The sequence below is a fragment of the Heloderma suspectum genome, chromosome 2 (assembly GCF_057233095.1).
Source record: "Heloderma suspectum isolate Gila_16-S chromosome 2, 16-S_ref, whole genome shotgun sequence".
NCBI classification, from domain to species: Eukaryota; Metazoa; Chordata; class Lepidosauria; order Squamata; family Helodermatidae; genus Heloderma; species Heloderma suspectum.
Window position 1 is genome coordinate 102,183,936 of NC_139459.1, and position 288,358 is coordinate 102,472,293.

The window sequence follows — 288,358 nt, forward strand, 5'->3', positions numbered from 1 at the left end:
GACCCTGCCTGGAATCTGTACTGTCTGACTTGTAAGCCAAGATCCACTAATCCCAACAAGGCTGCTGGTTCTGCCAAACCCAGGGTGCAAGGAGAGATTGTGGCAGCAATCCACAAGCATGAAAATTGCTGATAGTCGTTGTGGGTATCAATGTACAGATACCGCCTAACTGATATTTCCCTGCACACACACGGGATAGTAGAAGAAAGAACCAGCCTTTTCAATGTATGAACATGATCTAAATTGCAATACTATCTCACTCAGAGAATAAGACTGATGGTAAATTTTCATACCTCAACAAAAAACACATAGTAAAAAGGATGTTTGGTGTAGATTTACTCTCTGTTCAAAGGTTACACACTGATTCGAAATATACAAACTTGAGCAGAAATTGTTTTTCTTAACTCTTCAGCTTTGCGAAGAGAGTGTAAATCAGGAGACAAAACCTCTTTCAGCCAGAGGGCTACATTCTCTTTTGGGAATCTTCAGATGTAACAAGCCAGAAATGGGAGGGGGGCCCTGCAAAAGTGAGCATAAGTAAAACTAGTGGTCACCTACCCTCTTTCATGCACACCCACCTGTACACACATACACATCCCCCAAAATCCTATCCCGTGTGGCAGTTGGGCTTTTAAAAGCCTCCACTGATTTCACTGGAGCCTTCTTAAAGTGCCTCATTGCAATATTGGGGGGGTGATTTTCCAGGGAGGGGTGCAATCCTTGAGGAGGGTTAGCCCGTCTGTCCCTAGCAGTGCCTCCCTGACAATGCCACCCTGCCCAGCAACTTGGCTTTTTAAAAGTCTAATTGCAGCACAGGAGGGTCAGCCCCATGGGCTGGAGGCTTCCCACCCCTGGTATAAACAAACACGGGCTTAATTTCTGATGCGTCTCATTGGTTTCCCCTCCTAAAAATAATAAAAAGCTGCCTAAAAACAAGTTTTTAAATATTGGGGCACCACTTTGTATGCATTAGGGAAATAAACCATCTAAATTGCTCCAGGGGTGGGTAACTTATGGGCCTCCAGATGTTGGACTGCAACTCACATCATCCCTCACACTTGGCTGTGCTTGCAAGGGGACAGTGGGAGTTGTGGGCCAACAATATCTGAAGGGCCACAAGTTGCCAGCCCCTGGTTCTGCAGGTGCACGCACCTGCGAGCAGCTGGAGCACGGAACTATGTGAGTGACCAATGTCAAGCAGCACTGAACACCACTGCCAAGATACACATATGAATCCCACAGACCCCTGTTGTGAAACATATATAAGTCATGAGAGTGGGGAGGAATAGAAAATATAGACATTGGTTCCTGCTCCAATCAGTTCAATGAAGAAACATGGGGGAAAATGCTGCTTGTGTGGAAATTCACCTCCCCTTGAGAATCTTTGCCTTAAATGAAGCTTTTTCATTTTTAGCAACAGAAGAAATATTCATCATAATAACGAGTCACACTGGATTTTGAATACACTGTAGGCAAATACAAATAGCTGCCAAAACACACCGTGGGAAAAGGCTCACTTTGATTCTGAGGGAGAGGCGCACACAAATGGGATCAACTACACTTGCAGGGGTGTGCAAAAAGAAAGGAGCTAGGCAATTCTCTACTCCCCATTGAGATTGCTGTAATTCAATGAATTCTTACGAATTTTCCAACATGGAAGTGCCTTTGTAACATGCAAGTTTCAAGCAGATACTAGTCTAAAACATTCCCATATTTAGGAAGGAGCGATTGAATAATTTGTATAATTTTGGACGGTTTTCTACAACACCCACCAAGACCACAGGACTTCTATTTTGGCCACTCAAATGCTTCAGATGCCAAGGACACAGATTTTGAGAGCCATAAGGCTGCACTGGAAGCAACTCTCTCACAGTATTACATTTAACCCAACCTTTCATCTTCAGGGTTCAGCTCTGAAAAAAGTGCATCTGCAGGTTTGGAGCAGAAGCCAGCTGAGCACAGCAACTCTGAGCTGCCCCCACCCACCATTCCCCAGCCCTCAAGCAGTTAAGTTTCCTTTAGCAAACATGACGATCAGCTGAATGCAGCAGCTTATACAAAGAAAGACAGCTAGGCTCAGCCCGTGGCTCAAAGGAACACTATAAAATCTCTTTATTCTGACTCTAGTTTTACCCTAAAACAGTTCATGTGACAATATGATTTTTCTGTTGTATGCTTGAATAACTGGGCTTCAGGATATGTTTTGCCTGCTAAAGAAAGCATCACTCCACTGATATCCAGCAAAGCAATGCTGCTCTGCAGCAGATGCGTGGGGGTGGGGGAAATCTTCCTTAATTTAACTCCACTTGGTCCATAGATGTGGCTAATTCTATCCTTTACTCCCTTTAAGATGAAAAAAAAAGTGTATTCATCAAATGTGAAACTAGCCATATAGTAAGTGCTTCCAATAAGTTTAAGTAGAAAGAATGAATTGTTTCCATAAACATCAATGTACATACAGTCTTGTTTCTTCCCTACATCCAAAAAAGAGAAAAGTGCTCCTCAAATATAACTGCACCTGAATATCCTTGTTTTAAAGACAGCTTTGAATGAGAACATACTGAGGTTTTCATGCAAGTATTTTCCTCCAAGTTTGTTCTCAAGTATTGTTTCCTAAAGCAGCAGTAAGTATGAAACCCACATTAGTGATTTCCCCATCTACTTGCATATTCACAGAATGGCTTCCTGGTCTGTTCACTGGGTTGGATCCAAGATCTGCCTTGGATGGAAAGTCTCTGCTCACAGAAGGTGCCTCCACCCAACTTTCTCTCCCCCTCCCCCAAACCACAGCTCATCTCATTGAACAGGATTCCCAACCCTCCGGCTGCCATGGGGAAGAAGGGGTGAGGAAGTCTGCTTCCACCAGACTTCCACCAGTTCAGTCGCGCACACTCGATCCAAGCCACTGCATCTGATGGTGGGTCTCTGAGCTCAGAGCACTGTTTCCCGCACAACTCCAATGAGACTATGAGGCCTTTCTTGCTCTGTCCTCTGAGTTCTCCTCTCTAGCAGCCGGGTTTCTGCTGTAGTGAAAGTACTCACATCCCCACAGCTCTCCAAATGAAAGAGTCCTGGGTAATGTCTAAAAGGCAGCGTGTGAGCTCTTGATGTACATGGGTGAGCAGGGGTCATTACCTTCAGAGCAAAAGGGAAAATTACAATGAAAAAGTAGTTAAGTTTTCCTTATAACCCCCCTCTCCCCATTTCTGTTTTTATTTAAGGAGCAGTCACTTTTCATAATGAAAATTTAAATAATCCTCAAACTAGAGTCATGCAATATAATGAAAAATAGTAAAGTTTCATATAAATTTGGGAATTAAGTATACACCCTAAATTAGTTTTTATTTCATAGGGTACCCAAAAACCAAGACTACAGGGTGTATGTACTCTCACCCTGGTCTCATTAGCCTTTTATCCAGAGTATAGAAGTAGAAAAAAACGTGTCAAGATGGCTGGTTTCAAAAACTGGGCCATTTCTGCTGCTGTTCCTAGTACAGCGTGAAATCTTACACATAGGAAATAATTTGTTTTATAGCAAACTAAGGAATCAAAAATGGCAAAGAGATTAAGAGTTAAGAAATGAGCCAGGCCCCTCTTCTCTCTCCCTGCCCCTCCTGTTTGCATTGTTGCATATGCAGGAGTCCCCTACAGCCTATGCACCTCCCATTCAGAGAGCTGTGGATGCCCAATGTTGGAAGGAGTAAGATGTGACCCATATTTTTATGCACTGTTAAATTATTCTGACAGTTTTAACTGGAAGTGCCATCGTCCCTTTAGTTATTTTCCAACTGAGCAGAATCCTGTTCCATACTTCTGGATAAAAGGACTTTCTTTCCTGTGTTACCACCACCACTACTGCCATATATAATTACTACAGCCTTCCTCAACCTGGTGACATCCTGATGTTCTGGACTATAACATCAGTCCAGCTAGTATGGCCAATAGTCAGGTTTTGTGGGAGCTGTCCAAAACATCTGGAGGGCACCAACCTGGGAAAAGGTGAGTTAATATATGCTTGTCCTGCTTGCTGTTTGACCCTGCTAAAGGGGTGAGGCTGGGAATTTGTTCTTTTATAAATTCAGGCAACTACTTATTCAATAAAAGAGAAAAGATCCATCACTTCTTGCCACTTTTAACTAGCATTGGGGTTTGGGGGAGTGTGAAGAAAACGTCATCTGAGCATAAGCAAACAATGACCAATCCGTAATTTCAATAGATTTCTCCAGCATCACATGCAGTCCCTCAAATGAAAGGAACCCCAAACTATCTGATTTGAATGAACAAGGTTTTTCCTTTCCCCGAACAAAGTTGACACAGGCCAGCAAGCCATGATAAAGGGCTCACTCTGAACTGCGCTTCACTTCCAAAAGTACAGCTGCAAACAGGATCTGTATTCTGAAAGCCAGAGATGCTGCTTACACTGAGCAAGCATTTAGGAGTTGAGCTACAATAATAAACTACCTGCTCAAGGAAGCTGGCACTGGTGATGGCTTCCTCCATGTGTTCTTCATCTGATTTTAAAACAGATTTTATGTCTTCCACTAGTTCGTGTATGTCAGGGGTCATGCTGCTGGATGACTGCTCCAGGAACTTTGCCACTAGCAGCTTAGTATCGATGTATGATTTGTAGTCTATCAAAGACCGAGGCCTCAAGCGCAAAGCCTTTGCTCTCAAACTCTTTCGCAAAATGACAGTAGCCAGTTCTGGTTTTAATTCTGTTTGCGTGGCAGCTTCACAACTTAGCACTGGAGCTGGAGACAAAAAGAGAATCTCACTGATGCATCTGCATAATTTCAAATAAAAAAACACAGATAGTGAAATCCCATAACGAAAAGGAAATAATCAAATAACAGAAGTCAAATGCAATATTTTCTGAATGAAATTATTTGGTAATGATTCTCAGAAGTCATACCAGAGGACCAAACAAAGGGGGAAATCTAATTTTATTACCAAGTCAACAGTGTAACATGAGAATTGCACCATGAATACTTGGGATTTAAGTGGGAAGTTCTGGTACATGAAAGTCCCCCTATCACAGGAACTAATTGCCTCTGTGGACCAACCAGTGAAAGATTTCAGGTGCTGGGGTATTGTTACAAATATAACTCTTCACACCCTGGCTGTAAAATAATTAACAGCCACTAAAAGAACTTCTAGAACAACTGCCTCTTCCCTCAAGAACTTACCCTATTCTGCCATTATTTTTACATTAGTAAAACTCTACATTAAGTGTGACCTCAAGTGCATGCTCAGCAGGGAATGCTGAATGGAGGACTGGAAGAAGGGAAGAAAATATCATCACTGGAACCAAGAACCGGAATGATCTAATCACATGGTGTTCAATACTAAAAGTGTGGATGCATTGTATATACATTTTACACACATACACACTCCAATTATGGCAATGCCAGGCAATTCCCCTATTCTGTATAAAGACCTGATGATTTTCATTAACCTATTGAAGCAGAAATGTCAGGATCTGCACATGGGTTTATTTAGGAGACATTTTCAATAATCCTAACCAGCCAATAAGACTGGGATCTAGTGGATAGACAGATTTGCAAAGTTAAACTGGGCACGGGTCTAAGGACATGGATTCATTGTTGGTGATGCCTAGTGAAGACAGACCCATTGCAAATTAAAACAAAAATGCTAGTGATGACACACAGTTGAGATTAAAAAGGGAGAGACAATGATTAGTGCAAGGGGATGGGGATCAGAGCAAGTTATTTCATTATATTAAAGTTCTTTACATTAAAGATCAAGCAGCAGAAAATATGTATACAAGGTCCCTTACAGTAAAAAACCAAGATTACCTATTTTTGGAAAGCAACAAAAAGGGAGCCTGGTAATCTTGTTAGCTTAAAAATATGTAATTTTAATGCTTATAAACGAACAGAAAAAGGCAACTGCTACTGAAGATATACATCTTTCAAAGATATAGGCATCCATTTTATTGTGACTTAACATAGCTATTCTATACCCTGAATAAACAATACTGTCAACGTCTCCCTGGTTACTCTGTTAATTTCATGGATGCAGACTTGACTGTATGCTAGAAGCATGGAACCAGACCCAGAAAACTCAGACACCTGGTTGCTGTGAAATGTGATGGTGGCCACAAAGAATTTCAAATATTATTTAGTCTTGCATAGAAGTAGCTCACAAGAGGTTTATACAGGCACCCAGGAATTTAAAGTACATTCTAGCTCCGTATGGCATTATATTCCAGGAGCTTGAATTTTGGCTTTGGGTCCAAAAAACTTAGGTTCAAATGCTACTTTGGTCAAGGACTCACTGAATGGGCTTAAGTACACACACTGAGCCATACTAACAAGGCAGATATACCCATCATTTTTCCATTAGATAACTTTCCCTTCCAAGGCAACAGTCCCATTGGAGACCAAGCAGTCTTATGTGCAAATATGACTCGTTAATTTTGTGGCCGCAGACAAAAAAGTAGAACAAATTTTCCGATCAGTCACCTCTGAGTGGAAGGCCATGCACCACCGGATCACTTTTTGATCGTTTTCTGAGAGGCTTGAGGGCTTTCCTGCAGGTTCCTGCAGGTGTCGAACTAGGACCTGGATGCAAGGTGGCCTCTCTAGTCAGAGAACTGAGAGCACCTCCATCTACTGCAAAAAACAAGAGAAAGGGACAGGAAAACCAGCTAGAGTATGCTTGCATATAGTTCATTGACAAAAAGATCCTTAGGAGATCTATTGAAAATTCTTGTAGTTCAATTTCCAAGGTGATTTTTAAGCTAAGTATTGTCTTCTTAGCAATACATTTTAAACAAAAGTCATCTCTGAAATCGAGTTATAAGAGTAAAGCTACCAATTACAATATATTTATAAAAGTAGAATTACCCATTGTCATAGGTGCCAGCAATAGGGCACTCATGAGAATCTTTTAAAAACCCTTAGTGTGTTACATCTGGCAAACTATGCTCAGATTACTCAATAAAGCAAAGTATAAATAAAATATCTTACAAATGTTAGGGCAAATGTGTGGTGATACATCCTCGTTCACACGCATATGCAAACTGGTACATATACAGATGTCACGACAAACATGGGGACAAAGAGACTTTTTCCAAAGGTATGGAGCACACGTGAATGTGAATATTTAAATGGACTTCTCTTTTAGAGGAATAAAACACCAGGCTTCCTGCCACAGAGGATCAGCTGCTTTGCCAATACTGGCTGTATGATTTTGTCAGAAAGTACAGTATATTAAACTGCAGACTATTCACTACTGGAGAGGAATTTGGATCTGTTCATATCTGCTAGGTTTGCATTAGTTTGCAAAGACACATACCCCCTCCCCTATATACACACAAACTCTCTCTCTCTCTCTCTCTCTCTCTCTCTCTCTCACACACACACACACACACACGGAAAGATTTATTTAAAACCACTACAATTACTGTAGACGTTTACAGGGGGCCAATATTTTAAGAGGTCCCTCAGAAACTGAAGCAAATAGTGTTAATGTACTCTTGAGGTTCAGTTTGGAAGAGAGCATTCAAAAATATAAGCCGATGCAAAAGTCAGCTACCAGAATGCATGTGAAGGCTAGGTGGTTTGAACATATTACATATTTTGCACATCTGTTGCACTGTTTACCCATTTGTTTCCGAGCTCAATTTAAACTGCTGGTACTAACCTTTAGAACCTTGAACAGTTTGGGACCAGGTTATTAGAAGGACTGCCTATACCGCATGAACCTGTAAAGGCCCTAAGATCAGCCTCAGGCCCTGTTCTTTGGCTTGATGCTTATGTTGATCAGGTTGGCAGGTACCAGGGACAGGGCCTTTTCAATGGGGGCTCCACACTTGTGGAATTATAGAATTCACTACGACAAGATGGTAGTGACGACCGCCAACTTGGATGGCTTTAAAAGGGGATTAGACAAATTTATTGGATATAAGGCTACCAATGGCTACTGGTCATGATGGCTAAGTACTGGAGGCAGTATACTGCTGCACAGCAGTTGCTGGGGCATACAAATGGGAGGGTGCTATCACCCTCATGTTCTGCTTATGGGCTTGGCATGGGCATTTGGTTGGCCAATGAGCAAACGGAATGCTGGATTATACCCAGGTGGCCCCAAAGTAGGTATACAGTTGTTTAGAATGTTGATGGCAGGGGGAGAGAATGTGTGAGTAGATGTGTGGGTGGAGTCAGAATGACAGTTGGGAAGAGTGAGTGACAGAGAGTGACAGTTAAATCAGTTAAGTGTAGAGAGTGAGGGGAGTGAGGCCCTTAAGTAGGTATACAGTTGTTTAGTTATTTTTTTTACTGATATTGTGAATGATGGCAGCGAACTTGAGTCAAGAACAAAGAAAGAGGATTCTAAAGCAGTGCTGGAAGACTGAAAATGCTGAGTGGGTGTGCACAGTGTGGCAAGAAGCATCTGACACTCCTCCACCAACACGTCTGACAATTTATCGTCTTAGAGATAAATTTGAAGCAACAGGTGCAGTGGCTAATGCACCGAAATCTGGACGTCCTAGGACGTCTATGACAGAAGAAAATGAGATTAGAGTCGCTCTGACATTTGTGAACAGTCTGAAAAAGTCCACACGACGTGCGTCTAAGCAGCTATCCATACCTAGAACATCCTTGCAACGCTTAATGCGTAAATTGAAATTGAAGCCGTACTGTCCAAGACTGTTACATGGTCTTCTGGAAGATGACCCAGATCGTCGGTTGCAATTCTGTGAGATTATGTATAACCAAATCTCTAACGAACCAGACCTTCTTGATAAGATTATCTGGTCAGATGAGGCTTCTTTCAAGTTGTCAGGCCACGTGAACAGGCATAACTGTGTGTATTGGGCAGATGAAAATCCTCATTTGACTATCACATCTCAACTGAACCAGCCAGGTGTCACAGTGTGGGGTGCACTGTCCAGCGAAGGTGTTGTAGGACATGTTGTAGAAATGTTGCAACGTTGACGGAATACATTTCGAGCACTTACGAGATTAAACAGTTTTAAACAAAAGTAAATGTAATAAACAATGTAATAAAATGAAAATAAACTATACTGTATACCTACTTTTGGGCCACTCTGTATAAGGCTAGTCTGATCCAGCAGGGCTCTTCTCAGGTACTCATGTTATTTCTTTCCTCTGATAATTATTTATTGTCCCTTCTTATGTGGCCTAAGTGGACCCTAAAGACTATTTTATTTCATCAAGCTTTTAATGGATTTTATTGCTGGCTCTCACTCTCTTTTAATTATATATTATTTATTCCATTGTTGTATTGGTTTTCAACATTGTTATTGTAAGCCGCCTTATTAGGGCTTGCCCTAAAAGGTAATGAAATAAATAAAATGAATGAAAATGAATGTATATGAAATGAATGTATATGAACAGGAGAATTTTCCAGGACTAATTCAGTGATATGAGGAATCCAAAAATGCAAGACAAGGTGGTAAAGATGTTCCAGATTTTTTCTGGGACCCACTTTCATATCCAGAAAGCCTACCAATCCAGGATTTGCCATACTTGGCCTATCCAGAACCAGTTTTTCATTATATATGAAAGGTTTCTTTATTGGTTTTTAGGCAGGTTCTAAAGACTCTTTCATTCTAGTCAGCTTTTGGGTGATTGTGGTGCTGTAACTGTTTTTACCTGCTGCCACTATTTTAATGTTTTCATTTACTGCTGTTATTTTTATCTGATTGTTTTTATCAGATCTATTGATTTATGTGCAGCTGTCATGGTTTTTTCTGTGTGAGTGATCGTATATTTAAAAGTTTAATGTTGTTTTTATATGATCTTATTATATTGTTTTATTGATTATTGTAAACCACCTTGGGAGGATAATCTATCCAGAAAGGTGGCTTAAAAATCCATTACATAAATAAAAATAAATACATCTATTTTATTACATTGATATTATTCATCACTGAAGTGATTTCACTGATTTCCTGGCTGTGACAAGTGAAGCAAAAAACGGTATCAGTAACCTAGACATATGTTTGTGATCTTCCTGTCTATATTTTATATTTCATATTATGCTCTATGTTTTTATTGTAATGTGATGTGAATGTGCCATACAATAAACAAACAAACAAACAATTAATCACTGAAGTCAAAGAGCAGGGGCCACAAACAAAACAGTTAATTCAGCAAGGCTGAATGAAAAGATTTAAAGATCAGGGGCATCACCTCTGCTCATCTGCTGAACATGAAGTAGCAAGCATTGTGGGCAAAAAGAAAAAGCTCAGTTTACTCTTCTAGTAATGATACCAAAGTGATAAAACAGGCTTTAGAAACAAGTTCATGAGCAATCAGCTTGGCCCAGTACCTATTAAAATAAACAGTTGAATTTTCCAAAATAATTGTAAACAAAAGCCACCTGAACTGCAAAGTTCTATTTGTGTCTGATATCAACATCTTGAACTGAGAAGGCCATCTGCTAATATCTTTATCTGTTGCCTTCAAGGGACAATCAACAGGAGAATAGCAATGGATTGGCGAGGGGGGAATTACTACCCAGAATAAATTACGTCTGGTTTAGAAATCAAAAGCTCCTTGCCTGGCCCCAGGAATATGGCAGCTTCCTTCCACAAGAAAGCCAGGTTTCAGAGTTTCTGCCAGAGCCCGACAGATTTCGTGTCATCCAGCAACTCCACAGTTAAGCAATCAATGCTGTTGCCAAGCACTGCCAAATAGACAGAGAGAATCAGTCTGTCCGAAACATACCTCTTCTTTGCCACCCATGTTTCTAACAGCATTAGTATTATATTACCAGAAAGATACTATAAATCAGCCTTAATCTACGTCTGTCCTTGTCCATCTAGTGACACAGAACTGTAAACATTATGTCATCACATCAAGGTTTCTGTAGTCAGCTTTTCCTTGATAGGATACAACATTATTTCTGTACAGTACCAAAATGAATTTATTCTATGTATAACTTAAAAGTCCATTGCTTATTCACAGACTTTTCCTAGAAAAATTTGCATAAATCCTTCATAGGTAAAATACCTTTTTTTTTTTTTGCATTTCCCTTAATCTATTTAAAATTGTATTGCTAAATATTGTTGAACAAACATGGCCACTTCTGCTGCTGCTGCTTGCTACATTCTAATCACACTGAGTACGGAGCAACAAAATCAGTTCTAATTGGAGAGGGATAGGCAGTTCGGTGGAATGCTCTTTTGTCAAAAATCTACGACAACTGTAAAATAATGGATATGAAATATCAGCAGTGTATGTTTCACTTGTAGGCATATTCAGGCAAAGCATGGTCCATGCTCAGAGTGAATGAGTGAGTATCTACACACAACCCAAACCACTTATTTGGTAGGGTTTTTTTTAATGGAATGGTTTAATAGGTTCTTCAGCATGATAAAACAATCTAGTAGGCACTTTGAAATCAAGTCAATATTAGGTCAACATTCCTATAACAAACAAAAGACTCTCACATTTAGCCACATCCTTTTTAGGTTGCTATGTGTGTTAATACCTGGACAAAACGATGTTGGAACTCATGATTTTTAAAAGCAGCATTTCTACACTACAAAATATACAGTCAGGGCCAGGAATATTGGAACAAAGATAACTGTTTTGGCAGTTGGCCTCTGTACCACCACATTGAAGTTGAAAGGAAACACACCCAGATGGGAGCAAAGTCAGGACTTTCAGCTGTAATTCAAGGGGTTTGACAAAAGTGGGGCACTAACCATTCAGGAAGGACAGCCAGTGGCATACACACACACACACACACACACACCAATCGTTGGTGGCTCGTAAGTAATGGAACGAATGGCTGACAAGCAGCTGCATGGCCAGGTGTGGCCTGTTTCCTGGGTACCCCATGACCAATCAAGCAGATAAAAGGCCTGGAGGTGGTTCTGAGTGTTACATTTACATCTGGTAGCTGTTCATTGGAACTCCCAACATGAGGTCCAAAGAGGTGTCCATGCGAGTGAAGGAGGCCATCATTAGGCCGAGGAAACAAAATAAACCCATCAGAGAGATAGCAAAAACATTGGGCATGGCCAACACAACAGTTTGGAACTTCCTGAAAAAGAAGGAATGAACTGGCAAGCTCAGCAACAGCAAAAGGCGTGGAAGACCACAGAAGACAACTAAAGTGGATGACCGCAGAATTCTGCTCATGGTGAAGAGGAACCCTTTCACAACATCTAGCCAGGTCAAGAACGCTCTTGAAGAGGTAGGCATGTCATTGTCAACATCTACAGTCAAGAGACAGCTTTATGAATGTAAATACAGAGGCTTCACAACAAGGTGCAAAGCACTGGTAACGCTCAAGAACAGACAGGCCAGATTAGCCTTTGCCAGCAAACACCTAAAAAAGCCTGTCCAGTTCTGGAATAAGATTCTTTGGACTGATGAAACCAAGATTAACTTGTACCAGAATGATGGGAAGAGAAAAGTATGGAGCAGGAAAGGAACAGCTCCTGATCCAAAGCATACACATCTGTCAAACATGGTGGAGTCAGTGTTATGTCATGAGCATGTATGGCTGCCAATGGAACCAGGTCACTGGTGTTGATGACCTGACTGCTGATCAAAGCAGCAGGATGAGTTCTGAAGTGAATAGGGCTATACTTTCTGCTCAGATTCAGCTAAATGCCGCCAAACGGATAGGACGCCGCTTCACATTGCAGATGGATAATGACCCAAAACATACAGCAAAAGCTACCCAAGAGTTTCTCAAGGCAAAGAAGTGGGATATTCTTCAATGGCCAAGTCAGTCACCTGATCTCCATCCCACAGAGCATGCTTTTCACTTCCTGAAGACAAGACTGAAGGCAGAAAGACCCACAAACAAGCAGCAGCTGAAGGCAACTGCAGTAAAGGCCTGGCAAAGCATCTCAAGGGAGGAAACTCAGCATTTGGTCGTGTCCATGGGTTCCAGACTTCAGGCAGTCATTGACTGCAAAGAATTTTCATCCAGGTATTAAAGGCGACCCTTAAGTTTGAAATTAAGTTTGAAAAGTTTGAGAGCCAGGGCCTGCAGGAGAAACTGCCACCACTGGGGAACAGGCGTGCCTGCTGCTGCCGGGCCTGCTGTAGCTGCTGCCACCACCAACACCAGGCCTTCCCTGCGGACTTCTGCCTGGCAGACCGCCAGTCCCTGCAGGACCAGGACCAGGCCCCCAGGTACCGAGCCAGCTGTGCTGCTTCCACCTGCCCCTTCCTGGAGGGGCTACATAAGCTGGCTGGCTGAGGTGGCCTGGGAGAGCCAGGGCCTGCAGGAGAAGCTGCTACCACTGGGGAAGAGGCGTGCCTGCTGCTGCTGCTGCTGCTGGGCCTGCTGCTGCTGTGCCGCCACCACCACCACTATCACTACCGTGGACTCCTGCCTGGCGGTATTTTTAAGGGGATTTTTAAATTTATTTATTTTTTAATTTCTGTGGGATTCTGTTGTGTTTTTAGGGTTGGGTAGCCTGCCTGATAGGCGGGAGCGAGGGGGCATGTGTCCACCTGACAGGCAGTGGGGGGAGTGTTGGGGGCCGGAACATACCAAGGCTGGGTGGCAGGTACTGGAGGAGCGCTAGGTGCAGGCTATGCCAGGTAAGGGGAACAAGGGAGAGATGTGTAGTTATCTGTCCCCTGCTCTGGGCCTGTCCAGAGCCAAAGGATGGCTGGGGGAGGTGTGACTCCATCTTCTGGCCTTCGTTTGCTGCTCTGCAATGCCAGGTCTGTTACCCAGAAAACCTCCCTCATCCATGACATGATCCCGGATGAGGGTGCAGACCTGGCATGGAGACCTGGCTGGCCAAGGCCGCTGCTCCAACTCTTGCGGCCATGTGTCCAGCCGGATTTTCGTATGCACAGCAGCCAAGGGCTGGGGATCGGGGAGGGGGAATGGCTGTTCTCTACCGAGAGTCCTTGGTCTTCACCAGACCCCTTCTCCAGGAGACCAAGGTTGCTGAGTGCATGTACTAGAGGTTGGGCCCGAAGGGCAGTCTGGGGATTCTGCTCATGTACCGTCCACCCCGCTGCATGACTGACTCCCTGGCCGAGGTGCCTGAAGTGGTCTCTGATGTGTGTGTACAGTCCCCTAACTTATTGGTGTTGGGGGACTTCAACGTACATTCAGAGGCCATCCTCACAGGAGCACCTCGGGACTTCATGGAGACCATGGCTTCCTGGGAACTGTGCCATATTCTAACTGGGCCCACCCATGTAGCCGGTCATGCCCTAGACCTTGTGTTTGTTTCTGGAGAAGCGGGGAGTGATCTGGAAGTCGGGGGTATATCCACCACCCCCTTGTCATGTTCAGATCACTATCTGGTGACGTTGGACTTCTCTGTTCCACAACCCCTCTGCAGGGGTGGAGGACTTATTAAAATGGTCCGCCCCAGGCGTCTTATGGATCCAAATGGATTCCTGAACGCGCCTGGGGATTCTCTCGAGCACGCCAACTGCCACTCGGTTGAGACCCTGGTGGGTGGCTGAAATGCCACAATCACTGGAGAATTAGATTGGATGGCTCCGAAATGCCCTCTCCCCCTGAACAGGGCTGGGACTGCACCATGGTTCAATCCGCCGTTACGAGCTCTGAAACAGGAGGTGAGACGGCTAGAGCGCCGGTGGCGGAAGTCTTGCTCCAAAGACGATCAGACACAGGCTAGAGCTGTATCTTCAGCCTTCCACGTGGTGGTGAAGGCAGCAAAAAAGGAAAATTATGCTGCCTCTATCGCATCTGCAGAGTGCTGTTCCAAGTGGTCTGGAGCCTGGTCAGTCCTGTGGCTCCTGAACCACTAGAGCATTCTAAGGCCTCCTGTGAGGCCTTGGCAAGGCACTTTGCAGATAAAGTTGATCAGATTAGGAGTGTTACTCCGTGCACTGTGGATACAGTTAGTGAGCAAGAGGCAGCCTGTGGCAAACCGGTTTTGCGGGATTGGTTCCAGCTTCTTCCTTCTGATGAAGTGGACAAGGTGCTTTCATCTGTAAGGCCGACCACCTGCTTACTTGATCCTTTCCCATCTTGGCTCACTATGGGCTGCAGAGAGAGACTGGGTGAGGGGATCAGGGCGGTGGTGAACACCTCCCTTGAGGAGGGAATGATGCCATCAGCCCTCAAGGAGGCAGTGATAAGACCGCTCTTAAAGAAACCCTCCTTGGATCCCCAAGTTCTGAACAACTTTCGCCCAGTCTCGAATCTGCCATTTTGGGGCAAGGTGATTGAACTGGTGGTGGCGATGCAGTTGAAGGCATACTTGGAAGAAGCCGATTATCTAGACCCATTTCAGTCAGGCTTCAGGCTTGGGCATGGGACAGAAACGGCCTTGGTTGCGTTGGTGGATGATATGAGGAGGGCTCTGGATAGGGGTGAATGCTCCTTCCTTGTTCTCCTCGACCCCTCAGCAGCTTTTGATATTGTTGACCACGGTATCCTCCTGGACCGCCTGGAGGGGTTGGGCATTGGAGACACCGTATTGTGGCGGTTCCGGTCCTTCCTCTCTGGCAGGTACCAGAGGGTAGCACTGGGAGAGGAGGTTTCGGACCCGTGGCCACTCACTTGTGGGGTGCTGCAGGGTTCCATACTCTCCCCAGTGCTATTTAACATCTATGTGAAGCCGCTGGGGGTTTGGGGTGCGATGTCATCAATATGCGGATGACACGTATCTCTACCTGTCGTTCAAATCTTCACCAAGGTTGGCTGTAGAATCCCTGTCCAAATGTCTGGAGATGGTGAGTGGCTGGATGGGGAGGAATAGGCTGAAGCTGAACCCTGACAAGACCGAGGTACTTTTGGTGGGAGACAAGAGGAGGCTGGGGGATGCTGACCTGGTGTTGAATGGGGTATGGCTACCCTTGAAAGATCAGGTCTGCAGCCTGGGGGTCATTTTGGACTCCCAGCTGTCCAGCGCTGTATCAACTCCATCTGATACGGCAGCTGTGCCCCTTCCTTCCCAACCATCTGCTCCCAATGGTAGTACATGTCCTGGTCTCCTCTCGTTTAGACTACTGTAATGCGCTCTATGTGGGGTTACCCTTGAAGACAGTTCGGAAGCTGCAGCTGGTACAGAACGTGGCGGCTCGCCTGATTAAAGGCAGCCGCCGGCGAGATCACATCACTCCAGTGCTGAAGGAGTTGCACTGGTTACCAGTTGTTTTCCTGGCCAAATTCAAGGTGTTGGTTGGTTTTGACCTTTAAAACCCTACATGATTCCGGCCCAGCCTATCTCAAGGAGCACCTCCAGCAACACCAGACAGGCCGCTTAACAAGGTCAGCCTCGGATGGCCTTCCCTCTGTCCCATCAGCCAGGACAGCTAGACTGGTGGGGATGAGGGAGAGGGCCTTCTCTGTGGTGGCCCCCACTCTGTGGAACTCCCTCCCTAGGGAACTCCGCCATGCCCCCTCTTTAATGAGCTTCCGCCATGCATTAAAAACATGGTTGTTCAGGCAGGCATTTGGGGTGGGTTAGGGTATTTTAGAAAATGTTTTTATTGTAGAATTTTATTGTTTTAAACTGTTTTATTATATGCTTGTTCATCGCCCAGAGTGGCTGGGTGACCAGCCAGATGGGCGATTAATAAATTTAATAAATAAATAAATAAATAAATAAAATGATGCTGGTTTGTTCCATTACTTGTAAGCCACCAACAATGGGTGTGTGTGTATGCCACTGGCTGTCCTTCCTGAAGGGTTAGTGCCCCACTTTTGTCACACCCCTTGAATTACAGCTGAAAGTCCTGACTTCGCTCCCATCTGGGTGTGTTTCCTTTCAGCTTCAATGTGGTGGTGTACAGAGGCCAACTTCCAAAACAGTTATCCTTGTTCCAATATTTCTGGCCCTGACTAATTCTATTGAGACCATGGAGGATCTACATTGGAGCCCCTTTTGTTTGTGGGGCACTGCTATGCTGTTATTTTTTCCAAACGCAATTGCTGCTTGGTAGGCATGGTGGGCACACGTTAATGAATACAGTGAAGTATCTGCTGTGTTTATAATGTGAGCAAGTGCCATACCTCAATGTATAGCACTGTAATTGTGGGAGAAGTAGGAGGAGTTTGAAAGGTCATATGAGCACAGGCGTGTCACTTTGTGATGCGAATGTGTGCCACATGTCACTGTAGTGCTTGCACTCTGTTAGAAGTAGGAGTGATGGTGGTAAGACGAGCCCCGCTGTCTCAGGGGTTTTTGATTTTTAAATTGTTTAATGCATGTGCACCAGCAAAGGTCCACATTATGCAGTTTTCTCTGGTTAAAGTCTAGTTTTATGCTCTCTTCTTCCCCTCCACCAAAAGAGATTCTCCAACACCTCTGAAACCAACACAGAACCAACGCGTCCCTCTCCCATGCAACCCCTACTGTTATGCCCTCAAGCACAGTTTCTTCTTATCCTGTTTGGAGTCCCCCTTACCCAGCAGTAAACACCACTGAAGTCAATGTGACTGACTTCTGAGTAGGCATGTATATCATTGTGCTGTCAGCTAGTAGTTTTTTGAGGAAAGGAAATGAAAAGGAAAAGGGGGATAACTGGTAAAATGTGAAAAGACATTCCAAACTTTATTTTTTTCAAAGGGGGAGGGAGGAAGCAGCATTAATCTTGCTCTCCATTTCACTAGGCAAGGCAGAACGAGAGAGAGAAAAAGAGAGAAAAGGAGGTGGGAAGCCCTTCAGGGGCTGCTGTTTTTCTTTTGGGACCTTCCACTTGGAGGAGGAGCAGCACACAGAGGAATCCCCTTGTGATCAGAGATAACAAGGGTATTCTTGTCCCCACCTCCTCCCAAAGCCCCCTGAAGCCTCTAAGTCAGGGGGAAGGGCTTGGGGAGGCCAAGCCTCCACAAGTCGGATGGGAATCCTCTGTGGGCCAGATTATGCTCACAAGTTGGAGGTTCCCCACTACTGATATAATGGATGCAGGATTGTACTTAGATCAAGATTAAAATCCCAGACACATATTCAACCTCAGTTCCCCATCAGTTAATTACCCACTTCACTAAGAAGCTTGCAAGGTACTTCTAGGCTGGTTTATTGGAACATGCTTTATGTAGGGCTGCCATTGAAGATATTTCAAAAACTGCAGGTAGTCCAGAACACTCTGGCTAGACTGCTAATGGGGAATGGGCAAAGAAATCATATCTCACCTGTACTGGATGAACTCAACTGGCTCCTGAGCTGGCTCAATTTAAACTGCTTACAACACAAATAACTGTTGGACTACCTTCACCTGCATCCATCTGCCTGTCCACTGAGACCATTATCTTAGACCTTGCTCCAGTGTCCTGGCCAATCTGAAGTGCAACAGGTGGCAACTGGAGAGAGCACCCTTTCAGTAGGTGCCTCACCTTTGAAATGCCCTCCCCAAAGGGGTGTGCCTAGCACCCTCATTACTATCATTTAGGCACCAAGAGTGACATCCAATTTCAAGCAAATGGACTTCCATTCATGCAGCAGGACTTTCCCTTCCTGTTCTCCCCCTGTCCCCCCCACCCCCGGTCTACTCCAGAGCATCCAATTCTTTGGAGCAGATTTGGTTTTGGTTCCATCTGGTGTCCATTCTGCTGGTAGACAGGCACAGCTGGATGCAACACAAGGCAAATACATGTATGTTTTCTCAGGCTCTCAAGAAGTGGTACATTTTCGCATTTTTAAAACTTTTGAGTAATTTTGAATTTTTGTTATTTGATTAGACTGTTGCTGTTTTGGTTTGTTGTTTTGGTTGGTATGCCATATTTTTATTATCTATTTACTATCTATTACTTCTGTGGTATCTTACTATTTAGTTAACCACATTGGGAACAGAAACGTACGTTGAAGATGTGAGATATAAACTATGTCAATAAATAAAGGTGCAGATCATTTTCCACAGTAAAATAACTTTTGAATGTGTGGAACACCAAAGGTGTGTGATCTAGACAAGGCTAGGCGCTTTTATCTCTCAATATTTTCAAGCCTGTGAGAGTTAAGTCTGTGTTTAAATTTCTCACAGTGAAATCAGTAAAACTGTCTAACTTTAATGTATTAGGAACGTAACAGTGTAAAAGTGTTCCTTTTACACTGAAGGAACGTATTTTGAAACTCACTTCCAGTATTACATGAACAGAAATGAAGCTAGCAAAAATTAAGTTAAATAATGTTAATTCCTTCCAGGAGTGTGAAAATCTCAAAAATCAATAGGGAAGCAGGGGAGCAGGATAAGTTGCATAGAGAACAGGCACAGAAAGGTAAGTATTTATTTTAGGAATACAGGAGACTGCCTTACACTGAGTCAGATCCCTGGTCCATCTAGCTCAAGATTGTCTACACTGACTGGCAGCGGTTCTCCAGGGTTTCAGACAGAGTCTTTTCCAGGTCTACCTAGGGACTCCAGGGACTGAACCCTTTTTCTTTCTTTTTTTAATATTTCCCATCAAAATTACTAGCCATCCCTAAGCTGGTTTTCTTCCTGTGGGGTTTCCAGTGCATACTTTTGCAGGAGATCCACCTCTAATATCCTTCTAAACTGTGAACAATTATCACAGAATCATAGAATCATAGAATAGTAGGGTTGGAAGGGGCCTACAAGGCCATCGAGTCCAACCCCCTGCTCAATGCAGGAATCCAAGTCAGAGCATCCCTGACAGATGGCTGTCCAGCCTTGTCTTGAAGGCCTCCAGTGTGGGAGAGCCCACCACCTCCCTAGGTAATTGGTTCCATTGTCGTATTGCTCTAACAGTCAGGAAGTTTTTCCTGATGTTCAGCCGGAATCTGGCTTCCTGTAACTTGAGCCCATGATTCCGTGTCCTGCACTCTGGGATGATCAAGAAGAGATCCTGGCCTTCTTCTCTGTGACAACCTTTCAAGTACTTGAAGAGTGCTATCATATCTCCCCTCAGTCTTCTCTTCTCAAGGCTAAACATGCCCAGTACTTTTAGTATCTCTTCATAGGGCTTTGCTTCCAGTCCTCTGATCATCTTTGTTGCCCTCCTTTGAACCCTCTCCAGTTTGTCTGCATCCTTCTTAAAGTGTGGTGCCCAGAACTGGACACAGTACTCCAGATGAGGCCTAACCAGTGCTGAGTAGAGGGGAACTAGTACTTCCCGGGATTTGGAAGCTATGCTTCTAGTATTAATGCAGCCCAAATTAGCATTTGCCTTTTTTGCAGCCACATCACATTGTTCGCTCATATTCAGCTTGTGATCGACAACAATTCCAAGATCTTTCTCGCTTGTAGTGTTCTTGAGCCCCGTAACCCCCATCTTGTAACTGTGCATTTGGTTTCTTTTTCCTAGGTGCAGAACTTGGCATTTGTCCCTATTAAATGTCATTCTGTTGTTTTCTGCCCAGTCTATCCAGATCACTTTGAATTTTGTTTCTGTCTTCCAAAGTATTAGCTCTCCCTCCCAATTTTGTGTCATCTGCAAATTTGATCAGCATTCCCTGCACCTCCTCCTCCAAGTCATTAATAAAAATGTTGAAGAGCACTGGGCCCAGGACTGAGCCCTGCGGTACCCCACTCGTTACCTCTCCCCAGTTTGAGAAGGTCCCATTGATAAGCACTCTTTTGAGTCCGATTCTGTAGCCAACTGTGGATCCACCGGATCGTTGTTTCATCTAGCCCACTTTGAGCTAGTTTGCTCATCAGGATATCATGGGGCTTTTTGTTGAAAGCTTTGCTGAAGTCAAGGTATATGATGTCTACAGCATTCCCAAGGTCTATAAGGGAGGTTACTTGATCAAAAAATGAGATCAGATTTGTCTGGCAAGACTTGTTTTTGACAAATCCATGTTGGCTTCGAGTAATCACAGCATTGTTTTCAAGGTGCTTACAGATGGATTGCTTATCATCTGCTCCAGAATTTTCCCTGGGATTGATGTCAGACTGACTGGTCTGTAGTTCCCAGGTTCCTCCTTTTTACCCTTGTTGAAGATAAGGACAACATTAGCCCTTCTCCAGTCATCTGGCACTTCCCCCGTCTTCCATGATTTCTCAAAGAGAATAGACAGCGCTTCTGAGAGTTCTTCTGCCAGTTCCTTTATTACTCTAGGATGCAGTTCATCTGGCCCTGGAGATTTGAACTCATTCAAAGTCATTAGGTGTTCCTTGACCATATGCCTATTGATCTCAAGCTGCAATCCTGCCCCTTCAGCCTTTACTTCGCCTTTGCCAGGGGGGTCATAGACCCTCTTTTGGTAGAAGACTGAGCCAAAGTAGGAATTGAGCACCTCTGCCTTTTCTTTTTCATCTGTTATCGTTTTGCCATCCTTATTTAATAGCTGAACAACCATTTATTTCCTCTGCCTTTTACTATGCACATAGCTGAAGAAAGCCTTTTTGTTGTTTTTAGCATCCCTCGCTAACCTCAGCTCGTTCTCAGCTTTAGCCTTCCTGACACCATCCCTGCAATTCTGTACTACCTGCCTGTACTCTTCCTTTGTTACTTGGCCTTCTTTCCACTTCCTATATGTGTCCTTTTTTGTTTTCAGGTCATCCCTAAGCTTTTTGTGAAGCCACATTGGCTTCTTCTGTTGTCTTCCACCTTTTCTTCTTGTTGGAATTGTTTGTGATTGTGCCTTGAGAATTTCCTTTTTTAAGAGCTCCCACCCATCTTGGACTCCTTTTCTCATTAGCGTCGCTTGCCATGGGACCTTACTGATCATTGTTCTGAGTTTATTAAAATCAGCTTTCCTAAATCCAGGGTACGCGTTTGACTACACTCAACTTTTGCTTCCCTTAGAACCAAGAACTCAAGTGCAACATGGTCACTTTCCCCCAGTTCTAATTGTTCTAATGAAATCAAATGTCAGAGACAACACACATGTGTATATATAGAAAAGGAAGACATGGATGCTGCACTGTTGAAAACCCTACTAGGGAACATGTTTTACAGAGATGCAGAAAGAAAAGGTGGTTTCAATTAGAGAAAAAAATCATATTCCTTTGTAATTCATCATTAACCCTAGCAAAACATCTTAAAAGCAATCCTTACCTTGAGATACATTTTGTTCTGGTGGTTCATTAACTACTTCCGCAACATCTGCAATTTGAAATGCACCTTCCTAAACAGAAAATTAGCAGGAGTCAATAACAGGAAGTCAGAAAGATTCACACTTCATAAGATTTACACATAAAAGAATATAACGAATTTTCTAACAAAATTTAGGACAATTTAACAGTTCTTCAGCATGTCAGTGAAATAGACACCTATCCTTCACCAACACATATTAAAGAGGCAGCAAGCACATAATTCTTAGGCCATACTTGGAGGTGTTTATAAGACACTAGACAAAAAAGCCTAAATTCTATTATTGTAAACCCAGTATCTTTTATTATTAGAATGAATTGTGCAAACAAGGAAGAGAACCTAACCCCCAAGGGGAAAATATTAAATTATCTAATTAAAAATGTCTAATTAAATACATTCTACACTTAAGAAGTTCAGATAACCAGCAAGCTTATTTAAAAATTGATTATAATATTTTATTACTCATCAGCTTCAAATGGCACACTCAGTTTTAGGAAGTATCTACTAGAGATGCATATACTCCAAATAAGGTTAAACACCTTTCATTCCCATTTTAACAACTTTGATTTATGATTTACTAAAAGTAAATTCAATAGTCTGAAGAATCAGATGGTTTATCCTGGACTACTGTGAAAGCACATTAAGCTGGTGGAATCCAATAAACAGTACCTGCTCATGACTCATCTGGCTCACCACAGCTTCGTAAGGAGGTGGGGGATCAAGTGGGCAGAAAACCTCAACTCCTTTAATTCTGGCTCCATAAATGTGTGGCAATGGAATGACATCAGAACCGAGAATTCTAGAAGAAACATTTTGTATCAGCTATAAAAATCTCAACACTTCTGCTTCCAAAGAACGAAGTGACCATAACAGTAATTTTATTTTTTGTGTGGAAGAAGGGCAATTTCTAGAACACACTTTCAAGAATCTTTGCAAGGAGTTTAAAACAACCCAGCTAGGGACTATTGAAGAAAGAACTGTGCCAAAGCATTTTAATCCTGAATCCAGTTAAAGTACAGATGATCCAAATATTTCATATAACCACTCAGCTAAATGAATGCTGGAAGTTAGACACACAATCCTAGATACCTATGGTGTGGGAAATGGAAAATGCACGTACGTAGCCAGAAATGTTCTGGATTTTAAGCTAGCTATACAATATCCACTCAGTAGAGGGCTGGCAAGGAAGGACTCTATAATACCAGATAGGGAGCCCCTCCTACCCAACTCTGTGTTGCTAATGTTCTGTTTATTTTTATTTTTTTCATGCTTAGGCTTGCAGGTACACAAAGCCATCTCAATTGGCACACAGCTAATTCTAGATCAGGTAGTGTCAGAATGAAGTGCAGTGATCATGAAAAATTCATGAAATCTATTTCTGACATGCTGAGAATGGTTATCTGTGAATATATTCTAGGTTCTCTTTACTGAAATGCAACCCATGCTAAGACTTCATTTTTATGTGCCTACTATGTGTAAATGTCAGTTCTGATTGCATGTAATTATCCTAGCATTTAACATTTCCTACTATATTTAACATTCCCTACCCTGTTTATCACTGAACAAAACAAACATGAGGATAAATGACCTTCAAAGCAAGCATTTCTCATGAGGCTTTGCTTAACGATTTTGGTTTTTTAAGTGGATATTTAATTGATTACCTACATTTCCAGATTGTGGGAATTTGAAAACAGATACCTTATCATTATGCAATTTAGCCATTGATTAATAAATACCTCTTACATTCTGTCCTAATGAGAACATAGTACATTCTGATTTTAGGGGTTAAGCAGGAGATTCTGTGAAAAGGAGTTCTGTATTCTAATAACTTGCTGCAAGTTTTAAAATGTATGGGTTATACATTTGCAATATGTTTCCTGTTTCTACACCTCACTAGCAAACAGACCAACAGATACTGTGTTCCCATGATCCCATCTTCCCCCGACACACCACAAATACAAAGCAGTATCCAGAGATGAAGATCCTGTTGTAGCCTTTGGGCTATAAAGGCCTTCTGGTCAGTCCATCTGCCCCCATTCCTCTCTGGTAAGTAATATGAAGTGGGCTGGTGGTACAATGATCCTTCATTTGCAATCTGAAAGCTACAACAGGGTGGGTCCCAAGGCATGGCAGTGATATCATCACTGTTCACTATGGCTGACAGGCTTCTATGCATCAACGCAGCTTCCCAGAGGCTGCTCAATATGCATTTCTGACCAAGCCCTAGGTGGGATGGAGTCTAGTTTAAAATGCAGCCACAGAGGTTGAACTCTCAAAATAGAGGGTTTTGTAGAATTCAGCAACAAATCTAACAACGACAAGGCTGGTGAAACTGGGCAAATATATAGGCCGGGTTCACACTATCGTGGGGGTAAAAGAAGCCATTGTGGCTTCTCCCCTTGCCCTTGCACATGTTGTGCATGTGCCGGTTACATACTGCACATTGTGGGATGTGGGGTGGGTACAAAGCTATCCCCACCATGCACTGGGTTCAGAAGACTCGCCAACCCACAATGCAGCATGCACGGGTAATTATGCAAACAACCGGGGCACACGCAACACATGCAGGGGCGAGGGAGGGGAGAGAAGCCACAATGGCTTCTTTTACCCCTGCAATCATGTGAACCCGGTCACAGAGTTGGATCCAAAGAGCACTTTTCTTGCACTGTGCTCCAACAGAAGATGTAAGATAACATGCAGAAAGACCCTTTCAATCCAACCCATTTGTCCTTATCAAAGCAACTCTAAACCTGTTTGTTTTAGTTAGGTTCACAAGAAAAGCTAAGCCACTATTCAGTTTCCCCAGATTTGTAAATTGAATCCAATCACCTCCTCATCATGATGGCCTCTCACATCAGTTGAGAGGCCATCACATTTTCCCAGCATTCAAACTACTTTTCCTGGTGCTGAAAAGGTGTTTTGTTTAGCAAACACCACTCGCATTTGTCCACTGCTATATAGTTTCAGGAGTGACTTGAGCATCTATTTGTTAGTGCCTGTGACATCAAGGATAATCAGTACCAGTGTCTCCTCTTTAAAATATTTTTTTTTTAAATCAAATTATTTTCCTGAAGACTGACAAGTATTTCTCCTGTAGACCTGTAGCTGGAGCAAGGGCAGGATGGGGAAATTACTATTTTGTCTGTACTTTCTGTAATCTGCTTTGAGTGTTTTAAATACAAATGTGGGATGCAAACAATACGATCAAGAAGATAGAAGAAAAAACTGGACAGCAACAGAATGATGTTACAAATACATTTAAAAAAACAACAACAGAAAACCTTCAAAAGAAGATTAGCTCCCCAAAACTCTGCAGTATAAGAATGTTTACCAATATTCAAAAAGATGCAAGAGAAGACATGCAGGCCTCCTAGAAGATGCAGAAAAGAAAGCTGGCAAACCCCCCTTCTTAACAAAAGTGTCTCAACATTGTGCTAAGATTTTACTGTGGGTGAAGTTGAATTGAGGTGCGCTAATTTGGAGCTAGGAAAAAGAATAAGAATATTCTGTTCAGGCTTCCCATGAAATTGTTGGCTTGGTTCTATAATTCAGGTACCAATGACTCATGGCACATCAGTCAGACTAAGTGAAGAAACAGGAATGGTCAGCATTTGATTAGTCTTTCATGCTGGACAATAAATTTTCTTTCCAGTAGTTCAAGCAATTTCCATTTTCCCTTTGTGAGACTTTGTATCTGCTGTTGCTACCTCATACTATAAAGTGGTCAGATTGTCTCCAGGCATGTCATAAAACTGCCTTATCTGGAGGAAAGGAAGGGAAACATACAGCCCTAAATGTAGATGACCTCATCTAAGAGCCAGCTAAATTGTACATTATATAGCATTATACTATATTGATGCACTAGGTACTGTTGATGCCTGTCTCTGGACTACAGTCCACATAGGAGGCAGGGAGGGAGGGGAGGCCCAAGCTCAGCCAGGACCTCCTCATCTTGCAAGTCCGCAATGGAAACACCTGTGCCAGGGCAGAAATGCTGACCCAAGTGGACAGAACAGGGATGGGGGACTTGTGGCCCTCCAGATGTTGTTGGAGTCCAATTCCCATCACCCCAGCCAGCATGGCCAATGGTGAGATGATGGGAACTGTAGTCCAACCACATCTGGGATAGAAAGAGGCCAAGCCAAGCCTGATGCTGCTACCCCACCATGACAGTCTCTCATGCCCCACACAGGGAGCCTGGCTGGAGCCTAGCCTGCACCACAGTTTCCCTTGCCTCTCAGCCTCCATAGCAGGTTTTCCTGGTTAGGTCAAATTGGTTTTTGAAATTCACCCCCCTCTCCACTACCTTTGAGCCCAGCTTCCTACTTCTCAAGGTTACATCTTGAAAGGGCTCCTGTATGAGTTTGTATTGAAGTGAGGATTTCACTTGATGTGGCTTTTCTCATACTTTACACTCTGGGAGAAGTTGCACCTGGTGGACTTTTCCTTATATGTGAATCTCCTCAAGGGTAGTGGAGCCTTCTCTGCTCAGGACATGGAAAGCATAGTCTATCTTGGTTCTAGACCCACTGTCCTCTGGCTTCCAAAGGTCTTTTGCCTACAGTGGTGTCATTTTTTTCTGGCTTTACTCCTGTGACTTCAACAGGTAAAACTTGTTTTAAAAACAAGTATTTCCTTGCGGGAAACATTTTTATACCAGGCTGCTCTTATAAGGATAAAAATAGGGCAAGAGAGATCCTCCTTGCTTGTTCACAGCTTACGGCCCAGTCCTGTTCCTCAGCCCTCTATAGGATTGTTGCTTTTTCTGCACCTTTAAAAAGGTGCACAACAGGCAGGAAAGTAACAATTACAGCTTTCATCATTTCTTCACAGCAACTGTTACATTTCTGCCAATCACAGTCTTTAAACGCATTGTTCTGTCAGAAAACAGGTGGAAATTCTAATCCTGTGCATAATTTGTCCCTTCTTATCTTTTCCTTGGTCCTTTCATTTGCCTCCACCGTCTATTGTTTCCTCAAGCATCTAATTTCCTTCCTATTATTTCTGCCCTGTTCCATTCAGCCACCGTGGCTCCTATTTATTTATTACTTACTATGATTATATATCACCCTATAACAAAATGTTCTCAGGGCGATGCACACGAAACAGGTGGAAAACCATGATAAATAATACCAGATTTTAAAGTTCTCAGAAAATTCAAATCACAAATCTAAAATCATAGCCAGCATCTGTTACACAGTGCTCTTGTCATTGTCTCCCTCCAACACACCCCTTCCTGCCACGAATATGGCCCTTGGCGAGTTTGCTGGCTCTCCTTTCCTCAGTTCCCAGACTTATTTTCAGGCCTCTGTCTGCTCCTCCCTTAATTTCCTTTATCTCACTACACTGCTGATTCTGCCTGCCCCTGCCTTAGACCATCGTGCCCTCTAGGCTTCCTACCTCCTTGGACTTCTTCTCAACCTGCCTATCTGACCAGTTCCATCTATCCCAGGACAAATGGGAGGTTTTATTTCCAGCCAAAATTGCCACTCACGTTCCTTGGAGACCACCTTTGAAGATTTTTGTGCTTAGTTCCACTCCTCCACCCAATTGGTAACACTAGTTGGCTTGAGTTTCCTACTAGGTGGAGGAGCTGTTCAGGCAAAGGCCCCTTTTTCACTAGTGTTGAATGTGTGACTGCTCAGGGCACGGACAGTGGAAGTGTAGGAATAGGCGAGGCATGGATAGCAGGAACCTTCCTTCTATCCCTTCACATATTAACTGAATAAATGGGGGGGAGAGTTGTATGAGCACCCCTTTTCCAAGGACTCCATCTGTTCAGGTAATCAGTGCCTGAGGACTTATTTGCTGCCTCTGCCACTGTCAAAACCCTTAGCACATTATTATATATTATACAGACTGACCAAAGGCTCATCATGATAACAATCCATGACCATTTGCAAACCTGCATCCTGAGTGTCATGCATTTCCCCACACCTTACTCAGCTTTCCTTTTTTACTTTTCTGTGCCTCACTTGTTATGCCTATCTTTAGGCTTCTGACTCCTTTGATATCACAGTGGACTTGTGTTATTCTTCCAAATGAGCTATGTGACCCTAGATTTATAGGTCAGGTGCCAGGTATCACAAGGCATAGGCCTGTCACTGGCTCAACTACTGTGATATCACAGAGCTCTTGGAAATCTTTGAGGAGACATTGATTTCTTCAAGCAACAAGGGGATCCTTGCCTTTTGAACTGTGAGGACATTAGGCAAATTTGGGGCTCAATTAAATGCTGAATGTTATTAAAACTATGATATTTCACATGATGCACTGCATATGCATATTGAGTGAACAGTTTGAGCGTTTCTCCAAAAACAAAGAACATTTGCTGCCTATGGGGGTAGGATTTTCCATAACAATGTTGTTTTCTGACATTGTAGTTAGGGTGATGGATAGGCCACTTATCAGCAGTGATAATAAACCTAATTTTTTCCCTTGCCAAACACATATTCACATGTCTAAAGCTGACAATGCCGAATTCTTCCATCCCCAATAAAACGTAAAAAACACACACACACACACAATCTACACATTTGCCCTCTGACAAAACTTGTAATTCTACTCTATCACATAATTATGCATTCACCCTCAACCCTAAGGAAGTATTCACTTTGTTTTCCTTCTTCTTTAGTCTTCATGTGGAAGCTCTTGTGCAAGCCTTAATGCTAATACTGTTATCTTAATTAGCAATTACTTAATTAGTATTTTCATTACTGGTAAGACAACAAGATTGCAGGTAGCAGTGAAATGCTCAGCATGTATAAAACGAAGTGTTTGTATATAGCTTGCTTCCTTCAGTGCCTGGTAAGAACTGAATGTCTAAACATAATTTGTTACACATGGAATTGATTTGGCCTCACAAAGACAAGTATTTAAGGCAGGGATGGAGAATATGTGGTCCTCCTGATGCTGTGGGGCTGCAATTCCCATCATCCCTCACTTTGGTTATGATGGCTAGAGTTGTTGGGAGTTGCAGTCCTACAACATCTGGAGGGCCACACATTCGCCATCCCTGTTTTAAGAGGATTAAGTTGAAATCCAGGACCTCAGAGGTAGCTGCCTCTGAAACACTGCCTGTTCCATGCGCAGAACCAGCAAGACAGGTGGAGCTGAGGGATCTCAATCCATAGATGAGATAGTGTAGTTGGAAGGAGGGGTTTACATTCATTAGGTACTGGAGATATTTTGTGACTAGCTGGGCGTGTACAAAAGGACAAGCCCCAGTTGGAGTGGAACCAGACTTCTCCTGCTTAATATTTAAAAAGGCTGCAGAGCAACTTTCAAACTGATCCCTAGGGGAAAAGCAACAGGAGTTGGGGAGTATCCTCTGTTCTCACTGTCTTCCATGTCTGTTGGGGAAATTAGCTCTGAAGACAGGAGTTCATTTGCCTTGACCTCCCCCTAGAGATGTTCCCCAAGACAGGATTTTCTAACCACAGTCTTGTACCTCCACTGAGGACCCAGTTAGGCAGTTTCCACACGATGAGGGCAGGGGATGCCTATGCCTTCCATCCAATGGTTTACCCAATCTGGAGCTGAGCCAGCTCTTCTGCCAAGTCTCCTGTCACCTGCAGCCTCGGGCTCTTTTTCTTCCCGCCAGGTCAGTACATGTTTCTCCTCCCATTTCACTTTTCTGTTTTTACAGCCCCTGCTGGCACTTATTCCTCTTCCCAATGCACTAACAGCTGCAGGAATTAGGCTACAGATTGAAACACCTCTTTCACCTGGTCTTTGTCTCCTCCCTCTTCTTGCCTGCAGTCCTTGTCCTCCATGTGGTTTTGCATTCTCTCCCTCCTCCAAATCCTTGGGGTCTTGTTAGCCTTCAGTCAACATTTGCTTCCTCAGCCTTCTCTCCGTACCCCCACTTTGGCTCAATGCTGCCTTATTAAGTACGCTCTCCTGTTGCAGCCCCACCCGCCCAGGACGCTGGCCAGCTGAGCAGCGTCTCCCTGCTACTTCCGGGATGTGCTGCATAGTAGCAACAACTGCTTGCCTGGCCTCCCCCACTTGCTGCTGCTCCCAAACAGCCTGCTGGCTCTTCCCCTGGCTGCTTTGGCTGACAGGTGCTTGGCTTTAGGAGTGAAACAGCTGCAATGGGGTCTCCTAGAGCGGGGCATGTCTCGGCGATCCCCGATAAGTTATTACAAATGTGTAGCAATCTCACTATGGTGATGTCCGTGGCAAGGGTGGAACAGCATCTAACGGTACCAAAGGTGGTGCCAACAGGTCAACAGCAACTTCGCCAGGTCTCGGTAATGTGGTCAAAGGCTACCGACTATAGTGCTCCTCTTTAGCAGTTAGGGAAGATGGGTCCTGGTTCCTAGAGACTGGAGGTGGAGCCGGGAAGGTGATCTCAGTCTCAGGTGGTCTCAATACAGAGGCTGAAGCATTAGCCACCTATAATAACGCTCTTTGCCTGAATACTCCCAACAATAATAATGCCAATCCTGGAGGGGGGGCTGAGCACTCTCTTTCCCAATAACGTGTTGGGCCACCATAAAAATCCCAATCCAATTGGCGATCCCAGCCCAGTGGGGAACAAGATCGATCCCATGGACGGTAATAAGAAGATGGATATCCACAGGCAGAAGACATTGAAAACATCGAGTCTGGTGACCCATGTCATCTGTGTGGTAGGCCTCTACTGCAAAGTATGGTATGTAGGAGGAGGTGCTGATGAGGGATCTCATACCTTGCCTTCCGATGTCGACACAATGCGACAGGTATCGAGGTAAGGTGCCAAAATCAGTTGAGTGACAGGAGAAGCCAGCATTGGTGGAGCTGGGGGTATTACCATCGCAATCAAAGCCAGTCAAAAACCCGAGGATCAGAGGTCAGATTTAGAGACTTGTGCTGACCACGGGTTGGAGAAAACTCCCCGGTGGCAGACACCGACACTGTCGGTCGATCTTGACTCTCCTCAGAGAGCTTTTTAGAGGATTTCTTCTTTTTCTTTTTAGGCTCAACTGCCCCCATACTGGTCTGCTTAGAACTCTTAGCCTTGTTAGTCAGTTTCATAGATAAGGTCATTGTCAGAGACCAACCCAGTGTAGGTGGCAATTCCGGCATGCCTGATGTGCCCAGAGTGGGGTGCTGAGGGGAGTCACCTCCCATCTGCGCAGGTGGGGGAACAAATACTGCTTCAGTCAGCTGAGCACAGGAAGAATGAATGGAAGCTTGTTTAGACATAGTAGTGTCAGGATTCTTGACAGCTTCTAGTGCCTTACGCCAAAGTACCGCTTTTAATCTGTCCAAGCAGTTGCGCCCTGCTTGTTTAGAGAAGGCTTGGCAAATTGGGCACAATTCCACCACATGCCCTTCTCCTAGGCAAAAAGGGCATAAGGAGGGACAATCTGAAAGAGGTAATTTACTCTCCGCGCTACACACATTTCCTGAAGGGAGCCCTGAGGGCTGTACACCCTCACAGGTGATCGGAAGATTGCAATAAGCAAAAGGAAAGAAAAGCTAAACAATGGGAAATCACAATGGAAAAAAGGAAAGAAAAGCTAAACAATGGGAGAGAAATAAAAACACCAGACACACAATCAGACAAGCTGATCAGTGAGAAGCTTCCCTAATGAGGCTGCTGCTATGGCAGTCAAAAAAGGACAGAGGGAACCCACAGGGACATGCACAGTAGATGGAGGGGAGGGTTCCTGCCTAAAACGCCTCAGCTATACAAGTTTTTTTCCCTAATTGAGGCTCCACGCAGGCACAGAGCCCATTTGTGTGATGCTCAGAGACCATGAAGAGCTTTCTCTTCCTCCTTTTCCCTTTCCTCTGTATTTACTTCCTCATTCCTATTTTTATAGAAATTTTATAATGCCCCAAGCCTCAAGCTCTTGGAATTATTTATTATTTTATGTATAGCACTCTGATCCCAAGTGGCAAGAATGAGGGCAAATACACAAATATTTATTATTCATATACTTTGAAGCCAAATGAAAAGGAAAGCCAAAAAACCATGCACATACTTGGCAAAACTGTATCACTTTCATAATAATGACAATTAGGACAGGATAATCTCCTTCTCCCCTCACACTTCCCCAAATCATTGATTCTTCTCCTCTTTGAATCTTTGACTAACTCCAGTTTGGGAATTTCCTTTTTACAAGCGGAACACCACAAGACCATAATGTGAGCTATTTACTTGAACAATTAATATTTTCTTTAAGAGTACTGAGACATTCAGGATTAGAGGATTCAGCATATATTACATACAAATATAATATACTGCAGTCAATTATACAATGAATGAGGAACTAGAGGGCATAAAAGAACTTGAATTATTAAGGGTATGCTGTAGAAGTTTGAATTCTACATCTGAGAATGTAAACAACTATTTCTACAATTCCCTTTAAAGGCCATTATGGCAATACTAATCTCCAAGGGAAAGGTTTATCCTGTTTTTCCCCACTACATGCTTTGTAGGGGAATGACTGTATAAGAATATCTAAGATACCTCAACATCATCAACAGAATGCCAAAATGACTCTCTGAAGCCAGGGTGCATTTTTTTTAACTGATCAGGTTTTAAACTAAACATTATAAATATGGCACAATAGTTCACTTACTATACTTATTAATCATGAAATTAATATTGGTGATCAAGGTCTGACAAATCAAATGCATTGGAATCTAAGCACTGGTTCCAGGAGATGCTGTCCAGTCTCTCACCAGAAAAATCCACCAAGATATTGCTGTATGTCTGTTTCATGCCTTTAAGGGTGCAGCCCTATGCATGTTTGGACAGAAAGAAGTCCTACAACTTGCGGTATGCTGGCTGGGGGATGCTGGGAGCTGTAGGACTTTTTTCTGTCTAAATATGCATAGGATTGCACCCTAAACTACCTAAGACTTGCTACTTGCTCAGTTCTAAATTATTATATTTATGACTCTAAAAAAGAACATTTACTTCCCATATAATGGGAAAATGTATTTCAGCCCAGTAACTACCACAGTTTCTTCTGGAAAGTTCCAGACACTCGGTCTGCAATTAAGAGTCGCTTGAATGTGTACCTTGTAACAGTGTGTACAAAAACAGTGTGTACAAAAACATATAACAAAACAAATGTTCATGTTTTGAAATAAAAATACAATGTATTTGTTATTTTACACACATAATTAGCGTAATATAGTTTGATCCAAGTAATAAAGAAAAACAATCAAATCAACAATGCACAATGTACCATTTTTCTAAATTGCAAAAATAGATATTGTATTACTTATACAATATATTTATCCTTTATTCACTAAATGTAGATTCCACTTTCCTGCCAAATGGCGCTCAAAGCGCTAATAATAAAAAACAGAATTCTGATGAAAACATAACAAATCAATGAAAAACAATTGAAAACACAGCAGTAAAAAAGAAATAAACAAGGAAAGTGGCAGCACTAATAGGAAGAAGTGCTGTTGGTTAAATCAGTTATCAGACAGTGACCAAGAATATCCCAAACTATTTGACTGTCAGCACTTTACCTGCGATTCATCCTAGGCGTGCAAGAGTAAAATGTAGCAAAATATGATGGAGGGGGGACAGGTGGCACAAAATCTTCCGGATCAGAAATGTGACTTCGTTCTTCAGGTTCCTCTACACGAACATGGGATTCTTCCTAACAAGATAAAAAAATTTTTTTTTACTTTTTAAAGACTTCTCTACTTAAAGAATAAGTAGGATTCACGTAAGGTAGACTTCCTTCTGTCCCTCTGCTTTTTAAAAACTAATTGTTTTTAAAACAACTAGTTTTAAAAACTAAAAAGTTGTACCTTGCATTCACTTACTGTGCAGGATCTTCTTGTGGCAAATATTTGCAGGTAACGTAGGGCAGCAGCTACTAAACATACTGTGGTGGTCAGGGCATTCAGAGCACAGAGCGCAAAGAGAACTTTCTGTGGAACAAAAAAAGACTACAAAAGTAATTAACATATACAAAGGTGAGCCAATAGACCCAACAAAAAGGATGAGCATCATTATTTTTTTTTATTAGATATTTTGTATAAAGCATACAGACATCTACATAAGATACCAATTCTTCCAACTTTCAAGAACAGAAGTTGGTTACGTTTTAATTATTCTCTTGTACCCATTATGATTTTTTTCTGTTTCTGAAATCCACATACAAACCTAGCTACTACAGACAAGCTACTGTGTATCATAATGACAAGTACTACCATAGCTTGGTGATACTCCCTAGAATCCTATGCCTTTCAGGTAATTTCTTTTTCATTAAGTGTGCATTTTATTCACCTTTTTGTTCCCCATTATAGAAAACTTAATTCATATGTACAACTTTGGTTGTTACTGAAATATTAACAAATATAATACTTATAGGTTTCTCTAATCCTGTAATATTTGTTGAAGATTATGATTATTTTTACAGGTTTGTAGAACAGTATATTAGGGCTGCTTTTCATGCGGTTCTAAGGACACACGCCATTTGTGAGTAATAACTCATGGCTGATGGTCCATGTCTATTTCTGAGAGAAAGCCTGTGTATAGCAAGACTACAGAAGCAACCTCAGAGTTCCTAGACCTTCTGTCAGGGCCAAACAACATGTTACATTATTCACGTGGCTCGCCCCTGAATACAAGCATTATCCCCATGCAATATAGCATATATGGTGTGTGCGTGCGTGCGTGTGTGTGCGCGCACGCATACGTGTGGTGATCCAGACCACAAGGGTTCAACCCCTCCTACCTCTCATTCCGGGGTCCTGATCCAGATTCTGGTCCCCACGCTGGCTATTTATGAAAGAAAAACCTTGCACGCAGGGACAAACGTGAATACTATAATGTAATGTTTGGCCCTCAGAGACAGATTCAGGTATTTTGGCTCTTGCTCTTCATATCGTCATATCCCCATACATGGGTGTAAGATTGAGTTTACATAGACTCAAATTATGTGACGCTCAGAGCAGTTTACAACAAAATAAGAACAGATTAGTGAGCTATCACCAGCTTTACCAAAACATTGTGGAAAATTCTACCTTATTCTACAGGTCCTCTCTCTCAGCTTCTTCCCCCTCCCCTCTTTATTCCTTGAACAAAAAACAATGAAGAAGTGCTAAAAAAAAAAGACTTAACACATCTGAAAGCAGTCAACATTACTATACAACAAGGAATTACATTATACCACTGTTTTCTTTTTTTACTGCAATTTACTCATTGCCAGTGCAGTCAATATTAGGTGGTGACCTCACCTTAAGTAGAAGGTGAACTGCACCACATGACTGGACTGGATATAGCTTCAATGCGTTTTCTTTCTCTGTGCATTTTGCTGGCAAAAATTCTTCACAACAGAAACAAAACTTGTTTTCACCAACGTCAACCTTTAATATCAAGGAAGTTAGTTAGCATTTTGTATTTGTCACTTAAGTCATTTTACATCATCAAAAATGCTGCACTGTAGTGAAGCAAAGAATTAAAAACCATAAAGCAATCGCTGACCTAATAAATATATTGCATGAGTAACTGTTATGTGTGACAGAGAGTAGATATTATATATGTCACATCTTACTCATTTGTCCATATCAGAAAATCTTTATATTCATTAATGTAGGTTAAAGAACTAGCCCTGATCATATGGGGGCTTCTGCAGATGTCATATTTGGTTATACTGAGCATTGATGGAAGTGTGTAAAAAACCTCTAAGCTTTTAAAGTCTCAAGATTACGAAAGGTCATTTTATTGAAAGCCTGCCTTACAAAAGGGTCTATATTGCCTGGTATAAATAATGGAGAAACTGCTTATGTAGGTTGGCTGGAATTAAAAACCTTGAAAGTTTTGCTGTGTGTTCCTACTGAATAATGAAACAGAGGAGTACATAAGCCCAAGTTATTTTTTTTAATCTAAGAGCATTAGAATGTACATAGTTGGGTATAACAGAAGGACAGAGTACATCACGGGTATGCCATTTCTGGCAGAAGATCCATGTTGCATATAATGGGCTGGTTCCCACGTCACTATAAAGCTACCATGGGTTAATTAACCTGTGGGACTCCAAGATGCATGCTGGTTACCATTTTGAATATGCAAGCCGTGGCGGGGGCATGCTGCTGCTGGTCATGTTGTGCGAACCTGGGCATCACGGGTTATTTGAGGGTTAAGCAACCCTCAAACAACTCTATGACAAACCTAGAATAAGCTGCGGCATGCCCCCACCACAGCTTGCATATTCAAAATGCAAGCTGTGGTAGCTTATCCTAATGTACAACCTGAGTCATTGTGTATTTCCACCCTAAGATTTAATTTCAGTTGGGGGATACAGAATAACTGAGAAAGCCAAAGGCTGATGGGAAATGTGAGCATAGGCATAGGATCTGAACAGAGAATTCAAAGGTTCACAGATTCGTCTGTTTATTATTTGATGATATGGTTATGGTATTTGTATGGTTACTGCTATTCTTTTTCTAAGCCACTTCATGATCCACGTGGATAAAAAATAAAATAAAAGCAGAATAAAAATAGATAAATTACTATGAGAGAGATGGTATATTTTGCTTTCTGGTTTTGATATACAATATCTGCATTTTTAAGTCTTCCAAGATTGGTAAAGCTTTATATTACAAGTACTGCCACCTATTATAATTCAGACATAACCAGGTAAAATGTCCTCACCAGATCACATCTAGGTACACTGGACACAAATTGAGCACCTTGGCATCCAAGAATAAATCCCGCCAGGTTCAAGAGAACACAGATAACAGAAAGCAAAACAAACAAGTTAACCTGGAACAAAATAAAAAACGCAAGACATTGTAAGTGACTAGGCATCCTACCAAAACATGCCAACCTCTTCATTATTCTATATTTTATCTTTGCCTTCCGTGCCTCACATTTTGTACACTGTATTCAATTCAGTGTACACCAAAATATATGCCAGGATCCTAATAAAGGATCCTAACCCCAACAAGTTTGTATAGGAACTTTTAAATGCTGTCTGCAGTGCTTGATACTTATTTCAGTCTGTTACATTTTTTTTCAGTACGTTCAATATTATGAAATGTAAGGATGAAATATCTAAACTCATACTGCAGTGAAGGAAAGATGTTGAAGATGCTTTACAGTACAAATAGTAAGAGGTAAACAAAATTATTTTATATTCCAGCAAGGGCACAGGCTGGAATCTGAAGGATTCAATTACGGTTTACTTCCTCCTCTACTACCAAAAATAGAACAGAATACATTGTTGATATAGCACACATTTATTTAGCTGAGACTCACAGTACGGGAATTACACAGTGAATTTGAATAAGCAGATGGATTATGCCTCAACAGTTTCCTGGCTGTTTAAGACTGTGTGCATTTAAAATCTAAGGCAATCATCCAGGAAATCCCAATTCATTCAATTAAAACTTCTTCAAGATTTCTTCTAACTGTTTGATTTGAAGGTACAGGATTACTTCCATAGGTTGTTCCTGTGTCTGATAACAAATGCAAATGTTTGATTTGAATTAGTAACTTACATTCATTCATTACATTTCTATACCACCCAATAGCCACAGTTGTCTGGGCAGTTAACTGTCTCCCAGTAATATAATACAGGTTTACTGGTGAGCACTTGCAGAACGTAACAGTGCTGAAGGGAGACAATCATGTGATTTTCTAGACCGAACCTCAGGGTTGGGGGGGAGCAAGACACTCACAGTGGGTCCACCCCCTCCTTTCCATCAGCCACTTTCCCTCTGAGCCGCAGATCCGTTGTGCTCCTCACCATCATGGTTGCTGCAAGCAAGCAGCAACAAGAAGCCACAAAAGCCATTTACTTGCTTACTTTCTGACTCACTTCTGGACCAAAGCAAGAACACTAGTGGGCAAGCAAGGAGACACAGTTTTTCCTCCTTGCTATTGCTGCTCTCTCTCTCTCTCAAGAGAGCAGGTGGGCAAGAGTAGTAGTGGTGACAATGGCAAGGAATAGAAGATGCTACTCCATCTGTGATCTGTGGAAAGCTACCTCATGTGGTAATCCACTAAACTACATGTGGCATCTTTTCTGGATGTACCTTTAGGTCTTGGATTGACTCCACCCACTTAGGCTGGCCACTGGATCCTCTGGGAGAAGGAGTATAACAGTGTTTCCTGTTCCAGTTGTGTCTTGCTTAAGCAATAAGATCTTTTGAGTGCTGGTGTGTTCCTGTATCCTTGGTTATTCTTTGATTCTGGCTTACTCCTTGACCATGTCTCCTGGTTTGTCCTTTGTTTCTGACTAACTCTTTGGTCCTGACTACTGGCTTTGTCCCATGTCATCTGGCTCACCACAGGCCAGGTCCAGCCCTGACCTCACCTCCTCTCTCTAGGCAGTGATAGGGATTGGGCCTGCTGCAAATAAGTGAGCAGGTGGTAGCTCCTCCTCCACCACCATTTGCTCTCCTACTCAAGAAAAAGTGGAGGAGTGAGGGAACAGCATCAAGAGTGAAGAGGAAGAACAGTCACTACTTGCTCAGCTCTCCCCTTTTCCCTGGAGGGGTTGTAGCTCAGTGGTAGAGCAGTTGCTTCGTATGCAGAAGGTTCCAGGTTCAATCCCCAGCATCTCCAAGTAGGGCTAGAAAAGAATCCCACCTGAAACCCTAGAGAGTTGCGCCAGTAAGTGTTGACAATACTGGGCTAGATGGACCAATAGTCTGACTCAATATAAGGCAGATTCCTGTGTTCTCTTTGAGTAATGGTTGAGTCTCCACTACACCAATGGGAGACGGCATGTAAACAAGCAAGTAGTGGCAGCAGCTGCTTCTGCTGTTGCTACTCATTTTCTTTCTTTTTCTGGGACAGGGAGAGAGAGTGGATAAAAACTCAGCTATGGCAAGGGGAAGGAACAGCAGCAGAACTAGGGGACTGCAGCAGTTGGCTCCCTGGTGGAGTATGGGCCTCAGCAGGTGACAGATAAGGCCAAGCCTTGATGCCAGCCCTTCCAATCTAATTGTGCACCCCTCTAGAAACATTCTAGAGAGTTAGACGTAAATCTCACACAAACACTAGTTGAACGATATGATAAAAAAAGTATGAAACTCAAATACATTGAAGGTTTAAACTTACAGCAGGGAAATGTGTCCTGATCCACTGCCACTTCTACCTCCACCAAGAGACATGACAAATATATAGCCTGGATCCAGAAAACAGTGAGCAGAATTGCAAAACAGGGCTTTCCTCCCTCCTCCTTCCCATTGCAGCCTGTTGTACTCCCCAAAGCTGCTCCTGAGAGTTGAGAACCTGCTGGAATGATGCGCTATACAGCAAGGAGGGCGAGGCTGCAACTTAGGAGGGGAAATTAGCAACTTGCTAATTGGATATTAAAATGGCAAGAAACTGGAAGAGAACATAAGAAATCACCTATTCCTCTTTTACAATCTTTCCAATACCTACCACCAACCACCAGCTCCTATTTCTTCAATCTCACTTCACACTAGACTGCTATTTGGAAAGGGATGTCAATTTAGCATCAGCTGCTAAGTTCTCTAACAATATTGATGTATTTAGGTCCAGCGGAAATAGCTGAGTACATATGAATTAGTACAGTCACTTAGTATTTTCTCACTGTTCTGTTGCACGTTTACAATTATTTAGTTTCAGCTCACATGTGATTAAGATTAGTTGCTGTGAGACTGGGGGCAGGAAGCTAAATCTTGGTGAACTTAGAATAAACCAAAGTCCAAGTGAGACAAATGGGAAATAGTGAAAATCAAGAGCAGAGAGTGAATAGGACATAAACTCTCCATGTGTATTGCTCCCAGGACTGAATTGGAACTACAGCTAATTCTCTCCTTTTGCTTTTCAACTGCCTTTTTATTAAATTTAAATAATTAATTATTACATCTGTATACTGCCCAATAGCCAAAGTTCTCTGGGTGATTCACAACAATTATAGTTGTGGTTGTTGTTGTTACTCATTTTAAAGTTGTTTTTGTCCTATATCCTAAAAGCAGCTTTATGGAGCATGACCATATAACAGATAAGAATTTAAAGTATGTTTATCGTGGTAAAAAGCCAGTAAAAATGTTTAAGGAAGGAAGTATACTATGAAAACGAGTATCTCACACACACACAAGAAAATATTATACCATGGAAAAAGAATATGAGGAGACATACCAGTCAATATTAAATTAAACATAAAACTTCTTGCAGGGCTGAAACCTTTAAAAACAGATAGTATTCATTGTTTTCAAGCATGTTTAATGTTTATGTAAATTTAGCAGACTGAAAGTTACAGCATTAGATCCAGAGGATCTTCCGATGGAGAAAGCACCTTTATCCAACAGAGGAAGCTACTCTAATTCAAACCATAGCGAGTAGAAACTTTTATTTAGTTTGGAGAATGCTGGCTGGGGAATGCTGGAAGCTGTAGGCTTTTTCTGTCTAAACATGCATAGGATTGTGCCTTATGTCACAAATATTATAAAAACAGAGAAAGCTGCATCATTGAGGCAAAGAGGTCTTCCCAATTAGAATTCAAGTAGTCCAGCTGACTTTCTTGGGATAAATAAGCCAGGTATATTGAAGTTTATGGCACAGCAGCAACCAGGGCATACTGCGCTAGACTTCAGTCTTACTGAAAATTATTTTCTTGGGGATACTCACAAATAAAAAAGTGGATTCAGAATTTAATCCACTCAGTTGGTGAAACAGCACTGAGCCTAAACTTGTATAGCATTGTGCCTAAACATGTATATGTCCAATCCCAGAAGGATCATGTGCTAATATAATCCACTAAAAAGTAAATACCTTAAAACCATGAAAATACACTTTTCTTTTTACCACTTGCTTGACCAGGGAGAGAAATCCTATGGTCCCTGGAGAGCATACCATGGACCATAGGATTTATTGGCATCTCCCTCCCAAAACCACAGACACTCCTATGACCTTGGGAGGGGGACTACATGATCCAATCCCTCCCTCCTCCCCATTGCAGCTGCCATGAAAAGAATCGTGCCAGCTGCTTTCTGAGGTTGCAAAAGCAGTCTTGGAGGACCTCGTAGAGGTCAAAAGGGGATCGTTCTGGTGGGAGGAGAGAGGCTAGGATATGAAAAATCCTATAACCTGTTCAGTCCTGGCGCTACCCCACCAGTGCACTTCTATTAGACAGGCTCAGAGGCCTGTCTAGAAGAAAGGGAAAAAAAGAGGAGGGAGAGGCGAAAACCACCTTTGTTGCTTCCCCTGCCCTGCTGGCAGCAGCTCGGTAGAGCACTGGATACTCAAAAGCCTTCAAGATTGGAGGCTTCCATCTAGCAGGCAGCAATCCAATAGGACTATGCCCTTAATCACTCTTTGGAATCATTTAAAAATTATATTAGGTCCCACCCCTTCTTCCAAATAGTAATGTACTAGCATAAGTTCTTATACAACTGTAACAAATATAGAAGAACAATATTTCTGCAATAGCACTAGACAGCAAGTGATATCACCTAAAAATCACTGCTTATTAGCATCAAAAGAACAGCATCATGAAATACCCTGTTAAATTACTTTGGTGTGCTTAAAAAGAATGGAATCTTATATCATATAACAAACAACCAACAAGGACATGAAAATTACTATGTGCAAAAGGATATCTGAAAACGTGATGTCCTTTCCACACCCAAGCTCTTACTAGAAAGCCACTAAAAAACAAAATGAGCTTCTTGACCTCAAAAGCTGAATAATGCAAGTATTAAATACTTAGAAAGAAGGTGAGTTCACATTTATTAAGGGCGTTTTTCTGAATCAGTTGTTCAAAACTAGGCCAAACTTCATGAATGCAAATAGCATTCCATTATATTGATTACATTAAAATAAGTACATCTGTATTGTAATTAAATATTCTTCAAGCAGGCCGACAGTGCTGAATATATCATATAAAATTACCCCTTGTTAATAAAAGTCCCATTGTTGCTATCATCAGTAGCATGAACAAATAAAATGAATATACTTCTTAATATGGCTTTATTCCTTCAGAGATTATTTATTTTTAAAAGGAAAGCAAGCATATCACTTTTAACAGTACTGCTATTACATTAAGAAAACCTTGTGATATGCTCTGATACCACATTTTAACCAACACGTACCAAAAGTATCATTGGTCTCTTCCATATTGTTAATCCTATAATTCCTGATAAAATGACCTGCAACAATAAAACAAAGTGTTATGAAGAACTGAGAGCTCATCACTCATCAATTACATGCTGAAAAAAAACTAAGTGTGAAGCTCTAAAAAGCACTGACAAAATTCTGCTGATTAAAGTATAAGAGCTCAGCATCTACTGTCTCAGGTCACATTGATCAGGAACATGCACTTTGGGCATGAACCTTCCAGTGTCTTGTGCATTGCAATACATGTGCATCACTTCCATATGCACAGCTTTGCTGAAGAGGGTCAGCAGTAAGGGACTCCAGCAAACAGAGCAGCACATGTAGGAGTAAAGGATGAAGTGTGGTGCTAAGTTGCCCTGTTTGTCTTCAGGGGTATTCCACACATTTAAACTACTATAAATGGATAGAAAATCAGTTTCAGTGTTCAACATAGGAGACCAATTGTCTTGCTTTGATAACAGCACCAAATTTTGTTTCATTATTTCTTTTATTCTTCAATTGATTAAGCACATCCATATGAAAAATTAATGAAGAATAAATCAATAAGATCCCATTCTTCAGGCGTATATTAAACACAAACTTCTCTTAACATACAGATAAAATGAAACCCAGGCTAAAGCATTTTTATGGAAAGAACTATAAATAAAGAACTTTTCAGTCATTTTCAAGATTTGAAACAGCCTTGCCCAGGGAGGTCTGCCTGACTTCATCACTGATCGCCTTTCGACATGAGGCAAATAGTTTTATTTTAGTGAGCTTTTACAGAATTTTATCTTTATCAAGCTTTTAGCTTGATCCTCTTGCTGCCTCTTCAGTTTTTTAGTTTAGTCTTTTGTTGATGTTATTGATTTTTGCTTTCATTATTATGTATTGTAATCTTGACTGCAAACCAACTTGGATATTTATAGAAAGGCAGGATATAAATCTTGATAATAAATGAAGAACTGATGTTGCATTGCTACATAATTCAATATGCTAGATAGTAAAATAGCACTGGAGGAACTATCTGAACTTATTTAAAATAGAAAAAGAAATACATTGACCGGGAACTTCTCCTGAAGAGAGAATATAGTAGAAACATATCAAGGACAAAATAGTCTCAGAAAGCTAGAGCAAACTATTTTGTATCTTGGAATATTCACTATGTGGCCTGCAAAACCACATATCCTAAATCTGTTCCAAAAATTAGTTGGGGTGGCAGAGAGGAAGGAGAGAAGTACTCATATTTAGTTTTGTTATAAGAAACTTGTCAAACCACTCCCACAGGCTGTCAAAACTAGATTACTTAGGGCAAAATCCTACGCATGTTTAGAGAGAAGAAAAGTCCTGCAACTCCCAGCATTCCCCAGCCAGCCATGCTGGTTGGGGCATGCTGGGAGTTGCAGGACTTCTTTCTATCTAAACATGAATAGGATTGCGCCCTTAATCCAGTACATATTTCTGAGGCAGTTCATTTCTGATGGACCAGAGTGATAACCATTATTGTACAATACAAACATATATCATTTATTTAAACCAGTACAGGTAAACTCAGTTTAATCATATCACCTATCTAAAATTTAATTAGTTCTATACAGAGAAGCAGAAGATAGAAACAATTTAAAGTATCTTTTAAAAATATGAAATAATCATATACTAATGCAATAAAAGTCCCATATAGTTTGACAACCCTTTAAGTTTCTTCAGTATATCAAACGAAAATTAGTTATACTTACATATCCTTGAAACCAATTTTTTTAAATCCCATAGAAATCAATGAGACAAGTTAGTGGCAACTAGAACTGCTCATTGATTTCAAGAGCACAACTAATGCCTCTGGTTTCATATTTAAGATATGATCTTAAATCGTTTAGACCTTTATAAACTACACTTTTCTTTTTTATTAAAAACTTACTGAAAAAAGGGAAAAATCAATGCAAAACATCTAATATCGGAACAAAATCTGAGGATTCAAATTGGAGATCTCAACTAATGATGATCATTGGTAGGGAGTAACAGGACTGGGCCAAGACATTTTTCTGCCTGAGGCAGAAAACAAGATAGCATCCCCTCTTGTCCCATGCCTAAAAGCCGACTGACAGATGAATCTGTCTTCAATGCTGATGATGGGACAGTGACTTCCACCACACCTGGAGGCAGCAGGCTAACTTAGGGGGTGAAGAGCAGGCCACATGGACTACATTTCTCTCTTCCAACACCTTGCTGTAACCTCCCAGCATCTGCTGCCTGAGGCAACTGTTTCACTCTGCCTAATGGTAAGGCCGGCCCTGGGGAGTAAATAACTTTCTCCATGTGGGCCCTGATCCACATCTACATATGTGCAGCAGTGGACTGCAGTAGACGCAGCCATGAGCCGGGATCTGTGCCCGCCGCCGCCGCTGCTGCCACCACCACTGTGGACTCCTGCCTGGCAGTATTTTTAAAGGGGTTTTTTTTTTTTAATTGTTGATGGGTGGCGGGTTTTTTGGGGGGGATTCTGTTGTATTTTTAGGGGTGGGTAGCCTGCCTGATCGGTGGGAGCGAGGGGGCATGTGTCCCCCTGATGGAGGCAGCAGGGGAAGTGCTGGGGGCTACACTATACCAAGGCTGGGCAGCAGGTGCTGGCAGAGCGCTAGGGGCAGGCCATGCCAGGTAAGGGGAACAAGGGAGAGATGTGTAGTATCTATCCCCTGCTCTGGGCCTGTCCAGAGCCAAAGGATGGCTGGGGGAGGCGTGACTCCATCTTCTGGCCTTCGTTTGCTGCTCTGCAATGCCAGGTCTGTTACCCAGAAAACCTCCCTCATCCATGACAAGATCCTGGATGAGGGTGCAGACCTGGCATGTATTACAGTGACCTGGCTGGCTGAGGCCGCTACTCCAGCTCTTGCAACCATGTGTCCAGCTGCATTTTCGTATGCACAGCAGCTGAGGGCTGGGGATCGGGGAGGGGGAGTGGCTGTTATTTACCGAGAGTCCTTGATCTTCACCAGACCCCCTCTCCGGGAGACCAGGGTTGCTGAGTGCATGTACTGGAGGATGGGCCCGAAGGGCAGTCTGGGAATTCTGCTCGTGTACCGTCCACCCCACTGCACGACTGACTCCCTGGCCGAGGTGCTTGAGGTGGTCTCTGTTCTGCGTGCGCAGTCCCCTAACTTACTAGTGTTGGGGGACTTCAACGTACATTCAGAGGCTGTCCTCACAGGGGCACCTCAGGACTTCATGGAGACCATGGCTACCTGGGAGCCGCACTCTATTCCAACTGGGCCCACCCATGTAGCCAGTCATGCGCTAGACCTTGTGTTTGTTTCTGGAGAAGCGACGAGTGATCTGGAAGTCGGGGGTATATCCACCACTCCCTTGTCATGTTCAGATCACTATCTGGTGACGTTAGACTTCTCGGTTCCACCACAACCCCTCCACAGGAGTGGAGGACCCATTAAAATGGTCCGCCCCAGGCGTCTTATGGATCCGAATGGATTCCTGAACATGCTTGGGGATTCTCTGGAGCACGCCAATGGCCACTCAGTCGAGACCCTCGTGGGTGGGTGGAATGCTGCAATCACTGGGGCATTAGATTAGGTGCCTCCGAAACGCCCTCTCCCCCTGAACAGGGCTTGGACTGCACCATGGTTCAATCCGCAGTTACGAGCTCTGAAACAGGAGGTGAGATGGCTAGAGCGCCGGTGGCGGAAGTCTCGCTCCAAAGACGATCAGACACAGGCTAGAGCTGTATCTTCAGCCTACCACGTGGCGGTGAAGGCAGCAAAAAAGGAATAATATGCTGCCTCTATCCCGTCCGCAGAGTGCTGTCCCAGGAGGCTGTTCCAAGTGGTTCGGAGCCTAGTCGGTCCAGTGGCTCCGGAACTGCTGGAGCATTCTAAGGCCTCCTGTGAGGCCTTGGCAAGGCACTTTGCAGATAAAATTGATCGGATTAGGAGTGTTACTCCATGTGCTGTGGATACAGTTAGTGAGCAAGAGGCAGTCTGTGGCAAACCGGTTTTGTGGGATTGGTTCCAGCTTCTTCCTTCTGATGAAGTGGACAAGGTGCTTTCATCTGTAAGGCCAACCACCTGCTTACTTGATCCTTGCCCATCTTGGCTCATTATGGGCTGCAGAGAGAGAGTGGGTGAGATCAGGGCAGTGGTGAACACCTCCCTTGAGGAGGGAATGATACCATTAGCCCTCAAGGAGGCAGTTATAAGACCGCTCTTAAAAAAGCCCCCCTTGGATCCCCAAGTTCTTAACAACTTTCGCCCAGTCTCAAATCTGCCATTTTGGGGCAAGGTGATTGAGCGGGTGGTGGCGATGCAGTTGAAGGCATACTTGGAAGAAGCCGATTATCTAGACCCATTTCAGTCAGGCTTCAGGCCTGGGCATGGGACAGAAACGGCCTTGATCGCCTTGGTGGATGATATAAGGAGGGCTCTGGATAAGGGCAAATGCTCCTTCCTTGTTCTCCTCGACCCCTCAGTGGCTTTTGATACCGTTGACCATGGTATCCTCCTGGACCGCCTGGAGGGGTTGGGCATTGGAGACATTGTATTACGGTGGTTCCGGTCCTTCTTCTCTGGCAGGTACCAGAGGGTAGCAATGGGAGAGGAGGTTTCGGACCCTCCTCACTTATGGGGTGCCACAGGGTTCCACCCTCTCCCCGATGCTATTTAACATCTGTGTGAAGCCGCTGGGGGCTATCATCAGGAGGTTTGGTTGCGGTGTCATCAATATGCAGATGACACGCAGCTCTACCTCTCTTTCAAATCTTCACCAAGGTTGGCCATAGAATCCCTGTCCAAATGTCTGGAGACGGTGAGTGACTGGATGGGGAGGAATAAGCTGAAGCTGAACCCTGACAAGACCGAGGTACTTTTGGTGGGAGACAAGAGTAGGTTGGGGGATGTTGACCTGGTGTTGAATGGGGTACGGCTACCCTTGAAAGACCAGGTCCACAGCCTGGGGGTCATTTTGGACTCCCAGCTGTCCATGGAGGCTCAGGTGTCAGCTGTGAGCCGGACAGCACTGTATCAACTCCATCTGATACGGCGGCTGCACCCCTTCCTGACCATCTGCTCCCATCGGTAGTACATGTCCTGGTCTCCTCTCATTTAGACTACTGTAATGTGCTCTATGTGGGGTTACCCTTGAAGACGGTTCGGAAGCTGCAGCTGGTACAGAACACGGTGGCTCGCCTGATTAAAAGCAGCCACTGGCGTGATCACAGCACTCCAGTGCTGAAGGAGTTGCACTGGTTACCAGTTGTTTTCCGGGCCAAATTCAAGGGTTGGAGCGCCTCCAGCAACAGCAGACAGGCTGCTCAACAAGGTCAGCCTCGGATGGTCTTTTCTCTGTCCCATCAGCCAGGACAACTAGGCTGGTGAGGACGAGGGAGAGGGCCTTCTCTGTGGTGGCCCCCACTCTGTGGAACTCCCTCCCTTGGGAACTCCGCCATGCTCCCTCTTTAATGAGCTTCCACCATGCATTAAAAACGTGGTTGTTCAGGCAGGCGTTTGGGGTGGGTTAGGGTATTTTTAGAAATGTGATGTTTTTAATGTAGAATTTTATTGTTTTCAATTGTTTTTATTATTGTACATCACCCAGAGCAGCTAGGTGACCAGCCAGATGGGCCATTAATAATTGTAATAAATAAATAAATGATAACACTGTCAGTGATTGTACCAGTCATCTTTTCCAGAGAGGAAGAAGACGGAGTCCAGGTCCCACAGCCCCCTTCCATCCTCTCTGAACAGATAATCAACACCATTTATGATCTGAGTGGCACTATGTTTAAATAATCAGTTGCTGCATGGGACATTATAGGTGTCAGGAACCAAACACACTTTGTACATGCGGCGGCAGACATTCAATAAAATAATTTAAAATGTTGTTCATCCAACTAGGGTTACACACATAAGACTGTAGCTAGTAGAACAAATGCTTTCTATTTATTTTTATTTTATTTATTTAAAAAAGTTCTTGCCCAACTGTCGGGGCAGAAGCTCTCCCAAGGCAGCTCATCGCAATAAAATAAAAACAGTTAAAATATTTAAAGTGATAAAAACATAAACACAATAAAATAGCGATAAAAGCAACAATAAAACCAGCAACAGCAGCAGCAATAACAGCAACAGCAGCAGTCATATCAAGGGAAGGCCACAGTAAAATTACGTTTTCAAGGCCTTCTTAAAAGCCTGCAATGACAGAGCATGGTGGACCTCCAATGGCAACTTGTTCCAAGGGTGTGGGGCTACTGCAGAGAAGGCCCTCTCATCTATGGTCACCCACCTAACTGCTGGTGGAAAAATGAGAAGGGTCTCTCTTTCTGATCTTAAAGTGCAGGCAGGCTGATATGGGTGAAGGTGATCCTTCAAGTAACTTGGTCTCAAACCGTTTACGGCTTTAAAGGTCAAAACCAGCACTTTAAATTGGGCTTGGAAACACACTGGTAAGCAGTGCAGCTGGTGCAGTATAGGCATTATGTGATCAAATCACCTCACCCCCACCAATACTTGGGTGGCTGCATTCTGCACCAGGTCTCAGGTTCAATCCCTGGCATGTCCACCTATGGGTTGGGGGAAAGACTCCTGCCTGAAACCCTGGAGAGCCACTGCCAGTCAGTTTAGACAACAGTCCTTTCGGGCGTTATTTAAACCACATACCTGAAGATGCAAGTGGGCCACACCATGTAGCTCCACCCCTAACATTATGCATGGCACACTACCCCCCACGCGTTTGTGCATAGAGAGCACAGAGGCCTCCATGCATACAAGTGTATGCATGTAGGCCTCAGTGTGAGCTGGAACCCCAATAGGGTGGAGTCAGTTGGTTTAACACAATGCTCTTCAGAACCTATATACATATAAATGCTGTATTTTCAACCATGCTTTAATAATTTCTTTTGAACTTTGCATTAATTCTGAGGGCAAACATTTCTCCTACTTCGTGCCACTACTACTATTTTTAATAATGTGGAAAATAAGCTGAACAATGGTGAATAAAGGGATATTGTTATTTAGGAAATTAATGGAACTTCAAAAAATATCTGAAGTAGTCATGAACTGCAGTAACGCAAATTATGGGAAATGGAATTCTTTTTTCATCTCCTGTCACTCAAAGGCTTAATTTAAAGTATTAACATTTCTAGGTGCTCATATGGAAACAGCTTTGCAATTACATGCTTAAGTGATTAGCCATGGAAGGGTGTTTATGGTAAAGAGATTTCATTTTCCATGCATATAAAGATTGCATTGTGGCCATGAACAGCTGTCATTATATTTCTTGAAGAAAACGTTTAACTTTTATTTTACAGAAACTGAAATATAGACTTTGGTCACACATAAAACTAACCCATGGCTTGTTGTTCTACCCACGGTTTGTCTGGCAGACAGTGGAACAAACCGCAGATTGTTTTCTCAATCCCTGGGTTGTTTGTTTCCCTCCTCTTTTGGCTGCTTCCTCTCTGTATCCCAAATGCCTTTGTGGCACTGTAGTACTGGTATGTAGAGCGGTTAGTTTGTTTTTTGGACCACTCTTGTCCGCTGCCTCTCTAGCCTGGTGAAGCAACCCATAAACAACTTGCAGTTGGGTTCACATGTAACAATAACTGATGGTTTAAACAACTCAAGAGTTCATAACCCAACAATAAACCATGACCCAGTTCAGAAGGAATGGCTAACTACAGGTTGTTTAACCCATAGTTAGTTGTGACCATGCAGCAACAAGCAAGTATATGCCTGTCACTTCCGCTTTCCTAAACAATCCAGAAAAACCACACTGTTCTTTAGGAAAGCAGAAGCATGCAAGCTTGATCATGCAAAATGGGTCCATGGGTTTTCTTTCTGGGTTGTTCATGGTTAACAAACCATGGTTTGTTAGCATGGCTGGGTCCACACATCATGACAACACAGAACCCAACAACCCATACCATGGGTTAGCATTAGGTACGAACCCAGCCATTGTATTTAATCTACCCAAGATGACAGACTTCATCTGGAAGTTAACACCAGTAAGGAGTAAATAACTATATCTACATGGGCTCTGAACTGCCTACACAGGTGTAGCAGTGCACTGCTACATGCATGTACGTATATCAATCTGGAGAAGTGGGCAAGACTATAGAAAGCCAACTACTAGATTCTGAATCTGTACACATCTTTCCCCATCTCTATTATCTCTGCAGGAACAAATGTTTACACTTACTAGAGCTCCACAAAAATAAAAACATCTAAAATTGTTGGCCTATGTTAACCTCCACTAACAACTAGAACTTGATGTTATTCTTTTCAAGGCTGTTAACAGTATCATCTCTCCATTTAGAAAGGAGAGATGGACAAACCCCTATTATTATGTTACTATTATTTAAATATTACATAATCATGTGCTTTCAAGATTTTTTTAATGGCATAGAACTTGTGTTCTACAAACACAAAGTACATGAAGGATGTATATGGAGATCAACCTACTTTCCTTGTGGCAGGGGTATGTCTTTTTAAGTTAAGCTCAGTTGAAATCAATACAATTGCCTTTAATGTATATAGAATTGGAATGCAAGACATTATCATCATCATCATCATCATCAATATTTCTAAACCACCCCACAGCCGATGCTCTCTGGGTGGTTTACAGAAGTTAAAACATTAAATACAATATAAAAAGTTTAAAAGCCATGTACATAAAAGCACACAGACAATATACACAAACAACATATAACTGAAAACAACTTCGAACTGTTAGTTATAACTATAAGACACATCCAGGACTGATTAAAACTCATCATGTGCTGCTAAATGCCTCGGAAAAGAGATAGGTCTTAACCTGGCACCAAAAAGATAATAACAACCTCATCAGGGAGCTTGTTCCACAGATGGGGGACACCACTGTGAAGGCCCTCTCCCTCATTGCTGCCTTCCGAGCTTCCCTTGGAGGTAGCACTTGGAGGAAGACCTTAGGTGCTGAACGTAGCGTACAGGTAGGTTCATTTCAGGAGAAGCATGCCACCAGTTATTGCAGACCCAAGCCATGTAGAGCTTTATAGATTAAAAGCAGCACCCTGAATTGAGCTTGGAAGAATATAAGCAGCCAGTGCAAGAGGTTTCTAGCTTCCTGATTTTCTAGCTTTTATGGTTTTTGGTTTCCTGATTCAATAGATAGTGTCATAATAATGAAGAAAGTTTATAGTACACCAATAACTCTCTTAGGAGAAAGGCACATCGCCCAGCTCATAACCAGGCATTCCATAATCAACTCATATAAAACTGCAGAAATTCATAATGCTAAAATCATGACTTGGAAAACCTAGGAGACAATAGATTCCCATGTATTTTTCTGAAATACTGAAAATTCATTGCGTCATCAATTAGAACTTTAAGTGAATATCTACAATTCTGAAAGCTTTACAATCCTCTGAGACAGGGAGATAACGATGCAACAAATAGGCAGAAGGTCAGGTCTGCAATCAGCAGCAAATTCCATGGAAATCAATGAGGCTTACTTTTATGCTGTGTGTTTTGGGATCAGGATATAAGGGACTTACCAAAGATCATATGGTAATAGGAAGCCTTTTAATAAACAATACTTCTCCACATTATACATGAGGAAGGTTCATGGAATGAAAGGAGCCACAACACCTGCCAAATTATGCTGGTGAGGAAAAAAAGTTTACCCACAACCACATATCTCCTTTAATCTAGCTCTTTTAACACAGTAGGATGAACAGTAATCGAGAGTTAATAGAGGTCATTCATCAAATGTATGGTTCTCCCATATCAAGCTTTCATACAGATATGAAGGGGCACAGTGATCATGTGAACCAACCAAGTATTGAACACTTCAATTACTGGAGTATCAATACAAAACATTCAGGGGCAAGTAAACGAACACATCACTTTCTGTTTCTTTCTTTGTACTTTCCCAATGCTTCATGTCTGAAATGATTTTAATGAACAGCTCCTGTTAATGTGATGCTCTTTTTCACAATACAGATCCATACATCATAATTTTGAAGCATCTCAAAGAGTATCCCACCGTGAAACAAATGCCACAGATATAATCAGGTCTCAAATGTTGACCTGGCCACCCACTAGCTAGAAAGTACTCTCCATTCCTCCCAGTCTTTTAAAAATCTCCTTTGATCTATTTTTTTAAGGAATCATCTTTAGCCATGGACAAGCTAGTTCTTGTTGCCTTATTGGGAACATGGGGATAATACTGTCCATCCTCACAGGGTTTTTGTGAGGCCAAACACATTAAAAGCTGCACAGCACCTTGAGAATAAAGAAGTACTTCCTCAATTATAAAATAATACGGGGTAGCTACACAGAGGATACTATAAACATGAGCTCGTAGGAAGATGATCCAGCATATGTCCCAAGGATATCTGATATGCCAGAAGACAACTGAAGATAAAAGAAAGGGGCCCAGCCCTGCCTGGGGCCACTTACCGAGGAGCCAGCCCAGAAAGGGCAGGAGTTCTTCACCTGAGGGGAGCTGCTGAGAGAGAGCGCCCCAAAGCTCAGGGCCACCATGCAGCATCCCAAAATAAGCTGCAGCAGCCCCAAGGACAGCAGAGGTCTGGCCGGCAGCAGCCCCGGCCCCGCAGTGGACGAGGCCCCGGCCCGACGGGATGCTACAGGGGAAAGAGCGGCTGGGCGAGCCCGGGGCTGCTGCAAACCCGAGCGGGACCAACGGGGCCGGAGAGGAGGAGGCAGAGGCTGCGACGGGTCCTGGGCGGCGGCAGCTGCTGAGCAAGGTCTGACCGCCTCGGGAACCGCCGAGAGCCTGGCCATGGGGCAGCAGGAGCCCGGCAGCACCACAGGCAGAGACATAGGGAAGGAGCGGCGCAAGCAAAACTCTGCCCAACGGCTAGCTGGCTGCTGGCTGAGCTCCACAGGCTGCCGCGGGCGGGCGGAGGGGGAAGGGAACCTCGCGCTGCCTCCCGTTGAGGCTACTTGCCAAGCCCTTCTCCGGTCCACGCGCTGCGGCGCCTCACCAGCGCCTGCCAAGTCCTCTTCCCCTCGGCCTCTCTCACGTTCACGCCTTAGCTAGCCCGCTAAAAACAAACGCGCCGCACCCTCCTTTTTGCCTATGCTCACGAGGCCTCCCTCATATCCCACTGAAGAGATATGTTATATACCCTTGCGCTTCTCTCTCAAAAGAAACACTAAAAGGCGGCGTACATCCTTGAGCAAATATCAGAAAAACCTTAATGACAAACCCCGTTTAGAAAACTAGCCGCAAATCCCGTCCAGCAACATATGGGCCAGCTACACTGTCCGCACTCCCACTATGCCGGTCGGTTCAACAAGAGCTCCCCCTCCGATTCCCGCCCCGCCAAACTAGCATGCCAAGCCCTGAAAATCCGCCGGAGCTCTAAACTCGCCCCTCTTCCAAGTCCTTCCGTAACACCTCCCCACGAACCCCTCCCCAACTTTTCTCTGCCTCTCGCAGTCACGCATCTACAGTATTCCCCCGCTCTCGCTAACTCCTGCCTCCCAACGCTACTCGGCCAGCCCTTCCTTCCTTCCAAACCAAACCACGTTCCACACAAACCTCCTTCTGGCTACACCCACCCCAAGAAGCCACACTCCTGCACAGCGGCCTCACTCTGACCCGGCACGAACTGAAGGCTGTGGTTCTGCTCCGCGGTCCTATAAAAAAAAAAACCCTACTCCATGAGCAACCCGAGCAGATGTGAGTCACATAAATTAATCCTTACCCGCAAGGGCTGCAGCCCTTTATGCGCACTTACTTGGGAGTCACCCCCTCCCCCCAACCCTCTTTTGCATCGCTTCTGAATAAACCTACAGAGGATCGGGCTGCGCCTCGCTTTGTTTCCCACCTCCTAATGCTCAGACTTCTTCCCCGAACTACTTTCCTGCCAAAGCTGATCCTAAGCCCTTAAAAAAAAAATTCTCATCCAGCCAGCCATTAAGAACCCCCAGCGCCTTCTTCTAGTCCTGTCAACTGCCTCTGTTTACTTATAAACTCCTCCTCAGCCAGCTCCCGCTCCAAAATCCAACCATCTCCTCTGCTCCACCAGCGACCCTGTTGCAACAAATGTATGGCGTTAGCTACGCCTTGAAGCTATTAACGCGTCCATATTTTCTGTTGGTTCTGCTCTTTCTCACTCACTCACACGCACGCACATACAGGCCCTGTCCCTGTTGTTATCACGCAGAGAATGAGGCTGAAGTTTTAAAATAACTCCACCCGAGAGGCGGAGCGGGGGAAGTAGCTGCCAGGATATCGCCTTTCGGTTTGCCGGCATTTTTCCAGGCCCTTTCGAAAGGAGCGGCTGGGTGGGACCTTTGTGGTTTGCGTGCTATGTTGCTTCTGTTTCCGAGTCGGTGCTAGTAGCACAATATCGAAGGGGGGAGAAATAGCCTTGCTCTTAACTAGGGCACTGCTATTTTGGTTGCTCTGGTGCAGTTAATATCCCAGTACCGAAGAAGGGAAGCCCTTAATTTTTAACAAGAAAAAACTGGCAAGACCATTGCGAAAGGGCTTTGCACGTGTATGTTTTTTTTTAATAGTACATAATTTGCATTTTTCCAAAAATAAAATACTGAGGAAAAATAAGATTTCCCAGAAACATTCACTGAAAGATACTTGGAACTCTCTTATAACTGAGCATAGAGCTGCACGCTTCTAATCCAGGCCTATACATCCAGCAGGGGCTTCTGGTTGCACTCTGTAGTGGGAAAGGGGCATATCCAGCAATCTGCCCTCTATGTGCATAGGCTGGCACTATAAACTCCTACAGATTGGGACTGGTAGTACCAAATGTGCATGAAAATACAACCAGGCAATTTAGAATAGTAGCGTTGGAAGGGGCCTATAAGACCATCGAGTCCAACCCCCTGCTCAGTGCAGGAATCCAAGTCCAAGCATCCTTGACAGATGGCTGTCCAGCCTCATCTTGAATGCCTCCAGTGTGGGGGAGCACACTACCTCCCTAGGTCATTGGTTCCATTGTCATATTGCTCTAACAGTCAGGAAGTTTTTCCTGATGTTCAGCGGGAATCTGGCTTCCTGTAACTTGAGCCCATGATTCCATGTCCTGCACTCTGGGATGATCGACAAGAGATCCTGGCCTTCCTCTCTGTGACAGCCTTTCAAGTACTTGAACAGTGCTATCATATCTGCCCTCAGTCTTCTCTTCTCAAGGCTAAACATGCCTACTTCTTTCAGTCTCTCCTCATAGGACTTTGTTTCCAGTCCCCTGATCATCTTTGTTGCCCTCTCTAGTTTGTCTGCATCCGTCTTAAAGTGTGTGACCAGAATTGGACACAGTACTCCAGATGAGGCCTAACCAGTGCTGAGTAGAGGGAAACTAGTACTTCACGTGATTTGGAAGCTATACTTCTATTAATGCAGCCCAAAACAGCATTCGCCTTTTTTGCAGCCAAATCACATTGTTGACTCATATTCAGCTTGTGATCTACAACAATTCCAAGGTCCTTCTCGTTTGCAGTATTGTTGAGCCAAGTATTGCCCATCATGTAACTGTGCATTTGGTTTCTTTTTCCTAGATGCAGAACTTGGCATTTAGCCCTATTAAATTTCATTCTGTTGTTTTTAGCCCAGCAGTCCAGCCTATCAAGATCACATTGAATTTTGTTTCTGTCTTCCAGGGTATTAGCTATCTGGCCCAATTTTGTGTCATCTGCAAGTCTGATAAGCATTTCCTCCACCTCCTCCTCCAGGTCATTAATAAAACTGTTAAAGAGCACTGGGCCCAGGACTGAGCCCTGTGGTACCTTGCTCGTTACCTCTCCCCAGTTTGAGAAGATATCATTGATAAGCACTCTTTGATCCACCTGATAGTTGTTTCATCTAGCCCACTTTTAGCTAGTTTCCTAATCAGGATATCATGGGGCACTTTGCCAAAAGCTTTGCTGAAGCTGAGATATATTACGGCCACAGCATTCCCACAGTCCACAAGGGAGGTTACCTGATCAAAAAATGAGATCAGATTCGTCTGGCAGGATTTGTTCTTGACAAATCCATGTTGGCTTCAAGTAATCACTGCATTGTTTTCAAGGTGCTTACAGACTGATTGCTTTATAATATGCTCTAGAATTTTCCCAGGGACTGATGTCAGACTGACTGGTCTGTAGTTTCCAGGTTCCTCCTTTTTGCCCTTCTTGAAGGTAGGGACAACATTAGCCCTCCTCCAGTCATCTGGCACTTCACCTGTCCTCCATGATTTCCAAAAGATAATAGACAGTGGTTCTGAGAGTCCTTCTGCCAGTTCCGTTATTACTCTAGGATGCAGTTTATAGGTATCCAGTGCCTGTGCTGAAAGAGCCCAGGATCCACCAGTACAGCAGACTATAGAATACAGTCCAAAGGCAGCATACTCTATTGAGCCATATTCTAAGGTCTTTGGTAGCTTTCAAGTCAGTAGGACAGACAGTATGGAGCCCTCCACCCCACCTGTCCACCACCAAAAAAGAAGAAAAGAAAGCCCAGAAGAAAATTCTAAAGCAGAAAGAAAATTCAAGATACATGCCTTGCTCCCCCTCATCCTGAGGGGCTGCAATATCCCAGCTGCAAAGCTAGCAAGAGTATAAGGCCTAACCCATAGAGCCATACTGTGACAGGACAATATGGTGCAGGAAGCCATGTCCTGATCAGCAGATCCTCAATTGCCCAGAGCAACTCCTCCAATCATCACCACCCCCTCTATTAGCAAATTCTGTGGCCCCTTACTGACAAAGCAAGCCCATAGAGAAACAAGAGGGAGATATCAGCATGCTCAGAAAATCCCAAGGTTTACAGACATACAAAACATAAAAAACAGAACCAAGAGGAGCAACCCCTTCCCCTCGCCTTCCAATACGTCCCAATGAGGACTACAACATGCTGAGTGGCTTCCAGGAGCCATAGAACGTTAAAATAATGTTGGTGTTATCACCCAACATCATGTTGTGAAAGGCAACTCTTACGGTAATTATCTTTCTGCATTTCAGTTCCCTCTGACAAGGCAGTTTACATCTCCCACCTTGCTAGAGCATTTGTATATAAATCTGCCAGTTTGAGGTTAACACTTCCTGCACCTGATGGAAGTGGGCAGTGTCCATTAAATCTTATGTCAGAATAAATGTCTTTAAGATGCCACAAGACCGTTGTAGAGAAAGGTGAGTGTCGGAACAGAAAAGCTGTGTGTGGGGTGGGGGTGAAAATGAATTGGCTCACTTGAGCCCCTTACAGCTTATACTATCCTGGGAATGATTGACTGATTGGCTGGCTCAAGAGGAGCACTCCTGTTAGGGGGCAAGGATACACTGCAACAACCCTCTAATAGCAAACTCGGGTGGCTGAATGCCTACCAGTCTGGAAGAACAACACAGCCACCCCCCAAAACAGTGACTTCTACATACTTATAGGGCGCCTTAGGTATTCAGAAGTATCTATGTTTATGAACTAAAATAAAATGACATTAAAAAAAACCTGTCTGACAGAAACCTGTTTGCTTACATAATGTTGATGACAGGTGAGAGAGACCAGGGGTGTGGGGGAGAGAAAGAGTCCAAAGAAACCAGGTCAGGCGGAATGTGCAAGTATGGCATGCTTATGACAGTTGTACATAAAAACTAAGGCAGTGGAAGAGGGAATTGACCTGCTCAAGCCTGAAATCTTAAGTACCCAGAAGGGAGGGAGTATTTCTCCAATCTCCAGAACTGTGTGTCCCCTACTCAGGTTTGGGGCTGGAAGTATTCCAGTGTTATATAGCAAGGGAAGACTTGCCAGGGAGAGGTGTCCATTATCCTTTCCCCATTCCTGAGACTCTTACCCCCGCACCCACCCAGGCCCAGATAACATTACAAGGCCCTTCTTCCAGATTTTCTGGAGCCATGAACAGGAAGATAACCCTTATGGTGTGGTGATATATTGGAACATTTTGTTGGAGCTTTCACTTGTATTCTCTGTTTGTAGGATATGACAGCCAGGGTGCATGACATACCCCTACAAAGCTCCCTGTTTTTGAAGGGTATGCTTCGTACAAGAGAAGGAAAGTGGCACATTCTTTCTTTGTGGTTTCATGTGCTCTGTGGTATGTGACTCACACAGGAGAAATGATTGTAGCTATCAAAGCTTCTGATCCAAACTACCAACAAAAGCACAGCCACACTTTCTCCAATTAAGGGAAGATACATATCATGGCCCAACTGTAACGCAAGGCTTAAACCTCTTCATAGTAACAAAACATGAAATCACTGTATTAGGAAAGCACTATTGAAGCAAATCCCCTTCATGTATCACTGCCTTGTTGTGGCGAAGGGGCTTGCGTAACTCAGTGAAGCCATAAGCTATGCCATGCAGGGCCACCCAAGACGGACAGGTCATGGCGGAGAGTTCTGACAAAATGTGGTCCACTGGAGAAGGAAATGGCAACCCACGCCAGTATTCTTGCCAAGAAAACCCCATGGAACGTACCACAAGGCTAAAAGATATGACGCCGGAAGATGAGACCCTCAGGTCGGAAGGTGTCCAATATACTACTGGGAAAGAGCGGAGGGTATTTCCAAGTAGCACCAGAAAGACTGAAGCGGCTGGGCCAAAGCCGAAAGGACACTCAGCTGTGGATGTGTCTGGTGGTGAAAAGAAAGTCCGATGCTGTAAAGAACAGTATTGTTTAGGAACCTGGAATGTAAGATCAATGAATCAAGGTAACCTGGAGGTGGTCAAACATGAGATGGCAAGATTGAACGTCGACATCTTGGGAATCAGAGAACTAAAATGGACAAGCATGGGTGAATTTAATTCAGGTGACCATCATATCTACTACTGTGGGCAAGAATCCCTGAGAAGAAATGGAGTAGCACTCATAGTCAACAAAAGGGTGGGAAAAGCAGTACTGGGGTACAATCTCAAAAATGATAGAATGATCTCCGTACGAATCCAAGGCAAACCATTCAACATCACAGTAATTCAAGTCTATGCCCCAACCACTGAGGCCGAAGAAGCTGAGGTTGATGGTTCTGTGAAGACCTACAACACCTTCTAGAACCAACACCAAAAAAAGATGTCATCTTCATCAAAGGGGATTGGAATGCTAAAGTAGGAAATCAAAAAATCACCGGGATAACAGGCAAGCATGGCCTTGGTGTACAAAATGAAGCAGAACAAAGGCTAATAGAGTTTTGCCAAGAGAACACGCTGATCATAGCAAACACTCTTTTCCAACAGCATAAGAGGCGACTCTACACATGGACACCACCAGATGGGCAATATCGAAATCAGATTGATTATGTACTTTGCAGCCAAAGATGGAGAAGCTCTATACAGTCAGTAAAAACAAGACCTGGAGCTGACTGTGGCTCAGATCATGAGCTTCTTGTTGCAAAATGTCGGCTTAAATTGAAGAACGTAGGGAAAACCACTAAACCATTCAGGTATGACCTAAATCATATCCCTTATGAATATACAGTGGAGGTGAGGAATAGATTTCAGGGATTAGACCTGATAGACAGAGTGCCTGAGGAACTATGGACAGAGGTCCGTAACATTGTTCAGGAGGCAGCAACTCAATCCATCCCAAAGAAAAAGAAATGCAAGAAAGCCAACTGGCTGTCTGATGAGGCTTTACAAGTAGCTGAGGAAAGAAGGAAGCGAAAAGCAAGGGAGAAAGGGGAAGATATATCCAACTGAATGCAGAATTCCAGAGAATAGCAAGGAGAGACAAGAAAGCCTTCTTAAATGAACAGTGCAAAGAAATTGAAGAAAACAATAGAATGGGAAAGACTAGAGATCTCTTCAAGAAAATCGGAGATCTCAAGGGAACGTTTTGTGCAAAGACGGGCATGATAAAGGACAAAGAAGGCAGGGACCTAACAGAAGCAGATGAAATTAAGAAGAGGTGGAAAGAACACACAGAAGAACTATACAGGAAAGATCTTCATGTCCCTGATAGCCATGATAGTGCGGTCACTGAACTTGAGCCGGACATCCTCGAGAGTGAAGTCAAGTGGGCCTTAGGAAGCATTATTAACAACAAAGGTAGCGGAGATGACAGTCTTCCAGCTGAGCTATTTAAAATCCTGAAAGATGATGCTGTTAAAGTGCTGCACTCAATATGCCAACACATTTGGAACACTCAACAGTGGCCACAAGACTGGAAAAGGTCAGTTTACATTCCAATTCCAAAGAAGGGCAACGCCAAAGAGTGTTCAAACTACCGTACAATTGCGCTCATTTCACATGCCAGCAAGGTTATGCTCAAAATCCTACAAGCTAGGTTTCAGCAGTATGCGAACCAAGAACTACCGGAAGTACAAGCTGGGTTTCGAAGAGGTAGAGGAACTAGAGATCAAATGCCAACATTCGCTGGATCATGGAGAAAGCAAGAGAATTCCAGAAAAACATCTATTTCTGCTTCATTGACTATGCTAAAGCCTTTGATTGTGTGGATCACAACAAACTGTGGGAAATTCTTAAAGAGATGGGAGTACCAGACCACCTTACCTGTCTCCTGAGAAACCTGTACGAGGGTCAAGAAGCAACAGTAAGAACCGGACATGGAACAACCGATTGGTTCAAAATTGGGAAAGAGTACGACAAGGCTGCATATTGTCGCCCTGCTTATTTAATTTATATGCAGACTACATCATGAGAAACGCTGGGTTGGATGAATCTCAGGTCGGAATTAAGATTGCCGGGAGAATTATCAACAACCTCAGATACGCAGATGATACCACCCTAATGGCAGAAAGTGAAGAGGATCTAAAGAGCCTCTTGTTGAGGGTGAAAGAGGAGAGTACAAAAGCTGGTTTGAAACTCAACATTAAAATAACGAAGATCATGGCATCTGGCCCCATCACTTCCTGGCATATAGAAGGGGAAGAAATGGAAGCAGTGACAGATTTTATTTTCTTGGGCTCCAAAATCACCGCAGACCGTGACTGTAGCAATGAAATTAAAAGATGCTTGCTCCTTGGGAGGAAAGCTATGGCAAACCTAGGCAGCATAGTAAGAAGCAGAGACATTACCTTGCCGACAAAGGTCCGTCTAATCAAAGCTATGGTTTTCCCAGTAGTAACGTATGGCTGTGAGAGCTGGACTATAAGGAAGGCTGAGCGCCGAAGAACTGATGCTTTCAAACTGTGGTGCTGGAGAAGACTCTTACGAGTCCCCTGGACTGCAAGGAGGTCAGATCAGTCCATCCTAAAGGAAATAAACCCTGAGTGCTCATTGGAAGGACAGATACTGAAGCTCAAATATTTTGGCCACCTAATGCGAAGAGAAAACTCTCTGGAAAAGACCCTGATGCTGGGAAAGACTGAAGGCAAAAGGAGAAGGGGACGGCAGAGGATGAGATGGCTAAATAGCATCACTGATGCAATGAATATGGACTTGAGCACGCTCCGGGAGAGAGCGGAGGACAGAAGGGCCTGGCGTGCTATGGTCCATGGGGTCACGAAGAGTTGGATACGACTGAACGACTGAACAACAACAACAACATTGAAGCAAATAATCTGTATGGTACAAAAACTGTGTTCCTATGTACGTTCCAATAAACCAAGAAATTTGCTGTAACAATTGACTGAAAATCAAAAGCGCATTGCACCATTGCTTGTGTAGGTTGTCCAGAATTTTCACTTCAGGAAGTTTTGACTTTCCTTTCACCTACATATTGACCCCATTCCAACACTGAGCTAGCATTTCAATAGGCTTAAGTGCACTTAGTTATGTTGGGCTGTGGCCCTTATGTGTTAGTTATGTCATAGGTGTAGAAAGTTTAAAATAAGCGAATATACATTGTACAAATAAGCTCCAAAGACTGGATCACACATGCATGCTCATCATGCATCAAGTGGTGATGTTATGTGTGAAAGTGAACCATCGCAGATCAAACACCACCAATACAGTGTTCACGCCAAATACATATTCAATTGCATGTTAAGTGATAACAAGGAGAGGGGAGTTGTGCTTTAAAAGCACTCTCTTCCCTATTCAAAAAGCTATAGCCATTAATTACATTGTTCTTATGAGCTTTGCTGCTATCTTTGTCCTGAAAAGCAACTGTGAAATTTTAATTTTTGACGTCTTTAATTGGGACTCCTGGTACTATATAATTACAGGGCTGTATAAGGTGCCACGTGCATGACTATTCCTAAATTACTATATAATTAAAACTAGGGGTGGGGGAATCCAGGCTTTTGAAGAGGTAAACACAGCCAAGTGATTATCTTCTGTGGTTATCTGAGAACCTTCAGAAAGGAAAGTGAGCTGAGAAAAATTCTGCAATATGGGCCCTGCTCATGTGCAGACAGATAGAAACAGGTATAGCCTTTCACTCACCTGTATACCTAACCATGAAATTCAAAACAAAATTAACCTGACATTAAAAGTTCCCCAGCTGATTATTTTAGCAAGAGTATTAAAGCTTATCCACATATTCAACATTGTTATAAGAATTAGGGACAAACATTGAACTGACACTAACAGTTTACTGTTTACCGGTACCAAGCTTTTGATAAACTCTTACGAGTTACATCATCGGTATTGTCTTTCACTTTAGATGTTAGTCAGTTCACTTATCCATAAAGAGCAAATGAGAAAAGATGCATTCTCTTATTACTAGTTGATGTCCTGTCTTGCTTCCTGGACACCAAGAACATGTTATATCTTCTTAAATACATTCTGAGGCGGTGGGAAAAGGAAGCACAAGTTAATTACCCTTTAGATTGCACTTTTGCAAAGGAATATTTTGTGCGGAGACTGCAAAGTCCAAGTGCAAAAGGTCACACGTTCCCCCCCTCCTTTTAAAAAAAGTTACAGCAGAATAATAAGAGAAAGTGCAGCTCTGCTATGCTTCTTCTCCTATCACTTCTTTAAAACATCCAAAATTCTAGGGACTGGAGTACATGCTACAGTTGCTGTGGCAATTATGCTAAAAACAGCTCTCTGAGGCAAGTGATCTCCATCCTGCCCAAGACATGCACAACGATGCAGTGTCCAGCTTTCACCACTATAAGTTTCCAGGATTCTGCCAGCAGCAGTCACCTACAGGGAGCAGGAGCAGAGAGCTTCAGCATAAAGACAGGAAGGTATCCATGTGGCAAATAGTTCTACAACTTATCGCTGAGAGGTAAGGAGGTTATTTTACCTGTAAAGAGTGCCCTGGCTCGAAGACATCAAAGGATCATTGTGACAAGAGACATAGTTCATTTTTACAATTCAGCTATGGTTCAAATATATTTTTGATGTATTACTTTTTATGCTGCCATTCCATTTGGGAGCTCCAAGTGACACCTGAGTTTTCTCAGTAGTGTCTAGACTCAGACCTGTTTAGTTTCAGAAATTGAAGTACATCAGGGGCCTGCAGGCCATTGTTTAGGCCCCATTCCCCCCATTCATCTGTAAAGCCGACCACCTGCTTTCTTGAACCTTGTCCATCTTGGCTCATTATGAGCTGCAGAGAGATTGGGTGTGGGGATCAGGGCGGTGGTGAATGCCTCCCTTGAGGAGGGAGTGATGCCATCAGCCCTCAAGGAGGCAGTGATAAGACTGCTCTTTAAAAAGCCCTCCTTGGATCCCTAAGTTTTGAACAACTTTCGCCCAGTCTTGAATCTGCCATTTTTAGGCAAGATCATTGAGCGGGTAGTGGCGATGCAGATGAAGGCACACTTGGAAAAAGCCAATTATCTAGATCCATTTCAATTGGGCTTCAGAAACGGCCTTGGTCGCTGTGGTGGATGATATGAGGAGGGCTCTAGATAGGGGTGAATGCTCCTTCCTTGTTCTCCTTGACCTCTCAGAAGCTTTTGATACCATTGACCTCGGTATCCTCCTGGACTGTCTGGAGAGGATGGGCACTGGAGACATCGTATTACAGTGGTTCCGGTCTTTCCTCTCCAGCAGGTACCAGAGGGTAGCACTGGGAGAGGAGGTATTGGACCCGTTGCTGCTCACATGTGGGCTGCCACAGAGTTCCATCCTCTCCCCGATGTTATTTAACATCTGTGTGAAGCCGCTGGGGGCTATCATCAGGAGGTTTGGGGTGCGGTGTCATCAATATGCGGATGACACGTATCTCTACCTCTCATTCAAATCTTCACCAAGGTTGGCCGTAGAATCCCTGTCCAAATGTCTGGAGATGGTGAGTGGCTGGATGGGGAGGAATAAGCAAAAGCTGAACCCTGACAAGACCGAGGTACTTTTGGTGGGAGACAAGAGTAGGTTGGGGGATGTTGACCTGGTGTTGAATGGGGTATGGCTACCCTTGAAAGACCAGGTCCGTAGCCTGGGGGTCATTTTGGACTCCCAGCTGTCCATGGAGGCTCAGGTGTCAGACATGAGCCGGACAGCGTTGTACCAACTCCATCTGATACAGCAGCTGTGCCCCTATCTTCCCAACCATCTGCTCCCATCGGTACTACGTGCCCTGCTCTCTTGTCTAGACTACTGTAATGCGCTCTACACGGGGTTACCCTTGAAGATGGTTCGGAAGCTGCAGCTGGTGCAGAACGCGTCGACTTGCCTGATTAAAGGCAGCCACAGGCGTGATCACATCACTTCGGTGCTGAGGTGGCAGGCATTTGGGGTGGGTTAGGGTATTTTTAAATAATGCTTTAATGAATAATTTTACTGTTTTAAATTGTACCATTGTACATCGCCCAGAGTGGCTGGGTGGCCGGCCAGATGGGCAATTAAGAAATTTAATAAATAAATAAATAAATAATTTCAAAGTTACTGTGAGAACAAGTCTTCTATGCATAGAATGCTAATGCATTAGAAGAACTTTAAAAACCCACCCCTGAATAACTACTGCTCTGTAAAAACAGAGTCCATCTCCTACAGATTTCAACAAAGACCTTAATAAGGATGCACAGGCATAGATGATGAGGGTATGTATCCATCAGCTAAGAAAAAGAGTATGAACTATTGCACTTATGCTATAAATGGTCTCTGTGATGGACAGCAGCATATCGTAAAGAAACTTGATATGCTTATATTATCCACCCCTTGCACCAGGATAAAAAAAAAAAGTTCCACCAATGAGCTTTGTATTAAAAAAGAGATTGCTATTTGGAGTTAAGAGATGACAGTAGACAGAGAAGTATGCACATTTGCAACAGAAGATCTTTAACAGGCAAGGTCACCCCCTCCTTCCCTCCCACTCCACCCATCCACCCCCACAAACTGATAGCCAATGCTCACATTGCTAGCCAGGGGCACAGTTGGCTTTGTCCCTGAAAAATGATTCTGAATTATGGAGTTCACATTCAGGTCCAACGGGGATAAGTTGACAGTAAGCACGTGCATGGGATTGACATACCATAAGAACGTGTATTGCACTATCCTGACCTCTTGTATTTCCAGTGCTTGTAGACCTTAGCACTTAAATAGGCCCCATTGTTAATTTCCTAATATTCTTCTGCAGGACCACCAAATATACTCCCCTTGAAGAGATAATGAAAATACACACTTTGTTAATTGTAGACCAAAAACAGAAATCAAAAAGAAATACCCTCATGAACTGCTTCGTTCCATTTAAATGTCTGATCTCAGAAAACAAAACAGAAAAACCAGTTCAAAAAACAATACTCTTTTAATATTCAAGGCATTATTAAAATGTTTGGTTTTTAAAATCAAATAGAATGGCAACTATTTGTAGAATATATCCCTTTATTATGTCATGACTCATGTAAAAGTTTAAGACACAAATAATCTCATTTATTTTCTACATAATTCTCTCAATATTGGTATGCCCTGGCCTTGTAGCAGCCAGCCTACGAAACAGTCTTTTCATATATACAGTTATTGGTTATGAAAATTGTATACAGATCTATTTGAAGTAGAAAAATAACATCCAAGGTTAAAATGGTAGCCATAAAACATACAAAAGTTAGGCTACAGAAACATTATGGCTTTGCACAAGCATTGAATGTTTGAGAACAATTGAAGACACTTTTTGTTTGAAAGGCACTTGTTTTGTTTTTCTTGCACTAAAGTGTTGCATTTGTTTTATTAAGCTTCCATCGTGTCACAAAAGTTAAAAGACCATTTTAATGAGGAAAAGTTAAAAATACATAGATGCCAGAAATTAATACAAACTTTTAAAATAGATTTTTGATCCTTAAAGGCCATTTTGATGAGGAAAAGTTAAAAATACATACATGCCAGAAATTAATACAAACTTTTAAAATAGATTTTTGGTCCTTTTGTAAAATAGGCAACAGCATTCAGTCAACGGTGGTTCATTCTCTCCAATACTTATATGAAGTTAAGTTCTGCCATTCCAGTGTGTAGATAGATCTTGAGGTCATCAGTAACCCAAATATACATATAGCTCTTGAAAAAAGCCAGGGTTCTATTTTGGCTGTGCAAGTGTGTCTCAGAACAATGGCTCTAGGGCTGCCAATAAATCTATAATTCTGTATCCCTGTATCTAGATGTTGGCCCATAGTATCCACGTTTAGACTGATCAGATAGTTGCCTTCGATAGTCTTCCTCCTCTGCATCGCTGCCATAACTTCCTTGTTTATCTAGGTAAGATCTAGCAGGTGGTTTCTGAGGCTCTGGAGGTCTGGAACTGAATCAAAACACACTAAGTGAACATGGACATAGCTAGTGCTCAGAAAGTGAGTATTCTAAGCAGGTCTATCACCAGGTTGAAGGCAGCCTTATGACTTTCAAGGCTGCTTCAAACACTACCTCCTCCATATCAATGCTGCCAAGAAGCTCTTCCCCATGGCTGTGCTTCACACACAATATCTAAAACTTCCTTACTGCAATCATCTGAATAGACATGGTTCAACATGTGTATGGAAGTATTATCCTTTCCTTTTGGCACCTGAGAAAAAAATCGAAGTGTCACCCAACCACCCACCCCATAGCAGTAAAAATATAAATGGTCTATTTACGTTATTTAAATATAACACTGTGTTAATAACAATTCTTTTTTGCTTTTATTAATGTTGCCAAAGTCACATACAAGAAATTTAATACTACATGTTTGATCATTCACTGCTATTTCACAGTACTCCAGAATCTGCTGCCTGACGTGATCTGCTTCAACCTGTGTCCAATGGTAGGGCCAGTCCTGACTTGGGTTGCTGGTATAGGTGTATGGACACTGCAAGAATCTGAACAGTTGCACTTGGTAAGAAACTTTCAGTAATTACTGCTTGTATGTAGAGCACCGGCACAGGGAAGAGCTTTTTGCTAGCAATGTTTCGATCAGTACTAAATGTACAGCTAATGATTCTTTGGCATTTAATACACTCACACCCCTTTCAGTCTCTGCAAATATTCTTTAACAGCTCAATCCTATGAATGTCTACAAAGTCCCACTGTGTTCAATGGGGCTTGTTTCCACAAAAGTGTGCATAGGGCTGCAGCCTAAATTGATGTGTGTGTTTCTGCCTGTCTGGCTTTGCCTATTCTGTTACCTATAAAGCCTTAAAATGTTAAAAATCTTTATTATAGTAGCATAATAATGACAATACAAATGTACTATACAAAGGACCTAATTCACAATAAAAGGCCAGATTATTTTTGTTAATTATTCTGTGCCATCAGTGTAGCACCTTACAATTTTAACATACAAAAGAGAGACAAATCCCTGAGAAAGGAAGGAGAGAAGAACATGGACAAACTCTGTTACATATTAGGCAACAGGACAAGCAAAAGATTTAGATACAGCCACAGTCAGAGATGCAATTCCATGTACAGGGGGCAAATGGTGGAGTTGTTTAAGAAAACAGGAGACCTTTGTTTGCTAAGGGCAATAGAGTTGGAGGATAGGAGGACATAAGAACAAGGGCCAAAAGACAGGATGGACAAAGACTGTGGACATTTAAAAATAAGGACAAGGAGTTTCTACTGGATACAGACATGACTGGAAACCCAGTGAAAAGATTTGAGGAGGGACATCATGTCATCAGAGCGACAGAAGAGGGGAGTAATTTTGGCACTGAGCAATGTGAAAGCAAGATTATAAATTTAGCTACTGTGGGTAGAGATAAATCAAATTTTAAGATTTTTGATAGCAAGAACATTTAACCAGTTGTTTGTGGACTCATGTCCTGACATAATCACAGTTTCACAAGCACCGTATCCTTATTCAAAAGCACAAAAACATATAACAAGAGCATGCACAAATAAATGTATTTTACCTGGCTGTCTGGGACCAGTTTTGCTCTGGCTTCTGTGTTTTGATAGGGACAGCATAAATGTCTGGGTGTTTTTGAGCTATTTCCACCTATAAAAAGAAAATAGATGATCGGAACATTTTCAAGTTTCTTTCAAACTACAAATGGCTGCCCTCAATACTATTTCCTACAGTGAGATGCGAACACATTCCATTTCTGTCTTTACAGACTGCCACATTATTCAAAATGCATGCAAACTAGCAGAGAGCAAAGTTATTAATACTCCTGGCAAAAAAAAATTATTTATTTATTTATTGCATTTATACCCCGCCTTTTTTCCTCTTGCAAGGAACCCAAGGCGGCTTACATTATCCTCCTCCTCTCCATTTCATCCTCACAACAACAACCCTGTGAGGTGGGTTGGGCTGAGAGTGTGTGACTGGCCCAAAGTCACCCAGGGAGCTTCCATGGCCGAGTGGGGACTAGAACCCAGATCTCCCAGCTCCTAGTCCAACACTCTTGCCACTACACCACACTGGCTCTTTAATGGGTAAAGCCTAAAACTATAGAATCTTTATGTGTGCCATAAGATCTATGGCTTGGATCCAGAGTGGTCCTTCTGAAAAGAGTGATCTAATGGAAGTTGCTGCTTTGGGGAAGTGAAGGGGAGCAATTGTCTTCCTTTTGCAGCCCTCCCATGCTGTTCTGGAGAGTTCTGAGAATCTCCAACCCAGATTTTCAGGGAGCACAAGTGGAAATCAGCAGAAATCCCCTTCCTCTCCCATTTAGGATTAAATCTCTTCCTCCACCCACTGCCCTGCCTGTTCTTTCCTGAAAATCCACACGCACACCAGGGGGGGGGGGGTTGGGGGTTAAAGGAAAAATGTATCCATTGTAATCAATTGAAGCTTTTTTCCCTTTTAAATGCCCCCCCTGGGGGGGGGAATTTCAGGGAAGAGGAACACCCCCACCTCCACCTCCTGAAGCACCATGGTCCCAATCTGAATCAGGGCCACATGTGCTTACATGGAGGTGAAGAAAACTATCACACATAGCTCCATTATACATCATTATCTGAATGTTTAGTTTGGCCCTTACTCGAGTGGAACTCTGATCACAGGATCCAACCCATAATTTTAATTGCATTTTAATAGTAGTTTAATTCAGTGGCAACATATTGTAAAACTGAACAAGTATACAAGGCAAAAGTGGAATCATGGTTCTTTTTAATACCCTGGCATTTTGTGCTTCTTGCAGTTCTTGCATTCTTTGAAGCCTTGCCTTGTGGTCCATTTTCTCAAATATTTTAACTTTCCCCAGCACCGATTTTGGTGTGTTCCCTTGTTCCTCTACACCTTCCTCTGCTTTCTCCTCCACTTCGGTTGGTGGAATGGCTGGCTGAGAGGATTTCAATACAGGACGCCCAAAAGTAGGTTTGATGGCTATAGGGGGAGGAGCTACTTTAGCTGGTACTCCAGAAGTTTCCGTGCTAGCAGCATTAGGGCTGTTTGTTCTAGCTTCGTAATTTTTAGGGATATCATAGGGATCTTCTTTGTTTTGCAGTTTACCCTGTTAATGAAAGCAAAAGCAAGTGTGAGCATTTATAAATAAGTAACAGATTCAGTCTGGAAATGATCAACCACAAGAAATTGGTTAATATAGCTAGTAAAGCCTACACTGATGTCATGAGCTAAGGAAACAGAGACAATTAAGACATAGCTAAACTTATCTCTAGCTCTAGGATGAACATTTGGAGCTGGGAACTAAGCAGGGAATACTGAAAGACATCAGGTAAAATTCTCTTAGAAATGGAACGCTACTAATTCCAGTCCGAATGGAACGCCACTAACTCCAGTTAGTAGTGATATCTCTTTTCCTCTCACATTACCTTTGGAGGCTCAGGCTTGAATGCTGGAGGTGGGCTGGGATCTCTCAGAACTTCCCTGCTACCAGCTCTTCTCATTTGAGTTCTTGGTTCAGGGCTGGATTTCCTTAAACTCTATGGACAAGTAACAGTCGCCCATTATACATACATACATGTAGTTCTTGACTTGTGTGAGGCATAGTTACAACCGCTAGCAAAAAATGAAAGTGATTTTCCTCAGGAAGGGGGTCAATTTAGAGTAAGGATTTGCCAATGATATTGATCGGCAAGATTTTTTGTTTCTATTCCCTGTGTTGCAGCACCTGGCTTTAAGAGTATTCACTGACCTGGTTCGGACGATTAAACAACCTGTGGTTTGTTAACTGTGGGTTGTTTGTGAGCAGTTGGGAATAAGCAAGTGTGTTGGCTCCCAACCACTCAACTGCTTCTGCTTTTGTTAACAACCAATAAACCATGGGTAGTTTCTCCCTCAAAAACCCAGAGTTTTGGGTTCAGACATGGCAAACGACCCAGGAACAAGATATTCCTGGGTTGTTTAGCAAAATAGAAGTGGGTGAGCAATTGGGAACCAGCACACTCACTTGTTCCTGTGTCCTCTCAAACAACCCATGGTTTGTTAACCATGGATTGTTTGTGTGCAAACCGGGTCTTTCTGGCAGTCTGCTCTTTCAGGGCTCCTGTATCCAACATTTGCATGAGGTAGGATTATTCTGAGGCAAAGGTATGCATTGATAAAGCTTGGTTGTCTGTCACATTTGTGGATTATAGCAATTTTAAAGACCTCCTCATAAATGGTTCTATAGTGTACTTCGGCAATAGTGGTTTAAAAGAGAACAAGTCATGACTCTTTCCATAGAAGCTGCAAATCTTGCAGTTTCTATCCACAACCATCTTTTTACAGCAAGTAAACTTGAAGCAGGGAAATTTCCCCTTTTGTCAAAGCAAAAAAAAACATGCTAATCTACCATTTCCGTCCCACTTGTTAGTGCAAACTATGTACACCAATGTCTCAAAATGGCAGTAACTTTTTCCCAGGCATCATTCTGTTGGAGATTTACTGTCAATTTTTACAGTGTTTTGACAGAAGAAAAACACCATCTTATTCTGGACCTCTCACCTCCTCATGCTGCACAGGTTCAGAGGACCGACTAATGGAAGAGACTCTTGGCTCATAGGAAGGCTCATCAAGTTCGTTATCTGTATACGCCCCACCTTCTCCATCAGTGTCTTCCATGTCGCTGATCAATCGGCTGTCACAGCTCAGGTAGTCAGCACCCATAGCTGTTAAGTATGACATACGATCTTCAATGTCATCGTCCATTCCTTCCAGCTATAAAAAGGATTTTGTGAAGAGGTTATGATTTCCTTGTCACATCAATATAACACAGTAAGACACAGAACAAACATAGCTTCAATAAATGGGATTATGTGCAACATAAAAAGCTATTAAAAGACTCAGTTATCAATAGCAACATAATATACTAGAAGGGTTTTTGTGGTTCTTTTTTTTGCTTTGATTCCCCTACAAATCTTTCAGCCAGACTTTTCCCCCCAGGATTATCACAACTGTTGAAATAAAGTTCAGGGACTTCTATATTCTATACGTGGGAGAGTTCTCTGTCCATATAATACAGCGGTGGGGAACCGCCTTTACCCTGAGGGCTGAACTGTTTTGGAAAAGCTCTTGAGGGCTGCATTCCACTGGTGGGCGGAGCCAAAGGAAGAGGGGTGAGGCTAACAATCCAAAAAAATACCAGGATATTGTTGCTTAAAGCTCTTACTGCCAGTAATGTAAGGAGATGCATTTCAACCTTTGAGAATGGGGGAAAATTGCACAAAAGCCAGGAAACCACCAAACGTTGGAAGAAACAGGGCAGGATCCTCTGGGCAACCATAGAGGGCCGGATTTGGCCCCCAGGCCTGAGGTTCCTCACCCCTGATATAATGAGAAATTACCTAGTACCCATAAACTATCTCCTCTCAAAGGAAAGCTTCACACACACACACACTTGAGTATATACCTTTCCTTCTGAAACCCAAACTGCTTCACCCTGTTGTTGCTGAATAGAATCTTTGAGACTGCCATACCAGCCATCATTGGCTGAATTTAGGTCAATGGTAGCTGCAGAGATGTAAAGAAAGAAAAAGAAGAATCACTAGATCTTTAAAACATTAGCCTTATACATTTCAGTGCATTGCTTTTAGTCATTTTCAAATGAACAAGGGCACTTCCTCCATCACGTTTGGGTACCTCACTGGTCACCTAGCTATCCCAGCCATCCTAGGGTAGGATGTTCAATGATTAAAAGCACAGCACAACAACAGGGCAGTGCCCAATCTGTGTAAGTTTAAGGACGATTAAATTAGTAATCAGCTGTGGGTTTTTATGCTAAATTATGGTACCATTTTTTGTGCATGCTTTTGGTCTTAGTTCAGTCACATGTTGGGGTGTCTGTTTTTGTGATACGTCTTCTGTAGCTTATTATTGATTTCATCTTCTCTGACAATCCCCTGCCGCAATTTAAAATCAACACCAAGAGGTGTTAGACCAACCTTTTCTGAGAAACTTCCCTACTCAACCCCTATTTCAATTGGGCAAGGGTCCCCAACACAGCATCCACGGGTTCCAGTGCACCCACAAGGATCTCAGCTCTCCCCAATGCTGTGGCAACTACTCCTTTTTTAAAAATACCTTTGTTTTTGTGGAAGTTGGGAAGTGTAGCAGCAGCTATACCACTGGGGCTGGGGAGATGTCGGGAGGAGGAGTGAGGGACAGCCTATGTCCGTCTTCCCTTCTGCTTCCTGTGGATGGACAGAGCAGGAAGCAGAAGCAGTGTTTCCTGATGCAGAAGGCTTTTTTCATGGCGGTCTGACTCTGGAGGGCTTGCCTACTGCTGACTAACAAGGTTAAATGCTGCTGGGGAGTTAGTGCTCTCTACAGTCTCCCTTGCTGCTGCTGCCACCTCCTTCCCTGCTCGCCATTTACAGACGGAGCTGGCAGCAGCTTGGAAGCACATGTGAGGCTTGCTTTCCATTTGGCACCATGCAGTTGCATTGGGGGGCTTTGCAGTATGCCTCGACATGGGGCTTTGCAGCTTAGAGCACTCAGATGCTGTGCAGCTTTGCATTTGAGTGGAGGGAGGTTTGCAAACTGAGCTGAGAGAAAGAGAAAGGGGGTCTCGGATAAGACAAGAGAGCATTCATACCTCCTTCATTCTCTTCCTGCCCTGCTGCTGCTAGTAATAATCTCTTCTGCAGCATGTCTCTCTCCCTACTTTTCCAAGGGTTGGAAAGACAGAACATGTGGGGGTGGAGGAAAGGGGCTGTTGTGTGGCAGGCACCATCTCTACGCTCTGATTAGGTAGAGCTAGAGGAGGAGTTGAGAAGAAGGGAGGATGGAGGCACGGAAAGTGAAAAAATGGAGAAACCTTTCTTTAATAGCTGCTTCATACAGGTGAGAGGAGAAAAAATTGCTGTAGTCCTCCCTGCCCACAAGTAGTTAAAAGACAGAGCCATCTGAGTCCATTGCTGATAGCTTTTCCCAAACTATTCTCCTTTTTTTTCACTTCCTCCCCTTTTCTCATTCCTTTTCCTTCTCTCCTTTTCTATTGCTTCTGCATTTCTCTCTCCCCTCCCACTACCCCAATTCTCTTTCCTTCTTTCTTGTGATCTTTTTCCTTTCCTTTCCTTTCTTCTTAACTGCTCCAACTCCTGGGGTTCTCCTCTCCCCACCTACAGCATGTGTTGCCATGTTAGTGGGACTGAGGACACATTTAACTCGTGAGTGAGTGAAAGCGAGGGGGTGCATGTATGGCATGGGCAGAGCCATCCTATCTAGGTCTACTTAGAATAAGATTCTCTGAGTTCAATGTGACTTACTTCCGTGTAATAATGGACGAGATTGCCTTAGTAAGGAAGCTCCCATCAGTGTCAGTATCCTTTTTTACGGAATTTTAAAATCTTCCCAGTTAGCGCTGCTGCTCCCTTCTCCTGCCTACCCCATTACATCTGTCACTGGGATGTTGAGATGAGGCCATTCTTTCATGAAGAATAGAAATATTCCTTCCAGCCACCCAGTATACACGCAAACACTGAGATTGTACCAAAACCGCACATTCCCAGCACAGCAGTTCAAAAACTGGGGTCAAGGAGTCTGTGGTGTAATTTCTCCCCTTCTCCAAATGTCACTTCCTCATTCAGAGCTCTTCTCATCTGTATCAAGGGGGATTCCCCTCCTCCCTCCCAAATGTTTTAAGCTCCATTTTTAAAGTACAATTATTACAAGGGATTCCCTACAAATCACAGGTCACCTCTGTATCCACAGGTGTGTATTGTGATTTGATAGCTGCTTTGTTGACATCCCGTGTAAAAATCATGAACATCCATGTTTTTGTGCCATAGCAAGCACAGGATCTGCGATTTTTATTCTGCAGTATATAGACACAATATATAGCTTTAATTGGGTGGTAGTTCTGCAGTTCCCATGTAAAAATGAAGCAAAGTGATGATGATCCATTTCTGATTTTCTAGATCTGACTTAACTTCTTGTCATTTTGTGGCTAGCTATGCCTCCCATGGCAGCCATCTTCTTGTGACTAGCCACGCCTCTCACAGCAGCCATTTTGTACTGGCACCCATGCCAGTTTATCCAAATGTACCCATGGGCCTGAAAAGGTTGGAGACCCCTGGAACAGGGCTTGCAGGAGTGTAGCACCTGAACATCTATGCTCATATTATATGATATAGTGTCATCCATCTGGTATTGTAACCATATGTTTACATTCAGAACATCTAGACAAGGTTTTCAAGAAAGGGCACTCTGTAGCTTCCCCCGGGCAGCTTATTCCATTGCTCAAATATTCTTATATTTAAAATATTCTCCCTAATTATTTAAAATCACCATCCTAGAATTTCAAACCACTGCTTCTTGTTCTGACTTCAGTAGGAATGGATCCTTATAGCATCCTTTAAAAATCTTTGGAAAACATAGCTGTATATTCTGCTGCCTGTTGGAAAGCAGGAGTAACTGATCCCACTGATTATTTTGTTGCCTTTTAAAATAACGTATTTGAACGTGATGGGCAAGGCCCATTGTAGAAGTTAAACAAAAGCTTCTTATGTGATGAAAGAGGCAAAAAATAGCTCTTGCATGAAACTAGGTAACCAGCAAATTTGAAAGGCATGATTCATACGTAAGATTCAAGACATAAATGCCCACTCACACCCCATTTATTACAGCAAGACTTGGAGGGCAGCAATATTTGATTTTGCTGATATTGTCCAGTCTAATGATGTCATATCTTGCTCAAGCATGATCATCCAAAATTCACTCTATGCTAGGTGCAGAACTTCTTTCAGCTCAAGGGCTGAATTCCATTTCGGAGAAGCTCTCAGGGGGCCCCATTCCATTGGTGAGTGGGGTTGAAGGCAAAAGGGTCAGGGCTAAAAATACCAGCATAATTTAGCTTAAAGTGCTTCCTGCCATTAGCTAAGCCTTAGGAGAGGCCTTTCAACCTTTCAGAATGAGGAAAAATGGCACAAAAGCTGGAATATGAACTCCGGAGGGCCAGATTGGGAATGAGGTTCTCCACCCCTGCTCTACCCCTACAAATGCTTTAGCAGAAGACAAAAGAAGAGACATATTTTCACCTACCTGTAAAAAGGTGCAAACAAGTCTTTTTCAACTTATTTGCTTGATCAAAAAGCTTCCGTGAGCTCTTGTTGGATGTGGGCATTAGCCTTTGCCTCATGATTTTCACACCCTGTTTGCTGTCTGGGTTGAAAAATACTACAATTGGGAACCACTGAGTGTAGTTTAACAGATCCACAGCTTTGGGAGTCACATCCAGCAAAGCATGTTTATCCTGATAAAAAAGAGAGGTAATATGGAGGTTATGCTTATGGAGAAAAAAAAGAGGTGGGGGGACACAATAGGCACTATCAATATCTCCTACTTTGCTTTCCATCATAATAAAGGAAAACATAAGGGGAAAATACATGCCTGCTCAATAATTTGCCTCACGGTGTTCAAGCGCACAACACCAGTGGACTTCTCTGAGCCTGCATCTTTAGGTTCTGTTTCTGCAAAGGTAATACATTTGTGTTATTATTTGTTTAAATTACTTTTTAGAAGACCATCAAATACTGACGGATTTTTCAACTGGTGCAAAATGTTGCTACCCAGATTCTGATGAGGGCCGGAACATCTGAACATGTGACACCACTCTTGCACCAGTTGCACTGACCACCAGTGCATTTCCAGGCCCAATTCAAAGTGCTGGTTAACCTGTAAGGCCATGAACAGTTTAGGACTAGGTTACCTTAAGGACTGTCTGCACCCATATGTCCCTGCTTGTAATCTAAGATCTTCGTCAGAGGTCCTGCTTGTGTGCCCGCTGGTGGAATCAACTAGGTTGCCAAGCACACAAGACAAGTCCTTCTTGGTGGTGGCCCCGCAATTGTGGAACTCTCTTCTAGTTAATATTCGCTTGGCTTCTTTAGTTCCGGTGTTCAATAAAGGGTAAAAAATGTATCTTTTTATTATTCACCTGCATTCACTTTATGCTTACATATTCTACCAAACACTCTGTTGTATCTACTTGTGTGTGTGAATATGTTGTTTTGTGAGGACTTGTTCCTGAAAAGTGACTAATAAATAATTGGAATAAAATAAATACAATAAATACGAAAGGAACATTGAATAACTTACTGGCAGGTTGATATAGCTCAGGCAACTCATTGCACAACTTCTCCATTGCTATATCTGCAATGGGACCAAACATCACCACAGGCCTCCTAAAACCAGCTGCAAATAGAAAGTTACATGCAATTTAGTTTCCACGGTAATCATGATAAAAATGACAAGCCATTCATTTAACAGTGAATAACCTAATACATTTGTCCTCACTATCAAGACAAGCTTTGACAGTGGCTAATAAGCTGTAGCTGACATAAAATCAAAAGCAATAACTGCAGGTGAACAACACAGCTTGACTCCATGAAAATACCTACAAGTATAGCAAAATGTCTGCAAGTTTAGCAAAAACTTTCATTGATCTCTTCCAGTACACTAAAAAATATAAAGTTTACATAATAATACCTAGCTGACCACCTTCCTCTATATACACCAAATCAACCCATGAGAATTTCCGAGGAGGCCTTAGTGGTTATTCCATGACCAACAGTGTGTCGTCAGGCAACAGCACATAAGCGGGCCTTCTCGGCAGTGGCACCCACCCTCTGGAAAACCATGTGTGGTTGAAGAGACGGAAACCATGGTGAACTCCATAAATCTTTTGAAAACGTATTTGTTCACTCAGGCTTTCCCTGACTTGTAGTCGATCATGACACTGCTCTGTTTTACTGCTTTTGTTGTAAAGTTTTTAATGTACTTACTGTTTTATACTGTTTCTATATTCATTTTTATACTGAATTTTATGTGCTTTTATGTAAACCATTCGGAGATCCTGGGATGTCAAGTGGTATAGAAGCAGCTTAAATAAATAAATTTCAGCACAACAACTGCTTCGGGCTGTTTGATATTTGCTGATATAATCCCAAAGTGAATCTTAAATGTTACTTGAAAAGAACCTGCCAGTAATACTTCTGAATGGTTCAAGGTGTTAGTTTTATTCTGGGAGGCCTGTAGCCATCTCACTTTTAACCTTAGTAAAACTAACACACTAATCATCTTTCCAGAAGGAACATGCCCAGGGGCTGGTCAAAACTGGCCCTTCCTGAGCTCCCTTATGCAGCAACCCCACTTCCCAGAGCCAGATCCAAAATGGCAATATTATGGAGTAGTTAGGTCACATCAGAAAACCCCTCTCTTGGATCTGGTCAGAAACCCACAATTGACATTTTCTATCCAAATTAGAAGCGAAAGAATTTATCGTCAAAAAGTATTTATCGTCAAATTTTTATTTTTTAAATAAAAAAGTATTTATTGTCAAAAAGAAAGTATTTACCGTCAAAGAAAGTCTCATGGAGACAAAAGGAAAACAGAGGATATATAAAACACCAAAATAAAAAACCTAGTCTTCCATCTATCCAGCCTGCACAAACTTAAACTTAGTCCCACACAACAGTCACCAGAGAAGGCCTCATACACCTCTGTCCCCTTTCTGGGAAAGAAGCTGGAGTTTGGAATGCTAGCTTGTCCAACTAACAATCCCCACCCCAAGTCTCAAAGGAAACAGACACTCCACCCCTTTTACCATGACTCGCCAAAGGAGGAGGACAAGAGAATAACACATGCCGTCCTTGTGACTTGCCAATCAAGGGCAAATCACATTCATGTGAAGATTCATCTTCTCCTGGCTAGGCTGGAAACAAGAAAGGGCCACCTGTTAATTAAGGGAAAGTTTCTTGGCCCAATTCCAGCAAACCAGTCATCTCAAAATGAGGCTTGATTAAAAAAAACACCTAGGCATGGGAAGGAAACCCCACACCATAAAGGGAGGGGGGAAATCTTGAAAAGAAACTGGTGTCTTTAAAAGTGCTCCTCAAGAAAAGGCCTATGCTTAAAGTGACTTGTAATCAAGAGGTGGAGAACCTTCCTCTGCCCCCAGGCCACATTCCCTCCAGGGAAAGTGATCGGAAATGGAGCCAGTGGCACGCAGTGGCAAAACAGCCACCCCATTTCTCTCTCTGCCACACCCTTTCCTCCTTCCCTCCCTCCTTGCTAAACTTTTCTCTATCACACATTTACACCCATTCACACCTATCCATCCACATACCAGGCGGTATCCAATGTTAGTCCTATGTAGAGTACACCTACTGAAAATAAGTCCCATTAATTTCAATGGGTCTACGCTACGAAGGACTAACATTGGATGCTACCTATACATACCCCATTCACCCATCCATCCATACATACCCCATTCATATACACACCTCAGTCACGTACACATTATCCCTCACATTGCTCGACTTTTCTTGCTGAGCAGCACTAAGGGAAGGGGGAAGCGTTCAAGGAAGGAATGTCTAAACCTCTCCTCCCCACAATCTTCCACATCTCTGTGCTGATCAGTGGGAAACAGCTATGCAGTAAGGAAATGGGTGCTGCGGAGTCACTACTTAGCAGCAGAACTCTACAGCTAAGGCCTCTTTTCCCTGCTGCTCAGCAGTTTCCCAGCTATTAGCTAAGGTTCCAAGGCAGGAGATCACAGAGAGAAGACCAGGGCTGTTGCTAGGCCTGGGACCAAGGAGACCCAACCCCAAGAGTATTTCCTAGGGCCCAGGATTTATTTCCCAGAACCTTGAGTGTCCATTATTGACAATGGAAGCATTTACAGAATTTATATACTGCTCCACATCAAAGGTTTTGGAGCCATGAATAAGGTAAAACAATAAAACACCATATTAAAACAATTAAAACATTTAAAAAGGAAAAGATTCTGAACTTAATAAACTGAGGCTGGTCACTCAAGGAAGGCCTCAAGTATTTTCAAGGGGGATTGCAGCTCAAGAGGGAAAAATTAATTCTCCCCCTCCCCGCATGCTACAACACACACACACACACACACACACACACCCCCCTACCTCCCTGCACAGCAATTAAGCTTAGAAAGAAGTTGTTCCATTGGTTTGTGATGATCTGGGATGGGGTACAAATTAATTGAAGAATTTATTTTATTTAAGATGATTTGGATGAGAAATTAATTGGCTAGCTTTGCCTCCTGTGAAATTTAAATAAATTCTAGTAATTATTTCTACATTTGCATGCATATATACACACGTTCAACAGATGCAAATTTTATGCAGATGTGTGTCCCATGGGCCTGGGCTCTGAATCTTTTAAGTGCCTAGCAACACCCCTGACGTGGAGATTTAAATCTCCGTTCCTTGTAATCTTCTCCCTCCCCTCAGCACTGCACAGCTGATCAGTAGGGAAAAGGGGCTAAGGAGAGGGAGGTCATGAATGTAGAGGCCAGTAAGCCAGAAGGGAAGGCCCCTGGGTCTGTATCAGGCCCAAAGGCCAGAATTTGCCCACCCTGACTTAAAATAATATGAATAATCTAAGGGGTGGACATTTCTAATTTACCATCAATGCAGTGTTTGTACAATCATAAAGCTTGCCTGTATAAATGAGTTTAATGTTAAGACAGCCAATTTATGTTGCATTCTGTCCAACAGAAATAGCTTCATATTTTTTATAAATCAAGTTTGAATGTAATTGTTAGAACTAAGCACTAATGTCTTTAAAAGGTTGTTTTCTTGAAAGGACCCATTTTCAAATCCTGTCAACATATGATAGTCAGCTCTTATCTAGGAGGGCGGGTTGGATTCTATCCCATGCAACATCAGCACGACAATAGATAAGCTGCACTTATAAAAAATTTAAGCCTATTTGCACAACACAGTTCAAGGAAAGGGAATGCACACTACTGTAAACAAGGCGCACCTTGTTTTAACGAGTATTTACTAAATGTGTCTACAAATGAACCAGCCTGACTTTGAGGGCTGCTTCACACATTACAATTTTGACAGGAAGAAAATACAGGCCCATGTTGTGCACTTGTTAGAACTGTAATATCTAAAGTACATATATGTCTTTTTTCAATTAAACATTATGAACACATTCTGCACATTGATTTTCAGTGTGTGTTTCCATATTTCATACTCCATATAGCATTTGGAAGTCCACAATAGTTACTGGGGTAGACACGTGCATATATGTATTTGCAGAAATACTGGTAAATTAAAAAAATACACTTCTAAACAAATTTAATATGATTCACATACACAACTGAGATGTTTTTAGACAGTCCAAAACATGGTCATGACCAGAGACAGACTTTACCACTTGCTGTTAGCCTAGAGCCAGCACTGATTGGCTAGACTTGTTTTATGTTGCCAGAAAAAATTGCAGTAGCTGTCTTTTACCAACGAGGAAATCACTAAGCAGTTCTTATATGCTGTCACTCACTCACCCTCCCGGAGCATAACTCGCTCATAGGCTGGAAATTTAGTGCTAACAGATGCAATTGCTGTCAAATCTTCACGGCTCTTCTTTAAATTCTTCTTCATTCCAGACCGCTGGCCACGCATCCGCCAGAAGTCTGCCCGATCGCTGGAGCCATCTCTCTGAGCATTCTGAACACTGGCCATCTGTTCAGCCCTGAAAGAGACAACATGTAGTCCATCTGTAAAAGCCAGTAAAGTATGGGTACCAAAACAGCCTATTTGCAGGTTTAAAAAAACTACATATTATAGAAGGGATCCTAATGTATATTCCTGGATGGAGGCCAAACTCTGAACCCTTTTCTATCTCCATATGCACATCCATGACATGCTATGTGCCAATCCCCATCCAATGGTGCTGCTGCTCTCCCCAATAACGCCTGGCAGGAGTCTTAACTTGAGAGCACTTTGTTCATGTTGTAGGCAACCACAAAACGAATAAACCTCTTTTTCTCAGACCTTAGGGGGCTTTCTATTTAACAACACCTAAAAACATAAACACTAAACTTCTCTCATTATTTTCTGGACTCAGTCATACTCTTTGACCTGTAGTTTTATATTTACTTCTACTCCATAGAAGTGCAAAACTTTGATGGGCAATAGAAATTACAGATCAAAAAGAACATTCCACATTAAAAAAAACACTTTATAAGTGACTGGCAAAAGGGCTGCAATTACGATGGGCAAAGCGTGCGCATATGTGTTTGCCGAGGTGGGAGGGAGTGTGTGTACACAGCAAAGATCCCAGGAGTGTGTAGCCAGAGATACCTATCAAAGAAGGCAGGGTCACCCACTGAGATAGAGAGTAGACTCCATCAGAATGGAGAACAAGTAGCCTTCTTCAGACATTATTTGTTATATATGTGAAGGGGGTCCACACGCTGAAAGGGGCATCACAAGCCCCAGCCCCTGGCATCGATTTTTTTTTAAATGTGTTTTTTGCATCCTGAGAACCTGTTTCTCTTCTTCGTGATTTACTTTGGATGCTCACCTCCTTCTGTTTCCTACATATGTAGGCCACCCCAGCTCAGACTCCAATGCACAATGCATGGACATCAGGAGCGAGGTCAGCAGCACAACCCCCATGCCACTTTCAACTATGTGGACCTCTTCACAAAGGGAGCTATTGTTTCTAAATGTGGGGTTTTCCTTTTCCCTATAGAAGTAAAACCCAACCATTCATTTATGTGGGGCCAAATAAAGAGGTGCAGCTAAAGGACATCACTGGAGGAGGGAGCTAAAGCTGCTCCCTGTCCTAGCAATTGAGAATCAATTCTGCATACCCCACCTGATCTGGATTACACTAGTCTGGGATGGAAAGAAAAAGAGAAGGGGGGAGGGAGAGAAAGAGAGAGATCCAATGTAAAATTAAAATTTACAGGAGTGTATCATACCTGCTCTTATTTGGAATCAGGCCCTTTTCCAATTCACTCTCGATTCTTACAGCCAGCCAGTGCCCCAGTTTTCCATCATACAGTGTATCAACCACTCTGAAGACCTCCCCTCTGGTGAACACTAAACTCTGTGGAGTTTCCTTCTCACATTCAAAGTGGGTCCTTATGAAGAAAGAGTCCCCTCTGCCACAGGCCATTATGTCTCTATAAACTGGGGAGAGAAACCACATCTAGTTTTCCTTGAGTTGGTAAGTCTGTCACCAGGGGTTTGGGGGCTCCCTTAGAACAGGGGTGGGAAACCTGTTTTGGCCTGAGGGCAAAATTGGCTCCAGGCAAACATGCTGGGGGGGGGGGCACCTCAGAGGGGGCGAGGCCGCAACCCATTGCTGGTATGTGCCTCCCCCAAATGTGCTTGCCCAGACCCCACTCACACCCCATTCACACCCTCTACACTTATTCTATCAGGAAAATGGGCCAGTGAAGTGAAGAGGAACCAGTTCAAGTGGCAGTGATCAAAGCCAATGGAGACTCAGTGCTCCTTGAGGAGGCAGCTGTCAGGAGCTGCCCCCTGCCCGCTCTCCATTCTCTGAGGGAGAGGGGGCTTTAGGAGGCCTGGCATGTCAAATTCAACCCATGGGTTGGAGGTTCCCCATTTCCATTTCCCAAACATTTCTCAGTCATAATCACTTTCATTCAGTAAATCCAACAGAAGTAGCTTCTGAATTTAAACATGCCATGTTCTAAGAGCTGTAGTTCCTATTTAAAAAGCAACTCATATAGTAGAAATTACACATTTCAATTGGATAACTATAGAAAAACGTATAAATGACAAAAACTGGGCCTTGTTCACTGGCTTCTGTATATGGAATAAAAAACATTTTATTCATCAGCCTTAATCTTTCAAAGCTTGGAAGAAATATAGATTATGGTTGCTGGAGGGAAAGACTTATAAACAGGTAAACACCACCAAAAGACGTCAATGGCTGTATACAAAATGTACAGAGAGCCATCAATCTACATAGTATATTGCCTTAAAAATCTGTATAGAAATCAGAAGCTTTAAATTACTGCAACTTATACACTTTTCCAAGAAGACAATAAAAGCTTATATATCAAAATATATTTTATATTGATATTTATATCTATATATCATATCTATCTTGCTAAGCCTACATATACTGCTATCCATTAAGCAATTAAAGTCAATACAGTAATACAGAGATAAACAGAGGAAAATAGAACAGCCCACTACTACTCTTTTTGGTTGCAACTTACTATGTTGAAAACCACCTTGAGCTATGGATATAAAAGCAGGAAGTACTTTAAATAAATTAATACATCAAAGCAAATTAATTTTTACAAGTTTCCTCTCAGGTTCCTACCATCATATTTGCTCTGGGCCAGAATTGTTATGATGTCACCTTTGGGAATTTCCAACAGGTACAGAACAGCATCTTCTCGAAGGATACCTCTGAAGTCTTGACTGTTGACCTGATGCAAAACAACCACACCCCGATTTTAAGAAAAATTCCTCTGATTCAGACTGTGAAAGAGGAAGCCTGTTTTTCTAACGCCTGTGTGCAAAATATTGGTTCTAGAGAAGAAACCTTAGACATTTCAATCCATTATGTATGTGTCATTTTATTGGGAGCAGGAAAATGCCAAGCAGGCTCCCTCTCTGAATGACAACACAAACGATTCTCCTACCAGCAGGCATAACTAGCTTTAACTACCACATTTTCCCTAAAGATAAAGTCTTTCATCTAAAGCCTGGGTGATCAGAAGTCCTTGTTTGTTCCAGAGCAGTTTGCCTGCTTTGGATGAGGCTTAAGCTATTTTATTTATTTATTTATTTATTTCATTTCTATACCGCCCAATAGCCGAAGCTCTCTGGGCGGTTCACAAAAATTAAATCCAAGCAACACACAATAAAACAATTTAAAATATACAGAACATTAAAACCACAATATAACAATACAACCACAATAAAACCTAGCAGCAGTGCAGGAGTTTAAAATACAGATTTAAAACAGCAAAGATAAAAATTTAGATGTTAAGCTATCCTTAACTCTCGACAGTAGATGCAGGGATGGGCTTAGAACTGACCCAGAGACCTGGTTCACACAGTCACTGCAGCCTATCATGGCTTATCAGCCATAGTGGGTTGTGGTGCCCGTAGGCACCAGATTGCCCATTCAAGCCCCCGCCACCACAGCTTTTTGTATCATCCAAACCCAGCGAGGGTGGCTTGTTGGGATGGTTCACAAAGCACTGTACAACAGGCCATGGGTTCTGAGTGGTTTGTTAACCACCACAACAAGCCACCCTTGCCAGGTTTAGACAACACAAGAAGCCACACCAGATTAGGGTAATTACGCCAGGTTGGTTAGCAAGCCACTGTGGCTTGTTAACCTGTGATCATGTGAACTGGGCCAGAGATTATGAAGAGTCAAAATGAAACTAGCTATCCTGGAGGGCGTTACAATGTCACAGTTCACACGATCATGGAGGGGAAATAAGCCGAAGTGGCTTATTCCACCCTACCCGCCCCATGTGCTGCTCATGTGCCAGGGGGGATTAGTATAATTACCCTTGGGAGCACAGCTTATGTTACAAATCCAGACGGTGTGGTTTGTTGCTGTGGGTAACAAGCCACCCAGAATTCATGGGCTGTTGCAGGGTTCTGGGTGGCTTCTTTGCATAGCAACAAGCCACCCTGGCCAGGTTCGTACAACATGACAAGCCGCACTTCCAAGGGTAGTTCTGCTAATCCTCCCAGCATATGCTGGGGTGGGGGAGGAAATAAGCCACTGTGGCTTATTTCTCTTGCGTGATCATGCAAACCCGGTCAGTGTAAAGTGTTTAGGAAATGGGGGAAACTGCACAGGAATAAAATAGCTCCTCGTGAAAGTTATTTAAAACCAATCATACACAGGAACAAGGGGGAGGTGGTTTGGAGGAAAGTAAGACCAGAAAAGAAATTAGTTCTCCAATACTTCTCCAAAATATATTTCCAGGCAACACCAGCCTATAAAGACCCACAGCCAGAGCAGCACAAAGCTACCCCTGACTACTAACAAAAGATGGAGAAAATATGAAAAACGCATATAGAAATAAGAAAATGCTTCTTGGGTAACTTGTTCGTTTGGAGCCTTCAAGTACCACCCTTAACCCGGTTCTGTGCATTTTGATGCGGCTTTACTTGTTAAGACCAAGGAAGGAGAGAACAAGCTCAAGTTATTTGCATCCTTTTAGCAATTTTACAACAAGCTGCTAAGATTCTTAGAATCATAGAATCATAGGTTTGGAAGGGGCCTACAAGACCATCGAGTCCAACCCCCTGCTCGATGCAGGAGGCCTGATTCCCAGGAGGTCTCCCATCCAAGTACTAACCAGGGCTGACCCTGCTTAGCTTCCGAGATCAGATGAGATCAGGTGCATCCATGGCAGTCTTTTTGTGAGAGCACTCATAACACACCCACAAAATTCCAAATGTACCCAACAACCCAAAAAGGTGGCAACCCCTGCCCTAGTCACTGGACCAAACTGAGGACAGGTGTTGTTGTTGGCTCCTTCTTCCTATCACCTCTTAACCCATTAACTGAATATCTGGCATGGTTCAAGGTGTGTTGTGGCATTTAAAGTCCTAAATAGCCTGGGTCCACTGTATCTGTAGGAAATTTCCTCCCACATGACCCTCTCTGCAGAGTTATAAATTCATTATTATGGGGCTTGTTTGGTCCAAAATAATAAGAGATCTAACATATTTTGAGAATTGATTGCACTCTTGGAATTCAGATTTAATTGCTACTTTGCATAAACATCTGCGAGGTTATTTATTTAACCTCATATTCACTGATGCAGCGAGGGGCCATAGCTGAACAGTGGCACATATGTTTTGTATGCAGAAGATCCCAGGTTCAAGCCCTGAGATTTCCATTTAAGAGGTCCTTATACAAGGTGATGGGACAGACCTCTGCCTGAGTCCCTAGGGAGTTGCTCTACCCAGTCAGAGTAGACAATACTGGGTTAGATGGACAAATAATCTGAACTGATAAAGTAGCTTCCTATGTATGTATAGCCAAAGTATCAGCAACCATGGGGGGCATAGCTGGTGAAAATCATGGTTGTAGCCACAGGTTGCCAGGTCCCCTCACAGATACTCCAGGGCCCCTCTGAATGTTCAGCTTTCATTTCAATAATTACATCTCTAGGTCTTTTGCCTGTGAAGATAGAAAGAAAAGTGTGCTGGTGGCATTCCATCCAATTGTTTACTAAGGAGAAATGCAACTGAAATTACTTTGGGATACCAATATTTATGTACTGCCTGTTCTGCAATGATTCCTCACATCCTTAGGCCATAATATTTCTGGCGACAGGAGAAAGCACTCTATTTTCACGTTATATCTTTATCATTTGGAAACAAGGGACTTCACTTTTTAGGTGTGTTAATGTCAAGGATGCAGTTTTCAAGGTTATTGGGGCTCAAATAGGCGTAGCGTGAGATCCATGATCAACATCTCTTGAGGGTTTTTGTTTTGTAACCAGCTACCGCATTTTTAGAGTTTAGGCACAGCTTAGATCTGCAAAAAAAACTGGGATTCCCAGTTCAGAGCTGCAGAAAGGCAACCCTTTTTGCAGTTCTGAGCTGTGGAAAACTCAGTGAGGGTGGGGCTTTGGGGGAAGGAGGCAGGGCCTGACAAAAGAGCGGGTGGGCCAGATGGGGAACCCCCATGGGCCTACTCTGTACAGACTTTTTGCTCCCTTGCACTGAAGTTGCCTCTGACTCTGAGAAATCAGATACAGGAATGGATAACCAAAGAGCAAAAATTACTCTGGCAGTCATAACTAATCTGGATTGTCTCCCCTCATAACTCTTGTGGGAATGCTAGTGATCTGTACTGGTGGCAAACATACTAATTCATTGACCTGGTTCATACAGTCAAAACAGTGTACCATGCATGGTTGCTTAAGCTAAGATGGGCTGCTGTGCGTACCACTGAACATCTTAAATATTCAACACTTGCCTGTAGCTTGTCATATCATGCGAACCCAGGACTGTGGTTTATGAGAGGGTTAAACAACCCTTGCATAACCCAACAACAGACCATGGGTTATATGCGGATTGTTTAACCTTCACAGAACTCACGGTCTCCAGGCTTGCATGCTATGAAAAGCTACGACTGGTTGTTAAATATTCAAAATGGCTGCTACCCACACCACAACCCACTGTGACTTAAATAAGCCACAGTGGCTGTTTGATTGTATGAATCAACCCATTTTGACATTCAGCAGACAAAATAATAGACTGAAATATAGACTGAAAAACAAGGCCTACTTGAGATAGTGTGAATCAGCCCATCGAGCACAGATGCTGGATCTGTTTCCTTTCCACCCTTGGAGCTCTGGCCTGCTTCTTTGCTATGAGTAAACTGCTCTTTGTCCCACTGAATTCAATCAGATTAAGCTCACATTGGGTCAGTTCGCATAACACAACAGCCCTTGGAGAGGCTGCGGTATGTACTGGCCACCATCTTGCATATTCAACCCCTGACCAGGGGTTGTTGTGTCATGCGAACCTGGCCACCATGAGTTATATGAGGGCTAAACAACAGACCATGGGTTGTTTAACCCTCACATAACCCACGGTGGGCAGGTGTGCTCGACACGACAACCCCTGGTCAGGGGTTCAATATGCAAAATGGCGCCCATGTGTACCATGGCTCATCATGGGTTAAATAACTTACAGTGAGCTTTGGCATGTTGTGTGAACCAGATCACTTGGTGCAGGACTTCCTAGTATATGAGAGTGGTACTAGTTCATGCTTTCAGACTTCAGAAACATTGGTGGTAAATACAAAAGGACAGATAAGTAGAAGCTACAGCTAGGCCGTTTGAGTTTTTTCTCCATTTTTTATCTCAGCTGGGTTGTTGAGGTTAATCACCATTCCAAGTTGGGTTCAGCAATTAATTTTAATGAGGAACCAACCCAAGGCTCTGAAACACAGGTATTTTAAGAGTACTTTCATAGTTTTAAATATTGAAATAAAGCAATTTCTCCACCAAACCATATAAAAACCAATCCTCTGCAGTTGCACAGTCTTCCACATATATACCTTTAGAATCTGATCTCCCTCTTGTAGACCTTCCTGTTCTGCCGAGGTGCCTTCTTGAATTCCAGCAACAAATATTCCTACATCATTTCCACCAGCCAATCGGATACCCACGCTGTCTCCTTTTTTGAACTTCACCATCTTTGTACCAGCGCTTGAGAGAGAAAAGGATTCCAAGTTTTAGGAATGATTTAAATGCCATAGGCGAGAGCATTGAGTTTCGCATGGAAACAAATGAGAAAGCACTGGTGAAATACGATAATATTGTCCAGTCCTTGTTAATTATCTTGCTATTTTGGACAAACTGAAGTTTCTGAACCATTTTCAAAGGCTTATCAGAGGTTAGCAGAGCATGGGAAACTGTAGCAAAAGTATTTCTGCCCAGATTGGCATATTAGACTAAACCGATAAAAGCTGCTCCGAACAACCAGGGCCATGTGCCTCCAGTGACAGTGCTAAACTCAAGAACACCCCAAACTATGAACATGGTCCTTTAGGGCAGGGATGGGGAGTTTTTCTAATCCCGAGGCCCAAATTCCCTTTTGAGTCACCTTCTGGGGGCTACGTGCCAGTAGTGGGAGGGGCCAAAGCCATCCACACACTCCCCCCATTCACACACATCCATACACACACATGCCCACCCCCATTCACACATATCCATCTATCTGTATAGTCCCCCCATTCTCACACCCATCCACTCCTCTCTCTATCTGTCTCTCTCTCACACACACACACAGAAAGAAAGAAAAGGAAAACGCCTACGTGCATAGAGGGGAGAGGAAAGCGGGGGGGGGGGAAGCCCACACGTAAAAGAGAAAGCAGTGATGAGACAGAGGTGGGTAGAGCTGGATGAGCCTTGGACAAGTTGTGGGGCTGATGGAGGGGCACAGCTAATGGATGGGACACTGCAGGCCAGACTAAATGTTCCGCAGGATGTACAAAAGTAACAGGTGAAGACAAGTTAAAAATCCATACCCATATATTGCTAGGTCTTCAGGACTCGGCTGAAGAAATGTTCTTGGGACTGCTTTTGGCTGAGCAACTGTATATATTAAAAACATACACACAAAATCATAGAACTAGATTGTTTTATTTTTTTAAATTACAAAATTCAAGACAAGAAATAAGCACCCAAAGGACAAACCAGTTTGGCATACACACCCAAAGGGCACACGCGATTAACACTGTTGCACCCTAATTCTAGAAATACTTAGAAATAATTACTATCAGTTCAAAACAATTCCCATTGAGTTAAGATGGACTTCCTTCCAAGAGGTATACTTAGAATTGCAACATATATGCATTCATCACTAAAGTATTCAATACTGGGAAGGAATTTAACTATGAATGTCAACGTAATATAAAGTATCGTTAGAATTTTATTTTCCAACTATGTAATCCCCCAAAGATAGGATACTCTCTACATTTGTAGCAATTTCCAGAGGGGGCAGCCATGTTAGTCTGTTGCAGCAAAAACAAGAGTCTTGCAGCATCTTAAAGATAACAATTCTTATTATGACACAAGGCCATAATGATGCTTTAGAGCCTACCATCAGATGTTGTCTTTCTACTTGGTGTATCTGGATATCACAAATCAGATCTCAAAGGGTAATCTGCCTATTCCAGCACAAGGCATTAAATGTCTCTATAATGTTTAAGAAACCCTGTCATTAAGAATTCTATTGTAATAATGAAGGCGAAAGATATTTCTTTTTTACACTTGTATTTAGTTAATAAGATCCTTTTGCTCTGGCTCCTTTTTCTTTTCTCCTTACAGATTTCACCACTGCAAATACCCTAAGTAAAGCCCATCTGTTTTCTGTGGGTTGTTTTCTGTTTTAAAAAACATGAAGATGACCTAATGTCATTGTTTGTTAAAAGACAACTAGAAAGATAATTTGGCATGTGGTTGCTGAGTCAGATAAGACATATTGTCCTATCTCCAGTCTATAAAAGTTGGTTAGGGGAAGGATTCCTAACACACCGAATTCGGTAATTAGAAGGACTGTTTGAAGCAGCAGTGGTAAAATGTATTTCCTAAAACACACAATCCCCATTAAACATGGACTGAATTTTATAATTGCAAGAATGCAAGCAGGGTTGTTCCTTGTATTGAAACGAGGGTATCTCAAAACAGAATGAGCACTAACCTGAAGGATCGTCTTGGTACTTCGGTTCACTGTTTGTCTCTGGCATTAAAGCAGCAGTGATATCACCAGTTGGTTTAAAAGGGGTGGGCATTGCTCCCATTTTGGACAGTCTATTGGTTGGATCTTCTTTTGCACTAAAACAAGATTCACAACATTAATAGAAAGTTAAAAATTTAGTAACACAACTAAATGTAAATGACAACACATCCTACCTTGGTTTCTCCTTTAGCTTTTCATTGGAAGAATGATAATCTAAGTCAGAGTGATGCAGTCTTCTGTCATCCTGAGGGGAGCAAGACCGGTTTGATTCTATTTCTGAAATATCTGTTGAAAGAGCACAGCAGAATCTGGGTAGGTAAAGCATTTGCTAGTAATTTTAATCTATGTTGACTTTTATTTCCACAATACATGGTTTCCCTTTTAACCATTATGACAGCTTTAAGAAAAACAAAAACACTTCCTGAAATTCCATAAAGCCAATGCTAAGAGTGATTCCCATCAGAAAAGCAAATTCCCTCAAGACAGAAATCAAACTACTTTCACTTGGCTTGCAAAATAATGTGCAAACATTGCATATGGGGATTGTTTAGCTTAGGGAATGTATTTTTCAGTTTTTCCATGGGTACCAACCAACAAGCCCCATTCAGATCAAGGCTTTCCAAGCATCAAACTATCTAGCCACCAACTCTCAGGCCTGTCATATACATTACCACCAGCAGCATGAAAGCTACTGTGGTGAAGGTGCTTCCAGTGGCATAAGAAAGAGCCATGTGGTCATTCCTGGCCACGCGATGTCATAAGAACATCAGAACAGCCATGCTGGATCAGACCAAGGGTCCATCTAGTCTAGCATTCTGTTCACACAGTGGCCAACCAGCTGTCGACTGGGAACCCACAAGCAGGGCATGAGCGTAACAGCACCTTCCCACCCATGTTCCCCAGCAACTGGTGTACATAGGCTCACTCCTCTGGTACTGGAGGTAGCACATAGCCATCAGGACTAGTAGCCATCAATAGCCTTCTCCTCCAGGAATTTGTCCAGAATGCTCCTTTTAAAGCCCTCCAAATTGGTGGCCATCACTACATCCTGTGGTAGCGAATTCCATAGTTTAACTACGCACTGTGTGAAGAAGTACTTCCTTTTATCTGTCCTGAATCTCCCACCAATCAGCTTCATGGCATGACCCCAGGTTCTAGTATTATATGAGAGAGAGAATGTCTCCCTATCAACATTCTCCACACCATGCATAATTTTGTAGACCTCTATCATGTCTCCTCTTACCTTCCTTTGTTCCAAGCTAAACAATCCCAGCTGTTGTATCCTTCTCTCATAGGGACGATGCTCCAGGCCCTTGATTAATGTAGTTGCCCCTTTCTGCACTTTTTCCAGCTCTACAATATCTTTTTTTAGGCATAGTGACCCAAACTGGTCACAGTATTCCAAGTGTGGTCTCACCACAGATTTGTATAAGGGCAGTATGATATTGGCAGTTTTATTCCCAATTCCTTTTCTAATTATGCCTAACATGGAGTTTGCCTTTTTTACAGCAGCCGCACACTGGGTTGACATCTTCATTGAGCTGTCCATCACAACCCCAAGCTCTCTTTCTTGGTCAGTCACTGCTAGCTCAGATCCCATCAGGCTATACTTGAAGTTGGGATTTTTTGCCCCAATGTGCATCACTTTACACTTGCTTACATTGAACCGCATTTGCCATTTAGATGCCCATTCTCCCAGTTTGGAGAGATCCTTTTGGAGCTCTTCACAATCCCTTTTTGCTTTAACCACCCTAAATAATTTGGTGTCATCCACAAACTTGGCTACTTCACTGCTCACTCCTAATTCCATATCATTTATGAACAGGTTGAAAAGCACTGGTCCCAATACAGATCCCTGTGGGACCCCACTATTTACGTCCCTCTACTGGGAGAATTTACCATTTATTCCGACTCTCTGCTTTCTGTTCTTTAACCAGTTACTGATCCATAAGAGGACCTGTCCTCTTATTCCATGACTGCTAAGCTGGTCCTTTCTTGAAACATAGGAATGCACATGCTGCAGCATCTCCCATGCCAGAATTCACTAGTGTATATCTAGTGACTGTTCTGGCCCATGTACAAGAGCAGGGAGATCAGAGGTGGTGGTGGGGAGACAGGGGGAAAGGTCCTTGCATGCTTTAACTCCAAAGCTGAGATCAGCTCCTGGCTTAACACTGAACCATGCCTAATGGCTGCCTGATCCATGAATTAACAGCAAAATTTAAACTTTCAGTTCAAACATGGCAGAACGGAAAAAGCAATATGTGTAACGTGGCCTTTAATGGATGGACTACACAATGCGCAGAGGTATTCTTTCCAGCCAGCCTATGGGTATAGGGTAGGGGTGCAAAATCTCAGGCCCGCAGGCCAAATCTGGTCTGCCTGGGATACCAATCCTGCCCTCCGGGGTTCCCCAGATGGCCATGCTCCCTTCCCCTGACCCCACTCCCTTTCTCTAGACCACCAATCGTTTAGAGGTTTCCCACCTTTTGTGCAGTTTTTCCCCATTCTAAAAGTTTGAAATGCCTCTCCGAAGGCTTAGGTGCTGGCAGGAAGAGCTTTAAGCTACAATAAGCAGCAGGTTTTTTTGTATTTAGCCCCACCTCCTTTGACTTTGGCCCTGTCCTGTTTTGCCTTCAGCCTCACTAACCACTGGAATACAGCCCCCAAGGGTGTCTCCAAACCTGAATTTAGTGCCTGGGCTGAAAGAGGTTCAACATTCTTGCTACAGGGAAAGAAGAGTCTAAGCAAATGAAAGACATGGGAGAGAAGAAACCTGGTATGAAAAACATGTTCTCTGGCTTATTCTTGACTCGTATTTGCCTTGTCGCAAGGCACAGAAACTCACCCACATGCCTTGTCTTGCCTCAAGAAATTTGGCTGTCTAAACTGAGTACATTTTAATTCATCATGCAATATACTGTGTTTTTTTTAAAGGATTGCTCATTCCTGCTTTGACAAATTTAAACAGAAAACTGACTTTAGCTCTGATTTTAACCTCTCACCTTCTATTTCCGACTCACTGTCATGCATGGAAGGAATGTTGATCAAGGTTTGTTTTTTGTCCCTCAAGACAACCAGTTGGAGTTTTCCTCTTGATTTCTCAATCAGTTTTCTGGCATCAGATAAGGACATATTCTCCGTCACTGTACCGTTGATCTAGAGGCGTAAGACAAACACATTTACTTATATTTGGAGCACAAAAGGCACTGATAAACCACTTCAAAGTGAAGAGTTTCCATTCAATGTTTGCAAAGAAACAGAAAAACTTGCAGCGATATAAAAATAGGGAATATGGATTTTTCCACTACCGTAAAAAATTAAGGGCCCTTCATACAAGAACGTACTTTGAGAATGATGTCCCCTTCGTGCAAATTGCCATCCTTTGTTGCCAGCCCGGTACTGGTCATTTCTTTGATGAAAATCTGACTTCCAAGCCGAAGGCCATATTCTGCAAGTGGAACAATAAGATACATTTTTGTAGTACGACAGATGAGGCATGCTACAGGCTAGTAGTTTCAAAACTTTTTTTTTTAATGAAGCCATCAATGGCATTTTGTTTTTGCTCGGGACCCCTTTGTCCCTCCAGCCCACTGACAATCTACTCCATTGTACTAAGTTCACGCATGCAACTTATGACCCACAAAGACAAACCTAATCAACCATTTGGCTGAATGCAAAAACAGGGAGGTATCACGTATCCAGCAAGCTGCCATACATGGCTGACAGGCTATATTCACTGGGTTACAACAGCCATGGGGAAACTTTGGCCCACAGGCCTAATGTAGCCTGCAAGCCTCCCCAATCTGGCCTGTGAGGCTGTTCCCCATGGGAATGCCCCCTTCCCAAACCACCACCACTTTCCCCCCAAACCATGCCTTCTGAGAGGGCTTCACCCACTGCTTACCTGATTGAGGATGGCGAGCAACAGGCAAAAATGGCTCTGGACTCAGCTGGAGCCTTGAGGAGAGGGCTTTGCCCACTGCTCGCCTTCCCCAAGCGGGGAATACAAGGGGCGGGCAAAGCCATTGTGTGCGCGTGAACAGGGGGACAAGCACATCAGGGACCACATGCCAGCAGTAGCTGTCATCCAAATGACTCTGGGCTGTGACCCCACCTACTGCTGGCATGCATCTCCCAAATGTGCTTGCCCAGAGCCAATTCAGGCCTTAAGCCAAAAAAGCTTCCCCATCCCTGGGTTACTACTTGTGCAGGTTTGTGCATGCTAGCTTGAAAGCATCTAGTATTCTCTCTCTCTGTGTCTACTGGTAACAGTTTGGTAACCTAGATAGAATCCAAGTCAGAAATGACCCCAAAGGTCATCTATTCCAACTTGCTGATGTAGGAAATCCACTGCATCTCTGATAGGTGGCTTCTAAGCTTCTGCTTTAAAACCTTTAACGAAGGGGAGCCCACCACCTCCCAAGGCTATTTCACTGTCAGACAGGTTGTGCCATTAGAAGGTCTTCTTAATGTTTAATCAAAATCCCCTTTCATGTAATTTGAACCCATAGATTCAGATCCTCTGTTGTCCTATTGGATCAACAGAGAACAAATTTGCTTCATTTCATCCATGTGACACCACTTCCAGTACTTGAAGGTAGCTACCATATAGCGTCTTAATTGTCTTTTCTTCAGGCTAAACATAACCCAACTTCTTCAACCTCTCCTCATAGGACTTGGGTCTCCAGGTCCCTTACCATCTTTGTCACCCTCCTCTTGACACATTCCAAAGACCTTGTACAACCATTTCAGAAACATTTCCTCCCCACTCTCCTATACACACATATACACAATCTATTCCATATAAGCACACAAAATCAACAGAATTTAGTATTGGCCATGGAATTCAGCAGGCTGAAGTGCAATTGTCATTTAAAAATAAAAATAAAGCAATTTTCTAGTCCCCATAGTTGTTAAAATAGGCTTCAAAATGAGCAGGCAATGCCTGGTGAAATCTCAAAAACTCAGTAGCTCAGTAGGTTTTTCAGTGGTTAATTGGTGGGGCTTCAGTGTTGGTCATAGCACAGTATTCTCTTGATGATTAACTGAAGCAGAACAAATTATGAAACTCAAGAAATAGATGAAATTTATATGACATGCCAAATTTAGTTTTTCTTGCTTCAAAATCTGGACTGCTACAGAGCAGAATTGTTTGTTTACAGCGTTGAGTTCGCACAGCTCCGCATATATCAAACATAGTATTCTGAAAAGAGATCCAGAAGATGAGACTGAATAGACCAGCCTTTCCCAACCTGGTGTCTTCCAGATGCTTTGGGCCTCCAACTCCCATCAGCCCCAGCCAGGTCAGGAACACCAAGAGCATTGTCTGCTCCTGTAGTTCAAAACATCTGGAGGGTGCCAGGTTGGGGAAGGGTGAAATAAATGTAGTTCAACCAAATGATAATGTAAAAGGCAGTTTTGGGTTTTGCTGCAATTCACTTGTCCATGGACGTAACTCCTTATGAGGATGATTTGCTTATGCAAGAAGTGCAAGTCTGATAAAGGGGGGACTCACAAAGCATCACATCTCCTTCCCTGTGGTTAGAAAGACTGGAAGATTCCAAAAGGAAAGTTGTGTAACTTCTGCACACTGAGGTACAATTTAGATTTAAAGTAGGTTTCAGTGTTTCACAATAGTCTGACACTCTTGGGAGGATATCATGTCCTTCTAGGCGGTTGATACTTGTGCTTATTATTTGTCTATGGCAGCCTTCCCCAACCTGGTGCCCTCCAGGTGTGTTGGACTGCAACTCCCATCATTCCTGGCTACTGGCCATGCTGGATGGCAATGATGGAGTTGCAGTCCAACACATCTGGAGGGCACCAGGTTGGGGAAGCTTGTTCTATGCTGTACTTGGTTTCTGAAACAGGTCAGTACTTGGAAGATGGCTTTGTATGGTACAGGTGTAAGGTGTTGTCTCTTGTTGAATTATTTATCCTTCTAAAAATTATATTTTCTCTCTTTTGTGGGGGAAGGACAGGAAAAATTGAAAGGTGTCAATCAAGCTGAGGTTTGCAATTGATGTGTTATATTGCTACAGCCAGGAGGAAATAAAGAGCAAGGGGAAACGCTGATCCAGTTCACATGTCACGGCAGCAATTCCTGGGTTGTTTAACTCCTAAGCAATCCAGAATTTCTAGGTTCAGACGCCATGAAACCACAGCCTGTTCCTGGGTTGCTGATTAAAAGTGGAAATGGCTCACACACAGTACTCATCCCCCTCCCAGCAACTCCTGGGTTAAACAACCCAGGAATTGCCACCAAGACATACAAACCGGGTCATTCACTTCAACGCACACACCAGAACAAGTCGCACACTTGCCTTCATTTGATCTGTTCTTTGTGAGGAGAACATTAACTGGGCCATTTGGGTCCAGCTGTGGTCCATAGTCATACCGATGTTGCAATTCAAGTGAAGGGCTGCGGGAATTAAGCCTGCCTCTGCTTCCGCTCTTTGCTTCCTTCTCATATGGAGGGTCAGGACGAGATCTCCAGCCATAATCTCTTGGTGGACTCCTCCCACCACCATAGCCACGGTCATAGGCATCATCTCTATCCACACTCCTGCCTCTGCTTCGGGGTCTTTGATGCTCACGGTCCAAGCTTCTCTCTCTATCCATGCTCCGGCCCCGACTTCGATCCCGGCTGTAGCTGCGCTCTCTGCTGTGGTTGCGCCCCCTATCCTGGGCAAATCTGTAGCCCGTATCAAGGCTATCTCCCCAGCTCTGGCTACGGCCTCCATTTCCACTACGCCAGCTCCTTTCACTGTAGCCACTTCGCGCACTTCTGCCATCAAACTCTGCACGATTATCCATGACTTCAAAGGCTCTATCATCATAGTCAAGAGAGGGGCTTCTTCTAACAGCTGGAAGCTGTACTTTACAAGGTCTTTTTACTACCTATTCACAGGAAATAAAAACATTATAATATTATATTCAGCTTTTAAAATCTATCACCAGGAAGCCTAACTTAGATGCAGTGCTGCATAGCACTTAGCCAAGTTGGTGTTTCTTGCAGCTGGCCCATACACATCCAGTGTTAAGATACCAGCACCATGTCCAGCTAAACCACTGGTATAGTAACACCACACTCATATTAGTACCTTTTAAATATGGAACTAACTGCCCAGTAAGTGCTTTTTGCACAGCAGAAGCATTTCTAAATACGGCATGAAAAAGTCTCCTCCCTCAATTCCTTTCCATTTCAAATATTATGCATTTTTGTCAGCTCTGGAAACAGTTTGTTCTCATACGATAAGGTTTTTTTTATACTCTAGAGGTATTAGATTACTTTGCGGTTTCTAATTGCTGCATGACTTTGATTTTTCCATTGCCTTAATGATAGAGGGTAAACTTTTCTAAACTTCTTTAAAGCTTGTATGCACTGCACTTTCCCCAAGCAAACTTTATGATTTTGAGAACACATACATCATTTTTGGGCGCAACCCACTGAGAACAAAGACTCCCTGCATGTGCGTATCTTACGCTCTATATTAAACACTGTCCTTCACAGGTAACCTTTTATTACATCCCTTCTGTGGCTGGCCATTGCAGGCCCATGGTTACAGAACTGTCCCCCAAACTGGGGACAGTTCAACTGATCAAATCCCAAAGGACAGCAGATACAAAAACAGGGAAAATGATCTTAGGTCAGGTTACTTAGGTTAGCAAGCAAACACGCACACTTCCAAATTTAAAAAAACTCTTTATCAGGCGGAATGAAAACGTTGCTCTCTTTATGTTTTATCATATACACTAATAGTGAACGAAGTTGACCTAGTGCTGTCCCTATGGAACCCAAATGGCACCATCCACACACAAGAGGAAGGTATCAGCAGGCTCAGGGGGACCTCAAAGTTTGCCACAGTCCAAAGAAACTCTTTAGTAAAGAAGACCTCAGAGGTAGAGAGCTGCTGTTTAGTTGAACGTTTGAAATTGCTAAACCCAAGCCCATCTGGGCTTCCAACTGCCAGTAGCTCTCCAGGGCCTCAGAGGTCTTTTCCGGTTCTGCTGCCCAAAAAGCTTTGCCAAGGACTAAACCCAGGACTTCCTGCATATACAGCACATGCTATACTACTCAGCTAAGCCTCTTCCCCATGGTTATTATTGGGGGAGAGGGCGGGGAAAGGTGTGTGCATATATGTTTGTAATGTTCGCATTCCCTATGGTTTGAATAATGACTGGGCCTGTTTGCACAATCACACAGCCCACCGTGGCTTATTTAAGCCACGATGGGCAGCGGCACATGCTGGTGGCCATTTTGAATATCCAAGCTGCAACTGTGGCTTGTTGTGTCATCTGAACCCAGCAGGAGTTGACTGTGTGAGGGCTAAACAACCCTAGCAAAATCCATGGCCTGTTTTAGAGTTATGCAAGGTTTGTTTAACCCTTGTACAGCCCACCCCGCCGGGTTCGGACAACATGACAAGCCGCAATTGCAGTTTGAATTTTCATGATGGTGTCCATGGACACCGCAGCTCGTCATGACTTTAAAAAGCCACGATGAGCTGCAGCAATCATGCAAACCCAGTCACTGACTCTGAGGCTTCAGGATTACATGCTATAAATATCAATAAACCAATCAAAGAAAAAATATTTATTTGTGTTACACAGATCCTGGATCCAGATGCTGGACTCATGAATACACTTAGGAAGTACTTGCTCTACCAAAAAAGTTACATTTACACCGTTATGCACTCCCACCCCACCTTAGCTCCATGGGCCTCTTTAATGCCAGTAATAGTTAACTTACAATGATAGCCACTTTCCCGCTTTTCCTTAACTGCTGCACAGCGAATGAATGGGGAACATTTTCCATAGGCGTACCATTAACCATAACCACTCTGTCATTCTCCCTGCAAACAGAAGTATGTTGTCAATTAGAAAAGGTTATATTTAAGACTGACCGATTAAAAACGCTGGGCTTAATTCAGTCCCACCATGCCAGCAGTCTCCGCGTAAGGAAGGATCCCCAGATGGTATCGAAGATGCCATCTTTGTCCACCCCTCACACCCAGGGCACACTGTGCCTGACCATTATGGGGAATGGGTAGCCTGTACTTGCCTCCCAAATCCCCATCCAGCCCTCCACACTCAGCTTGGTCAAGGAACAGGGATGGGGTGGGGTGGGGTTATGGATGGAGAAATGGAAGGCATGAATAGCCCTCTCATTCCTTTAAATAGCCTGGCAGACTTGGCTCCTGTGCACAGGGGAGTGGGAGAAAATAGGTTCCTGTTATGCTCTTACAGCAGGAGTGGGGAACCTGTGAGCCCTCCGGATATGGTTGGACTACAACTCTTATCAGCCCTGGCCAGCATGGTCAATTGTCAGGGATGATGGGAGTTGAGAGTCCAGCAACATCTGAAGGCACACAGGTTCCCCATCCTTGTTGTATGGGGATCCCTCTGTGTTTTTATTTATTTATTCATTCATTTATTCATACATGCATGAGTTGCCTTTTGGCCCAAATAGCTCTTCCCCTGCCAACCAACATGACTGACACTGCACCGCATCCACAGCAGGACTGAACTGAGCCTGTCATGGGTTAGTTCATTTCTGCACACAAACACCTGTTTTATTTCTGTAGGAAAGAACTGTTCCATTGAATTCAGTTTAATATAAATAATTGTAGCCTACCAACTAACTTATGCAGGGTGGTTGGAGTATGGAGGGGCTCCTCTCCTTGGTGCTCTGGCCACCCTGCATTTTTGCCTAGATGGGTGATTTTTCCTGTCAAAGTGCAGCTTCAGGGAAGGGGAGGGAAGGGGCCTGGAGATCCAATAGGAAGCTGCATAAAGCAGCTTCCACAGTCTCCTCCCCACCCCCAGGACTGCACCTTTCCCCCATCTCTACATACCGTTTCCGAGCATGGAGACGTATCCAGCACTGATAGAACTGCGCCGGCTATGAGGGGTCGGGGAGTGTGGTTTCTGGGAGCGAGGTCAGAGCCCTGGCCCAGAAACCAAACAATTCTATGGCCCTCTAGACAGTGTCTAGAGTCATGGAGGATTGCACCCTCCATGACTTAGGCAACATTAGTTCAATATCATAAGATTTTTCCCATTGTTGTATTACATGTATGTTCCTCACATCTTCCCAGAACCAAATCTCACAGACATCAATTTCCTTATGTTAGCCATATGTATTATAGCCTTTGTTTATTATAAAAGAAAAATAAAATATGCTGTAACAGCAATAATATTTTATACTTATCAAAAGACTTTACTTAGTAGTAATCATTTGGCAGTCTTGACACATACAAACATTCCTATGAGAAGAAAACCAAAAGCAATGAAATGGAACAAAAGCAGCTCTAAGAATGTTCTCCTGACTGTAACTCCAAACTCCAAAGACCCTTGTTTGGAGTTAACCTAGTAATGGATGTAGAGAGAGATACTCTGAGTGGCTCATCCTTATTTATGAAACCATTTTAACTCTCATGGATTTAGTACAACCAGTCGCTGCAAGCCAATGTCCCTTGAGCTATGCCTGTATGGTAAACAGAGCAGATCCCTGCTACTCACATAGCATGCCTGCATGGGATTCTCCTGCACAATCCCTTGAAGAAGCAGAAGATCAGAAACATGAGATGTTCAATGCATCCCACTGCTGAACATTTCAAGCAAAGTCTGGGATCCTAGCCATTCATTAGGCAGGCTGCTAGAAGTAAGGGTAGCTGGGCTGTATTCAAGGTTTCAGGATAAAGATAGCAAGATCAAATAACTACACTAGTTTGGTTAAACCTGTGCCTTCACAGAAGTCTACACTTAGAAGCATATTTTCCTTTTGCAAACATATTGTCAGGGCAAAGAGAGAGGGGGTACAGCAGAAGTAAGCAAGCTTACTTACTGAAGTAATCCATCCGCTGGGCCACCAGCAAGAACATCTGAGACAACTATGGATGTTTCTCCATTTTCAAAATGAGGGTTATCTCTGCCACCAGAAACTGCAATCCCAAACCCTCGCTTTGAGTCCTAAAAGAAAAAGGAAACACACCACTTATTTTTAGCGAACAACCAAAACAGAATTTGAAATTGGTAGAATGCCAAGAAAGAGACATGTTCTAGACATGTCATTGACAATTTTTAATTAAATATATAATCTTATATGTCCTTCCCTACAGACTCAGGGATTGTAGCACAACTCAGAACTGATTTTAACAGTGCATACATGAGGGCAGTTAAAAAAAAAAATCTTGACTTGAGGGCAATCTGAAACTATAGGGACAGAAGAGAGCTGAAATATCGTAGGGGCTACGAGAGTGAGCTGCAAATCAGGAAGTCCCTGGTTCGAACCTCACCTCTGCCATGAACTCAGTAGGTGGCCATAGCTAAACCACTCCCCCACCCCCACTTGCAATATGGAAGATAATAATACTGATCTTACAGTGTTCCTATAAAGAATACAACTAGATAATGCATGTGAAGCACTTTGAACAATGGAAAGTGCTATAAATATCCTAAATAACAGTACTTGTAGTACTGATGTCGATTAAAAATGGCATTTAGTTTAACACAGGAATGACTTTCAAGAGTATCATTAAGAGTGGAAGCTAGCAACTGCAAAGTTGCAGCACAGACAGCGCTCTCCTCTTTTCTTGTAGACAAGAGTGAACAAAACTCATTATGGTTGGTACGTCTTTTGTCATGTACAAGCCAGAAAGGGTGCATGGGGGAGGGATGGGGGAGACACTTATCATTAAGGGCATTCTGCCTCACATTTCGATGGATAGCTTCAAGTTGCAGCATTGGCCAGAAACACTTTTCACAAATTACGTCAAGTGACCTACACCCTGCAACTTCAAATCTACTACCAAGACAGGGACATATAATTTAGGCCTTATACTCCATTTTGTAACCATGCAGCATATGAGGCTGCTCTTGATGGCTGTTGGGAATTGTAAGGTTTCCAGAATGTTTTAGCGATTTATAGCGTTATTCCCAAGTTTGTACCAGATTCTTACATCTTTCCAATACAATTCACAGCACTGGGTTTTCACCTACAACAAAAACGCTAAACAAGAGAACACCACTTCACCCAAGTCATTTCCCCCTTCCTTGATAACCAAAAACTAGAGCTGGAGTTTTTGTCTTGGCACTTCATACTGATCTGCTTTCTATCACAGGATTGGGACCTAAATAAGATTGATGTTACCTCTGGAATTCTAAATATTTTTTAGTAGGACTACAGAAATTAATTGCTGTGAATTTAAATAAACTGTTGGTTTACAAAAATAAAGTGAGATATGTGTATTCTTTAAAATAATCTAAGTGGTGTAATTAAGAAGCCTAACTGTGTTTTGGAATGGAAAATTGATTGACATAAGAATGGGGTCATTTCAGATTTGCCACTACAGTATTAGAGGGTAGATGCGAAAAAGCTATTTGAAAACTAGACCATAAATAACCTCTCACCTTTTGCAAGGTCACTGTGTACTGTTCCCATATCAGTTCTTCCATGCCTGGGGCCTATTATACAATGAAAAAAGAGTCATCAATGGCACATCAAAGAGAAGATAGATCTTGTCAAATAAAATTTAAAAAGACCCTTTTAAAAATCTGTATCAAACAGCAGGAATCTTTTTCAACTACTGCATTGCAGTGCTTTATAAATCAACATTAATTAGCAATTCTCAGAATAAAAACCAAACATTTTAAGAGCAAAATGTAGAAGAACATTTCTATGTTTGACCCACATACGCTCAAAGCAAACCATACATGCCTCACTCCCAGATCTTTATACATTTCTGCCTGCAATACAAATTGCTGAGGAAGGGGGCAAATATCAGTAACAGGAGAGCACATGCTTTGTATGCATCACTCAGATTAAATTGATCAGGTTTGCTTTCATTCCCTGACCATGAACCAAAAAACAGAACGAGCCTTAATTTTTTCCTGAACCAGAACAGAACCTGATCCATTATCTGTAACTCTCTGTAGAACTGGAACAGAAAGGGGGGCGGGAATCAATTACTGGTTCAGAATGAAGGTACAACTGAATAACAACACACCAGATATGGTACACTCACTGAGTCCACCAAAATCAGAATGAGCACATAAAATAAAACCAGTATCTGGAAGGATTTATATATTCTTCATTATTACAGGCTTCTATACTCTGCCCTCTTCAAGGGCTGAGCCCGGGAAACACTGGCTGGAATTGTGGATGAGCCATGATTGAGCTGAACCTGAACTGAACCAAAGAATGTAACGATTTTACTCCCTGATCATGATGGAAAAGACCTCTCCCAGAGACCCTGAAGAAACTACTTACTGTCAAAATAGACAGGGCTGTAACAGATTGACAAACTATCGGTCTGCAGATTTTTTTTTAAATTTATAGTCTGTGTTCCTGCCTCAACACCTTCAAAGCATCTTACAAAATAAACATGAAAAACTAAACAACTGCAGCATTAAAATATAAGATAAAAATTAAAAACATAGCACAGAAGAATGCAGTAACCAACAATGGTGCTTCTAGACAAGGCTTTTATTGAGAAACATCCCTGCGGAATTTTACCGGGGTGTGGGGGCGTCTTCCATTTGTAACCCTGCCTTGTTTTCCCACCATATCTTTTGTCTTCTTTTTTACCACAGAACCACAGAAGGAGGGGAAGATGGAATAGACACAGCAAGTCTTTTGACTGGCTAGGAACCCTCCATCTGGAAGTACCCTAAGGAACCAGACAACACAAAGAGACTCATTCAAGGCCAAAGTCCTGGTGACATGTGTTGCCATCCAGCAAAATGCCTGCAATGTGAAGGCCAAGTGAACTTCCTAGGGGAGGGAGTTGTACAATCATCACTATTATTATTATTTACATTTCTATACCACCCAACAGCCGAAGCTCTCTGGGCGGTTTACAAAGATTAAAAATACAATATACAGAGATTAAAAACCATTTACATAAAAAACACATGGACAATATACACAAAAGAAACATATATCTAAAACAACTTCAAACAAACTATCTCAAAAGCAAACAACCATAACCATAAGACATTCCAGGATTGATTAAAACTTATCACATGCCTGGGAGAAGGGAAAAGTCTTAACCTGGTGCCGAAAATATAACAATGCTGGCACCAGGTGGGCCTCAGCAGGGACATCATTCCAAAATTTAGGGGCCATCACCGAGCAGGCCCTCTTCCTTTTCGCCGTCTTCTATTTATTTATTATTTGGATTTGCATCCTGCCTTACCAGACAAAACAGTGTTCAAGGGGCAAAACAAGTCATAGTAAAATATTCAACAATGACAAAACTAAAGCAGAAAAAATATCAGACCTATAAAACAGTGAAAGAGAAGAGCCTCTCTCAAAGACCTTAACTGCCAGCCAAGTTTGTATGGAAGAAGGTGGTCTTTCAAGTAATGTGGTCACAAGCGTGGGACCAGCTTCACCTTCTGAATTTTTACTGTCACTATGGAGGTGTTTATGCACGAGAGGCTGTCACAGCATGCTGGAAAGAGAGGCTTATCCCTTCCCTCCCTGCTGTACCCCTTGAAGCCCAACCCAAACAGCTATGAGTAACAGAAAAAAGTTCCCACTGGCACCACTGAGAGCTTTTTTCTACAAGTCATAGCCAAGTGTGTGTGTGTGTGTGGAATAAACCTCCTCTCACATACCTCAACCCCACCCCACCCCATAAAGACCCTACTACACCTGTATAAATTAAAGGAAACCAGAAGGCAAAGCTGCATGCTACGCTGCTATACTTCAAATCATTACAGTAGTCAGCGAAATATTGTCCTCTTGCTATTCTGTGCAATGTGTTATGATGTCACTTTAGATCAGGGGTGGGCAACTTGTGGCCTTCCAGATATTTTGGCTTACAACTCCCATGATCCCTGTCCTTGGATTATGCTGGCTAGGGCTGATGGGAATTGTAGGCCAAAACATCTGGAGGGGCACAAGTTGCCCACCTCTGCGTTAGATGGCCTCTTGAGGTGCCACCAGAACTCGAGCTGTTCCTATAACTATACAACTGTAATCAATGAAGTCTGCTGAATCACAGGGGGATCAGTTTGAAGCATTCAAAAAGGCAAGATATGCTACCTTTTCAGTCTGATTGAATGGAGTTTAGATTCTCAGCAAGTTATTTGATGCAATAATACAAGATGTCATGCCTTGGGATAAAAATCCACATAAATTATGCGTCAAAATTAAGATAGCTGATATAGTCTCTCTAGCTTTCTCTTATACACACACGCACCAAACTACTAAAAACATTTCAGATATCAATATGGTTACTACTACAACTATGTGGTATTTACATATATGTTTATAGGACATTTTGACTATGAAATCCAGGAATTTAGAACAAAATCATCATGAAGTCATAACAGCAGGAGACAATTGTAGAATTACTGCTAAAATGCCCTAGGTTAAGTAAAATAATCTGTTTGTTGAATCATGTAAGCAGCTAAATCATTTTTCAACTACTGCCAGGATATTCCTCTCACTTCTAGTTGGTCTTGGTCTTTCTTTCTTCCCAGCCCTTCCCATCCATGCATATAATGACCTGCTTCAGATGAGCACTGTGGCTTAAATAAGCCACGGCAGGTTGTGACGTGTGCTGGCACGTGACAAGAGGCTTTTGAACATTCAAGCCACAACTGCAGCTAGCTGTGTATTCCAAACCCAGAGGGGGTGGGTTGTGCGACTGTTAACGCTTGCATTTCCTAAAACGGGTCAAGGGTTATACAAGGGTTGTTTAACCCTTGCACAACCCACCCCCGCTGGGTTTGGATGACAGGACAAGCCACAATTGTGGCTTGAATATTCAAAATGGCCACCCGCACATGCTGCAGCCCACTGTGGTTTAAATAAGCCACAGTGGGCTGTTTGACTGTGTGAACCAGCCCAGACACTCATTTTACTGTACAGAAAAATACATTAATAGTTTTCTACTCGCAGGTAACTACTTGATGAATTTGAAGAGTGCAAATTGGTTATTACAAAAGCTTAAACACATTTTTATTGTGAAAAAATCAACAAATTATTCTATAATTAAGAGAAATTAGTGTAACAATTTGTGCCTAAGAAGGGGGCATAAAAGAAAAACATTCCTTGGAATGACATATACCAAATAATTACCAAGAAAATAAAACACCTGTCTGGCTTTTGCATACTGGAATAATCAGACTAAGAGGTACCAGCTCTTGAGATCATATTTTGTAGAATACAGAGTGCAGTACCAATAAAGTACTGGAAGTTGACCTTGGGAGTTCGCTAGGCACAAAACCCATCTGTGCTGTCCTAAATCTCTAACTCATAATCTCTTTAACATTATAAAATTTACAGCCGTTTGCTCTTGCAGAGATACTAAGCAATGCTGACAGATTAATGGAAGGAGCAAAATGAGTGTGGGGGCTGGGTAAGACCACAGATGTTATAAGTCACCATCTGAAGACTTCCAACTGTACCAGAGAGGAGATTAAATCCTCTGTCACAACAAGCATAAAATTCCAACTATATTAGGAGCCAGTAAACTGAGGGCAGATGATGCATTGGTAGCACAAATGCATCAAGAGATGGGTTGAGTCAACTATGACCTGTTCCTGAGAAGTTAACGTATCATTTGGGGAAAAGGTAAAAAAGGTAATATGAATACATTTGTTACAGACTGCCACACAATTAAACTGGTGAAGAGATTACTAAGAACACATTTAGCAAATGCTAGCAAGTTTACATTAAAACAAGAATCATTATTTTATTAAACAATTTTCTCAAGCAGAATTCTGCACGGATTTCATGCTAATTAGTTCTAATTAGAATACTAATTTGATGATTCATGTACTAGTAGTACTTGAACTTGGAAAACAGGCTCGCCACAAACACCTGACATGCCTAAAAATCAGGGAGCCCCTTAATTGCAAACTATTTTAGTCTAAAACAATTATTGTATATTCATATTTCTATACGAGAATAAGACCTTATTAATCATTTTAAATATTATATCTTGGTATGGATGAAGGAATGAGAAAATCTAATAATATATATTTCCAAAAATGAACTCACATGCCATTTTAAAATCCTCAACTTTTTCACAGCATGCAACCACATTCGCTGCAGAGCTTCAGTTGTCTTCACTGTGGCAGGCTATAATCTGTTAAGGGACTCTGAACATCCCAGTCTTTTCATCAGTTTCTAACACTCATTGTTATGTAATTCTAATACAATAGTGGCCTACATACTCAACCAATCCTACCATCATTTCACATAGTAACATATACAAACCCAAATGAGAACACACTTACTTCCTAAATTAATGCCACTTTCCGAACAGAAAATACTCCAGTACAGTAATTTTACATTCCTATGTAAATAACTTCTAATGTTCACCACTAGGCAAGAATCAACATATAGGCTCCTCCCCCTACCCGCAGTGATGTGGGGAATTTGCAGTTATAATAGGTAAGTGGGAGCAAGATCTGTAAGGAATATTTAGGGCACAAACCTTGTGTATTAGAGCATATACTATACACCACAGTGCCATTTGGTTGGATTCCACAAAAAGTAAAGCTATTGGGGGGGAGGGGGAGATGAGAAAAGCATTGCTGTTTCCCCCTATACTGAGCTAACCAACCTCATAAACACACTGAACTCTCATTTGTCTCATGCTAAGCTCATCCATGGTAACCTGTTTCACCATATCTGACTTTCTACCATTCATTGTGATGCTGATGGCAATCACCTCTCTTTTACCTGGCAACAGGCAAATAGTCCCCTGTGGCATATTAATCTTTTACCAACAGGCTTAATCTTTTACCAGCAGGCTGCCAGAGCTGCTGTGCCCACTCAATAGGGATGTCAGAGAATTCCGCCACGGATCTCGGTGAGGCCGAATGCCAGTGCATTCGGCCCCCTGAACTCCGTGGCGGAATGGCCTGCCACCCCCCCACCCCTCCGCGGATCCCCCCCGGGACGAGACTTACCTGGGGCGGATCTTCTGGGCGGTGGCGGCTCCGGCAGCGGCTGGTCTTCCGACCGGCTGCCGCCACCGCCGCCATTTGCAGTCTTGTAAAAAAACAACAACAACGATGTGATAGGCTACGTAAAGATTTACGTAGCCTATCATGGCTGGGTTTAAAAAAACAAAAAACCTGCGTACGCAAATGGCGGCGGCTACAGCCGCCGCCATTTGTGTTCCTTCTTTTTGGCCATCTTAGTCTATGTAAATATTTACGTAGACTATGACGGCAAAAATAAAGGGGAACGCAAATAGCGTAGCGGGCGCTATTTGCGTCCCTTTTTGATTCGCTGTTTTAGCCTACGTAAATATTTACATAGGCTAAAACGGTGAATCAAAAAGGGATGCAAATAGCACCCGCTACACTATTTGCGTTCCCCTTTATTTTCGCCGTCATAGTCTACGTAAATATTTACGTAGATTAAGATGGCCAAAAAGAAGGAACACAAATGGCAGCGGCCGTAGCCGCCGCCATTTGCGTATGCAGGTTTTTTTTGTTTTTGTTTTCCCCAGAGCCCTCCACGGCCGGAAATCCGGCTGCGGACGGCTCTGGCCTGGCTGAGCCTGGCCGGCTGCTCTGCAGAGCTGCCGCGGAGCACAGCCGGCCGTGGAGGATTCTGGGGGGGAGGAATGGATCACCCCCCCCATCAAGGATTCCGGGGGAAGGGACGGAACGCCTCCCCCCCCACCATCAACATAATCCGCGGAAAGGTAAGTGCCTTTCGTACATCCCTACCACTCGACAGAGAGGAGCAAAACTCAGCGATGCCACCTCCTGGCTTTCAAAGCAGTAACGAAGGCATTGCCTTTTTGCAACACCCCCTCAGGGTTCGCATGGAGAGGAGCATCCCACAGGCATGTACAACAAAACACCAGGAATACTGAAAGCGGCACCAGACTTAGGGGTGGGCAAACCCAGGGCACCAAGCTGAAGGGGGGCTGAGCTAAGCTTGGTGACTCAGGGTTTGTGGAATGTACTGTCTGCAGTGAGCTAAGGTGAAAAAGAGCACTAAGTGTCTTTAACTGTTCCCTGCCCCCCAAGTTCTACAGCTTCTTTGGGTACTAACTACCAAAATAAATGTCCTTCAAGTAGCTTTAAAGTACCCACTCACAGCTTCCAGTTTGATGTCATTTGATGTCTCCCACACTGGAGGCATTCAAGATGAAGCTGAACAGCCATCTGTCAGGGATGCTTTGACTTAGATTCCTGCATTGAGCAGGGGGCTGGACTCGATGGTCTTATAGGTGCTTTCCAACCCTACTATTCTATGGTTTTAGATAAATACCAGCAGAAGATAGCTTTATATTGCGAATGTAAAGTGGAGGAGCGAGACAGAAAGCAGAGTCATACATTATCCAAACTAGTTCCTGTGTGCATTTAATGAGTCATGCACATGGCTTACTCATGCAAGCTCCATATCACTGGAAGGAACTTGCAGAAGATTGCAAACCAATTTCTGTCAGGGGGATTTTCCAGCTTCTGAACATCTTTCTCACAGAAACTCACCTGTCATATTCTGTGAGTGCTCTCTTCTGATATTACACTACTCATATAAAAAGCTAACCACCACATGAATAGTTAAATGCTCAAGACAGCAGGCTCACAGCAATAACAAACAACAACTGTCAAGGACCTGTCAGCCAGCTCCCATCTCTCATACAGGACAGGTGTAATCAACTCAATGGAGGACAAATAAGGTGGCCTAGCTTACTCATCCATTTTTTCATAAAGGCAGGCTAATGGCAGCACTCTATTATAACGGAAGCTAATAGTAGAGCTGTGTGCAAATTGCCTCTTGAAATTCTCCACCTTTTGTGGGCAGAGAAATTTGGGAGACAATTTCACCAAATTTCTCCAGGGGGAGGATAAATTATCTACAGTTTCTCCCAGGTAGGGCTCCCCATTGGAAGGGCTTGTAGCACGGCTTCTTACTTTTTTGGTAAGGGTTTTGGCGGTTTTCGTGCTGCAACAGCATCAACTGTCTTGCCAGGCTGGCCTCCAGTTTGCATCCACTGCAGTGCAAGTGGGAGCATTGTTGTGGCTAGCTCCAGGGATGAAGTGGAGTCAGTGCTCTGCCAAAATCTGTCCTCCAGTTTCATGAAAGTTTTCTCCCCCTATGAAAGAGGCTTCCATTGATCTGCCTCATTCAGGATGTTTTATAATTTATTTCTGTGGTGTTTTTGAGTTTACCTAATCACAGCTAGCCTCCCGGGCTGCCTGCATGTCCTTAACTGAAAAAGCCCTATGGGAAGAATTACCTCATGATGTCTTCCCCTGGGCTTTAATTGAAGTGTAGGAAGCTGAGGAGGCTACAGGCTGCCAGAGAGATGATTGCACGATGAAGAACAGGACACTTGGGCTCACTCCTCAGCCAACTCCTAAGTAAGGTAAGCCCAAGAAACCCAATCCTAACCCATGAGAATTTTTCCGACATGTCTTCACCACTGAATTTCTTTTTGAAAGCAATTTTTCTTCTATCAAATTGAATGAGAATGGTCATAAAAAATGTGGGAGAAATTTTCGGCACTGCACTAGCTAATAGCATTCCATGTACCTGCAACCTAAACACTGGAGCCAGATTGCATCATGAAATATAACATTTATGTTGCAAGGCATGACTCATGTAGCTAGACTTGGTTTTCGCAGCTGGACATGGGGATGGTGGTCTGAAGGTGGAGGACTTTGCACCAGTCATGGTCATGACAGGTCAGTCAAGCAGAGGCGATGAAACCCAGGCTTACAACAAGAAGAAGAGAAGAGTAGTAGTAGTGGGAGACTCCTTGCTGTGTGGGATCAAGACCCAAGTATGTCACGAAGACCCGTGGACTTGCCAGGTATGTTGTCTCCCGGGAGGACGGATTAGAGACGTGACTGAAAGGTTGCCTGCACTCATAAAGCCCACTGACAGGTATCCCTTTCTTCTCATCCGTGTGGGAACAAATGATACCACCAAGTGGAGCTACGAAGAAATCATGTCAAACTTTGAAGCTTTGGGAAGGAAACTCAAGAACTTTGGGGCCCAGATAGTTTTCTCATCCATCCTTCCAGTAGTTAGAAGAGGGATAGCAAGGGAACGAAAAATACTCCGGGTGAATGACTGGCTATGAAGGTGGTGCCGACGAGAGAGATTTGGATTCTGGGACCACGGGCTATACTTCCTGGAAGAAGGACTGTTGGCAAGGGATGGGTTGCACCTCACAAAGGAAGGGAAGAATGTGTTTGGCCACAGCATGAAGAACTTCACCAGGAGGGCTTTAAACTGAATCCTATGGGAAGAGAGATGTAAAGTTGGGGGTAACAATGGACGAAGGCTCATGCACTGCAACAAAGAGAACAGGTCTAATAGCACCCAATAGTAGTCTTCAGACACATGTAGGAAGAAAGCCACACTACGAAGCACATGGTCTTCGATGTCTATATACTAATGCCCAGAGTATGGGAAACAAACAGAACGAACTTGAACACTTAATACAAGAGGGAAATTATGACTTGATAGGTATAACTGAGACTTGGTGGGATGACTCTCATGACTGGAATATAGCAATTGAAGGATATAACTTGTTCAAAAAGAACTGGAGGAACAGAAAGGGAGGTGGGGTTGCACTGTATGTGAAAAATATATATCTCTGCACAGAACTACAGGAGGAGGAGCTTGGTAGCCCCATCGAGAGCATCTGGATCAAAATAAATGGAGCAAAGAATAAAAGGAACCTGGTCATGGGAGTCTACTACCGGCCACCCAATCAAGGAGAAGATGAGGATGAAACTTTTGAAAAGCAAATAGCCAATGTTTTAAGGACGCATGATGTAGTAGTAATGGGGGACTTCAATTTCCCCGATATTTGTTGGGAGACAAATTCTGCAAAACATGGCCCCTCCAGGAAATTCCTGACTTGTGTGGCAGATAACTTCCTCCTACAGAAAGTAGAGGAAGGAACTAGAGGATCGGCTATCCTTGACTTGATCCTAACCAACAGAGATGACTTAGTGGATCAAGTAGCAGTTACAGGAACTCTGAGGGAAAGCAACCATGTTATACTTGAGTTCTTGGTTCTAAGGGAAGCAAAAGCCGAGTGTAGTCAAACGCGTACCCTGGATTTTAGGAAAGCTGATTTTCATAAAATCAGAACAATGATCAGGAAAGTCCCATGGCAAGTGACTCTAACGAGAAAAGGAGTCCAAGATGGGTGGGAGCTTTTAAAAAAGGAAATTCTCAAGGCAAAATTACAAACAATTCCAACAAGAAGAAAAGGTGGAAGACAACAAAAATCTCTAAGCTTTTTGTGGCTTCACAAAAAGCTTAGAGATGACCTGAAAACAAAAAAAGGACACATATAGGAAGTGGAAGGAAGGCCAAGCAACAAAGGAAGAGTACAGGCAGGTAGCACAAAATTGCAGGGATGGCGTCAGGAAGGCTAAAGCTGAGAACGAGCTGAGGTTAGCAAGGGATGCTAAAAGCAACAAAAAGGCTTTCTTCAGCTACGTGCATAGTGAAAGACAGAGGAAAGAAATGGTGGTTCAGCTATTAAATACGGATGGCAAAAAGATAACAAATGACAAAGGCAGAGGTGCTCAATTCCTACTTTGGCTCAGTCTTCTCCCAAAAGAGGGTCTATGACCCCCCCTGGCAAAGGCAAAGTACAGGCTGAAGGGGCAGGATTGCAGCTTGAGATCGATAGGCATATGGTCAAGGAAGACCTAATGACTTTGAATGAGTTCATATCTCCAAGGCCAGATGAACTGCATCCTAGAGTAATAAAGGAACTGGCAGAAGAACTCTCAGAAGCGCTGTCTATTCTCTTTGAGAAATCATGGAGGACGGGGGAAGTGCCAGATGACTGGAGGAGGGCTAATGTTGTCCTTATCTTCAACAAGGGTAAAAAGGAGGAACCTGGGAACTACAGACCAGTCAATCTGACATCAATCCCTGGGAAAATTCTGGAGCAGATGATAAAGCAATCAGTCTGTAAGCACCTTGAAAACAATGCAGTGATTACTCAAAGCCAACATGGATTTGTCAAAAACAAGTCCTGCCAGACGAATCTGATCTCAGTTTTTGATCAAGCCACCTCCCTTGTGGACTGTGGGAATGCTGTAGACATCATATACCTCGACTTCAGCAAAGCTTTCGACAAAGTGCCCCATGATGTCCTGATGAGCAAACTAGCTCAAAGTGGGCTAGATGAAACAATGATCCGGTGGATCCACAGTTGGCTACAGAATCGGACTCAAAGAGTGCTTATCAATGGGACCTTCTCAAACTGGGGAGAGGTAACAAGCGGGGTACCGCAGGGCTCAGTCCTGGGCCCAGTGCTCTTCAACATTTGTATTAAGGACTTGGAGGAGGAGGTGCAGGGAATGCTGATCAGATTTGCAGATGACACAAAACTGGGCGGGATAGCTAATACTTTGGGAGACAGAAACAAAATTCAAAGTGATCTTGATAGACTGGAGCGCTGGGCAGAAAACAACAGAATGAAATTCAATAGGGATAAATGCCAAGTTCTGCACCTAGGAAAAAGAAACCAAATGCACACTTACAAGATGGGGGATACGTGGCTCAACAACACTACAAGCGAGAAGGATCTTGGAACTGTTGTTGATCACAAGCTGAATATGAGCCAACAATGTGATATGGCTGCAAAAAAGGCAAATGCTATTTTGGGCTGCATTAATAGAAGCATAGCTTCCAAATCCCGGGAAGTACTAGTTCCCCTCTACTCAGCACTGGTTAGGCCTCATCTGGAGTACTGTGTCCAGTTCTGGGCACCACACTTTAAGAAAGATGCAGACAAGCTGGAGAGGGTTCAGAGGAGGGCAACAAAGATGATCAGGGGACCGGAAACAAAGCCCTAAGAGAGACTGAAAGAACTGGGCATGATTAGCCTTGAGAAGAGAAGACTGAGGGGAGATATGATAGCGCTCTTCAAGTACTTGAAAGGTTGTCACAGAGAGGAAGGCCAGCATCTCTTCTCGATCATTCCAGAGTTCAGGACACGGAATCATGGGCTCAAGTTACAGGAAGCCAGATTCTAGCTGAACATCAGGAAAAACGTCCTGACTGTTAGAGCAATATGACAATGGAACCAATTACCTAGGGAGGTGGTGGGCTCTCCCACACTGGTGGCCTTCAAGATACGGCTGGACAGCCATCTGTCAGGGATGCTCTGACCTGGATTCCTGCATTGAGCAGGGGGTTGGACTCGATGGCCTTGTAGGCCCCTTCCAACCCTACTATTCTATGATTCTATGACCTGGGCAGTTGACATGATTGCTCGTGAGCGCCCTCTCCTGAGTAGAGCTCGAACTGCTCCATGGTATACCCCAGAGATGAGAGAGATGAAACAAAATAGGAGACGGCTTGGGTACAGATGGAGAAGAACCCCTAGTGGATGCAGTCGAATGCTGGTATGTATCCATGGTAAAGTATTTTCAGGGGCAGAGAGGGCAGCAAAAAAATCATCTTGCTGCCTCTATTGAATCTTCTGTCTGCCGCCCAGCGGAGCTTTTCAGAGTTGTCCGGGGGCTATTATGCCGGCCCTAAGGACACTGGAGATCCCCCTGAGGCCCGCTGTAATGCATTTGCTAGGCACTTCCAGGATAAAATCTCTTGCATCTGCCGGGACTTAGACTCCAGTGTTATAGTAGGTGAATCTGGTGAGGTATCCAGAGCACAGCCTTGTCCTGTTCTCCTGGATAAGTTTCAGTTGGTACAGCTCGAGGACATTGACAAGGTGCTTGGCCAGGTTCATGCAACCATTTCTGTAATGGATCCTTGCCCCTCTTGGCTGATAAAAACTGGCAGGAAAGGAACAGCTGGCGGGGCCAGGGAGGTGATTAATGCCTCTTTGCAAGAGGGGGTAGTCCTGGGCCACCTCAAAGAGGCGGTAGTGAGACCACTCCTAAAGAAACTCTCCGTGGACCCAGAAAATCTTAATAATTTTAGGCCAGTGGCAAATGTTCCTTTCCTGAGCAAGGTTCTTGAGCGGGTGGTTGCCAACCAGCTCCAGACACTCTTGGATGAGACCGATCATCTAGATTCATTTCAGTCAGGGTTCAGGCCGGGGTTTGGCACGGAAACAGCCTTGGTCGCCCTGTATGATGACCTATGTTAGGAGAGAGATGGGGAGTGTGACCTTGTTGATTCTCCTTGATCTCTCAGTGGCTTTTGATACCATTGACCATGGTATCCTTCTAGGATGATTGTCTGAGCTGGGAGTGGGAGGCACTGCATTGCAGTGGTTTCGCTCCTACTTGGATGGTCAGCTCCAGAAGGTGGTGCTTGGGGACTACTGCTCAGCCCTGTGGATTCTCCAGTATGGAGTGCCATAGGGGTCAGTTCTATCCCCCATGCTATTTAACATCTACATGAAACCACTGACTGCAGTCATCTGGAGTTTTGGGGCGCATTGTCGTCAGTATGCTGATGACACGCAGCTCTATTTCTCCTTTTCATCTTCTTCAGGTGAGGCTGTGGATGTGCTAAATTGGTGCCTAGCTATGACAATGGACTGGATGAGGGCTAATAAACTGAAACTCAATCCAGACAAAACTGAGATGCTGTTGGTGGGTGGTTCTTCTATAAGACCAACTCTGGCCTGCTTGCACTGGCTGCCTGTATGTTTCCGAGCCAGATTCAAGGTGCTGGTTTTAACCTATAAAGCCTTACATGGCTTGGGACCACAATACCTGATGGAGCACCTCTCCCAACACGAACCTACCTGTATACTACGCTCAACATCTAAGGCTGCCTACACGGAGGGAAGCTCGGAAGATGGCGCCAAGGGAGAGGGCCTTTTCGGTGGTGGCCCCCAAATTATGGAATGATCTCCCCGACGAGGCCTGCCTGGCGCTAACATTGTTATCTTTTCGGCACCAGGTTAAGACCTTTCTCTTCTCCCAAGCATTCCGCAATATACGATAAGTGTTTAATCAATCCTGGAATGTCTTATGGTTATGGTTGTTTGTTTTTGAGACTGTTTGTTTGAAGTTGTTTTAAATATATGTTTCTTTTGTGTATATTGTCTGTTCATGTGTTTTTTTATCTAAATGGTTTTTAATCTCTGTATATTGTATTTTTAATGTTTTTAATCTTTGTAAAGTGCCCAGAGAGCTCCGGCTATTGGGCGGTATAGAAATGTAATTAATAATAATAATGGTTTCATAATTTGTTCTTCATGCAAAATTTGGGTTTTCCTGGTGTACAGGTTAGACCAGGGGTGCCCAATCTTTTTGGGCCCATTTGGAATTTCAGACCATGCTGTGAGCACCACCACAAAATGCCTCATCAGTGGATTGCAGCTTTGGCATCTACCTGTCACATCTATGGCTCTTAGGCTATGTCTTCTTCAGCAAAAACTTGGACACTGCAATGTCTCTTTAATAAGGGATTGTCTAATCCAGCTAATTGCTAGTGGTGCAATACAGCTAATGCGTCTTTTAAACATATCTTTTGGCAATGTCCATTAGTTGCTTCTTTGGGGGAGGAGGCTATTACACAGATAATTATTACAGTTATTACACAGATGCTTCATGGATCTCACCGCCTATAATGCAATGGATTGAGGCCCTTATGACACTATCAATATTTGAATGGGTGGCATATAGCCACCACCTTCAAATGGATTCTTATTTGGATATTTGCTCCACTTTTGTTAAACTCCATGTTTAATTGCTAGAAAGTTGTATGCATTTCATACAAATCCGTGTGTGTGTGTGTATTTATTTATTTAATTGAAAAAATAATTTAATTTTTAAACAATTCGGCGCCCACGGACCACATTGGGGACCCATTTGCATTGGAGGTAACAGCAGGCACCATGGTGCCTGTGGGCAACTCATGGGGGACCCCTTAGACTCTACTAAACCCCTTGTGCCCCATATCCTAGGCTAAAAAGAAGTAACATAAGACAGAATGCAGGTTTGCAAACTGTACTCAGAAAGCATTCTAATCAAAAGGTATATTCTCTCTCTCTCTCTCTCTCTCTCTCTTTCTCACACACACACACACACACTTACTTGAATGGGAAAACACTGTGCATCAGAACAGCATTACTAAAAAGGATCTCAAAATGGGGGTGGGAGAGAAAAAATTATTCAACTGGTAATCACAAAACTGAAAAAAGCTACTACTTGGGCCAGCCCACACATGCCTCTATATCACTTACAGCAAAATCCTATGCATGTTTACTCAGAAGTTCCACTGTGTTCAGTGGCACTGACTCCCAGTTTCATATGCACAGGATTGCAGCCTTAATTATGCAACATGTGGTAACTTACAATTTAAGAGAAACACAGGAAGCTGCCTTATACTGAGTCAGATCATGGGTTCATCTAGCCCAGTACTGTCTCCACTAACTGGCAGCGGCTCTCCAGGGTTTCAAGCAGGAAAATTTCCAGCCCTACCTTGAAATGCCAAGGATTTAAAGTGGGTCACTCTGCATGCAAAGCAAAGAATTCTAGCCTTCAACCATTTAAACTTGTATGTAGAGGTACAGGTGCCAATAACTTAGACTTCAAAATAACATCTATGCCTTGGCATTGTATTCTTTAGACACATTCTTAATAACAAAAGTATGTAAAGTAAGCCAAGTTATCTAAGTAGGAGAGGGCAAGTTTCTGAACCCAATTCACCTTCTCAGCCTATCTGTCTCTTCTTTGCAGCAACAAGTTGATATTAACTATTGGATATCCAATGACCACACATACATCCCTTAATGTTTCTCTCCCTCCCCCATGTACGCTTACTATTTTTCTGGATCAATTGAAGAACTCTTGATGTATTATTCACTGCTGCATTTTCACTGCTCAGTTTTCTTCTGCCCTCAAGTTTCAGTTTCATTACTTACTCATTTTTCATAATGGGATCTGAATGCCTCTTTAATTTAAGCAGCTTGTGCACTTACAGAAATGTACCGAAAGTCCAAAGTGAACAGAATTGTTAATTTATGACACAGAGAGGAACCCTTTAATTTGATGTTGTATCACTCATATCTGTAGCTAGGGAGGATTTGGAACAAAGCCAATGGCCAGTGCAAATTAAAGTGATTTGCCGCAGCTGCTACAGAGCTGTCTATTGTTAAGCAGCAGCAGATCTATAAACTAGTTTTCCACTAGAGGGTGGTATTAAGCGACTATTTGATGACCTCTTGCACAAGACATAGGGGGGAAAAGGTGACTGCAGTGGGGTGCAGTTAATGAGTTCCTCTCTCCCACCCCTCTCTCTCTCTCACACACACACACAGGATATTAACTCTGTTCATGTCAATTCCCAATTTCCTTTTTTTTTTTTTACCAGATTCACTACAGTCTGTATACAATGGATAGGCAGGAAAGCTTATAAAAGCCAAAAGCTTTCAAGTATTTTTAGCCACTTTTCAGGGCTACGCCCTCACAAAACCTGTACATACTTGAGCACGATCAGATACAAGATACAGCAGCCAGAGTAGCAAGCATACAAAATACGCCACAAAGCTGCTTTGAGCATATTAATTGTTGTGAACTGCCCAGAGAATTTCAACTATTGGGTGGTATAGACACTTAATTAACAAACGAACATCAGTTATGAATTCAGTGAAGGCAGCTTTATACAGAAAGGTCTTTATTGTTCACCTAAATGCCTGTACAGAAGCGGCTAGGCACTCATCAATAGGATGGGTGTTCTGCAGTGTTGAGGCCAGCAGGCCCCATCTCTTGTGTACGCCAAACTAGCATATCTTAATGGTAGCACTCTGGAAGGATCCCTGACATAGTTCTCACTGTACAGGCAGAATTATATGGTTGAAGACAATCCTTCAAAGAGTCTGACCTAAGATTTTTAGGGCTTTAAAGGTTAAGACCAGCAATTAAGGCCAGAGTGGCATTTCTTTGACATTTTGTGACATAGAAGGAAGCCGATCTTGGAGGCTTCCAGGTATCTAATGCCCCTGCCAGGCTGCTGCCAGCATGGGGGGAGGAGCGATGGAGGTGATTTTTGCCTCTCCGTCCTCATTTTAAATGTTCTTAAATGCTTTGAGCCTGTCTAGAGAAGGTGTGCTGGTGGGGGCTGGAGAAGCCATAGGTTTTCTCATATCTTGGCCTCTCCCCTCCTTACCCACAATAACACCCCCTTCTCTTTCCTTCCAAGGCCACATTTATGACCTCGGGAAGCAGCTGGTGTGGTTCTTTCCAGGGCAGCTACAAGTGGATGGGGGAGGGGGATCGGAACTCAGAGTCCCCCTCCCAAGATTTTAGAAGTGTCTATAACCTCAGGAGAGGGACTCAGAACAATCCTATGGTCCCTGGGATCATATGATTGCTCTCTAAGGCTACAATCCTATGCCCACTTACCTGGGAGTAAGCACCACTGAACACAAATGGGTATACATGAGTAAGCATGCAAAAATTGCGTTGTTAGGCTGTAATCCTATGCACACTTACCCAGGGTAAATCCTACTGAACTCAGTTGGGCTTACCTCTGAGTAGACATGCACAGGATTGCACTTTTAGTATTATCAAATAAAGGTAACAATTTAAAATACTGTAAATTACTCAGGGATTATCCTTAGATGTTTGCATAAAGCCAGTCATTTAACATTTCTGTTGTGCAAGAGTATCAACACCCACAATAGAAGCTTTAGACCAAGGGTGGGAAACCCGTAGCTCTCCAGATTTGGACTATAACTCCCATTATCCATGACCATTGGCTATGCTAGCTGGGGCTGATGGAAGTTCATGTTTAACAACATTTGGAGGTCACCGATTGGGGAAAGCTGAATTTTATGTTAAAAGTATCAAGGCAGGTTAAATATGAATTTACTATTGTCTGAAATAAAGAGGAAGACTCCCTCCAAAGTGGTATCCAGTGGTATTTTTAAAATAATACAGTCAGACTTGCGACCAAGCTTGTAGCCTATTAGATCTTGCATGTACAATATTTCTTGTAGCCCTCAAGAACATTTTTGTCATTATACCAATAATACAAATTATTGTTGTATCTCCCCCAACAGGAAATAAATATTTAACATTTCAGAAAGGAACCACTGCAATAAAAAGAAATAAAACCTGCACATTTTTACCCAATAATAATAATTATAAAAGTCATTGATCACCAAATTGCAGCCTTCTGTGACAACTGGGGTAGGACTTTTAATCAGAATGCTTTGAGAGAGAAAATAACATTTCCTCTTTTACTCTTGGCAAAAGTAACAGCAGCTTGTGAACTGTCAAGGCTTTAAGCTTTGCTTAGGCTAGATCAGGGGTGGGCAACTTGTGGCCCTCCAGATGTTTTGGCCTACAGCTCCCATGATCCCTCACTACTGGCTATGCTGACTAAGGCTGATGAGAGTTTGCCTCTGTAGGTGTGCCTCCTAAATACTTACAACCAAGAACTTGTTTGATGACATGGCCATCAGGTAGCCATTTGTGGCAAGTCAAAATTTTTGCTACTGTAACTGGCAATCAGTGCTCCCTTGGCATATTGATTCAAAGTTCTACAGTAAACGCCTTGACCGAGTTTGTGCAAATGAAAGGAAGACCACGCCGCCTGCATATAACAACAGTTTCCACTATCTGAATTATAACAATACCAAAAAGTAAACTGTTTTTGTGTACCTGTGGTCAAGCTATATTGTTAAACTAAACTGAATCACTACTCCTCGATTGGCTGTAAACAGAGATCTTTGGGCAATATTCAATCATGGCTAAACATGGGTTGAAAATAAAGAGCCTCTCTTATAACATAAGGCATCCCAAAACGTACAGGTCTAGATATATTTTATAGTAAAACAAACACAGAATTATATGACCGTGGGCACGCAATACTAGCAACCATTTAACAACAGTGGCCCTTTGTTGAGTATATGGTGTCATTCTCTAACCTCTGTTGATAGGAGAATCCAAAGAAACTCTCCCTGAAACACTATAAGAGTTGCAACTAGTGGTGCTTGGTCACAACACAATTCCAACAGGTATTAATAGTACAATCTATGAAAACACAAGGTCTAAAGTAGTACAGAGTTAGCTTTCCATATATTTTTCTGCAATCCAATACTGCAGAAACCAGTTCTTTCCAAAAGCTCTCTCTCCCTCTAGTACAGTGAATAAATTCTGAATCATTTTTAAGGACAACTCATTACTGGGATATAATCCAGTCAGGGCATTATTTACATTTAATCCTCCAGTCATACTGCAACAAAGTTCAACACAATGGTACTACTGTAAATTTTCACTTGCTTTTCAATGGCATCCATATTAATTCCAACCCACTTTCACATATCCCCAAATCTATTGTCCTAGATTTATTAAAGAATAATAAATCACCACACAAGTATGGCCATGTTACTCATAGCCAAAATGTATCTCCCTGGATAATAAGATTACACTTTGTCAGTTTAGAGATTTTCTCCTCAAATGGATAGAAAGTATTATTGCTCCGTAATCATTATTATTCCCCAACGCCAAAGAGTGTTCAAACTACCACACAATTGCACTCATTTCACATGCCAGCAAGGTGATGCTCAAAATCCTACAAGCTAGGCTTCAGCAGTATGCGAACCAAGAACTACCGGAAGTCCAAGCTGGGTTTCGAAGAGGCAGAGGAACTAGAGATCAAATCGCCAACATTCGCTGGATCATGGAGAAAGCAAGAGAATTCCAGAAAAACGTCTATTTCTGCTTCATTGACTATGCTAAAGCCTTTGATTGTGTCTAGCTGTCCTGGCTGATGGGACAGAGAGAAGGCCATCCGAGGCTGACCTTGTTAAGCGGCCTGTCTGGTGCTGCTGGAGGCGCTCCTTAAGATAGGCTGGGCCGGAACCATATAGGGTTTTAAAGGTCAAAAACAACACCTTGAATTTGGTCCGGAAAACAACTGGTAACCAGTGCAACTCCTTCAGCACTGGAGTGATGTGATCTCGCCGGCGGCTGCCTTTAATCAGGCGAGCCGCCGCGTTCTGTACCAGTTGCAGTTTCCGAACCGACTTCAAGGGTAACCCCACGTAGAGCGCATTACAGTAGTCTAAACGAGAGGAGACCAGGGCATGTACTACCGATGGGAGCAGATGGTCGGGAAGGAAGGGGCGCAGCCGCCATATCAGATGGAGTTGATACAGCGCTGTCCGGCTCACAGCTGACACCTGAGCCTCCAGGGACAGCTGGGAGTCCAAAATGACCCCCAGGCTGCAGACCTGGTCTTTCAAGGGTAGCCGTACCCCATTCAACACCAGGTCAACATCCCCCAGCCTCCTCTTGTCTCCCACCAAAAGTACCTCGGTCTTGTCAGGGTTCAGCTTCAGCCTATTCCTCCCCATCCAGCCACTCACCGTCTCCAGACATTTGGACAGGGATTCTACGGCTAACCTTGGTGAAGATTTGAACGAGAGGTAGAGCTGCGTGTCATCCGCATATTGATGACACTGCGCCCCAAACCTCCTGATGATAGCCCCCAGCGGCTTCACATAGATGTTAAATAGCATCGGGGAGAGGATGGACCCCTGTGGCACCCCACAAGTAAGTGGCCACGGGTCCGAAACCTCCTCTCCCAGTGCTACCCTCTGGTACCTACCAGAGAGGAAGGACCGGAACCACCGCAATATGGTGTCCCCAATGCCCAACCCCTCCAGGCGGTCCAGGAGGATACCGTGGTCAACGGTATCGAAAGCCGCTGAGAGGTCGAGGAGAACAAGGAAGGAGCATTCACCCCTATCCAGAGCCCTCCTCATATCATCTACCAAGGCCGTTTCTGTCCCATGCCCAGGCCTGAAGCCCGACTGAAATGGGTCTAGATAATCAGTTTCTTCCAAGTGTCATCACTTCCTGGCATATAGAAGGGGAAGAAATGGAAGCTGTGACAGATTTTATTTTCTTGGGCTCCAAGATCACTGCAGACGGTGACTGTAGCCATGAAATTAAAAGACGCTTGCTCCTTGGGAGGAAAGCTATGGCAAACCTAGACAGCATAGTAAGAAGCAGAGACATCACCTTGCCGACAAAGGTCCGTCTAATGAAAGCTATGGTTTTCCCAGTAGTAATGTATGGCTGTGAGAGCTGGACTATAAGGAAGGCTGAGCGCCAAAGAATTGATGCTTTCGAACTGTGGTGCTGGAGAAGACTCTTACGAGTCCCCTGGACTGCAAGGAGGTCAAATCAGTCCATCCTAAAGGAAATCAACCCTGAGTGCTCATTGGAAGGACAGATACTGAAGCTGAAGCTCAAATATTTTGGCCACCTAATGCTAAGAGAAAACTCTCTGGAAAAGACCCTGATGCTGGGAAAAACTGAAGGCAAAAGGAGAAGGGGATGGCAGAGGATGAGATGGCTAGACAGTATCACCGATGCAATGAATATGAACTTGAGCACGCTCTGGGAGAGAGCGCAGGACAGGAAGGCCTGGCGTGCTATGGTCCATGGGGTCACGAAGAGTCGGACATGACTGAATGACTGAACAACAACAACAATTATTATTATTACTACTATGACATTTATATCCCACCTTTTTTCCTCTTGCAAGGACCAAGGCAGCTTACGTGGTCCTCTTCCTCTCCCCTGTGAGGCAGGTTAGGCTGAGTCAGTGACTGGCCCGAAGTCATCCAGTGAGTTTCATGGCCAAGTGGGGACTAGAACCCAGATTTCCTGAGATCCAATCCAACACTCTAACAACTATACCACACTAGCTCTCTCAACATTCTCAATATTTACACTGATACACAATCTGAACCCACATAATCTGATTAACTCATATTACTGAAATCTCTTCAGTAATAGATATAATTTAAACCTGAAGCCATATGTTGGGGGCGGGGGGGCTAAACAGTATAAACCTGAGTTATAGGCATATTCCCCAACAATACCAGATAAAATTAAAATAATGGTTGGAACTATATTAACCCATGAATTAGGGCAACAACCACAAAAAAACATTTTGCTTAATTCTGAAGATTTTTCAGACACTGACCTCTTTGTCTATTGTATAATCCATTGTAAACAGTTTGCACTGTAATTGTTAGGTCTGGGCAAGAGAATGAGAGATCTGAGCAGAGAAGGGAGGGATGCCCATTGACACAGGCCTAACTTGCTTGATACATTTGCAAAAGCCTTTAAAAAAAAAAAAAAAAAAACTGGAACTGCTAGATTTCATTAGTCAGGAAACAAAGCTGCCATTGATCTGCTCCAAGGCCCCATTTAACTGTTTTCTTTTTTCACCAGTACTTATCTCTCCCTTGGCCTTATTGTAATAATAACCCAGGAAAGCAAAGTGTCCATCTGAATCTCTCAGACCTTGCCCTACTTCTGTAGAAGAAGCCTGTGCCTGCATCACATACCAGCCCCTTGGCAACTCATTTCAATGTTCTCTTTGCAAGTTCGGTATTCTTCCAACTGGCAAGCCACAGCCTCCTCCCTTCAGAACCAGTTGGCAAGGCTCAGAGTCCCAGGGATATCGCAAGCTGGCTACTAGGTAATATCTACGTGCGGTTCTCTTAAGTTGCTACTAACATTGCTAGGGAGGCAAGTATTTTACATGTGTTGCCTGCCTATTTGCCCAGGTTTCCATTTAAACCATGAGCAAAGACTGTGCTACCTGAACTGGGTATGGGGAGAAGCTGCAGTTCAGTGGTAGAGCATGGACTCTGCATGCAGAAGGTCCCAGACTCAATCTCCTGAATCTCCAGGTAGGGCTAGGAAGGAATCCTGCCTGAAATCCTGGACAGCCGCTGCTGCTAGTCAGTGATGACACTACTGGGTTAGATGAACCAGTGGTCTGAATCAGGGGGCTGTTTGCATCACACAACAATCCACCATGGGTGGTGCACACAGGGCACGTGCGGCTACCATTTTGAATATGCAAACCCCACTCGGGTGTTGTCATCTTGCATAAACCCGGCAAGCATGGGTTATGCGAGGGTTAAACAATCCTCACATAACCCATGGTCTGTTTTAGAGTTATGCGTGGATTATTTATGCGAGGGTTATTTATTTATTTAACCTCTGCATAACTGACACTCGCTGGGTTCACACGGCATGACAACCCCCAAGCAGGGGTTGCACATGAAATTTGGCACCCGCAGATGCCACAGCTCATCTGAACCCAGTCTGTATAAGGCAGCGTTCTATTTCCCACTTTGCTACATTATGCTTACAATGCTTTTACAGCACTGTAAGCTTCTTCTTCTTTTCACCTTTCCTTGATATTGTCATGAACACCTTCGAGTCAAGCAATACGTAAAATCTGATTTGATTTCTCCAGTTCTTTTACTGTATCCGACTTCATTAACATACACATACCCTCCCCTGAAATGCAGCCATCTCAGGGAAAGAAAGAAAAAAAAAGCATCTCAAGTCCCAGTTCTTGCTCCAGTTCACTGTTAGCTAACAATATACCAGCGGTATGGAGCACAGCAAAAGGACTGAGATGTGGGAAACAAGCTGTGACCATGTGTCCACTTCAACAGATGGAAAGCGAAGTTTTCAAGTGTTGCCCTTAGCCAAATGCTTTTTTTAGCATGCAGAGTATGAAAATAATGGCAAACATTGTATTATTAGGGAAGCAGAGGAAGGGTGAAGAGTAGCTAGATGTTCACTTCTGCTGTCAGATTATAATATCTTATCCATTTCCCTTCTGACATGGTGCATTAAATAACGTTTTCCAGATCATCTTGTGACTACTGATGTCAAAAGACTAGGTTCAGCATGTCTGACAGTGGGTGACCCTGCCTTGTGCTTGGAATCGGAGTACTGTTGGCAAGCACAGCCCCTGCTCAACACCAGTTGCTGGAAAAGTACAACACAGCTTAAATGCATTTTGAGCTACAGAAAGCAGGAAAAAAGCAGCAGGAGGAAGAAGGGTGCTCTGCACTAGACATTTGCCTGTCCTTTGCAAAAGTAAAACAATGCAGTTATACTGCCTCTAAAAAAACATGGCAGCAGCTGCCGCCATCTTTATTGCCCCAAAATGCCTCTGGGCCCCAACATACATGACACAGGCTTTCTGGGGTAACAAAGATCAGTGCACAAACAAGAAAGCTGTTTTTAAAAATTATAAGGGGCTATATTGGCACAAAAGTGGTCTCTCTAAATAAATATGTGCGCGCACACCCTTACAAATTTTCTTTTTTTGACAGAAAAATCTTGGATACCAGACAGAACAAACAATTTCACACAAATCAGAAGATAAATACTGAGTCAGCATTAGAAAAGTGAACAGTGTGTAATCTGAGCACAGCTAAAGCCTTCTGGAAGAAAGCTGGGTCACCAAAGAATATGTTTGTCACAGCATTGAGATGTCTAGAAAGTCAGCAGCAGCAAATGGCCTGTGTTGTATCCATCACAATCACATGAAAAGCTAAAATGGTCCCATATTTTCATGGATCAACATTTTAACAAGAGATGGTATATACAAATACAACCCACTCAGAACAGTAAACTACATCATTTAAACAAAAAAGAAACAGATACACATGTCATTTCCGACAGCTACTTTCTAGAAGGCATTAGCAAGCAGCAATCTCAAAGAGCCTGTAATGTCTTTTAAAGGACTATACAATACTAAAAAAGTGACGGTGCCAAAAGCTCTCAATTAATCTAAGTACAGGGTTTTTAATCTGTATTTTTTTTACTGTCCATACCTAAGGACAAAGGAAGCAAATACCGCAAAAAAGTAGGAGGCTGACTATCCTGTACAAAAAATAATCAAATGGTCTCATGCATATTTGGTCTGATTATTTGGTACTATCGTGTCTGTTTGATACTCTTGCCTTATACAAGCCTTCCCCAATCTGGTGCCCTCCAGATGTTTTGAACAACAACTCCCATCATCCCTGACCACTTGTCATGCTGGCTGAGGCTGATAGCAGTTGCAGTATAAAACACCTGGAGGGTATCAGGTTGAGGAAGCCTGCTTTATACAGTTGTGCTGCAACCTGTCTCTGTATTTTTATGACATTACTGCATCTCGCCTGAATTTTTGCATGTACAAACTAGATAATCAGAATACATTAAAGTATTCAAGCTTTACGCTACTGAAACCACAAGCAGCAACAGTAGGTGGATCCTGGCTAAAATGTCTACCTCTTGTTAACATACTAACTTCCTAGTTATAGTAAATCTATAACATCTATTATAAAAAAATATCAGCAGGACTTCTGATCTTTAATCATCGGCTTCAAAGCCAGATTGTACTTTCCAAGGAGATCTTTCAACAGATACTTGGAGGATTTCCCCCAGTAACTGAGAATTAACCCAGGAGAACACCCAGTGATTCTTTCTGAAAGTAAGCTTGTATACAATTGGAGCCATAAAAAGAGTGACCTGGTTCACACAACACAAAAACCCACACTCAAGGTTGAGTGTGGGTTGTTGCTGAACCATGGGTTGTTGTATTGTATGAATCCAGCCATTGTGTTCAACAAGGATATGAATCATGGGAATTGCTGGATGGCCTCAGGTGTGTTGATAGCACACTGTCTTGGTTTCATAGTAAAAAGGATATCTGGATAGAATTATAAAGCACTCTTCACAGTGAAACTGTGTTTAGAACTAGGCAATGATCAAAATGTACATAATTTACAGCCTCGTTAATATGCATGTGTGTATGAGGTGGGAAGATTATAAAACTGTATAAATGAAAGAGCAAAGAACTTATTTTATAGTGTGCCTTTTAATAAATGAAGTGTATAAAGATTTGACGAGCGCATGCAAAACAATTGCCAACTCTCAAATCAGAAATTATGTCTTATACCAAAACCTGATGCTTACAATAAAAAGTACATGAAGTCAAAGAAATCACAGCCTCTGCAATGAAGAAGCATTGTACCACCCCCCAGATTTTAAGTGAATATCCAGCAGCTTTTCAGATTATACTGAGAACCTAAGGGAGAGTCTTCTAGCACCTTAAAGCTAACAGCCTAAGGGCGCAATCCTAAGGCCGCTAGACTGTGTCTAGACAGGCATAGGATTTTTCTGTTCCCAGAAACCTCATTCCACGCCCATCCCCTGCTGCCTCAAAGGCAGCTCAGTTTGTCCCCACCTCCACGCTTGTAAGCGCAGCATGGAGCGGGCAAAAAGGGGGCGTTCCCAGGGGTGCGGGAATGCAGGGCAGCCACAGCGTGGAGGAGAGGTTCCCTTCTGTGCTCCACCTGCGCTGCATCGGATCGTTGGCAGCCGACTATCCCCACAGGATCGAGCCCTTAACTGTGGCATAGGTTTTCACAGACTAGACTCCACTTCCTCAGATTCATGAACTGTTCTCCTCAGTTGGCAGATACAGACATGAGTACTGGGAAATAAATTGTAGTGAGGCAAAAAACACCATGAAATGCAAGAAGTACAGCCATGACATTTCTTCTGAAAGCTGAAATGTATACAAAGCAAGAACAGTGTTATTGTAGTAACTGGCACTAACATATTCTAATTTAACCACCTGTAGTGGAACATAAAATACTGGTCTGCTGCTCCTGAACAAAGCAAATCAAATTTGCTGCTTTATTCTAGTTGAACTAGAATAGTATTGTACTATTATTCTATGCCAGCCGCCCCCTACCTGGTACCCCCTAGAGGTTTTGTATTGCTAGAAGACTGTCACTGGCCATACTGGTTGGGGCTGATGGGAGTTGAAGTCCAAAAAATCTGCAGGGCACCTGGTTGGGGAAGTCTGTTCTATGCTAAGCATACTGGAAGCATCTCAATGATGCTAGAAAAACTCTCCTACAACCATGAATACCCCCCCCACACACACACATTTCAATATGATTCAGTGTGTGGTATGTTGCAGAATTGACACTGGGATTCAAATGCCCCCTCAGCAATTAAGATCACAGGGTCTCTCTCTTAACCTAGCATACCTCACTGTGAAGGGAGTAAACTCGGATAACCCAATATATGCCATCCTGACCCCTCGGAAAAGGGTCAGATGCTAATGTGATAGATATATAAAGGCTGGGGGAGGGGGGAGATACTTGCAATACCTGCAAATATGATTCACACAGGTCTGTACAGTCTGGCATCACAAACATAATAAGTCATAAAAACTATTTCCTGAACCCCTCTCCAAAGTATTATAATACTCCTAAGACTATCAGAGCAACAGCGCCCTTCATCGTATAGGGAAAGTCATAAAAGTAGAGTCATCTGTATCATCCAAATAACAGCGTTGGTAATTTTCATTAACCAAAAATACATACACCGTACACTAGAGACGTATATACACACACCCTAGTCAAGGGAGCCCCAGCTCTGTTTCAAACTGCCCCCGATCTCCATGGTTTCAAACACTTACATCCTGACTAAAGGCTGCCCTGAACTCTCTGGGCGGTTAGGGTGGCGGGAGATGGAGAAGGAACTCGGGCTGGGGGACAGAGAAAGGCTGCTCAGAAATTACTTACCCCAAACCAAGATGAGAGCACTGGGCCAGAACTCAGCAAGCGATCGCCTCCTCTCACCGGCATCTCGGAGGCCGCCCCTTGAGGGGAAGGGCTGGAAAAAAGAACTTCAAAGGTCTCCTTCCCCCTGCCCTCGATTCTTACCAGCGCTGGGGGGCGAGGGGGGGAGAAAGCTGGCTACCCGCTACTCTTGAACTCCTCTTTACCACCTCAAAGTCAGGAAGACGCGTCCCTACAGCGCAGGCTTCCCAAAAGCTCCCGCGCCACTTCCTCGCAGCTCTTCCCCATCCTCCCCAAACCGGTTCTCCCCACAAGCTACCATGCAAGAGCGGATCCAGCTGCTTCTTTTGCCCCAGCGCAACCGACTCCAAAGCCACACTCTAATACGCCGCTACCATTTCAAGGCAAGGGAGAGGGAGGCTCCACATTACCCCATGCATCTCATGCACATCATGCATTTCAAGAGTTTGGCAATCCGAAGAAACGAATGAAAGGCAGCCGGGGAGATGCGAAGAGAAAAAAGCAAGACAGCGCAGCAGGGAGAGAAGATGGGTGACGGGAGGTTCGTACAGACCTGCTCCCTCCCCCCTTCGGGTCCAATTGGTTCGTTCCCGGTGGAAGCCTGTGCGGCTCCCATTGCAACATCGCTTCTTCCCTCTTGGAAGTTGAGAGGCGGACGCCAGCAGGGAACTAATTGTTCGCTTTGCGCCTCACGTGACGCGAGGGAGGAATTGCACCAGCCACTCAGTGGCGTCGGCTCTAACAAGGCGTCCTCCCCCCGCGAGACCCGTTTCGGGGAGGAGGAGGAGGAGGAGGGGGGGGAGGCTGGAGGAAGTCTGGCAAAGTAGCGAAGCCTGCTGCGCAAAAGAGATACCGGCCATCAACGGGCCAAGGAAAGGGCTACATGGAATTTCAGGGCAGGAACAATAAGTGGGACAAAGGCGAAGGAAAGTGTCGAACAACGTACATTCTAACCACTGTGGTTTTTAAATTCGATTTCCTGATGCTGCAAACGAGAAAAAGTGGCCTAGGCTGCAATCGTATGCGTAATCTTCGCAGAAATAAATTCTACTGCTGACTTCAGTGGGGCAACTTGCTTCCAGCTAGGTAGTGCCTTAAGGGCGCAATCCTACACATGTTTGTTGTTGTTGTTGTTTATTCGTTCAATCGCTTCCAACTCTTCGTGACTTCATGGACCAGCCCATGCCAGAGCTTCCTGTCGGCCATTGCCACCCCCAGCTCCCCCAAGGTCGAGTCCATCACCTCCAGAATATCATCCATACATCTTTCCCTTGGTCTGCCCCTCTTCCTTTTGCCTTCCACTTTCCCTAGCATCAGCATCTTCTCCAGGGTGTCCTGTCTTCTCATTATGTGGCCAAAGTACTTCAGTTTTGCCTTTAATATCCTTCCCTCAAGTGAGCAGTCTGGCTTGATTTCCTGGAGTATGGACTGGTTTGATCTTCTTGCAGTCCAAGGCACTCTCAGAATTTTCCTCCAGCACCACAGTTCGAAAGCATCTATCTTCCTTCGCTCAGGCTTCCTTATGGTCCAGCTCTCGCAGCCATAGGTTACTACAGGGAATACCATTGCTTTAACTATGCGGACCTTTGTTGTCAGTGTGATGTCTCTGCTCTTAACCATTTTATCAAGATTTGTCATTGCTGTCCTCCCAAGAAGTAAACGTCTTCTGATTTCCTGGCTGTAGTCAGCGTCTGCAGTAATCTTTGCGCCTAGAAAGACAAAGTCTGTCACTGCCTCCACGTTTTCTCCCTCTATTTCCCAGTTATCAATCAAGCTGGTTGCCATAATCTTGGTTTTTTTTAGGTTTAACTGCAACCCAGCTTTTGCACTTTCTTCTTTCACCTTCGTCATGACGTTCCTCAGCTCCTCCTCGCTTTCAGCCATCAAAGTGGTATCATCTGCATATCTGAGATGGTTAATGTTTCTTCCAGCGATTTTAACTCCAGCCTTGGCTTCATCAAGCCCAGCACGTCGCATGATGTGTTCTGCGTACAGGTTGAATAAGTAGGGTGAGAGTATACAACCCTGCCGTACTCGTTTCCCAATCTTAAATCAGTTCATTGTTCCGTGGTCTGTTCTTACCGTTGCTACTTGGTCGTTATACAGATTCCTCAGGAGGCAGACAAGACGACTTGGTATCCCCATACCTTCAAGAACTTGCCACAATTTGTTATGATCCACACAGTCAAAGCCTTTAGAATAGTCAATAAAACAGAAATAGATGTTTTTCTGAAACTCCCTGGCTTTCTCCATTATCCAGCGGATATTGGCAATTTGGTCTCTAGTTCCTCTGCCTTTTCTAAACCCAGCTTGTACATCTGGCAATTCTCGTTCCATGAATTGCTGGAGTCTACCTTGCAAGATCTTGAGCATTACCTTACTGGCATGTGACAGGAAAAAAAAAAGTCCTACAATGCCCAGCATTCCTCAGCCAGCCCTGCTGTCCTGTTCCATGAGTGGAAAGGCTCCACAATGACTGTGAAGCACCTGGCTCTTTTCAATAGTGTATGAAGTAAACAGAGCTTTTAGAACTGCTGCATTTAGGGTTTTCCCTGTTTTTGCATAGTATCCTTAGGTCACACCATCTCATTTCTGACTACAGCCTACCCTCATGTTTGAAAATAAAGACAAGAGAAGTTAAGTTGCCTAGCAAGTAGGGAAGAGACAATTCACCCCACCCTGCTTGTCAGAGCTATGTTTTCGTTTTAGTTAGTTACAGAGGCACTACTATTATCACTGATTACATTTCTATATTGCTTCCCAGCCAAAGCACTTTGGGCAGTTTACAACAATTAAAAATACATTATGCAAAGTGTAGATAATCTACATAAAAACATAGCACACAGAGAGACAACATACATCTAAAAATAATTTTAAACAAGTTGCTGTTTCAACCATCTATGACAGCTTTCCTCAACCTCGTACTCACCAGATCTTTTCGACTACAACTCCCATCAGCCCCAGCCAGTATGACTGATTTGGAGGCTGAGGGTGCTGGGGTTTCCACCGAATCATTTGGTCTTAGTGCTCAGATTTTTTAAAAAGTAAAAAACCAAAAACTCATTTTCAAACCATTTCAGCCACAACCACACACTCACTCTTGATCTCAGCTTGAGTCATCCTGAGGAAGGAAAACAATGGTCACTGTAACTACATTTGCTCTGCCTCCCTTTTCACAATAGACATTTTTTCCTACCAAAGCAATGTCTATGTTTCAAACTTGGATGACTGTAGAACCGAAGGACACGCAGTACAATAACAAACGCAATAAGGCAATAAAATGGTATTTTTAGTGGCCATCTTATTCAGGTTGTCTAATCCACACACACCCTATATCTTTTCCTCCTAAAAACAAAGTGATGTTTCTTCCAGAAAAGGAAATCAGTTATTATCTTAGTTATTCCCCCCCTCGTTTAACGTCAGATTATTACTGTAAGAACACCAGCTTTCTTCCAAACACCACAATGTTCTCATCCTAACATATAAGTCTACTCATGCTAAATTCTACACTCCAGCTGAAGCCATAACATTAAGAACAGCCCTGCAGGATCACTTTTGCTACATAGGGACGTGCCCACACAGGGTTTCTGAAAGGACGATGCCCTTTCAGTACAGTACACTCCTGAACAAGACACAGCACATGCACCGAGGTTTTCATACTACGGTGGTTCCCCATCAGTTTCTGGCAGGTCACTTCACAGAAGGGGAGTAGCCAGGTGGCAGCATGACTCTCTTCATTATCTCAAAACAGGGAAACAGTGTCTTATTTAACAAGGAGCTCTTCCCACACATCTGAATTCTGAGACACACACTTGGGAGTGTCCCTATGCAAGTGCCAAGTGTCTTCTTTGAGGCCCCGTGCTCAAGTATCATCAGGCTATGGCAGCCTTCCCCAACTGGCACCCTCAAGAGGTGCTGGACTACAACCCCCATTATCCCCTAAACAGCTTTGCTGGCTGGGGTTATGGGAGTTGTAGTCCAACACTTCTGGAGGACACCAGGTTGGGGAAGGCTGGGGGTAAAAGTACTTTTGCTTTCCCCCACCCAACTTTCTTAATCATTTTAACACAAGTGACTAATGTAATGTTGGAGTCCATTGAAACAACTTCTTTCAGAGTGTTTACCTGCCTTTCAGTAGTGCAGCTAGGTAATTTTAGACCCTGGATGTCAGGGTCTGATGGGGGCCCTTTTTTAGATGGTCATATGATTTAATTTAGTTGTGAAGCACACAAATAACATTTCCTTCCCCTCAACTCTGCCATTCCATGCTTTACAAATTCTTCTACATGCCAGTTATATTAGAGCAAAAAACCCTGCTTGCCAGCCCTGATAGAAAGAAAAGAAACAAGCCCTGAGCACGTTGAGTTTTGTATTTTAAATGCACTTATGGCACCAACATGACTACAGGAATAAAACAGGAGTTTTATTACAAAATGGGGTTTAGCCCTGATTCTAAACACATTTACATGGGAGTAAGCACCATTTTGTTGTAGAAAATAATATATTTTAAAAGTAAAAATAACACTTAAATCCAGTCTATATAAATCTTGCTTGCAGAAGTCAGATACCCTCAAACAATTCTATTCCTCTATTCCTGTTGCTGTAGTTACACTTCAAAGGCTGTAATAACTTCCTTACGTTGCGGGGCCAAGATCCTGCCCCATATCTCCAGGGATCCTGCCCCATATCTCCAGGGATCCTGCCCCATATCTCCAGGGATCCTGCCCCATATCTCCAGGGATCCTGCCCCATATCTCCAGGGATCCTGCCCCATATCTCCAGGGATCCTGCCCCATATCTCCAGGGATCCTGCCCCATATCTCCAGGGATCCTGCCCCATATCTCCACTTAGCCAGCCCCGTGGGAGCTCTAACTTCCTGCCCCAGTGGTTCAAGCCACACCTGCAGCTACAGCAGCCCCTTCAACCTGGTGCCCTCCAGATGGCTTGGGTGCCCTCCCACTATCCCCAGCCAGCATAGCCATTGTCATGGTTGTGTTGGCTGATGGGACTTGTAGTACAACACACGTGGAGGGGGCCAGGCTCGGGAAGGCTGAGCTGTAGCTACCAGCACTATAGCCTCTCAGGTACCAAGCACAGATGGGTCTGATTTCTAGTATCCCGACCATGCCGCTGCCTTCTTTCCCAATGGCTCGAGGTCAGGGAAGGCAAGAGCAGGCAGGGTAAGAGGAAGGGCTGACCAATAATGCTATGAGTTAGGATTGCATTTCTGTTTCTTAAGTAGCCTGTCCATGAGCAAGTCTGACTCCCACAGAGTTCAGATTGACTTGCCTTCTTTGCACTCAGTGCTCCCCTGAACAGGGGTGGATTTCTTGGCTTGTGATTCTGAATCATGTTGTTTGTCTTACTTCTGTCTCTCTTGGGAGCTGGAATGGCTTAGCAGCCAATAGACCAAGCTACAAATCAGGGCGTCCCCAGTTTGACTCTTGCCTCTGCCATGAACTCAACCAGGCAGCCTCAGGCAAACTGCTCTCCCTCACCCCACTTACCTCTTACATGGCTGTTGTAAGAAGTGCAGCAAGATAAATATGTGTGAACCACTTTGAAGGTTGAAAAGTGCAATATAAATGCTAAACGTGAATGATTAGGGGCACAAGCCCTACCAGAGCCACTCCTAAAGAGAAGTTATCCGTAGGTGGCGCCAGGGAAGGGCGGGAGGCAAATGCCCTTCAATAAATAGCTCCCATCACAATTAGGACCCTGAGGTTACCTGAAGGTACTTTTCACATACTCAGGACTGATTTTCTTTATCATTACATTAACACGGGTATTAACATTAACACAGGCAACCTAGTGCCCTCCATATGCTTTGGACTACAACTCCCATCAGCCACAGCCAGCATGGCCAATGGTGAGGGACTATGGGAATTATAGTTTAATACATCTGGACAGCATGAGGTTGACTATGTCTGAATTAATGTAAGACTGAAGTCCTAAGCATGCTCCATCAAAAGCTTAACTCCATCAAAATCACTAGGACTTTTTTTTAGTATGGGAGCAGCAGTGTGAACTAAATGGCATTTTGCTTTCTGAAATCAGAAATGTGGAACAACCGCCACTCTCCCCGCACCTAGAAATGCACTTTGCCCCCTCTGTGTCCCACCCCATTCTCTCTCTCTCTCTCTCTCTCTCTCTCTCTCTCTCTCTCACACACACACACACACACACACACACACACACACAGATTTTCTGGTACCCCCACTTATGCCATCCCCTGGTTTTTGGTGGCACACTGACATAGACCAAAGCTATAGTGTGACCTCTGTTTCACAGGAACATTTCTTTGATGAACTTGTCCAAAGCATTTCGTTTCAAACACCCTCTTGATAAGGAATGTCACACTTTGCAACAGCTGAAATCTTAAACCTGGATAATCGGACATCACATGTATACTCTACCTTCTCCAAACTAAACTCCCCCCTCTCCTCAGTACATTATATCAAATCACAATGGAATGCATCAGTATAAACCCCAGTGTATAAGCAAAACAGAACTTAATAATAGTTGGCAATGAATAATTATTAATGTGAATAAACTCCATGTTTACAAGAATCAACAGTGGAGCAGATGGCTGTCAGCATGACCAAGTCTTGCTGCAATTCCACACACCTGGTTTCTACATCAAAACTAGTACAGCAAAAATAAACCCAATTTAAACTATAGCGGAAATGAGGAAAACTTAGGAGGGAAACCAGGAATGGATTTTTGTGTGAAAGCACTGCCAGCTCAAAATATGCATTTAACTAACACAGTAAACATCAAGGGCAATGTTTTAAAATGTACAGAAATCATGGATGACAATACAGGTTAAAATAAAAGTTTAATTACATAAAGCTATCTAGTACTACATTTATGAATAAAATCTTTCTGTCCATTTCAAAACTAGGCAGCAGTACAGATGTCCTATGATGCATCTTGTTTTGATGAAGGTTTGGCCAATCCTGCTGTTGAATTACTCAAGTCACTGAAAATGATTAATGGCAAATAGTTGTGTACTCGAAGATGCACACATACAGAATGGTCCTGTTTCAGCAATAGGGAGAGAGTTGGTTTAATTATTTTGACATGACAAATTTGAAAAACCTTTTAGTTAAAAATAACTTTTTAAAAAAGTAAAAACAATGTACAAGCAGTAGACACAACTATAGACCCATACGTATTTCAATAATCCATTTCAACTATGTATTTTTAACATGCATGGAGACTTGCTGTTCAGTTGATTTGGTATGGAAGAAAGGCCTCCCACAATATTTTATTTAAAAATGTTTTGTGCCACTTTCCCAGAGTAGCTTACAAAATAAAATAATGGCCATATCACAGTACAAAACACAAGATGAAAATAGCATCTGCTGAATTACGAGACGGGATGACGTGGTTCACATATCATGACAGCAATTCCTTGGTTGTTTAACCGATGAATTGCCAGGGATGAGCAAAGCCTCCCGCCTGTCATTTCCACTTTCCGCCTGTCATTTCCACAACCCGTTCCTGAGTCATTTCATGATGTGAGAACCTGGAACTCTGGGTTGATTATGGGCTAAACAACCTAGAGTTAATCCAGCAATTGACCATAGTTTGTTGTTGGGCTAACTCTGGGTTGTTTAACCCATAAGCAACCAAGAGTTTCTGGGTTTGCATGTCACAAAAGAACTGGGTTGTTAATTAAAAGTGGAAACAACAAAAGCACAGCTTGCATGCTTCACTTTTCCACAGAATTGCCATTGTGATGAGCAAACCAGGTCAATATATGGCACCCAGCATGTCAAACCAACAGCCAACGGAAAGATGCAGGTCTTGAAACTCTTCCTAAAAGTAGCTCAGTATGTAGAGCTCTGTGCTTTAAATGGGAAGATCATTCCACAGCTTTTAGGCAATTGCTGTCAAGACCTTTGGTTGCATCCAGTTAGTCCCACCCACAAACAGAACATCTACAGTCAGAACAGACAGGAGGGGCTGATTCCCTGTCCTTCCTGCAGCCCCCCACATGCCTTCAAAATTCTCCACAGCAGTTCTAGGGGCTGCAGGTAGGGGGAGAGAGGCACAGACAGGTGAGAGGAGAGGAAAGCCTCATTGTACAAGCTTGAATTCGGCCCGGAAAACAACTGGTAACCAGTGCAACTCCTTCAGCACTAGAGTGATGTGATCTCGCCGGCAGCTGCCTTTAATCAGGCGAGCCGCCATGTTCTGTACCAGCTGCAGCTTCCGAACCATCTTCAAGGGTAACCCCACATACAGCGCATTACAGTAGTCTAAACGAGAGGAGACCAGGGCATGTACTACCAATGGGAGCAGATGGTCAGGAAGGTAGGAGCGCAGCCGCTGTATCAGATGGAATTGATACAGCGCTGTCCAGCTCACAGCTGACACCTGAGCCTCCATGGACAGCTGTGAGTCCAAAATGACCCCCAGGCTTTGGACCTGGTCTTTCAAGGGTAGCCGTACCCCATTCAACACCAGGCCAACATCCCCCCATGTTCCCAATGGTGGCTTCCAATTTGCAAACCATGGTTTGTACTGAGTCAGAATGACATCTGTAACAGAGCTTGGATACACACTGGTTTAAATCACACCATGAGCAAAATTCTATTTCAAGTTTCTTTTTAGCTTACTTGGTGCAACTAATTTATTGCATTTCTTTTTCACAGCTCCTCATTGTTAGTGACATATATGTGAAATTCAGTTCTTTGACGTTTTATAAGCTGCCCTTGCCATCCTGTCACTTGGAGTCAAGCTCCCATGACATCCAAATCTCTTCATTCACAGTAATCACACTTTTTCTTTTTAAGTCACCAACATAATAAGCAGAACTTTTCCAAACAAAAAAGCCCTATCCTCATAGATGTTTTCAAAGCACTCAAAGTTTCAGCACATGACGTAATCCATGAATGAAGTTGCTGTTTATAAAGAATTATATTGACCCAATGGAAGTTTTGTTTTCAGCGCTCAGCAGGACCATACACAGCATTTGTCATGAAGACCCTCCTAAAGGTGCCTTCTCTGTAGCCAACAATTTCCCTCCTTGCCACTGGAATGTCTGGAAATATTGTGGCCATGACAGTGAGAAAGCCTCAGTGCCACTCCTCTGCATGCCTAGTGACTGGTAGGCCATGGGGGAAGACATGTGAAAAGACCTACCACCTGATGGACCCAATACACATGGCAAATACTTCCAAACACTATGATGAGGAGAGAGCATCAGTCACCATGGGAAAATGTTCTGGCAGCACCTTCATGGGAAACATCAGGTGTGTCTGAGACCTCAGAGCAGCTCAAGACTGGCACTTTTCATATCTAAGGCCTGTGCTTCTAAAATACCTCCTGCTCCCCCTTCCTTTTCTTAGTCCCAATCCCAGTTTGTCTCTTTACACCTTATTCCCCACTTAAAGCACGTCTCCTCAGATGCATGTCCTACCAAGTTCAATGTGACTTAGTCTCAGGTAAGTAAGTATATAACTGCAGCCTGTATGTCTTTATTTTTTAATTTTATTTTACATCCTGGCCTTTCCACCAAAACTAATGCTCAAGGCAGCACTATTTCCTGACTTTCTACACCATTTTTTTCTTAGTCTTTCCCAGTCTTCTCTCCCCAGTCTTCTTAGTTATCTTATTTCTGTCCCGCAAGTCTCCCCTCACCCCTTCTCCATCCTCTGCAGAAGGATGCTGGAAATTGCACACAAGAGTTCAGGCTAGAACATCTTTCAGCTCTGAGGATACTCCTTGGAAAAGGGTGACAGTTAGGAGAAAAAGAACTAGACGCCACTCTGTACCAGTGGAAGCAGTGGAGCTGTGGAACCGATTCCAGGTACTTGAGGATAAGACTGGAGGACAGCCTGCAGAGGAAGAATCACAGGGGAACCTACATGAGAGTGAGCAAGAGGTCAGTCAAAGTGAGGCGATGAAACCCAGGCCTACAACAAGAAGAAGAGAAGAGTAGTAGTAGTGGGAGACTCCTTGCTGCGTGGGATTGAGACCCAAGTATGTCACGAAGACCTGTGGACTCGCCAGGTATGTTGTCTCCCGGGAGGACGGATTAGAGACGTGACTGAAAGGTTGCCTGAAAGGCACTCATAAAGCCCACTGACAGGTATCCCATTCTTCTCATCCATGTGGGAACAAATGATACCGCCAAGTGGAGCTATGAAGAAATCACGTCAAACTTTGAAGCTTTGGTGGGAAGGAAACTCAAGAACTTTGGGGCCCAGATAGTTTTCTCATCCATCCTTCCAGTAGTTAGAAGAGGGATAGAAAGGGAACGAAAAATACTCCGGGTGAATGACTGGCTATGAAGGTGGTGCCGACGAGAGAGATTTCGATTCTGGGACCATGGGCTATACTTCCTGGAAGATGGGCTGTTGGCAACGGACGGGTTGCACCTCACAAAGGAAGGGAAGAATGTGTTTGGCCACAGCATGAAGAACTTCACCAGGAGGGCTTTAAACTGAATCCTACGGGGAAGGGAGATGTAAAGTTGAGTGTAACAATGGATGTAGGCTCATGCACTGCAACAGAGAGAACAGCTCTAATAACACCCAATAATAGTCTTCAGACACATGTAGGAAGAAAGCCACACTATGAAGCACATGGTCTTCGATGTCTATATACTAATGCCCAGAGTATGGGAAACAAACAGAACGAACTTGAACACTTAATACAAGAGGGAAATTATGACTTGATAGGTATAACTGAGACTTGGTGGGATGACTCTCATGACTGGAATATAGCAATTGAAGGATATAACTTGTTCAAAAAGAACAGGAGGAACAGAAAGGGAGGTGGGGTTGCACTGTATGTGAAAAATATATATCTCTGCACAGAACTACAGGAGGATGAGCTTGGTAGCCCCATCGAGAGCATCTGGATCAAAATAAATGGAGCAAAGAATAAAAGGAACCTGGTCATGGGAGTCTACTACCGGCCACCCAATCAAGGAGAAGACGAGTATGAAACTTTTGAAAAGCAAATAGTCAATGTTTTAAGGAAGCATGATGTAGTAGTAATGGGGGACTTCAATTTCCCTGATATTTGTTAGGAGACAAATTCTGCAAAACATGGCCTCTCCAGGAAATTCCTGACTTGTATGGCGGATTACTTCCTCCCACAGAAAGTAGAGGAAGGAACTAGAGGATTGGCTATCCTTGACTTGATCCTAACCAACAGAGATGACTTAGTAGATAAAGTAGCAGTTACAGGAACTCTGGGGGAAAGCAACCATGTTATACTTGAGTTCTTGGTTCTAAGGGAAGCAAAAGCCGAGTGTAGTCAAATGTGTACCCTGGATTTTAGGAAAGCTGATTTTCATAAACTCAGAACAATGATCAGGAAAGTCCCATGGCAAGTGACTCTAACGAGAAAAGGAGTCCAAGATGGGTGGAAGCTTTTAAAAAAGGAAATTCTCAAGGCACAATCACAAACAATTCCAACAAGAAGAAAAGGTGGAAGACAACAAAAATCTCTAAGCTTTTTGTGGCTTCACAAAAAGCTTAGAGATGACCTGAAAACAAAAAAAGGACACATATAGGAAGTGGAAGGAAGGCCAAGCAACAAAGGAAGAGTACAGGCAGGTAGCACAAAATTGCAGGGATGGCGTCAGGAAGGCTAAAGCTGAGAACAAGCTGAGGTTAGCGAGGGATGCTAAAAGCAACAAAAAGGCTTTCTTCAGCTACGTGCATAGTGAAAGACAGAGGAAAGAAATGGTGGTTCTGCTATTAAATAAGGATGGCAAAATGATAACAGATGACAAAGAAAAGGCAGAGGTGCTCAATTCCTACTTTGGCTCAGTCTTCTCCCAAAAGAGGGTCTATGACCCCCCTGGCAAAGGCGAAGTACAGGATGAAGGGGCAGGATTGCAGCTTGAGATAGATAGGCATATGATCAAGGAACACCTCATTACTTTGAATGAGTTCAAATCTCCAGGGCCAGATGAATTACATCCTAAAGTAATAAAGGAACTGGCAGAAGAACTCTCAGAAGCGCTGTCTATTCTCTTTGAGAAATCATGGAGGACGGGTGAAGTGCCAGATGAGTGGAGGAGGGCTAATGTTGTCCCTAGCTTCAAAAAGGGCAAAAAGGAGGAACCTGGGAACTACAGACCAGTCAGTCTGACATCAATCCCTGGGAAAATTCTGGAGCAGATGATAAAGCAATCCATCTGTAAGCACCTTGAAAACAATGCAGTGATTACTCGAAGCCAACATGGATTTGTCTAGAACAAATCCTGCCATACGAATCTGATCTCAGTTTTTGATCAGGTAACCTCCCTTGTGGACCGTGGGAATGCTCTGGACATAATATACCTCGATTTCAGCAAAGCTTTCGACAAAGTGCCCCATGATATCCTGATGAGCAAACTAGCTCAAAGTGGGCTAGATGAAACAATGATCTGGTGGATCCCCAGTTGGCTACAGAATCGGACTCAAAGAGTGCTTATCAATGGGACCTTCTCAAACTGGGGAGAGGTAACGAGTGGCGTACCACAAGGTTCAGTCCTGGGCCCAGTGCTCTTCAACATTTGTATTAAGGACTTGGAGGAGGAGGTGCAGGGAATGCTGATCAAATTTACAGATGACACAAAATTCGGTGGGAGAGCTAATACTTTGGAAGACAGAAACAAAATTCAAAGTGATCTTGATAGACTGGGGCGCTGGGCAGAAAACAGAATGACATTTAATAGGGATAAATGCCAAGTTCTGCACCTAGGAAAAAGAAACCAAATGCACACTTACAAGATGGGGGATACATGGCTCAACAACACTACAAGCGAGAAGGATCTTGGAACTGTTGTCGATCAAAAGCTGAATATGAGTCAACAATGTGCTGTGGCTGCAAAAAAGGCAAATGCTATTTTGGGCTGCATTAATAGAAGCATAGCTTCCAAATCCCGGGAAGTACTAGTTCCCCTCTACTCAGAACTGGTTAGGCCTCATCTGGAGTACTGTGTCTAGTTCTGGGCACCACACTTTAAGAAAGATGCAGACAAGCTGGAGAAGGTTCAGAGGACGGCAACAAAGATGATCAGGGGACTGGAAACAAAGCCCTATGAGGAGAGACTGAAAGAACTGGGCATGTTTAGCCTTGAGAAGAGAAGACTGAGGGCAGATATGATAGCACTCGTCAAGTACTTGAAAGGCTGTCACAGAGAGGAAGGCCAGGATCTCTTCTCGATCATCCCAGAGTGCAGGACACGGAATCATGGGCTCAAGTTACAGGAAGCCAGATTCCGGCTGAACATCAGGAGAAACATCCTGATTGTTAGAGCAATACGACAATGGAACCAATTACCTAGGGAGGTAGCGGGCTCTCCCACACTGGAGGCCTTCAAGACGAGGCTGGACAGCCATCTGTCAGGGATGCTCTGACTTGGATTCCTGCATTGAGCTGGGGGTTGGACTCGATGGCCTTGTAGGCCCCTTCCAACCCTACCATTCTATAATTGTATGATTCTATGATTCTACTGGGGCCGCGGTGGCTTAGTGGTTAAGACGCTGAACTGCAGACCGGAAGGTCGGCAGGACAGCAGTTCGAGACCCGAGTGCTGTGTGACAGAGTGAGCTCCCAGCTTCAGTCCCAGCTTCTGTCAACCTAGCAGTTCGAAAGCGTGAAATTGCAAGTAGATAAATAGGTACCGCTTCAGTGGGAAAGTTAACAGCGTTCCGTGCACCTTGGTGTTCAGTAATGCCAGCCACATGACCACGGAAGCGTCTTCGGACAGCGCTGGCTCTTCGGCTTAGAAATGGAGATGAGCACCACACCCTATAGTCGGACACGACTGGTTGGGGGACACCTTTACCTTTTTACCTTTTATGATTCTAGAATGTACTTGGATTAGTCCATTAACATAGTCATCCTCATACAGTGACTCACAGGCTGGGTTCCCACAACATGACAACCCACACTCAAGCTTGAGAATGAGTTGAGTGTGGGTTGTCATTGAACTGTGGGTTGTTGTATAAACCCAGCTGCACTTGCATGGTTTATTAATCATAAACAACCCAGGAAGAGAACCCATAGTTTGTTGTTGGGTTGTGAACTGTAGGTTGTTTGTGGTTAACGAACCATCATTTGTTAGCATGGCTGGGTTCATACAACACAACAACCCATGGTTCAACAACACAACCCATGGTTAAGCAACAACCCACACTCAACCTTGAATGTGGGTTGTCATTTTGTAGGAACCCAGTCACTGGCCAGTAATTTGTTTTTCACCTGGGGTGAGCTCTCCTCTCCTAGCCTAGAAGAACTACTAGCCCTTTGCAGCTTCAAGGGGATGAACTCCTTCAATGTTGTGTACACAGCTTAAGCTGCAGTCCTATACACACATACCTGGGAGTAAGTCTTGCCAAGCTCAATGGGACCTCCTTCTGAGTAGACATGTATACAATTGCTCTGTTAATCTTCTTAGACTTGGTGGCTGGAGGGGAAAAGGAAAGCCACTGACTGGGTTCACACAAGGTGTGACACTAACAAACCACACTAACAAATCATGTTTCGTTAACCATGAACAGCCCACAGTTCACAACCCAACCATGGGTTCTCTTTCTGGGTTGTTTGTGGTTAACAAACCATTTCAACAACAACCCACAGTTCAATGACAACCCACACTCAGCCTCAAGTGTGGGGTGTTGTGTGAACCCAGCCGTTGTATTGCACTGCGTCAATACCAGCATGTTATGTCAATAGTGCATGTGCAGGGGAGCGAGCAGCTGATACCTAAATTAGTTTTCCCCAACCTGATACCCTCCAGATGTGTTTGACTACAATTCCCATAATCTACTAGCCACCATGGCCATTGAGCATGGGCATTGTAGTCCAACACATCTCAAAGGCACTGGGTTGGAGAAGGCTGACCTAAAGAGTTACGTAACACTGTTCTACAGCCACTTTACGCCAAGACTTTCAGAGATGGCCTTGCTTCAAATTTCCTTAGCTAGTGGGAATGAATAAATAAAACAAACAAATATGTTTAAAAAAACAGAGAGCTACTTTTTGCAGGGTAGTGGCCCTAACCTTTTGGAATACGTTGCCCAAGGAGATACAGCTCAGCATAAGAAACCAGGGGATGGATCCATATTTACACTGGAACAACTGCACTGGTGGCAGTGAATTTCACTGCCCCCACCTTCCCACCTGAAAATGCTATACAGAGTCAGGAGCCCCTGCTGAATGGGTTGACTTGTAGTGTGACATGGAGGGGGGATCCCCAAATATTGTGCAGAGAGATTTCCTCTCGCAGAAGGTCCCTTCCTCTCGCGGAAGGCAGAGCCTAGATTCAACCTATAGTAAGGCTATTTGGTTTCGAAAGTCCTTTTGAAGGGCTCACTTGAACATGGTTGTATATGAAAAGTGCTATGCCAGGTGCTATGTTCATCAACTGCTTTATAATGGTGCACTTTTATGTAATGTCCTGAATTTTCAAGACTACTGTTTATACTACTGTGAACTCCCATGATCAAGTTTTGCAACTAGTTGGAACATAAATATGAAATATAAACATTGTAGAAGATTAGCTGCAATATTTTAAGTGTTTCGGGCTGTTGACCGAAACTAACTTTATGGCTCTGTTAACATGTACCCGGTGAGGAAGGCCTCGTTTCAGTATTCTCAGTCTATTTCCTGTGATGCATCTTGGGCTTGAGTTACAGCTGTGCTCCCAGTCCCACTCACAAGGAGATGGCGGTATCCTTCTTTGTTCCCTAAAACCAATAATAATAATAATGAAATCATGACAAGGTAAGTCCAGTGCAACTAACTTAGTTTAGGCTAAGCTTGAAATACTAAACATGGAAGACTTTGCAGATCTTTTTAAATTGTAATTCTCATATTCACAGCAACAGTTCTGCTTAGCAAATGAAACAGATAAAATTGCTATATTTGACAGAATCTCGATGTTCTCTCTTTGTGCTTAGTATTGAACATTCATATTAAAACATTTTTTTTAAATACTCAAGTACATAATAAGAATGGATTATGAACCTGTTAAAACCATACCACATTTTTGAGGTATCGGTGCAATGTCTTCATAGCAACAGACTCCTGTGAAACAATGGCCCTGTTCATACATAATGCTAAGCTATGATGATTAAGCGTTTTGAGCTAACTATGATGGCTTAGCGTGTTGTCTGTGGGATTTTTTTTCAAACCATGCTGGCTACATAACCACGGTGTAACCATGCTCACTAACCACGTGCTGCAGTAGGGTTAGCAGCCACTACTGTGGCTTAGCATGTTGTCCATCAGACCCCCATGGTTAACTGAGCACTACCATAGAGTTCTGTGGCAAGAAAACAGCCCTGCCGCTCTTACCAGTGTGTGAGATTTCCATGGTCGAAATCTGCCTAGCAACACATGATGCAGCAGCCAAGAGCCAACCTCCTTGCTCTCCATTCCCACCCACAGTACAAAATTGGAGAAGCATGTGAGGAACAAAGATGTTTTCGATCCCACGCTCCGCACTTCCGGGCACAAACACCTGCAGCTGCTGCAGAAAGCAAAAACATCCCCACCTGCCCAAGATGGTCGCTTGCTCTGCTGAGGCCACTGCTTTACATGGCGGCCCGGCCAGAGGGCTGCAGGGTTTTGCAGGATGGGGGGTGGTTAGGGAGCGGTTACGCTAAGTACATTGTGGGCCATGGTTCCATGCACGTGTGGCAGGAGCATGTGGCATGGTTAGTTTAGGCTAAGTAACCATCATGTACCGAGGTTAGCTTAACCACCTTTCCCCATGTTACGTCTGAACAGGTACATTGTGTTCCTATTCTGTTAGAAAGGTTCTGGGCCAAACAGAGGTAAGAGCAGATCTGTTTTGGCAAGAAGCATGGGACCTGGCAAAGGAGTGAGTGTTGGAAGCATATTCTAGTCATTACTACCTGTACTGGCCACTGAGGGAAGGGGACTTGAATCCATATACACTATAATGTGAATTATAGCGTACCTTAGAAATCCACAAAGCCTACCACATTTGGAACTAGGGTGGCCACTTACATGTTGCCAAAAAAGAGGAAATGTGTGAAATGAGGATACAGATTTGCATAAAATTCACATATGCCACTACATTTATAGATGCATATTTTGAAATAATTACTGATATTTTATTTTGAAATAAAATATCAATACATCTCACCACAGTGAGAAGGACCGTGTACCTGCTGCTTGGTCTGCTGCCCAGGTTCTAACTACTGATAGGCAACTTCAAGGCCCTTGCTCTCCCATCTTATGGCTCTTTATTTTTAAACCAGACTTCAAATACATGGCCGTCTTCTGTAAAGTAGGACATGTGGCCACCCCACTTGGAATACGGAGAGGATTAACAGGCACCACGCTTCTAAGGTGTGGTTAGTGGTGGGGAAAAGGCGTTTTGCATATAGTTAGAGCAACTGCTACTACTGCACATACTCTAGAAACAAATTCTGGCCCTGGAAACAGGTTCTAAGAATGGGCCTTGTCTCAAAACAAGCCCTTCCACACTGCCCTAGGCATGCTGTTCAGCTGGGCCTTTCTCTGACAACAGGTATTCAATCCTAACTTCTTTATGTTGGAATAAGCAACAGCCATTAGAAAAAAACACTGTGTGGAGGAAAAAATAACTGGATGGAAAGCTACTAAATGGTAAATTTATGTAGAGAGTTGGGTGCTGGTTTTGGTTTTATTTTTTGCCTACCAACTTCGCCTGTTTTAGTCATAACAAGATGCCTGTTCATATTAAGTAAAACTCCTTTTTAAAGCTTGCAGTTGTCTTTCTCAATTGTGGCCAGACAAAACTTACTCTGCAAAACTTCATAGATGTGGGTCACACTTAATGACCTCAAAGGCAATTCCAAACCCACTGACCTATTCCCCCCAGCCACCTAGCTAGTTCAGTCTCCGTGCCTGGCAGGTGCTTCCCCCAGAGTCTAGACATATATCATTTAATTCCAACCCTTAATTAATTCCAAGCCTGCCAGCTATGCTTCTCTCTCTCTCTCTCTGGAGCTTTTTTTTTTTTCATCCATCCACTCCTTGCACATGGTGCCCTTAAAAGGGTAACTCACATCCTGGTACCCTCATTCAAAACAATCTGTTGCTTGGAATCTGATCCTTTCCTGCCACACCCTAAACAGAACTGGGCTACACTTTGCTAACAAGGAACTCTCAGCCTTTATTCCTATGCAAAAATATTGTATGAATATTCATACATCCCTACGAATATTTATACATCCTTATAATAATTTATCCATCTTCTGATTCACAAGATAGCTACAGGAAACATGTAATGAAATTAGAAGAGAAGGACTTTAATGATCTTTGTTTTAATCTTTAAACATTTATTTACTTTTTCCAGAATTAATTCCTCTTTACCTGCAGACCTACCTTTCAAAAGAGATGACTCACTATGCTGCCTTCAGGCTCCACACCAAACATGTGTGCACATAGCTGAAGAAAGCTTTTTTGTTGCTTTTAGCATCCCTCGCTAAGCTCGTTCTCAGCTTTCGCCTTCCTGACGCCATCCCTGCAATTCTGTGCTACCTGTCTGTACTCTTCATTTGTTGCTTGGCCTTCCTTCCACTTCCTATATGTGTACTTTTTGTTTTCATCTCTAAGCTTTTTGTGAAGCCACATTGGCTTCTTCTGTTGTCTTCCACCTTTTTTTCTTGCTGGAATTGTTTGTAATTGTGCCTTGAGAATTTCCTTTTTTAAAAACTCCCACCCATCTTGGACTCCTTTTCTCGTTAGAGTCACTTGCCATAGGACCTTCCTTATCGTTGTTCTGAATTTATTAAAATCAGCTTTCCTAAAATCCACACTGCACCTGTTGAATTTCTGATTGAGCCCCAGGAATTTGACATGTAGCTGTTAAAGGTAAAGAAGCAGTGGCAGGAAAGAGGACAGGAGGTGCAACATGCTTCAGGAGAGACTGGTACAGAGGAACAGGCAAACTTGCAGGGAGTTTCCCACCCTCTTGGCCTTGACATCATCTCCATATGCACATTTTCTATGCACATTTTCAGAACAGTCTGCACAAGAGGGACTACTGAACATTTGTTTTAAACGAAGTGAAATCAGAGACCTAAACCATGCACTACTAAATTCCATGTGTGCAGAATTGCAGAAGACAAAAATATCCAGCCTTGTTTCATCTTAAATAGTTGTAAAAATTTCAGGCTGAGTCAAGAGATAAAAATTTATTGTGTTTTTTTTCTAAACTGTTACCTCTCCAAAAACAAAGGCATTCCATTTCAAGGAAGGTAAGGTTTAATCAGAGCACAACCGTATATCAACAGGTGAGAGGGATAGAACAGCTGTCTGTATTTTACTACTTTCAAAGTGCTGCTAGCCCGTAAGTGTACATTTTATCATTATAGGATAGATGCATCACCTCTTTATTCCATGAAGCCAACAGGAAAGTTAGGCTGGAACCCTATACCCACTTACCTAGTAGTAAGCCCTATTGGACTCAATGGGACTTGCTTCTGAGTAGACGTGTATGAGATTATGCTGTTAGTGGGATGTACGTCTGAGTAAACATGCTTAGGACTGCACTGCTCATGTGCTTTTAATACCTCTAGCATTTCTACCACGACAAAATGAGCAAGAGGGTTAGTGTGATGTAGCTGTTAATGTGCTGGGCAAGGACTGGATAGCAATCCCCACTCAGTCATGAAGCTCACTCAGTGACCCTGGACCAGACGCCATCTCTCAGCCAAAGCTACCTCACAGGGTTGTTGTGAGGATAAAAGTGGTGGTGGTGACAATCATGCATGTTGCCCTGAGCAACCTTTAAGAACAACCTAAAAAAAGAACATAGATTATCTACTTCTATCCTGGAACTGAGGAAATGGGGATATCTCTAAGGTACAACACTGTACATTTTATACTGGGTTATATGTATCCAACAGTGCAGAACATGGTTTTGGGTGATGAATTCAGCCAAGTCTAAGTTTTTCATTTTTCTTTCTTTTTTTCTCAAAAGAAAGTTTCCAGCATTTTTGGCTGCAATAATAGGCTTGAGGGCAGGGGAGGCTGATGGCTCCGATGTTAGTGGGGTGGTTCGCACATTGGATAGGTCCTTTAGAGTTCTGACTGGTTCTGGCTGCAATCCGGAGCAGATGCACCGCCCCACTGACATCGGAGCCACCAGCCTCCACTGCTTGATAGGGCCATGCCTTCGGACTTTTCAGAAGGCTGGATGAATTCCCAGTAGCTGCAAGCTGAGGGATCTGTGCAGGCTACTTCAATAGCCCGCATAAGTCCTCGCTGTTACTCATGACTAGTAAAACCAGCATAACAATTAGTAGAATTATGCAAAAGATGTAGTTATGCAGCTTTTGCTCAATTTGCAAAATTTATAAAGGGTGCAAAATCCAGCTTCTCTCTGAATTTAGGTTGCCTGGGCCCAGTATTTTAATTTTCTTTTAGCATGGAATACACATACACCCACAACCTCACTTCCTTCTCCTTAAATTAAAACGGCCATATGCCATGCAGCAGATTTAGTGCTGTGTCTGGCTGTTAGGTGTGCAGGTTCATATCCCAGGCCAGACCACCTCTTACCACCGGGACATTAACAACATTATGTACAAAAAAACTCATACACTGAACAGTGCCGAAGAAGTGAAAAAAACAACCACGTGCAATGAAGAGTCTCAGAAATACAGTCATTATAATTCTTATCTCCTCCCAGAAGATAGAGGGAATGTTACCATTAATTACTCCAGTGACGTTTCTCACATGGCATGTTTAAAACCTGGGTGTGTACATAAAACAAACCATCACACACACACGCACACACACAGTGGGTGCAGGCATTCTTGGTCTCAACTCTAGCACAGCCAATAATTCCCATGGTAGACAACACTTAGCTCAGCTGTGAACCTATGATTCCAGAGTCTGTGCTCTTTCAGTATGGGATTCAAATGAAGGCACTCAGGTCCAATCTTGAGAGGTTCTGCTTGAAAACAAAACATTTAAAAAATCAACACTACTTTGGAAAATCATTTAGAGCCTAAAATGCTAGGAGAAAATTACCGAGGGAGGGCAAAAACCTCAGTCATCCACTGGTGGAGAAATTAGACGCCAATGTATTATAGATTGTGGAACTGGTGTGATGGGCCACATAGATGAACTCAGATTTGTTTTCCATAGAACCCTCCTGCACATGCTATCAGCCCATCAATAGCTACCCTAGAAGTTAATCCACACTTTGCCTTGAACAGCAGCTAAACGAGATGACATTTTCTAGTTAGGCATTTCAGCTGTAAGAGTGTTTACAGTAAATCATCTGAGCCGTAGAACACAAAACAAAACATAAAATGGGTGCAGACTGTGTTTTTAAAAATTGTAAACCAAAGGTGGGCAACCTGCAGCTTTCCACATGTTGTTGAACTCCAGATTCTATCAGCCCCAGCCAGCATGGACAATGGTTAAGGATGATGGGAGCTGGAGTTAACATCTTCAGCTGCTGGTTGCTCTCCCCTGGTGTAAACCATGGGCTGGGACTTTCTGTGTGTGTTTCACTTGTACAGCTAGCATATTAGACACTTAATAATGGCCAAGATCCAAGTCAACATACACAGTGTTCCAGATGGATATAAGGGTTTTCCAGGTTCCCAGGTAAGAGGCAACACATTACATCCCAACATAGGTTCCCTCAAAATTGAGGCCCTTGGAGCAGCCCTCTCTGAAGCCAAGAGAGGCTGCCACCTAAAGGAACAGAACTCCGTTTGTGGTTACATACACACACACACACACACACACAGAACTGGTTTGTATAAGTGCATGGGCTTCTCTGGATTCCAGCACACCACAAAAAGAAGAAGTTGCTTGCATTTCAAATGTGCACTTATTTTGCAGCAAAGCTTAATCAGTCCATTTCTTCTCCTGATTCATCAGTATCATGAAGGTTTGCTTTAATTAATTAATTTATTTCTTACATTTATATCCCACCTTTCCTCGAAAAAGACCAATGCAGCATACATGATTCCCTATCCCAATTTTATCCTCACAACAACCCTGTGAGATAGGTTAGGCTGAGAGTCTGTGACTGGCCCCAAGTCACCCAGTGAGCTTCATAGCCAAGTGGGGACTTGAACCCAGATCTCCCCAGTCCCACCCCAACAATCTAACCACTACACATCCTTAAACTAGATCTGTGCTAAGAGGAAAAGATAGCATAATTGAGACAACATGTGTTCCCCTCAGCTTTTCTCTGAAGAACGTACAGAAATGCAGCATTTCTTGAAAAGGATACCTAAGTAAATGAGCAGTTTGGTCACCCTGGTGAAAAGCCCATGGCAACTAATGCTGAACTAGATTTATGACATTTGAACTCAAGCCTTCAAGGTAGAAGTGTCTGGTCGACCAATACACTTTTTCCAGTTGATACTGGCATGCTACCAATTCATCACCAATACAATGACTCCTAAACTGCCAGATTCAGAATATATACACGTATGTATTTTGCCTCCTTTTAAAATGCATGCAAGTGGAGACCAGGAAAGAAGTGGGACCCTGTTTGCATGTACTGTAAAAGGACAAGTGTCAAAACACACACACATGTGCACTCCACATATGACGCAGCATGTGTTGCACATGTCATATGTATGTGCTTTGGTATCATCCTAGAGTACAAAAGCATCTTATCTGAAGCCCTCCTTACATTATCCTGTTCAGTAAGAATGTGAGGGCCTTAAAATTGAATAGCCTTTTTTTGTGAGGAGGCAGGGAGAAGGAACCTAAGCACGCTGAGTTTCTCTTGTTTACCAGGAAGAAAACCTGTTATGTTTCTAATATAATAATTAAACATGTATTTTAAATATTTAGAGCAGGAAATGTAATAAAAAAACAATCCATCACATTCCCACTTGATTTTGCCATCACTCCAAGTCTGCATTGGCTCATCTAATAAGTTCTTGTCTCAAACGTTTGCACAGAAGCTTAAATGCCATTGCTGACAATGTCTCCAAGTTATCCCAACAACCCACATGCCAGTCAACACGTTCAGCTTCTGCAACTTCTAATTTAATCATGTTCTCCCATTTGCAGATAAGGCATGAGGCTATCTTGCATTCTGTCTCAGAGTAAATATTTGTCTTCACAATTGTTCATTTACCCAACAGGTAACTTACCCTGGATGCTGCCAAAGGTTTGCATGTCGGACTACAGGTAGTAGTTCTCTCTTATTAAGGGGAGTGATCCCAATTGCTGCTTCAAGAATGGTTATGTACTTCTTGTACTTCATCCTGCCTCTTTCAATGCACCGCTGAACCATATTACAGCCTATGTTCAGCAGCTGTAGCATCGGAAGTCATCTTGCCCCAGCACTCTGATTGATCTACTGTTTTCAAGATGGGTTGCATACATTGCAAGCTAAAGTTTTTAAAATAACTTTTGGAAAAGGAGTTAAAAAATTTCCTGACAGATTCTCCTGAAACGTCATTGTTAGATAATGCCAGCGGTCTTTGAATAAAGTACTAATGAAAATGAATCAAGAGACAATCATGGTTCTAAGCCTGGCCACATAATGTACACTCTCCAATTTGCTAATCCTCAGCTAAATCTCCAAGGTTTGTAATCTTCCAAGTACTAGCAGAGTAGCAGGTGACTTGTCTCTCAAATCAAATCAAGGGCTGCTGAGGATTTGTTGGCTAAACTTTATATTGCATTCAACACTCCAGAATGGAAAGCATCCTGTCTCCCCAGTTTTTGTGAGCAAGATTGATAGTATTTTAAGGGCCTAGTTGGGGGGAGGGGGGGAGAGCGAGCACAGTACATAGAACTTGCATTTATTAAAACAAAACACAGATTTAGCAGGTGCTGAAAAATGGAAAGCTAAAGCGATTTTGCACAGAATTAAGAAAACAGCTGCATTCATTTATAGTGGGCTTGTAAATTGATACTATTGATAGAGCAGAGAATAGTCTCTAGTTGGGCCAGGCAAGAATCATCAGTCAATCAATTAATCAATCATTACATTTATATCCTTATTACATTTATATCTCTTATTTTAAATAAGAGATTATTATATCTCTTGCAAGGAATCCAAGGTGGCTTACATGATCCTTCTCCTCTCCATCTTATCCTCAAAACATCCCTGTGAGGTAGGTTAGGCTGAGAGTCAGCGACTGGCCCAAAGACACCCAGTGAGCTTCATGGCCAGGTGGGGAATAGAGCCCAAATCTCCCCAGTCCCAGTTCAACAGTCTAACCACTGCACCACACTGACTCTTTGGAGGAAAGGGTTGTTTCTTTCTCTCCTCACCCCCACTTCCATGCCAGTGTGTACCACAAATGACTAACACAGGTGAACAGGCAGGCTACTAAAATTTTCGGGGGACAAACAGGGAGGCTACTAAAATTTTCTGTGGGCTAACAACATGATTTCTACTTGATGTAAAGTAAATCAAATAAATTATACTTGCTTGTACAGTAACATACATTTAACAATCAGGGAGCTGAAGGATAAAATAAAAGGGGTGAAAACAGATGGCAATACAATGCCAAAGAAGTTAACATTAGGTGGGTTCTGGATGAATCTACAACACTAACATTCATTTTGGAGGTTTCTCCCATCTTCAGTTTAAAATCCTCATTAGGAATCTAATAATTCCTAATAATTGTGATGGGTTTAGGATGCTGGGTAACTTTTGTCACATAGCATTATTCACAATACCTTGAGCCAGACAAACAGGACTATGCACCAATCGCAATTTTTACTGGAACTTCCAGGTGTACTGCTTAAGTTTTTAAAAAAGTGATTGATAAAGCTCCTTCAGGCAAAACAAAATTTGACAGTTCTTGAGTTCAAGGAGAGACTGCTAAAACAAAGCAGAACCACACTGAAATACCTAGATACATCACAAAATTTAAGCAGGGCATAAATACCATGCACAAGCGCATACACGCTGAGCAGGAGGAATAGCTTTGAAGGTGTACACTACATTCATGAACACTACTTTCATTACCCGTGCAAAACATTTTAAGAAGTTCAGAAAGGGTAAGAGTGCTCCAAAAGGCAGTGAAGATACTTGTCCATAACCTTGGTCTCCTACCTAATTGGCAGGACAGAGAAGCAACTGAAAGTTATTTTAATTGTTTTGTTATTACATTTTCATCCTACCCTTTCTCCAAGGAACTCAGGACGGCAGACATGGTTCTTCCCTCTCCCATTTTATCTTCAGAGGATCCCTGTGAGGTAGGCTAGGCTGAGTGAGAGGAACTGGACTAAGAGCTTCATGGCTAAGGGGAAAATTGAACCCAGCCTCCGCACTCATAGTCTGATGCTCTAACACAGCCTTCCAGATGTGTTGGACTACAACTCCCATTAACCCCAGCCAGCAGGGCCAGTGCTGGCTGGAGATGGTGGGCATTGTGACCTAACACACTGCAAGGGCACTAGGTTGGAGGAAGTCTATTCTAACCATTATAGCATACCACCTCTCAGTATGTCCCTTCCCCTCTCTCTCAGCCCATGAACTACCACTGCAGGTATCACTGGCATTATGAATCTATTCATTTAGTTCATTTCCAGCAAGAACTATCCCATCACTTCTGGGAAAAGATTAGAATCCCAAAACAACACGTAATATCTACAGTAGGGTTTGGTAGACTTCAGGCTTCTGGGATCTACTTTATTTTTTACTAGAACCCCCAAATCAAGCAACCAGAGCCTGGTGTATAAGAAATACACAAAGGATGAAAGAATTCTGAGCCCAGGAATTGGTTTTCAGTACCAGCACTGAACAGTCCTTCCACATGAAAATCCACTCCTAGTTACCCCAAGCTTTCTTCCTTTTTGCAGTATAATCCCAGGCTGGGGGGGTGGAGGAAGAGTTATTTAGTTGCTGCTATTTTTAAACAACTGGGAGTCAGAAATCCTTGGGGGTGTTTCCACCAGCGATTTACTCCAAGCAGGCTGCATGTTGAGGTCTAGGGATACATGATGTCGTGGCCATCCAGCAGCCACCCCAGAGCTGATCAGGCAAAAACCGGATTCCTGAGACTGCTTAAAGTCCGATTCTTTTCCTTAAGTTGGGTTCTCCCAGGTATATGCCCCAAAGCCCTCATTGACCTTGGGTATGCTAGCCCTGCCTAGGGGCATGTCTTTCACCATGACCCCAGTCGAGGGGTGTTTCCTCCCATGATGCTGAATGAGTCTTGCCCTCTGAGTGCCCACAGAAATAACAGAGAAACCCCTCAATTGACATGGCACATTTTGAAGCCCAATTCCTTAAGTGCGATTTCGAGGCTCCAATTCATTGCCTTAGGAAGTAACTACTTCACAGCTTCCTTATAGAGATATTGTGCATTAAAATGGGGACTGGTTTCCCTCTCTTTCCCCCAACAAACCCATTAGTGTCTCCTCAGAAGTAACTCCCATTGCAGTCAATGAGGCTTGCCTTTGAATGCCCACATCAGAACTTAAGAGATTCCCCCTCAATTGAAATGGCACATTTTAAAGCCCAATTCCTTAAGCGTGATTAAGCGCGATGCTCTGATTCATTGCCTTAGGAAGTAACTCCTTCACAGCTTCGTTACAGATACCCTGCGGGTTACAATGGGGGCTGGTTTCTGTCTTTGTGTTTACTGCTCTCTTTCCCACAACAAACTCATTACTGTCTCCTCAGAAGTAACTCCCATTGCACTCAGTGAGGCTTGCTCCTGAAATGCAGGTGTATCTGGACTTTCAGGGAAAAGGTGAAAGGGGGGGGAGGGGGAAGCCTCTCTTATTGGTTGAGCAGCCCCTGCCAGTCAGATGATGTTCACTCCACCCCCCACCCTCCACCAGGAAGTATGTTCTATGAAGCAATGTTTACTGCTCTGGAGAATCTGCTCATGGAACCCTACTCACAGCAAAGCCAATTCCTTTTAAAAAAATCCGGTACTCCTCCATTAACTTCTCCTTCCATTGTCGTGGAAACACAGCCCTTGCCAATCTATTTCAGATCATCCAGAAATCTACCAGTAGATCCCAATCTACCTTCTGCCCACCTAGATCTACAACACCTAACAAAAGGAAGATAGAATAGTTTGTTTTCATTCAAAGTTTCCCCCCTGGCTGTTTGTTAAATCAGATGGTCCCCAAATGGGCTTTCCATATAATTAACAGAAATTTTGCCTGTAGAAAGCTATAAACACATTACAGAAAAGTTATTTACAACATTCCCTTTCCAAACAAAGGCTACTTTCCCCAGTTAAGTCAGTGACAAAAACCAGAAGAACCCTGTGAAAATTCCTTCCCTAGAGCAGTTATTTGGAATTCAGTGCCAAGGAAATACTCTGGATTTGTGCACTTTGTCATGTGTCGTTCTTACACATGGCAGGGCACCAGAGTGAGCCTCAGTATCACAAGCCCACCCCACAGCAGATTAGGCTGGCCATGTGTCCTGTTTTAGAGAGGACAGTCCTCTGTCTGAAGGGCTGTCAACCAATATAAGTCTGCTTTAAAGACAAAGAACCATAAGAAGGGAGGGAGGGAGCGCAGCGGAGGCCTTGGAGTTGCCCATCAACAGTGAGCACCTGGCTAGCAGACTAGACTGAGCAGGCACACAAGTAACGTGGTCACAACCTTGCCTACTATGGAAAGTATTGTATCTGCATTTAAATTATAGGAATTATTTCTGAATTTGCATCAATACATATGAATTAGCATATGTAATGTTTTATGCAAACTGGTGTCCTCTTTTGCCCTCCTTTTTAGGGATGCATTTCCTCTTTGGGGGCACTGCTTAACTGGCCACCCTAGAATAGACTCAGGTGTCACTCGGGTGGTACAGAATCACAGCATCAGGATGAACATGCAGGCAGACCCTTTTATACTTGCCTGGACTGGTGTGGACGCAGCCATGGAGACAGAGGCATGCATGCAGGCAAACATACGTGTAAAAGGGATCTTGGTGGGAACTGAGGCCTACACGCAGGGCCGGCCCTACCACTAGGCAGGGTGAGACCACTGCCTCAGGGAGCAGATGCTAGGAGGCGGCAGCAAGATGTTCAAGAAGAGAGCTGTGTGCCTTGCTGCCTACTCTGTCCCCCTTAAATTAGCCTGCTGCCTTCAGGTTCAGTGGAGGACATTGCCTCATCATAGTGTTGAAGACAGATTCATCTGCCTGTCCAGACAGATTTTGTACATGGAATGGGAAGGGGCACCATCTTGTCCTTCACCTCAGGCAGTAAAATGTCTTGGGCAGGCCCTGCCTACGTCCAGTCCCACCTGAATTAAGTCTCATCGGTGTGACCTACACATCCTTGCGTGGCAAACAGATAACAGACTAGACTGAGTCTGGTCTGTACACCTCACTAGGTGCAGAACGCTCATACCTGGGCCATGAGTGGACCAGCCCTCACTTCTGTGTAAATGTGTCTTACATATGAAGAGTTGCTGAAAAACATTCCACAGGTTGTTATGTTCCCTTCGTGGAAAGAGGTATATTTTTCTCCCATTTAACAGATTCTAATATATCGCTTGTACTGAAAAAAGGAGGAATAACTGGCATTTCAGCATTGTTGGTGGGGATTATACTTTTAAAAACCGCTAGGCATGAATCCTCATGCCATTTATGAAGACTTTGCTGTGGGTTTAAAATTGAAGAAAGACTTTCAAGTGGGAGAAAAGGGGCAGAATATTTTGATCTTTAACCACAAGAATACAGTTCTAAATTGCAGCTTTATTTTGCAACCCTCTGAGAGAAACTGCCTGCATGGTTCAGAGATTGATCAACTATGACTTACTTGAATATAATCCCATGCACTAGCATGTAGTCCCATTTATCTTACTAAATTTACTCCTTGTCCTACGGGTACCTCTGACTTCAGTGCTCCTTGGTCCCTCTTGCCCTTTGCTTGTTGCATACTGAAGAGGCAGTGGAAGCATATCACAAACCGTGTCATCAAAGCTAATATTTCTGTTTCAAAGTATGTGTTAATATAAACAGGGTGGATGCCAAGCCACAGTTGTTGAGTTTGTCATGTTTACCTGATATTCTCATTCTGGAATTATGTTTACATGTAACACTAAACCATAGTTTAGCATTATATGCATGAACCTCAGGTTCATGTGTTCCCCTCTTCCTTCCCCTCTTCCAGAATGGCCATGAGTTCAGAAGCATTTGCTTCTGTTACCTATCCATGGTTTCTCATTATGTCTGAACACAGTCAAACTCTGGTTACTTTTAAGTTCATCCAAACAAGCCAACTCCAAACTATGGTTAATGATTCTGACTTGTTCAGATAAACCATAGTAAACACTAATCTCTGTTCCCAGTTTGGACATAATGACAAACCACACCTGGTTAAAAACAGAAGCAAATTCTTCCCATCTCCTCCCCAACATGGCCACTAAACTATGATTTAGTATTACTTGCAAACCAGATGAATGAGAAAGCCTTATAACCAGCCTATCAAAAACCATAAAAATACTCTTAAAACATTCTTAGAGATCATCAATATGTGCTGGATCCATCTATTTATTTATTGCACAGGGGAAAAAAGCCTTACAATGTGTCAAATATGCATATTGATATAATGTTTTCAAGACTACCTTGACATAAAAGCTAGATAACAAAGCAAGGTAATTGTTTTTGCCTTGAAAAAGTTCCTGTAGTTTAGAAAGCACAGTGTCAGATGACTTTTGTAAAAACAAAACATTTTTTAAACCAAAAAGCCAAATCCATGTATGCTATAATTAAGCATAACATTTGCCTTTGTCTTACTCGTTTTATACTTTTTTCCCCTCTAAAATTTTGCTGCATTACTAAGATAGAACTATCTGAACATTTATAAGGGGCGCCGGGGGGGGGGGGGATGACAAGGAGTGAAAATAAAGGTGAAGTCTATTCACATAAAACAAAATACTTTGTGGTGTATTTAGTTAGCTTTACTGGATTAATAAAAGTGGGGATAGAAGGAGGGAAATATAGCTGTCCTTCCTGCTCTCACTAGAAGCATTTAGAAATCCCTTTAAACTTCCACATTCATGGGAAATAACGTTACGTGGTTTGGTACCAATGGTGAACGAGGCCTTAGTGCCTGCACAGGTGTCTAAGAACTGTCCTGAGAACAATCTTTCAAAGAAATCTAAAGAAGCTAAGTGTCCCCAAACCTTTCTGAACATGGGCTGAAACTGTGCAGCCCTACCTAGGTAATTTCCTGAATGTTTTGCCCTCCTTGGCAACAGATAATACATAGGCCCTAGTTAGGTAATATATGAGCCCTAGTTACAAGGTAAGCTCAGGCATAGCATATGCCTTTGATCCATTTCTTTCCAACACACTATCTAATCCTGCTTCAAGACAGATTACCTAAAGATGCATTCTTAGACCATGTTTTCTTGCAAACAGTTACTTAACACACTTTGACACAAGTAATCCTAGAGTACAATCCATCACGCAGCTAAGCATTCCGAAACCCTATTGATTTTAACTGTGTAATGTATTGCATTCTTAAATCTTTAGTAACTCATACTTTTCCTGAGCTGAACTCCTGTTTGTAAGCCATTACCAGGGCAGAACCCACTCCCCAACACCTCAAGGTGTTTCTGTCCAGATAGAGTTGCCAAAATTGGAGCTGAAATTGACCAGTTTCCTGAGCAAAACCTAGCATTGCCCACTTTTGAAATAAAACGTTCAGGCACCTCGTTAAGTCCACATAGCCCAGATGTTTCTGGCAAGGCCAGGGACACAGCCCAATGTGAAAGGTGATTGTTCTCAAAGAGCGGAGGTGAGGAATCAGCCAGTCCATTCAGTAACTTCAGAAAGCCTTTTTCTGTGTTCCACCATCATCAGATTTTGGCTGGTGGTAACACAAGGCTTAGTGGTTAAGACGCTGAACTGCAGACTGGAAGGTCGGCAGGTCAGCAGTTCGAGACCCGAGTGCTGTGTGATGGAGTGAGCTCCCATCTTCAGTCCCAGCTCCTGCCAACCTAGCCATTCGAAAGCAAGAAATTGCAAGTAGGTACCGCCTCGGCGGGAAAGGTAACAGCGTTCCGTGCACCTCAGTGTTCAGTCATGCCGGCCACATGACCACGGAAGTGTCTTCGGACAGTGCTGGCTCTTCAGCTTAGAAACGGGGATGAGCACCACACCCTAGAGTCGGACACGACTGGTTGGGGACACCTTTACCTTTTTAACACAAGGGAGGGCCTTCTCCATAGCAGTGCCCAGTTTAAGGAACTCTCTGCTCTAGAAGGTCCTTTTGGTTCCTCTATTGGTGGAGTTTGGATGTTACCTGCAGACCTTTTTAATTGCAGCAAGTATATGGGCTGACTGGTACTTGATTTGCCTTCTTTCACTTTTGGGGGGTTCTCCTTTGCTTTTTGGATTTTTTTTGATCTGCCATTTATTAACTGCTTTATTGTTGTTGTTGTTGCTGATTATAGTTTGTAATGCTTGGTTGCAAGCCATTTCTTTATTTCCCTTCGAATTCTGCAGAACAAGCCTGCCTAGCCTCAACAGACCACAGATTCGCAAAGAATAAGCATATACTAAATTGCACCACCAGGGTACCACAAGCCTAATCTGTTGGCTCTTTAACAGAGAGTGCTGATGTAGCGGGTGCTTGAATAAGGAGTGGGGAGCAACCAAATGGAACATGTACACTCAGCATCCCCACTTAATGGTCACAGGCAAGAGGCTGCCTCATTGTTTGTTCCAGCAGGGTCTGCTGGGTATGGCAAAACTGGAGGCTTCCATATGACTGTAATGAGCACACTGAACTGTATAAAACTACTTTTCCACCAAAAATTAGTCTGAAGCGAAGAGGTGTTACAGCAAAAACACCTCCCCCTAAACAAGTGGTTTGGGCAATATTCCGAGTGACTAAAAGATAAGGCAAAGTAAAAAGTGGCAGCTGCTTGATGCTTTCTGTATGCAAAGCATGCAAACATAATTTGGGGGGTGAAGTACAAATTTGTAGCACAGGGCCCCTCCAACACACGTTCCACAATCCCATCTCATACATACGATCGCAGGAGTCCTGGGGCTGGGGGGTAGTTTCTATTTTAATTCTGAAATTATATTCTCTGTATTTCTGAAATTACACCATGGCCCACACTGGGGTGTTCGTTTTACCACACCCCACCCTCTCCACCTTTTTTTGCTATTTTTGTTTAACAGAACATCAGATCCTGAAAAAGAGCCCTATAAAGCTTGCTGACTATTTTGTAACTGTGTGGCTGGTCCTAATAAGGTTAATATCCTGTCAGTGGTCTAGTGGTCCTGACTGGTCTATTGCAGGTGTGTTGAACCCCTTTCAGCGCAAGGGCCAAATTTAGTTTTGGAGAAGCTCTCGGGGGGCCATATTCCAGTGGTGGGCAGGACTGGTGACAAAAATACCCACATATTTTAGCTTAAAGCTCTTACTACCAGGAACAAAGCCTTAGGAGAGGTATTTCAACCTTTTGGAACTGGCGGTAGGATCCACAGAAGTTGGAAAACCACCAAATGCGGCAGAGGGTAGCCATCTAGGGAATGCTGGAGGGCAAGATTGGGGCCTGCAGACCTGAGGTTCTGCACTTCTGGTCTATTAGAGTAGACCAATGCAGTTGCAAATATTTTATAAAAGGACCAATTCTTGTTAAATCTTTATTTTTCTGGCCCCTTTCATTGCAAAATCATGATATCCCAGATATCAACAGCCCTGATTATTAAGATTCTTTGTCCCTCCTACTAATTCTCCCTTTCCTCCAGCCTATTTACAAGAAACTCTCCGTCTGGTAGTTCTTGAGAGCGCATGCCTCACAGGGAAAAAAATCTCCCTCCTTCCCAAACTACATGTCCCAGTTTAACTTGCAAAAGCACTCTGTCCCGGAGAAGGGCCTTGGCCAGCGACTCAGCATTCAGAATGTTGCTTATTCAGCTCTAACACAGCTCCAGCAAATCACACAAGATCTGGACAATAAGTACATTATGGCCCAGTTTGCATGTAATGAGAAGCTACCGTGGGTGAATTTCCCTGCAGGGTTTCTTGTTATGGTAGTGGCTATTTTAAATATTCAGGCCTCAGCAGGGCCGCACCATAGCTTGTCGTTATATGTGAGGGTGGGTTGTTGGGGCAACCCTAAAACAGCCCATGGGTTCTGGGTGGCTTGTCAGCCACCCCAACAACCCACCCTTGCCAGGGTGCACGTAATGAGAAGCCGCGGCAGCAGGTGCTTAGATTACCAAGCTTAGATTACCCACTGCAGTTAATAAACCATGGTAGGCTGCGGTGATCCTGCCAACCAGGTCTATTGATACAGGGAAATAAGTTTCTACAAATATCCTCAAGCATCTACAATTTGGCCTCAGTTTTTTTCCTTGTGGTAATGGTGTTGCAGTCTGGACCAGGCCTCCTGGTATCCAGGCCCCTAGAGTGTACACACACATACACACGCAAGCCACTTAGGGCCTGAAGGCATATGCTCTACCACTGAGTTATGCCTCTTTTCTTCTCAGCATACTAGTATCCTAGCTAGTGGTTCTTGCTCAAAATTAGAAGCAACCATGGCTGCAGCAACAAGCTAAAGGTTCTATCAGCAACAAGCTAGGCATGTTGTTTACATTAAGAAATATGTATGGTGTGACTATTTTGATGTCGTACAAGTGATATCACTGTTCCATGTGTCACCTTGGAACCCAGTTTTGGTTTATTGCTGCACTGAGCTTTCAGAGGCCATCGCTTACTCCACCAGTTACATGAAAGGAACTGAGAAAAATGTGCAGATTATTTTGTCATATGTTCTTGGGTTAAATACGTAAGAAGAGACTTACTTGATCTGTCTGGTCCAACACCCTGTCTCCTTACAGTGGCCAGTGAGATACTCCTTAGAACCATATCAGCAGGACTCAAAGTCAACTACCCTCCCCAGCAATTGATATTCATTTATTAAATTTATTAGGGCACAAACCTATGCATATTTTTAAAAGTCCTACAACTCCCAGCATTCTGCATCCAACCCAATACCCTTTATGAGATGGAGCAACAAAATTGTACGAAGTATTCCAAATGTAGCCACACCATAGTTAAAGGATTGACGTGCACTGGAAGCTCAATCTAGTGAACTTCTCTCTCTTTTTATGAGAATTTTGCCTTTACCTAAATTCTATGCCAGAGTTTGTAGTAAGTACACATTTATTTAATCTAATCCCAATAGCATATCCTTGGATGCTACTTTTCACAGCCCTTGAAAAAGGATTGCCTAGGAGGTATGACAAGATGGGACTCTGCAAAGTGCAACATTTAGAAGTTAGAAGAATAAGCTCAGAGTAGATAAATTATGCTAGCTGAACAAAACCCATCCCCAAAGCAAAACAAAGGTGAGACTGCCATCTTGTACATGGGAAAACACTGAATAATTCGATTTTATGTAGTTCTTAGCAGTTGACTTGGCAGCTCCAAGTTGTTAGTGTGTGTTTTTTTTAAAGAACCATTGAGAAAAGGAAGTGTTCACTAGAATCTTCCATTAGGATTCTTTTGGCCCATTTACTTCTTCGCACTATCCTTAAAAAGCTGAAAGTTCAACAAAGTTCAGCGCATTTGGGGATTAAATGCAAAGGCTGTATGCAATTATCCAATATCTAGGGTAGGAATGTCGGAGTCGCTACATTTAGTCTGCCTCAACTAATCTTCAAGCTTCCTGCCAGAACAGATGAAAGATTCAGGGCAAGAAAAGAAGAAAAAGAGAAGTGTCCTTGAACACTGGCTTGTCCATTGTTTCTGTATACACTGTATCTGGCAGTCTCCAGTTACAGGTGTGCTATAATTCAAATTATAGAATTGGCTATCCCATTTTTGTTGTTGTTTTGTTGTTGCACCATCATTACCAAATAATACAGACACAAACCCTGCACTACTTTTCTCAGGGTATAATAAAACTGAACACACCCTTTAACTAGAATGTAAGACTTTATTCTGTTACAAACAGGGATGTCTGGGTTGTTGTTGTTTTAGTTCACGGTTCATCTTCTCTTCCCTACTCACCAAAGAGTTACCCCATTCCCAGAAACACACACAGATTATTACTTAAAGCAGCTTTCCCAAACCTGGAGCCCTCCAGATGAGTTGGACTACATCTCTCAGAATCCAGCCAAGCACATGTTGGCTGGATTCTGAAGCCATCCATTCAATTAAGTTCTGTTTATATTCACCCTTCATAACAAATCCCAGGGTAGGTTACAACAATATTGAAAACAACCAACAATAAAATACAAAAAATAAATGTCTACTAAGACCAATCTTCAGCAGAGAAAACAAACAATCAGGGATAAAGTGGATTTCCTGCATCAGCAGGGGGTTGGACTAGATGATCTTTGAAAGACTTTCCAACTCTGTGATCCTATGTCCGGCATCATGTCTAGGTTGGCCTTCAAATCAATAATCTTAGCTGCTGAGAACCACTCTGGTTCAAGACTACTGTGGTCTCCACTGGGCTCATTGACTCTTATCTATCCTCAAACTGAAGCTGTTCTGTAGTTAAAGTGCTAGGGTCCTCCAGATTTTTTGAACTACAACTCCCATCAGCCCCAGCCAGCATGGACAATGGTAAGTGATGATGGGAATTGTTGTCCAACACATCTGGGGGGCACCCGGTTGAGGGTAGCTGTACTACAAGCTGGAGGTTGCAATAATGAAATTGGCCACATTTAATCAGCAAATCGGTGCATATGTGAGGTTTTATTGTGGATGAAACCTCCCCACTGGTCAAATGCAACTAAATACAGTCACGTTACTTATACTACTAGTACTAATGTGACTATGTTGTGTAGGCTGCCCTAGGAAAGTTTTCGAAGAGACGCATATAAAACCTTAAAATAAACATAAATAAATTGCAGAGTGGTTAAATTAGCAACCTAATTAATGACAACTGAAAGGGAGACCACAACACCATCTGGAAAATCTGCAAGAGTTACATAACACACACGCCTACTGAATTCTTCTGAGCACAAAAAAGAGACCCTTAGCAACATCTATTGGAACAAAATCCTTTTCCTTCCGATTACAACTTTTCCTGTGCTACATTGCATGCTATAATTTTGCTCTTAAATGTTTTTGTTTTACAGGTGTAGAACCATTGCAAGAAGGAGATACAAGAAAACAATGATAACAACATACTAACTTTCAATTAAGACAACTTTGGAAAACACATTAAAGTTTTATTCTGATAACCCATAAGAAACACAGGAAAAGATCCCTCTCAATCGCATAGAGTTGATCTCTCTCAATTCCATAGGAAGCATGACTTCCAGTAGTCTGTCTCCTTATTGATGTGCCACTTAAAAAGCATAGCTGGAATTCAAAGTTCTCTGTGTGTGTGTTTTTGGCCAGCCTCTTCTTCATAATAGCATAAGTTCCTATGGTTTTCTCTTCCTCCAACCTAAACCTCATTAAAAAACAACAGCAACAAAACACACATTTTGATTCACCCAAAGACCCTCTCACCAGCGTACAGAGTATCATCAACTTTCCCGAAAGTGTGTAGGATAGAAATAGAAGCATATAGGCACTTAATCCTGTTAAAGAAACCTTCATCTGTAAACAAAACTACTTTCTCCCTACCTAGGTGAGAAGCATTATCAAGAGGAGGAAAGAGCACCTCCTTCTTGGAACACACAAGTCCAAACACAGACCACAATATAGAGCTAACACAAATCAAACACTGGGAGGGGAAGGGGGCAGGAAGAGCACAGATGGGTGTAAACTGCATAATCCGGATTCAGATTTAAACCCCCTCCAAGATTAGCCCAGGGCAGCCCCATTATGAAGTTAGGCGGCCAGATGTTTAGAACCAGAGTAGAATTCCCCCAGAAGCACGTCCGATTTGTTGCCCGCCCCGCCCCCTGCCCGAAGTCGGGACTCGAGGTTTAGGCAGACAGAATCTCCCCCAACAAACCAGTTCAGAAGTAGGAATTTGTCTAGACTCCGAAACACAGTCGACAATTCTCTCTAATCCGATTCTGAATTTACCAGTGATTACACGGTGGAGCAGCGGTGCTGTCAGTGCAGGCCCAACTCAGCGGTACGGCAGGGTCCCCAAACGCAGCAGGGTTGGATTACCACATTTTGAAGCGGAGTAAGGCACGTTCCCATCTAACTGGGCGGGCGGGCGAGCCTAAGCCCACTAGGGTCCAGAGTGTAAAATGACCCAGCTACAACACCGCGGAGGAGAACGAGTCCCTGCTCCCCCCTTGAAGGGGAAAATTACTAGAATACGATCTCCCCCAACAGACCCCTCTCATCTCTCTCTCACGCGCACACGCGCGCGCGCGCGCACACACACTACTATTTCATATATGTGTATAATATCAGGTAAGGCAAGCGCAGTTTACAACGCCGGTAAAGCAGGGCAATTAAAACAAAACAAAACGCGCCCACACTCGCAGCAGGTAAAAGAAAAGTTACCTGGAGTGGGAAATAATCCGGGTTGGAGCCTCGCCCGGCTGTTAAGAGGAGGGGATCGGAACGTGCAGCAGCACCCCCAGATATCGCTACAATCCGGGCTGCAACCGCGCCTCCTCCGCGTGTCCTACCGATTCTGCGCTCCGGGAGCGGCCTTGGGATATATCTGGGGGAAGGGCGTGTGGGTACTGCTGTGGACTTTCCCCCCTCTGCGTCAGGCTGCTTCCTGTTTCGACCGGGGGAAGGGAAACCAAAGTTGGAGGAGGTGTTTGATCCCCGGCGCTGCGGTCAGGTTGCAGCGGGCAGGTGAGCGCCTCTGCGCCCTCCTGGGGGGCCCGGCAGGAAGAAAAGGACGGAGCGCTTTGGAGCGCTCCATAGAAGGCGGAACCACCATCAGAGCCTAGAAGGCACCTGCGCCGAGAAAGGAACGCCTCCTCTTCTAGCAGGAGCCCAGGGACGCTCCCCGTCACGCAAATCACAACACAGAGAAGGGTGTGAGGGAGTCTGGGGAGGGGCCGTGTCGGTCTGGATGCCCCGACCTGATCCGGCAGAATAGGGACAATAGGGTGCGGGGGGTGTAACCATCTGTCCGAGGTTTGCTTGTTCGCCTTTCCACCCTCTACGCAGAGACTTTGATCACCCCCCCCCCCAACACACACACACACACACACACACACTTCGAATCGTTGTTGTGGGGAGAAATAGTAATAATGTCTTTTAAAAAATTCTTGCCCGCTTTTTATTATAAAAGAATCCCAACGCGGAGTGCAAGCAATAAAACACAGTAGAATAATACAGTATTGACAAAGAAAAAAAGACGACCAAACAGGGAAGTCAGATAAATAACAGTTTACACAATGCAGGAAAAGAAAAGAAAAAAGAGGAGCATGTAATTAGAAGCCCCGGGAAACAAATAGCTATTTAGCTTTAACTCAAACAGTGGCTGGCCGTTTACCCCCAAAGGAGTTTTTTTCGGCATTAGGTATGGCTAAGCAGCAAGCAGGCTGTTTTCCGCCCTTGCCTCGCTCTCTCTTTATCCACCCTCATGAGCGATTGGCAAGTGGAACAGGAAATACCGGTTCAAAGCCTAGGTACAATAGGTGCGAGGAGGGGAAGCGAGTCACAACAGCGAGGGCTTCGTCACCGCGCAGGATCCATTGTTTCGCTTCTGAACAAGTCACTGTTATCAGCTGCCTTTAACTCCCTTAGGAATGGATTTGGCCAGGGCCTGGGAAAGGAGTATTTTGTGGGTTGCTGTTGTTCTTTTACTAGGTGTAAACCAATAGTCACTTCCAAGATCAGTTCAAAATCTATTTATTAATTTCAATTATTTCTAGGCCACCTTTCAAGACATACAAAACAGCTCCCTCTGTTGCTGAATTTTAAAGAATTTTGGTTTTGTGAGGGCCCCCTTTCAAGATTGGGCTTGCAACACAACTGGTATAAAAGTGACAAGTGGTTGGAGTTGGACTGGGACTTGAGAGATCTGGGTTCTAGTCCTCACTTGGCCTCATAGGGTGACTTTCGGCCAGTCACTGACTCTCAGTCTAACAGTGTTGTTGCAGGGGAAAAATGGAGAGGAGGGCAACCATGTAAACTGCCTTGGGTTCCTTGCAAGAGAAAAAAAAAAGGTGGGATATAAATGTAATAAATAAAATCAGCCAATCAGTTTGACCAGCTGGTTCTTTACCTTCTCCCCCTGTTCCATGTTTTGGCTCCAACAGTCCCAATCCCATGCCCAGAGCATAAGGCAATGACATAACTCCCCATGCCCCGCTACTGGTGGCTGAGCATAGCTTTGCTACACCTGCCCATATATGGGCTGCTATGGGTGCCACCAGCTGCATGTACTAAAGTTCCTGTAAGGGGAAAGTCTGGGGAAGAGACATCAGGCCACCCCATAGCGGTCCCTGTTTTCCAGGACTGGCCCTTCCATGAGGCAAGGTGACTCCCTCGCGGCAGGTGGTAGAGCAGGAGAAGCGGTGAATTGCATGCTTCCCCCCAGCCAGGAGGACCTGTTGACACTATATGATGTACAGACAATCTCCACGGACACCCCTCCTACAATGCTTGGCTCTAAGTAGGAACCCCTCACAGCCAGGCCTTTGGGCTTGGCCACCTCTCTGAAATGCTGTACCATGCATTTTTCCAGCCAACACTGTTCTTCAGAGAGCTTGCCCACGTGCCCACCCTTCATTCTGAGAGCATCAGGTCAAGAAGCCAAGGGAGAATCATCTTTCCAGGCCCACACTTTGAAAGAGTCCTCTGCCTTTAAGAAAACTTTCTGTCAGATATGCAGCTTTGCAGCTCCGTGAGAGGAAAACTGTATCTGGTGAACTACTCCCTATGTAACTGTAAGAGGCAAAGAGGCCATCAAAGTGTCTGAGCCTAGAAACAGGACAAGAATCCTAAGACTCTCTGAGGGGAGCTGAATTTCAGACTGATTTGAACTAACTTGCCTCTACAGAGGGTGGGAAAAGATGGTTGGCCAAATTCGCTCCAGACAGGTCCATGCAGTGGAACTGGTGGGCAGTTCAAGTAGCACTAGGCTTTGCTTCTCCTCCTTCCACCCTGGCGATGGCAGCTTTACCTTAGTAAAGCTGCTGCACAACCGACAATGAGTAAGGTGAAGAGCAACCTAGGCCTAGCCCAGGTCTCACCTCACCTCCCTCCTTCAGATCCACAAAAGGGTTTGAATGGCAGCCTTAGGCCCATTGTTGACCTTTAATGCTCCTTTCCAACACTTTTATAAAGGGGTCTGTTTTTGAGAGGCTGCATGTAGCCCTGCTCAGGTATTAAAAATTACTGCATGGAAAAGGGGATCAGGACTGCACCCACTCCCAGCCCTGACCAGCCTGTTTACTCTGTTGCTTCCTCAGGAAGCTACAAGTGTACATGCAGACACAAATAGATTCTCTACATGTAATCCATATCCTCTTTTCAGGGTACAGATCACACATGTGGGAACCTGTGTGTGTTTGTGCTCATGTGGCTGCTAACCCAAACTTTCACTCCACATGTTCATTTGGGTAACAATGAAAGTTCCGACTTTGCCAGACTTCTTCCATAATGTTGGCCAAATCGGGTAATCTTTGTGCCTTGTGATCCCTCTCTGTTTTAATAAGACTGCAATTTCCTTGGGAGAGACTTCCTCTTATTGTGCTTGCCAATAATCTCTACTGAGACCGTAACGTAACTTATACACCAATCACCATTATAAAGTCTTCTGACTCGAAACATACTGCTTAAACTAAGGAACAAAGCAGATAGTTGATATAAGACATGGATAATGCAAATACACTCAAATTACCCTCTGTAGTTATTCAATTTCTACTTGAATGACTCAACTTTTGAGAGAGTATATGAATCCTCCTGATCTCCTTGCTGAAACCACAGTAATGGTTAACATCTCACAGAATACATTTTGTCTAGGAAATGGGGCTTTACCAGCTGGAATCGGTGATGATCAGTTATCATCAGGCATAAATATATGTATTTCAGGCCTGAGATATATAAAAGAGCTAGAAGTAGGGCCTGCAACAAAAGATTACCATGTGGAATGGTCTTGTTTAGGCTTTCAGCCAGCCAGCCATGTTGTCTTTCCAGTATACTCCATTCCCTGTAAGTTTTGTTGTTTTCCTTTCCACATGGTCAGCATTGCTACTGAGAATACTCCGTCCTAATTGGGCTGTTTGGCATCTCTTTTCCTGTTAAGGCCCCCACCCATTTTTGTGTACTTCTGCAAACCTTGAGGTTCCCCCAAGCCTGCTGCTACCCTCCTTTAGTGCATGGATAGTGCCAGTTTAGCTATGCAAGGGTCTAATACACCAAGAATGAGTTCACAATTAGAATATAGAATGTGAAGAGAGTATACACACTAACCAGCAACTCTACTGCAGCCATATACTTTAAGACTATCAGACTAGGATTTGGGACCACGAATGATGCAGGACAGTGTATTTCGTTCTTAAAATGAGATAATTGCTGCTCTTCTAAAGTGGCTAGCCTCTATGGCTTTTGGAGGAAGGAAAGAAGGGTTGCATCCCACTTTTCTTTAGTCATGCTGCAGGGCCAGCAATCTTGAGATGAGCTGGGCAGAAATAGCATAGTCAATAGTATCTAAAATAAACTTGAAATGTAGGTCCACATTCATATTGAGAGTAGTTACTGCTCAGATCTGCCAAAGCTCTTCTAAGCTGTCCTAAATTAGTATGTGACTGAAGCTGTAATTCTAGCTTTTTTCATCTTTGAGATTGCAAAACTCTATATGGAACATCAAGATCTGATGTTTCTAAAGCGTATACTGTATCATCCTTAGAATGAAGAAACGACAACAGGTATTATTGTCTTTGCAATTCACATTCATTATTACTAAATAATATGCTTCACAACCATGAGCTGGGAAAAGTAACTTGCTTTTCTGCTGTTGAACTTTGCCCTGTGCACAGAGAAGTTTACATATCAAACAAGCATGGACATCATTAGAGCCCTAGCAAAGATTTTTAACAAGGAGTTTGCAAGAGAAGAAACTTCTTTAAATGAACAGTTGAACTGCAGATCTAAACACAGCAGTTAAAAAGATCCTACTTATATAGATCCTAGTCTAGTGATTTTGTTCCAGAACTTCCAGCAAGAGGATGCTTGACCAAAATTACTGACACGGGGACTTTGTGTCAAATTCCTGTAGCACAGATTTATATTAACTCCTGGAAGTCATTGTCGTGCTTTATTATATACTCACTGCAGAATAAGAATTATTTCATGCCTTGCTACCACTCCAGTTCAGTCCTAGAGGGAATTAGAGGATGATGGAATTGCGACAGCCAGGTTAGATTTTCAGAGAAAAATGTCACAGATGTTTCCAAAGACAGGAATATTTTGTCTTCCTTGCCATTGCCACAGCTTGGAAATACTTGCCATACTGATGGATACACAAGCACCCTAAGGCTAAGAGTCTAATTGGAAAAGGCCAGATGTTATCGAGGGCAGCCATCTCCAGCCCATGTGAGTTACAGGGTATGTTAACCATCATTCATTTGTTTCAAACTTGTATTCATCCTTCAGTTATAACTAGCTACAGTGTAAGAACCTACAGAATTATTCTGTGTATGATTCCTGATTAGACAGCGGGCTGTATCCAGTAGTGACTTTTTATTCACAGAAAGAACTTCTGGTCACACAAGACAGAGCACCTACATTTTTGTCTATCTGCCCCCTATGCACTGCAACTCCCTGAAAAGCTCCTCCCAATGGTTGGGGGACCCTCTAGAATAATATGGGACATGGCAGAGTAGGTATGAGGAATTGGTGAAAATCAGGTGCCCTGCCCTGTGTGAGTAGAACTGCACAAGCCAATGGATTGGATTCAGACTTGCATTGAGCAGAGTTGGAATGGGGTGGAACGGCCATTTTGAAGGAGGAACAGGGCAGAGCAGCCATTTTCTCCAATTCCCTTTCCCCCTACAACCCTTCATGTTGCCTCCCACACTGATCCAGATGGTTGGATGACCCTCCCTAACAGCATGGGAAACAAAGCTGGAAGCTGCAAGAGGAATCAGAAAATCACCACCCTGCCCCTTTCCTGGTACCCAGCAGGAAGCCACTGCTGGATACCAGCTCCTTCCTCAAATAGAAGGAGCCCTTCTGTTAATGGAGGGGCAAGTCTGGATCCAATCCATTGTGTTTAAAATGATTTCCCAAACAACAGATGTTTGTTATTTAAAGACAAATAGATCTTTTAATCATCCTAACATTTAACCTTGCACTGAGATAAGCAAGATGTTGCACTAATCAGCTGCTAATCTCAGCATTCTTTCAAGTAGTTCACTCTTATCCAGTAATTCCCAATTCTCCTTATTTCAGGAGTAACAATAACTCAGGTTTTTCCAGTTCTATACATGAAACAGGTAGGTATTATGCTTTAGTTGGTCAGTTTCTGATTTACAAAAACAACAACCTACTATTACCACATTAACTAAGAGAATTACTGGAAGTCTTCATGTGGAGACCACTGAGAAATTATTGTACATGGTGGCACCCCACATGGTGGGGCATAATGCAATGTACTGGACTTACTGTTTCAGAGTGCAATCCTATGGCTGCTAGACAGCGGCTTGACAGCCACAGGATTTTTTGGTTTTCGGGTACTGATCTCAGAGCCCGCACTCCAAGGTTGGTTCCCAGAAAACTGCCTCCCTGCCACTTCCCCCACCACCTCGTATGCAATGCGGATTGTCCCAGGCTCTGCACTTCGAAGAGCAGCATGGAGCGAAAGGGAAGGGGGCGTTCCTGGGGGTGGAGACCTCAGAAGTGTTGTTACGATGCTTCCTATGTGTCTGCCAGTCCCCCTCCCCCCGCCCACTCTGGCTAGACAGCCGAAATTGGCCATCTAGCCAGTAATGCAGGGTGGCCAGAGCATGGAGGAGAAGATCCCCTCTGCTCTCTGCCCACCCTGCATTGGATAGGCGGTTGTCTTCAAGTTCGGAGGCAGCCGCCTATCCTGATAGGATTGCTCCCTCCGTATGCTAATTGCATGGTATGTTTCCACTGTTGCAGCAGCCATTGACACAACAGCGCAGCAGAGCTGGTATCTCCTCTATCTGGCTGACAAGCCTAATGCAAACATCACATCTCTACAAGTAGACTTCCATCTTGTAGAAATGGTTTCCATCATCATCTACATGGCTTACTTAGGGCGCAATCCTATGCATGTTTAGACAAAAAACTGGCTGGGGCATGCTGGAAGTTGTGCATGTTTTTCTGTCTAAACATGCATAGGATTGCGCCTTTAAAAAATGAACCTGGTTTAACAACTATCCATCCAAGTTAATCACAAAGTTTAAGCTATTAGAGGACAACCAAGACAGTATAGTACAATAGTAGTCCCCAATGTCATCCTTAACTTTGGTTGAGTGGTTAGAGGCAATGGCTGTGTCCGCAACACAAATGAGGAATGTAAAGCCAAGAAAAAATATTTTCATACTATTACATAATAAAAGTGACTTTATATAGCAAAAAAATCAAGAAATTTAAATCTGGATTAACGCATCAAAGGGGGGGTAAGGGGAAAGAGAGGGAAGACCATGGGTCCAACTTCGAAGTCCTTGAATTCTTTAAGACAGGTATATGTTATCAAGTATGTTCTCTTCCAGCATACGCTAAAGTTGATAAGTCCACTTTGGTTTTTAATACAACTGAAAGTTCCTTTGATAGTAGTTCATGCAGAGAAACACCATCATGAGAATAAACCCAGTTTTTTCCAGTCCAGTCATAACGCTTCGGGCCACTGTGAAAGAACAAGAACATCATTGAGAACAAGATATAACATCTACAAAATATGGTGGAAGGGTGTGTATACTGAAAATTGAGGTAACTTGGAACTTCCAAAGCAACCCTGGCTGATATGTGAGTAGACCAGGCAGCGACAGCAAAAAGAAGCAAGGATACCTGATGAAATATTGATATTATGGTTCAAGTTCACCACATTCCCCTGGATGCAGACTTTCACTGAATTTATATGATCCTCCAAATCATGGTTTGGCAGATCATGCATGAGCATTATATTCATGCCACTCCCATTTCCTTCATACTCAGGGCTTAATTGATATCTTTCTGGTATAATCAAACCATAGTTTGAAGTTCTATCCAAATTGGCAATCTGTGGTTTGAGAGAGCCCTCCAAAGCACAGCTTGATCCTAATTTTGCAATCTGGCTCTGGAGGGCTCATCCAAATTATAGTTTCCTGGTTCAAATATGGCTGGTTTAAATATGACACACTATGGCTTGATTAAACCAGAGAGTAATGAATTAAGCTGTGAATGCAGACGGAAGGAGAGTAAGTACAGTCCTTGTTCATGACCACCTGAAGTCATCCACACTCTTGTCATCTTAGGAATGTGTTGCACATTGTAAGAACACTAAAAAGCCTGTTTAAGGGCGCAATCCTATGCATGTTTAGACACAGCTGGCTGGGGAATGCTGGGAATTGTAGGGCTTTTTTATGTATAAACATGCATAGGATAGTACCCTAAGAGAGAGCCAACTAGACATGAAAGGGCAGCTGTCCATGTGTATTTTATCCATGTACTTGCCCTATTTACATGTAAACCAGGTATGTGGTGGATCTATTTTTACATCAAAAGGAATACGTTGGCAAGGAAAGCAAAACCCACCCCTCTCCCCTGTGTTACCTTGCTGCACTCTATTGCTTTAAGCAATTTTCTCCCAGCCCACTTCCAACGTGCTCGTGTGTGCTGCCTGAATGCTCCTGCTGCAAGCAGGAGTGGCTAAACAAATGGCTTGTTGTTGGGTTATTTCTCTGGCTTGTCAAGGGAGAGACAAGCCAGAGATCTGGGTTCACCCATCACACTAAACAAACCACAGACCAAAGGTCTGTGGTTTGTTTAGGTACTCCTGCTTGCAGCAGGAGCGATCAGGCAGTATGCACAAGCATGCTGCTCATAAACGAAAAGCCAGGGCTCCTCCTACAGAATTCTGGCTTATTGTGACTTTCAAACCCTCCAAGTAAGATATCCAATATGTACATTTTTTTCAGAAGTAGCTCCTACATGCACACAAATCCCATGTGCTGAGGACTGTAGTAGACCACTTGGGCATAAAAATAAATCAACTCATTCCAGTGGGTCTACCTTTTAAAAAAATGTGTAATTTTGTTGCTCCTTTTCCAGTTATGAAAAACCAAAGCATGAGTAGTCCTTCTTTCTGAGGCTCTTTCGTGTATTGGTTAGAAAGTGTTGTGAACTCAGCATGAAATTCAGTATAATGGCAGAAGTAAATAAAAATGCTACCTTCACTAATTTAATCAAAGTATTACATATTTCATCAACCAAAAGAAAAACCCCTAACAAATCTATTTAGATTGACAATATACACTAGTACAGAAAATCAAGTGCACTTTGTTCCAATCCAAACTGTGACAAATGACACTGGTCTGTCACAATTTCTTTTCCATTACTTTGCTTCTTCAGTTACCTCATCTCTCTAATGGCTACAGTATAAGAGCTGGAAGTTTTGAAATGATTTTCAAGCTTTTTAAAAAACAAATGCTGAGGGTGGGAGATAACAAATGGCTGGAATAAAATCTTGAACCCTCTTATCTCCAAGTTGATTTTTCTAGGTCAAACTGCTCTGGGACAACTGGCAGAAACCCTTACGAAGAGGAAACAAACTGTTCCGTATACAGAAGGCAGTATCTATAAGAAGGTGGCGAACCCTGTGGGCCAAATTGCAATTTAGGATGTATCTCAGGGGTGGGTGGGGCTAAGGGCGCAGGGCCAAGAACAGAGTGAGTGTAGCCAAATGTAATTTGTACAAATTTGGACATTTTTCAACCAACCATAAGAGCCACAGCTCAATTTTATGCATGTCTACTCAGGTGCTGGAGAAGACTCTTACGAGTCCCCTGGACTGCAAGGAGGTCAAATCAGTCAATCCTAAAGGAAATCAACCCTGACTGCTCATTGGAAGGACAGATACTGAAGCAGAAGCTCAAATATTTTGGCCACCTAATGCAAAGAGAAAAGTCCCTGGAAAAGACCCTGATGCTGGGAAAGACTGAAGGCAAAAGGAGAAGGGGACGGCAGAGGATGAGATGGCTGGATAGCATCACCGATGCAACGAATATGAACTTGAGCATGCTCCGGGAGAGAGCGGAGGACAGGAAGGCCTGGCGTGCTATGGTCCATGGGGTCATGAAGGGTCGGATACGACTGAACAACAACAACAACTCAGGTTTAGGCCCCATAGACTGTTCTGTAAGAACTACTGCTATATTTAAATATAAACTTAACAAAAGCTCTGACAGAACAGTATCTGAATTATTTGGAGTATTAAAATCAACAGTCTGAGAATTTGCTTAAAATATACAAAGCATACGTGCAAATCAGATATTACATAAAGGGTTCAGAGTTGGCATAAATGTGTATCTTGGAGCATATGAATTGATGGCTTTTTGGAGAGGGGAATAAGAGTTCCAGGTCTTTTATTACATGTTCTTCATTTGTGTATTGCTGGAACAAAATACAGCCTTTCAACTAAGTTTTCACATCACTGCTAGAGGCTCTGATAGGAATGGAGACTATAGACTCCCAATGTCTGCACATGCTTCTCTGCTCATCTAAGCGGTGGGATCTGCATGTGCAAAAGAATGCAATTATAACTTTTCTTCCACCATCAAAATGAACAAGAAAACTCTTCCTGGCATGGGAACTCCTTTGCCCATTAAAAACACTCATATACACAACCTAGTTTGATTGGCTTCAGTAGTCAACAGAACCAGGGATGTAAGCAGTTCCATTTCAGTCAATGGAAAATTCCAAAGTATGCATTTTACCCTCTGTTTGAATTAAGTTATCACAGAACATGATTTATAGAATGATTGAAAGCAACATACCTGGGGTCCAATGCGAAAATTAATATCTTTCTAAAATGTTGGGGTTTGCTTTTAAATGTTAACATATTTGTTGCATCAGTTGTGGGGCAATCCCGACTACACCACTAGGAAGAGGTGGAAATGTAGTACCATGGCATCTGAGTGCATTATTCCTCTTAGCAGGAGAGAGTCAGTGAGCATGGAGCCATTCTACTGCTGCAGTGCTCTCTCTGCTGGCCAGAAAGAACACTGCATGGATATCTTCCCTGCTTCCCCTAACATTCATCGGCCATGACAGAACTGTGCTAGCAGAGGCAGCCACAATTTGACATTTTTTAAAAAAGTTTTCATTAGTTCCTGATGCTCTGATCCTCAGGGTGGTCTGCCTGAATTAGCACAATTTAACTGAACAGCACTGGAAGATTCTGAAAATTGTAACATACTAGAAATATTTCTGTAACATACTAGAAATTAAACAAATGCTCTTATTTTCCACAAGCCCTGAACATATGACATCTGTTAGCTCAATTAGTGCGGCCTCATAAGCATTCAAGAGATGCAAATACAACTGTCAACCCTCCCCAGCTATTTGGTTTCCAGAATGATATAAATTGTGAAGCTAGACTAGCACATGATAGAGCTTGTTGTTGTTCAGTCGTGTCCGACTCTTCGTGACCCCATGGACCATAGCACGCCAGGCCTTCCTGTCCTGCGCTCTCTCCCGGAGCGTGCTCAAGTTCATATTCATTGCATCCGTGATGCTATCTAGCCATCTCATCCTCTGCCGTCCCCTTCTCCTTTTGCCTTCAGTCTTTCCCAGCATCAGGGTCTTTTCCAGGGAGTTTTCTCTTCGCATTAGGTGGCCAAAATATTGGAGATTCAGCTTCATTATCTGTCCTTCCAATGAGCACTCAGGGTTGATTTCCTTTAGGATGGACTGATTTGACCTCCTTGCAGTCCAGGGCACTCGTAAGAGTCTTCTCCAGCACCACAGTTCGAAAGCATCAATTCTTTGGCGCTCAGCCTTCCTTATAGTCCAGCTCTCACAGCCATACATTACTACTGGGAAAACCATAGCTTTGATTAGACGGACCTTTGTCGGCAAGGTGATGTCTCTGCTTCTTACTATGCTGTCTAGGTTGGCCATAGCTTTCCTCCCAAGGAGCAAGCGTCTTTTAATTTCATGGCTACAGTCACCGTCTGCGGTGATCTTGGAGCCCAAGAAAGTAAAATCTGTCACTGCTTCCATTTCTTCCCCTTCTATATGCCAGGAAGTGATGGGGCCAGATGCCATGATCTTAGTTTTTTTAATGTTGAGTTTCAAACCAGCTTTTGCACTCTCCTCTTTCACCCTCAACAAGAGGCTCTTTAGATCCTCTTCGCTTTCTGCCATTAGGGTGGTATCGTCTGCATATCGGAGGTTGTTGATAATTCTCCCAGCAATCTTAATTCCGACCTCTGATTCATCCAACCCGGCATTTCTCATGATGTACTCTGCATATAAGTTAAATAAGCAGGGTGACAATATGCAGCCTTGTCGTACTCCTTTCCCAATTTTGAACCAATCGGTTGTTCCATGTCTGGTTCTCACTGTTGCTTCTTGACCCTCGTACAGGTTTCTCAGGAGACAGGTAAGGTGGTCTGGTACTCCCATCACTTTAAGAATTTGCCACAGTTTGTTGTGATCCACACAATCAAAGGCTTTAGCGTAGTCAATGAAGCAGAAATAGACGTTTTTCTGGAATTCTCTTGCTTTCTCCATGATGCAGCGAATGTTGGCGATTTGATCTCTAGTTCCTCTGCCTCTTCGAAACCCAGCTTGTACTTCCGGTAGTTCTCGGTTCGCATACTGCTGAAGCCTAGCTTGTAGGATTTTGAGCATCACCTTGCTGGCATGTGAAATGAGCGCAATTGTGCGGTAGTTTGAACACTCTTTGGCGTTGCCCTTCTTTGGAATTGGAATGTAAACTGACCTTTTCCAGTCTTGTGGCCACTGTTGAGTGTTCCAGATTTGTTGGCATATTGAATGCAGCACTTTAACAGCATCATCTTTTAGGATTTTAAATAGCTCGGCTGGAATACTGTCATCTCCGCTAGCTTTGTTGTTACTAATGCTTCCTAAGGCCCACTTGACTTCACTCTCTAGGATGTCCGGCTCAAGTTCAGTGACCGCACTATCATGGCTATCAGGGACATTCAGATCTTTCCTGTATAGTTCTTCTGTGTATTCTTGCCACCTCTTCTTAATCTCATCTGCTTCTGTTAGGTCCCTGCCTTCTTTGTCCTTTATCATGCCCATCTTTGCACAAAACGTTCCCTTGAGATCTCTAATTTTCTTGAAGAGATCTCTAGTCTTTCCCATTCTGTTGTTTTCCTCGATTTCTTTGCATTGTTCATTTAAGAAGGCCTTCTTGTCTCTCCTTGCTATTCTCTGGAACTCTGCATTCAGTTGGGTATATCTTCCCCTTTCTCCCTTGCTTTTCGCTTCCCTTCTTTCGTGAGCTACTTGTAAAGCCTCATCAGACAGCCACTTTGCTTTCTTGCATTTCTTTTTCTTTGGGATGGATTTCGTTGCTGCCTCCTGAACAATGTTACGGACCTCCGTCCATAGTTCCTCAGGCACTCTGTCTATCAGGTCTAATCCCTGAAATCTATTCCTCACCTCCACTGTATATTCATCAGGGATATGATTTAGGTCATACCTGAACGGTTTAGTGGTTTTCCCGACGTTCTTCAATTTAAGCTGAAATTTTGCAAGAAGCAGCTCATGATCTGAGCCACAGTCAGCTCCAGGTCTTGTTTTGACTGACTGTATGGAGCTTCTCCATCTTTGGCTGCAAAGGACATAATCAATCTGATTTCGATATTGACCATCTGGTGATGTCCATGTGTAGAGTCGCCTCTTGTGCTGTTAGAAAAGAGTGTTTGCTATGATCAGCATGTTCTCTTGGCAAAACTCTATTAGCTTTTGTCCTGCTTCATTTTGTACACCAAGGCCATGCCTGCCTGTTATCCCGGTGATTTCTTGACTTCCTACTTTAGCATTCCAATCCCCTATGATGAAGAGGACATCTTTTTTTGGTGTTAATTCTAGAATGTGTTGTAGGTCTTCATAGAACCGATCAACCTCAGCTTCTTCGGCCTCAGTGGTTGGGGCATAGACTTGAATTACTGTGATGTTGAATGGTTTGCCTTGGATTCGTACTGAGATCATTCTATCATTTTTAAGATTGTACCCCAGTACTGCTTTTCCCACCCTTTTGTTGACTATGAGTGCTACTCCATTTCTTCTAAGGGATTCTTGCCCACAATAGTAGATATGATAGTCACCTGAATTAAATTCGCCCATGCCTGTCCATTTTAGTTCGCTGATTCCCAAGATGTCGATGTTCAATCTTGCCATCTCATGTTTGACCACCTCCAGCTTACCTTGATTCATTGATCTGACATTCCAGGTTCCTAAACAATATTGTTCTTTACAGCATCGGATTTTCTTTTCACCACCAGACACATCCACAGCTGAGTGTCCTTTCGGGTTTGGCCCTGCCGCTTCACTCTTTCTGGCGCTACTTGGAAATACCCTCTGCTCTTCCCCAGTAGCATATTGGACACCTTCCGACCTGAGGGGCTCATCTTCCGGCGTCATCTCTTTTAGCCTTGTGATACGTTCCATGGGGTTTTCTTGGCAAGAATACTGGAGTGGGTTGCCATTTCCTTCTCCAGTGGACCACATTTTGTCAGAACTCTCTGCCATGACCTGTCCGTCTTGGGTGGCCCTGCACGGCATAGCTTATGGCTTCACTGAGTTACGCAAGCCCCTTCGCCACAACAAGGCAGTGATCCATGAAGGGGCATGATAGAGCATCAGGCACTAAAAGCATATGCACAAAACAGAACGGTACCCCAACAAACAAAACAAACAAGAGTCATACAAACAGTTCAGAGGGGCACATGGGAAAAAGGCTGAAAACATCATACCAGCACATTAAATTTATAATGCTGCTATACTGTTAAGCTTAAGCGAGTGTCAGCCGGTCCAGTGTCTGGATGGCAAACCATTCAAGCCATCCTGAGGTTCCCAAAGAATACAAAATAAATGAATCATAAATACAGTTGACCTGGGAGACATTTTAGTTCCACTTTGAATTTTCAAAACATCCTAGCCTACAGGTATCTGCTTACCTGGTTGGAGAGGACAGCCATATCTGTTTGTTTGGTGTCTGTTTGTTGATCACATACGTTCCCATGCTAACACCCAATTTAACTGTTAATACGCCACTCTACAGAATAAAAGGGGGGGGAAACCAAAAAATAACATGTCTGGCTTTTAACGGTATTCCTGTAATTTCTTCTATAGCAAAGAACTGGCAATAGATATTTACATTAAGCAGAAATTCCAATTTGGATGGTGGGTGGTAGATGAATAATTAGGATTTTTATGCATCAAACACAAAAGCAATACATTATTAAATCTCAGACATATTGTTAAAATATTAGAAATAAATTATGAGGACCTCCTATCTATATTGAATTCCATATTATTTGTACATATTATATGCCACAAAGCCATGCTCTCAGGAATGAGGATGTATGCACATATGAATAACACCACGTTTTATCTATATGATGACTAAATAGTACTATAAGTGGCCTCTCAGTAAACCAACTTCATGTGCACTATTTGCTTCAAATTAAACTTAGGAACCTCATTCACAAGGAAATAGACTGATACTGTAACTGGATTTCATAATGGCCTCTCAATAGCTCTACTTATTCACTAACAGTCTGATCTAGAATGGATAATTCACAAGTGGAAAACTAAGCTGAGGTCGGAGTAGGGAACCTGTGGCTCTTCAGATAGAATTTATATTCTTTTTCACTTTCCACAATGTTGTTTCAGAGAGCAATTGTGAAGTCTTTCTCAGCTCATTTTCTTAGTTCCAATTGCTACATCTGGGGATGGAAATTCAGAACAAATAGTTGTAAGCCAGTGCTTTTCTAGAGGGCAGCTCACAGGCTGCTTGTGACCTTTGGGACTTTTCTCTTTGGCCTATCCAATATCCTCCTCCTTCCCAGCCAGGCTCCAAGGGGCATGAACAGAGATGCAGACAGGCCTCAACTGCAGCATAAGAATACATGTCTTAAACTGGGATTACAGAGAGGAGCATGTGATACAAACGTTTGGGGCTGGTGAAGTGAGCAACTATCCCACCAGACTGCCTCATGGATGTGTCCCCAAATGCACTATACACCATGGTGCTGTTAGCACTGGACCAAATGGAAGATGTCCAGGGGCCCACAGCTCTTCATGGGCAAGAAGGGTCCCCAAACAAAGGATCCTGGATCTTTGCTTCCCCCACTCCCACCCAATGGACTGAGTCTAGGGTAGCCTGCAGGCTGTTACTGATGTTTCAGCTGCTTGGAGCCGTGGCTCGAAAACAGGGAAAAATGCACTTTAAAATCCAAGCCCCAGCTCCAAACAGCTGTTACCTTACTACTTCTCCTCAGAATGAAGAAGAGGGGAGGGGAAACGGGCGGCAACTAGCACTGCCTTGCTCAAATCCCCTGGCTTTCCTAGCTTTGCTGCTACAGCTCTAAGTAGAGAGGTTCTGCAAGGAGGAGGAGGAGGGGTCTGGCTGGAGGAGGTCAGGAGGAGTGCAGTTTGGGACACTTGAAGTGTATGAAAGCAACCTCCTTGGAGCTGGCTTTAGAGATGGAAAGGCAGAGAGAGAATTCACTTTTGTTCCATACAGGCAGGGATGTTTAAACTCTTAAAACGTAGTTATCTTCAAGAGTAGTGATTTTTATTTGCTATAGCTCTCCTCATCCCATCCGAGGAATTTTTGTTTAAAACGTTGGCAATGGACAATGTAACCCAATATGAATCCCCAGAACAACCATGCTGCCCCTCCCCACAGATCTAGACCACAATCACTCTCACAATTGATTGATTGTCTTATCCTCTTCCTGGTTTTATTGAACTTAAATTGATTTTTCTGTATTTTAATAGTTTGTGAGCTGCTTTGGGAGCCCTTTTTAGGGCTAATAACAGCATATGAATATCTTAAATAAATGAATGACAAAATAGCCAACACACTACTTCAATGCCAACAAAAACCTTTCCATCCTCTGCATTACTTCACAGCAAAAGCAGTATTACAGCATGCTCTTCCTGTCAACTAATCATATACTATCATAATATTGTACTAGATGCCATATGTCAGATATTGTTGAAAATATGCATTACCCACCAATTTCTTTGAATTAATTTTTTTTGCAGAAAGACATAAGTAACATTTAGAACCATACACTTAAGCATTTGACATTATTTTATACCATATGGTGTTTCTCTGTGCCACATATTATGTGTATACCCAAACACTGAGACCACACGGCTTTTAAAAGATCATTAATTTTGTAGTTTTTCATTATATCTCTGGCACAACAGTCTCTACTCTACTAATATATGTTAAATAAACCAAGTTCCCAGGAATGGTGACAGAAGAGTCACACACTGATTCTGAATCACCACCTTGGAATAACCATATATATCACACATACATGCCAAACCTGAAAAACATTAAATTCTGTAATCATAAAGGTATTTATACAATATGGATTTTGGAATTTTTCTTATGGCCAAGATGGCTGCCTTTGTTTTTGTATTACATTCAAATTCACATATCTTTCTAGTGTACCATATAGTATTCTGGCTGCATGAATATTCATAATTTCTACTAATAAGATCAATTTTTAGATGATTATATTTCTAGCACAAAAAGTGAGGTTCACCAGAAAATCACAAAAAGTCAAATGGTATCTCAGTTGTTTCAGCTATTTTCCAAGTGTGCCAACTTGTGGCTCTACCACAGAACTAGCCCATTAAGTAGAACAGCGTTTCTCAAAGGAGGTAAGAGTGGTTGCTTCTGAAACAGTAGCACAACCTCCAATTTTAGTGGCCACAAAAGAATTTGGTAACCTACTTATAGCCAGAGGTGCTTTAAGATGCTCTGACTCAAAAGAAAGTTAGAAAATACGAACAAAGTCTGTCGAAAGAAAACAACAACATAATACCCCAAAGGAGACATCATAATCTTCAGGAGTAAAAGGTTTGTCTGCGAGATCCTCAAAGAAATCCGTTAATGACTCCAGTGTTTCTTCAGCAAGTTTTTCATATGTTGTTTCGTCTAACGAGCTGCAAAAGTCATGGGAATAAAGACTCACTCAGATTTTATCCCCCTAAAACAAGACTCGGGCTACAATCCTATACACACTTACCTGGAAGTAAGTCCCACTGAACACTGAGTAGATACGCATAAGATTGCACTCTGTGACCAGGGAACCACTGCGTACAAGAAAGCCCAGAAAAAACTCAGGCTAAATTTAAGATATTTCACCCAAAGCAGTATAGGAAACATTTCAAAAGATGCATTAAATAAGGAAGGGCGATATAGTCCAGAGATTTTATTTAGCTGAGGTCTAATTCACCACATATTACTGAGAATTTCTATTCATTATAATTTGGCAGCCATTCAATTAAAGAAATCTTAGTCTATTAATGGATTAAATCTGCATACATTTGTATAGAAAAAGAGTGTGCATGTTGTGAAGAAAAAAGCACTCTCCGTTTGTAGAAGATCAAGATACACCAATGTACTGTAGCAGTCACCATCTTAGAAAAAGCATATCTGCAAAAGTGAGTGTCTTTTCTAAGACATCCGCTGTCACTTGGGGTTTTAAGAAATTATATTAAAAATTGTTAACATCTTTAAAAAAATCTGCTCCCAAATTAAGCAGAGGAGCCTTTTGAATGGATCAATCTAAACAAGTAATTGACTAAGCATTGCAAGAAAAAAGTAAATGGAAACAAGTTTAAAAGCTGGAAAATATAAAATTATTTATTGATTTATTTATTTATATTTATATTTCAAAATAATCTCCAAAAGTTGTCATTCTGCTCTATACTCTGGTTCAGATCATATAAATTTTTCACCCTTTTACAAGGGAAAAATTATAATTTCAGGCAGGCTTGCCATCTTACCTAAGATATTTCTACATGGGCTGTCAAGGGGCTCTGATGTGCCGATGCATATCACACATGGATCTTCTGCATGGCAGCCATGGGGAATCACAGACTGTGCTTAGGGAGCATAGCAGAGGGGTGGGGGGTGGGGGAACAGTAATGTTGGAATATTCAAACCAAATATCACATTTTTTTTTCCAGGGATTACTTCCTATTAGAAGACCAAGACCAAAGTAGGTTTACAGAGCCTCTGCATTCAGATGTGCCTCCAGCACAGACTGTACATATGCCCATGGTAATTAATTTCACTGTATTAAGGCACAATCCTATGGCCACTAGTCAGAGGCTAGACGGCCATAGGATCGGTCAGTTCCATGGAACCGACCTCAGAGCCCGCACTCTGAGGTTGGTTCCCGGAGAACCCACCCCCACCCCCTCCTGCACCACCTTATAGGCAGTGCAGATTGACCCTGCGCTCCGTGCTCAGAAGAGCAGTGCAGAGCAGGGAAAATGGGGCATTCCTGGGGGCAGGGAGGTCAGGAGTGCTTGTACGACACTTCCTATATGTCGTCTGGCTGCCCCTTCCCACGCTCCGAGGTCCCATGGCTAGACAACCGAAATCAGCTGTCTAGACAAGAAAGCAGGGCGGTGGGAGCATAGAGGACATCAACTCCTCACCACTCCTCCCACTCTGCACTAGATAGGTGGTCACCCCTGGGCTCGGAGGCGACTGTTGATCCGGATAGGATTGCTCCCTCCATTACATTGTCATTTCAGTTGACAACTGTTATTGACGAAGACATAGTGCTTTAAAAAAAAATAGACACAACCCCAAGGGACAGGAAATGGAGCTTTTACAATGGTTTGGTAGGATATCTGATTTAATTGGAAGGCTTTCCTTAAACTATTGATATTTCCACAACACCATAATTTTACTAGTGCTTGTGTAGGAGAGCTTTCCAGTGGTTTGTACCTAAAGCTGTACCGTTGGGCTACCGGAACACCGGTTTAAGGCTTAACAGCATTACAGTTGTGGAGTGGTTGGCTCTAATCTGTGCTTCATTCCACTATGTTCTGGTAACACTAGCACAAGCGAAAACATGTGGGAGAGTTCAACAATGTGATTACTTTCTACATCAGCATTGCTTGGGATCAAACGACAGGCAGTGGCTCTCCCCTAATGTAAGTTGAAATGTCCGTAATATAAGTAACACAGAGAATGTCAGACATGCAAGCAGCCACCTGGAAATATTTCATACATCATATTCACCTCTTAATGGTCAAGCACATACAAATGCCATTTTGTGTGTCACTATTTCTCTCTCTGTTTTATGAATTAATATTAAGAAGTGGGCTATAGTGGCTATTCCAGTAGAGAAAATTATCTTGAGGAAATTATCTCTTCCCCTTCTACACAGACTTATTAAACAAGCCCTCTTTCATTGTCCTAACAGTTAAAAACAGCCCTATTAAAAAAGGAACAGCTGCAAAAAAACAAAAACAAAAAACCAAAGCCCATGTCTGGTCATATGTCAAAGTGTTGCACTCTGCACCAAATATAAATTTGTTGTACATTAAGGGCGCAATCCTATACATGTAGGACCTTTTTTCTGTCTAAACAATTCTCAGCATGCCCCAGCCAGCCACGACAGACTTTTCTGTCTAAACATGCATAGGATTACACCCTAAATATACATTTCTATTCTTCACTTGATGTCTAATTGTTTAAGCGACTAATGCCCTAAACAGCTACCATGGGTACCAGCTTTGGTTTTGTTTTTCTTTGGATGCTCCATTTGGAATGTGAGATGTCCATTTCTGTCTTGTGTATTGATTTAAATTTGGGAAATTCCCAGAGTTACTAGGTGGCCATTTCTACATACAACTTACCTTTTGTTAATGAGAGTTCCTGATTTTCTTACACATATAAGCTGAACACTCTTGGCTCTTACCATTTGAACATGATCTAAAGAATACGTATGAGAATCCTGTGAAGAAATGAGTTTAAAGTACTTTAGTAGAAAGGTCATATTTTCAAGCAGAAGGCTAGATACAAGTGCTGTTAAGGCCCTGCACAACAGGGCCAGTTTGCTTGATCAAACAAGTCACACTACTATTACTATTAGTTTTTGTTGTAGTTATGCTTGATCAGAAGACTTGGTGTGACCCCTCAGGGCAAGGTCACAACACGACCCAGTTTGCACAATCAAAACAAGCCACCATAGGTAAGCCACGGCAGCTTGTTTAAATTGACCTGAACAGACTTTTTAAAAATCAAGGTTGCTTTCCAAATTCATCTTCAGCTCTATTAATGTATCAACCAGTTTGCTTAGCATTGTCTGTTTCCTACCTTCTAAGCACTTTTGTGACCTGTATGATAACTGAGATGGAAAGATACCTTGCAAACCAACGCATTCTTAATATTTCATGCCTGGAATGTTTCCCTTTGTATCTTATTTGAAAGTTTTCCCTATCTTTTTTATTTTTGTTTTTTGGGAGGCTATGTAGCCCAGTCCCTCAGCAAGACCAACTAACGATCAGTTTGATGATACCAAAGAGAACATTCATTTTATTTTAACAGGATGTGTAATAGTTATCTTTTTTCTTCTCATTTTTTTCATCCTCTCCTCCCCCCACTTAAATATCTACACCTGGGTATTTCTTGGTAATACAGAAGATAGCTTCAAGCATTTTGAAGATTTAGTTGATTCAACAAAATGTAACTTGATCGATGTATTTTGATACTCAAAGGGGTATTGCAAAAGGTAACACACTGCAGTTTAAACAGACAGTTATTAACAACATTTAAAAACATGTACATTGGAAGGACAGATACTGAAGCTCAAATATTTTGGTCACCTAATGCGAAGAGAAAACTCCCTGGAAAAGACTCTGATGCTGGGAAAGATTGAAGGCAAAAGGAGAAGGGGACAGCAGAGGATGAGATGGCTAGATAGCATCACCGATGCAATGAATATGAACTTGAGCACACTCCGGGAGAGAGTGGAGGACAGGAAGGCCTGGTGTACTATGGTCCATGGGGTCATGAAGAGTCAGACACGACTTAACGACTGAACAACAACAACAACAAAGTAATATTAAATGCAAAGAGAATAAAGCATTACTGACAAGTTGAAAAATTCTGTAATTATTAGAACATTCAGTGTCTTCTGGGGCTTATATAAAGCTTTGCCTTCACTTGCTCATGTTCTAGTTGCTCTATTCCTAAGATATTGGATGATAAGAACTTAAGAGTCCTGCTGGATCAGACCAAAGGCCTCTCTAGTTCAGTATTCTGTTCAGACAGTGGCTAACTAGATGCCCACAGGAAACCCATAAGCAGAACATGAGTGCAACAACACCCTTCCACTCGTATTCCCCAGCAACTGGCATGCAGAGGCATACTGCCTCTGATACTGGATGTAATATATATTCATCATGACTCGTAGCCACTGATAGCCTTATCCTCCATGAATCTGTTTAATCCCCTTTTTAAGCCATCCAAGTTGGTGGCCATCACATCTTGTGACAGTGAATTCCATAATTTAACTATGCACTATGTGAAGTACTACTTCCCGTCCTGACTCTCCCACAATTCGGCTTCAGTGGAGGACCCCAGCATTCTAATATTATGAGAGAGAGGGAAAAAAAGCCTTCTTATTTACTTTCTCCACATAATTTTATACCAACATTTAAAAACATTTCTTAATAGTCATACACCGCTAAGCTCAAGAGGGTGTGGGAGATACAACCTTCCCTCTACTCACCATCTAAGTGAGCCGAAAACATTACGGAGGGGAAGAACTTTCCAGTCTTGCTCTCATGCCATTAGCCCCGTCTACACTCTGCCACATAATCCTATCGGGGCTAAAGCAACACAGAAATGGGTGCTGCCCACTCTGTTCAGTGGACTTACTCCTTTATGGTGGAGCGTCTGCTTTGAGTGCAGAAGATCCCAAGTTTCATCTCCAGGTAGGGCTGGAAAATTCCTGCCTGAAACCCTGGAGAGCGGCTACCAGTTGACAATACTGGGCTAGATGGACCAGTGGTCTGCCTCAATCATGATAAGGCAGCTTCTTGTGTCCCTCCTAGGTATGTGTGCTCAGGAATGCAGCTTACGATATGCAGACAACCAACTACGTGCAAATTTCCTCAGCTTACGTTACTGATGCAGAAAACAATCTGTTTTTTTCTCGGTAGAGAATTTTGGTGTACAGACAGCCGTGCAAGTTGTTACTCCATTGCCGCAGACCAGCCTTCCCCAACCTGGCGCCCTTCAGAAGCGCCGGACTACAACGCTCAGCGTGAGGGATGCTGGGAGTTGTAGTCCACCGCATCAGGCACCGGGTTGGGGCAGGCTGCCATACCACCACAGAACTCCACCCACAGCTACCGAGAACGAGCCCTAAGGCAGCCTTAATCCTAAAAGGGCTCCAAAGAGTCACTGCAACTATGCCGAAGAGCCACAGCTCGGGACGAGGGAGCCGCCTTCCCCCTCCTTTCCTCCCACGGCCGCATAAAAGAAGGAAAGAAACTGAGGAGGAGCAAAGCGAGGGGGATCCCTTTCCGCGGCTTGAGGACCGCCAGCTGCCTGCCTCGCCAAGAGAAGGGCTGGGAACCGCTTCCAATCCTCGGCAGAGGCCTAGGGCACCGGGGAAACGCCTCGCACTTCACACGCTCCGCTTCTCCGCAGAGGTCGTTCTCTGCCTGCGTCCCTCGCCGAGAAGGCGCGTACAGCGCCGCGCCTCCGCAGCCTCCCGCCCTCCGTTGCTTTCCTGCACAAGCCAAACGCAAAACTCGCTCACCGGCTGCTCGAGGGGGGAGGGAGAGGCCGCCGCGGCCTCTTTCCGCCACTGTGCGCCCTCGCTCAGACGGCGGGCTGCGGCCCGCGAGGCGGCAGAGAAGAGGGTGCCGGCGGCTCCCGGCCTCCACATGGCGCAATAACGCGGCCTGCAAAAGGCCCCAGCCTCGGAACGACAGGGAAAGGGAGAAATCTCAGCCGGGGCACGCTGCTGCCCTCTCATGGTGCCGTGCGGGGCACGCAGGAGGAAAGGACGCTTCCGAACCGAGAAGTGTGCGCGGGCTGGAAGGCGTCCCTTCTCCCGTCGAGCGGGGACTGACTGAACAGGCGAAGAAAAGGAGGTCGCCGCTTTCTTTTCTTTCTGGGCTCCTGCGCCTTTAAAAGCTAGGCACAGAAATGAATTCAGTAGGAGCATTTCCTCCTGGTATGGAGAAAGCTGTTGAATTCATCTGCCTCAGGTAGCTCTTCCAAACACAAGAGGCCTGCCAGGTAAAAGCTGGATGTACACCATCTGCATCTGCGCAGAGCGATCCTGTTGATTGCTTGGCATAAACCACTGGCATTTTTAAAAAGTCGCTACAGTAAAACCCTCTTATTATGAATTAGGCCCGAAGTTGCTGCACTTTCCTCTTCATCCTTACTTAGAGCTCACTTCGGCCTTCTCATATGCCATGTAGCCAGAATTATGTGGCACGTTCTAAACAGTGCTGATTTTATATTCAAGTTACCAACACCGGAAAAGTGAATACTAATTTAAGTATCACTTTGGAAACAGCCCAGGATTTGCACCTGTTCAACAATGTGGCCATTATAGTTTTGGGGGCTTCAGACTTAAAGAACTCTGAAAGCCTCTCATACAAATGACTTGCCTATTAAATACCTTTTTCAGTATTAAAAAAAAATTCTTTTTTGACTAAATGCTGCAAAATACATATATTACTTATAAAATATTAACATTTTATAAGTCCAGTAAAGAAACGAAACAGCATAGGAACACAAACTATTTGACATAGGTCAGACTATTTCACCATTCAGCCCAGAGTTGTCTAACTCTCCAGATGTCATCCCAACTCCATATACCATTTTATAACCTACAAATTTCAGGTGAGACCCCTACCCTGGATCTTCACCCCATGGAGTTTTCTACTGGCAGAAGAACAAAATGGCATCCAGAAATCTCTTGCAGCGCCACACCGAGGTACTGGAGAAAAGCTGTCTATCCTCATAGATTTAGTTATGCGACATTACTTGCAGGTTCAATCGCTTTAATCCCCTTCCCTCAGTCAAAAAGTTTATTTTTATTTTTTTATTGCATTTATATCCTACCTTTTTTCCTCCTTAAGGAACTCAAGGCAGCATACATGATCCTCTTCCTCTCCATTTTATCCTCACAACAACCACCCTGTGAGGTAGGTTGGGCTGAGAGTCTGTGACTGGCCCAAAGTCACCCAGTGAGTTTCCAGCTCCCAGTCCAACACTCGAACCACTACACCACACGGTGCATTTAAAGAAAATACATGTAACAAGTGAGTCAGCAAATGGAAAAAGAAGTGGTGGTTGTCTTTACCATGTTTTTGTAGTTTAGGTTGTGGCAAGTACTGCTAGTTGGTGCTTACTGGAAGAAAAGAAAGAAAGAGAGAAAGAAAAAGAAAGGGGTAGACTAAAACTAACAAAACAGAGGCCATTCAGTTCATACTCAATTTTAGTAGGAACAGGAACACAATTTTTTAATCAGACGGGGGGTGGGTGTGGGGTGGCATAAAGATAGTATTACAGGCAAGTTATAACATAATCAACATGCACTTGGGTTTTGTTTCTTAACTATGAGTATAATCCTAACCAATATTCAGATAACCTAAGGGGCATTAGGATGAGGTGGAAGTACCCCTCTGCAGGTAGACAAGATTTGGTGGTTGGGGCACATCTGTTGCAGGGGCCCCTGGTGTGCTCATGGAAAGCTTTGTGGGTATAAATCTACCACAAGAAATAGCTGGCAAATACCCCAGAATGGGGTATTCCAGGGACAGGACAATGGTGGTGTTTGATCTGCTGGATCCAAAGCCCCTTTGTTCACCAGAGAGGCCCCAGGATCAAGGGGACCGTTCTGCACCACCTTGGAGCTGGCATACCTATGGGAGTCCACAAGGATTTTTCCAAAGGGCAGGGGGGAAAGCTGCACAGAGGTGTGTAATGGTAATTCACACACAAGCATGCGCTGCTACAACACACTTGTGCATTTGCCTTATTTGTCTGCAAATGCTTTGTTACTTGAAAAAAAAACTCCAGTTGGGCAATACCTTTATTAAGACCTACCAGAATTCCACAAAATTGTTCAAGCTTTCAAGTTCTGTAGAACTCTTCATCAGGCTAAGTGGCACAAAAAGCAGAGGATGGAGGAACCAAGTTCCAAAATTTTGCCAGGTGTCATGCCCGCAAGTTCTGTAGTTTAGATAGACCCAGTCTCAAAATGGAGATTCGCAGTCTGAATGAATAGACAATGGCAGGGATGGAACCAGATGAAAATTTTCTACTACCTGAAGAAAGACTTTGCACTGAGGGTTCCATCCGCTCCAACCACGAAGTAATACAATTTGGCCTCAACTGACTTTTTTTACCTAATGCACCACCTACAATTCACCTCTGGCTTTGTTAATATGACTGTCATGTTTCTCTGCGCTTCTGTTTTATGCCATCTCAGGAACCTGTGTGTTTCATCAAAAACGAGGCAGATTGGTTACGGATTGCCTTTGCATTCTCAGAAATGGAGATCAGCCATTGGTTCTTCTTCCCAAAATGCATTCATTGTTAGGTGATCTGATACCTGCAACACCTACCACTGAATAATTCATTTAGAGAGCAATCCTATGGCCCCTAGACAGCATCTGGGGGGGGGGGGCATAGGATACTTTGGATTCCTGGATCTGAGGCCGGAGACAGTGCTCCGACCTCAGACCCAGGGGCCTGAGCTCCCTGCCCCCTCACAGACGGCACAGAGAGAACCACTCCGACTGCCTCTGTGAGCTCGCAAATGTGAGCTTGGCGAGAAGAAAAAGGGGGTGTGCTGGTGGGTGGGGAGGAGACTGGGGATATGAGCTATCCCCAGCCTTTGTCCCTCCCTATTCCTGACACCTCAACCAGACAGGTGAAAACACCCATCTACCTAAATTGCGCCTCCCGCTCTGTGTAAGCCTCCAGTTTTGGAGGCTTACAAGTATCAAGGGTGGATCCAATAGGACTGTGCCCTTAGGCTGCAATTCTCCATTTTGAGACTGGTTCTAGTGAAACTGCAGATCATGACCATAACACCTGGCCAAATTTTTGAACTTTTGTTTCTTCCCCCAGGAAGGATTTCTTGCAGGATTTATTTTGTTTTTCATTCAAACCCTGAGATTCACCAACTGGAGTCTGATGCAGAAGACATACACTTAGAATTAAAAAATTCTTAAGCCCAGGAACTTGTTTTGAGTACCAGAACTGAACAGAGCTCATAGTCCTTCCACACAAAACTTCATTTCAGCAGTATAATTTGGGGTAGGAGCAATTCATTTTGTTATTGCTAAGCAATTGGTTGTGAGAAATCCTTGCCAATTTATTGCAAATTGCCCAAAGACCTACCACTAGATTCAGATATACCTTCTGCCCACTCATGTGCTGGAGAACTGAAAGCTTGCACAACTTTGTGGAATCTTGGTTGGACCTAATAAAGGTATTGCTCTGCTATGCGTTTTGTTGGTTACACATTTTTTTAAAAAGGCCTGACAGCATCAAAGAAGAGGTCCACCATTTCTGATAGATCCGATGACAAGGGACTGGGTACCAGGTCTACTTTGAGAAATTCGTCTACCAGGTCTAGTTCTGTTGTTTCTCAGTAGTTAGATCTGGTGTCCAGACAATGGCTTTCAACCTACAGCTGAATCCCTCAATTCTTTCCCTGGCTCCCCTCACCCGTGTAATGGCCTTTCATGCATAGTTAATATGGAAGATGGGGGTGACCTGCTCACCTTGCAGCCCCCTCCTAAACTCTGCTGTGCAAGCAAGACACAAGATTCAGGTATTTTCATAACAGTTCTTTATTATTACAATACAAGGGAAAACACTTTTTCCCATGCAACCAAGGTCTAGGTCTTGGGGCAAAATTAGAAATCACATGATAGGTACATATAAGCCATGGGAACTCTGCGTTTCCACAAAGAATAGCTGAGGGGAGGGGCTTTTTAACCCTCCTGTTTCTTGCTCCCATCACACACCTACTGGTTCCAGCTACTTTCCCATGATATGAAAGCCCGTATCTCCCCCACACTCCAAGTGGAAAAGCAGCTAGGGAAGCACTTCTGAGCAGGAAAAGACTGTAGGGCAGGGGTCCACAAATGTTTTGGATCCATAGGCACATTTGGGAATTTGAGAAACTGCTGTGGACACCACCACAAAATGGCTCCCACAGAGGATGTGGCTAGTGTAGGGTGGAAGGGTTAGAGTAGTCTCTTCTATCTCACCCCTCTGCTGAAGATTGCAGCCTGCCACAACTACTTTTTATTATATAAAAAGGTGACTATTACACACTTAACGAGGTACTTTCAGAACTGTGCCCTACGCTAGCTGCCCTCTTGCCTCCAAAACTCCTCCCTGAACCATCACTCTTCTCACTCAAGAAAAAACAGCTGCAGCCAGAGTGGGAAGAGGGGGGCATGGTCAGCCAAAATGCCTGGGAGGACGAAAGGCCATAGATGGCAACCACTGGGCAGCAGATTGCCTTTAGCAGCTATCCAGAGCTGGCTCAAGACATTTTGCTGCCTGTGGCAGAGCAGCAAATCTCCCAGCCCTAAGCAGGGCTTACCTTAGGGATGGCTTGCCCTGGGTGTCTATCCTAGGAGTGAATTTAACTCCCCGCCCCAAATAAAGAAGGCTTATTTTGTTTTTCTTGACCTTGCCTACCCTCTAGAGCAGGGCTTTGTGATCTGGTTCACACATTATTGCATTATGAATATGCAACCCTCAGCCAGGGGTTGCTGTGACTTGTGTTGTATGAACCCAGTTGGCAAGGGTTATTTGAGGGCTTACCAACCCATGCACGTCCCAAAATGATTCTCTGTCAGTTTACAGATCCTGAAGCTGTTTTCGCTCCTGAAGCTTATGCTTAAAATTGGTCTTTAATGTGAATGTAAGACCTAAATTTGCTCAAATATCATTTGTATTTAACTTGTCATTCTGTACCACATTATCATCATCCGTAAGTGGCACTAATTGTGAGAAGCATAGGCTGCAATTCTATACATATTTACCTGGGAGTAAGCCCCATTGAACTCAGTGGGACTTACTTCTGAGTAGATATGTATAAAATTGCATTGTTGAAAGTAATGTTTTTTGTGTCATGGAAAAAAACGCCCCTAGACTTTGGCTTAGCAGCCCTTTTGTGATCTGCATCTAAAACCAGATTACCTCCAGATCCTCTTTTCCACTTTCATCTGGGTATTTCACATTGAGCAAACTGCAAAATTATCAGGCCATACATACAGTATCTTCAGCTTTTCCTTGCTCCAAAGTTTATCATTGTCTGTATTAGTTCCCTGCACCAACATGTGTGTAGGACATGTTCAAAGTAGCTGTCATCTATTGTCTGGCATACCAGAACAAAAAACAATTTTTGGAAAATTATGGGATTTCAGGACTATCCAATGAACTGTGGTGCTGGAGGAAAATTCTGAGAGTGCCTTGAACTGCAAGAAGATCAAACCAGTCCATACTCCAGGAAATAAAGCCAGACTGCTCACTTGAGGGAATGATATTAAAGGCAAAACTGAAGTACTTTGGCCACATAATGAGAAGACAGGATACCCTGGAGAAGATGCTGATGCTAGGGAAAGTGGAATGCAAAAGAGAGAGGGCCGACCAAGGGCAAGATGGATGGATGATATTCTGGAGTTGACGGACTCGACCTTGGGGGAGCTGGGGGTGGCGACGGCTGACAGGAGACTCTGGCGTGGGCTGGTCCATGAAGTCACGAAGAGTCGGAAGCGACTGACCGAATAAACAACAACAACAAGGACTATCCAAACCACTTCTTTTGAGAACAAAATACTTTATTTCTTTCAATAAAACTATAGTTTACAATAGAATATACTAAATAAATTATGTAATTTTGTCCTTTACAAGCAATATATCTAATCACAAATATTTCAAAGACAATATATGTACACAACATAAGGCTTTGTTATAAATAGCTTTCTTCATTTCACTAATAAACAGTGAAAATTTCTTTATAGAAGATCGTTTCCATAAAGTATGTGCAGACATATTACACTAACCCTTGTATGAAATTAATAGGTGAGCAATTATAATTCTGGAGGAAACGGGAAAAAGCAGAATTGATTTACATAATAATCACCACTGTGATGATGGCTCTTTAAATAGGCAAAGCTGATTAGATATTTTATTTGTGCATAATCACTGAATACATGCAAATGAAAAATCACGTGAGAGTCAATAGGAAAATATCAGTTTCAAGTCCTGAAAAGATGATTGGCAATAGTAGAGAAAGCAGCTTAAAGTATGGCATATGCAGTTCTTCACAGTTCAGCAGGCAACAGCACGTCATAGTAAAGTGTGGAATGTTTCATGTCTCATCTGCTGAGACTTAAGGTATTAGTTTTATGGTTCAAGAATCTTTTGATGTTTTCCACAGAGGTTCTGTTGATTATGACTTTTTGTTTACCAGGCTCAGCAAATTTTTCCTCGGAAATTTGGAGTGTAGAAAGCGCTTCTCGTCAAATATATTAATTTTTAAAATTCTTGTTTTTTTCCTTTTATCGGTGTTACTGTAAAAGAAAAGAGGTTTATGAAAACATTTTACAAAAACAAACAAAACTTGACAACCCATTCTTTTGGACCTATCAGAACCCAATCTAATATTGTATTTGTAATACATCAGTGACAGCTGGATATGTTTGGAACTTCCCCAAAGGTTTTTACATGGCAATATATATTTACTCTTCTAAAACCCCAAGATGGAATCATGTAACACAGTGAGGACCAGAATGTATGACGTCAACCCATTTTGCACAGGCTCTTAGCAATTAAAATCAGATCCCGGAACACCACAATTATTCATGAACACTATTTTGCCACTTTTCACATTATGCTTCCAATCTGCTATGTGTACTCCCATTTGAATCTCTCCCACCCCGCCTCTCTCCAAATCTCTGGCTCTCATTGCAGTTCAGAAGAGTTAATAAGTTTTATGTCATTTTGGGAGGGGGGCATTTAAAATTTGTTTTATATTTACACAACCTTATTTCAGGTTAATAAGTTAACAGCGCACTGGAAACTGAAAAAAGGCTTCACATGGCAAGTGATCTTGTCCTATACTCAGTCTTTAGAACCAGATCACCACCATGTTAAGACAGGATGCACCCCTGCTGGATATTCCTGGCAGGAGACTTGGACATTCTCTCTTCGTGAGGTGTGCTTTCTTCACAACTGATGACTATGTGCTACGTCATACATTGCCCCTTAACAAGTCATCCCATAGCAGAAAGATCCCAGTTTCTGCAGTGGATGCAAGGCTCCAAAGCAGATATAGGCAGCCATTCCTCAACACACACACCCTTCCAGGCCTTTCCTTCCCCTGCCCCCTGCTACTATCTGTACAGTAGTGTGGCATCTTGCTGTTATGTGGTAGGGGGAACAAAAAAAGTATGTGTCCAAATCCACATCCTGGCTAAACTTTCTTGTTCCCTCTAGCACAGGGGTGGGGAACCTTTTTTCTATGAAGTGCCATTGACCTACAGGAAAAATCAATGGGGGCCACACCTGATGGGGTGGAGCCAGAGCCAATGGTGGGTGGAGCTGGGACTGCACTGAATTCAAGTGGCCTTGTGAACCGTTCTTTAGGTTCCCATGTGCACACATGCACACAGCCTCAGTGGACTAGCTCCACCCCACATGTGCAGAAAAAGGAAGGATTGTCTGTTCCTTCTTCCAAACTGGAAGGAATTCAGGACTTCTTTTCCTGCCACCATGGCACCCTGAAGCAAAAAACAGGCCTGCAGCATCCAGAGAGCCCACAGCAGGTCTAGAGAAACCTGCAGACCACATGAGATGAGGCCATGAGCTGTATGCTGCCCATGAGTCAGGTTCCCCATCACTGCTTTGGCAAAACATCACACGTACTTGGTGGCAGCTGTCTTCTTGTCCAAAGGAGAGAGAGAGAGAAGACTGAAAGGGGGTGTGGGGGTGTGGATCTTGAGGCACTATTGTCTACTCTCTCTTCAAAGACCAGCAGCAACTAACCACAGCTACTGTGAGGGTTCTTTCCGCATGAAACCATTTAGATATATTTTTAAATATCATCAGTGGTATATAAATCTATTAAATAAATAAACCTCATGAAAATGAAAATTCATGACTGGATGCTAAAGTACCCTCTGAAAGCTTTGTGTTACATGTATTTAGAATCCTCATAGTGCAAAATTTTCATCTCACAAAAGCCCACAGTACATTAACATTTTGGATGCTCAAACAATAGCTCGTAGAAATTGTATTGAACTTAATGGGTTGTATCGAATGGGTTGCATCCCATAACTTAAGTTCCATACATTTCAATGGATCTATTCTAAATAGGATACATTGGATACAATCCAAATTCCATTAAGTTCAAAACATTTTCCTGTACTTGGACTTCATATCAATTTAATTGCATTAAAATGAAGAATACTGCACTGCCATAAATGGTACTATTTCGGTTTAAATTAGGTTGTAGATTGGGCTTTGATATTCTTTGCAGATAATTTCTTTGTGCCGCTTAAAAACAAAGCATTAGTAATATATTTAAATCAAGATAATTTTTAAGCATCTTATAAAAGAAAACAGTGTCACTTTTATAGTTCAACTTTAACTTCATATTTCTAGGTAGAAACAACTTTTAAAAATTGATCAACAAATCTAACATTAACAAGGAAATAAATATTGTGAAGCACGTTGAAAATCTTATGTTACTTGGAGAGAAGTGTACTCCACAACTACAAATTCTAGTCAAAATTCTGATAACCATCCAACGTTCCTGGCACAAAGCACAGGGGACACATTGTACTCCATAATTAGATACTGCATGAGATATTTGTGATATTTGTGCCCAGCATGTTATTTACCAATTACACATGAATAGAAGCATTGTGGCACTGACTAGAGGATTTCATGCAACTGCATAAAGACCATAAAAATACAGCATTTCTCATTGTTAACAGTGAGCTTGATCATAAAATCATTGACAGTGAAGGTGTTCAATGTTCTAAATATAAGAAGTTAGTGCTGCATTCTTAAAGCAGTGCAAAATACATCATTTACTATACTCTAAACTCAGATCAGATACGTAGCAGAAATCACATTGGGCAGCAATATTTTTAGGTTCTCCAGGAACAGTGTGCTATCAGAAGAACACCCTAAGATCTGTTGCAACGGGCACATATAAGCTGAGACTTTCATCCCAGCATCTTCTGTAACACTGCAAGGAATCCTTGTGCAAGTTCATGCAATTAGCTGAGCTGGCAAAAGGTCCTGGACACTCCTGAGCTTAAGACAGTGGAGATAGTATTTTGTTAAATCCAGAAGTTACTACATATTTCCCTTCTTTTTAAAATAATCCTCCTTAACTGTGCAGTAAGGGAGGATTACTATAAATGTATAGGATTTATGCATTTATCCTATACATAAATGTATAGGATAAATATATATAGTTAAGAGTATTTCTATACACTTAGAGGAAGCAGCTGTAAAATCTGCAGGGTACAAACTGAGAATACACATATGCTTGGTGCAAGGTATGAAATTAGGAAAACAATAGAGTATAGTGCTGTCAAAGTGATGCTACTGCTAAAGAAGAGCAAATGCATGTGCATCTTACCATAGGACCAATCCTCACATGCTGGAGAAAGAAAGAAAAAATCCAGTTTAGTGTTCAGACCAAAGCCTTATGAGATAGATGGGGTAACAATGACAGCAAAACCAGCTCTCACTGTGAAAATGCCCATCAGAATTGGAGTTGTACTAGTATGTTAGGATACTGTAACAAGTCATACTGATATAATCCCTTTTTTACTCTTCAGAATGTCCTGTATTACATTTATCGCCATGCTTCAATGTTGGAGTGAATGACTCAATTCGCACATAACGGGATTGTGGAAGAAAGGGTGCTTCCTCTGGTACACTTGTCACTTCTGCTTTCGGTTAACAACCTATGATTGCCCCATTTGTCGGTTGTTAGCGTGACATCCAAACCAGGCACTCTGGGCTTTTTAGGGTTTAAACAACCCGGAGTAAACCCAACAACAAACCATGAAGTAATACAACAAACCTTTTGTATATAAAAGGTACATGTTAATTAGATTTCTAAGAACAGCACATAAAAAAAAACCAGAACACAAGTGATTTATACTACATTGACAAATCTATAAAGAAAGACTTCTTAAAGCTGAAATTATGAAGCTGATAGCAGTAATCATAGAATCATAGAATAGTAGGGTTGGAAGGGGCCTAGAAGGCCATCGAGTCCAACCCCCTGCTCAATGCAGGAATCCAAGTCAGAGCATCCCAGACAAATGGCTGTCCAGCCTCATCTTGAAGGCCTCCAGTGTGGGAGAGCCCACCACCTCCCTAGGTAATTGGTTCCATTGTCGTATTGCTCTTACAGTCAGGAAGTTTTTCCTGATGTTCATCCGGAATCTGGCTTCTTGTAACTTGAGCCCATTATTCCGTGTCCTGCACTCTGGGATGATCAAGAAGAGATCCTGGCCTTCTTCTCTGTGACAACCTTTCAAGTACTTGAAGAGTGCTATCATATCTCCCCTCAGTCTTCTCTTCTCAAGGCTAAACACGCCCAGTTCTTTCAGACTCTCTTCATAGGGCTTTGTTTCCAGTCCCCTGATCATCTTTGTTGCCCTCCTCTGAACCCTCTCCAGTTTGTCTGCATCCTTCTTAAAGTGTGGTGCCCAGAACTGGACACAGTACTCCAGATGAGGCCTAACCAGTGCTGAGTAGAGGGGAACTAGTACTTCCCGGGATTTGGAAGCGATGCTTCTATGAATGCAGCCCAAAATAGCATTTGCCTTTTTTGCAGCCACATCACATTGTTCGCTCATATTCAGCTTGTGATCGACAACAATTCCAAGATCCTTCTCGCTTGTAGTGTGGTTGAGTCACGTATCCCCCATCTTGTAACTGTGCATTTGGTTTCTTTTTCCTAGGTGCAGAACTTGGCATTTGTCCCTATTAAATGCCATTCTGTTGTTTTCTGCCCAGCGCTCCAGTCTATCCAGATCACTTTGAATTTTGTTTCTGTCTTCCAAAGTATTAGCTATCCCTCCCAATTTTGTGTCATCTGCAAATTTGATCAGCATTCCCTGCACCTCCTCCTCCAAGTCATTAATAAAAATGTTGAAGAGCACTGGGCCCAAGACTGAGCCCTGCGGTACCCCACTCGTTACCTCTCCCCAGTTTGAGAAGGTCCCATTGATAAGCACTCTTTGAGTCCGATTCTGTAGCCAACTGTGGATCCACTGGATCGTTGTTTCATCTAGCCCACTTTGAGCTAGTTTGCTCATCAGGATATCATGGGGCACTTTGTCGAAAGCTTTGCTGAAGTCGAGGTATATGATGTCTACAGCATTCCCACGGTCTACAAGGGAGGTTACTTGATCAAAAAATGAGATCAGATTTGTCTGGCAGGACTTGTTTTTGACAAATCCATGTTGGCTTCGAGTAATCACGGCATTGTTGTCAAGGTGCTTCCAGATGGATTGCTTTATGATCTGCTCCAGAATTTTCCCAGGGATTGATGTCAGACTGACTGGTCTGTAGTTCCCAGGTTCCTCTTTTTTACCCTTTTTGAAGATAGGGACAACGTTAGCCCTCCTCCAGTCATCTGGCACTTCCCTCGTCCTCCATGATTTCTCAAAGAGAATAGACAGCGCTTCTGAGAGTTCTTCTGCCAGTTCCTTTATGACTCTAGGATGCAGTTCATCTGGCCCTGGAGATTTGAACTCATTCAAAGTAATGAGGTGTTCCTTGACCATATGCCTGTCGATCTCAAGCTGCAATCCTGCCCCTTCAGCCTGTACTTCGCCTTTGCCAGCGGGGTCATAGACCCTCTTTTGGGAGAAGACTGAGCCAAAGTAGGAATTGAGCACCTCTGCCTTTTCTTTGTCATCTGTTATCATTTTGCCATCCTTATTTAATAGCTGAACCACCATTTCTTTCCTCTGCCTTTTACTATGCACGTAGCTGAAGAATGCCTTTTTGTTGTTTTTAACATCCCTTGCTAACCTCAGCTCATTTTCAGCTTTAGCCTAATAGGAAGCAATGAATTAGCATCAGGTAATAAAAATATATGACATCTATTCTTACTGTACTGTTCTGATCTCCTATGCTTGAACGATAGTAAAAAGATTTTAAAAAACTGCATACTAAGATTTTTTAATGACCAGCCAGGCCTATAAAAGGCATAACTCTCTTGCTCTATTTTAATCAGCAATAGGTGGCAGCATTGTGTTTGCAGAAATAACATGCAACTAATTTATATACCCAAGGTGTCCCCCCTACTTTTTTAATTAACACATTTTCTTACTGTCAGCTGGGATTGCTGTGAAATAGGTTTCCGTTGGTGCTGAAAACTGGGTTCAAATAAGTTGTTTATGCAGGGGTCCCCAACTGTTTTGTACCGATGGGCAAATCTGGGAATTTGAGAAGCTGATGTGGGCATCCAAAATGGCTCCTACAGAGGATGTGGCTGGTCACATAATGGCTGCCATAGGGGCCTGACTAGTCAAAAGTGAGCTAAAGAGGGGCAGGGGAGAGAAATAGCGAGGCTAGAGACTGGGAAAGAGGGAGAAATAGCAAGTCAAAGGGGTAGAGGGAAAGAGGGGGAGAAGAGAGGATAGGAGAGGGGAGAAACAGCAAGGAAAACAGGTGAGGAGAGAAACAGCAAGGCTAGAGGATGGGAGGGAGGGGAAAACAGCAGGCAAAGGGTTGGAGAAACAGTGAAGCTAGGGGCTATGAGGGGGAGAAACAGTGAGCTAAGGAGGTGGGTGTGGGAAATAGTGAGGCTAGAAGCTGGGAGGGAGGGGGAAACAGCAAACAAAGGGATTAATGGGAGAGAAAGAGCAAGGCTAGAGGCCAGAACAGGAGAGAAAGAAGTCTGTCATAACATTTTATGAGGTTTAACTAAAACAATTCTTTTGAAGGGGGCAGGGAGGGGACAGCTTCATGGGCACCGGTGGAGGTCCCTGCGGGCGCTGCGTTAGAGACCCCTACATTCGTCTATCTGGACTTGTGGCATCAAAACAGGGAGCATGCTCCTGAATCTGTAAATTATCAGCACTGTGACACAGGATGCTGATCATTCAGACATGTTTATGCAGAAGCATCCTTCATTTCCCAACAAACGAGGAAAATGAGCATACAAAAATATGACAAAACTGAAGAAGGGCAACAAATAACATTAAGGAAAAAAAATTGATGTAAGACAAACGTATCTGAAAGCTCTAGAGAGCATTTTTTAAGATGTTCAGGTTGCAGTCAGAACAGAACTGAGGAGGAAGATGCACAGTGTAGACTCCCCACACACCCCAAGAGTGGATCTAAAATGCTGATTCCATGTTTTTCTAAGCTCTAAGAGTTTCCAAGATGTTGCTCTGTGCAGCTGCAAAACCTACAGGTATAACCACACAGAGGCAATGAAGAACTACTACAGGGTTTGTATTCATAGAACAGTGTTTAGATAGCAAAAAGCAATTCGCCCCACCAAAAACCGAAACAAACACAACTAACAACAATGCTTTATTTAAAACAAAAGCAGATATTTCTAACGATTCAAACAGAAGCTTGGTTGCTTGAATAAAGGTTTTCACTCAGGGTAACTAGGGTGCCTGTGCATATGAATGCTAAAACTAGGGGTGGGGGTGTGGGGAGAACCAAAACAAAGGCTGCTTATTGGAGATTTCCACTTTTGGTTGCTTTGCTACAGACATTTTAAAGTTTGATTCAAGAAAAAACTGCTGTTTATTCTAGAAAATAATGGATCTGCAGACATTGTGCTGCTGTAACCACATCCACACATGATTCACTGCAGGGGCTACATGCAGCACAGTCATAAAGATGCACTAATATTTAGACCTGCTGTGTACAAAGAAAAAAAAAAGGACGCACAAAGGAAGCATCTGAATGCTTGAGGCCTTCTTTTTTCACTTTTGCTAGCTATATTTACGTAAGTCCACTAAAAGGGGCCCAGAACTAATTTAAGCAGCAGATACAATGGATTCACAGTGAAGCATCAATAACACTGCATCCACTCTGTTTGAGTTTGGTAGTTAAAGTCAATCTAACCTAGAACATTAAAGCTGCACTACCTGATCAAAGGGAGTGTACATTGCCATTGTATCAAGGAAAAAAAGATATTAAAGAGGATTTAAGAACTGGTTCTTATGCCCTTGCATTTTTCCATGTAGAACATGGAGACATGAGTGTCATAGGCAGCTACTGGATATTTTTGTGACATTATTAGTTATTACCAACATTGACCTCCTTCCACCAAACCTGTGCCATTTTTTAAAGTTGTATTTAATTTCTTAAAATTAATATGTTGGTGGCATTGCACACTCCCCACAACTGTTGCAACTCTAACACTGCAACAGTCATCCAGGATATTTTTTTTTCAAGAAGAAGGAGAGCAGCAACACTACTTGCCTCCCTCCCTTTCTCCTACATTAATCTGACAGCTTGTGAAGTATAATAATTGTTTTAAATTCTTAGCTGGCTGCACAGGACAAAAAAGAGAAGGCGTAGAGCTCCCTCTGGTACATGGTCTCTCAAAGTGTAGAATAATTTCTTCATAAGAGCAGCTATAATTCATCCAATTAATAGTGTACGGACTCCCAGTCTGATCCAGCGTAAAGGTCTGTGTTGGTACAACAAGGGAATGTGAGCACTCTCTTACTTCAATTGTACTGGCACATTCCCTGGTACTCAGTAGAACTGTGCAGTATTTCATGATGACACACCTTCACAGGTTAGTAGATTCCATCCCCTTCACTAGCATAGTTTCCAAGGGGATCAAGTTTCAAAAACTGGAGGAGAAAGAGAGTATTATGCATATCTTTTGGCTGCTACTACTACTGTGGTACCATTTAGCAGCTAAAAGAGTGACCAGATGTGTTAGCAGTTGTCAGCTGCACACAAACATATTTACCAACAAGAATTGATTTTGCCACTTAAGACACAATTTATCTAAAGTCACAAAAATGAGTATAAATTGTAATTTAAAGAACAGTCAATTACCTAGCAAGAATTACAGAGTGTTCCAATAAGACAGGATCTCCACTGAACCCGTTGTTCTTTGTATTTGGCATAGTTAAAAATTTTAATTCCCAAACAGGCGTATTAAAACTTCAGGACCCTTTTTAGGACAATGACAAGAGCTGACTTTGGGCAGGAGGTAGTGATAATTAATTGTGTGAATACTTTCAAATACATGCCACAATCATGGCTCAATGTGCCATGTCTCCATTCATGTTCTAAAGGTTTCTCAGGATGTGGTAAGCTGATTATTTTGAGATGTGACAAAGTCACCTTGTCAAAATCCCCTTCAAACAACCAAAAAGATCAACTTGTGGCTTTATCATGTATCCATAATCCTCAGTGGGGTTGCCTAAATATACTTTAAGAGGTGAGCTTGCTCACAGAAGAAGAGCTTTCTCCATAATTGGTTTTCTATGAAGTTTAACCAAAAAAATGTATTTTGCACAAATTTCGTCAACACAGTTCAATTTCACCCACACAAACATTTTGAGACATTTATCTTGGATAAACAACATGCTGTGATTTGTATTCACTTCAATGCCCTGCATAACACTGGACCTAAATAAACCGTTGAACCAGTATTAGGAAACAGTATGCAGAAAAAGAGGGCTTCATTTTCCATTCATCACCAGTCCCTTCATTCTGGATATTACAGTCAACATTACATATGTAGATTAAGAGAGCAGGGAGCTGTTTTAAGGAACATGTATTTTTCCCAGTTAATATTATTGCTTGCTACCAATACAAATGCAGAATGTAGTAACACATTCAAAGATTTTCTAGGCTAAAAAGTAGAGCTGTAGCCAAAAGATAGTGATGACATATCTGTCTGAATATAACAAGTTGCATGGTAGCTACTAGTTTGGATGAAATGAGTAGATCTGGACAACATCAAGAATCTAGAACAGATAGGGAACTGGTGGCTCTCTAGATGTTACCGGGACACCAACTCCTATCAGCCCCAGCCAGCATGGCCAATGGTCAGGGATGAAAGGAGTTGAGAGTCTAGCAACATCTGGAAGGCCACAGGTTCCCCATCCCTGATCTAGAAGAAGAATTTCCAACGGAGTTCTAAAAAAAAAGTCATAGATATTTCCCTTGCCCTTTACTCTCTCCTTCTTTGACATATACGCAAAAAGCTAAAGATGACAAAACAGTATTTCTAAATTGATCCAAACAAAATTGATCCAAACAGGCGAGGGAGTTTTCACTACAGTGGTACATTTAGGGTGCAATCATATGCATGTTTAGACAGAAAAAAATCCTACAACTCCCAGTATTCCCTAGCCATCCACTTTTTTCTGTCTAAACATGCATAGGATTGTGCTTTATAGTGCTGTTTTCAAAGGGACCCAAGCATTCTCCATTCCAACCGATGTGTATGTTAAAACAGAGGGCCCTTGGTAACCAAAGCAACAATGAGAATCTTCAGCACTGATTTGCTCATTCAATTATAGCTACAAAAATTATTAATAGAACTACAGGTGTAGTTTAAGTACTGCTGTGTTATTCCTCTTCTCTTCGGTGACAGCTCTCCCTCAGAGAACCTTATCTTTTCTGTTTTGTAAAAATGCCAAGGGAAAAGGGGGGAAATATTTTATACTTTCCACAAAATGGGGGAGAATGCTTAAGAGGGAAACATTTAAAGCAAACATATCTGCTCTTTTAAATTACTTACCCGCTTCACAGTAATTAACGAATGGTCAGAATAAATGGATTCTCCACATCATTTTGACAGCTAAAAGACTACTATTACAACATTGGAAGGATAAACGCTCACCTCCTATAATGCAATGGATTGAGGACCTTACAATGCTTTCAATGTTTGAATGGGTGGCATATAGAAGCCACCTTCAAAAGGATACTTATTTGGATATCTGCTCCGCTTTTGTTGAAGCCTATGTGTAATTGCTAGAAAGTTGTATTTCCATGTGTGTACGTGTATATATATGTGTGTACACACACACACACTCTTCATACGTATTCATTGCTATGGATATATACACATTCATATATGTATATTTTTCAAAACTCAAAACATCTAGAGAATGCATAGCCACTCTCCGTCAAAAGCAAGATGACAATTTAAAAATGTATAAAACTTGTTAAGAAGAAAAAGCAGCATGGGTGGATAACTTACTAAGTACACATCGAGTACAGAAGCATTATCATTCTCTGTCTCTACTGTGCTCTGTTCTGAAGTCAAGCAGATAGCACTGTCTTCTAAGGTGAATGTTGAACTCGAAGGCAATCCTTTACTGGATATAAAAGAAACGCACAATGAGCATGAAAAACTTTTGTTAGGAATCATATTTATGTTTTTTCTAGTATAAATTATTTAGCTTTATGTACATCTGTCAAACCCTAGTTAGCTTAGCATGCCATTCAATTATACTGCAGAGTTGTTTAACTGCAGCTGAGGCTCTCCTTCAGCATCCAGAAACGCATCCTGCCTCAGAGTCCCAGAATGTAGGCTGCTACTCCCCGCTGAAGAATGAGCAGAGTTGTGTGCAGGGACCTGGGAAAGAGGTGGCAACAGAAAGGATTCAATTGCTACTGATTGCCCCCCGCCCCCTCTAGACAGAAGCATGCTTGGAAGAGTAACTGCATATAGAAGCATCTCTTGGGAGAAACATTATAATAGTGCCCCTGGAACCGCTCTGCAACCTGTTCACCATGAGCACAATTGTGCACCCTAAATTTACATTTCTCTACATATTTCTACCTTGCATTAAAATATGTAAGGGGAAAAAATCAGGATATCATGTTGGTTTAAATTCATTTGAAAATTGCATCTTATAAATCTGGACTGGATTGCAACTGGTATCAGAACAAACCTCCCAAGGTTACTGTGGGGGAAAATAGGACAGGTGTAACCTGTGTTTTTAAATGTTTGAAAATAAAAAAATAATGTATACACCACTTCTTCCAAAGCTTGAGGCAGCATAATGACACTTCCACATTCTTTCAGTCTGTTTACAGACGCACACAATTTAAGAGATGGTCAGTAGTTAATTATTTGAGCAACGGGAAAAGCTAAGCCAGACACACCCATAGAATGGGTCAGGCTTCACAGTGACTGATATGTCACGGCTTTTCCTGTTTCACTCATCCTAAGGTATAAACAAAGCTATTATTAGTGCTATGACTATTTTGTCTGCAACCTTGAAGGTTTTATTCATGTGTTTTGTACTGATTTTATGTACATATGTAATTCAAGAAAAGAAAAAAAAACAAAAAGCAGGGATCATAAAACTGAATGTTGAAGACTGGTTATTCCAAATTAGATTCTTAGAATGGGAAGTGTTCCCACAGCAAAACATATGTGTATGCAGATCTGAATGAGAATGAGAACATGACTGGTGCAGCTATACATCCAGGAGACTATCTGAATATATAGTCTCCATGGTTTCACACATACTCCAATCAGTAAGGGCTGGAGCAAGTCCCCTTTTCATATATCAGAGAGCAACAACATTTCACTCATGCTGGTATTTTTGCCAGTGCTGAGCTAAATGCAAATAGGCTGATTGCCAGAAGAACACTGGAAGTGCTTGTTTAATGTGCACCATATTTCATTGTCTTTTACAAATAAAGACTCTGGCACAAAAAACTGTGTTGACAGAAAAGAAAAAAGAACAGCCTAGGTTGTTTTAAATGAGATGCAATGAATAGCTGGAACTAAACATAAGCTTGAGCATATACGCCAAAATAATAGGGGGTAGGAGAGCCTAACAGCCAAAGAAATGGGAGACTGTAACCATTGCCACTTTGATGACAGCACCATCATCATCATGGTTAGCTATGATGTCTTTTTAAAGGGACAAGACTTCAAGAGACATGATGCAAACGTCCTTCTGAACAACACCTGAAAGAAGGGCTAACATTTTGTGAATAAATTAAATAGGAGTCAGCCCCAAGCTGGAAGGGAGGGGGAGATAAAAGATCTCCAGAGTAAGAGGAATTAAACAGGACTTCAGCGTATACTCAAATTTTTCTTTATAACTGTGTGAGATTAGTAAATATATAACTTCTCTAGTTCCCCTTAGTAGAAGGTAAGGGGAAATGGATGAGTCTCCAACCCCAACTGGGCGGTTTACCTTACATCTGAGTAATTTTCAGCCACTACTAGCAATTTAGTAATGGAGAAACCATCTGCCTCTCTTCCCATACCAACAACCACAGTGTCTTCACTTGTGCCCATCCACAAAGTTGCAGATTATGAGCTTAATGTATCCACAAAGATATGTATGTATATATGTATGACATTTCTATACTGCCCATTAGCCAAAGCTCTCTGGGGGTGTCACAAAACAAACTTAAAGCATAAAATACAACAACATAGTAAAACATAATATAAAACCATGAGGTTAAAACCGAATAAAAACAAAGCAGGAACCAAGATAAAAGCCAGCAAGAGTGCAAAGATCTAAAAAGACAGTGATGCAATTGTTAGAACTGAAGGGCTGAAAAAACCTGGGAATATATAAAGGTCTTCACCTGGCACTGAAAAGACCACAATGTAGATACCAGGTGTGCCTCCCTAGGAAGGGCATTCCACAACCGGAGTACCACTACAGAAAAGGCCCTTTCGTTAGTAGCCATCCACCCCACCTCATTTGGCAAGGACACCCAGAAAAGGGCCTCTGATGATGATCTTATGGCCTGGGCTGGAATATATGGAGAGACAATCCTTCAGGTAAGCTGGCCACAAGCCATTTAGGGCTTTGTAGGTTAATACCAGCACTCTGAATTGGACTGGTAGCTGGAGAACATGTATTTGCCTAATTAAAGGGTAAAATATAGCTGTATCCTTCTGATAAGTGAAAATGTGCTCCTGAGTATATATTGCTCAACATAGATTCTTACATGACATAAATATATTTATATTTAAATATAAACATAAATTCTTATATTTACTTCACTGAGCACTCCATCAAAGGTAATGACAATAATGGTATCCTTTCCACTATATGGATCAATTGCTCTTAAATAGTGTGCTTATTCTATTAGTCATATTTTTGGGGTGATCTTCTGGTTGTTTTACTATACACAGGGTGGATTTGGACATGATTGACTTCTTCAAAGCCTGGAAATGGGTGCATCCCCCATGGAAGATTGGTGCCATTCCCCTGCAGGTGCACAGTGAGAATGCAAATCTCCCTAGCAAAAATGCATTCATCTCCAGGCTTCCTTCTCTAATGCAAACAAATTTATAGAGATTAATTTCATATTTTGGATTTGCATTGTAAATTAGCTTGAACGAAGAACAAGCATATGGCATTGTATCAGACAAACCAGTCTTCTTGCTCATTGTGGAAAAGGTAGTAGTTGAGAGAGTAACGTTGACAGTAGATTAGTCAGATATGAATTACCACTGACTACTTCCCACAACAGTGTCCTGGTTCCCATATAACAGCAATTTGTGAGCTATTTAACCAATGAATTGCCAAAATCTAGCAGAAGCAAGCGAGGGCACTGCCTCCGGCATGTTCATCACTTCCACTTCCAATTAATAACTAATGATTGTCCTGTTTGTAGGTTATCGTGACATCCGAACCCTGACACTGTGGGCTGTTTAGGCATTAAAGAACCCAGAGTTAACCTATCAACAAACCAAGTTGTGATGTTGGAACTGGCTCTTTGACTACTATCAAGTGCATCCCACATATGATTCAATGCAACTGATGAAACACCCATTTATCTTTTCAGAAGGTGGCTCTGACAGAACATTAACACAATGCTGATAGCAACAGATTTTTCCAAGCCTGTTATTCCTTGGGAATATCTGCTTTACAGACTTAGAATGGTTTTAACAGTAATTCTGTTTCCCCAGGCATCATTGGGAAGTGTAATTCTACTGGCGGGGAGGTAGTCTAGACTTGGGATTAGACTTTTTTGTGAATATTTTCAACAGTGCTGAAAATCCCTCACTTTTTCAATGATGTTTTGGCACTCCTTGTAAAAGTGTGTATTTACACGGCCCCCACTTGCTCTCAGTGACAGCATCATATAGGTAAATAACTACATAGTTTTACACTGTCCTCCTCTTCACTACATAATCCCTGGTTGACCTGGACCACTTTCATGGCTAATTCATGAAGGGAAAAGTGGGTGGATTGCATGAAAAAGCATTGAAAAGATTGCTTGCATAAAGCGGGGGTTTGGGGGTGTGTGTTGGGGGGAAATCTACCCCAACAAAATAGCTATTTTCAACTCAAATATGGAACCAGGAAATATTTGTTACAGGAATATCTTAACAGAATTTTCAGCTTCTTTACTTAACTATAATTCCTGGGATTCTTGGGGGGAAGTAATGACAGTTACACTCCTATAAAACCAATACAGTGCAGGCTGGAGGCAAAGCCATTTCAACAGGGGGCATGTAGATGGTAAAGAATGAACAAACAAGCATTTAATATGCCTTACATGTACCTGTTTCCCAAGATAAACTTCTTTTTGTTCCTACTTCATTACCTAAGGGTTGCTTCACACGTGACATTTGTTCTGCAAAAATTACCTATATACAGGGAAACCTGAGTATTTAATTATATAGAAATGGTGCAAATATCTATTTTATCACAGTTATATGCTTAGATGCTGACAAAATAGAAGCATTTTTTCCATATATAACATACTTGATTTCTTTCCTTAAATTTATCTTGGTATAAGAAAAAAAAGATCAAGTATGATGAAGCCCTCAGTGACTTTAGTCTAATGTAGTTTTAGACAACACTGCCACCATTTATTTTGAGAAAGCATTAAATATTTAGTAGTCAGCCCTTCATAAGCCTGAAATAATAATAATTCTAAGCATAAGAATCAGATTATTAAATACTCAGGCAACAGGACAACTGGATTTTCCATAGCCCTGGTTTAATAAAACTTTACTGAATAGTAGCAGCACTTTATAAACCTGACATTGCTTTCAGCTGCAGAAAGGGTCATGGTACTGATGAAGAGCGACTCAGCATATCATTAGAATGCTCTCTGGCAGTGATACTTCATTTGCATTGCAATTACTATTTTGCAAAGCACTACAACTGTTATTGAAAAACAGTAAGTGGAATTGACTTTTTCACACACTTTCTAGCTTTGAAGTGAAGCTGATTGACATTAAAGGTTCTTTTGTTCTACCAAACCTAAATTAATTGCAGAAGCAAGTTTGCATTATCAGTAATTAGGGTGGACATTGGCAATTGCATCTGTCATGATGTTTCCAAAGAGAAAATTGTTTTCAGTACAACAGGGTTTCTCTAGGGTACCAGCAAATGCAGGTCATTTGAATTTTGCCCCAAATAAATGTAAAGTTTGAAAGCTCACTTATAGTATTGATAATTGACAGTAGATTAGTTGCTAGATTATTTATTTATTACATTTATATTCCACCTAGATTATTTATTTATTACATTTATATCCCACCTTTTTTCCTCTTTCAGGAACCCAAGGCGGCGATAGCTAGATAGCTAAGAAACGTTGTCTGTATATTTTGCATTTTGTGGGACACAGCTACTAATCTGCTATGGAGAATACTATACACAGTGTGTGTGTGCGTGTGCGTCCCAAGAATTTGAAAACAGAGTTGTATAACATGATAATTTTTTGTGTATTTAATTTGGAACCCCAGCTGGAGTTCACTACACTTAGAAAGGCTTTTGCCCACCAATTTCTTGTACTTCTAAGGCATCAGAGATTTTCCAAAGTAAGTATAGGATGCTGAGAGGTAGACTTATGGAAGAAGGCCAAGGAAGGTCAACTTTGGGATGTCTTGATATATATGGTTTTTGCTTCCTGTTCAGGGTCAACCTAGTCATTGCATTTGAGATTCAGAAAGAAATTTCCTGAAGGTCAGACTGCCCAGCAAACCTGTGGAGTTTATCTTGTTTTGTCTGAATTTGTGACATGTAGCCTGGAAAAAACACAAGCAAGCTACTGTTATTTCTTTTGGTGAGGGGCACCATATTACTTCTCATTCACTCCATGGGGCATACTATGATCTGGATAATTATTATAATTATTGAGAGCCAGTGTAGTGTAGTGGTGAGAGTAACGGACTGGGAGCCGGGAGATCCGGGTTCTAGTCCCCACTCGGCCATGGAAGCTCACTGGGTGACTTTGGGCCAGTCACAGACTCTCAGCCCAACCTATCTCACAGGGTTGTTGTTGTGAGGATACAACGGTGAGGAGGAGGATAATGTAAGCCGCCTTGAGTTCCTTGCGAGAGGGAGAAAGGCGGGGTATAAATGCAATAAATAAATAAATAAATAAAAATTTACTTTCAGTTCACCCACACTAGACACTTTATAACTCGGGGCCACCATCAAGCATAGATATGGTTGGGCACCTGCTGAGGGCCCCCACCCTGGCAGAGGCCCGGTAACAACAGTCTTGTGGAGTTGTTTCTCCTTTTCTTCATCACTGCAACTTGCTTGTTCACCTGCCTCTCACTCTGGCCCAGACAGCAACAGTGGTGAGAAGGAAGAGCAGTAGATACCACTGCCTACTTGCTAGACAAGCTCTCCACTTGTCTAGCAAGCAACTGGGAACAATGATAAAAAAAAGAGAGCAAAAGCAGCTGGTGACAACAGTGGTAAGAAAGTAGACTCACTGAAGGAGGGGGCCCATTGAGTATGTCTTCCCCAAAGGCTCTCAAAAACCTGGAGCCAGGCCTCCTAGAACTGGAAGAAACACAAAAAGTGGCCTTTCCAAAAGGTTTGCACAATACATGTAAGGGAAAAGGGAGAGAAAGAAAGTCAGAGATAGGATTAGGGGGTTAGAGTCTGATTGAGCAGGGGGTGAGCATGGATGAATGAGCTGTCTCCTACATATAGATGGAATCCCCCCACCCACAGATGTTTGAACCCAGAAAGAAATCCAGGACCCTTAATGGAAAGTCTGGTGTTGATTATCCCCAACAAATTCCATTCCAATTTGAGACTATAAGTTTTAGATCCCATTTTATAAAATATGTGAAACATTTTTTAAATTAATTGTTATGTATTCTAGTGGTTACTGTGGATTAGTTATTGTTTTTGAACCTTGGCCACTCCTGTAGAATTGGGAGCAGCGACAGCGGGTGGAGTTTCTGCTAAGCCCTCACTTCTGTGTGTGCTGAATAAAGAACAGTTGTTTTTGAGGCCCACTGATTCCTGCAGTCATTTCTACCACCAATACAACATTTTTGGCGACGAAGGTGGGATACTGAGAGCTATACAGGCAGCAAGGATTGTGAATCCATTTACACAGCTAACTGGTAAGCAATCAGCTACACCCATTTAAGAACTTGAGCAACCCCTGTGTGTTTTTTTTAAAAAGACAATTAAAATCAAAATGGCTGCTCTTGGACATATCAAAGAGTTTGATGTTAGTCAACCTGCTTCCTGGGATTCTTATGCAGAATGGCTTTCATTCTATCTGGAAGCAAATAAGATAGCTAATGCTAAACAGAAGTAAGCTGTGCTCTTAACTGTTTGTGAGCCACAGACATTACACTGTGATTAAGGCACTTAAGCAGCATCTGTATCCAGTACCTGCTGTCAATTAACTCCTCGCTGCTATCGGTGGAGGGAAGGTCTTTGCAAAACTTGATCTGGCCCAACCATATCAACAGTTGGTCATTGATGATGCTATAGCAGATGCCCAAACAATAATCACTCATCGAGGGGCATTCCAAGTAAAGTGCCTGCAATTCATGGGATCAACAGAGGAAGAGCTTGCTGAACAACTTCAAAAAGTGCTACATTATTTTGACACATCCAGCATTCATACTAAAAAGGAGAAATTTGAAACTGGGACCTCCAGCATAACATTTTTGGGCCATCATATTGATGCTTCTGCATTCACCCCACTGAAGATAAAATACGTGCAGTTCACGATGCACCTGCTCCAAAACCAAAGCAGGAACTTCAAGCTTTTAAAGTCTTCTCAATTTCTACCATGTGTTTCTTTCACAAAAGGCGACCATTGCTGAGCCACTGCATCTTTTGCTGGGAAAAGGAGTTCCATGGAAATGGACCAGCCAGCATGAGAATGCTTTCCAGAATGTCAAACACTTGTTGAGTTCAAATTCTGTGCTTATACATTATGATGAAAAAACCCACACTAATCCTTACTACTGATGCTTCTTCTTACAGGGTTGGTGCTGTGCTAAGCCACAAATCTCCAGATGGTAAAGAGGCACCAACTGCTTATTATTCAAGGACTATGTCATCCACTGAAAGGAACCTTGCACAAATTGTCAGAGAAGCCTTCGCTGTTATTGCAGGAGTCAAAAAGTTCCACAACTACCTCTATGGCAATGCTTTTGAAATACGCATGGACCACAAGCCTCTTTTAGGACTCTTCTCTCCTGCTAAGCCTACTCCCTGCATACTATCACCCCACATGCAGTGTTGGAGCATTCTGCTCCATGCTTATGATTATACACTTGTCTACAAACCAGGAAAGGCAATAGCTAATGCTGACGAATTGAGTTGGGTACCACTTCAAATTCCAGATTTTATTGTACCTCCTCCACTGGAAGTCTTGATGCTAGAAACCCTTCCTGACCCACCTCTTCAGGCTGATCAAACTGCTAGGCTGACTGCTCAAGATCCTGTACTGGCTCATGTTTTAAACTGGGTATGGAGGGGATAGCCAGATGAGGAACTGCCAGAGGAATTTAAGCCATTCAAATGCTGTCAGCATGAGATGTCTGCCCATTAGGGATGTCTGCCATGGGGAAACCGTGTTGTTATTCCAGATAAGGGTCGTCAAACCATCTTGACCCTTAGCACGCAGCTCATCTAGGGATTGTTTGCATGAAAGCACTGGCCAGGAGCTATGTCTGGTGGCCCGGTATTGACTCAGATATCGAAAAAACTGTAAAGGAGTGCAGTATTTGTCAGGTCACTAGGCACAACCCAACAAGGACACTTATCTTTCCATGGAAAGTGACCAAGAAGACTTGGTCAAGAATCCATGTTGATTTTGCAGGACCATTTCAAGGAAAAAATGTTTTGGTTGTGGTAGATTCTTACTCAAAGTGGCTTGAAGTAGCCTTAGTACCATCACAAACAGCTGCTGCAACCATCACAGCACTGCACCACTTATTTGCAACCCACTGGTTGCCTGATACTAAAGCCTCAGACAATGGGACTGCATTTACATCTGCTGAATTTAAAACATTTGCAGACAAGAACCTTATTCGGGCTTTCACCATTGCACTTCGTCATCCCTGAGAAAATGGCCAAGCTGAATGGATGGTGCAGACAACAAAAGATGCCCTGGAGCGCACTGCAGGAGGAGACTGGCCAACACGCCTTGCCAGGTTTCTCATTGCTCCAATTCTTAACAGAATTAAGATTCTGTTTTTAATATGCGTTTTACTGTTAGCTGCCTTCAGTGCCATTTTTTGGCAGAAAGACGGGATATAAATAAAAAAGTTAACACAACAGCTTTCTGTCCATGGCTTATGCAGTCTTTCATGTTTGAATTCTGTAGTTTCAGCTTTTGCTCAAGACCAAAAAAAAATTCTTAAGCTATTTTCTTACAGATGTTGGCTTAAAAGAAGAAAGTAATTGAGCCTTTTACATTTCTTATGTAGTACCCCTACCTTTGTGCTGAAAAATATGCCTTATGTTGTAGGTACATTTTAGCCACAGTCTTCTAGTTCCTGTTTTTACAGATCAAACAGTATTTCTAATTCAATTAAGTTCACCATGATTCACAGAAGTCAGAATGACATCGAATATATGAATAGGGCTTTCTCACTGGCAATGCCTTGTGCAGAACTCCTTCCCAGCAAGGCCCGCCAGATGCAATTTCTTTATCTAAAATGTAAATATCACCTATCATTATTGCTATCCATCCAAGATGGAAAACAACATAATACACAAACCATTATATACACTTACACAATTAAAAAAAGCAATCCTTCTAGACTTATAGGAACGTAGTAACAACAGTCTCTCTTTGGAAGGCCACTGTGGTTCTAGGTTGATGTTAGTATATTACTACTGTTCAAACTGTCTTAGGTGTTCATAGCTGGGTTGCTGTTTTATAGGTATTGTAAAGTTGACCTTATGATTCTGTTGGTTATTTTATTTATTTTACTATAAGCTGCCAGGTGAAGAAGTTTGTGAAAGACCAAATGGAGGGGTGCAACCAAATAGAGAAATGCTTAATGCTTACTTTTTAAATAGATAAATTCAGTAGTGTGAAATACATAAATAACATTTTCAAAATCTCAATTGCTAACAGTAGTGTTGAGCAACTGTTAAGATGCCTAGAAAAGCCTGATAGCACAAATAATTTAATATAATTAAATGTCTCAAATAGCTCTGTATGCTAAAAATGGTGTCTAAAGAAGTTTTATAGCAAGGAGCTCATCCGATGCCCTCAACACAAATTGACCTGGTTCAGAAAATAGGACAGCCCACTGTGGGTTAATTAACCCTCAGGCTGCCACGGTGCATGCCAACCCCCATTATGAATATGCAAGCCCCAGCCGGGGGCTGCCCTGTGACTTGTCCTGTCATCCGAACCCAGGTGGTGGGGGTTATTTGAGAGTTAAACAACCTTTGTATAACCCATGGTATGCTTGCATCTTCATAATGGTGGCTGGCATGCACTGCAGCTCCTTGCGGGTAAATTAACCCACGATGGGCTGTCATGTTGTGTGAACTTGCCCATTGATAAACATGCATGTTATCAGTATTACATAGAGGAGCTCCCCACTATTTGTATTTTCTAAGAATACCTCCAAGGCCCATATGGGGACCAGAGGTTTTCTTGGAAGTAAAGCTGGTGCTGGAGGACAGCACTTCACTTTGCAGCATACCAGCCTCCCAGCTAAAAAAAAAAGTTTTAAAAAGTGTTTAACAATAAAATAAAAATAAGGAGGGGCAGGGAAGTTGGAGGGTGCCAAGAGAGGGTGCCACACAGGCACCACATGGGAGATCCCAGCCTTAGATACACACTAAAAAAATTAAATTTACAATTCCAATAGTCTTAGTGATTTCCTAAAGGAGCCCATAAATTATAAGTCACAGATCAAAGTACTTTATTTTTAAAGTACTTTATAAGTTACAATTATAAAATGCAAACCTAGTTGTGTTGGCTTTCCCATACATACATACATACATAGGTCCTGACAAGCTGGTCACATTGCTCTGGCTGTTCTTTCCTGCCTCAAAATCTTAAAAGCAACAATAGTAACGGTCAACAACAGAACTGAAAACAAGGACTACACAAGTAACAACAAAATAGTCCCAATGTAATGCCTCCAGCTACCACCAAGTCCTGATTCTGTTTTCCTTGTAACAGCTTTAAGAGCTGAATAAATGGCAGTTTAGTATAATGGCAATTCTGGGTCTCTGTCAGATGTCCACAGTCCTTAGAACTACAGGCACCATGCTAAAATTGTACCTCACTAATGGTGGCTTTTTTAAAAAAAATCAATCCAGCCTTAAAACATTTCCAAAGTAAAACAGTAACTCAAATTCTCTATGGAGCAGAATTACGGAAGTGGGGAGATTATCTGGTTGCAAAACTGGCCACTTTGCTAAATTCTTAAAAACAACAACAACAAAAACCTTTAGCTGAGTGTTGCCTTCTAGCACTCCAGTAACTTTGATTCTATCAGAGGTCAGACTCCCTTCAGTTAGAGCTTGTGTACATTATCCCATGACCAACCATCTGAAGGAAAGCAAAAGATATCCCATATAGCCATCTAGCCTTAAGTTGGTATTTTCGAGACTGGGGTTTTGATCAAAACATCCTACTTGACAGGAAAATTATCTTAAATTCACATATTTCTAGATAGTTTAGGAGATAGAAAAATAATCATGTCTGGTTGCGATTACTTCCCCCAAGCTTACACAAGCTTTCATAGCTATTTGATTTGCAAACCATGCCGGCTGCTATGATTGATGGCAAGTGCCACCAGAAACCATTGCCTGAGTAGATTTGTATTTGTGGAGTTTTCAAGATTGAAGACATAGAACATAGGAAACTGCCTGGGCCGCTTTACATGATCAAGCAACCATGGCTGTTTATTAAATATTTATTTTGAATATTTGAGCCACGACTGTGGGTTGTGGTGTCGCCTGAACCTGGCAAGAGTGGCTTGCTGGCATGGTTAACAAACCACCCAAAACTCTAAAACAGCCCCTGGGTTCTAGGTGATTTGTTAACCATGCCAACAAGCCACTCTCACTGGGTTCCAATGACGTGACAAGCCTTGAATATTCAAAAGCCACATGTGCCTCAACCCACCTTAAATAAGCCACAGTGGGCTGCAGCGATTGTGTGAACCTGGTCACTGAGTCAGGCCACTGGTGCTTCTAACCCAGTATTGTTGACACTGGGTGAGTTCACACAATCAAATAAGCCACTCTGGCTTGTTATGATTCTGCAAACTGGATCACTGACCAGCAGCAGCTCTCCAGGAATGACAGGAGGTTTTCCTCCCCTACCTGGAGATGCTGGGGATCAAACCTGGGACCTTCTGCATGCAAAGCAGGTGCTCTAAAAGTGAGCTACAGTTCCTCCATGCATCTCCTCTGCATTATATATTGTTCTGTTCTTTATACTCCAAATGATATTCTAAGTCTCTTGCTACTATTTCGGTCTACCTTCAGATGAGACTTCTTTCAGAAGTTATCTACTGTCCAATACAGATGGTTATGTGACCCATAGGGTTTCTCTTTAGACCTTGGTGGCCTTGAAAATCTGCACAGACACTATTTTAGAACTAGCAGTTAGATGCCATAATGATGCTTTTGAATTTATTGATATCTGACCATCAGGTTTCAACATTTTGGCCATAATTGTTTCAAAGTTTTAATTCCCAGGCTTCATGTCTGACTTTGTATTTTTCAAATTATCTTTTACTTTTGGAAAGGTGCAATGGCCTTTGACGGAAAGCAATAAAAGCTTAGTGTGATACTATGCTCCTGGTAGCTTCAGTCATTTGCTATCAATGATCCGTACAAGTCAAACATTCAAAGTCATGCAAAAACCTCCCACTTATAAATAATAAATGTGAAGCTACATAAACTTCAGTAGTGCGTCAGCAGCTAAAGAAATTTTCAATTTAATTGTAATATCATGCATATCAGGGTAGCTGCCCAAAGGAGGGAAACAAAGGGAAACAGATGGTGGGGGGAAGCCCACTCCCCAGCAAGGACACTTTTGCACGAAGGGTGTTTACTGGGGGGTGCAGCTCTTTCTCCCCTATGCATGCCAATGGAGACTCTGCTGACCTGATCCCCCACGAACTCTGAAGGAGGTTTGATGTTTTCGACCAGCTCAGTTCGCTCAGGGGAAAACTCATTGTGAAGGAGGTCCAAATACTTCTCAAGCAGCCTACTTCAATTCGGTATTCAAGCTTTGTCCAAAGTGACACACACATCTAGTCTCTCTTTCCCAGTCTTTGCATATTTGAATGGCACTGTTATATCATTGGAAAGCTAGAATTGTATGTGCTCCAGTAATATGAAAGGTATTTTGTTAAACTCTCCTGGCTTAGTAACCTTCTAGAAAATACTTGTTCTGGACTCCATCTATCAAACTTTGTGCACTGGTAGTATTGTATAAATAAACACACAAACAAACATTGTATTTTATACAGGGATAGTTCTTAGTGGCTGTAATTAAATAAAAATTAACGTGTTTGGTAATAAAAACATCTTCCCACTACAACTCCTCAAATGTAGCAACAGAATTTCAAGTGGAATTAGGGCTGATTCATATATTTATTCTCCCACTATGCAAAAATTTTTACACAAACACACACCCTAGTTCACATGCATCAATTTTGTAAACTAGCTCAACTAGTATTTGGCTTCCTAACCACCATATAAATGGAAACCTTGTTAAAAATAGCTACTATTTGCATAGAGACTGAGGAACCAACATTATGTTAAGGCCTTTTAAAAAGGCAGGATGAGCATATAAATTACTGAGTGACAGGAGAAAGGCTCATGTAAACCCGACCCAAGTGACTGTTATATTCTCTGTCACAACATAGCTCTTGATGCACAGAGGCCTTGTGCATGATGTACTGCAGGTGAAAACAGAATGGTAGGGACTATTAATAAAACAGAAAAGGGTTGCAGATATGATAAAATACTATCTCACCCAGGTCTCCAATTATTTAAACAAGTTACTGCATGCTGTTTCCAGTGTTTTAAAAAAGATTGCCCTCAGTATGCCCTTAAAAATAATAACTGTCTGGAAATGGCAATATTGCTCAGTTAAAACACAAGATACACAGGAATTAGGAATCTAAGCACCAACTGTTTAGGAAGAGAACTGCCTATATGCATGGCAAAATACGTTTTACAGGGAACTGATAATTAATTCCCGTTGTCAATTACATGCAGTCAAGTCTCAATATTTTCTATTAACATCTTTTAAAATTACATTTTTAGACATTTATAGCCTGACACAAAAAGGCAAAGTGACACCATCCTTTGTTGGGACTGAAACCCCTAAAAAAAGAAGAAACACTGAAATAGAAAATGGAAGCGTCTGCAACTGAGAGGGACAACTTCGTACTTCTTCCATCATAAAGCTTGATTTGGTTTTATGCAGATTTTTTTGTTCTTAGGGCGCAATCCTATCGGGATAGGGGGCCACCTCCAAACTCGGAGGCGACTGCCTATCCAATGCAGGGCAGGGCACTTCAGACGCCCTGCATTCGCGGCTAGACAGCCGATTCCAGCTGTCTAGCTGCGGGAAGGCAGAGTGGTGGGGGTGGGTGCCAGCTGACACATAAGAAGCATCAGAATGGCACTTCCACCCTCCCCGCCCCCAGAAATGTCCCATTTTTGCTGCTTCACGCTCCTCTTCCAAGCGCGGAGCATGGGGCCATTCCACGCTGCCTATGAGGCAGTGCACGAGGGGGTGGAGGTCAGTTCCCAGGAACTGACCTATCCAATGGCTGTCTAGCCACTGACTAGCGTCCATAGGATTGAGCCCTTAATGTGATTATAATTATAACACTGCATTAAACAGCAATGGATTTCCACTTTTAATTTTTCCCCTTTAAAAAAAATGGATTTCACGTCACTTGTTTCTAGATGTGGGGAAAGTATGGTACATCCTCGCCCACCTGTGATATAAGTCCCTTTTTGACCATTACATGAAATGTGCAGCAAGATGAAATGTAATTCTTCTTTCAACAACGGTTGCATTCTTGTTTTCTTCTTTGAAATGACAGTTCTTAATATCTGTATCCTTAAAGTGTGTTGGAATTTTAATAAATATAGCAAACAACATTGCTATGAACAACATTAAGTTCTGTATTTAAGAATGCAGGTGCTGAAAACAGAATTATAGTAAACAATTCAATAAAACAGGTATTAACAGACTTTACAATTAATTTTCCATTTCAAAGCTTGCTTGGGGGATTCTGTTTTAGTATTGCAGGTACTGATGGCTTTTGCACTGAAGTCCCAGTTCCACTCTGGTTACATCTATAGGAAGCAATCATGCAGGTGAGAGGATGTGATTATTTCTCAGTCCAATGTCATTCAACCCGCTAAAGTGGAACAATGCTAGCCTGGGATGTAACCGTGCCAAGCCCCTCCCATCCCACACAATAGCTTTCTGCAGATAGGGCGGAAACAGCCCCTAGCAAACTCTCTCATACTACACAGGCACTGTATGAATCAGCCACACACTGTGTCTTGCAACAGGCAAGTGGACAGTGGAGTTAGGGGTACATATTTCACCTTAAGGACAGCATGAATCTCTAACTATACCTCACCTTTACCTTTTCAGGCCACACTAATACCTGCAGTTAATAGAAACCCAAATGGTTATCTTTGGCAGAACAGAGTCCTTTAAGGCACATCAGCTGAATTATCTGCATATCCAGAGGACATCTAGGCACATGCTCAAGATCACTTAATAGAGATTCCTTGGCTTTTAGCACAGTTTATCAACTCTGTCACTTCCACAATCAGGGTGCTATAGAACAGCAAAAGGATGACCTTTCCCTTTCAATGAGCAGACCACATATTCTACTCTGTGTTCATAATTATGGATACATAATGAGAAATATGGCCATTGTTCCAGATGAAAGCATTAGTATGATTGTGTGTATATGATGAATGCCTCCACATTCAGGGAGTGATGGAGAGGGAAGAGAAAGATACCATTTTATGTAGCAGTAGGGGTTTGTGTGAATATAGCCACAGATGTGAAGACTGAAGATGTTTTATATTCATTTGGTCATCCTGCCTCAGAGAAGCTTAACAACAATATAGCCAATTTTACCTCTGGCAGTGATGTTTTGTTTAAATGATGAAAAATTTGCTTCATTTTATAAGGCATAAAGAAATATCTTTCCAGTTACAGCATATCAATGCTTATTTTGCTAACAACATGTTTAGGCCATCTTTGTTCATGAAACAAAAAATACTGCAGTATGTCATCAGTCAAGGCAGTTTTCTAGAAAGCATTTATGAGCATAAATTTTTATGTAAACAGCTGGAGGCTATCAATTAAGTCAGCTTATCTTCAGAGATACTCAGCACCTTAATAGTGCATAGTACTGGTTTCTAAGCCACTTAAGAGGAAGCTGACATATAACTTAAACATATTTCAATTACCTTCTCCTGGGCTGAACAGACAAAGAATAGCTTGAAAAACCAATTACTCCAGGAGTAAATGTTGAGGCTATCAAACATCCCAATAAAACACCTGGCAAAGCACAATTCATAACAAAAATTTAGAGTATACTATAATTCCGTTTACCAGCAGAGAATACTAAAACACTCAAGCTAACATCCTCACCTTTGCTTTTAATTTCTTTTCTGTCCAACAAATACAACTCCACTAGCTAAGAGTAAGCTGTAGTTCATAGATCCCTAATGCAGCACTGCAGGGTAGTCCAGCCCGAGGCATGGGGGAGGCAGGGATTTAAAGCTAGGGATGCTACTTGATACTATAGAACAAATCAATACAGTGTTTTGTCTAGCAGGAGAGGCAAAAAGAAAACATAGGCTGTAATTCTATAAACACTTATCTGGGAGAAAGTCTGACTGAATTCAATGGAGTTTACTTTTGAATAGACAGTTATAGGATTGCACTGAGAACAAATAATTGGATGGGATGCATTATACAATGACTATTATGTCTAAGAACTCTCAACAACAGTCCAGGGACACTGTTATCCTGTGGCCATCAAGATGCAATCAGGCCTTCTCTAATGCTCCTACAACCTCTGGTAAGCCCAGCAGTTCATTTGGAGGGGGAAGACCCCATCTATTCCGGCTGAGATGCTCCAGGCTTTGGTGTAGTCAGGATGCTATCTCTAATTAATTAATTTTTTTTCATGGATTAAATATAAATCAGAACATGTGAAGGTGGGGGAGAAAGGAGTCCACTCCTCCCAAGTATAGATAAAAAAATAAATATTTTTATTACCTGTTAGAATAAAACCTAGTTCCATCATGTTGATAATTGTCATCTACATATAAAGAAGAAGAAGAAATTGTGGTTGCTAAAGAAGCTGCTTCAAACAGGGAGGCTGTGCTTGGCACTAAATCAGGCCGATGTCGGGAGGCTAATACTATATCGGAAAAAGAAAACTATATAAATCATTTTTGCATAATTTTTATTTTTAAAATGTGAAATTAATCCATGGTTCATGGAAAAGATTACATGCTTACTTGCAGTAAAAAAAAACAACAACCACACACACACACACAGTGGCTGCATTTGGATGGTCGTCCATGTCATCATAAACAATGGTTTATGAAGTTGTGGATGAGTGCCATGGCTGTGTGGTCCTCCCTCCCCACTCCTCTCATTGTACACTGGCTTTGGCACAAAGATTCTGGCTTGCATTAAGCCAGAGTTCCCCGTTGAGTCCAACCTGGTGAACTCTGGCTTAATGTTGGTTAACAAATGAGGAAAATAAGCCAGGATGTAATCAAGCCAGGATTTCTGTGGCTAGTGCACAGCAGGAAGAGGGCAGGAGTGAAGGAGGGCCACAACATCATCCACAGCTTCACAAACCAAGGTTTATGAAGCCTTGGACAACCGTCTGAACGCAACCAGAGAAAACCAATGGGGGGAGGGCAGATTCTAAGGTTGACTTTCAGTGGTACACACCAATAACTGATGTTACTACATGTTGATGGACAAGTATCTGTAGTCCAGGGGTAGGCAATATGTTGCCCACAGACACCTTACTTGGTGCCCACCAAGATGCCCTACCCCTCCCACTTAAAAAACAACAACGAACACATTTTCTTACTGGCAGCTGGGATTGCTGTGAAATAGGTTTCCGTTGGTGATGAAAACTGTGGGTTCAAAACTGCTTAGTTTTCACCCACCCTGCCTTGTACTCAGTCTTTTGGGCAGATTACTTGTCCTTTGCCATGCCTCCCATAGCAGCTATTTTGTGGTAGTACCCAGGACAGTTTCTCAAATTGCCGACAGCCCAAAAAGGTTGCATACCTTTGCTGTAGTCTCTACAAAGTTATGGGACAACCTTATACTTTTTCATAGGAAATATACCAAACATAATATGTGTGACCAATAGAAGGTTTCTCTGTTTTGCTTGGTTCCATTTGTAATTAGGATCTCACATTGGATCACTATATATTTACCTTTTATTCCCTCTGCTCCTTAATAGTTTGCCACAGCTTGCTCTGGGAGCATTGCATTGGAGCAGTAAAAGGTCTGGGAGTGTTTGATGCCACAGCACTGCTGAAACTACACAGGTGTAGTAGACTAAGAGCTAATGCGTGGATTTCTCCAAATAAGGATTTAAGCTTTTCTTGTTTTACACCTACCACTTAAAAAAAAAAAAAATTTAAGCAGGTGGACTACAGATTCTCCATCTTTATTAACAGCAGCGAAGCTATGCCTCAAGCATTACCTTCTTCATCAAGGCTACAGTAGCTCTGTCCCTCTGTAAGCAAGTCATGCTTTTCGTCTTTCCAGTCTTGGCTAACCACAGACATAAATTCTTGTGATGAAGCTTTTAGAGCAGCAATGGAATTGCATCGTTTCTTGGAGGGTGAGGACTTTAAAGCTGTGTTTAAAAGAGGAGAAAATTAAGGCAGACAATTTCAGTCTAGACTCTTCTCATAGCCAATAGGCAGACATTTTCATTGTTATACAAACTCTTTCACAATCCTTTCTTGTTCAGTCTCACATGGATGTTGCTGGCTGTCACAAAAGAAGTTTAATCAGATTACTCAAACGACTGACATTATCCTAAATACTATGCTTCAGTTCAGTTTTATTGTTTATAACCCTAGGTCATCACATAAATACTATGCAAGAATGTAATTGTCTTCAGAACACTCTGCAATATAGGCCAGTATAAATCTGATAAATATTGGCTTTCAGCAATAGAATAACAGTACTTGAACTGAACTTTTTAATGGCAAGGAGCTACTCAGAGGCTAAGTATCTGGCATAATTTTGCTACATAATCTCTTTATCTAAGAATGAATGGCATTTATCCATCTTTTAAAAAAAAATCTAGAATATATTTTACAACGTAAAAGATTTTATGGTTATATAAGCTTAAATCCCCTTGCAAATAATATTACAAGGGGAATGTGTATTTCACCCAAAATGTAATCCAGAACAAACCTTAAAATGTAGATGATTTATTGTAAAGAGTTTCAATAGCTTTTTACTGAAATAATCTGAAATCTTTGTATTTTCCCATTAAAAATAAATACAGGTATCTGTGCTTGTATAAACAGAAAAAGGTTATCTGCACCAAAACAGCTGCAGGAACAGTACAAGGTTGCACATTGATGTTCATGTGGATACACAGGCACGTGGGTTCAGTGGCCACGTGCAAAGATCTCCATAGGACATAGCATAGAAGAGCCCTGTTGTTTCCTCCCCGCACCCTCCACCCTGCACCTTTTGCACACTTACAGCTAGCACTGCTCCAGGACAGCCTTGAGAAAAGGAGACTTCTGCATGCCTCCCATGTTCCCATGATGCCTGTGACCCCTGCTTGGTCAAGGAATGCAAACTCCAAATATGTGCTCCTTCACTAAGGAGACTGGAGAAAGCTGATAGGGATATGGGAGGCATGCAGGGACTTGACATTTCCCATACCAACCTGGCGTGCTAATTGGCAACATAGGGAGGGGATTGTGGGTTAAACCTTAATGGGGATTTCCCCTATGCATGCCTGCACTGGGAAGAATCATGCCCATGTTGTTGTCTTGTGCACAAACGTGTGCGTAGGCATTCACAACAACCATGCCCCCTATTACAAAACTACTGAGAACATCTAATTACAGGGGTGGGCAACCTGGTGCACTCCAAATGTTTTGGACTACAACTCCCATAAGCCCCAGTCAGCATGGCCAGTGGTCAAGGTTGTCTACTCATGATCTAATAGGTTACAAGCATCCAGATCACAAGCTTGCTATGTTTGCAAATAAGCATTTGGGGCAGGCATTATTGACTTGCATGCTAGCAGAATGTCCAAAATGACATTATCCCAACAGTGGAGGGATATTCCAATTGGATCACAGGCAGAAACAACACCACAAAATATTAGGGTCAGGACAGGAGGGCTCGCCTACAAATTACGGCAATCTTGCAGTGACTGTTTGACAACAGCTCCTCTGGGATGACTTGAAGGAATGACCAACGTAACAGCATATAACTAAAGAAGAACCCTGCTGAATCAGACCAAAGCTCCATCTAGTTCTGCGTCCTGTTTCCAACAGCAGGCAGCCAGATCTTTTGGGAAAGGCCACCACACAGCATGAAGGCAACATCCCTGTTATTTGTCTCCCAGCAAATGTTTAAGACAGGTCTCCACTTCATAGTCTTTATCATGTAGAGCAGCCCTACCCAATCTGGGGCCCTCCAGATATGTTGGACTACAACTCCCCCCACCCTCATCCAGCATGGTAAATGATGGGCGCTGTAGCCCAACACATCTACAGGGCACCCGACACGGGAAAGCTAATGTACAGCATCCACCAACAGGGCTCACTATCTTGCAGGCTAAGTCATCATGCAGAAGCTATATGCAAGTAGTCCCCAATGGATAAACATAATGTGAAGACTGGCCCTAAGTTAGTTAATGATGAGATGGCACCTACCCTGATTTTTTTTGAATACTCTGGAACTCATAAACTTTAAAAACCGGTCGGCATAAAAACCTGGCCTGTGGACCGAAACCGTGTCCTACAAGATAAAAAAAGTAATTAATATGACAATCAGAGATAAAAGAAGAAAAATTATTAACAATAGACTACAATGTTTATAGAGGAGGAGGTTTTTCATTACATCGTGAAACCATCAGTAGATCATGTAACTAAAATTCAATGCTTGTCTCTCGCTATCAAGTTATCATTGGCAAAATCTATGACTTGTCTTCTATCCGTTAAATTTCATAATAATATTTACAGAACAACACATTCACATCTTGAAGATTACTCCCTCTATTTAAACACCAAAATGTTGTCTTAAAGCTTACTATGGCTTCTTTCTCCATTCTCTGAGAGAACCATAATGAAGACAGACATTCCAGATACAGTCTGAGGAGGTCAAAAAATAATAAAAGAAGAATAGGTGTCCACATTGGATGAATTGACAACACTATGATTTTAGGAGGGTTAGGATGTTATCTATTGTGCTTCAATAATGGGAAGTTTAGCTTATTTCTTGTCTGTTAATTTATGTAAAATATTTGCACTATAAGGGTAAATATTATCACAGAAAAACATAACCATCTAGTCTTTATGCCAAATCAAGTGTGTATTTGTATGCATTCTCTCTTTGACCCTTGCCTCTCCCTTTCCTTCCATGTCTTTTCTCCCCTGCTACCAAGAGGAAGACTGTAAAGTTCTTTAGGATGGGGGGCCTGCATTATTTTGCTTCTATAAAGCACCAGATACATTGATAACACTGTATATATAAATAAGCAAATGCATAAATGACATTGATCTGCAACAGCATATCTTAATGATACATGTAGCATACAATTCCAAGTAACAAGGAATAATTAACACAAAATCACATATCCAAACATTCAGAGGGAGCAATCCTATGGCTCCTAGACAGTGTCTGGAGGGCCACTGGATTGTTCGGTTTACTGGCTCCTAGGTTGGAGACAGGGCTCCAACTCGGAGCCAGTAAACTGTGCTCCCCTCCCTCTCCCCCTCGTAACTGGCACGAAGAGAACTGCACTGGCTACCTCTTTACACTCAGAAACCTGAACACGGAGACGGGGAAAAGGGATGGTCCCGGGGGCAGGGAGGGGAGGAGACTGGGGAAGCTGTCTCATGCAGTTTCCTATGCTCGCCCCAGCCTCCTTCCCTCCCACTTGGAAGTGCAGTGGCTAGACAGGCAGAACTGCTTGTCTAGCAAAAATTGAAGGCAGATGGATCACGGAGGCGATCCGGTCACCCTACATAGCCTCCATGATCCATGAGGATACTCGGCAGCCTCCGACTTCAGAGGCTGCCAACAATCAACAAAGGCTTGTGCCCTAATAATATTAAACATGGCTTACCCCATCATAAACAAGTGCTTTCCAGGAATGCTCCAACTTCTTTATTAACCTGATGACACACCAAAAATATTAGCTTAGGGAAATAAGCCCTTTCATCATACAAGAGCAGCACTTTAATCAAGTGGCTAAACAGGTATCAAAAAAATATTATTCTAACTTGCCTGTATGACTGCAGGATATCGATAATGCCCATGAATAGCAGCAGCTTTTCTCCTTTGTGGCTTTTAGCTGGAATGCCCCCCATTCTGATGGCAGCAACAAAATAATTTCAAGACATTGTGTGTTAAACCTTCTTTCAGAAGTCACCATTGAAATGTGCTAACTCAACTAAAAACAAAAGAATCCATGGTATTTAGATTGGCTAGCTTAATACTATGTGCCAAGGTCAACATGATTTGAGGAACAAAATGAATTTTAAAAGTAGACATCTTTTTTCTTTTCATATACTTCAGTGTGTTTCTGTTCCAATAATTCAAACATTCTATGTATCCCCTTACCTAATTAACATAATCCATTACTCCTCTGGTATTTATTTGCGCAAAAGGCTGTGTCATAGTAATGCTAGGGCTTTAAGGATGTGCCTGTACTTTTGCATTTCTAAAGCATATAATGGATAATCCAATCATTTTAAAATTTTCTAGTCTGCAGCAGAACACTCTCAAGCTTTTTGCCAAAAGATATTTAATTTAATCTATCCTTCCATCATTCACAACTTGAAAAACAGACATGCCCATTTTAGATGTAATATTCAGAACATGCAAATAGGATTTGGAAACATCCAGTAACATTTTGTTTAAGTATATATTTTTCAGGACTTACGTATTGGTACTCTCTGTGATGACACAGTCCCCCATTTTTCCTGGACCCTGTATTGATTCCATAGCTGTAGAATAGAGAACCCTTTGTCCTCCTGGGCGTTTAGAATCAGATGTGTTTTGAGAACTCTCGCCTTCTCTCTCTTTTGCAGCACTGTCCAATATGTGGATTCCAAGCAGCAAACTATAATCCATGATTTTAAAACTTTCCAGCACCTAGCAATAAAGATTTTCTAGACTGAAAATGGTTGTGTTGGAAAAGCCAAAAGCCCAGGAATATACATCCCACCCACCGCAATTTATAAGTACTAAACAGATAAACAATACATAGATAAATAATTTACACAATTTGATACACCAATGATAAAATATCAAATATATACAGTAAGTACAGTTCCTCTGCCAGCTAAGGAATGATGTTATAGAGAAAGAGAGTGGGGGAAGAGATACAGAAAACAAGTGACCAGAACTTCGTAATATAAAGAACTTTTGTACTATGAAATGCAAAGACCATGGCACTTGCTGCTATGCATTTTTAAAAGCCTCAATAAGGAGGCATTCATATAAGCAATCAATGTGTAAAGTTTGGAAGGCAGATGGTTCCCATTTATTATTTTCTAAGTATAGTAAAAGAGGGTAACTGAGATCATATGATAAGGCAGATTTCTCAGATAACCAACAAAAGCTATTTTATACAAGTAGGAATTATTTTATTATATTATATTTATACCCCACTTTTTAAACAAGATTGCCTCTACAAGTAGCTTACAATTAAATTTCATCACAAATTACAATATATGAACATGGATGGATGGTATGAATAGGAGGAGGGATATTCACTCCTCAGTGTTCTAGCATCACATGTTTCTTCTTTCTTGGTGTTTTGAATTGCTCTTGCCATAGCCTGCCTGGATAGCCAACAACTGAACCTTATGCCTGATTACCTATCTTGGAAAGTGACCCCTCCCTGGAAGCAGGATCTTTAGAAATTAAATCTCTGACGTGAGAAGCGTCTTGACTACAATGCACACAGATCCGTGCAGAGACACAAAATGCCAATGGACTACTTCCCTTTGACTCCATTGTTGCCTATGCAGAGAATAAACAGTGCTGCATATGTTCAAAGTTGCAGCTATTCTATAATAAGTATGAACATATCCATTATGAAATTAAACTTTCTATTCAACATCCTTAAGGGTTTTTGTTTGTTTAGTGAACTGTTACTGTCAGCTTCATGTACAGTAGCTGCATCCATATGTAGGCATGGAGTGTTCAGGCAATCAATTGTAAAATTTAGATATATTGTCTACTGTTAACACATTTTGTGGGAGCAGGATAGGAAGGAGGGGACCATTCAACATGCTTCATTCCAAGGCTGGTCATTAGTATAATTTACACATTTTAAAACACATAAATGCTATGTTTCAGACCACCAACGCTAACAGATGCTTTGCATGAGTCAACTGTGGTATAAAGAGAGGAAAACTGCAGCTGGAATTCAGTAGTGGAAAATTGTTATGATTATGATTAATTTCTTGCATTTCTATATTGCCCCATAGCCGAAGCTCTCTGGGTGGTTTACAAAAGTTAGAACATTAAACACAATATACAAAGTTTAAAAGCCATTTATAAAAAAAGCACTTAACAGCAGACAATATACATGAACAATATATACTGTAACTAAAAGCAACACTGAACTATCAGTCACAACTAAAGACACATCCAGGACTGATTAAAACTCATCATATGCTGCCAAATGCCTGGGAAAAGAGTCTTAACCTGGCGCCTAAAAGATGTTGGCGCCAGGCAGACCTCATCAAGGAGCTTGTTCCATAGATGGGGGGCAACCACTGAGAAGGCCCTCTCCCTCGCTGCTGCCTTCCAAGATTCCCTTGGAGGAGGCACATGGAAGAGGGCCTTAGATGCTGAATGTAGTGTACGGGTAAGTTTGTTTCAGGAGAGGCGTGCCGTCAGGTATTGCATTCCCAAACTGTATAGGGCTTTATAGGTTAAAACTAGCACCTTGAATTGAGCTCAGAAGCATATAGGTAGCCAGTGCAAGTGGGCCAGAGTTGGTCTTATATGTTCGAACCTTCTGGTCCCTGTTAGCAATCTGGCTGCTGCATTTTGCACGAGCTGCAGCTTCCGAACCATCTTCAAAGGCAGCCCCATGTAGAGTGCATTGCAGTAATTTAACTTGGAGATTACGAGAGCATAGACAACTGAAGCCAGGTTATCCCTGTCCAGACAGGGGCATAGCTGGGCCACTAACCAAAGTTGGTAGAAGGCACTCTGTGCCACTGGGGACACCTGAGCCTCAAGTGACAACAATGGTTCCAGGAGGACCCCATAGCTACGGACCTGCTCCTTCAGGGGGAGTGCAACCCCACCCAGAACTGATTGAAACACCCTCCATCCAGTCAGAAGAACCTCCCACCAACAGCATCTCAGTTTTGTCTGGGTGAGTTTCAGTTTATTAGCCCTCATTCAGTCCATTGTCGCAGACAGGCACTGATTCAGCACATCCACAGCCTCACCTGAAGAAGATGAAAGGAGAAATAGAGCTGCATGTCATCAGCATACTGACGACAACTCTGGATCCAAAACTCCGGATGACCGCACTCAGTGGTTTCATGTAGATGTTGAACAGCATGGGGGACAAAGCTGACCCCTGTGGAACCCCATAGTGGAGAATCCACGGGGCCGTGCAGTGTTCCCCAAGCACCAGCTTCTGGAGACGACCCTCCAAGTAGGAGCAAAACGACTGTAATGCAGTGCCTCCCACTCCCAGCTCAGAGGGCCATCCCAGAAGGATACCATGGTCGATGGTATCGAAAGCCGCTGAGAGATCAAGGAGAATCAACAGGGTCACACTCCCCCTGTCTTTCTCCCAACATAGGTCATCATCCAGGGCAACCAAGGCTGTTTCTGTGCCAAAAGCAGGCCTGAACCCCGACTGAAATGGATTCAGATAATCAGTCTCATCCAAGAGTGCCTGGAGCTGGTTGGAAACCACTCGCTCAAGGACCTTGCCCAGGAATGTAACATTTGCAACTGGCCTATAATTCTTAAAATTAAAATAACAGTTAATAAAAACTAGACAAATGAGACAGAAAACTTATAATGGAGAATAGCAACTCCCTACAAATACTACACAAAGGCTGTCACTCTTCCCCTGTTTATTTTTCAATACTTTCCCATCTTCAACACAAAGATACTAGAACTGGCTGGCTAGAGCCAATCTATGTGTAAAATTCAGCACCTACCCCATGGCTTCTTCAATGTCACTGCCATTGTAAGATGCCATGTCACAATATTCAAATATGGTAGAAGCAGCAGAATTTTCCCTTTTATGTAACTCTTAAAGGCAGAGGACCCCTCTCAGGTTCCACATCTGTAACCACTCTGACCCCTTCACTCTCTAGCCCAGTCTCCACATCTTCTCTATCTGCTCCCCTCTCAGGTTAACATAGTTCCCTGCCCTCCACAGTGCTTGTCTACTCAGAAATCAGTCCCATTAAGTTCAATGCTCAACTTACTACTGCTCAACCAATCAGTGTTAAGAGGCTTCACTACCGGAAGTGCAATACAGTATACAGTATTTGCAAAGAGCAAAATCCTTTAGACATAAAAATCTGTGTGTGCTGAAGTGAATGAATATATTGATACGAAACAAAATACCAATTCTTGCTGAGAATGCCAGGTTCCACAAAAGCAGCACGTTTTCTGTACAGTGCCTGGTACACTATCTCTGCTCTGTGTGTCCTAGGCCGCTGAAATATCTCCCCAATGTCAGCTGGTCCACACACCGATATGTTAATGAGACATCACTCTAAAGCTGTGTAGCTGATCCAGCATTTTCTACAGTTAGTTGCATTATAAGGAAGCAACTTTCCACTGCAAGCCTGGATTATGTTTTTCCCTTGCTACTCCATTTCATATGTGAGGAGGGGGAATGCCATTCCCTGAACTGTTGAAACCAATGTTGTGTAGTATAACATGGTGGTTTCCCAATGGAATAGATTCTAGGGTAGCTGCTGAAACACAGATCTGAAAGCCAACTGATCTTGTCTGGCCTTTGGTCTACCTAGCCCAATGTCTACTCTGAGTGGCAGCCACTCACAAAGGTCTCAACCAGAGGTCTTTCCCAGCCCTACTACCACAGTGTCTTTTTTAAACAGGGATCTCCTGAATGGAAAGCATGTTCTCTACCACCAAGGCACAGAACCTGAAACACCTGTGTTGTCCACAAGCCCAGATTTCCCTTATTTGTGTAACTAAATGAAATGAAAGCACATTTAAAAAGTAATTTCTACAGGAAAGTCTGGAGTATTCTTTTTCTAATGATGTTAAAAACAAATGGGCTGTAAGCGATGCGGGCTTTGCCTTGGCAGAAAGTGCTTATGTTCACACAAGTTGGGGGCCCTGATTTTTGCTGATCCCCCATACTCGCTTAAGTCTCTCAACCACAAAAGCTATTCCTAATGGCTGGGGGATCCTCCAGAACAGAATGGGATATGGTGCAGAAGGCTGGAATAAGACAGGGGGATTGGAAACCAAGTGCCCCAAATTGCATGAGTGGAAGAGTTTTCTGCTAAGGCAAAGCCACCACAGGATACAATCCAATGCTGACTGCAACAAGCAGTGTGATTCTTAGTGGTACAAAGGTTTTAGATCAAATTAATTTCTCCTGAATCTGCTATCAATGTGTTAAACCAGTTTGTCTAATCTGAAATTATACACGAAAAAGCATAGCATTAAGAGCACACTTTAATTCATGTATAGATAGATACATACATACATACATACAGTTTGGGGACATTGCTTGACTGCATTTCTTTTCCTGCTGTGTCAGACTCTAGAGAAGCAATGTGTCAATAACATGGAGAGTTGCTGATTCCCTTCTATAGGAGTAATGACAACTTGAGCATATGAATGCAATTGAACAATGTGCCCGCTTAAAACACTGAAAACGTATTTGTGCCTGTATGTCTGCCTATGATACCATCACAATTTGTGGAGGTTGTTATGACATACGTATAGTCCATTAGGATAACGAATCTTGGGATTGTGACCAAAATTCCTGCAACCCCTTCTAAAATTTGCCTAATGCAACAATTAATTGCAAATCAAGTTTTGGACTACACTGTGTTGAGAGACACAGACCATTAATCTTTACTTGCATGGGTACCAATAGCTTAAAAGCTCAATTTTTTTGTATAGCTGATTTACTACAAGTGTTCTGCCAACCTTAAGGTGAATGAAGTTTTCTTTAAAAACAACAACAACCAAAGATATAACTGCTTCTGCAGACTATTAATATGAAACAATAGAACCATCCTCCCACATAGTCCCATTAGCAGAGGTCATATTTTCAGTGAGAGTTAACGTCTTGTTTCTGACGGCGTCCAGTTGATCATACAATGAATAATGACAATTCACCCAAGTGGGTAAAGAAGGACACATACCTTATTACAAACAAAGCTATTTCATTATCCTATATTTATACCACACCAGGATAATGACCGGGAGATACAAGCAGTTAGAAAAAAACTTTTGACTTCAGTTGAATGGGATGGTACATTTGCTTCATTTTTCCATAAAGCAAATATTGAATCAGGAAGTTCTACAGTTTTTTACTCTCATCTATGATCCTTGAATACACATTCAATTGTGTATCAAAGCTTAGAAGGATGATGACTGAAGATCTTTATTATGCTAGCCATAGGCCAAACTAATTTTCAAACATAAAACGTGCTTAAACCCCAAAACTAAATAGAGATGTTAATATACAAACACTAGATAATGCACATAATATTCAATATACAACATAAAACACCCTAATAAATAAAAGTATCACACCATAAAATGCATAACTTTAGAAAGGGATGCACAGATACCATGCTCTCTTATCATGGAACTGAGAAGATTATACAAAAACTTTCAGACAGCAATTTGCTGTATACCATCCTCTGAGCCCATAAAGCTAGTTCAGTCTGGTTTTAGCAGCCACTAAAGCAGCTGACATGACTCTGATACCCTTAAATTCTAATGGGAGTATCAAAATATTAAATATTCAAAACATTTAATATACTAACTTTTCAGTTTACATATAATTATATGTAAAAAGTAAAATGCAATGTTAACAAGGGAAATGCTTTTAGATTACCGGAGAGAAGCATATAACACAGTGCACTATAATATTTTTCTTACTTTTTATCTTAAATCACAAGGTGAAGGTTTGGAACCACCCCTGGGAAAAGCCAAAATCACCCCCAAAATGCCAATAATAAGAGTTAAGATGTAGAATTATTTCTATGGGTTGGACCCAGTGCTGTCATTCTGCTGACGGAACTGGTTCTCATAAGGTGAACTGGGAGGGGAGTGATTCCCTTTCTTTCCCCCTACACACCCTCAAAAACTGCTCTGGAGTGCTAGGAAGTCCTATGGAGGAAGTTTTCAGGCAGCACAGAGGGCTGCAGTGGGGAGAAAAGAGGGGAAAAGTCCCATTGCACTAGTGGATTTACACTAGTATGACACTGGATTTAATCCTATGTTTCACAATGGCACATTAGTGAGTAAAGTGTGAAGTACAAGGGTTTCTAATCTCTGTGAATTTATCCACACCAATGGGCCCTAATGTCCAACAGGACAGAATGGAAGCAGCTATCTATAATAAGAACTAAAGCCAGCTTAGAGAGTTAAAGGCCAGTTCTTAACAGAGATACTTCCAATGTGGGAGTCCCTCACAGCGCAATCCTATTCATGTTTACTCAAAAGCATAGCTCACAATGTTCAACAAGGCTTACTCCCAGGTCAAGCTTGCACTGGGCTGCAGACTTAAGAGTGGAAAGATGCCTGGGTATAACTGATGAGTTTACAAAACATCAACACTACCACACATTCCTTATCAGGACTGGGTTTTAAATAAAGAGTCCTGTTCCCTTTTCCGAGTTTGTAACAAAACTAAATTCTGAAAATTTAGAGGTGGGATCCGTTTGCTCACCTATATGCTAGTTTCATGCATGCACTGGGACTTTTAGGATTTTTCCTTCCAAGAACAGCTCCTTATATGGCTCTCTGGGTGCCACTCTAGGCTGGGTGGTCCAGAGAATACAATTAGGGGGCTGGCCTTAGTTCAAAAGTTTGAAAAACATTGTTTTATGAGATAGATTAATATTTGTTTTGGGGTGTCAGCTGAAGTTCTCTTAGAAAAAAAACACTGTCATTCTTTTTCAGCAATGTGTTTCGCTTGGGAAAGGAATAATCAGTTCTGTCTGGTATGAAACTACCATCTGCACAAACCGAGAGTATGTCCTGCTGGTACATACGCTGCTTCAGGGTTTATGCTATCAGAACTCCTCCTTTCACCCAAATATTTAAAACACTAAGAAAAACAGTTTTTGTCCTTATACTCCCAGAGACTGGAATCAGGAATAATTTATATGTGGAATGAAAGAGGCAAGACACAAGAGGAAATTCAATATTCTATTGTGATGAAAGCATTTCCTGAATATTCTTCTATTCTTCGTAAACATACATATACATACAAGAGGACAGCATTGGAAGTCTTGTTTCTAGGAAGCAGAGGCTGAAGACAGAGATCATTTTGAAAGACAGCCCAAAATACTCTGATATGCTGTCAGCTTTCTCATTTTAACCACCTCACTGTCTCTAGCATACTGGTGAATTGAACACCGACATGTCACTTTGCCTATCTCTGCATGCTATTGCTGCCACTCAGGCATGGGAACAAAGCACCTCAATGCCAAGTGCTTGAGATAAAAGCAGCACAACCTCTTCCCCTCTCAGGCACATGACATGGCTATGCGGGTGCTTTGTTTCCAAGTTGGAGGAGGTGGATGCAGGCACTAGTGACCTGGCGGGTGAGCAAACAGGGAGGGGCGAAAAGAATATATCAGTATTTAATTCCCTTGTATGTTAGATACAGACCTTAATATAAGGGGAGAACTGACCACACATGCTTTGTGCTCCCTTTCTATATTATGTCTGTCTTCAGCCACAGCTTATGTACAGAGAAGAAATGTAAGAACATAGCAAGAGCCATGCTGTATCAGACCAAGGCTCCATCTCATCCAGCATTCTGTTCACATGATGGCCAACCAGTTGTCTGTGGGAAACCCACAAACAGGACATGAGTGCCATAGCACCCTCCTGCTCAAGTTTTCCAGCAACTGGTGTACATAGGCATATTGCCTCTGATATTGGAGGTAGCATATCCATCAGGACTAACAGCCATTGATAGCCTTCTCCTCCATGAATCTGTCCAATCCCCTTTTAAAGCCAGTCAGACTGGTGACCATCACTACAACTTGTGATAGAAAATTACTTAGTTTAACTATATGTTATGTGAAAAAGTACTTCCTTTTATCTGTCCTAAATCTCCCACCAATCGGATGACTCCAGGTTCTAGTATTATGAGAAGGAGAAAAATGTCTCCCAACCCACTTTGTCCACACCATGCATAATCTGGTACACCTCTACCATTTTTCTCAGCTAAACAATCCCAGCTGTTGTAACTTTCTCATAGGGGAGTTACTCCAGCCCCATTTCTGCATTTTTTCCCAACCCTACAATACCTTTTTCTTTTCTTTTTTTAAAGACATGGTGGATCCACAATAGCAGGAGATAAGCTCTGATGACATTTACATATCTATGCCCTACATATGGCAAACATAATTCCAGCACCTGTACTACCAGCAGTACATTTCTGTGCCATGTGGAAGTTTAACATAGTCATTTTACATTTTCTTCATATACCGTCTTGGGATGTTTTATGAAATGCAGCACAGAAATGTTTAAATAAACAAGTAAATAAATACATTTGTCTGGTCTTCTGCAGCTTTCAGAATTGCCAGAACTGATCAGGCAGGGAAACCTTTATAGAAGTTGCTGCTTTGATTCTTTTAGGACACAAATAACTGATATTGGTATATGTGGGCAGACAGACTAATCAAAAATTTTGTGGGCCAGTAATTTTTGTGGATTAATTTGTTAGCCTGTTTTCTGTGATCCAAATAAGCTTCCCTTAGTGTAGGCTCATGGAAAATCTCCCCTTCCCACTCAGCCACTGTTGCACCACAACCCTCTCTCCTCAGCAGGTTCCCCCAACCCTCCACGGTGCATTTCAGAGTGGTGGGGGGGAGGGTTCTGGGGGCTGGTGGGGAGAGGAAGGGGTGAGAAATTCAGCTTCCGCCTGCCCTGTTACACAAGTGGATATCTGGATCCAACCCTTCATTAAACAAAATGGATAGAATATGCATCTGGCCACAGCTACTATTGGATAACCCTGGAACAGCCCAGGAGCCAGGCCACCGTCTGTGCACTGAAGTACCAATGGACACGAGATGCCTATAGCAAGAGAGATCCTTCATCAGACAGTATTGATTCTCAATCACTATCACCAGTCTAGCCTAGATCCAACATTCTGTAAATATGGCCTCTTTAATAAATGGAAACTGATACTTTGAAAACAGTAGGACACAACAGCATTTTCTAGTAAGAAACCTCTTTGCATATTCCCATGGCTGTGACAAAAGAATTAGCCCATTGGCAATACCCTCATTATTCCAGAAGCACTATCTTTGGTCAGGAAAAAAATGTTAGCATAACCAACATAATAATCATCTGCTTGAAGGCTTCTTATAATTTAATGTGGCCCCTACAGAATCATTTCTAAATCCACCTCTTCCTTATTGCCGTCAGAAATGAAGCTACAGTACATATAAATACACTTGTGAATATTCATCCTGTGTTACCTTTGCCTTACCTCAACCCCATCTAAGGCTCTTTGGAAGACAGACTAAGTGCCATGTAGCGAGGGAGGATATGTGTGTGTGTGTGTGTGTGTGCACGTGGTCACGTGTGTTATTACACTATTGGGTGGGAGGTTAGTAAAGCTTTTATAAGGGGCCGAATTACTGCTTATGCTTCTTACCAATTAAAAAAATAACTCAGCAGTTGGTTTTAAATAAGAAGTTGAAATCTCTCATACCTCAGTTTGCCATTTCCCCTACTGCACAACTTTATCAAGAGCTGCAGAATGCTAAGCATGAGTTGAATAATATTCTTTCATGGTAGAAGGAATTTGCTCTAACTTGTTTATGAGAGCTGTATTGGGGAAATGGTGAACGTCTTAGTAAGATCCTTGCACATCATCTTAAATAGCATCAACATCAAAATGTTGTTTCAGCTATTAAAGATGAGAGTGACAAAGTATATACTTCTCCTATAGATATAAACTCACAATTTTAAAAGTTTTATTCTGATCTTTACAGCATTGGTAGCGAGATATCAGAGCAAGATATAGAAGCATTTTTTCTCATATTAATCTTCCATGCTGAGATTCTTCACAATGGCAGCTTCTTTTGGCTCCTTTGCATTTGGAGGAAATTATGAATGCAGTTATGAATATGAACACTGGGAAATCACCCAGTCCAGATGAATTCCTAACTGAGTGGTATAAAACATTCTCCAACTTTTTAGCTCCAAAGCTGTACTGCCTCTCTAACCTTGCTTTTGAGGTGGGCTCCCTTTCTTCATTGTTAAACAATGGTTATATTACCGTGATTCCTAAGCCTATCAAGGATCATACTGATTGTGCTATCGACCTATCTATCGACATAGATATCAAAATATTAACAGCAATTTTGGCTAATAGATTGCAACAGGTTATTGCCACATTGGTTAGACTGGACCAGGTGGGATTTATTAAGAATAGACAAGGGGCTAATAGTCTTAGATTATTTGGTAATCTAGTCATTTTGAACTCTGAAAGAACTGACCAGGGGGCCATCATTCCTTTGATGCAGAAAAAGCCTTTACCAAAATTCATTGGAAATTTATTTTTTACCACATTGACTAATTTCGGTTTTCCTATAGAATTTTTGAAATGGGTTAAAATTTTATAATTGGCTCCAAGAGCAAGAGCAATTACTAATGGTTTATTTGTGGCTTCTTTTTTTTTTACATGGGTGGGGCACGAGACAAGCTTGTCCACTTTCCCCATTGAAATACGACTTATGCTTGGAGCCACTGGCATGTGCTATTAGACAAAATAGTAGTATTCAAGGATTTGTGCATTCTGGCTTAGAATTTAAAATTAGCCTTTATGCTGATGATCTTTTGCTGTTTCTTTTGAAACTCCAGTCATCAGTTCCAGCTTTGATGAAATTGAGTAATACTTTTGGTGATTTGTCTGGCTATTCAACTAATTGGTCAAAGTCAGAAATAACGCCGATTGGAGATTGGCTGATACACTAGAGTATACCCTATTGGCAATTTCAACTGTGCTCAAAGTTTATTATTTTGGGGGGGAATAATTATCCCTAGAGATATATCTCAGATGATTAAGTTAAATTTAAATAAGTTGATTAACGATATTTCATGAGATATAGATAGATGGGAATCTTTGAAGTTTGGTTAAGGTGAATACACTTCAGATGAATACTATACCCTGAATTGTTTATGTTACATGTGGGATCCCCTTACTTATACCTGGCAAATATTTCCAAAAATGTAATGCTTTGTTTCATAAATTCTTTTGGGGTTCCTTTCCAGCAAGAATATCTTTGAAAAGGATGCAACTTCCAGTTAAAGAAGGTGGGTTCGGCTTTCCAGATCTTGCTACATATCAGCGGGCTTATTTGCTGACCTGTGGTCTTTTCCACTCAGATTTGATTTTCCACCTTGGTCAGTTTTAGAATCTTCCTGTCTGGATGGATAGCATTAGATTCTCAGCATATTAAGGAGGATAGAGCTGCTCCCACAATCTTGGCGGTTAGAGATGCATGGCATATAATGTCACGCCAATTACAGTTTCACCAATTTTCCCATGCCAAATTGACTTTACTGGGAAATCCAGATCTAAGAATAGGATAGAAAATGTCTATGTGGCGCACCTGAACAGATAAAATTATCTTTACCCTGGATCAATTATTGGGCGTTGAGTTTTTGCCATTTTCAACTTCGCGAGATAAATTTAATTTGCCTGCTACAGCTGAATGGCAGTACTTGCAGCTGAAACATTTGTTAGTATCTAGATTCGGTCCTGCTGCTTTTACTGCCTCAGAGTCTCCTATGCTATTGGAAACACTTCCTGAAGCTTACCAGGTATATTGACCCATGATTTCTGTTTATAAATACTTATTATCATCAGTGAATAAATATGATATGCAGGGTCTACAGCAGGAATGGAACAGGGAATTGGATTGTCCTATTTTGTCTAATCAATGGACTGCTGTTTTGGTGTCTGTATTTGATATTTCTGTGGACCTCCAGTTACATCTTATTCGGCAAAAACTTTTTTTCGCGTCTATTGGATGCTACAGCATCTCTTTAACAAAGGTTTGTCAAACTTGGCTCATTGTTGGAGGTGTAATTCAGTTAACGCTTCTTTTATTCATATGTTTTGGAAATGCCCAATAGTTGCCTCCTTTTGGGGAGGAAGTTATCATACGGATAAACTTTGTATTGGAAAGCTCTTTAATATTTACTGATGTACATGTTCTCTTAAAGTATTTACCTGCTTTTTGGAATGTAACACATAGTCAGGGTAAATGGATGTTTCATGCTCTCTTAGCTGCTAAAGGACTGATACTACAATTCTGGAAGGATAAAAGCTCACCACCTATAATGCAATGGATTGAAGACTGAACAACACACGCAACATTTGAAAGAGTGGTATATAGGCGTCACTTGCGACGGGACTTATATTTGGATATCTGGTCTGCTTTTACTGAAGTTTATGCGTAATCTATTTTTTTCCCCCCTGGAAGATTGTAATATTTGAAACTGAGGGCTTTTGTTGTTACTTTTGTTGTTATATTTTCAATTTTTTGGTTTTGTTATGTTTTTGTTTGTTTGGTGAAAATCACAACTAAAATTGATTTAAAAACATACACAATATTAGAAGACATCAGAACAGGAGTTCCCAGCATGGCGTCCATGGGCACCTCCAATGGTGCCCATGAAGACCTTTTTATTTTTCAAGACATTTGTAGCACTTTAACATTCCAGTTTTTTTAGCTCTGCTGTCTTAAATATGCTATTGTGTTCTAAAAATCTGCACTGCTGCTAGTATTACTCTGGTTGTATTTTTATTCTGTATTTTTAATCTATTATATTTATAGTATTTTCTGTTGTATTTTTGTGGTTTTCATTTTGTGAACCAGCCAGAGAGCCTCAGCTATTGGGTGGTATAAAAATGAAATAATTCCCCCCGCCCATTTTTAAAGTATGCATACATGGATTTGTATGAAATGCATACAACTTCCTAGCAATTATACATGGATTGCAACAAAAGTGGACCAAATATCTAAATAAGTATCTATGTGAAGGTGGCGTCTATATGCTAGCTGTTCAAATATTGAAAGTGTTGCAAGGTCTTCAATTCATTGCATTATAGGAGGTGGGTGAGTGTTTATCCTTCCAATCTTGTTATATCAGTCTTCTAGCTGTCAAAAGGGTGCAGAGAATCTATTTATGCTGACCATTTCTTAATTTCCATGAAGCAGGTAAATAATTTAAAGGAGTGTGTACATAAGTGAATATAACAAACTGTTCCAGTACAAAATTTATCTGTGTAATAACCTCCTCCGCAACAGAAGCAACTATTGGACATTGCCAAAAGATATGTTTAAAAGAAGCATTAGCTGTATTGCACCACTAGCAATTAGCCAAACGAGACAATCCCTTATTAAAGAGACATTGTAGTGTCCAACAGACACGAAACAAACGTTTTTGCTGAATAAGATGCAACCTAAGATACATAGACGCAACAGGCAGACACCAAAGTGGTAGCCCACTGCTTAGGCATTTTGTGGTGGTGCCCACAGCATGGTCTCCAATTTCCAAATGTGCTCATGGGTCTAAAAAGGCTGGGGACCCCTGAAGTAGAACCCGTTAATCATGTAACATTTTAGGAGTTGCTTAAGTAAGAAGGACCCAATAAGATTCTATAATCAATGGCTGTTGATTTGCCTTAAGAACAAGTTACTGCAGACAACAAATTCTGATGTACCTTTTCCCACATATATGGACTACGAGGTAAATCTGTGAACTGGACTTATTTTAGGAACTACATGAATTTGCCGACAATCTGGAATGGAATTACAAAAAGCTTTTCCATATATAACAAGAAGTTAGCAGCTTTTGTTCTTTTTAATCCAATTTTCTCTCACTTAAGCAATCTGTTTAGTTTCGCTATGGTACATTTTTCCATTGCCTCATAGTTTTGATGCTACCGTTGACTTTTTGACATTATAAAGATGGAAAATACATACAGGTTTCAAGAGACAACATTCTTATGCATAATTACTAATTGCTTGAGTTCATGGAATATTCATTTCTAGAGGCTAGGATATAGAACAATGTCCTTTGTTAGGGAAAATGTCTGATGAGCATGCAGCTGATTATTAGATCATCTCAACTTCACGGTCAAAATCCAAACAAAAGATGGCTTCATGTTCACTAACAAGACTTGACACAATGCTGCAGTGTGCCAATAAACATTGCACTCCGCTCATGAGGGATGCCCTTTTTGTCGTATAACCCCCCATCTCAACCATGCTAGTTTCTCATCAGAGTGCTTTCATGCTTTGCCCTAAACATCTCCCCTCCCTTTGTTCCTTATTTCTCAAACAATCAAAAGATCTATCCCGCCCCACAAGAGGAAGGTTAACAAATCTTCCTTATACATGTACACCACTCCCTGAGATCACGTCACATTACAAAAGACTTCCTTGGAGGAATCAGAATGTATTCCATATGTAGGTCAAGGATGACAACACATGCTCCTTTCAGGACATTTTTGGAGCACCTGCTGCCCCCACCGACAAATTTGCTGTTGCAGCAAAAAAGCCGCCATTTTCCTTTAAAACAAGGTGCATGGGGACTGCATGCCTTGTTGGGAAACAGAATCATGCTCCTTGGAAGCCTCAATGGCTAAAGTGGTGGAACAGAGGGATGCGGCCCCCAGCGGGGGAGAAATTGGCCCCTGGGCCGAGAGAAGCTGTCCACCCCTGATGTAGTTATGTCTGATTATCTTATGCATGTGGGGTTTTTCTTGGTTGGGTTTTCTTTGTAGTTGTTGCATATACAAACAAGTGAGTGAGCCATAATTGGCCTTAGCCTCCCACACAAACCAAAAACCGCACATGGGCTTCATGATAATTCCTCTGGAAGTGCTTTCTGTGAAGGAACTTCAACATGTGTGGTTACAATTGCTTTTCTTGGCAAGGTTTCATGGACTGAATGGCAAAACCAAAATTCCAGTTACTGTCTTCCTCCTGGGAAAGAGTCCCAAAGCATAAATAGAATTGGTAGCCACCAACTGTAATCCACTAACTGATAACAAACTTACAAAAGTAATGGCATGCATAGTTAAATACAGAGTATTTCTAAAAACAACACTGTGATCTTGAACTGTCCATTAGAAGAATGAAAAATAACAAGTTTCAAGAGCTTCATTCTTAAAATAATTATCTTTAGGTGTGTTTTTCCCATAGATCCTTTATTGGTTTATACCAACCTTTTCCAACCTCATACTCCAAAACATCTGGACGGCACAACTCCCAATGTTTCTCACCATTGGCCATGCTGGTTTGGGCTAATGGGAGTTGAAGTCCAAAACATCTGGAGGGCCCAAGGCTAGGGAACGTTTGTTTATACCTATTTGAAAGATGCCTGTTATTTCCTATATATTTTTTAAAAATAATCTGCCAATGCCCTCCTATGAGTGACCTCCACCTGGGCTGACCTCCACCTCATCTGGGTTGAGGTGAGATGGGGCATTTCAGCTGTGGAATCCTGCCTTTGGAACACTCTCCTCAGGACAGGCTCACCTTGTCCTTTTTGCTCTAGACAAAGATCTTTTTATTCTCCCAGGCTTTTAAAATAACTTTTGTACCTGTTTTTATTTTTTTATTTATTTGAAATTATTTTTAGGCCACCTTTAAGGGTAAATATTCTCAGTGCTGCATACAAGATAAAAAACCATACAAAACATATACAATAACATTCAATAACTACATATTCATTAAATGTCCATTTTTAAAAAGGGTTACTTATTTTAAAAAATCAGTAGAAACAGAAGTTAACTAGAACCAACACCCCAAAAACTTATGGAAAGCCCAGCAAATACAAGTAGGTTTTCAGAGCTTTCCTGAAGACCTGCAAAGAAGGACCCTGATGAACCCCTAATGGATGCTGATTCCAGAGGTGCAGGACCACCAGTGGAAAAAGGTAGCCAGTGAAGAGAATCAAAAGCAAAGAAAGATGATTGTGTTTTCATGCAGAAAAAGAATAAAGAGGGTGGCACAATGCAAAACAAGAGCCTTAAGGAAGAATAGACAAGACCAATTAAAAAGGCATTACAACAATCTGATTGGGACAAAATAAGAATTTTGGGAAGAATTTCTTCCCAACATATGGAAAGAAACAAGAGAAACAGAATATTGTATTTAACAACTGAAAATGACAGAATTTTGCTAATAATGAAATCTGAGGGGAAAATAGGTCTCAGTCTTAAAATAATTATCTTTAGGTGTTTAAAATAATTATCTTTAGAAGAAAGAAAAAGAGTTCATCAATGGACAACAAAACAGAATACACATGGGGAAAAGGGTATAGAAGAAAAATAAGAAATACTCTAAAAGATTTAGTTTCAAAAGAATGCACAGATAGTCATTTGGAAATAGCAAGGTGAGAAGATGAAAAATTAAGAAGATAGGTTGGAGATAGAAAAGAGTAACACAGACATGATAATTCATCCCATAAAATGGAATAAAAGTGCAATCCTATGCATTTCTACTCAGAAATAAGTCCTATTGAATTCTACGGGACTTATTTCTAAATAAATGTATAGAGGATTGCAACCCAAGACAACCTAAAGGATGAAGTTAAAGAATAAAAAACAGAGGGCCTAACACAGAACCTGGGGTGACTCGGGGGGAGGGGTAGACTGAAGAAAAGAACCATTAAAGGAAACATGGTAGGTATGGTTAAAAGGGCAAGAGGATAACAGAGACCATATCTATGAAATTTAAAAAAATAAATACAAAGAACATCACATCTATGAAGTCTTGCGCTATGCTTTTGTGCCTACTAATTATTGGGCGGTATCCCGCTGTGTCATTCTATTAATACAAATTATGTGGCACTAGTGGAAACCAAGTTCTGAACCATGTGCAAGAGAAGAATTCAACTAAAGTTACAGTCGCACAACTGATTGTGCATTATGCTTGTGCAACCCATTGCACATAACTCTTGTGTAACGCGTTGTGCAACACTTTGTGAAACCAGTCGCACAAGTGTAATGGGCTACCATTTGCATAATAGAAAGATTCAGTGGAGCGCCACTAGAGCGATTTGAGTTTGCAGAATGATACTGTTGGATACTTCCCTTTGATACTTTGCTTTTATACTGTCGAAGACAGAAACTGTATTTCTGCTCACACACACAGAAAAGAGTACTGTGGTAACTTAAAGACTAACAAATTTATTGTTTTAGATTGTGCACCACTTTGAGGGCCATAGTGGACCCTCTAAGTTATTATAAACACTTTTAATGAATAAATAAATAAATGGTGGCATAACCTTCTGTGGACTAGAGGCCACTTCATCTTTCTGCTGTGTTTATGCAATGCCTTGTAACAGGAAGACCATGATCTGATAAAAGGAATTGCTATCAAAAGATTTCACTTACACGACAGTCCCTCTGTAGTGTTTTCATCAGTGCAGTATAGGTTTCTGAGTCAAAATATAATCCTTCATGCATATCTTGCAGAAAATCCAGGTCTTTAAAGGTAGGGTTGGACTTCTCTCGCTCTTTCCTGGATGCCCTCCTTTTGTACGTGGAGCCTTTCAAGTCATAGTTGAAATGCATTTTCAGTGCTCGTGGCAAAACATTGTTCATCACAACTATCCTGATATTAATACCCCCCGACTGAACACAATACAGTCCATAAAATTTTGGTAAGAGTGTCCTTGGATTCTGGTTGAGATTCTTAAAAACAAAACAAAAACAAATAGCAATGAACATTTGTAACATATTTAAGGTAAATTTTCCACATGCATGTAAATAAAGACAGGAGAACCAGTTCTATTCCAAACAATCCAGGCTGTTATTTTTAGGACTACTACTTAAAAGGAATAGTTGTTCTAATCTAAAACATTCTAGAGGTTAACAAATGGTTTGCCTCTTAATCAGATGGTCTCCAGTCTTAGGACCCGTGAGTACACAATTCTCTGAAGCTGCAATCCTATGCATACTTACTTTGGAGTAAGCCCCATTGAAGACACTGGGACTTATTTCTAAGTAAACATGCTTAGAAATTAATGGGCTATCATTCTCTTAACATTATTAAGGGATTGGTAATAGGAGACAGATTAGTTCTCTGCTCAGGTATGAATTCCCCCTATCTGTTAAGAGTTACATAGGCGCTGACATTAACCAAGTTGAACAATAACGAGATTTCCACCTTAGCCAGGAGTTTCCAACTAATTTCAAATCCTGATTTAAAGGGGAATCTAATGGGGAATAATGGAGGTTAATGTTACTGCTGATGTTATGATTAACCGCATTTAAGGTGGCCAGGGAGGAAATGTTGCTGGACAGCAGAGGAACTGCATGGGATCCTGTGTCCCACTTCTGAACTCTCAATCCTGGTTAACAGAGCATGAGCATTACATCAGCATCAACCCAGAACACTTTTTTTTTTGTTTTTTTGCCAAAACAGAGCCTACAAACTCAAATACTGAACTACCAAGGTGTTGTATCCAATGTTAGTCTAACTTAACCCAATTCATTTCAGTGGGTCTACTCTAAGTAGAACTAACACTGGATACAACTCAAGGAGACTAAGAGAAACAAGTCCTGAAACAGAGGAAATAAAAGTTATATATAACAAAAAACTCCTACAACTTGCTGAACTAGCACACAAAAAATGCAAACAATATGGTTTACCAATATCAATTCAAGTATAATGCCACAAAACAGGACACGATGGTGGTATTACAGAGGTGGTCAATCAGCATAATGGTCAGTTATACTGACTGTTATGGTTAATGGGGTTTGTCTAGTAACCTTGAATATTTAAAATATTTAGAAGTTCACCTATTTTTCATGTATAAACTACAATACGAAGTATACGTTTAGAAGAGGGAAAGCAGTATTTAAAATTCACAAGAACATGGGCAAGTGTTAAATAAATTGTTAAAAAGCTAAATAAAAACTCACATGCACAAAAGAAACTAAATAGGAAAAGTCAAGGACTTGAATTTATTTACCATGTAGTAGCCAGGCAACAGCTTCTGAAGGAACTCTGCTTCTTTGTGTTGAACTGTTTTGATTATGAATTCATCATCGCTAGTGACAAAGAACAAGGATCCACTGGCACCAGGGTTGGATAGTTCTATTAGAGGTTCACTGCATATTGAATACTGAACACACAAAGAGAAATTTAATGCCACTGTGAGTGACGGAAATATAAAAGCCATTTTTTTAAAAGTAGGTTATTCATAAAAGGTGGCCACGGAGACCTTTATGAACCCTGCTATTTAAACATCTAAACATTCCAGAATAGTCAGTTACACTGGAAAGTCAACACCAGTAGAAAATTTATGGAACACAAACAGGTTCTTCCTCATTACATGGTATGCCTCCTTTCCCAGAATTGGTATGCAAGTAACTCATAAGACTTTATTGGTGCTGTTTCCTTACTGGACACATTTCTTTAGAAACCTCTCTGCAAGAAAGCTTTCAACAAAGTGCCCCATGATACAAAGTTTGCTGATTAGCAAACTAAAATTGGGCTAGATGAAACAACTATCAGGTGGATCCACAGTTGGCCACAGAATCGGACGCAAAGTGTGCTAATCTATGGGGTCTTCTCAGACTGGGGAGATGTGATGAGTGGGGTACCGCAGGGCTCAGTCCTGGGCCCAGTGCTCTTCAACATTTGTATTAATGACTTGGAGGAGGAGGTGCAGAGAATGCTTATCAAATATGCAGATGACACAAAATTGGGCGGGATAGCTAATACCCTGGAAGACTGAAACAAAATTCAAAGTGATCTTGATAGACTGGCGCGCTGAGCAGAAAACAACAGAATGACATTTAACAGGGATAAATGCCAAGTTCTGCACCTAGGACAAAGAAACCAAATGCACAGTTACAAGATGGGGGATACATGGCTCAACAATACTACAAGCGTGAAGGATCTTGGAATTGTTGTTGATCACAAGCTGAATATGAGCCAACAATGTGATGTGGCTGCAAAAAAGGAAAATGCTATTTTGGGCTGCATTAATAGAAGCATAGCTTTCAAATCACATGAAGTACTAGTTCCCCTCTACTCAGCATTGGTTAGGCCTCATCTGGAATACTGTGTCCAGTTCTAAGAACCACACTTTAAGAAGGATGCAGACAAACTGGAGAGGGTTCAGAGGAGGGCAACAAAGATGATCAGGGGACTGGAAACAAAGCCCTATGAAGAGAGACTGAAAGAACTGGGCATGTTTAGCCTTGAGAAGAGAAGACTGAGGGGAGATAGGATAGTGGTCTTCAAGTACTTGAAAGGTTGTCACAGACAGGAAGGCCAGGATCTGTTCTCGATCATCCCAGAGTGCAGGACATGGAATAATGAGCTCAAGTTACAGAAAGCCAGTTTCCCGCTGAACATCAGGAAAAAGTTCCTGGCTGTTAGAGCAATACGACAATGGAAGCAATTACCTAGGGAAGTAATGTGCTCTCCCACACTGGAGGCATTCAAGATGAAGCAGGACAGCCATCTGTCAGGGATGCTTTGACTTGAATTCCTGCACTGAGCAGGGGGTTGGACTTGATGGTCTTATAGGTCCCTTCCAACCCTACTATTCTATGATTCTATAAGACTCATTAAAATCTACAGAAAGTATGGAAGAACACAGCCGTTTTCTTGCACAATTCCCATTCTCTACAAGAGAACATAGGAGAGATTCCTAGCCGATCAGGCCTATCTACTGTAAGCACTCTCTCAGCTGGTCACACAAGGAGCTTTGCCCTGTTTAATCTAACACAAAAAATGAGGAATTGGAATTTAAGTAATAATCTTTGAATTTACCCTCTAGGCAGTATGTATGTTATTCCGTGAATCTACGTTTTGTTTGTTCTTAAGAACACAGATTCACTCCTCTATGTGTGTTACTACTGTGAAAACCCCTGAGGCAAAATACATCCCAAAGCGCCAGCAAACTAGATCTAGTTTTTCTTATTAGCAGTTTCATCAAAGAAAGAGATTAACATACCGCAGTAGAGATTAAGTCAATGGAAAAGTTTGAGGTAGGGCAACTAAGCATGAATATTTATCCTGCATACATTAATGTACATATACCTATTACAACAAAAGTATTTATATTCTGACTATCCAGGCTACCAAGCATGTTTTACTAAGTTAGAAGTGTTACAAAGCAATCTTGGTTAAGACGCAACAATAATAATAAGAAAACATCTTGGCATCTTGGTCAAAAAGCCTCTAGATCTCTACCTCAGAACTCCTAGTTTACTAAATATTAGCAATTTTCTGTTCTTTAAAGTGGATAGCATTCCTAATTATGAAAGCTTTCTATCTAACTGTGAAGATTTGAAGCCTACAGAGGCAAAGGGAAAAACGGTAAGGCTTAGAGGCCTGGGCTTTTTGTTGGGAGGGGGTATCCCTGAGAGGAGTAGTTTCATTTCTCCACTTAAGTTTCATTTTCATTTTCCCAGTTAAGTTTCATTTCTTCAGGTTTGAAACAGTACTTTCGGTTTTGAGGGAGGAGGGCATATAAAGAGAGTGAGAGAGCCAGTAAGAGCAGAGTCAGGAGACCAGAGCCTGAAGAGGGAGCAGGAAGAAGCAGCCTGGAGAAGTCTAAATACAGCTAGGGTAAAGGAACTTTTCCAACTTTTATTTTCTCTGAATGCCTTCTGTATCACTCAGCTGTATTGCGTAAAGACCTTCAGTTGTGATTTGTTTGCTTTAATTTACCAGTAAACTGTTGTGGTTAAACCCTGTGTCTACAGTGTCAATCACCCCACGTCTAACAGCCTAAACCCCACATTATTGGAAAGGGGAAGGTAAAAGAGGGAAGGTGGGACTCTTAAGGAGGCAAGAGATCTTTAAGGAGTTGCTCATTGCTCAGTGGGTCCAGGTCATAAGGGGAACCCTGACACTAACACATTTTCAAGTTCCATAGCAGAGTGTTGGTCCAAGAGTAGCCAATTAAGAAGTCTAGTAATTTTAGATTTGTTATTATGGTTTATTTGTCCTAGTTATTTTTCTTCTCCTAGAAATACCAGAATGATGGAACCCTGAAACGAAATTGTGTACACTGTTTATCCTAAGTGAAGTTTCTCTTAAATGGCAGACAACAAGGGGAAATGGCAATGTAAAAACAAAAGTAATCAATAGTAAAGTAATTCTACAACAGAACATGTAAGGGTTTCACCCCCAGCCCCAGCCCACCCCACCCCACAAATATACACAATCATATTGAGAGACTTGGAAGCAACTTAAAAGTTATATCACTTTAAAGAGCAATAAACATCTTTCTGCAACATGGCTTTGAAAAAACCGCATCCCAGGCACAGCAGTGTTGAAGGAAGGATCAGAGTTACAAGGGCTCAGACATGGTTGAGGGAGAAAAAAAGGGGCTGCACAGAAAAAAAGGGGCTCAGATGGCACCCGGAGGAACATTTCCTCCAAGTGCCTCCTTCATGCACCACTCACTGTTCTGACTGGGGCAGCGAGTGGCATGCAAAGGTAAAGTACTCAGCTGGCACTTAGAGGAGCTGCTCCTCCAAGGACCAGCCGAGTCAGGTGCCTCCTTCATGTGCTACACACCCTCCCAATTAGGGCAGAGAGCAGAGCAAATGGAAGGGTCTCAGCCAGCACTTGCAGGAGCTCCTGCAAGTGCCAGGCGAGTCGTAGTACTTAGCATGCCACTCCCCTGGGGGAACCCCCATGTTATCTCTATCTGTGATTGGAGGTAACAAGGTGATTCCTCTCCCTACCTCCTCCCCATGTCCCCAGTAGCTTCCAGGCTAGGGGGTGGGCCTCGTGGAGGAAACACAAGCCTATGTGGACCAGAAGGGGAACCTCTGTTCTAGGGGATCAGCACAGTGCCCCTTGGTGTTTCATGAAGCAACAAGGTTGTGGATTGAGATCCCCGTTCTCTCCATGCCAGTCGGTGTAGCCTAAGTATTGAATGTTTTATTGCTTTGAATTCAATAGTGGATTACTTGGAATATATTGTATGCAGACATCTGAGCACTTAATCATACCTTTATCAAGATGTTTGCATGTAAATAAAAATGAGGTATGACCTCAGAAGTTGAGATATGCATGAGTCTTTTGCCCACACAGACAGTCCCTTTGCGGCATGCAGTAATCAATATTGTAATTTCCCATTTCAACTAAACTGGGAAAGTATGGTTACCAGCTGCGGACCAAGCGAGGATGTTAAACCAACTTCAAATCATGGTTTAATATCCTGAATTGTTCCTAAGATGGTAACCATAGTTTCCCAGTTCAGACAAAATGGGAAACTACTGTTAAAGACTTCCTGATAAAATTGCAAACCACACACAGGGAGAAATAAAGGGGCTGCATGCACAGGGAAAAGGCCTCTCCACATCTTGAATTAATAAACTGTGATTATCTGAATCAGGCTTTCATCTCTAGTCTAGTAGAGGGCAGAAGATAGCTCAGGACCTACTGGTAGATCTTTGGATGATTTGCACTTGATCAGGAAGGATTTCTGACTCCCAAATGTTTAATAATAGCAACAACAAAATTAAATGCTAGTCACTTGCTAAACAAGTCAACAACAGACCCTGGGTGTGAACAAACTAGAGTTCATTTTAAATGCAATTCCTAGTTTGCACACAACAACAAACCAGGAATCTGCTAAAACTAAACTGAATTCTGGTTTATTCCTCCTCCTGGTCCTGGTCATGTGGGAGGAGGATAGGAGAGGGTGGACATCCTCCCAGAGCTTCACGCAGGCTTATTTCTGCTCATACATTCAGCACTAAATTATGGTTTAACACAGGGGTGGACAACATGCGGCCCGTGGATGCCCCCTGGCCCCCGCAACCCCTGTTGCACTGCTGAAATGTGGTGGTAGCAAAAACAAACAAAACACAACCACTGTCAGTTTACTGATTAGTTAGAAAACAAGCTAAATTTGTCCCTTTTCAGCCTCCATCACAGTTTGCCAGTGGAGCAGCAACAGTATGACCTGCGGGCATCTGGGGGGTGAAATGTGGCCCTGGGACTCCCCCAGGATTTAGTGTTATATGCAAATGCTGCCTGTATCTGTGTATTCTTATCTATTACTCCTTTTAATATTTTTTTTTATTTCACTTAATGATGCATTACGATTTTATTGTTAGCTAACTTTAATGTTAAGAGATAGCATAAAAATCATAATTAACTGACAAATTAATAGTGGGAAAGATGAACTCCAGGCTCATTGCAATCAGTACATCTCTCCTCCTCTTCTGACACATTGCGGGCCTTACAAAACACTAGCCTTGCCTTTGATAACAGTGTCATATTAAAGACAAAAGGAAGAGACAATTCACCTACTGCTGAGAACTGCAAGCACAATACAATATTGTACATATGCTGTTTCTCTCACAGCTATTCAGAACAGGCTGCCACACGGCGATCTCAACAGGGCAATGCATATGGTTCCAACTGCCTTCCACTCTTGTTCAATTCAGCCCTTTCCCTGCACAACTGCTTGCTGTTTGTCTGCTACAGCTGATGAGCATGTAAAAGCCTGTTGCCACAAGTCTTTTCCAATTGCTGAATGAGTGTGGCCAGAGCTACACCTTGTGTCGTATCGTTGCAATCCCATCATGGTAACGCTATAGCTTTGTTGCGCATTTATACCGCATACGACACACAATAACATTTGTTGCGGTATTTTGGATAATGTGGAATAAAAAGCAGGAAATAACACTACAAAAGCAGTATATTGAATGTGTAACATTGCCCTAACAGTTATCAGTGCGCTTCAATACCACTATAAAGCAGTAGTGTAGATCTAGCTTGAGTAAATCTTCAAAATCAAGGTTTTTAAAATATAGTGGTGATATGCTATGAGCTGCATGTTTTGCCAGGTCAAGGTTATAACATATGGAAGGAAATATTTATATCCTTTGTTAGACAATTACATGGCAATTAACAAGCAGAGGTCTCTCAACAAGAATTCAATCAAAAAAAATCCACAGGAGTATTTAACTTCAATTACAATATTCTGGTAGAAATAATGACTCAAGCAGCAACTATAGTTTAGTTCAACTATAGTTTAGCTATCAATTAACACAACGAGTTTTAGGGCAACTAATTACAAGCTGAACAATTAAATGCTTGGCCAAGAACTAAATTTATACACAAGTTAAAAAGTCTTTAAATACACACACACACACACACACACACACACGACAATGTATGGATCTCCCTCTCCGTCCCAGCTTGGGATTTATTAATGTAGTCCTGTAGATCACACTCACTAGGGAATTCTTCTTACCACCCTGCCACCCCAAAGAACAGATGATTCGACTAGCTCTTTTTGTGTGAATCAAGCAAAACCTGGTAACATTGAGCATTTCTCCTCACCTTGAAGTCAGGTACAGGTGCTTAGAAACGGCACTGCAGCCAAAAACACTGTTCAGTCTCATCTTGTGCTACAGTGGTTCCAGTCCTACCTATGGGGCCGATTTCAGAGAGTAACATTGGGTGACTATTCCTTGGCCCCTTGGCATTTGAGCTACGGGGTGCCGCAGGGTATCATCCTGTCCCCAATGTTGTTTAACATCTATATGAAGCTGCTGGGAACGGTCATTAGGGGATTTGGAGCTAAATGCCATCAGTATGCTGATGACACACAGCTCTATCTCCCTGTGACATCTGAATCAGGAGAGGCTGTGCAAGTCCTGAATCAGTGCCTAGACTCAGTGATGGGCTGGATGAGGGCCAATAAACTGAAGCTGAATCCTGGCAAGACGGAAGCCCTGTGGGTGAGTGGTTCCTGGGTCTGGGAGACAGGCTCATTGCCTGTTCTGGATGGGGTTGCACTCCCTCTGAAAGATCAGGTCTGTGCTCTGGGGGTACTCCTAGATCCATCATTGTCGCTGGAGGTCCAAGTGGTCGCGGAAGCTCAGAGCGCCTTTTACCAGCTTCGGCTGGTTCTCCAGCTACGGCCTCTCCTGGACAGGGATATCTTGACCACGGTGGTACAGGCATTAGTAACCTCAAGACTAGATTACTGCAATGCGCTCTATGTGGGGTTGCCCTTAAGGCTGGTCCGGAAGCTGGAGCTAGTGCAGAATGCAGCAGCTCGAATGTTGTCGGGAGCTGCCCCTTTTCAGTGTGTAACTCCTGCTGAGGGAACTGCACTGGCTGCCTATTCGGTACCAGGCCAGGTTTAAGGTATTAGTTCTAGTGTACAAAGCCCTAAACAATTTGGGACCAGGATACCGGAGAGAGCACCTCCTTCCCTACCAACCTGCCCGGTCACTGAAGTCATCAGAGGGCATGTTCCTGGTGGTTCCACATGGACCTATGGCCCGGCTGGAATCCACCAGGAGAAGAGCCTTCAATGTGGTGGCCCCCTTCCTGTGGAATTTCCTGCCTTTAGAGGTCAGGCAGGCACCAACATTGTGTTCTTTCCAGCGCCTCCTGAAGACATTGTTCTTTCAAGAGGCCTTCCTTGCATGACCAGCCGTGGGTTGTTGAATTCCACTTCATTGGGATTTGTCTTTTTAAAAATGTTTTAACTTTTTAAACTCTTTTAACCATTGTTTTATTCTTATGTTGTTCACTGCTCCGAAATCTTCTGATGAGGAGCAGTATATAAATATTGTAAATAAATAAATAAATAAATAATCCTAGAACCATGCAATTGACCAGCAATGGTTCAGAAACAGAAACAGCTATTTCTTTTTCCTATTTGTGAAAAAATGTAAATTCTTACCAAGTAGTCATCAGGCTTAATACCAAAAAGTTCTCTGAAGTATCGGAAGGCTAGAGGAGCATAGGTCTTAAATCTGAAGTCTGGATAATGGTGAGCAGGGGTCAGGTTGCTCCCTTCACTGAATTGAAAGAGAAGTTTAAAATATTATACATATAATATTTAATATTATTTAATATTTAAAAAAATCTTACTATAAAGATAGCATTTGGGGGATTCTTTCCCCCTCTCCCCAAGATGTGAAGGCTTGGGGAAAAAAACTGGAAAAAAAACTCCAGAAAATTTTGAGGAAAAACCCATTCCCCCACATTTTCCAAACATCGCTTGGAAAAATGGGGGAACCCCCATTTTTTGTTGTCGTCCCCCCATCCCCATTCTTTGCTGTTTTTTTCTAAGGTCTTCACATCTCCCCATGTCCCAAAGCAAGATCATGAGCTGGAGAAAATCAAGAACAAACTAAGATGATTGTAAACTTGTCAAATCAATAGAATATGAAGATTCCTTACATTTTCCTACCATTGTAGTCTAATATAATTCTCTCTGCTCTTCTAAAAACAGACTTGAACATAATCTGTTCAAGGCAGGGGTGAGGGACATTTTTTGGCCCAAGGGCCAGATTCCATTTTGGAGACACTCTCAGGGCTCACATTCCAATGGTGGATGGGACCAAAAGCAAAAGTGGGTGGGCCTATCCCCCCCCATTCCACTGCTACCAATTTATAATAGGAATTATGCCTACTCATAAATGAGTTAGAGAAGCCTCTGCATGTCTACGCAGAAGAAGGTCTGACTCTCTCAGCAGTTTTAAAAATAGCACCCTAAATATCAAGTCAATCCATGTCTACTCAGAAGCAAGCATAGGCAGCATGTCTTCTCACATGTAAGTGCACAAGCCTCTTTGTATCTTAGACATAAGCAGGAAAGTATCACTCAGCAGCACTTTCAACCTGCATCCTAAATTTTAATCCTATGCAATCTACTCAGAAGGAAGCAGGACACAGCTCAGAAAGAAGCAGGACCAAATCACTTACCATTTATGCTCAGAAGAAGCATGAGCATAATGTCGATTCAGAAGTCTGCAGGACAAGGTCCATAAGAAGAAAACCCAGTGGATTTACCACAACAGAATAAAAGGCTACCTCTTTACACAGTTGCGCCTGAATGTGTCTGTGTTAGACAGCTGAACTGAGAAGAACTATTTAACCACATCTGAATTCCACTATAAAACACCCATATGTACAAATCAGAAGCAAGAACTTGAAAATAAAGTATGATGCTCTTTTGCCAACCTTGTTCATAATCTATTATTACCGATTAAATATTGCCCTAAAAGAGTTAGCCAAGAAAGCAAATCAGTATAACACAGCCATTCTTCAGACAGCAGAAGAGTCCATTATAAAGCAGGAGACCTAGGCCAGATACGAGTTTGAGGTTCTCTTTGCCAGAACATGCAGGACATCAAATAACGAAGGGCTATAACTGGCTCATACAAGGTGCCAGCTTAGCTGAAGAACAGCAGTATCGGGATAAAGGAAACCTTCCAAAGCTCTTGTGGCTAACATTAAAAATTAGGGCGGGGCTGGGAAGAGAGAGAAAAAACACAGTTCTAGACAAAAATGACGGGTAACAGTTGGGAGAAAGATCTATTACAGAATAAAATGTGTACAGGGCTTCTGAATTTCAGATCCCGAACTATTCCCAATGTGACACTATCCCAAAAGTAGACCTTTGACCCAACATGGAATTCATTTTTATTAGGTTTCTCCTATTTGTTTTTAGTCTTTCCTGATGCTACAAAATACTTGAACGGTATAACTGAGCAAGGGGAGGAAATGCAAAATATGCGTCATCCTGCCTTGTCTCTGCTTATTCCAGCAAAATATTCCATAGATTGTAGACTATTAATGGCAGTAATATTTTTGTTTTTATTTTATGTTTGCATGCTTTGAGAAAGAGAGAGAGAGACAGAGAGAAAGAGAGAATTAACAGACATCATGTTGTTTAATATGCAGGACTGGGTTTGGCACTCTGGTTGATTCAATGGATTTATACCATAAAAACAAGAATCCTGACCACAGTGCTAACAAATTACTCCAGGCATAGCAAAACGCTAATGTGAGGAACCTGCAGCCCTCAGAGTCATCTGGCTCTCCTGACATTACAGGCCCGGACTTTCCGGAGTGCCCTGTGGGAATTGCTTCCACTTTCAGCGAGAGAGGAAGAGAAGGAATGAGCGGCACACAGAGAGAAAGAGCAATACAATCCTGCAATGCAGCAACTCCACCCACTTTAGGCTCTGATTCCACTGCTGAGGCCCCCGATTGACTTTTTCTTTGTGTCAATGGCCTTTCCTAGAGAAAAGGCTCCTTGCACTTTCCAAAACACCTGGCTCATGACCTCCACACCCAAAAAGAAAGGAACAGAGAAATTAAATATTATAAATGTCATTTAAGATATGACAGCTGCTTTGTTCAGCTCAGAAGTCCTCTCTATTGACGAGAGAAAGTTACAACTACAATCATAAGCTCCTATACCCATTAAGTATTCAAATCCACATCTCAGACCCACAGATCATCCTACTTAGGTTACAGTTCTGGCATCAGGAACTGTGCAAGACTGAACTGTACTACCTCCCTAGAATGTTACGATTGTTTCTACCATCTTGCCAAGCAACAGGCACTTGTAAAGGGAAAGCTGCAATATTCAAAACCTCACATTCAAAAGTAGTTATGGGGGGTCCATGGGCATATACAGAGTACAGCTTCTTTTAGTTACTCACTGAGAGTTCTGTTTTCAAAGATGGAAGCAGATTGCATTCAAAACACAATGAGTACTAATCATTTACCTATAAATCCCAAGAAGAATACAAAACATATAAACAACAAATTATATTTTTCTGAAGAATTCTTGTGGTTCAGTGTCACTGATCTGTAGCAAGTCCAGCTGTTTCTGTATTGGCAGCATCTTACACCCTGGTTGCTGGAAACCTTATGGGTTGAAGCATCTTTGGAGGGGCAGAGGGGGCAATTCTCACCTTTCAACAACAAGTCCATTGGACAGTTATACAACTACTATCTAACTATCTATTATCTTCATTCGATTCACTCTTTTTAAAACTTTTACATAAGCTGTTGCATTTGTTGGTGTACAGTGCAAATCTGTAGGTATTATTTCAGAAATTACTGATTATCAGCATCTGCTTAGGAACAGAGCTGCCCAGAAGGGGAGGCCACGAAAGCAATTTGCCTCAGGCCCCCCAAAAGCAAGAGGTCTCATCTCAGGTCCTGTAACCCTGCCTTGCTACATTGCTCACCACACATGCATGTGTCCTTGTATGCAGCATGGCAGGGCCCTCAACATCACACCTCCCCCAGGCCCAATACATCCTCTAGGCACCCTTGCTTGGGAACGCCTAAACAGTTGAGTACCAAAAATGGAATGACTGGTCTTCATCTCTTATTCTCAGAAATGCAAAAATTACTCTGTTGCTAGAGTTTATCCTGTGAGATCAGGAAAGGAAAGCAAAAACCTGAATTGGTTTAGAGACATTTGCAAGGAAATGAGGGAGCATTTGCATGATATCCCAGTGGAATTTCATGGCACTGCCCCAGAGGTACAGAATTTCAGGCCCATGGGCCAAATCCAACCTTCCGGGGGTCCCAATCAGGCCCCCTGGAGTTGCCCAGAAGGCCAGGCCCTCTTCCACTGGCCCCACCTCCTTTCCCTGAATCATCTATCTTTTAGAGGTTTCCCAGCTTTGGGGCAGTTTTTCCTCCATTCTAAAAGGCTGATATGCCTCTCCTGAGGCTTAGTTACTGGCGGTAAGAGTTTTAGGCTACAATATGCTGGTATTTTTGGTATTTTGGCCCCATCCCTTTTGCCTCTGGCCCCACCTCTCTTGCCTTTGACCACATCCAACACTGAAATACGACCCCTGAGAGCTTCTCTGAAATTGAATTAAGCCCTTGGGCTGCACACTCGCACTACCTAAATGCATAACAAACATGCAGTCACATTTTTGTGCCATAGCAACTATCAGTCAGCAAATGCACTGTACAGACAAACTTGTTTAAACATTTTAAGGCGCAGTCCTATTAAGACAGATGTCACCCTCTGAACTCGGAGGCTGGTGCCTATCCTATGCAGGGCAGATGGAACACGGAGGGGGACCTCTCTTCTATGCTCCAGCCACCCTGCATTTGTGGCTAGATGCGTGTTTTCGCATGTCTAGCCTCGGCTTCAGAAAGAGAAGGGGCCCAGAGACCCAATAGGAAGCTGTCTAAAGTGGCTTCCATAGTCTCCAATACATCCCGCCCCCAGGACCGCCCCCTTTTGGCCCTCTCCATGCTCCGTTTACGAGCATGGAGGAAGCAGAGGCGCGAAAAGAACCACACTAGCTATGAGGGGTTAGGGGAGGGGAGCATGGTTTCTGGGAACCAAGTTCAGACAACCTCAGTTTCCAGAAACAGAAACATCCTATGGCTGTCTAGACAGTGTCTAGTGGCCATGGGATTCCTCTCCTCATTTCCTTGGAAATTAACTACATAGTAGAAAGTCTAAAAGTATATTTGGTCTGTTTCAGTATAATACTCCAAAATATGAATTCTCTGAAATAAATATGCTTTGCTATCATTAAACATAATTATAGTTATAAATATGCTTTGCTATAGTTAAACAATAAACATAGTTGCATAGTAGAGACAGAGCAAAGTTGAACAGGCAGAGAACTGTCTGCAAGCTTTGCTTTAGTGTAATTACTTAAAATCAAGTAATACATTGATTTGTTATCATCATCCAGGTATTTTACATCATATGACCATTGTTATTGCACTGGAATGCAATTAGGGCAATATAAAAATCTTGTTTCCTCAAAACAGATTCTGATTATTGACAAAAGGAACAAGCAAACTGTACATGCAACTTCATATGCATTTTTAATGGTTAATATAATACTGTGGCACATTTAACATTGGCTCCTTATGTGTACTCCTAATAAAATGGAAGACTTATATGAATCCAGGTTCTTCCTTTCAGTAAATCTTTCATTTTATGTGAATTCATATTCTTCCTTTCATTTATTATTGTTCTTATTACTCAAAGCATATTCATGAAACAACCCTTCTTCCCTTGCATTAAGTGAAGTATACTATTCCATTTTAAAGGATTTTTAAAAATTCATCCTTAAGATGCCGCCAGTACCTAAAAAGCTGGTGGTATTGTGGTTAGAGTGCTGGATTGGACCAGGGAGACCTGAATTCTAATCCATGCATATCAACAAATCTTAATAGGTGACCATGGACCAGTTAGCATCTCTCAGCCCAAATTCATAGGCTTGTTGGGAAATTTTTAAAAAGGGGAGGGGGGAAGAACCATGTACACTGTCCTGAGCAATTTGGGGAAAGCTGGGGTAAAACTTGAGTAAATAAATTACTTGGCACAGAATTTTTGTGGGGGAGAAAAATATAATCTAATACTGCCCTTACCTTGGAAGAAACACACTTTCTACTACATAGAAGTCTTGCATAAGAACATCTCTGTCTGGTTTAGAGGTAAGGTTACCCACTGTGTATCCTATTCCCAGCTGTATGGTACCTTTAATAGCCGAGGATGCAGTCTGCAAAGAAAGACAAAACATTTGTAAGTGTCAGCTTTCTGTAAATGGGTTTTCTTGACTCATATGCACCTTATAAAATTTCCGATTGCCTAGGCAGCCCTCCAAATATACAACAGTCTGGTTCATCTGTAAGCAGAGATCACTACTCAGAAGGTAAAGGTCTGGAGACACGTAGGCTTCAAAACTCACATATCATAATAGCAAATGGAAACCCAGCAAGCGAGCTGTTAAGGTACTCACAAGCATCATTTAAGAAGCACTCTTTAAAGCTTGCAATCTTACAAACTATGCAGAAAGCTCTAAAAACCTCCTCAATGAAAAAATAATAATTCAGGCCATGCATGAGCATTCCTGAGTCTGGATTGGGAACCTTCACAGAGCAGGTGGTCTCTAACAGAAAGGAAGAATCAGGATTCCTATGAACTTTAAGAGGTTTCGTTGACCATTACACTCTTCTAGCAGGAGAGGGCAGTTGTGCTGGACACACACACTAAAACATAAGAGTAACAATCAGAGTGGCTCCATAGCCTTGCAACTCCAACAGTCCCCCTTCCTTGCTTTTAGAGCTGCTTCTATTTGTTGGGAGCTCTTTTCAAAGCAATGAAGACGTGCATGAGCTGTGATGCTACACAGGCAACAGTAGGGTGGGTGAGGCAGCTAACAAGAGGAACAATCAGTACGCACCCCTAGATTCTGATTTGAAGCGGTTAGGTCAGATGGTTACCGTAGAGACGGTGGCTGTACCACTTGTGAGGAAAGCAGATTCTGGCTGTGCTTGAGGCTGCTACAATGAAGTTATGCTGGGGTCTCAATGAACAATATGGTTAAGGGGCTCAGCAAGCAGCAATAGCAGCTGCTGCTCAAGGAAATGGTGGAAACAGCCAGTTAGTGTGCTCCGGTGAGCGAGGGGAATCAACGCAGGAAACCTACTCCAAACTGACTTTTCATGACTGCCTGGTTTTGCTATAAGAATGCAATGATAACAGATTTTTAAAAGTAGGGGCTTTGTAGGGAGTTGTGTTCTCTTTAAAGAAAAGGTAGATCTCTAGTATGCAGAAGTAAAAAATTCCTACAAATCTCCTGAGGAATGTTCCCCCTCACCAGTCTCTGAGTTATCTAAGAGACACAGAGAGCCAAGACACAGTGTTTTCATTGGACAAACTGTTTTTTTAAAAAGTATTTCAAGCTTTCAAATTCTTTATCAGCTATAGGCATTCAGAGCAAAATAAAACCAATCTGATTTCATTATGAAGCCAACAGAGTGGGTACCTGGCTGGGCCTGCTACTCTGAGAACCAAGCCAATTAGAACCATCCATTAGATTGCAGAGAGCTAGGGACTTGCCAGAAAAATGGCTGGCAGCTCAGATTACTTTAAACCTTAGAAACAGAAGATAACAAGCCAAAATATCATGGCTTGGAAGCCATTCCTCCCTCCCTCCACCTCCAGTCCCCCTGTCACTCTCATCTATCTATCCATCCATCCATCCCAATTGGATTTTATAGAACTCTTGTATGAAAGAAAATTCAGAGGGAACAATCCACCAATTACTGCTTCTGTGCAACTACAGTCTGATTCAAGGGACTTTGCACAGGAACAAATAAATAAAGGTTCCTATCACCTATGGCTTGAAGAATTTTGACAGTAAAGACTGTGTGTCTCATGACACAGTAGCTTTATTCAATCCCTCAAAATGCATCTCTCCAGTTTTGGTTTATTTTTCAAATGAGAAACAAAGTGCTGATGGGTAATTATTATGTTACTTAAACTAATTAATAGCAAATCTTGCAAGTTGCATAACAGTTCCTAACAGGCAATTTGTTGAGAACAAGGCACAGTTGGTCTTTCCTAAAATACAGCTTTAATTGGTAAAGGAGCTGAATGGATTGCTCACAACTTCCCCATTTCTTCTCCTGAAAAGGTCTTTCTTTATAAAAGATTAATGTCCTACATGAGAACTAAATTATGTAACTTTGATTAGACTTTGTTTCAGACTGAGCCTTTTCATTAACGAAACAGTCTTCTACAGTATGGTCACAGAAAATAGATGCTAATTGAAACAATCTGTAGATTTTTAAAGAAATCTTGATTCCTACAAAAGACAGAGAACGTTTCAGAAAAGCTAGATACTATAGTTGTGCTGAACAAAGATATGAACTGTGGGTACTAGTCTGTCTCCAGGTTCATAGCAGTCTACCGAGAGTGGATCAATTTGACTGGTAATGAGCAAATATTACTGTCCTCCTCATTAATAGGTATTGCTGGCATGTAAAGAAACACTCTTTAGCCTCAAATACACAACCATTTCTTGATAGTAACTCTAGCCATCATCCTGTTGAGAATAAGCAAGCACCACAGTATTGAACTGAAAATATTTCCATCAATGCAAATGCTTACATACCACAAGCAGGAATGGACAAGCGCTATAATTAAATAGTGCTAGCTCCAGGTTCGGCAAGACACCCTCAGTGGGGCCCCTCCCTCAGTGAGTCTACCTTCTCACTGCTATTGTCACCAGCTCCTATTGCTCCTCCTCCTATTTATTTATTTTATTTACAATTTTTATATACTGCTCCACATCAGAAGATTTCGGAGTGGTGAACAACGTGGTAAAAGAATAAAACAGCAGGTTAAAAGAGTTAAAACATTTTTAAAAAAGACAAACTCCAATAAGACCAAATTTAATAAACCACGGCTGGTCACCTAAGAAAGCCTCTTGAAATAACAATGTCTTCAGGAGGCACCGGAAAGAACACAGTGTTGGCACCTGCCTGACCTCTAAAGGCAGGGAGTTCTACAGGAAGGGGGCCACCACACTGAAGGCTCTTTTCCTGGTGGATTCCAACCAGGCCATAGGTCCATGTGGAACCACCAGGAACATGCCCTCTGATGACTTCAGTGACCGGGCAGGTTGGTAGGGAAGGAGGTGCTCTCTCCGGTATCCTGGTCCCAAATTGTTTAGGGCTTTGTACACTAGTACTAGTATCTTAAACCTGGCCCGGTAGCGAATAGGCAGCCAGTGCAGTTCCCTCAGCAGGAGTTACACACTGAAAAAGGGCAGCTCCCAACAACAGTTTCATCTATTTCCCATAATTGCTACCAGTTGCTTGCTTGACAGGCAGAGAGCAAGTAGGCAGGGGCATTTACTGCTCCTCCTCCTCCTCCTCCTCCTCCTCACCAGCACCATTGTCTGAGTCAGAGCAAGATGAAGGTGAACAAGCAGGTTGCAAAGCTGAAGAGGAAGAGCCGCTTTAGGGGGCTTCTGCTGGGATGCGGGCCCTCGGCAGGTGCCCAACCATGCCTACCTTTGACACTATCCCTGTAATTAAATACCACTGGCATTACCTCCTATAAGGAAGAGTGCTCACCATCCACTGGGCTGGATCCAGCATTTCTTTCTGATAGCGGAGCTCCACTCAGAACACTCCTGCCAGTGGAAGGGAGGGAGAGACTATTTTCATCTATTTCCCCATCCCACTACAGCTACAGTGCCCCCTCCTCCACTTTTCTGAATGACCCCGCAACCCTCTGAAACATACTTCTGGGAGGCATGGGGGCTGCAAGGGGAGGGCGAAAATCAACATAAATTGCTTCCTCCCCCATTCTGCCAACAGAAATTCTCCACTGGATCAACCTTCTCCAGATGAAAGGGCCTCTTCCATTCACGGGAGGTAAATGCTGGGTCCAACCAAGAGTAATCTGACTACAATGGCTTGTTCTGTCTTTCAGAGACTTTTTCCTCCAGCATGTTGTGAAGATTCAGAAAGTATCTCTTAAGCCATACGTCTAATATAATTGTATCTGAGTGCACATGCAAGGGTTTGCTTTAGCATATTTTCATCTCTTACAAAGCACATGGTGCAACTTAGATTTAGAGAAACTAGGATATTGTCTGAGATGGACATATGTGCATGTAGGCTTTAAACCTTAGAGCACAGCTGCCTATTTTGTGGCTAACCTAAGTTGCTGTAGGACAAGGATGGCCCATGGGCCAAATGCCAATACCTGATCCCACCCCTCTGCCAAAAAAACTGCCCCTCCCCCACTGCAACAGAGCTTGCACTGGTGCCAGTGGAGGTTTTTAAAAAAACTATTGCCAGGGGAGGGGCATTTTGGGGGTCGGTTGTTGCTAGGGAGGGTATTATTGTTTGCATTTCTTAGACCCCTTTCTCAGAAAAGACTCAAGGTGTCTTACAACAACACATACAAAAATTTAAAGCAGTTTAAAACAGCTAAGAATAATTAACAATCATAGAATCATAGAATAGTAGGGTTGGAAGTGGCCTATAAGACCGTCGAGTCCAACCTCCAATAATATATGACAACCTGATAAAACAACTAAATTAAGAAACCCACCATATGCCATCAAACACCTGGGAGTAGAGGAGCAGGGAAGGTCTACTCCTGCCTGTCCACTCGTGGCATGCAGCCCCTGATATGTTTACCCAGAACCAATTCATCCCTCAGGCCAAAAAAGGTTCTCCACACCTGCTGCAGGATCATCAGGTGCTTGGGCAAATCCGGTCAATCACTTGTGTGCTTGATCCTTGTCCTTTGTGGTTTATTATATCTAGATAGGGAGGGGATATCAGGCTGGGTCCAAGAGGTTGTAAATTCCTCCTTGAGAGAGGGAGTGGTGCCAGGTTCTTTAAAAGAGGTAATGATTAAGGTGCTCCTGAAAAAGCCTAACCTAGACCCAGATGATGTTAACAACTATAGGCCAGTAGCCAACATCCCCTCATGGGCAAGGTGCTTGAGCAGGTGATTACCAGTCAACTCCAGGCACTCTTGAATGAAACTGATTATCTAGACTCATTTCAATCGCGCCTCAGGCCTGGCTCTGGAACAGAACTGCCTTGGTCGCCCTGTGCGATGACCTTTGTTGGGAGAGGGAGAGATGGAGTGCAACCTTATTGATTCTCTTGGACCTCTCGGTGGCTTTCGATACCATCAACCATGATATTCTTCTGGATAGGTTGTCTGGGTTGGGAGTTGGAGGCACTCAGTTGCAGTGATTCTGTTCCTACTTGGATGGCCAATACCAGAAGGTGGTGCTGGGTGATTATTGCTCTATGCCTTGGCAGCTATGCTATGGGGTTCCACAAGGCTCTAGTCTATCCCCCATGCTCTTCGACTTCTACAGGAAACCGCTGGGGGAGGTCATCTAGAGGTGTGGGCTGAGGTGTCATTAATGTAGGTAACACCTAGCTCTGTCTCTCCTTTTCATCAAATCCAGATGTAGCAGTGGCTGTTCTGAATCAGTGCCTGGGTACGGCAGTGGACTGGAAGAGGGCCAGTGAACTGAGACTCAATCCAGACAAGACAGAGGTACTGTTAGTGGATCGTTCGTCTGCGTTCAACCTGTTCTGGAAGGTGTTGCACTCCCCCTAAAGGATCAGTTTTGTAGTTTGGGGATGCTCTTGGATTCAGCATTGTTACTAGAGGCACAAATGGATTTGGTGGCACAGAGCACCTTTTATCAGCTTAGGCTGATATACCAACTACGTCCTTATTTGAACAGAGATAGCCAAGCTACAGTTATCTATGCTCTGGTAATCTCTTGTCTGGATTACTGCAATGCATTATAAGCGGGGCTGACTTTGAAAACAGTCCAGAAACTTCAGCTGGTTCAAAATAGGGTAGCGTGATTTTTAATGGGGACTGGTCAATGTGATCATATTATGCCATACTTTTCAATCTGCTCTGACTGCCAGTCTATTTCTGGGCCTGATTCAAAGTGTTGGTATTAACATTCAAAGCCCTAAACATCTTGGGGCCAGGTTACCTAAAGGATGGTCTTCTCCCATATCTACTTGCCCAGACCCTAAGTCTGTCCCCAGTGGTCCTTCTCTGGGAGCTCCTGCCAAAGGAAGTAAGGTGGGTGGCTACTAAGAGGAGGGACTTTTCTCTTGTGGCACCCCAGTTGTGGAATGAGCTTCCCAGAAAGGCTCACCTGGTGTCTATGCTGTGGTCTTTTCAGCGCCAGGTGAAGATCTTCTTGTTTCCCCAGGCATTTTAGTCTTTCAATTTCTGTTGTTTTAGATCTGTTATTGTATTTTAAATCTTTGCACTGCTGCTAAGTTTCATTTTGTTTTTATTTTATAATGTCATTTTAAACTTTTAAACATCTTATGTTGTATTTTATTATTTTAATTGTTGTGAACCACCCAGAGAACTTCAGCTACTGGGCAGTATAGAAATGTAATAAATAAATAAAATAAATACGATAAATAAATAAACAAATGCACGCAACTCATGGCAAACTTTGTTCCTTCTAGCGTAGCCAATAAGAACAAGTCAACACTTCAACACTCTATGGACTTGGATAAGATTGGAGACGCTCCATGTTTGATCCTGAACATATTATGGATCAGGCCAGCTGGACCAAGGTTGCCACAGGTGCTTTACAGTATGTAAGAATAGATGCATTTATTGTTAAACATCAGCAAGAAATGAAGCCCTTTTAATCCATGTAATGCCACAGATGTTAACTAGAGATGTTAACTAGGGGACTGCAATTACCAGAGATGCAATTACCAGAGACTCTAATACCAGAGATGTTAACTAGGAGACTGCAGTTCTAATCTGGAACTCTACATCTATGTCTTATGGATCAACCCACAGTAAAGAAGAGTATTCCAGCCTGCAAGGACACCAATATTGCTGCCAAGCTTATTTAGACCTTTATAAATTTTACCTAGCCACCATTTTGTTAGGCACCATAATCACGTGGCCCGGGAAATATCCAGGCACCTTGTCTCTGGGAACTTAAAAATGTGATATTCATGCACTAGAGTGGTTACCAGAATTATTTGAAATATTTTAAGATATATTTTAAGTGTCCGAGATTGACACCTTTGGAACTCTCCAGTTTGCTTCAAGTGAGCATGTTTGGAAGTTGAGGGAGATGTACGTATTCCCTTCTGGATGTTACACAGGAGGTGCAAATGGAGGATAAGAACATAAGAAGAGCCATGCTGGATCAGACCAAGGGTTAATCTACTTCAGTATTCTGTTCACACAGTGACCAACCTGCCGTCGACAGGAAATCCACAAGCAGGACATGAGTGCAACAGCACCCTCCCACCTATGTTCCCCAGCAACTGGTGTACATAGACTTACTGCCTCTGATATTGGAGGCATCAGGACAAGTAACCGTTGATAGCCTTCTCCAGGAATTTGTCTAACCCCCTTTTAAAGCCATCCAAATTGGTGGCTATAATATATGCTTCTTGTTATATTAACATGTATGCCTGCATTGTTAAATGTGACCCAGGTAAGATAGGCTAATAGAGTGTTAGAGAGTGAGTGAAAGATGGGAGGGGTGTGTGTGTGAAAGGGGGGGGGGATTCTGAGGTTTTAAAAGGAGAAAGCTGACAGTCAGAGCCTTAGGGATCTACATCTAGTTAGTGGGGTTTTGGAACCAGGATTTAGAAGGGGTAGAGTAGGTAGGTAGGTTAGAACCAAATATAGATTTATTAATAATAGTATATATAACTTTTTGTGTTTCATACCTATTTGTTTGTTAAGACAAAACCCCATGTGTGTGTTTGGCTTATTGCACTACCATTAGAATATCTATTTCCTTATTACTTCCCCTGTGTTGCGCAGAGGGAACCATTTAGGCATATTGGGAGTCTCTTTAACCCAGGGAGTAAAAGGACTGAAACTCCGTGTGTCAGTGAAGACAACTGACCAAAGCAGAGGCAGATGTCCTGAGGGGTTTTCTTCTTGGTTTCATCAGGTGGAAGCTGGAGAAGGTAGAACCCAGGGTAGGAACATCACAGTGGCCTTCACTACGTCTTGTGGTAGCGAATTCCATACGCGCTGTGTGAAGTATTTCCTTTTATCTGTCCAGAATCTCCCAGAATCTCCCACCAATCAGTTTCATGGGATGACCCCAGATTCTAGTATTATGAGAGAAAAAAATGTTTTCCTATCCACATTCCTCACCCCATACATAATTTTGTACAGCTCTATCATGTCTCCCCTTACTCGCCTTTTTTCCAAGCTAAACAATCCCAGCTGTTGTAACTTTCCTCATAGGGGAGTTGCTCCAGCCCCTTGGATCATTTTAGTTGCACTTTTCTGCACTATTTCCAGCTCTACAATACCCTTTTTTTAGGTGTGATGATCAGAACTGTATATAGTATTCCAAGTGTGGTCACACCACCGTATAAGGGCAGTGTGCTCTTGGCAGTTTTATTTTCCATTCCTTTTCTAATTATACCTAACTTGGAATTTGCCTTTTCACAGCAGCCACATACTGTGTCAACATTTTCACTGAGCTGTCCACCACAACCCCAAGATCTGTTTCTTGTTCAGTCACCGCTAGCTCAGATCCCATCAGCATATATGTGAAATTGGGATGTTTAGCCCCAACATGCATCCCAACCGCATTTGCCATTTTGATGCCCATTCTCCCTGTTAGGAGAGATCCATTTGGAGCTCCTCACAATAGCTTTTTGTTTTCACCACACTAAATAATTTGGTGTCATTTGCAAACTTGGCCACTTCACTGCTCACTCCTAATTCCAGATCATTTATGAACACATTGAAAGTGTCAGTAAACATGTAATCACGGGTGATCTAGTAGACATCGTTTACTTGGACTTCTGAAAGGCTTTTGACAAAGTTCCTCATCAAAGACTCCCAAGCAAACTTAGCAGTCATGGTATAACAGGACAGGTCCTCTTATGGATCAGTAACTGGTTAAAGAACAGAAAACAGTGGATAGGAATAAATGCTAAAATCTCCCAATGGAGGGACACCACTGTTCACATCCCTCCATTGGGAGATTTTAGCATTTATTCCTATCCACTGCTTTCTGTTCTTTAACCAGTTACTGATCCATAAGAGGACCTGTCCTCTTATACCATGGCTGCTAAGTTTGCTTGGGAGTCCTTGGTGAGGAACTTTGTCAAAAGCCTTTCGGAAGTCCAAATAAATGATGTCTACCAGATCACCTGTGTTTACATGTTTACTGACACTTTCAAAGAACTCTAAAAGTTTAGTGAGACAGGACTTACCTTTGCGGAAGCCATTTTACAGGCTATCTGGCCTGTAACTTCCCTTTTTAAAAATTACACTGGCCATCTTCCAGTCTTCTGGTACAGAGGCAGATCTTAGGGACGTTACATATTTTCATTAGAAAATCAGCAATTTCATATTTGAGTTCTTTTAGAACTCTAGGATGGATACCATCTGGGCCTGGTGATTCATTTGCTTTCAATTTGTCAGTAAGGTTGAGAACTACATATTTTGTCACTACTGTTTCCCTCTGTTCCTCAGACTCCCTTCCTGAAAACATCAGTTCAGGCACAGGTATCTGTCCTGTATCTTCTGCAGACAGATGAGAAGAATTCACTCAGCTTCTCTGCAATCACCTTTTCCTCCTTTAGTACTCCTTTAACTTCACTATCATCCAACTGTCTCAACTGAATCCTTACCTGGTTTCCTGCTTCTGATATATTTAAAGAATTATTTATTGTTGGCCTTGATGTTGTTAGCAATATGCTCCTCAAAATGTTTTTTGGTATCTCTTATTATCTTTTTTCATCTCCTTTGTGCAAACTTGTGCTCCCTTTTGTTTTCCTCATTTGGGCAAGATTTCCATTTTCTTAAGAAAGCTCTCTCTTCTCTAATAACTTCCTTGACACTTCTTCGTTAACCATGCTGGTAGCCTCTTGGACTTGGTGCTATCTTTCCTAACCTGTGTTATACTTCTTAACTGAGCTTCTATTATTGTGGTTTTGAGTAACCCCCAAGCATTTTGAAGGGATTTAATCCTTTTGACTCCCCCTTTTAGCTTCCTTTCACCAGTTCCCCCATTTTAGAGAAGTTTCCTCTTTTGAAGTCAAATGTGACTGTGTTGGACTTGCTGGGCAATTTCCATTTTATCAGTCTGGCTCCATTTTGGTTCAAGTGGAGCTCATCCCTCTTGTACAGGCCCAGCTTGTCCCAAAATGTTCCCCAGTGCCTAACAAATCTGAACCCCTCCTCCTGCCACCACTGTCTCATCCACATATTGAGACTCCTCAGCTTCGTCTGTCTAGCTCGCCCTATACATGGAACAGGTAGCATTTCAGAGAAAGCCACCTTGGTGGTCCTGGATTTCAACCTCCTACCTAGCAACCTAAATTTGGCTTCCAGAACCTCACAGCTGCATTTCCAATTACCACATTGCTGGTACCAACATGGCCCATGACCACTCACTCCACCCCGGCATCTATTAGGTTATCTAGACAGTGCATGATATCTGCAACCTTCACACCAGGCAGGCAAATTACCATGTGGTCTACATGACCCTCACAAACCCAGCTGTCTATATGTCTAATGATCGAATCTCCCACTAACATAAACCCCCTCCCCGCACAGGCACAGCCTCAGTGTGAGAGGATATTTGCTTGTCTTCCAAGGAATGGGTCCCTTCTAAGGGATCATTTCCTTCTTCCTCAGAATGATGCCCTCCTTCCCCAGGACCCCCATTCTCTGTGACAGCAGAGGAGTTGTCACCCTGGGAGTGGGACACAGCTATTAGGTCTCTGAAGGTCTCATCCACCAACCTCTCTGCCTCTCTTAGCTTCTCCAGGTTAGCAATCTTGGCTTCAAGGATGCATGAAGTACTCTTTTATCCTAGCTCTGATAGTCTTAGAATTACATTCCACATTGTAGTTTCAGACTGAAGACAACTTCTGTATTAAAAATGCAGTTACTTCACCATGCGGCTTGCACAATTCACCTACATCAGCCTAACGAGGAAAAAGTACATTAAAGACTGTCACTGAAGTCAAATAGCCAATGACAGAGTTTGGATGATCAGTTGAGGAAAAGAAGCCACCATGGCTTCTTCTACCCACCCCACATGTGCTGCTTGTGCACCTGCCATTACTCTAACTACCCTTGCCGCAGTGTGTGTTGCCATGTTGTACAAACCTGGCAAGGTACCCAACGGGGGTGGCTTCCAAACCACCCCATAACCCCTACAAGCCATGGGTTGCAGGGTGGTTTGGAAGCCAGCCCCACTGTGCACCTCACCAGGGTGGCGAAGAGAGGCCACTGTGGCTTCTTTTCCCTGCTGATCATCTGAACCTGGCCATTATTTTTACATTAAGAACCACAACTATACATTTAAGAAAGGTTTCATATGGCAGTCCTTGAACTAGGAACTCTGAATGAATCACTTTCTAAAATTCTAGTCATATGGAACAGGGCAGGTCTGAATCACATCTAGGAACAACTGATTGCAAGGAAATCTTTGTTCTCCTTTAATATTATAACGCAACATTCTACTAACAATTTCCAATTCAATAAGGCCTGCTCTACCTCCTTTTAACTTGACTGAACAATACCTTAAATGTCTTCTTTTCCTTCTTTGAGAAACATCCTCTAGCAATGTAATAATCTATAAGCACCTTGTGTGTGATCTGTATACACATTATACAAGAGTCAGCAACTACTGAACGCTCAATATGCAAACCATTGGCAATTAAAATATGGAAGAGAAGGAGCTGGAAATAGATAAAGTCAAAGAATAAAGCCTTGATTTATTCTTGCCATCCTGTTTATAATCAGTAACCATTGTGCAGCCTTTTAAACTATGACAAAAGGAATTCCCACATGGGTCAACTCTAGAAAGGATTCAAATGCTGCTAACCCAACATGTATCAGCGCATTTTCCTTCTTTCACAGAAGAAATGTGTATATTCATACCAGAATATGACTGAATTCAGATTGCAGATTTTCACTATGGAGAGGAAGTCTAGGGGAGTTTAGCACCTGATCCAGATTGACTTAGTGTTTGAAGCAGGTTATAAGCCCCAAAAGGTTAGGATCAACTAATAGAAAGCCACAGCAAATTAACTGCCCCCACAAACTAATTTGTATGCAAATATCACATAGTAGAGGGAAAGCCTTTGGGTTAGATTAACAGTCCTGACTAATTCAGGTTCTTAAGGAAGGTTTTTACTTTAAGGCTGCAATCCTATACCCATTTACCTGGAAATAAGCCTCAATTTAAAAAAAGGGACTTATGTTTGAGTTGACATACAGCACTGTGCAAAAGTCTTAGGCCACAACCAGCTTTGTTGTTTTAGCAAAGTTTAATGACCATCCATAATTATTTTTCAGTCTCTGTATTAAGATACAAACAGAAAATACAGGAAATATGTAGAGGCAAAAGTCAGTATTTAGTGTGACCTCCCTTGGGTCTAAGCACATCTTGAACTCTTTTGGGGAGACTGTCCTGAAGTTTTCTGAAGTAATCTTCTGGTATATTATACCAGGCTTCTTTCAGCACTTCCCAGAGTTCTTCTTTAGATGTAGGTTGTCTTTTATTTCTTTCTCTGTCCAGGTGATCCCATACTGCCTCTATAATATTCCGGTCTGGACTCTGTGGAGGCCAGTCCATGACTGTCAGTGTTTTATCAGCTGTTTTCCTCGCTAAATATGATTTCATTGCATTAGCAGTGTGCTTGGGATCGTTATCATGCTGAAAAATGAAACCATTCCCAATCAGGCACTTTCCAGAAGGAATGGCATGATGAATTAAAACCTGTCTGTACTTTTCAGCATTCATGATCCCATCAATACGGACAAGATCGCCAATACCACTGGCAGAAATGCAGCCCCAAACCAGGACAGACCCTCCACCATGTTTCACTGAAGGCCGTAAGCACTCATTCATCCATCTCTCTCCAACTCTTCTTCTCACATATTGTCGACGATTGGACTCCAAAATTTCATCACTCGGATTCATCACTCCATAATACTCTTTTCCACTGATCCTCATTCCAATCTTTGTGAGCTTTAGCATATCTTAGCCTTTTCACCCTGTTCCCCTTCCACAAAAATGGTTTCTTGGCTGCTACCCTTCCACGAAGACCATTCCTGGCCAGGCGCCTGCTGTTACTCTAGTGTAAGGGGAGGTCACACTAAATACTTGTCATTTTAGCTTATGGAAGCTGTTTTTTTCAGATTTTTTTTCTATTGTTGAATACTGCATACAAATTTCCTGTATTTTCTGGTTGTATTCTAATGAAGAGACTGAGAAATAATTATATATGGTCATTATACCACTGCTAAAACAACAAATCTAATGGTGGCCTAAGACTTTTGCACAGTACTATATATAGGCTTGCACTGTAAGAGATTTTATATGGGATGGAAGGGCAGAGAAGAGAACAAGTTGCCTATAAACAAGTTTAGGAATTAAGTGTCTGGAGCACCTCAGTGAAGTATATTAGATGCCACATATACTTATACTGATGTAGTCTTACTGAGGTCCATGGCATGCGTAAACAGTTTATGAATTACCCTTGTAATCTTTAACTATACTACCTGGAACTTAGAAGGAATACTCCCTCAAATCTATCCAAGGCAGTTACGCAAATGAGCTTCAGGAAGGTAAACTAAGCATTTAATGACGCAGAAACATTACACCTTCTTGTGATTGGTTTCTATGTACATATATTTCTGTTTATTGTGCAATTCTGATACAGTGGCCAATTTTATTACTTGCCCAAACAAATGAACTGCATAATTGAACAAAAAGAGAACTATTATTAGTTCTCTTGAAGCACAGCACATAGAAAATACTATTAAGTCTCAAGGCATATTTTGTATGATTACATTTTATCCTCTGGATGATTGGAAGCCGAATCAGAAACTAAAACTTTCGGTGTGTCCTTTTCACTTTTTATAGTCTCAAAATAGAACCAATCCTCTGTAAGTGGCGCAATTGCTGTTAGGAAGTATTACTGTAGAATGAATAACAGGAAATTGTATATTGATGCATAATAATAGTCTTAAAGCATAAAATACAAGCCTGCTTTTGAATTTATACAGTGTATGTTTTAAATAGTTATCAGAATGGCAGTGTACCATTTTGGTTTAAGAGCCCTGAAAGAATTAGTAGCTTTAGCTATACTACAATAACCAGCTAACCCCAAGCCTTGAAAATCAGCTTCAGCCAATTTAAATGTTGGAGGATTATATAACTTGAAATTAGCCAATCCACAGCCAGAACCTTGGATTAGAGAAGGGAATATCTGAGAAAATTAAACTAAAAAAAAATCCCAGAGCAAGATGCCTACAAGAGTCCTTGTAGAGCAACAAAGGAAAGGCTATGCTTATGGAGGTGGTATTTGTGGTAAAACACTTCTGTATTAGCTACCATAATGGTTAACCAACTGTCTACACCAACAGACAGCACCTTTACTCATTAGAAAGCCATATGGCTGCTGGCAGTGAAATGGCAGACCCGCAAGAGTCTCAGCAGTGTGGAGAAGCATACAAGATCCAATTTGGCAGCAGATCCTGCTCCTTGCATGCGTTTGACAGGCATTTCTTGATTCTCACTTTGCCCCCGACTAGCATTGCTATACCATCAATATGAAAACAGGCCAGAATTCAAAGTTCTTCAGCTAAAATTAATGAGAACCTTTTGATGTATCCATTCCCACACCCTAAGAAACCTCCAAAATGACAAGAAAAAGCAGGAAAAAATTCAGCTAAAATTTGTAAAAGGATTTTCTATGTTTAAGCTGCCTACTGAGTCACAACATCAAGATGATAGAGTCTTGTGTGGCTGATCTGATAATTATGGCAATCTGGATGGCTAGCAGCAATAATGGGCTTTTTGAGCCACTTTTTGTCTATCCTGGCATTATGCTCTGATTTTCAGAACAATCTGAAGGATTCTCCATTTGCTGATTGACGTTAAAATTAATGTGACCTGTTTAGTTATTAACAGACTGACCCAGTGCGCCATTTGCAGCTTTAAAGTTTCTCAGTGACTGCTCTACCTTTGCCACATTAAACTTCTACAGAGTAAATATTAGACTTGATTAAACAAACAATAATTTCTATAGGACTGTAGGCAACTCAAATCAAGCACATTTGCTGAACTGTGGGAATATTGGGCCAGATACACTGCAACTATGTAAGATTAGCAATGCTGAAAGGTAGCTCTCTTCAAAAGTAGAGCAGAATAACTATGAAAAATAGGCTAGAAATGGCTCCCCAGTCAAGTCATTAAATTAACACTAAGCCAACAACATTCACTACTAGAAATGAGTCAGTGCTTCTAAGGCTGTGATGGAATTCTGCAGGCCATCAAATTCCACTGCCATAATTTGGCTTCAAATGAATTTCACATGGTTATTAATCTGGAATACATGTGATTCCAGAATCACACAGAAGACACAGAACACAACTTTAGAGATTTACCTGTCCAAAAGTGCTTTTGCTATCTGTCAGGCGAAATAAAGAGATTAAAAAAACAAACAAAAAAACCCCATCAAGTAACACCTTAAACAAAGTAATCTCAACATTATCCAGTTTTGTTTTAGGTCAGGTGATGCATGGTGCAGTTGGGAGGGTATTGGGGATGAGAAATTAAAAGAAATGTTTCACTCTAGGTCAGGGATTAGATTCAAGACATCTCAAAGCAATTCCTCTGATGAGTTGCCCTTAATTTTTTCTTGTCCATAAAAATCAAGGAAACTGCTGTCCCAGCTATTTTCTTTCCTTCTCCTCTCTCTGCCTTTGTCTGCAGTCAGGAGAGGAAAGAACAGTCAAGTGGAGCCAACACCAGAAAGGACAAGGAAAGAAAACAGCTGGGGCACGATCCTCTCTTGACAAGAAAAGGGAAGTGCTGCCACAAAGGAGAGCAGGTGGCACTTAAACTTTCTTCTTGATGGGATAGCGCTAAGGCAAGTGCTAGGAAATGGCTTTCCAGTAGCTTGTGCTTGTAGTGGTTAGTACCAGGAGACTCCGTACATTTCGCTTTATGTGAACAGAATATGTTGTAGCCTTATACACTAGGGTAATTCATTTTCTTGTGCTTTAAATCAATATTTTATGTGTTGCTATATAGTTCACAAAAAGATAAAGCTGTGTCAATTTTAGCGCTCTGTTTGGACTGGTATACAATAAAATAATCATGACAAAGTTATATGCAATTTTTAAAACCTTTTTATACGTTTTCTCCTCATTTTGTTTTCCAGAAGAGGGATCTCCATTTTCAGTTACCGACTGCATCTGAAAAGATTTTTAAAGTATTATTTATGATTTGTATCCCACCTTTAAAAAAAAAGATTCAAGGAAGCTAACAGTCAAATAAGATAAAACAATAATCACATCATAACAAAGCAACGTAAGAGGAGCAAACAGTTTAAAGTCAATATAACAGGCCAGTGGAAAAATGACAGAAGAACAGGGGGAGTAGACATCCTAAGAGGCAGATCAAATGCCATTAAAAGCCCAGGACACTTGGAAATGTCTGGTGCCTAAAACATAATAACGAAGGTTCCAGAACAGAGAGAAGGGCCTTCAATGAAGATTACAATGGCCAGACAAAAATTGCCAGGTTGAAAAAGCAAGAAGGAAGGGGCCCAACAGACTCCTGAAGTAGGGAGTTCCAGAATCTAGGCAGAGCCGCAGAGAAGGCCCCCTCCCACATTCCAACTAGATGTGCTTCAGCCACCACGGGACAAAAAGAAGAGCCTCCCAGCAAATCTTAGGGAGCAGACAGACTTGTAGGAGAGGACACAGCCCCTTAGGTATCGTGGGCCCAAGCTATTTAGGGTTTTCAAAAGTAGTCACCAAAACTTTGAATTGTGCCTGGAAACAAACTGGTAGCCAGTGATGCAGTTATGAAATGGGTGTATGTGCTCCCATGGACAAGATTTTAATTTAAGACCATTTGAAACAGGGACAATTAAATAGGTTCATATGGCCTTACAGGAAGGCTATAAAGTAGGGGTCGGGAACCTCTTTCAGCCAGAAGATCAAATTCAGTTTTGGAGAAGTTCTCCAGGGCTGGATCCCAATGGTGGGCTGCATCCCAGTGGTGGGCAGGAGCAAAGGGGGCAGTGCCAAAGGTAAAAGGAGTAGGGCCCAAAGTATCAAAAACATACAAAGAATACCAGCATATTGTTGCTTAAACTCTTACTGCCAGTAACTTAAGCCTTAGGAGAGGCTGGAAAGCTACCCGACCATCAGTGGTTAAGGGGAAGACAGTGTAGCCAGGGGGAGGGGGCATTGCCACCGGGAACCATGAAAGGCCAGATCAGGACCCTGTACCTGAGGTTCCCCACCCCTGCTATAAAGCTATATGTATAATATGTAAATACAATATGTATTTTCATCTCCTCCATGAGAAGAATCTAAATGATCTAAATATTGCTTTACTAAATAATTTCTTTAAAAACTGAAATTTGGCTTCTTAACCAATTCCATTTAGAAAAAATGTTGATACATGCACTGGAAGAACCTTCCCAATCTGGCACCCTCTAGATGTGTTATACCACAACTTCCATCATCTCCAGCCAGCATGGCCATTGGTGAATGTTGGGAGCCGTAGTCCAACATCTCTGGAAGCACTAGGTTGAGGAAGACTGCACTAAAAGTTGTTAACCAAGAAGGTGTACTTCTAATTTAAATTTTTGATCTAATATTTTGGACACCCAAAATACCTACATTAAACTGAATCACTAGGAACACATACTGTTTGGAAAGTGCCTGGACCCTGCAGTTTCATAAATCTCCCTTCTTCCTTTCCCAATCTTTGTTGAAATATTCCACCTACACCAGTAATTAAAGACAGACTCTAAAACCTTACTAGATTGTTACTGATAATATTAGAATGAACCTACCTTTCTTAGCTATGTTGCAAATAATCTGGAGTTGAGAGACAGTCAACCCATTCATTGATGCTGTCAGTTTTTCCAAGACACTGTTAAAAAACACACAAATAAATATTACATAAATATTATTTTTTTATATATATATATATATATATATATATATATATAAATTATGTTATACATTACATATTCACACCCCGTTATGCTGAGCCAATCAATATTGTCCTCAATTCTGTGCATAAATATAGCATTTGTGCTATGGCATCAATGATCTCTTATTATAAAACTTTTATGGAAGTTGATAAAGAGTTTTACCCTTAAAGGCGGCCAGAAATTAATTTTAAATAAAAAATAAAGAAAGAAAGAAATGCACAAAGCATTATGCAAAATAAAGTCAACGCATAAGGCCCATCTGAAGAGCTTATGGAGAAAGTATATGATAGAGGGAGTGGGAAGCCAATTTCAATGGACCTATTTATAAACACGGTTGGAATTCTTTCCTAAGGGCCCCCCAAAACCTGTAACTATGACCTCCCATAAGTAATCCAGGATGGTACAAGTAACTAACTGAATTTAGCAGTCTATTCTGTCTAAATAAAAGTTTGCTGATCAAACAGAAAATAGTTACAGCTGATTAACACTTGAGTATTTTAAATCTCTAATACATGCAATATTATTCCAATACATCCAGTGAAAATTATGAATTATGTACTTAAATACAGCCTTGGAAGTCAAATTTGAAGGGGCAGCTGCCCACTTCACAATCTCGTCCAAGGCTGGCAAGGGAGCTTGAGACAATGATATACATTAGTGAGGAAGCTGCATGTCTTCCTTTCCACAGCACAGTCTGATCTGCCCTTTGAACTCAGGTAGCCTACCTCTAAGCAGAGCAGGGAGTGGGTAACCACACCCGCAAATCTCATCTATGAGACTGCATTGATATGTGGAAATGCACTAAAAGCCTAATGGGCTCATACACACACAAATGCCTCAGCATGCATGCATATACTTTAACTGCAGCCCAAATGTGCACATTCTCAGCAAAAGGAACAGCTGACCAGGATAACACAGTAAGATTCTAGTCTGTCGGCATCCCTATGCTCTTTGCTTACCACAGCTGGTGAGATCCCTCTCATAGCAGAAGAGGGAATTGTTGTGTGCAGACACAACAGACACAGCTCTCCATTGTCCCTCTGCAACTAGGAAACAAAGTGGAAGCTGTTTCTGCTGCCAGTTTTATCACTCTGTCTTGAACCAGAAGAGAGCATGTGTAGATGCAGCAGGATAATAAAGCTGTTGCAGACACTGTATATGTGTTTCTCTCTTGCGGGGGTGGGGAGGACAAGATCTTGCACAGTGACAGCAGGGTCACACCTAGATACAATTGTCACTAGGTGAGCACCTGATAACAAGGTTGCACCAAAACAAATCCTGCTTTTCCAATTTCTCTTTGATAACCTCATGAATAGCATAAATATAATGAAAATTAAAGGATCTCATCACACACTGCATCTTGAGAATACTAAGTTTGCTCCTGGAATATGGCCTCAGTTTTTGAGACCTGCATCAATTAAAGCAGGGGTGGGGGACCTCTTTCAATCTAAGGGCTGAAATTCCAATCTGGGAAAGGTCTTGGACACTGCATTCCATCTGTGGGCAAGGCTAGAGGCAGAGTGGGCATGGCCAAATGTGATTCTTACTGGTTTTAAACCGGAAGTAATTAGTGCAACCTTCTGCATCTCTACTCAGAAGTAAGCAGGAATTAATAATTCAGCAGCACTTTCAAATAGCCGTCCAAATACCAAGCCTCTGTGTGTCTACTCAGAAGTAAGCTTGAGCAGCACATCTACTCACAAGTAAATAGAGAAAGCCTCTGCATGTCTACTCAGAAATAAACAGGGAAAGCCTCAGAAGTAAGTAGATCTGAATCACTCAGCAGCTTCCCCCCTAGACCCCACCCCCTTTCCCTGGCAGGGAGAAGCTCTTATCTCAGAACAACAGCTGATCAGAGATAGGAGCTTCTCCTGCAGAGCACTGAGAAAGAGCACCTTCCTCTGTGCTCAGCAGGAAAAACTCTTCTCTGTTGATCAGAGAGAAGAGCTTTTCCCTGCTAGGAGAGGGGGTGAGGCCTGGAGAAGAAGTTGGATGGGGAACCATGGGCTAGAGGTTACCCATGCCTGGATTAAACCACAGGCCATTCTCAGCTATAACAACATTTATGAACTAATAAGCACATAATCCTGCACTGCAACACAAATCGTTGCAAATCTGTATTCAGGTGGTGTAATCTGATAGCTATCCATAGAAATCTCCCTTTCTAAGGCAAACCAGCCTTAGACTCTGTTCATAACATAAACTATGTTATGAACAGAGAGTCTATACTAGAGTCTAAAAAGAACGTTTAAGTAAATCCTTTGGAAAGGATACATCCTTCTATTGCCACAATAGCATTTTTCAACAGATCACAAGACCTTTCGAACTTTTCAGTTAACATCCAGTCCAATTATCCCATCAATGAACCCCTTATTATTAACAATACTTAATGTTATCTCTAATAGGAATTTTCCAAGGAGGAAAAACACAGAACTCTTTTACTGAATTTTGTGCACTCAGGAAATAGGTATGCACTGAGACAGAGATGATAGCCCTTAAATTTAGCCTCATAGGCATCTATGCAACAGTGGTAGCTAAGAAGCCTCTCTCACAAAACATTTAACAAAGGTATAAACATTAGGGAGGAGCCATGCCATACTTATTGCAGCACAAGCAAGAGGCTTTACCATAAAGCTATCCTATTTTTCCAGTGCAAGTTTGTGCCACTATTAGATGGGCAGGGCTACTCCCATGCCTGTCAAGATGCTATGACAGGGGGCATTAGCAATGCCTCCTCAGGAAATTCCTATTGTCCAGAAAGCTCCTTACATACTATTCCTGAAACTGCACTGGAACTTTTCCCAGTTCTGTTCTCTCTTGGAACTAAACAGCAGATCATAGAATCGGACTGTAAGTTATTACACAGGTCGCATGACCATCACACGTATACACAGGCTCCCTGACTGCAGTGAGCTGGCTGTATGCAGGTGCCTGCATACACTAATGCATACCACCCTATTTACAGTTAGCAGAAGCAGACTAAAAGCCAAATCCTATGCATAGGAGTGCCTGTACATAACTGGCTCACCACAGGCACGGAATAGCCAATGCACTTGGCGATTTCAAGCACATGGCTATGTGAACCAGCCTTTCTAAGCATACCTACTCCCAAGTCAATCCCACCGAAATCAATGGGATGTCCAAGTAAGTTTTTGTGCATTGGGTACTCAATTGAAGGTCTGATAAAAGCCCTTTCAGAACAATTACTCTATCCTTGCTATCCCAAGATATAATCAGAACAAGTCCATTATAAATGCAGCCTTGGAATGTCCTTCCAGTTAGAAGGAAACATTGGTGCTCAATTTGTAAGAAAGACTTGCCTGTGCCCAATATATTTGGGAAAATAATTCAACAATGTTTTAATCCATGTGAAAGATGATCTGTAACACTGCCAAGGTTAGGGAGACAGATAGGGATCTCCTGACTAGAGGAACAATTGACCCTGAAAGTTAAACTGAATAAAGTAAAGATTGCCTATTTGTAAAAGTTTTCTGTTTACTGAACTAACTTGCATGCCTGCATTTTCCTATATCTCATGAAGACCTGGACGAAGAGTTAGCGCTGTGCAGGATCAGGGTTCAGAAGATTAGGGAGGGTACTTTAAAAGAAGCATTCCTAAGCAAATTGGTTTAGGAATCACACTGTAATTTAAGTATGGGAAAATATTTGTATGTTCTTAAGAGAACTGGAATGCTACTGGCTCCCCTCAAACCAGCAAAGCTCTGTATTTTGCTCAGTGGACATTTCCTAAAAACTTCATTCCTTAATATATTTCTGTTGCACAGCGTGGCACTTTCCGGCACTTTTACACAATACATTCTTCATCAGGAAGGCACATCCACCGATTCTTGTCACTTTTGTGCAGCCCTCATTTGATCACAGAAAAGGGAAACTCCTGGAGTGCCACAGTATTTGATCTCTGCATGCCACTGACCTGTCTTGTTAGAAATGTGCTCACTCAGATTAAAGAAACACCGGAAAAAAGGTGTTTTGTGAAACACAGAGACCCAAAATCAACTCCTCATATTCAGTTAATATTGTGGGCTTATAATGAAGGTCTAATTGAGACCCCTTTCAGGCATGCTAAAAAAGGCAGGGAACTATAGGAGAAGACTATTCTATCAGGAGCTTCTGGATACATTACCTACATCACAGATGTTGCAGGGACGGTCTTGATTGCTCAGACGTTACACCTGTTTACCAGCAGCATATGCAGAGCCAGCTCCTGTCTTGATGCCACCAAATAAACCAGATAAAGCACAATTCCTGGCTTCACACATGCAAGGAGCAAGGGCCCAGTAAGGCTTATAGACCACCTGAGGGGTCATACCCATGTTTCCTCATGGCCAGTCACAGCCTTATATATACGCAAGCACCGAAAGAAAGTCATGACAATCACAAATGTATAGAGAACATCCTTGTTTCTCTCCTGTCACTATCAACTGCAGAGATTCTGTTCTTTCAAAGAAACACAACAACCTAAGGACACAAGAAGAGCCATGCAAGATCAGACCAAAGGCCCATCTACTCCAGCATTCCCTGAACCTTTCCCAGCTCTACAACATCCTTTTTGAGGTGCAGTGACCAAAACTGTACACAATATTCCAAGTGTGGTCACTAGGAGTATGCACCAACCACAAGATTCAGTTTGGACCCTGATTCAGCAATCTAGAAAACAGCCTAATTCAGTTTCAACTGATTTGGAGGCCACTCGCTTTGACTTGAGTCTGAATCCAAATCTCATTTAAGAAATCCAAATTTTCATACCCCCCATTGAATATCATTGGAAATCAACAAAAGGCTGTAACTGTTTTTCTTTGTGTCAGAATGGGATAACATTTGCAATCATACTAGTTACTTATAAAGTTATTATGATTGCCAATTTGCACACAAACAGGTGCAGGGTTTTTGTGCTATACACCTTTAAAATATTATTTTTAAATATGTATTTATTTACTACATTTCTGTATCTCCCAATAACCAAAGCTCTTTGGGCCAATAACCTTATTTCTTGGCAGAATTGGATGAAATATATAGGGATAGTTGCTCTTTCTGAGAAACATATCAGCTTTTGGAGACTTACCCAGTTTGCACAATCAAAACACAGTGGTTTGTTGTGAGCCACATGCCAGGCATGATTTGCATAATCACTGCCCAGCTGTGGCTTATGTCATCTGAACCCGGGCAGCATGGCTTGTTTGAGAGGGAAACAACCCTCCAATGACCCATGAGCTACTGTAGGGTTATTTGAGAGTTGTTTATGCAAATCACACCCAACACATCCAAAACCTCACAGCAAGCCACGGTGGCTTGTTTTGATCATGTGAACCAGGAATGTGTCTCTGACCTGGTTTGGATGATCATCATCCAACAAGCTACAGTGGCTTGTTTAAGCTGTGGCACGTGCTGGGCGCAATGTGCATAATCACCCACCTGGCCGCAGCTTCTCATGTAGTCTGAACCAGAGCAAAATTGCTTGTTTGAGAGGGAAACAACCCTCAAATAACCCATGGGTGTTTCCCAATCAAACTACTCAGGTTTGGACAACACAATGCTCAGCCAGGTGGATGATTATGCAAATTGCACCACTATGGCTTCTTTAGCCTATGGTGATCATGTGAACTGGCTCTGTGTCCCTCCGAAACATGAATCTTCAGATTTGGATGCAGTCTGCTTCAGAGGACACCAGCTTCGGCGCAGACGTCTCCCAAATCTATCTGAATCAGCCTGATTTGGTTTGGGACTCAGCTGAATCCAAAGCGGATCCCTAGTGATCACACCATAGATTGGTATAAGGGCATCATGATTATGGCAGTTATATTTTCGATTCCTTTTCTAATTATATCCAATATGGAATGTGCCTTTTTCACAGCAGCCGCACACTGGGTGGATATTTTCATTGAGCTGATTAGTATAGAAGTAGTAGTAGTTAGAGAATACAGCCAGTGAAATGTGTTGATGTGTAAAAATTGTAAATTGGATTTTTCAAGCACAGCCATGAAGCAATAAAAACTTGCTACAGCTTTAACAGCAACATTCAATGAGAAAAACTTCAGCTGTTCCTCTTAATATTATCTGGCCTATTTAATAGCAGTAGATGTCAAAGTAGAAATGCCTGCTATAATTATTTAAAGTAAATCATAACGATACTGAAGTCATGGAAACGATAGCTTTATTAATAACCTCAAAGCACTGTACAACTAAATCATTTTGCCACAGAATGACCTATTGGTCTCAATTCCTTTGCTGAACAAATGTGCTAAAAATATCAAGCATATCTTTTAAGTTCACATGCTGAATCTCTCTAAATGACTTTCAAAACTACATGGCAATACACATCAAAGATGGCAAAACAAAATCTAACGTCTTTGGGCTTTATGCTCAGCACCACTAATACAAAGTTCTGCAATTTTAAAAATTAAAATGCAAGAGTAGCTATCTATGGGTTGGATTCAATGTTGTCGCTCCGCAGACAAAAGCAGTTCCGTCAGTGAAACTGGGAGGGGGTGATATCCCTCCCCCCTGCAGCTCCTCACACACCCTCAAAAACTGCTTCAGAGGTCTGGTTTTAGGGCAGCATGGAGGCCTGCAGTGGGGAGGAGAGAGGGAGAACGTTCTGTCACACTAGTGGACGTTTGCTAGCACAATCTTGGATTTAACCCTATGGTTTCAGAAAGGAATGGTTAACTGGCAGCTT

General features: G+C 42.4%; 4 protein-coding genes across 23 annotated transcripts in view; all 4 read right to left on the bottom strand.

Annotated features, from left to right (window-relative positions):
* Positions 1–319: 319 nt before the first annotated feature.
* On the bottom strand, positions 320–53,013 carry ENTREP1 (endosomal transmembrane epsin interactor 1). Of its 3 annotated transcripts, XM_084834350.1 has the most exons (12): positions 52,435–53,013; positions 41,998–42,054; positions 36,581–36,691; positions 35,164–35,292; positions 33,745–33,852; positions 33,442–33,575; positions 22,627–22,756; positions 21,922–21,991; positions 6,486–6,635; positions 4,462–4,751; positions 3,043–3,135; positions 320–519 (listed from the first exon to the last, which is right to left on the bottom strand). In XM_084834350.1, exons 1-12 carry the CDS (start codon positions 52,816–52,818, stop codon positions 433–435), a joined length of 1,743 nt encoding a protein of 580 aa, XP_084690476.1. In that variant the 5' UTR covers positions 52,819–53,013; the 3' UTR covers positions 320–432. The 3 variants fall into 3 exon arrangements, with proteins under 3 accessions (XP_084690476.1, XP_084690475.1, XP_084690474.1); XM_084834349.1 differs by lacking the exon at positions 320–519 and having other exon boundaries at positions 2,086–3,135; positions 6,486–6,632; XM_084834348.1 differs by lacking the exon at positions 320–519 and having other exon boundaries at positions 2,086–3,135.
* Positions 53,014–65,007: 11,994 nt separating this feature from the next.
* TJP2 (tight junction protein 2) lies at positions 65,008–167,484 on the bottom strand. 7 transcript variants are annotated; one of them, XM_084834339.1, is made up of 24 exons: positions 167,350–167,484; positions 145,578–145,698; positions 103,061–103,114; positions 101,496–101,620; positions 99,399–99,501; positions 96,970–97,546; positions 93,991–94,094; positions 93,649–93,802; positions 90,817–90,928; positions 90,605–90,738; positions 89,430–89,496; positions 88,458–88,608; positions 83,724–83,832; positions 82,342–82,552; positions 80,917–81,104; positions 76,692–76,787; positions 75,984–76,063; positions 75,636–75,846; positions 72,004–72,104; positions 71,100–71,312; positions 69,986–70,096; positions 69,331–69,666; positions 68,122–68,207; positions 65,008–66,536 (listed from the first exon to the last, which is right to left on the bottom strand). In XM_084834339.1, the coding sequence occupies exons 3-24, from the start codon at positions 103,103–103,105 to the stop codon at positions 66,371–66,373; spliced, it is 3,480 nt and encodes a 1,159-aa protein (XP_084690465.1). In that variant the 5' UTR covers positions 103,106–103,114; positions 145,578–145,698; positions 167,350–167,484; the 3' UTR covers positions 65,008–66,370. The 7 variants fall into 7 exon arrangements, with proteins under 7 accessions (XP_084690465.1, XP_084690466.1, XP_084690462.1 ...); XM_084834340.1 differs by lacking the exon at positions 167,350–167,484 and adding an exon at positions 166,915–167,215; XM_084834336.1 differs by lacking the exons at positions 145,578–145,698; positions 167,350–167,484 and adding exons at positions 129,973–130,063; positions 130,544–130,636.
* Positions 167,485–171,353: 3,869 nt separating this feature from the next.
* On the bottom strand, positions 171,354–190,787 carry FXN (frataxin). The gene is made up of 5 exons (XM_084834365.1): positions 190,566–190,787; positions 187,651–187,748; positions 184,812–184,932; positions 181,920–182,017; positions 171,354–174,631 (listed from the first exon to the last, which is right to left on the bottom strand). The coding sequence occupies exons 1-5, from the start codon at positions 190,782–190,784 to the stop codon at positions 174,478–174,480; spliced, it is 690 nt and encodes a 229-aa protein (XP_084690491.1). The 5' UTR covers positions 190,785–190,787; the 3' UTR covers positions 171,354–174,477.
* A 4,443-nt stretch (positions 190,788–195,230) lies between these two features.
* The window catches only part of PIP5K1B (phosphatidylinositol-4-phosphate 5-kinase type 1 beta), a 120,300-nt gene continuing 27,172 nt past the window's right edge, over positions 195,231–288,358 (bottom strand). For 3 of the 12 annotated variants that reach the window (XM_084834358.1, XM_084834354.1, XM_084834357.1), the window contains exons 2-15: positions 281,518–281,597; positions 279,833–279,901; positions 263,731–263,861; positions 258,251–258,368; positions 250,535–250,687; positions 248,952–249,251; positions 231,231–231,442; positions 230,573–230,656; positions 230,412–230,460; positions 228,997–229,081; positions 226,785–226,940; positions 225,323–225,467; positions 208,044–208,161; positions 195,427–197,373 (exon numbers count right to left, since the gene is read on the bottom strand). In XM_084834358.1, the coding sequence (XP_084690484.1) occupies positions 197,371–197,373; positions 208,044–208,161; positions 225,323–225,467; positions 226,785–226,940; positions 228,997–229,081; positions 230,412–230,460; positions 230,573–230,656; positions 231,231–231,442; positions 248,952–249,251; positions 250,535–250,687; positions 258,251–258,368; positions 263,731–263,861; positions 279,833–279,901 (1,623 nt within the window). In that variant the 5' untranslated portion in view covers positions 281,518–281,597 and the 3' untranslated portion in view covers positions 195,427–197,370. The other 9 variants (XM_084834356.1, XM_084834355.1, XM_084834352.1 and 6 more) reach the window with 9 other exon arrangements.

What these genes read in the sequence shown, in the direction of transcription:
- TJP2 (XM_084834336.1), bottom strand. Translation starts at nt 130,614, where the DNA reads ATGTTGCAATGGGAGCCGCACAGGCTTCCACCGGGAACGAACCAATTG. An exon ending in GAAGACCTAGCAATATATGG is followed by an intron (nt 88,609 to 89,429) that starts GTATGGATTTTT and finishes TTCTCTCTCAAG; the next exon opens with CGCTGGTACAAAGATGGTGA. An exon ending in AGGGAGATCAGATTCTAAAG is followed by an intron (nt 83,833 to 88,457) that starts GTATATATGTGG and finishes GTTTTGCATCAG; the next exon opens with GTCAACAGTCAAGACTTCAG.
- ENTREP1 (XM_084834348.1), bottom strand. Translation starts at nt 52,818, where the DNA reads ATGTCTCTGCCTGTGGTGCTGCCGGGCTCCTGCTGCCCCATGGCCAGG. An exon ending in ACGCCTAGGATGAATCGCAG is followed by an intron (nt 22,757 to 33,441) that starts GTAAAGTGCTGA and finishes TGTTTCTTCTAG; the next exon opens with AATTCTCGGTTCTGATGTCA. An exon ending in GCCAGATGAGTCATGAGCAG is followed by an intron (nt 21,992 to 22,626) that starts GTACTGTTTATT and finishes TTTTCTGTTTAG; the next exon opens with GAAGGTGCATTTCAAATTGC.
- FXN (XM_084834365.1), bottom strand. Translation starts at nt 190,784, where the DNA reads ATGAGAGGGCAGCAGCGTGCCCCGGCTGAGATTTCTCCCTTTCCCTGT. An exon ending in CCTCCCCCCTCGAGCAGCCG is followed by an intron (nt 187,749 to 190,565) that starts GTGAGCGAGTTT and finishes ATTTCTTCACAG; the next exon opens with GATTCTCATACGTATTCTTT. An exon ending in TGGCTGTCCTCTCCAACCAG is followed by an intron (nt 174,632 to 181,919) that starts GTAAGCAGATAC and finishes GTTCTTTCACAG; the next exon opens with TGGCCCGAAGCGTTATGACT.